The sequence below is a fragment of the Gopherus flavomarginatus genome, chromosome 4, assembly GCF_025201925.1.
Source record: "Gopherus flavomarginatus isolate rGopFla2 chromosome 4, rGopFla2.mat.asm, whole genome shotgun sequence".
Classification (NCBI taxonomy): domain Eukaryota; kingdom Metazoa; phylum Chordata; order Testudines; family Testudinidae; genus Gopherus; species Gopherus flavomarginatus.
The window spans coordinates 210,417,030-210,653,942 of NC_066620.1; the positions used below are offsets into that span (position 1 = coordinate 210,417,030).

At 42.6% G+C, this 236,913-nt stretch overlaps 1 protein-coding gene across 1 annotated transcript; it reads left to right on the top strand.

The window, feature by feature from the left end:
* The first annotated feature begins 4,338 nt into the window (after positions 1-4,338).
* Positions 4,339-224,070, top strand: KIF13B (kinesin family member 13B). Its single transcript, XM_050948701.1, has 40 exons — positions 4,339-4,505; positions 14,495-14,588; positions 88,366-88,378; positions 89,030-89,090; positions 93,932-94,024; positions 94,722-94,902; positions 95,407-95,494; positions 97,216-97,350; positions 101,812-101,924; positions 109,205-109,316; positions 121,231-121,443; positions 124,954-125,064; positions 129,571-129,705; positions 132,385-132,515; positions 133,619-133,705; positions 135,409-135,599; positions 136,375-136,582; positions 138,419-138,581; positions 141,648-141,794; positions 142,588-142,737; positions 143,324-143,452; positions 148,025-148,195; positions 151,066-151,223; positions 152,964-153,096; positions 154,376-154,522; positions 157,781-157,810; positions 159,302-159,401; positions 159,778-159,904; positions 161,506-161,561; positions 163,698-163,822; positions 177,619-177,795; positions 179,970-180,062; positions 182,165-182,317; positions 183,357-183,434; positions 184,132-184,185; positions 195,498-195,615; positions 196,839-196,972; positions 214,512-214,574; positions 217,026-218,070; positions 221,126-224,070. Exons 1-40 carry the CDS (start codon positions 4,451-4,453, stop codon positions 221,413-221,415), a joined length of 5,862 nt encoding a protein of 1,953 aa, XP_050804658.1. The 5' UTR covers positions 4,339-4,450; the 3' UTR covers positions 221,416-224,070.
* Positions 224,071-236,913: the final 12,843 nt, after the last annotated feature.

Here is a 236,913-nt window from a genome sequence, read left to right on the forward strand (position 1 = left end):
AAGTTTTAATAAAAAGTTCTGTATTCATAGGAGCACAAATTGTAGCAAAATATCAATTAAAATATTTCATGCATTATTGTTAGTTATACAGCATCCAAAACATAATGTTCTTTTCACAACAAATAATAAGATAGTATATTATCCTTGCCCCAAAGAGTTTACAATCTAATTTTACCTACGAAATAATGCGTAAGAGTGACAGACAATGGAAAGGAAGATGGGGGAACGAAAGACAAATTACTGTAATTAGATAACTCTGTCAATCAATTTTGGTATGTGAACACCTTGGTAGTCCCTTTAAATTTATTTAAATCAGGTCTTTAGTGTCTCACATTGGACACCCAAATACTAAGGTGCTTTGAATCACTGGCCACTTTCCCCATGTGTAGAGTGAGGGTAATATTTATCTTAACAATGTCTCGAGGTTCAGAAAATGTTTGTAAAGTATAATACTTAGCAAGAAAATACCATAGAAGTTTAAAGCATGGTCCCATTGGAGCCACTTGGGAGGGCCACTGCTCACAAATGTAGGGAGGGACCACTTGAACAGATCAAATTAGCAGTATCCCCTTGGTTTGGCAGGGGGTTCATAGGGGTGAAGTGATATATTTTAAGCTGGGGTCCCAGTCTTCTGGATGGAAAGTATGCACTTAAAGTAAATCTTATCTTGAAACCATTTGAACCTGAGTTTCGTTTTGTTTTTGAGTCTCTATTATTCTGTTACAAAGCCTTGTCCCTGACTTCCATGTTGAAGAGCTAAAGTATTACAATTCTAAGAGATTTTTTTTCTGCCCTTCTGCAGCGAGGCGGTGGGATACCCCACAGCCCCACTGAGGGACGAACCTCCCCTAGCACCAACGTGGGGGGAGCCAGTGGTCCTGCGCCTGCCCCCCAGAGGTCACGGCGTAGGACAGGAAGTAGAAAAGCCCCGCTGCAAAGCTCAGTTGAAAGCCAGCTGCCAGAGAGGCCAGATGCCTGTGGCCTAGCTCCGGGTTGGTGAACGCTGGCAGGCTGCAGCTGAACCGAGGACTGGCTGGGCCAGCCACACCTACCCCTTGCCAGCTACCCCAAGGAGGAGCCGCGCCTACCCCTCGCCAGCTACCCCAAGGAGGAGCCACACCTACCCCTTGCCAGCTACCCCGAGGAGGAGCCGCGCCTACCCCTCGCCAGCTACCTGGAGGAACCGATGGTGCTGGAAACTGCATAAGACGCCAGCCACACCCAGGAACCTTACGAGAGGGAGTCTGGAAGTAGCCCGGGGGCAGCCAACTCTGGCCTGGCCACAGCAGGGCCAGAACCAATGTCAGTGTGTTGTGGTCAGGATCCCCACTGACTCAGCAGGGAGTCTTCTGCCGCTGCTAGGGCCCCAGGCTGGGACGCAGTAGAGCGGGTGGGCCTGCGCCCCCCCTGCCACCCCACTCATGGGTGGCATCTCCCCCTCGCCCCGATGCTCAGAGGGCCGAGCTCTTGACTGTGTGTTTGCTGCCCCGCCCTGACCTAGGGCCAGGGCTCCTATTGAACCATTGGCTCAGCCCCTGCTTAAGGGCCTGTGCTCCTGACTGTGTGTTTACTGGCCAGCCCTGACCCGGGCTTGGGCCCAGAGCGAACTAGTGCGAGGCGGTGGGATACCCCACAGCCCCGTGGAGGGATGAGTCTCAGCTGAGCCCTTCTACACCTCCCTGCAATCTGGCCTTTCAGAGAGACAGAGGAAGAATCCTTGTTTTGAAAAAGAATAGAAACTACAGAGCTGTTCAACCCTGACATTTAAATGAGTGAGATTTCAAGGCCTTGTATGCACTGGTTCCCAAACAGGGTTTTAAAAATGGTATCTGGAAATACAGTTGAACCAGCTAATGTAGCTAGGATGTAACATTGTTAAAATCACCTTTAAATATCATTAGTGAAATGCTGGGTCTGTCTTCATTATAAAACACGTTGTGTTTGGACAGTGCGTGTCATGGTAGTGCCCTGGCAGAATAACACAGATTGGGTTTTTTGCGAAGACAGACCTAATTCTTCTTATAACCATATTATGGAACTTTATTATAGTACCTGGTCTTTAACATGGTCTGTAACATGGTGATAACAGAGCTTGATGCCACAGACAGTCTGTAACAAACAATTATTACATGGCCAAGGCAGTACCATGTTGTTATATGTGTTCTCTTGATTTAGTAAATCTTGTAGTGTAGCCAGGCCCTTTGTTTCACCCCTATCTCTAAGCAGCAAGCATATGCCAAAATATTTCCCATATATTCTTTATATTGGTGTCTTTCTTCTTGGAACCTTTATGTGAAGCTATTATAGACCATTTATAAATCATTGGCTTCCCATGTTAAATGTTATAATAAAAAAACCCGTATTTGTAAAGATTTTTTATGGGAAAACTCAGAAACTTTGCAAACCTCTCAGAAAGATTCACTGGGATATTGCTGCCCCCAGATGGAGAATTTATTTTCTAAACAAATATGACTAGTAAAAAGAGCATACAGGAAGCACTTTATAGACTATAATGTGCACATTTCCTGGAGCTTGAAGGGAGTGAATATGAGGTGAAGCAGGGGAATACAGTGATATAAATAATTTATATTTTTACATTTATTATCATTTGCATTTCCATAGTGAGTAGGGGCCCTGGTCATGGACTGGGAGCCTATTGGGCTAAGCACTGTACAAAAACAGAAGAAAAAGACAGTCCCTGGTCTAAGGAGCTTACAATCTAAGTATAAAACAAAAGACAACAGATGGATGTAGACAGACAGGGGAGTACAAGTAAACAATGAGACAGCATTGGTCAGTATAAGAGGTAGTGGTTTCTGCACAACAACAGCCTAATTGTTGTCATGTTTTGTAGGCATCACAGCAAAGGAGAGTACTGAGGAGCGATTTGAAGATGGATAATGAGGTGGCTACATACTACAGCCGTGGATCTCTAGCTTGTGGTGGGCAGTATGTATTATTATATAGCAAAACACAGAGAGGTGGCGCGACACTCCGAAATCAGGTGTGCAGTCACCACCACACCACCTGGTCCTTCCAGAGCCAGGAACACCACTCAGCAGCAGTTCTGATCTTCTCCTAGTCTCTTGTATCAATAACCACTAGACCAGGGGTCAGCAACCTTTCAGAAGTGGTGTGCCAAGTCTTCATTTATTCACTCTAATTTAAGGTCTCGTGTGCTAGTAATACATTTTAACATTTTTAGAAGGTCTCTTTCTATAAGTCTATAATATATAACTAAACTCTTGTTGTATGTAAAGTAAATAAGGTTCTTAAAATGTTTAAGAAGCTTAATTTAAAATTAAATTAAAATGCAGAGCCCCCAGGACTGGTGGCCAGGACCCAGGTAGCGTGAGTGCCTCTGAAAATCAGTTTGCGTGCCGCCTTCGGCACGCGTGCCATAGGTTGCCTACCCCTGCACTAGACCGAATGTGTTTTCCAGAGCTGGGAACAGAGTACTGTCTATTTAGATATGTGCTAATATGGCTCTGTTCTTGTCTGAGCTTTTCATAAGCTTTCAAAAATACAAATAAGTTCATCACTCTTCCCCACTCCCCCTTCATCTTAGCCTGTAGGCAAAATAGCCTGATTAATTCAGAGGGGTTATTGCTTGCTTGTTTGTTTGTTTGAAGTGGGACAGTTGTATGTGTCTGAAAAACTCCTTGAGAAGAAGATAAATTGAAGAAATTTTGGGTTAATGCAGTAAGTGGTATTATTCTGATGTCCTGCTCCAACCAGTAGACTGTACTCTCCCCTCAGAAGGAAGTACTAGTATTATCCATGTACTTTGAAGAAGGGTGACTTTTATTCTCCCTCGTATAGACAGGGAACTGAGGTACAGAGGGGTGGAAAGGCTTGCCCAAGGTCAGTGCCAGAGCTAGGAATGGAGCACAGCTGCCCTGACATCTCTTCCTCGACCCTCACCACTGAGGCCCATGCCGTACACCCCGCCAAGCTAGGAATGGAACCTAGGAGTGCTGATGCCTCAGCCCCCCAGTTCCCACCAAGGGACCCTCTCTCCTAGAAATGAGGCCCTGCTCTGCCCGTTGCACCACACTAGCTCAGAGTTGGGCAGCCATCACCCCCAAACCTCTCACATGTTACCCCACAAATCTGCCCAGAACCCACTGGCTAGATGAAGCCAGAAGGCAGGGGGCACCACCTACTATGGTGCCTACATGCTCAAGGGACTACATGTCCCAGCATGCAACGCTCTACGTTGAGTCACAGGGACCCGCGGGACTACGCTTCCCAGCACGCATCACGCCCTGGTGACCCTCGCGGCCCGAGTGTGGCGCGTTGCCCGCTGGGGGCTGTAGTTCCGTTCCCTCCCGCATGGAGTCCCGAGGCTCCTCCCTCCGCCTGCCCCTGCCGGCAGGGTGTCCCGTGCCTCCCTGGAAGACGGAAGCCGAGGAGGAGGGAGAGTCGGACGAGCGGCGGCGGCGGCGGGATGGGTGACTCCAAAGTGAAGGTGGCGGTGCGGGTCCGTCCCATGAACAGGAGAGGTGAGTTCGGCCCGGCCCGGCCAAGGGGGGAAAGGGAGAGAAGTGCGGAGAGACACTGACCGACCCCCCCCCCGTCCCGAGTGGGGAGAGACACCGACCGACCCCCCCCCGTCCCGAGTGGGGAGAGACACCGACCGACCCCCCCCTCTGTCCCGAGTGGGGAGAGACACCGACCGACCCCCCCCGCCCCGAGTGGGGAGAGACACCGACCGACCACCCCCCCCCGCCCCGAGTGGGGAGAGACACCGACCGACCACCCCCCCCCGCCCCGAGTGGGGAGCGACACCGACCGACCCCCCCCCCCCGTCCCGAGTGGGGAGAGACACCGACCGACCACCCCCCCCCGCCCCGAGTGGGGAGAGACACCGACCGACCACCCCCCCCGCCCCGAGTGGGGAGAGACACCGACCGACCACCCCCCCCGCCCCGAGTGGGGAGAGACACCGACCGACCACCCCCCCGGCCCCGAGTGGGGAGAGACACCGACCGACCACCCCCCCCGCCCCGAGTGGGGAGAGACACCGGCCGACCCCCTCCTGCCCCGAGTGGGGAGAGACACCGACCGACCCCCCCCTGCCCCGAGTGGGGAGAGACACCGACCGACCGACACTGCTCCCTGTCCCTCGCTGGGGGGGAGACACCGACCGACCACCCCCCCCCGCCCCGAGTGGGGAGAGACACCGACCGACCCCCCCCGTCCCGAGTGGGGAGAGACACCGACCAACCGACACTGCTCCCTGCCCCTCGCTAGGGGGGGGAGACGCCGACCGACACCCCCCGACCCGAGTGGGGAGCAACACCGACCAAACCCCCTGCCCCGAGTGGGGAGAGACACCGACTGACCGACACTGTTCCCTGCCCCTTGCTGGGGGGGAGACACCGACCGACCCCCCCCCCGCCCTGAGTGGGGAGAGACACCGACTGACCCCCCCCCGCCCCGAGTGGGGAGCGACACTGACCGACCCCCCCTTTCTGGGGGGGGAGAGACTGTGACTGGCCAATGCCCCCCCCTTTCTGGGAGGGGAGAGACTGTGGCTGGCCAATGCCCCCCCTTTCTGGGGGGGAGACACCGACTGACCCCCCCCGCCCCGAGTGGGGAGCGACACTGACCGACCCCCCCTTTCTGGGGGGGGAGAGACTGTGACTGGCCAATGCCCCCCCTTCCCCTTGCTGAGGGAGGGGAGAAATAGTGACTGATCCACACCTCCTGGGGAGAGAGAGAGACACCCCCCCCAACACACCCGGGGAGGGAGACCCTGACCCACCCCCTCCGCCTCCCCCACACATACCAATCGCTGATGGCGGAGCGACACCCCCGCCGACTGACACCCCACAACGAACACCGCTTGTTGGGGTTAGGGGAGAGGCCCACCTACCCCACCCAGCTCCCTGCAGGGCTGGGGAGAGCGGGAGATGGTGGAGCGCACCCTCCCCAAAGAGAGAGGGTCACCCTTCCCTGAGCCAAACACTGTGTATGGGGCAGGGATTTACTGCCCTTCTCCCCCAGGGCGCCTGGCAGCAGGTAGCACCAGGGTGAGGGGGGAACAGACCGTGCTGTTGTGGAGGTTGAGTGGGGTTAAGCAGCCTCCACAGGGGAGGAGTTACCCTCCCCCCCTGACTAATTCACGTCCCCCCCTGTAAGTACCTGACATTTCTGTCCTTTATGATTCACATTCCTTCTAAGGTCTCCCCCTTCATAATCTTCCTCCTTCCTCTCTTCTCTTCCTGTCTCCATAGAATCCCCCACCTCTTGCACCCATTTTACAATGGGGCTCCTTCCTTGTCTCTTCACTTCCTTCCCACTCAGATTTCTTCCTTTTCTGTCCCCCCCCTTCTCCCCCTATCAGCTTTCCCTTCTCCCTTCCACGAAATGACTCCTCCCCCTACATGTGAGAGTGACCCAAAGTGTCCCAGACTATGGGGACATAAGGATAAAAGCAGCTGGAAGAGGAAGGGTGAATCGATGGGTGAATTTTTAAAAATAATACACCCCATAGGCAAGTTTCAATTACAGACTAGGTATTTCTCTTTTCTTTTACTTTTTTTTAATGAGAAAAATTCAGTTGCTGCAGCTGTTTGAGAAACAAATTTACAAAAGGAAATATAGCATTTAAAAAAAACCAGGAAATAAATTAAGGAAAAAATATACGTGCACACACAATTAGTATCTGAATACAACACTTCTGATGCACCTGTAACTTACTGTAATGAACAATGAGGTAATGCCAAGTTTGTGTACTACTGAGGTAAATGAGGGTTGCCCCTCATAATGTTGCAATTGAGGTATGTGTTATGCAATCTTAAAGTCTGACTGTCTTAGGGATCGTCCTCTGGTAAGGCAAGGGGGTGATTTTTAAAAACCTGTGTTGTAATTTGCATTTAATTTTTAGTAACATTAGTATGAATCTTGGGAGGTCTTTGGATGTGAAATGAGACACCTGAATTCTGTTCAGGGTCATTGCTCATGGACCCCCAAAAGGAGACTTTAAAGTATTATAAACCTGTTCCTGACTGACTGTAGACACAACCTTTGAAATATTCTCAGTGTCTACATACTGTTATTGTCTTTGGACTGTAAATTCCTCAGGGCAGGGAGCTTTCTGCTGTAGAGCTATAAAGTGGCATATAAATCTATTTGTTACACCTCTATGCATTGTATAAATACGTAGTAATAGATTATTTGCAAAAGTAGTACAAGGATCTCTGTGCTGAAAAGGTTACCATTTTATCTATAGTATTACTGGACCGATCGATCTCCCATTATAGCTAATGGGAGTTGGATTGGGCCCCATATAAATAACTACATCTGCCTCCTTGCAAGACCGGTTTACCACACTAACTTCTTGCACTGAAGTGGATGTTTGAGTAAACATTCTTTTGTCCACTTATGTTGCTCATTTGTTGCCTCTTGTCTCAGATTGCATCCCAATCCTATAAACACTTCCGTGTGTAATCTCATTGAGTTCTGTGGAACTACTCACATGAATGAGGACCTGATGGTCTTCTGGGCAAGAACCATATCTTCATTGTTGTGTATTTAGCAACTAACATAATGAAACCCTGAACCTTTTTGGGGTGCTACCAAAGTATCTAATTATTATTACTACTATTATTCGCAGCTGTTTTCTTCAATAGACTAGAACTATGTTGGGGTGTCTTGGTTCCAATGTAGTTCTTTTTACTAAAGAATATTCACAAGCTCTCAATTTCATCATGATGCCAATCAGTAACTTCAAGTGAAGTGACATTTACTTTTATGGTAGCTAGGGTGAGTGCTTTACTTCACTTTATAAAAGTATGTGATGTGATCCAGTTAAATATCAACTGCACTCATAAAAACAAATAAGGGAAATCTAATGGCAGACAATTAGAGCTCTTAAAATTTATTTTTACGCTTCTGTCTTCAAGTTTATTTTCCATTCCAAATAGCATTGATAGATGCACTAATGTTTGATTCATATATAAATCCTTTCAGTTATCTAGTGATGTACCATACCTATATATTAGCGTAGGGGGATCTTAACTAGAGCATACCCTTGTTCATCTTAACAACCACCTTAGCTGGAGAAGATGGTTTAGTGATCTCTGCTTCAAGTCTGAATTACCTAGATTCTTTGGAACCATATGTTTAAATCTCTGTCATGTTAACTCAGACCTTCCTCTTTCCAAGGTAGATAAATGGAGTACCACCCAGCTTGTTGAATGTCAGAACAAGGATTCTTGCGTCAGCTTGGATATTAAGGCCGCCTTTTCAAGAGAAGGAATTTTCCTTAGAGCTTGTCTACACTGGCAATTTACAGCGCTGCAACTTTCTCGCTCAGGGGTGTGAAAAAACATCCCCCTGAGCACAGCAAGTTTCAGCGCTGTAAAGCGCCAGTGTAGACAGTGCAGCAGCACTGAAAGCCACGCCCCTCATGGAGGTGGGTTTTTTTAGAGCGCTGGGAGAGCTCTCTCAGAGCGCTCTGCCGCAACCACACAAGCCACGTGAAAGCACTGCCGTGGCAGTGTAGACTAGCCCTTAGTGTCCTTGCTGTATATTTTCTACTATTATGCAATGTCCTGTGCACCAACTTTTTGTTGCCCTGCACTTTGGAGGGGTTGCATTTCCACTATGTTATGAATATATTTGTGAAATGTTCTGGATGGAAGGTGCTACAGAAATATAAAAAATGTATCTGAGAATTGAATTTTATTATGCATGATTAATCTTATTGTTATAGCATAACTAGTTTCACAAATGAAGTGGTAAATGTCACATCTTGATGACAGTATGTGAAGAACAATGCATTTTACTCTCCATTATCCTTTTAAAAGTGAATGGTTAGAGTATATTAATATTAAACTCTCATAGTGTAAACAATAATAAACCTGAGTATCACTGTGGAAAACTATGCAATGACACATAGATAAAGCATGTGGTTCTAGTTTGTTTCAGCTTGCTTAAAATATAATTGCATAACTGAGAAATGCTTGTAACACCTTGGGTGTGCTTAGCATTTACTCTCAAAGAGGGACAATAATTATGAGTATGGCTCAGAATTTGTCACAGATATTTTTAGTAAAAATTGTGGACAGGTTTCAGGCAATAAACAAAAATTCAGGGAATCCTGTGAGCTGCCCTTGATTTTTACTAAAAATATTCCTGACAAAATGGGGAGGTTCCAGCTCTTAAAGGGGTTCTGGGGCCCGCCCACCTGCCACAGCTGGGCCGCTTTGGAGGAGGGCGGGGAACCTGACAGCCGCAGGGGCTGGGAGCTCCGAGGTCCCCCTGCTGCCTGGCAGCTAGGAGCTGCTGGGGGCCTGTTGACAGCAGCAGCTGAGAGCTGCGGTGCTGCTTGCTGATAGTTCCAGCCCCGGGCAGAAAATGTTACAGTCGTCTCTGGAAGTCACAGATTCTGTAACTTCTGTGACCTCCTTGACGTAATCGTAGCCTTAATTCTGAGCAATCACAGTTGAGTCATGTGTATACTGCAAAGGAAAATAATTTGTTAAACTAAGTAAATGTACTCTTAAGCCTAGTTTTGTATGAGATTACCTTGATGTTTTGGCTTTATGTTTACTTGATCATTTTGAAGTCAACAAATGATCAGATATAGTCAAAGTGTAAACTCTGCTAAAACTGGTTTCTGGTTAGCATGTTTATGGGAGAGTAAACACCATTGCACTAAGATTTGAGTGTAACTTTAAAGCAGCCATTACTTCAATGGAGCAGAGAAGTTATGCAGTTTTGAACACTATATACTTCCACCAGAGTACTTGCTGGATCAGAAACTTTCCAGACTAATTAATTTACTTAAAATATTTGTGCAATGAACAGTATATGCAACAGCAGAAATATCTGTAAAAAAGAATGCATAGCCACATGGAATGCCTTTATGAGGAGCATTTGGCAAGCTTTTTTTTCTTGTATATCAGATTGAACAGCAGAAGACAAAAGGAGCACTTCAAATGGGTTTTCAACAACTTGTCATTAATTCTCGTGATGTGCATGTGTACTATATGTGCATGAGCATCTCTTTGATTTCTAACTTATCTAGCTGATGTGATCACGTTACAGTATTGTGCTCTTCCTGATGCACTCGTACTTATTAAACAATCTATAATTACTGAAAACTGAAAATTTTACAAATTGTACTTACACAGTTATATAGCAGAGGAAACTTGAAAGAGGACTGTCTAGAAATAAAGGGATGTTTGGTTGAAGGGACATATCACCTTAGATCACGCTGCTGTCTGTTTTAAATAACTGTTGTACAAGGAATGCCTACATTTGCTATAACTTTGTGCACATTTTTTTCTTCTTACTTTGTATATAATCAGTTGGTTTTCCCTTTGCGTGGACCTTTCACATAGCAAAGGGAAGAAATAATGACTTTTCAGATTTTTCTAAAACAAAAGATGGCAGAGAGCATATGTGGTATCTGAAACTACTTTCAGATTTAAAAAAAAACCTAACTAATTTTTATGATGATGATGCTTCTTTAAAATTTTTAAAACTTTTTGTGTGTTATAAAACTTCAAAATTTAAAAAACAAATGCTTTCAGAACTCTTCACATTTAATACTGTTTAGATTTCTGCATTTTTCTCGGCTTGGACAAGCTTTAGTAAACAAAATTCTAACTTCACATTTAGATTCTCATGCAGTAGCGTAATACCACAATGTACAGTTGTAAACTCTGCAGAGTAATGTTAATCTGTTTTAAATTGGAAAAAAGAAATTCCACTGGCATTTAAAAAAAGAAATCAGGTAAAACTTCTATTATTCTCAAACTTTGTGAAAGCTTATTTTGAACTTATATATTTTGGGCCAGATTTGACCTGGCAATGTTGCATTTTTAAATAAAAGCTTTAGTTATTTATGCAGTTAATACTATTTTCATGTTTCATAGTTTTCATACTTCAGTTATTCAGTGTAAACCACATAAAATATACCTTTTAGTCATTATAGCCAACAGATTTCATAAAACTGAAATGGTTGGTTTTAAAAGGCAACATAACTCCTCAATCTTGACCAACATTTTGATAAATTGCAGACATACAAGTTTTACTTTAGTATCGCACTTTTCCTTTAGAATTATCACAAAGCACTTCTGGCAAACTGTATATTAGAATCACTTAGTCTACCATTGAACTATAGCCACCTCAGAGGTAGCTATTTAAAAATACCCCACATCAGTATCAGAAATTTCAACATATGCCTGATTTCTTGAGTCCCAGATCCAATCTATAAAATCGCCTGAAAGTTGTATCTGCCTTAGAACTGGTAAGTTAGGTGTGGACCTAAAGTTGTATTTATCTACAAAATTTGAGGTGAAATTGGACATGCAGTTCCTTAATTTTCACCCTAAATAAAGAAGTAGAGTTTACATAACCCCACAAGCTCTTTGGGCTAGTCACAGGGCTAAAAGCATAAGGCCTGTGTATGGGATCTCTTATCAGACTGATAAGGGTGCCAGGGGGTTGATGCACTTAGGTGAAGCCCCACTCCGATGCAGCTCCTTAGGTCTTCAGGACCTGAGCTCTTCTTCTAATGATTTTAAGAAGATGAGTCTTCCCGTCATGCACACCTTGGAGGAATCAAGAAAAAGGTCGGGAGAGAGGAAATGCCCGTCATTTTCCTTTATGACTCAATTGCACAGTAGGAATTCATTCATTCAAATGAAACTAACATACTAGCACGTATGAGTGGTGAGTGCACGTTATCTAACAGTTATTCACATGACTTTGTTAAACACCTGATGCAAGTCCAAAAGGTACATTTGGATACGTGGCAAAGATATTTTTGATTTCTTTTGTTTTCGGAGTAGATGTCCCAGTTCCCATGCTCTGCAGCTCTGAAATAGGCTTTTGTTACTCTATAGTAAATATTTTCCAAGATGATGAAACTGTGAAGTCTCAAATTCTCCAAAAGTAGTCAGCCGATTACTGTATCCTGATAGTATTCTTCTACCTTTAGTGAAACAAGTGGTTGTTGATTGTGCTTCATCCGTTAATGCTGTATCTAGTCCCAGTAGATCTGGTAGCATTAATCAGTATTGCCAGCCCCAAGCAGTCAATCAAGAGTCAGACTTCAAAAAATAATCATAAGATTGGTTTAAAAATCATGAGACTTAAAAAAATTAGTTTTTGCTCTTTACATTCTGGTGTCTGAGCCTTCACATCCATCATAGCACATAGGCTTTTACATATTGTAAACAAAACAGAATTAACATAATATGAACGTGATCTACTTGAAGGCTGCATTCCAGCCACACTTAGGGTTAAGGTGTAGACTATCATATACGCAAGGTAGGTTGGATAGGTAGCCTTAATGGCCTTAATTTCTCCTTCCAACATATCAAATAATGTATAATTGTTTCTCGAGGTCCTGTTTGCCTGTCTAACACATACCAATCTGTCTGCAGGATTTCTAGCAGAGAGGGTGGTTTTACGATATCTTTGTAACTGTCAAAAGACAGTATGTATAATATGTGCTAAACCTGCTGGCAGGTTTTTTTTTCCTTCCTTTTTCCTGAAGACACGTGGTTTTGAGGAGCTATCCCGTCTTCCTTACAAACTTGCTGAATGTACTTCCCAAACGGATCTCTCTAAATTTCACTGAGACCCTGAGCGAGTGGGGAGCCCCAAACAGGAAGCACTTCATTGCCCTTTAATCTCAGGGGCTAGAGGAGGACTATTGGCTCCAAACACAACATTGATAGACCTACTGTCCAAGGCTGGGCTGAACATAAGTCATCTCTTGTTCCACTTTGTGCTTTACACTAGAAATGTAAATATTTTTCGTAATTGTGAGGAATAAGCTGCTTATTAAAAATCTTGAAATGCAATTACTAGCCAACCAGACCAAGAAAATTTGGCATGTCGTGGCTGGAGAGCATAAATATAAACTCAGTTAAACTGACAGTACTGTATAATAATGATAGGCAAGCTGATTGTCTGTATGTGGAGGAAGAAGTCAAAACTAATATTAGAAGAGCTTCAGAAATTTGCCTGGTTGAACATTTCTCAGAACAAAACTATTTCTCTGCTCTTTACTGGTCTTTATATAATGCATTCGACAGGAACAATTATACGGTTGGGTCACATTAGATTAATTGCAACTAGCGCTCTCCAAACAAATAAAATCTGGTCCTTGCACCTTGGCTTTCTGTTTTGTGCTTATTCATAGGATGACAAAGACATTGGTCATTCTCTCACACACATGCATAGGGTTGTTTTTAACCTTTTTTCGATAAAGTAAAAAACAAATCTATTTATAGATGGCTACATGGAAAATGAAAGAAACCTGCTTCTACTATGTTACTTTTGTAGTGCCCAGAAGTGCTAGGTGTTTCACAGAATAAAGTGAAACACATGGTCCTTGCCTCAAAGAGTTTTACAGTCTAAATTTGAGATGTTATGCAAAGCGTGGAGGTGGGGATGAGGATTACAGTAAGCATGGTTAGTCAGTTTAGGCATGGACACATCTTGGTGACTCAAATAAGGTTTTTTTAGCATGTAAAAGTGAGGATATTCTGTTCAGGTTCAGCTTTCATCATCATAGTATCTGAGCATTTTTCAGAAGTAATTTAAGCAATATAATTAGTATCTGTCATGAATATAGAAAATATTGGCCTCGGGGGAAGGATAGCTCAGTGGTTTGAGCATTGGCCTGCTAAACCCAGGGTTGTGAGTTCAGTCCTTGAGGGGGCCATTTAGGGATCTGGGGCAAAAATCAGTACTTGGTCCTGCTAACGCAGGCAGGGGACTGGACTCAATGACCTTTCAAGGTCCCTTCCAGTTCTAGGAGATCAATATATCTCCAATTATTAAATTAAATACTATTTACTCATTTTGGGCCTTGTAAAAGTGGGTTTTCTTATATACTGTCATAATATTGCTCCTATGTCACCCTATCGACGACTCCACCTGCTGGTTACTAAGCGCTTCAGTCTTGCTTCACTTCTACCAAAAACTGGTTTAGTACTTGAGGTGGAGAGTATTCCCATACTCTCCTAACAGTTTTATTACTCGCACCAGCTAGCTTATTACTTCCAGGGATGTCACCCCTCTTGTCTCTAGTAGTTGGTCTGGAATCTGCTGGTGTCTCAGTGCTGGCAACTGGCACGAGATCTCTGTGCCACACCAGTGGATGAGTAGATAACTGGAAACTTGCCTTAAACTATGGCCAGCCTGCCTCCGACTAGATATGCGGAACTGTGACAGCAGCATGGAGAGCTGCCAAGATGGTACTATGCTAATGGTTACTTCCCTAAAAGAAGTCTCTATTGCCTTCAACAAAACTTAAACACTACTTTCATTTTGAAAAGAATAAATGCTTTTAAATCAGACTAAATCAATCACAATAGAATATCTCTGGCACTGAAGTTTAACACTAGTTCTCTTTTTATTGTGTGGCTAGTGGGGAGCTTGGTGACTAGAGGAAGCAATAGTGCATAAAATCTGGTACATTAAGAATAGCATTTGATGCTTTTTTATTTCTTTATAGAGTTTGATCTGCATACAAAATGTGTGGTGGATGTGGACACAAACAAGGTCATTCTTCACCCTGTAAACACCAATCTTGCAAAGGGAGATGCCAGGTAAGACTTTTAAACTAAGAAGCACTCATCTATTACATTAGGTATGGACCTAGCAACTGGGAGAATTTGGTTCCAACATGTGACCTTGGGCACATTTCCTAAATTCTCCAATATAATTACCCCCATCTTTAAAATGAGGCCAATAATGTGTATCCACCTCAGTAAGGTGCTCTTGAGATCTACAGATTTCAGAGTAGCAGCCGTGTTAGTCTGTATCTGCAAAAAGGACAGAAGTACTTGTGGTACCTTAGAGACTAACAAATTTATTAGTCTCTAAGGTGCCACAAGTACTCCTGTTCTTTTTGAGATCTACAAGTGATTCTAGAGTGAATACTTGCTCACCACCCTTCCCTAACTAATATTTCAACCCATAATGCCGTTAGTTACCTTTTTATTTATTCATTTCTGTACTCCTGTCTGGGTTGTTTTAGATGTGACAGCTGATTTCAGAGCAGGGCAAAGTCTCCCTCATTTTTGGAAGAAGGAAATTTGCTCATACTTTTTCATCCAACTGTGCTTGTCTGGTCAGTAAAGGAAAGAGCGTGTAGGCATATTGGAGAGATCTATAGCTATAGTAGGTGCCTAGATATTGAGAGTATTAGATGCATTAGGAATCCTTAGCATGGAGATGACAGTTGAAGGCAGGAACTAACTTTTTTGTGTAGAAAATGTCCAAGAGACTGCAAATTTATTAACCCCTAAATGCCAAAGGTCCTGGTGATATTTGAAAGAGAAGGGGAGTGACTAGCTCATTTCTTGTTTGCTCTCAGGAGAAGAAAGGAGAAACAGAAAACAAAGTGGGCTGAAAGAAAGAAGGGTGAAGTGTAGAGAGAGGCCAGTGAAAATGTACTGAAAACTATACAGCAAAAGAGATGACATTATCCATTATTTAAAAAAAGAGCAAAACCAGGAGTTAGGAAGTATATTGATGCTAGGAAGATAAGGAAAGAATAACAAGTGAGAATTGTAGTTCTTTACATTTCAAAAAACTTACTTAAAGTTGGTTGACAGTGTTAAATACAATGCATAACTACTTTTTTCTTAAAAAATTACCGTGGTTTTGGGAGTGCACTGGTACAGTAAATCATCCTGTCCAGTAGACTTAGTCTTTGGGCTAGATGATGTCATGTAAACTTCTGAAGCCCTAAGTAGCATGTGGAAAAGTGAGGCAAGAGGAGATTAAGGAGACCCTATGCAAACTTCCACTGATGTCGATGAAAAGGCTTCTACTGAAGTCAGTGTTTTGTATCTTGCCCGAAGTCAAATAGGAAGTCTGGCAGAGCTAGGTATAGAACCCATATTATTTAGCTCATGACTCCAGTCCTCGGCTCTAGCCACAAGACCAACTGATTCTGTCTTGAAAGTTGTCTAAACTGTTCATATCACTGGTAGTGGGTAAGGAACATGTCGTTAAAATACCTGTTGTGGGTGGGGAATTCAGTCACGAGGTGGAAGTGCTTTCGCTTCCCTGGACTGAGTCAGCTCACTAAACAATGGGCAAAGTTCAAATTTGCTAGACTGTTATATTGGAATTACAAGGTGTGTATCCCCTGTGAAAGGAAAACTAGTATTCCTCCCACTTCTAAGTAAAGAGACTGAAGGCCTATGTACAAAACTGAGAACCATATAATTGGAGCAAAGCCAGATGGAGGTTGGGGGTGTGGAACACAGGAGCTCATATTCATTGTTGTTTTTTTATGGATTACGTGACTACCTCATCCCTGTCCTTTACCTGTGATGTTGGCCAGTCTGATTAAAGTTCTGAATTACACATCCCTCCATCCACAAATGTCAGAAAATCTGGTACTGTGGCCAAGTCAACAGGCAAGCATTTTCCATTTCCCAGTTTCCACAGTCTGTGAAATATTACTTTAGGACAAATACAGTCCTGCATAACTGAAAAGGGTAGCAGAGAGTCAGAGAAATTTGTCTGTGGCACGATGACTGAGGGAACATATCTGTATCTAGCAGATTTATGCCAAAACATCTGCACTGTCCCTTCATCCTCCCCACACACATTCCTCGAGGCCAGGCCCATGAGTTTGTGGAAATTCCTCACTGCTTTGTTCAAGTTTTAGGTAGAAGATTTCAGGCAGTAACGAAAATTCAGTTGATAAGGTGTCCTTGTTTGGGATAAGGGACCGTGAAGTGAGGTTGTACGTGAACGAGGCAATTTATAATTCAGTTATTAGTAACACTTGGGATCCTTGTATTCTGTATTAAAGGAGGCTTTCTCTCCACTTGCCTTTCACCTGCATCGCAAAATAATCAGCTGTAGAGTTTGGAAGGTTTGACTCCCTGTCTTGTTTTGTTTTTTCATTTTATTTTAAGCATTAAACAGTCCAGCAAGTCAACCGTTCTGTCTGCTCTATGGCTTTACTTACGTATGGCTGGATGTTCAGTGACTAATCTTTTAACGATATTCTAGATTTGTAAAGCAAAACTTCATAGTTAGTGTTGTTTAAAAGAAAATTTGAGACTCCTGAGTTCTATTCCAACTTTTAATGGATATCTTGAAAACTTGGACTTTAACATCTCTGCTTCTGGTTTTCCCCATCTGAAGGATGGATCTTGTATTTACCTACTTCATTAGAGATGGTGAAAATTAATGAATGCTACTCAAATGATTTGAAAGCCTTAGATGAAGTGTTTCTGACTGTGTGTTTCTGAACAGGTTACACCTTGAAGACACTTATTACCCCTGCTAGCCTTCCTTTACCCAGGAGTGGTCTTACATGGGACAGAGAAATCTAGTCAGTTACTGTATTGAGTAGCCCTTATTATGGCTTTGCTGGTAGTGTCAGTAATCTGCTCATGTAAAGTAGATCAACTTCAGAATCTACAGAATAACCTCCAAACTGGTATGCTACAGTACTGGCTCCAATCTTACTTCGGTTTTGGGTGTGTTCTTCCTCCCTTGTAAAGAAGGAAGCTATATTATATATATACACACCTGTTCCATAACACTGTCTGCAAATTCCGATCAAGAACAACTTCTCTAAAGCCGCTGTCATAAGAAATGCTTTGCTATAGATCCTTAGAAGTTGATCTTCTGTCTCGCTCCTCTCATCTCCACTCCCATCTCCACCTCCACACTTACAGCACTGCAGCGGCACAGCTGCAGCACTTCGTGAATACACTACCTATGCCAACAGGAGAGTTTCTCCCATCAGCATAGGTACTCCACCTCCCTGAGTGGCGGTAGCTATGTCAACCAGAGAAGCCTTTCCATTGACATAGCACTGGGGTTAGGTTCACAGGCACTGACTTTTGTTTTTGCTGGTGGATTCCCCACTCCCACCCCATCCTGCCACTTGGCCTCTTCCTACTCTGCCCCTTCCCCCGAGACCCCCCCCCCCAAGTGCCTCTGTCACTCGGTCCTCTCTGCACTCTTCCCTGAGCACCTCCCACCCACTGTTCGTTCCTTTCTGCCCCCTCCTGTCTTAAGGACGAATGATGGGAGAAGGGGGCAGAGAGGAGCAAATGGCCATGGCCTGGGAAGAGGTACAGCACGGATGGGGCCCAAGGGGAAGAGGTCAAGCAGGGGCGGGGCCTCAGGGCGGAGTGTGGGCCAGGCAATGGGCTGGGGGTGCTGAGCACCTCCGATTTTTTTTCTCATGAGTGCTTGAGCCCTGGGGCACTCACAAAGTTGGCGTCTATGGTTATGTTGATATAACTGTGTCGCCTGAAAATCCCACCCCTGAGCGATGTAGTTATACCAGGATAAAGTTCCTAGTGTAGACCAAGCCTAATTTTATTTTATGGAGCTGTTTGTGTTCTCTCTGTTGCAGAAGGTCAGAGCTCATATTTCCTCACCAACATAAAATTTTACAGTGCACTGCAAGCATTAGTCAAAAGTTTATTAGTTTTGTGGTTGGCATGGTGAGAGGGTGTGAATTCATTTTGATAAGGGTGAAAAGATAATAACTGCATAACAACTGGGATGTCTGTAAGAACTAAGTTTTTGAATAACCCATAAACAGATGGCGCTTCCTGAAACTTCTAAGGTTTTTTGATTCTAGACTTTTTTGTTTTGTTTTTTGTTTTGTTTTTGTTTAGAAAACATAGTATTTAAAAAGACTGAGATTATTTTTTAAAAGGCTAGAAATTAACTACTTTTGACCAATTAGGGAAAGGAAGTTAAATTACAGGGCATAATATAATTGTGTGTAAATGATAAACCCTTGGTTAATTTGCATAGTGGTCAAACCCAGGGTTATGAACAAAGAGTGATGGTTGTAAATTACAGCACTTACTAAATCTGTCCTATAGAAGCCAGCGTCACAAAGAGTATTGTACTTTTTTTTTACCATGTGCCTTTATTAAGCGCTAAAAGTACTTTCCGATACTATGCATGTTCTTTAGTTCCAGTCCCTATTTATGGTTTTATAGTCACATTACCGTTTTCAAAATCCCCCCCTTCCCTATTATTGTATGACAGACTGACAAACAAGGGACCTTCCAGGGTAAATTATGCAACTGACTACTTTATGCATTTGAGAATTTTTGTATATAAACAAAAAAATACAAACAAAAATGATCTTTTGGCTATACTAATATTAGGTAAAAACTGTTCAGTTAGAAGTGTCTTTGACAGTGACCCTCAAATATCTAACAACCCTCAAATATCTAACACTGCTCTTAGTAATAATACATAATAAATTAATTAATAAATTAAAAAACCTAAATCATGGTTGGTTTGTTTTTAGTGTTCAAAATGAGAGTAGAGTCTGTTGCTAGGGAAACTGGGTTGCATGAAGAATTTACACAATTTTCACTATCCCCTGAGGATTTTCAGAAAGCTAAAGATGGTATCAGCTGGCATCTTACTCAACTGAGATTTTTTCCATCCTCAGTATACATGTTTGGAACTCATGGGTTACCTCTCCTTTGCTCACTTGATAAGCAGCAGCCCAACCAATTATAAGCAAGAATGTTTTAGTGCCTTTATAGGATTCTTCAGCCACTCAGGTTTTTCTGAGGCAGATGTGGCAGCCCCTACTGAGACTTGAGCAGGAGATGGGGCTACAACCTTTGCCAGTAGAGATTCTAAACAAGCTCTACTCTGAGAGTCATGGAGACATGGCAACTGGATCATTATGGCTGCCGCTAACCACTGGGTAATATCCCTTAGGAGATAAATCTTATCTAGGTGAACTTGACAGGGTATTGAGAAAGCAGAACTAATTTCCATGAAGCTCAGCAAACAGCCTAGCTGTTCTGGAGCAGGGTGAATTTTTCATAGACCGCAGATTTGAAATGAGTGGCTGATTTAATAAGTTTGAGATGAAACAGTAGATAATCCAGTACGCTGAACTCTTCAACTCTTTCCCTGTGTTGGAACTGATTGTTTGTTTTTAATGAAGTTAAGAGCTTTTTGTTCCTGTTCCAGAAGAGAGGGCGATGGGGTTTTCCCCAGACCTGCTCTTTTCAGGTAATAAAGATGAGATAGTGTAAGAGATTGATGTATCAAAAGACATGGTGCAGGAAAATAATGATCTTTGAGTCCAGAGTACTAAGAAGCATACAACCAAGAGTTCTAAAGGGACTGCAGAGTGAAGTGGCTGAACTGCTAACTAAAATATGCAATCTGTAGCATAGTAATTGATTTGAACTTGTCCACAGAATAGCAGAATAAGGAAAACTAGCCGATATAATATTATTTGGATTTTAAAAAAAGCCTTTGGCAAAATCCCTTAAGAAACTTAATAGTCAAGGGGTGAGAAGTAATCGCTGTTATAAGTTTAAAAACCAGCTAAGAGATGAGAGAGTAGGAATAAATGGTCAACTTTTTCCCATATTGAATATTGACATTGAGGTACCCTCAAGACGCTATTAGAACCGGAATTTTACTTTTATGAATTACCTGGAAAGCACCTGAATAATGAGATGGCAACATTTGCAAATGAGAAGAAATTATTTAGGCTAGTCATGACTAGAGAAAACTGAGGAACTCCAGAGGGACCTAATACATCTATGTGAACTAGGTAGCATGATGGCAGATGAAATTTTATGTTGACAAATGCAAAGTAATGTAGTACTCAGGGAAAAGGACCTGAGAAGTTCAGTGAAAACATCTGATGGTTGTTTAACGTTGGTTTTAAAGGAGTATGAATATAATGCCATTGTATTTTTTTTTTTAAAACAACAGTTCATCCTAGCATAAAATAATGAAGTCTTCAATTCTGGTCACTCCATCTGAAAAACTGAGCAGAAACTGGAGATTTCCAGAGTTGGGATGCCAAAATGATTAGAGACGCATACATGAAGGTGAAAAATTGGGACTGTTTAGAGAGGAGATGGAATGATTTGTAAAATAATGAATGGTGCAGAAAAGGCAAAGTGTGACTTCTTATGTACTCTCTCATAATATAAGAACAAGAGGTCATTCAGTGAAGTAATAGAAAGGCAACACAATGCATAATTACTTTGTAGATCTCATTGCCACAATATATCACTAAAGCCTAAAGCTTAATAGGATTCATAAAAGGATTATCCATTTATATTGATGATGGGAACATACACAGTTACATTAAGTAGGATGACTTTCTTTTAGAAAGCATATCAACCTCATGATTCAGGGCATAAGCCATGACCACTTGTTTCTTGAGATTACGCAGAAGCTTTCTTTATTGGGCAGGTTCCATGACTATTCAGTATGTGGTTTCCTGAACTTTACTCTGAAGCATCTGGTGCTGAACGTGGCCAGAGACTGAATATTAGACTAGATGGATCGCTTGTCAGGTCTGGTCCAGCAATTCTTATGTTGCTATTTGACCTCAAGCCTGCTGGGGAAGGAAATGTGTCTGTGCCTGAAGATGAAAAGAGAATAAGTTACAATTTACAGCCTTTTTCTTTCCCCTTTCCTCCCTGTTGCTAGCTGTTTTACTTTTGCTTGGGGTGGCATCAGTTCCCAATTGATGTTCTGTGGGTGTAGAAACAGAACTTGTTAGTTAATTGGCTCTGTGCACATCAGTATGCTATTGAGGAATTTCATGGCTTATGGATGAATGTTCATATTCACTTCTAAAGCTCCAATTGTGAGTGGAATTTGAGTTACATATTCAGTTTAGTCTTACACTAAACAAGTCTTCATACTTTGTCTTGTAATATGAAAGCATCCACTAAGGAAGATAGAATGGACATAGCATTTATGAAAAAGTTCCAAAAAATCCTGGACTGTGACTGGTTGGCCTGTTGACAACAAGCTGAGGGGAAGCCTGCAGCTCACAAGATTCATGTTGGTGTACTGAGGGTGTGGAAATACAGCTAACCGGTAATTCTAGTGAGCAAAATGAGCCTTGTGAGACTGATGTTTCCTGTATTACTAGTATTGACTGTGTAGCTCTGTTGCCTGAGTGTTTGAAAACTGTATTTAACCGATGTGTTCAGTAAGATCACCTGGAGATCTTTCTTATGAAATTCTTCCATGCAAACTCTTGCTGACTTTTATAGATCAACTTCCTAAGCAAGCTTAAAGTTTAGCTGTAAAATAGTTCCTCTAATCCAGGCCTTTGTCATTTAAAATTATGACTTAACTATTTGAATGGTTGCACAGATTTTTGGCAAAGCCAATTACTTTTTAAGTCAGTTATTAGTAGGACTTATTGTATTACATGGCATATTAGACCTAAATTACGTAGCATATTTCCTGATTTATGCAGTAGAGCTGAACTGTATTTTGTACTCAAAAGGGATCTTTAATTTTACTGAAATAATTCTCTGTGTGTGTGTGTGTGTGTGTGTGATCTCAAATTCCACAAAAATTCCTCAAGAGCGTGTGTGTGTGTGTGTGTGTGTGTGTGTGTGTGTGTGTGTGTGTGTGATCTCAAATCCCACAAAAATTCCTCAAGAGCTTGTGTGGACTCCTGAGATGCTTGGGCACTCTGCATGGCAGCTGACTACCCATCCTGCATAGAACTTAAGATGGGTATGTGTGGGAACAGGCAGAGGTAGAAGGATTTGAAATACTATCTTGAGGACAGCAGAAGGAGGCTTCTCTTAGATGCAGCTGCCATCTAAGACTCATAAACCACACACAAGTGGAGGTTCCACTCTTATGTGGTTTAGGAGTTGAACAGCCTGGGGAGGTGGCTGCCATGTGAAACACCTATCACGTGCATGAGTTGGACATTTAGGAGCTGTGCCAGAAAGGAAGGTGGCTGTTGTACAGAAAATGGTAGGTGTCTATACTAAGGAACTGGAAGGTGGCAGTAACATGAGAATTTTTGTGGATTTGTGATGTGTGGATTAATGTAGCATCCTGGCAAAAATGTAAACATGTTCAGCCATTTGGGAGGCTAAAGAACTGCATAATATCCAGGGCCTTAAGTATTAATTTATGAAACTAGACAAATATGGTCATCACATGACAGCCTATGAGCTGGAGAGCTGTGTCTGGTGTGAGACATAAAACAAGGATTCAGAAATTCCTACAGTTGTCAAATGAAACCTACTATAGTTATTTTAATGTTCTTTTTTATTTTTAGAACAAAAAGTTGAAATGACAGTTAAATGTGTGACTGGAATAAGAATCTTTTGGTTCTGCATTTGAAAGACAACCAGTTTGGGACTGAGAATGTAATCAGGCTGTAAAATAGTTTCATACTAACTCAAGACTAAAAATGAAAATGCAGAAACTAATCAAAAGCTCTTGCTATGGAGAAAATGTAATAAAGAGAACCTGTAACTATCCTTGCAGGCTTGTGTGCATAATAGGGCTATAAAAAGAAACTGCTGTATTTTCTCAAGCAAAACATGAAATAAACTTAGTTAAAAATAAAATTTTACTATTATGTAAATGTCTAAAGAATAAATATGCTCTTCCCATCCCTCTTTCCTCCCTCCAGTTTGGCTCTTTGCTAGTCATTCTCCCCTTCATTGTGACCATCCAAATCAGAGCTATGAAAAGTTTTGTAAATTCTATAATGTGGGCTATAATGTAAATGAAAACTGTTTTTAATTAGAGCCAGGTCTTGAGCACCTCTCAGCTCCCCTGTTTTCAGTGGGAGTTACAGGTGCTGAGCACCACTAAGAATGAGTTCTTGAATATGCCAGTTGTCTTCATGCAGCTCTGTAGTGTGTCACGAGCTATAGTCTTTGTCAGTGAGACTCACAGATAAAATGTATTTTGAAGGCAGATTATAATAGTATAAATTTGCACTCTGCAGTGGGAGGTAAAACAAATTTGTTTTTAGTCTTGTTAATCTGGCAAAATCTATAATAACCTATGCTGTTTGCAAAGAAGGGACGATAAGGTGGCATCCATATGTGAACAATTATAGTCTGAGAAGTGCAACCCCTACTCTGCATTTCAGATGTTTTTTTCTTTTTTCTTACACTACTTTTCAGGATGTTATGGATATCATCAAACCACCTGTAATATGCCTACAACCTTAAGTTCACCTTACATAAAGGTGTGTTTGTTTTTTACAGGATATGTAATACAGCTTCAAGTTATGGAATATCTTTTAACATTGTTGATCTACTTGCAAACTGTCTTCTGCTTTCTATGGCCTGGTAGTGTTAGTTGTTAAGCAGCTTGCTGTTCAGGCAAACGTCTCTCAATAGTTGAAGATTTTTAATTGAGGAACAAGTCTACTTGAAGATGACATGCAAAAAGTATATCATTCGTAGGCCAATCTCAGTGAAAACTGACAGTAGTAAAGATGAATCATCATTTATACTTTAACAAACAAACAAGAGTCTTTATATATGGCATACAAAAGCTGGAAAAATCATCTACATGGAAATATTCAAATGGGAGTCAGGTTTTTATGTCAACATAGCAATTTACAAAGAACTGCCACAGCTTTTTTTTTTCCTTTGGAAAAGTTAGTCTACATCAAAAGCTTAGTATACCAGGCCATGGATTTCCTTTTAAGGCTGTAAATGTAATACAGATACAGTCATCTTGGTGTCTTAGCATGTTTTAATTTGCCATTTCCTTCAATAGTTTCATTTAATTAATATCACTGTCCTGAAGTCCAAGCAAAATGTGTGAAATTCTGGTTTCATTTGTCAGTTTGTTGCAGTGAAGGTAAAGTGCCTTTCAAGGAATCCACATATTTCTAAATAAGAAAAGAATGAAAATGTTCCAGCTTGACTATGAACCACTTACAACTACTCTCTGGTAACTGTTTTCCAACCAGTTATGCACCCATCTTATAGTAGCTCCATCTAGGATATATTTCCCTGTTTTGTTTATGAGAAGGTCGTGCGAGACGCTATCAGAAGTCTTACTACAGTCAAGATATACCACATCTGCCACTCCCCTCCCGCCACATTCCACAAGACTTGTTACCCTCTTGAGAGTGGTAGTCACAATCCTCCCAGCCTTGGAGATACAGAGCTTCTCCTCCACCTTTGGGGGCAATTCCTCATCCCCTCTTGCAAGGGCAGCATAATGGTTCTCCATCATCACTGTGGTGGTTGTATTACGAGCAGGGGTGGAGCACTGCCTGCTACTAGAGGTAAGTACCACCCAGTGTCCTCCCTGTGACAAAGTTGCATCTTCCTCCCCCAGTGGTGTGAGAGCAGGCCTCTCTAGGTGGATATTTTCCTTAACCTTGGAGGTCTCCATATGACATGGGCACAGATGCTTATCAACCTAGCCATCTCCTCCTGTTGCTTTCCCACCTGTTTCCTGAGAGATTCCACCAGCAGACTCCTTTCACGTTGGATAGTCTCCCCGGCTTGGCTTTCTGTGAAGGCAAATACAGGCCACGGTATGTGCAAATCCACGTCTGGGTAGAGGCATCCATGGTCAGGTTCTCTGTCTGGATACAGGTGCAGGTGAAGGAGACGGGAGCAACACTGGCAGTGTTCATGCGGCCTTTCCTAACCATAGTGATTTATATAACGTCTCCCTCCTACAAACTTCCTCTCAAACGTCCCTGTTTGCTAGTTCCCTTCAGTCGCTTAGCCTCTGGCTTTTAATCTCTTCTCTTCTAGGTCAACCATACCCACTTGTTAATCACACAGGTGATCACGAGGCTGATTGAGGATGACGAAGGGAACAAAGGCTCAAAAAATATCCAGACACGCAATCTCAACTGACACTGTGACATTAACCTAAAAAACAGAGAACCAAACAAGCTCACTCACCTCAAGATTAGTACTCACACCTTGCTCAGCAGGGAGTTGTCCGTCTCTCCCTCGCAAACTTCCCTATATGCTAACATGACCAATAACTGTAGTTAAAGAAGCTTTGTGCATTCTTATAGGGGTTCATAGCTTTTTGGTGAGGAAGGACTGAAGTATACACATTGAAATATTGTATATAGTCTTCTAAATATTATTCCATACCTGCTGTGGAAAGGAAAGTGCCTATGATTATTTTCTACATTGTTTGTAGCCTCATTAAGGGATATTGAGTCAGAGCTAAATTTCATATACACCTCTACCCTGTTATAACGCCACCCAATATAACACGAATTTGGATATAACATGGTAAAGCCACGCTCTGGGGGAGCGGGGCTGTGCGCTTCGTGGGGGTGGGACTGCGCGCTCCAGCGGATCAAATCAAGTTTGATATAATGCTGTTTCACCTATAATGTGGTAAGATTTTTTGGCTCCCGAGGACAGCGTTATATCGAGGTAGAGGTGTACATTAATGTGGTGGTGTCTTCATTGTTCTGAGGAATTTTAAACTCGGCACACAATATAATTTAGAATTTGTAACTCTTAATTTGAGGTGTTTGGAAGATTCCTGGGGAGGTAATAATTTTATAGCTCTCAAAAGTTAAATTGTCTCTTGCAATTTAATCTTTGATGTACTTATTTCTCCATTACATCCTGACAGCCCAAGTAAGTGTCATTGATCTGATTCTGCCGTCACTTACACAAATGTAAAATTGGTGGAAAGCAGATTTGAGATCAGAACTGGGGACTTTTATTTCCAAACCTTAACTATATAGGGAAGATCTTAATTAATGGGAATCTTGAGTGAGTAAGGTACTCTTCTTGGTTTTGTTGTTCTAGCTTTGTCAATCAGAGCTTTGGAGCTGTGCTGCAGCTCCAGGCAAAAACCTGCAGCTCCACTGCTCCGGAGCTGCTCCACGCTCCACTCCGGGCTCCTCTCCAAAGCCCTGTTGTCAATGACCCTGAAGCAAAAGACAGAGGAAAAGACCATTTTCTCTCTTCCCTGCCTACATAATCCAGCATTTTATAGGTGTTTTTGTTGTTTTTATAAGCCTGTTATACAGGAATGCAGTATCTGCTGTTAATTGTTCAAAAAGCAGCACCCTTCCCTCTGAGCTGGAATATCTGTCCTCACAGTAGAAAAAACAGTAAGGTTTGCCACTTCATGGCACTCTTCTTTTTAAAGGAACACACTACAGTTTTTAAATTGATGGTTTAAAAACATTCTTTACCTGCTGCAACTGAGATCATTACAACTGAAAATTTGTAATCCAGTTTTTGTTGCTTTCATGTAGTTTTATTGGCATCCCTTTAGCATGGACTATAAAAACAGATTGGCCATATTAGCTTTGTTTCTTGTGCATTGAGAATTTACACACAGTGCTTGGGAAATGTTTAAAATCAAAACAATGTTATTTTACATTACATGATTAAAAATCATGAACTGTCTTATTAGGGCATGAACTGCTGGAAGAAAAATGTAAACATTAGCCCACATGTGAGTGTCCTTTGAGAAGTGGTGATGCTGAAGGAACTAGAGCAAGCCACGGTCTTCCCTTTTATTCATTCAGCTATGATTCTGTATGTTTTTTAAAAACAGTTCACCACAGAGAGGAAGGGTGTTCTTGTGGTGGAGGCACTGGCCCTCTTGGTAAATCTGGATTCAGTTCATAGCTCTTCCACATTTCCTGTCTGACATTGGGGAAGTCACTTAATCTTTCTGGCTATATCTACACTGTTGCTGGGAGTGAGACTCCCAGTGCAGGTAGACAGACTCAAACTAGTGGGGCATGAGCTAGTGTGCTAAAAATAGCAATGTGGGTATTGTGGCTCAGGCAGCAACTCAGGTTCTCAAGCCCATCTGGTCCTCTGGGTTTCAGCTTGGATGGCTAGCCCAAGTCTCTGCTGGAGCCACAATGTCCACACTAGTATTTTTGGCATGCTAGTGTCAATCTGTATACTTGCAAGGCTTATTCCCAACTGCATAACCTCTGTGCTTCAGTTCCCCATCTGGGAAATGAGTCTAATGTGTTTTTTTTTCTCTCTCTCATTCTTTGTCTTGCCTCTATAGATTGTAAGCTTTTTGAGGCAGGAAGTATCTTAAACACCTAGTACAATGAGACCCTAACCTCATTTGGGGGCCTGTATTTGTATTATGTTAGCATCTAAATAATAATCACAGGAACCAATTGTGACGATATTGATATAATCTGGGACCATATAGAACATGGTTGCAACCAAGGTCCTGTAGTGGCACCAAATCTTATGTAAAGGGGGTCATATAAGGTGTCTAAGACCAGCTTATGGATTGCTGGTTATGATTATGCTGTCTATATGTATGCATCATTTTGTAGTTGAAGTTATGAGTATTGGCTCTATACTGTCTGTATTTCAAACTTGCTGTGCTTCTAGGTGACCACACAGACAAGTTGGTGTTAGCTCTGCCTAGCCTGCTTGATGGCTCATTAAGGACCATCAGCTATACTATTGACCCATTGAGAGAAGGCAGATACGCCTTGTAACTCAGCAAAGTATGCAGGAACTTGCCCATGTGACTCCAGACTCCATTTTGCTGTAATTTTCCACAGTAAGGACAAAAAGGTTCTTATACTTGGGGAAAAAAACTATAAAAGGCTGATGCCTCATCTCCATCTGGTCTTCAATCCTGCTTCTTACCTCTGGAGGGACTTTGCTACAAACGGAAGCTCTGAACAAAGGACTGATGACCCATTCCAGCTGGGGATGTACTCCAGAGACTTGATTTAAACCTGCAGTTTACTCCATCACTGCTACAAGCCTGAACTAAGAACTTTGCCATTATTGTATGTAATTGATTCCATTTAACCAATTCTAGCTCTCATCTATATCTTTTTCCTTTTATGAATAAACCTTTAGATTTTAGATTCTAAAGGATTGGCAACAGCGTGATTTGTGGGTAAGATCTGATTTGTATATTGACCTGGGCCTGGGGCTTTATTCTTTGGGATCGAGAGAACCTTTTTCTTTTGTTGGGGTTGGTTTTCATAACCATTCATCCTCAGGACGAGTGGGACAGGTGGTGATACTGGAAAACTGAAGTGTCTAAGGAAATTGCTTGTGTAACTTGTGGTTAGCTAGTGGGATGAAACTGAAGTCCTCTTTGGCTGGCTGGTTTGGTTTGCCTTGGAGGTGGAAAACCCCAGCCTTGGGCTGTAATTGCCCTGTTTTAAGCAGTTGGTCCTGAATTAGCACACTCAGTTGGGGCCCTCCAGAACTGGATCGTCACACCAATTTTCTTAGCATTCTTTAAAGTTCCCGTCTAGTCACTTTGCTATTTGAATTCTAACAGTGGACGCAGTAGTGTCTGTTTTGGTATCTCTCCTCAACATGCATATGCATGGTCTCCCTGCCATGCTTTCTCTGTTTACCTTTCTGCAGAAATAGCCCTATAAAGTTTTCAGAACCATAAAGTGACCAGATTAGCAAAATGAAGAAAAAGTGGAACATCTGTCACTCACCTGTGATCAAAGGCAGAAAGAAGCTAAGAATTAGAGCTTTATAAATAAGCAAAAAAAAACCCCAAACCCCACCCCTTTAGTTTATAACCTACTCTTGGGGGAATACTGTACCACTGTGCAAGAGCAGAATTAATATCCCCTGCAGATTTCCCCCTCTCCTCCCCCGGCAGAATAATTGATTCTGACAGGGAGGCAAAGGGAAGCTGCAATTACACATTTTTCCCACCAGCGGCTGATGTGACACCGGAAGAGAGGGCAGCTGACTCATGGGCTGGAGTAGCTAGCTGTGGAGAGGGAGGGGGCAGAGGCTGCCTTTGTCCCAGTGCCCTGTCCATGGGGCCAGGTGAGGAGGCATGGGATAAGGGGAAGGGGGTGTGGACAGAACAGGACACATGAGGCTGCTGGGGGGATCACACAGACTGGGGTTCAGAAGGGCTAGTGGAGGGGAGAGACCGACTGGGGCACAGGCATAGGAACTAGGGAGGTGACAATGTTGACCGGGGCTGAAGGGGAGTGGGGATCTGGGGCCACATGGGGATGGGGGAAGAGGGTGCAGGGACACATGGGAGTGAGGGGGTAGCTGAGTGTGGGTTCAGGGACACATGGAGATGGGTAGCTGTCTGGCTGAGTGAAGATGCAGGGATAGATGAGGATGTGGGGAGTGAGGGTGCAGGGCCACATAGGGACAGGGGCAGATACGCCTGGCTGAAAGGGAGAGACTAGGTGTCCGCCAGGGTGTGGCATAGGAGAGGTTCCCAAACTACCTAACAATCTCTCCACCTCCTCTTCCCCCCCTCTCCAAAAAAAAAACAACAAAAACCAACCAACCAAACAAACAAACAACCTCCAAACCCTGTTCAATATTTCTGCCCACACCCAGCAACCCTCGAGGTTCACTTCCAGGCTCGTTCCCAGCAATTCTTCTCTCTTCCTCAGCTTCTCTGTTACCTGACTCCCCAAAGCATTTGCACTGCTTCTGAGGAGTGTGGGAAATACCTTTCTGTATTGTAGTTTAAAGGAATTATTACTCAAAGTTCTGTACTAATATTCCTAGTAAGGAATCTATTGGTCAACAAAACATTTTCTGAATCTTTTTTGTTGTCTGCATTGTTACAGACATACTTGTTGACAGGTATTTTGAAAGAGATTACAAAAAAATAATTGAAACTGTAATGATTATATTGTTGTTTTGACAAATAAAATATGCAGAATTTTAAAATATTGTGTGCAGAAGTCTTAATTTTTGGCACAAGATTTTAAATTTGTTGGTGCAGAATTCCCCTGACAGTAATAAACATTGATAAAAAATGTTTTGTAACATAGATTTCACAATAAAATTAATAACGTAATTAAAAATTCAGCCTAACTGAGTAATCCTATAATACAAAATACTAAATTACAATAAATTGGTCTTTCTCAACTCCCGCTACTTTTCTCTCCTGCCTGCTCTTCCCCTTCCCGGTCAGGGCCCTGGGACCTCTTTCTGTCCACCCTGTTGCCGCCACTGCCCAGGTTCCACTCTGCCAGCGTGGATGGTGCTAGCTTTTGCCTGGAAATGCTGCTGGAAAGAATGGGTTCCCAGGGCCTGCAGCACCTTCACTACTAAAGAGGAGTGTGGGAAGCAGTTGAGTATAAAATGGAACATAAGGTGTTCAGTATTAAGCCTTCAGACTTCTGGAGAAAGATGGGGACTGTTCTGGGAGGACAGGACGATCATTCTACTGATTCACTGAAAATTATTTACTGATACAAAAGTAGCAGCCAAGAGCTGAGTGGTGAACTCCATTTAGCTTGGAACTCAAACTGCCAACAGCAAATGGCTATATAGCTGACTCCAGGGTGGTGTCTTACGGCCTGTGCACTTTGACCCCAGTAGCAGTCATCTGCATGGTTTCCCTCTACAAAACGTCTTGTCTTTCTTCCTGCCCTTCACTCCAAAATATGAATTCCTTTGACCGTAATTTCCTATCAATAGCCATTGCAGAAGTAATACTGTTAATTCTTAGCACTCTATACAAGAGCTCTGCCAAACTGATATGCTGTTAACTTTTCAGGGCTGTAAGGCGCAAGTAGGTGTAGCACAGAAGACGCACATTACTGTATGCTGAATCATAGCTGCAATACGTCATGATAGTGCCTTGGGAGTAGGCAGAGGACAGCCCTTCATGACCCAACCTCTACTGACTGCAGCAGTAAATACAATAGAGTAGTCTCATGCTAACTACTAAGAGTATGTCTACACTACCCGCCGGATCTGCAGGCAGTGATCGATCCAGTGGGGATCGATTTATCGCGTCTAGTCTAGACACAATAAATCGACCCCTGAGTGCTCTCCCTTCAGTTCTTGTACTCCAGCACCAGGAGAGAGAGGCGCAGGCAGAATCGACGGGAGCGGAAGCAGTCCACTCAACCCGGTGAAGACACCGCAGTAAGTCGAGCTAAGTACGTCGACTTCAGCAATGTGTAGACCAGGCTAAAGTGCTTAACTTGTGAAATCAGTTGCAAGGTGAAACTGATTAGGATCACCAATAATCTGACACATTGATGTTTAGTATCAGAGGGGTAGCCGTGTTAGTCTGGATCTGTAAAAGCAGCAATGCTTCCGACTAAGTGGGTATTCACCCATGAAAGCTCATGCTCCAGTACGTCTGTTAGTCTATAAGATGCCACAGGACTCTTTGCTGCTTTTATTGATGTTTGTGATTTCTTGTGGATCTTTGAAATGAGAATATTTGACTACTTTTTGTAGTCTTTATTCTGGCTCTGTCTGTCTAATGTTATTTCTCTCCTTTTCCTCTTCTCCAGCTCTTGTTGCGGTTTCCCTTATGGTACTTCACTGTTATCAGGTGGTCACTAGCCCACTCCAGAGGAATTTGCATACTGACAGGGAGTTCTTAGGACTTCTGTGATAGCCATATGTTCTTTTCACTAGAGTGGTCAGCTGGCTTTTTCCATCAGACTATTTTTTTTTTTTAAGAACTACTTTCATGGGTATAATAAGCTCACTAGTTTCAATATTAGGCCATAGTAATACCTATGCAACTCTGGTATTACAGCCTTTTCCTTTCCTGCTTCCCACCTCCTTCAGGTTCATCTTCAGAAGGGGAAGAAGTAAAATAGTTTTAAAGAAATATTTCACTCCCCTAAAATATAGATTGCTGTAAGTTTTATATGCAGGTGTGCTCAGAACTACATTTCTTTTACACTTCAGTTTCTTTTCATTCTCCAGTTTGCCTGGAGTACACAGATATGAATGAAATTTTGGCTTCTTTATACAATGAAGGCAGTAACCTTATTTGGAATTAAAGCCTTTGGAAAACATTCTAGGCGCTAAGATGCAGTGTGTGACTAAGGGCTTCTGGACACTGGCACTTTACAGCGCTGCAACGTTCTCACTCAGGAGTGTGAAAAAACACCCCCCTGAGTGCTGTAAGTTTCAGCACTGTAAAATGGCAGTGTAGACAGCGCACAAACGCTGGGAGCTATTCCCCTTGTGGAGGTGGTTTTTTTTTTTTCTTTTAAATAAAAACCCAGCACTATGCCACAACTACAGAAGCCATGTTAAAGCATTGCTAGTGAAGATGTGTCCTAAGTCTAGACTGTATTTAGCGTAAACACTAACTAGAGGTCACTGTATTATTGTGTCCATAATTAATGTGCTTGCAGGAACATGAGACACACATTAATCTGCAAGGCGGTAAGGAAGTCAGCACTCCTATTCTCTTATGAGTTAGGCTTATTAATAAACAAATCAAAGTTCGGTATCATCTAGAAGAGATGTGAAAGAATGAATAATGGCCTTAAAGACGGATTTATAGAAAGCATTCCCTATGTAAGGGGTAGTGTCAATGAAAGCATGATGTTAAATAGAGATTAAGGTAAAGCAAAACTATTTAACTTCTAATCTATATTACTTACAGTACAGTTCCTGAGGCAGTGTTGTCAAATGGTTGAGTAGACAATTAGAAGTTAGGAATTCCTGGATTCTGGTCCCACCTATGTCTTAGACTTGCTGTGACCTCAAATTTGAAATTCTTCGTTGACATGACAAGCTACAAAAGTCTTGCAAAAGTGATTACATTAACCCTGGGTTTGTCAGGCTTAATGTTTGGAAAAAGCCTGTAAGATCCTTAGTAAAAAGAGTTTTGGGGAAGCACATGTCTTGTGAAAAATGAAGCTTATTTTCTCATCACAAATTGGGCTTTAAATTTGTGATGCTTTAATGATTAATTGAGGGTGTTTGTGTCTCCAGACAAACAGCAACTAATTGCAATATAAATGCTCTTATGAAGTTGTTTAGTGTCTTCCTCTGTATCTGCATTCAGAGACCTATAGAATATAATAAAAACAATTCAAAAGGACACAGTTTACTTAAATCAAATTGCTATTTGAAAGGCTAAACCTAATAAGATTACTAAGACTAGCTGAAAAATTAGTTGAAAAGCATGTATATTTAAAATATTCTGTTATAGTGAGTTCAGTTTCTCTCATTTAAATAAATCTTTTATAAAATGTGTATTAACCCCTAGACGGCAACAAAACCCCCTCCCCCATTAAAACAATTTCTAAAGGAATTAAAAAAATTAAAACCTCACACTGTTATTTAGAGTGCTGTCAGAAATTGATTATTTTTCATATTTAGTCAATTAAAAATACAGTACTATAACCACCATATAAAATTTAAAACAGATAAAAACAGTCTGTGTATAGAAGTTCTTTGTCTCTTTTAAAGAGAGCCTATTACAGGTATATTATAGCTTAAATTTTGAGCAGCTGTGGGGTATTTTTATGTATGTCTTTGTAGCCTTTGTCGGTTTGTATATAAGCTGTAACTGCACGTTTATTATTGTGAGAGAATTATAGCAACGTTGTTTTGGATGAGGTTTTTGTCGATCTGGGAATCTATATGCTTCTCTAAACTCCTGCTGTTTGAAATTATCGTGAGTGGCAGACCTGAAGGGAAGCCCAGGAGGTTCTTAAACTAACCCCAGTGTGACTCTGCACAGTTGCCATGGTATTGTCTTTGACCAAGAAGAGTGTTATCACTTGGCCACCTACTAAACACAAAGCAAACCTGTAATGGGTGATTACCTTGTAGCTTAATGTTGCTAATCCTTAAAAAGAAGACAGCTTGTAGCAGTTGTCAAGCAGAAAGTCATATCTGTTTTCAAAGGGGTTTGTGTGTGTGTGCACGGTATCCTGAGATTTACTCCAGAGAAACTTTTTTCCTCTCTGCAGTCCTCTCCTTTCCATATCATCTGGATGGGATGCTGCATAAATATCATAAAGCAGACTGTTAGAACAAAACATTGTTTGTTTCTTTGCATTGCAGCTGTGCATAAATTGAAATTACTCATTCTGGAGGCATAGGATTTAGCAGATAGGTGCCAGATATTATAGGTGGCAGATGGCATTAATATTTTTGAGCCTAACTATTTTGTACTGTAATTATTTCATACCTGCAGAAACTACTTTACTGGTGAATGAACTCAAAACAAAGATGGCTCTGAGTCAGTGAATTGGTAGTGGGAGACTGAAAAAGTGTTTTCCTTTTCAATATGAATTTGCTGGTAGCATTAACAGTGAATACATCCAGTTCCTTGCACAAGAAGAAGCAACTTTGCAAACATGGTCTGTTCCAGATTGTAAACTGATGTGTTTGGGTTTAGAATTCTCAGTGTCATTGTCAACGATCCCTCAAGGTCGAGGATGATCTCTTTCACAGGTTTTATTTTGTATGGGTCCTTTGGTGACTGAGGGGTTCGATCCTTGAGCCGCAGGCTCATTGGCAGATGTTGCAGGTGGTACTGGAAGTCAGGGTTAGGCCATGATTGATGTGTGACAGTTGTCTGTCCTTTCTCTTCTGGCATTTTTCTGTGACCAGAGCAAGGATATTTTCCTCAAAAGTGGACCTTTCTTCTCTGACAAGTCTTCACCAGTTATCCCTATCTTGGCCTACCGTCTCCCAGTGTGTGGTGTCGATGCCACATCTCCTGATGTTTATCTTGAGGAGGTCTTTAAAGCGTTTCTTTTGAGCTCCGTGTTTCCTTTCTCCTTTGGTGAGTTGAGTGTACAATTGTTTTGGTGAGGGTACATCAGGTATGCACACACAGTGCCCACTCCACCTCAGCTGGTGCTGGATAATCAGGGCCACAACACTGAAGATGTTGGCCTCTATGAGGACGCTGACATTAGTGTGGCGATCTTCCCACTTTATGTTGAGGATCATCTGAAGAAAGTGCTGGTGCTTGGTGTCTCAGGTTTTTCAGGTGTTTTCTATAGGTCACCCAAGTCTTATAGCCGTAGAGGAGAGTTGGGATTACCATTGCGTTATAAACTAAAAGTCTAGTGTGTGTTCTGATTATGTGATTGTTGAACACTCACCTGGCGAGACAGTCTGCCAAAGGAAAGGCTGTCACAGCGGATTTTGTGCTGAATCTCGATGTCTATATTTGCCCTCTGTGAGAGATGTCTGCCAAGATAGGCAAAGTATTCTACATTTTCCAGTTCTTCTTTGTTGACATAGATCTTCCTTTCTGGGACTGATGATTGACTGGGAGCTGGCTGGTGGAGAACTTTTGTTTTGCCGATGTTCAGCGTTAGACCTAGGGTTTTGTGAGCTTCAGAGAAGGAAGTAAGGGCGGTTTGTAAATCCTCCTTTGAGTGTGCAACTTCAGCACAATCATCTGCATACTGGAGTTTGATTATTGTTGCTGATATTACTTTAGTTCTGGCATGGAGACGAGAAAGGTTGAAGAGGTTGCCGTCAGTCCGATATTGGATGCCAGTGCCCTGTGGTAGACAGTCTTGGGTTAGCATTTTCATAGTTGCTAAGAAAATGGAGAAAAGGATGAGTGCTAGTGCACAACCTTGTTTTATGCCAGTTCGGATGACGAAGGGCTCAGAGGTAGAGCCACTGCACAGGATGGAGGCAGTCATCTCATTGTGGAGTCATCTTACAATGATGGCAAATTTGCTTGGGCAGCCAAACTTTGGCATGATTTTCCACAGAGCGTCATGGTTGACAGAGTCAAAGGCTTTGGTCAGATCGATAAAGGCCATATACACTCTTGGTGTTGTTGTTGACAATTTTGCTGGATCTCTCTGCCTGCAAAAATCATGGTGGTGCCATGCGATGGTCTGAAGCCACACTGGGACTCTAGAAGTACTTCCTCTGCAAGAGAGAGCAGGCAATTCAATAAGATTCTAGCAAGAATCTTCCCAGTGATGGAGCGGGGGGTAATGCCTTGATAGGGCCGACTGTGGCAACTATCTCCCTTTTCGAAAATGATGACAATGTTAGCGTTACGTAAATCAGCAGAGATTTCTTCGATGGGTCAGATTTTGAGGAGCAACAAATTAAGCTTATTATTCAGTGTCCGTCCTGTCTCTCCCCCCGCCCATTTTCATACTTCAGCTGTTATGCCATCAGGACTTGATGCTTTATAGTTCTTCATTTGCTTAATTGCTTTGCAAATCTCCTCCTTAGGTGTTGGTTGGTTGGCAAGTGTTTCCCAGGTTGGGTGCTTAGGGACAGAGTTGATGGTTGTAGTCAGTCACAGCCGATTCTTGATTTAGAAGCTTTTGGTAGTGTTCCTTCCAGTGTTCTTTGTTGGATTCATTATCTTTAAGAAGGGCACTACCATTTTCAGATCTCAGATGAGGCCACATGAGCTTGGCTGTACAGGGTCTTTGTCTCAAAAAAAGCTCTGCATATCATGTCATACAGCTCTCACTGTATTGAGTTAATGTACCACACTGTCATGCTGGTCTTGTAAGATCAATATCTTTTTAGTGTGTAAACAGTATCCATTTTAGTAAACATTCAGATTCTTCCAAATATTCAGAGTAGAACAGCTTTTGACATTAGAGTTAAAACAAAACAAAACAAACCCACAGCCCTGTTAAATCATATAGTGCATAATTGTTCTTCAAGTATTTTCTCTAGTGCTTTCTCCAGTATGCTTTATTTGCAAATTTGTTTGCATGTATTAAATAAAGTTTTCAGTAATACAGAAACATAGTCATTTGTACATTGGTTATTTGACCCCAGAAAACTGGTGATCTGATGTTTCTCTTGTATAATTATGTGTGGGAGGGAGGATTCTGAGCTGGCACGTGTAAGGGAAGAGCTTGTTACAGAAAGTTTGCAAGCAAAATATCTAGTCCTCAAATTAAGAGGGACCCCTTTAGGCCCAATCTGCCTTCCAAATTTAAATGTCAGGTAACCTGATTAAAAACAGTTCAAAATTTGCTGTTATAAGTGGGTTAATGGCTTGCATATGTAACCCTTCTGCCCCTCTGAGTTGGCAGCAACAAGGGCCGGGTTCAGTATCCAGGGGTTCCGTTTCAGTAACACAATGCATAACCGGCTCGAGCCCCCACCCAGTGACCTGGGACACTCACATACCACACCCCCCTGGGCGTGTGGTATGTAAAGGAAGGAATCAATGCGGCATCCCATTGGAGAAACACCACAAACAGGGTTATAACACAAACCATAAACAAAAACCCACCTCCAAGTACGTTTGGCACTGTCCTTTTTCCCCTTAGGGTTTTAAGTCCAATCACCCCAAAGTCCAACAACCCAAAAGTCTCTGGTCAATGCCACCCCAGAGTTCGAGAGTTTATCTGTAAAGGTCCCTCCCCTCAGCCTGGGTAGAAAGGGGCACCTTACGTGGTCTGGGGCCAACTGCCCTGCCTCTCCGTGGGTTCTGCTTCCGCCTTCTCCACGAACTGCTCCGCTTCACCAGCCGCTCCACTCTGCTCCTCCAGCCGTCCTCAGAAACTGCTCCGCTCCACCAGCTGCTCTGCTCCATGAGCTGCTCTGCAAACTGCTCCGCTCCGCTCGCTCTGTGGGCCGCTCCACCCGTCCCACAGCTACTCCACTCTGCAAGCCGCTCCGCTGCCACCAGCTGTCCCGTGATCCGCTCCAGCCATCCCCACAACTGCTCCACTCCACCAGCTGCTCTGTTCCACAGTATAACTTCAGGCTCCCCCATTAGTTAGCACAGTACTCAGTGCTCTCAGCTCAGTTATTTCAGCTCTTTAGTGATTTCAACTCTTAGTGATCTCAGCTCTTAGTGAACTCAGGTCTTAGTAGGGGAGCCCCAGTGCTAGTGCACCATTAGCCCAAAGTGAGTTCAGCTCAGTAACCTGTATTTAGATTCTTGAGGGGATAAAAAAAATCAACTCTGACATTCCACAGTGGAGAGAGGAGGGGGTGGAACTGGTGCTTCTGGCTCCACAAGGAGACTGCACCAGCAGGCACAGATACCTGTCCCCAGCCTCTCTCAATTCACTGGGTTTTGGAACCTATGTCCCTTGTCTAGCAAGTACCACCCAACTGAGGGTGAGTCATTTGTCACCAAGCAGTCCCACAGCTCGGCAGTCTGGGATAGGGTAGGCGTGCCTATGCAAATACACACTCTGAAATTCTTTCCACCAGATGTCAGGGTAGAGCTTATCCTGATTCTGCTTACACATATGTAGCATAACTATTGAATCTGGAAAGAGTTGCACACTTTACTTTTCTGTTACAGGTGGGATAGACTCATCTGCAAATAAGATGGTGATTATTTCTGATGGACTGTTGAGAGTGTTCAGTAAATTGGATTAGTATCTGCGAATGCTTTCTCTGGAGGAGTGTAGTCCAATGGTTATTACTTATTCACTATATCGGGGTGGCCAGCCTGTGGCTCTGAAGCCGCATGCAGCTCTTCAGAAGTTAATATGCGGCTCCTTGTATAGGCACCAACTCTAGGGCTGGAGCTACAGGCGCCAACTTTCGAATGTGCCGGGGGTGCTCACTGCTGTGTCCCAGGTCCTGACCCCGCTCCACCCCTTCCCCCAAGGCTCCTGCCTCTTCCCCCTAGCCTGCCGTGCTCTCGCTCCTCCCCCTTTCCGCCCAGAGCCTCCTGCATGCCATGAAACAGCTGACTGCAGTGGGCAGGAGGCACGGGGAGGAAGGGGGAGGTGCTGATTGGTGGGGCTGCCGGCGAGAGGAGGCACTGGGGGAGGGAGGGAGGAGCTGATGGGGGACTGCTGACATATTACTGTGGCTCTTCGGCAATGTATGTTGGTAAATTCTGGCTCCTTCTCAGACACAGGTTGGCCACTCCTGCAGTACATGGTATGCCAGTTTTTAACTATGAAAGATCATCATTTAAAACAAAACAAAACCCCAACTCTTTCCTACCGAGCCAGATTAACCTTTTGTGGGCCCGGCGCCAAACATATTAGTGGCCCCCCCCCCATATTGGCAATGGAGCATGGCATAGGAAGGTTGGTCCCCGGAGCAAGGAGCAGGCCAGGGGCAATGGGGCATGGAATGTCAGGGCAGCCCCGTTCAGCTCAGGCCAGCACAAGGGCATTGTTTACAAACTGGCAGTCACCAGACGTGCACTGGCCAGCCAGGCCTTATGCTGCCAGCATGCCCCTTTCCCTTGGGGGTAGGCCTGTGCTGTGCAACAGAGCCCCCCGCCTAACACCCCCGACTCCCTATGCCCAATGCCTCCTGTACCTGCCATGCCCAGTGCCCACCCCCCACAGATCCCCCTCCACAAATGCACATTGCCCTGCACACCACCACACCTGCCAAGTGCCCCCAGGCCTACAGCTCTACCACAACTGCCCAGTACCTCCCCAGTTACACAGTGCCACACACAGACTCTCCACTAGCACCTCAACATGCACAGATCTCCCCAACCCCTCAGTGCTCTTCCCCACAGTCCCATCACCCAACTACACAGCGCCCCACAGACCTCCCCACTGCCCAGCACCCTAACGCACACACAGACCTTCCCCACTGCCTAGCACCCCAAAACACACCAACCTCCCCCAGTGCCCCCCACCCCCTCACAGCCCAGCACCCTACATTCCCCCCTCAGACCCACTTCTCCACATTCTGCACCCTGGCTGCACTCACTGGCCCTGTTGAGCCAGCACAGAGCATGGATTCCTCCTTCCCAGCAGAGTGCTAGGAGACAGGACAGCTGAAGCTCAGAAGCACAGAGTGACCACGGCCCCGTTCCCCAGGGCCCATCTAGCCCTGTCCACCTGGCACTGGTGGTGCCCATGGCGGAGAGGAGGCATTTCCTTGCAAGGGTGTGGGGGGAGGCTCAGAGCGGCAGCGGCTCAGCTGGCCGGCTGCTGGCCAAGAGCAATGAGCAGCTGACCGAGGGCAGGGGCCGTGGGTGAGGAGGAGCTGGTGGGCGGGGCCGAGAGGTGGAGAGAAGCCCTGGGCTAGCTGGCCCAAAGGAGTGAGTGGTGGAGAGGGAGGGGTCAGGGGGGTGGATTGGAGCCAGCAGCTTGGGGTGCAGCACAGGAGCAGCAGGCCAGGTCAGGCTGGGGCTGCCTTTGTGGGCCGGTACTGCTTTCCTTCAGTAAGGCATGGTGTCGTACACTTTTTCCTTTCCCTGTTAGTTTGTGGATCCCAAGCATCAAACTACTTCCAGTGTTGCTGTGTGTGTGTGTGTGTGTGTGTGTGTGTGTTTTTCTTTCCTTTAACTACACTATGAAGGCTGCCATTGGGTGTTTTATGGAGACCAGGGGAATACAGCTTGCAGTTTCGCTGAGAACAGGGTTTTTATCTGGCAGATCATCTTACTGCTACCAAGGCTGGAATTACATAAATTAGTGGCTTTGTGGTTTATAGCTAGCCATAGAGTGCTCTAGAACATTTTGGAATTGTGAGCTCAAATTGGTTTTTGAGCTGTTTTCAGTAGGTTTTTACTGACTCCAAACTTTATCCTCTTGATGGGAGTGGGTGGGGGGGAGGGAATTCTAGGCGTTCTGGCTGCAGCCATAACCCTTTAAATGTAATGCTGTTGTGAAAAATGCCTTTCAGACAACTTTTAGTAAAATGTATCAATTATGCATTGTTTGTCTTAGTCATTGTGACATATATCTGTTGACATGCAGTGCTTACAGTTTTAAACTATCAAACATCTTGCAAAAGTTTGAGCCTACGCTGAAACAGCACAAACAATTCTGGGACATGGAACCAAAGGAGAGAGAAGCGGGTATGTGACAGTTCTCACAGCTTGCTGGTGTTCATCCACTAAGTCATATCACAGTTGTAAGTCTTCGAGCTCTATTTTGAAACTCCCTGGAAGGTTTATCTTGCCTCAAAATGTTCCTAGTTCTCCAGGGAATGCTACAACCACACTGTCCCCAAACAGTCCAACTTCAATTATTTATCCTTCATATTGCTGTGGTCTGGGCAGAGCATGTTTCTCCTTGTGAACAAGGATCACTGCCAAGACTCAAAATGTTCCTTTTTAGAGGCCTACTTAGGCAGAACTGTCAACCTTTCCTTCCAAGATTTCACAGCTGGTAAATTCTCTAACAGCATGACAGGTGCTTTTCTTCACTTCCAAAGAAGATCAGCTCATTTTTCCTCTTACACGGGCATGGGAAGGGCATGACAAGTTAATACTGTAGTTACTTGTTGGGGTTTTCTGTACACTCATTGTTAAAGCTGCGAGTTTGTCATGGATTCTGTGAGTTTCTGTGACTTCTGCAGTGGCTGGTGCGCCTGGCTCAGGGGCAGCTCAGGCAGCTCCTGTGTCAGGCGCACCAGTCTCAGGTCCCCACGTTCCCTCTAGCAGCAGAGTTTGGATGTGGAAGGGGGCAGGGCTCTGGGTGGCACTTACCTGGGGTGGCTTCCTGGAAGCAGGGACATCCGCCTTGCTCAGCTGCTAGGCGGAGGCATGGCCAGGCAGCTTTGCATGCTGCCTTTGCCAAAAATGCTGACTTTGCATCTCCCATTCGCCCATTTTATTTATTTTGACCAATGAGCGAGTGAGACCTTCCTTGTGACTATACAGTGAACCAACCCTGTAGATACAGTGTGTGTATCATGAGTCAGTGCCTTGGAAGAACTTATATACTGTTGTTTTTTTTTCAAGAAGGGTTAGTACAATGGATGTGGATTCATGCAATGATGCTGAGTGCCCTATGCAGGTGAAAAACAAGTCTTGGGTTGTGTGTGATTGACCAAGATTGCTTATTGCAATGGAAAACTTCTTTCTCAACTGCAGCTTGCTATGGTGGAACAGAAAGCTGAGCTGGTATCAGTAGACATGCAGGTGATTGCAAACCATGCCCGCTGAGTGTTGCTTATCTGCTGTTATCAGCCACGGAAGAGAGACCTATAAATAGGAGTGTATGAAGTTGGTAAGAATGGCAAGATTATCTTATTCTTCTTTCCCACCTTGTCCCATTTGCAGAGTAATACTGGTATCTTCCTATGTATCATTACCTGGGACCTTATCAAAGAGGTTTTAATTCAGCATAATTGCCGCCATAATTTGGGATTCCCTTGAGGGGTTCATGTGTTTTCACATATTGAAAATTACACTTTCAGTTTTCACAATAATAGGCTTCCAACGTGCACTACTTTTTTCTAACAGTATATGTGATTGTATAGCCAAGTGGTTCCTTATAAGGTGTGGTAATTACCTAATGTTGGACTGACGTATGTCATCCCTCTTTTTTAAAAGAAATTGAATTGTCTGATTTTTATCACATGCCAAACAAATTCTGACTTTCTTTTACTCTGATCTTGAAAAATGAGATTTCTCCACAACCATTCTCATTTCTGTATAGTAAAGAGTTCTTGAAAGCAGGACCATTGTCAAGGCTGAAAACTGATAGTCCTTATTCTTTGCTAGGAATTTTTCTTTCTTTCTGTGACTTGGCTTTTACAGTTGTAAACTACATTTGTTCCCATTAGCAACAGAGTTGTTGGTCATTCAACTTTAACAAAACAAAATATATTTTATAATTACTTTATCTGGCTTATTCCTTGTTTCTTAATTCATTTAACTGATTTTGTTAGTGTAGTGAGCTCATTACATAATGGTTAGGATGTCTGGAACAGCCTATAGTCAAATAAGCATCATCCTCTACTTACAAACAAAAGGCCTTCTTTGTTGTGCCTAGATACCATGGTGACTTGTACCTTTATACATGTAGACTTGAGCTGTATTGTGACATATGTGCATTTAAACTGTAGACCCTTAAGGCAAGGGGTTCCGTTATTTTGTGGATCATCCAACTTATTGTAAAGCATTCCGCACACCATAAAGTACTGCATGCAGCTGTGGCACTATAAAGAATGCAGCCAGCTGCAAGAGTTGAATGGTAGGGAGAAAAAGATACAACAAGAATGAATGACTGAGAGTTTAAAGCCAAATTCAAATTGGAAGTAAAGCACAAATTTGGAATAGTGAAGATGGAAAAAGCTGCTGGAGCAAACTACCAAGGGGCATGGAGGATTCTCCATCTGTTATGTCTTGAAATCAAGACTGGATGCCTTTCTGGAAGATGTATACTTTTAATGAAACACATATTATTGGACTGAATAGAGGGGCAACCAATTGAAATTTGGAACCCGGTTATACAGGAGATCAGACTAAATGATGGTCCCTTCTGGCCTTAGAATGAGAGAGTGGGTATTCATTCATCCGGTACTTGGATATCAGCATGGTGGGCGCAGTATAGTGATACATTTCAGTGGTAAAGGATATGATGATTTGATTCATTTTAGGAGATCTGGATTTGTCTTTATCTCCTGTTCTAGGTAACCTCATACTACTGCTTGACACAGTAGCATCTAAGTGCTGCTTACACAGGCTACACAGGTGATTGAGTTTGGTAGCTTTCTTGTTATCTCCATTTGTGTTTATTCCAAAACCACTATACAGGCTCACATGATTGTTAATGCAGGACTATTGGATTGATATGGGGAAGCTGTGAAGAATTGCACCATGGCTATCTGCTCTAACAGGTAGCTCACTGTCATGAACTTGAAAAATATAGTCTCTGCCCCTCTACTACTGCTTAATCTATTCCCACCGTTTATCTCCTGTTGTTTCCAAATGTGCCTCCTTTTACTCTCAGATAAATAGTGCATAAGAGCCTGATCATGCTCCCATAGCAGTTAGTTGGAGTTCTGCCACTGGAAGCAGGAACAGGCCCAAAGTGACACACCACAATCAGACTTTTGACAAAATTATGCTGGTAGCTTATGGCAATGGAAGAAGTCTTTCTTAAGTGGGCAGAAGAAGCAGTGTGTTTGTGGACTGAGCGCAGGGCCAGATGTCAGGTCTCCTAAATTCTAATCAAGGCTGTGCCACTGATTTGGGTGTGTGGCTTTGGGTAAGTGATTTAAAATCTGTTTACACAGCCCCCCCCCCCAAAAAAAAAAAAAAGAAAAAGAAAAAGTGAGTGTCTTCTTTTTCTTTTCTCTTGACAAACCCCAAACCCAAACTTAAATCCCATTGAAATCCAAATGCTTTTGTGTCATCCTGGCCTGAGAGTACAGCCTTCATTGAAAATGCAGGTGGTGCAGTAGCACTGCTAATTACTCGACACTGTCAGTCAGGATGACTAGCACACTTCTCAATGCAATTATTGCCAAATCAAGGACCTGTTGTAGATTTTAATTGAATTGCTGTGCACCTAGATACTGTAGTGATCTAAGATATTGAACACACCTAAGCAATAGACTTTACTCTTCAGTGTATCTAAATCGCACTTTAAACAAATGACTGTAGTTAATCTTGAATACAGTTGCCTTTCTCTCAGTTTTACCAAGATTTTGAAATGAAGCCCATTAAGAGCTTTGTAAAATCAGGGTTCCACTTCTACTTAGCAAGTGTGTTGTGAGGCTTAATGTATATTCAGTGTTTTGAAAACTTAAAGCACTTTGCAAAAAGCTGAGTAATATAATAGGCTACCTTTAGGCCAGTGGTACTTCATTGTAAATTACTAGTAAATATATGTGGTTTCCAGGCTGAGGTCAACCCAGCTGGTTTACTCTATGATGAAAATCATGTGTTGTTTGTGTATGGAATTAAGCAATATCAGTATGTGTACTTAATCGTGGATTCATTCACTGGTATCCCAGGTATGTACTGAGAGAGACTTCACACCTTAGTTGAAGGGGCTGTTCGTTGAATCTTTCACAAAGGCATCCTTTCTACCAAGTGTTTATAAGTCATTGGAGTCAAATAGGTGTTGAGCGAAAAATAATTCTTTAAATATTTTGTCTAAAAACCCCATCCTCTTTCCGTGGCTAGAGCAATGGACTGGGACTTAGTTCTATTGCTGACTGCCATTGGCTTGCCTGGTGACCCTAGACAAGTCACATCACATCTCTGTGCCTTAATTTCCCCCTCAGTAAAATGAGGATAGCTGCCTCCTTTGGTAAAGTGTGTTAAGATCCATGAACGAAAGGTATCAGGAGCTAGGTGATATACTAATTTCTAATGAACTCTTTAAAAAAAAAATCTTTGATGTTGTTGATGTTGACAGTCTTTCAAGCCAACTTTTATGCATCAGAGTTTTAAAACTCTTATCTTATCTTTTCCTTCCCCCTCTCCTGTGTGTGGTATGTGTGTTTTATCCAGGTTTTTTTTTTTCCCAGTTTTGGCACTGGATACAACTGATTTTTTGTTTTTTGTTTTTTTGTTTGTTTTTAATGCTGTGCTTTGTTTGGAGCAGCAGTATTTTTCCATTAGTCCTGTGGAACAATTAATGGAAACTTGTGTGTTTGAATTGCACAGCCCAACTCTTCCTCTGGCAGCATTCAGTCATTAAATGGCTAATGTGAAAATTAAAGTTCAAGGAGAAAAAATAAAGTCGGGGCTGAGGAGGCAGGATGACTCTGCAGCACTCATTTTACTGCCCATACTTTTGAGAACAGTCATTTTCTGAACTTTTCTGTTGGGGGGGGGGAAATCTGATTAATTCTCCCCCGCCCCCCATTCTTGAAGGCCTCAACTTCCAGTCTCACATCAGCTGTGCTACTCTTGCATAAATGTTAATTTGTGGATTATCTGGGAGTAAAATGCATGGCTGCTTTTCCTTTGGTTTAAAATTCTAGTGCTTACATAAGGTGCTAGATGAACATTGGAAACTGACATCGTCTCTCAGTGGAACCATGAGAGCGGGAAAAGGGCTTCAAATGCTAGTCCATATACATGTTCCACATTAGGAGGTTGAACCTGCAGTATGCTTGAGTTGGAAAATTTTCCAGTCAGCGATATCTAATCAGGATAGTGCATGTGTCATTCTTGTCCTTGTGCATGCTGAATATGTATAAAGGGCAGAATCAACCCACCACATCCAGTTCCTTCTCTGCCACTTGTGGTATATGTCAGAGCAAATCTCTCTTCTCCAGAGATTACTTAGACAGACATTTCAAGTATTTAGGTAGGTCTTCACCACCTTTAGAGTAGAAGGGCTCTTCTCTCTCTGTGGTTGTCAGTGGTGCCAGCTGCCATGGCTGACTTCAGCAGATTCCCGGTTTTTAAGAACTTCCTGTCCTGTTTGGAAGTAATAGCAAAGCACAAGCTGTCTGTTTAGCCTCAGTGAAGGACATGTCCCTGAGCACTCTGAAATGTGCAGGTCTTTCTCAAAACAGACCTAGTGCTTAAGGGAAGTGTGGCTGAGGGCTTTCCTTATGGAGCAGGTGATAGGATCAGTCTCCGAACCAAAACTCCAGGTATATAGGCCCTTGGAAGACTGAAGGATGTCGAACTGTGCCCCAGCTTCAATGTCCAAACTGGCTGAAGAGTGCCTTAGGTGGGCTCTTTCTTCATCTGGGTAGCATAGGGAGAGATTGGTTCTGACCTCAAGTCCTCAAAGGAGAAAAGGTGAAAATCACTCTTTCCAGATCTAACTTTGAGGCTGCATAAAGCCACCAGACAGTCGGACATTAAAGGTACTTCAAAACTTAGAAAAAGTTCTCTGAGCACTGGATACCCACTGAGGTGGTACAGAATGTGCTACACAAACTCATTATTTTACATTCACCAGTACTGGGATGCATAGTCACCCTGCATAGGCTCTTGTTTGCCTTGCTTGCTTTTAAAGAAGCCAGATATGGAATTATGGATTAGATGTTAGATAGTAAGTGATAAATGCCATAGAAATGAGATATTTTAATGTGTCCCTGTAGACACGCCCCGAGGCAGACTTCAGTATCAGCCATTCATCATAGGCAAAGGGGTTTGGACCTCCTGCCTTTGCCTACCCCTGGGCTACCCCTCTATAGCCCCAGTACCTGTCCTGGCCTTTATCAAGGCCGCAGCCTAGGGCTTTCCCAGCTGGAGCTCCCCAGCTCCTCTGCTTTTCCCCAGCCCTGCTCCACTCTAGGTACCTTGTCTCTAGCTTCTAAGCATCCAGGCCCTTCTCCCTCTACAGGCAGAGGGAGACTGACTGGGCTGCTGTCTCACTGCCTTTTATAGGGGCCAGCTGGGCCTGATTGAGACCTGGCCACAGCTGAGCCTACTTTCCCCAATCAACCCAGGCTTCTTGCCCCAGCCACAGCACTCTCCTAGGCTGTTTTAAGCCCCGAAGGGCTGGAGCAGGTAACCACCCCGCAACAGTCCCGTTTATGTAGCATCAACTGGCATAACTGAACATACAACACCTGCTGCATAGACTAGTGTAGTCAGCTGCATGAGTGAATACTTAAGGATTTTATTAGCCATACTGTGCAGGTTACGGTAATTGGACATCTTGTCTATTTTGTCATCTTTGCTGCAGAACATTGATGGGTTTAAAGTAACATTGTCAAGTTAATTAGGGCACAAAATTGACTTACCTAAAAAGTTGTCACATATTATATGCTACCTTGTACCTCTGAATATTTCCTGATGTGGCATTAAAAAAAAAATCACTGTTCTATTTGCATGTGTGTTCTTATTTGCATGTCATTCAAACATGAAATATTCCATACATGTGGAATAGTGCAAGTGAAAGGCATTATGTAGGACCTACAAGAAGTTAATTGCACTTCAATAAGTGATATGGAAACCTCAGAGCAATCCTTGTTCTGTACAGTCATTTGATTTTGTCGTCTTTGGAAATACATGGTGACTTCCACTCGTGATGGAAAGTATAGAAAACTATGTGAAACTGAATTTAACAGGGGAGTAGCAACCAGTTGGTCTCAGTTCAAGATATTGTGGGTTATGAATTCTGTTTTTAAATCCTGGTATTAATCTGCCTAATTTCTAGTTCTTCCTAAAAATAATTCCATGTTTGCCCTTTCTTCTTTGTGTTTGATTTAAAAACCTCAATGAGCTCAGCCTGAATGGCATGGTGATTGTGAGACACAATTGCTCTCTGCAGTGACTTTGTCATCAAGGTTCTCCTTGATGCCCTTGTGAAGAGACTCTTTTGTTAACGGTGTGTGTATATGTGAGGAAGTGTAAACTAACACATTTTGATGAGTGAGAACTCTTATGCTATAGATCCCCATATTGGAAGCACCTTTAGTGAAAGATTGTTATTGGATTTTATTTTCTTCTTGAGGCCATTTTGATGCTGAACACTTTAGGCTTAAAACTGGACCTGCGTTCAAAGTGAAACTGACACTTCTTTAAAGCAAATCACATTCTGCTGAAGCTCAAGTTTGATTAACTTTATTTTTAAGATCAAATGTTAGAAGTTTAGTAAAGTTCCCCTCATTCCCTTTTTCTCCTATGTGCTTTAACAGCCAGAACTTTATCAGCTATATTTAGCTCCTCGTTGTTGCTTGCTTTTTTGTGGAAGTCTGATAATATTTAACATGTGTTAAGTGTTTTAATCAAAGTAGAAATCAGATTGCTTCAAGATTGGAGTGGGCTTGGGGCATAGAGGAGGACATCTCTTATTGCACCTGCTATGTTCTTCGATGGCCTGAGTTGCTAGGAAAGATCTGTGAGCTAGTTGATCCTTTTGGAATATGAATGTCATCCTGGAGCTCTAGACGACTTACATTGTCTGGGCTCATTGCTTACCTCTATATTAGCTTTTTTCCTTCAGACTTTCCACTGTTTTATTACTACAGATTTAGCACCATTGTTAGCGGTGTAGTTGAAGCACTAGTGTAGACTCCTCTTTGTTTCTGTTGTTTTAAGTACCACGTCTTGTAACCCTGAACAGGTCTAGCTGATATAGCTGCTAAAATATGTTTGTGTCCGTGTTACGCTAGAGCTCCACCACTGCTAACAATGGTGCTAGCAATGGTGGGAAATCTGAAGAAAAATGCTAGTGTAGGCAAGGATGTTTAGGTGGCCTATAATTATGACATTTGCCTGGTACCTTACTCTTAATTTTCTTGTCCAAAATTCTTTCCAGTAATGATAGAACAAATGGAGAGCAACATGCTAGTTGGCCAAGATCATCTTTGCAAGCTGACATAGTAGCTGAATTTCTGTCCTGTAGAATGCAGAGGAAAGGAAGAACCAACTGTCAACTGTGTTTTTGTTTGCCTGTTTTCTTTGTTCATGCTTACGCTTAGTCATAGAAAGTAGTCATATTCCTTCTCAGCCTTCTTTTTGCTACACTAAACAAGCCAAGCTCTTCCAATCTCCTTTCAAAGGATAGGCACTCCACTCCTCTGATGATCCCAGTAGCTTTTTCTCAGCACCTGTACTAATTTAAATTTATTTTTCTTGAACATGCATGACCAGAACTGTACACAGTATTCTAAACTGGGTCTTACCAGTTCTTTGTACAATGGTATTAATACTTCTGTATCTACTAGAAATACCTTCCCTGATGTATCCTAGAGTCACGTTTTCTTTTTTCACAGATGCATCACACTGGCTCAGTCATCCTGTGGTCAACCCACAAATGAAGTGGTCTCTCTCCTCCTCTGTCACTTCCAACTGATGAGCCCCCAGCTTGTAGCAGAAATTCTTTTTATTAGACTCTGTGTGCATGACCTTGCACTTTGTACTCTTGAATTTTACCCCATTTCTGTCACTTCTGTCTTTAATGTCAATCCAGATCTTTCTGTATAGTCTGATCCTTATCCACTTTACAATTCTTGTCCTAGTCCCCCATCTTATCCAATTTAATTAATAATTTCCCATGTGGTACCATGTCAAATGCTTCACTGAAGTTCAAGGGTATTAGATCTACTGCATTCCCCTTATCTAAAAAAATCAGCTATTTTCTCAAAGCAGGAAATCGGATTAGTCAGGCATCATCTACTTTTGGTAAACATGTAGCATTACACCCCTTTATCATGTACCTGCATGAACTTAATTATTCTTTCCTTCACAATTTTGTTCTAAAGTCTTGCAAACTACTGAAGTCAGACTAATAGGTCTGTAATTGCCCTGATCACTCTCTTCTCACCTTTCTTAAATATAGGTACAACATTAGCTATTCTCCAGTCATCTGGTACTTCCCCTGAATAGATAATTCATGAAAAACCCTTGCTACCAACCTAGCAAGCTTATGTGCCAGTTCTTTCTGTAGTATGGTGTGGAAATTATCCAGCCCCCCCAATCTGAGTGCATTAAGCTCTTTGTTCTTCTTTGAGGAGTGTCCCTGTGAGCGCTCCACTTCAGGTGTTGGTGCATCCCTGTGCGTTTGACTGGAAAATTTCAGTAGCAGTCATCACTAAACTCCGTTCAGACGTTAGGTTCATTGGGGCCCATCTTGACTCTCTGGAGAGTCATTGCCAACTAGTGCCAGAGTGTCATTACCAACTAACAGGTTCATCACTCTAACTAACCTCATTTCTTCGTCACTGAACTGGTCACCCATATTGGCACGAACTTCCCTCCAACTATTAGCACGTTTATGATACGACATGCATGTCTTCACATGTGCTGTCTTCAGGGCTGGACAAGAACTGTGTACATACCACACAAACACAGCCTAAACAGACACCTTGCAATGCCTATCAAAATCAATCTCTACACTGGTGGACGCAACCCAACAGTGTGTGCATGTCCCTTTCACCCAGACTCCCATCTTCAATAATAATCACAACTGATGGTTCCTTGATAGGTTGGGGAACCCATCTGCAATACCACATGATTCAGGGCTGGTGGTCTTTTTCTGAGACTATTACACATAAACTGATCAAGAAAGAGAATATATGGGTAATGATGGACAGCATTGCCTGTATGTTTTATATAAACCAACAGGGAGGTGCACATTCACACTCCTTAGGCACTGAAGCCATGAAACTATGGAACTGGTGTATCCGGCACAATGTCAACATCTCAGCCTTGTACCTCCCAGGTCATCAAAATACTACAGCAGATATGCTGAGCAGAGAATTTTCCTAGGATTACAAATGGGACCTAAACAATGCGGTCCTACAAAACTTATTTAGACTTTATGGTCACCTATCGATTGACTTCTTCGCAACATCCCAGAACTATAAATGCCCACAGTTCTGCTTGAGAGCAGGTTTGGGGCCCCAATCCCTGGGGGATGTCTTCCTCCTCAAATGGGATGCCCATCTGTTATACACATTCCCTCTGACCCCCTGTTATCGAGGGTGATACACAAAATATGTACTGACAGAGCCAAATTTGTATTGATAGCCCCAAAGTGTCCCAGACAGACTTGATACCTATTGCTGATGGACACACGCAGTACTCAGTATTACATATACTAGACATCAGCCGTGCACTAGTGTTCTACCTCGACAGAACTAAGTCTTTCAGAAACTCTCTGAGGCTTTTCAGTTCCACTACAGAGCATTTTAAAGATTCCACTATCTCTACGCAAGAGACTATCTAAATGGATCTCTGGGTGCATCCATCTCTGTTATCAACAAAAGAACCTGCAACCCCCGCCAGGGATCAGAACTTGCTCTACCAGATACTTTTCAACTTCAGTAGCCTTTCTAAACAATACATCAATCATGGACATATGGAGAGCAGCCACTTGGGCTTCCATACACTCGTTTACAAAACACTACACAATCAACCAGAGTTCAAGATTGGATGTATTGCTAGGTCTTAGTGTTATCACTTACATAGGCAACTCCGAAGCCCCTTCCATCCAATGTGGGGCACTGCTTGACAGTCACCTGAACTGGCGCTCCTACAGGCACACTCGAAAAAGAAGAGGTTACACACCCTCTGCAGTAACTGACATTCTTCAAGATGGGTGTCCCTGTGTGTGCTCCATTACTCACCCTTCTCTCCTCTACTTTGGTTCAATTTCGGAACTCTGTGGTAGAAAAGGAACTGAGGTAGGTCGGGTTGCGCGCACTAGATAGGTGTCAACAACGGCATGAGACTGGGACAACGCATGCATGACCTGGATGGACACTGTTGCTGAAATTCTCTGATCAAAGGTGCAGGGACATATCTCACCTGAAATGGAGCACTCACAGGGAGAACCATCTCAAAGAACTTCAGTTACTGCACAGGGTGAGTAACACTCTTTTTTTTTTTTTTTTTTTTTTTTAACTTCCACCTCTGGTATGGCAACTTCCATTTCTTGACACTGTGATGTTATTGATATAAACTGGGACCATATAGAACATGGGTTGCAACCAAGGTCCTGTAGTGGCACCAGATCTTATGTAAAGGGGGTCATATAAGGTGTCCAAGACCAGGTTACGGGTTGCTGGTTATGATTATGCTGTCTGTATGTCTGTATCATTTTGTAGTTGAAGTTATAAGTATTGGCTGTAAACTGTCTATATTTCAAACTTATGCTATGTTACTGGGAAAGATCCCAGACAAGTGAGTGTTAGCTCTGCTTAGCCTGCTTGATGGCCCATTAAGGACCATCAGCTACACAATTGACCCACTAAGAGGAGGCAGATACGCCTTGTGACTCAGCAGGGTGTGCAGAAACTGGCCCATGTGACTGCAGACTCCATTTTGCTGTAATTTTCCACAGTAAGAACAAAGAAGTGTTCTTACACCTGGAAGTGCCTATATAAGGCTGATGCCTCATCTCCATCTTGTCTTCAATCCTGCTTCTTACCTCTGGAGGGACTTTGCTACAAGCTGAAACTCTACACAAGGGACTGATGACCCATCCCAGAGGGGGATGTACTCCAGAGACTTGATTTGAACGTGCGGTTTACTCCATCACTGCTGCAAGCCTGAACTAAGAACTTTGCCATTACTGTATGTAACTGATTCCATTTAACCAATTTTAGCTCTCATTTCTACCTTTTTCCCTTTATGAATAAACCTTTAGATTTTAGATTCTAAAGGATTGGCAACAGCGTGATTTGTGGGTAAGATCTGATGTGTGTATTGACCTGGGTCTGGGGCTTGGTCCTTTGGGATCGAGAGAACCTTTTTCTTTTACTGGGGTGTTGGTTTTCATAACCATTCATCCCCAGGACGAGTGGCACTGGTGGTGATACTGGGAGACTGGAGTGTCTAAAGAAATTGCTTGTGTGACTTGTGGTTAGCCAGTGGGGTGAAACCGAAATCATTTTTGTCTGGCTGGTTTGGTTTGCCTTAGAGGTGGAAAAACCCTAGCCTAGGGCTGTAACTGCCCTGTTTGAGCAATTGGTCCTAAATTGGCACTCTCAGTTGGGTCCCGCCAGAACCGCATCGTCACAGACACTCATTTCCATCAGCCATCTCACCTTCATGCCCATGTTCCATATTATCATCCCTATTGAAAACTGAGGCAAAGTATTCAATGACTACTTGATTTATTCTGCATTTTAAAAGGTACCAGTGTTGGGTCAGTGAGTACAGTTTTGAGTACAGTTTGTTGCAATTCTGTAGTCGCTATTGCATTCTGCACGGCATACATTACTCTATCAAGCAGGACAGGGAAGCACATTTGGTGCTGTTTTGATCTCTACCCTATATCATAAGGGAAAAGGGAGATCCTAATTTAGCCCCATCATCTGAGTCTGTTGCCATTTGCATGGAAAACTTGCACCTGTTAAAAACGACATTTGCTTTGTGGCTCAGTGCACACAGCTGACTTTTATTATTAAAACAAAACAAAACTTTTGAAGCTAGTTTGTCTGATTTCATATTTCCAAACTGTAATTAAGCAATACACTTACTGCTGTTCATATAATCTTTCCACATATTTGCCTGCATGTTCTCTTGCAAGAACAGGGAAGGGGTGTGTGTGTGTCTCTCTCTATCTGTAGGTAAAATTCTTCTAGTATCTAACTTTTTTTCTTTTTCTGTGGCAGTCCCAGTGCTATGCCAATCAAACTATTAGCTACAGTAAATGCCAAATGACTAGTACGTTAATTGGTAGTACTCCTGGGTTTGTTGGTTTGTTTGTTTGATGTTCTTTTTGTGGGCTTTTTTTTTTTGGTAGCTTTTTGTTAAGGTTTTTTGTTAGCTAATCCAAACACTCTTAAAGAAAATTGCTCTAGCTTTGTTTTTGACAATGCTTGTACTTTTTATAGACTGGACAGCTGACTTTCTTCCCCTGCCAGCACATGACCCTCTTTCCTGTTTTCACAGTTAACCTCTCTTCTGAAGGAGTGAAAACGTAGATTTTTTTTTTTCATTTTTCAGGGAAACCTTTTTCTAAAAGAAACATGAATTGTCTCATCCATCTACATCTGTCTGAGTATAGTTATGATCAGGAATATGACTATGATCAGGAATTAGACCTATGAATTCAACTGTTCTGCTCCCTGTATCTATTAAGAATTGCACCTGCTGTCTTTCCTCACAAAAATAATTTTCTTTTCTGATTTGTGCATCAACAAAATTAACTACACTCCTATTGCAAAATTTCTGACTGATAGTGATGCAGGAGTCAGAAACAGAGCATCTCTGCTTTTGAATTCCAGACTGAGTTTGTTGGACTAGCACTTACATTTTGTGTGTGTGAAATTTTATCTTAGGAACTATCAAATGGGATCGTGAGTAGCCAAGACAACAAACATGGAAACTGATAAAAGCCACTCTAAAAATGCCTTTCAGAACAGAATTTTTGTGTGTGATTAGTGGATCATGGTTTAATATCTATGATCATTTCTAGCATACCACTAGCTATGCTGCATGGTTGAGATGGGGTACAGACATGATTAGTCTGAAAGATTTCTGGAACTATCACCATATGGCGTGAAGCTTCTCAGCATAGGAATATTTTCATATGGATAGAATAGATGCAATTTAATTCACCAATAGGATTGACTTTTTTTTTTTTTTTTTAGTGTTAAGCATTGGGGTAGAGGATGCATTTTTCATAAGCTAAGAATTCTTTTGGCCATAATTCTGCACAAGAATAATTCAAAACTGTTTTTGTTTCTCACTGAAGCTTGGCAGAAATTTTCTGAAGTGCCTTTGCCATGTTTCAATTTGATTCACAATTAATAAAATTAATGCTTTCATAAGCAGTGTGCTGCTCGTGTGCAATATAATTTTTCTTCTCAAAAATACTTTGAGATGCTATTTTCCAGATAAATACACATTGAAACAAACTCTCTTACATTTATTATTTGCTTGCAGTGCCATAGTACTGTTCTTACAGTACTTATTCAGTCACACTTTTGAATGTAGAATAGAATGTCTTTGAATATGGGATCACTTGTGAATATGCAGTCAAACAGCACAATGAATCACATCTAAAAGCAAGGACATTTTAAATGGAAGACTAATTTATGTGACCGACGTTAGAAATTCAAAGTTGTGGTTTTTTATAGACAGTGTAACTTGGCTCCCTTGGACCTACTGTGTATTAAGGGCTTAAATTTCAATACCATTATATGAATGCAACATACTATGTGTACAGCCTAAGCTTGTGGAGTGAAAATATCCTGTCTACCAAGGACAGCTGGAACAAATAAGTTATGAACTATTTAAGATCACCCTTGCATACATGTTACCAAAATTGATGGTTCTTCAACATGGATAAGCCCCTACTGGATTTATGCTTTGAACTCTCATGTTGTCAAGGAAATGATTTTTGACCCCACAAAATAGTAAACATCTCTCTCTGTGGTGCAAACCATATGTCACTGCAGCCAAGTAAATCAGAATAGCGAAAATTTAAACGAAGCCAGCTGACTTCTAGTACTATATATCCAGTGGTGGGGATTATAGTGTGAAACAATGAAGCTGAGGCTGGAGCTGAGATTTAGTTCAAATTTCAGATCCAAGTTCTCATTTAAATTCTCTTGAAAACCCAATTAGAAGTTTCAGGTTTCAAGGACTCATTTCCAGCAAAGAGTGGCGTGCCAAAAATATAGCAAAACCCACACTGAAACGTTTGACTGCATCCTCCTCCATTTAACTTCATTAAAGGCAAAAACTTACCACTGCAATTGGTCCCACTTGAAGACTTTGATAATAGTACTCTAAAAACCTGCTTTAAGCTGCCCAGTTAGATGCGAAAGTTATTGATAGCTATGAACAAGAGACTTCACCAAAATTAAGCATTGCAATATGGCAGCTTGATTCTTTGGCTTGTTTTTTCTTTACTTACAAAGTTTTGTACTATTGTGAGCAAAAATGAGAGTTGTCTCTTCAGGAAATGTTATGTTCTGTGGAGTTTAGTAAAGAGGCCATATGTGTAGTAAGTCCAAACAAAAAGGGTGACTCTTAAACTCAAAACTGGGGGGCTGGAAGGGACTTCTAGGTCACTTAGGCCATTCTCCAACCCCTGTTAAGACAGGATTAAGTGTACTTAGACTGTCTCTGGCAGGTGTTTGTCTAATCTGTTTTTAAACCTCCAGTGATGGTGATTCTATAACCTCCCGAAGTAGCCTGTTCCAGTGTCTGTCTATCCTTACAATTAGGTTAGATATTAAGAAATTTTCTAAATTTCCTTGGCTGCAAATTAAACTGGTTAATTTCATCTTCAGTGAACACAGAGAACAATTGATCACCATCCCCTTCCTTACAGCGTTTTACATATTTCGCAACTGTCATCATGTCCCTCAGCCTTCTTTTCGCTAAACCAGCCAGGCCTAATTTTCAGCCTTTCTTCACAGGTGATGGTTTTCAAAATATTTTATCACCTTTGTTACTGTCCTTTGGACTCTCTCCAGTTTATCCACATTTTTCTAAGTGCGGTGCCCAAAACTGATACAGTGAACCAGCTGAAGCCTCACCAGTGCCAAATAAAATCAAACTGTTACCTCCCATTTCTTCCTTACGACACACCAGTTAATACACCCCAGGTGACATTTGCCTTTTTCACAACAGCATAACACTGACTCACATTCAATTTGTGATGTATTATAATCCCTAAATCCTTTTCTGCTGTCCAGCCATCTATTCCCATTTTGCATTTGTGCATGTAATTTTTTTTCTTCCTAAGTGAAATACCTTGCACTTCACTGAAATACATCTTGTTGATTTCAGACCATTTCTCCAGTTTGTCAAAGTCCTTTTGAATTCTGATCCTGTCCTCCAAAGTGCTTGCAATCCCTCCCAGCTTGGTGTCATCTGCAGATTTTATAAGCATACTCCAAACTATTAATGAAAATATTGAATAGTTCCAGACTCAGGACTCCACTTGATATGTTATTCCAATTTGATAGTGAATTATTGATAGTGTGACAGACCCAGGCCAGTGGGGTGCAGGAGTCTGGTAGAGGGCAAATATACTGGTCACTGGGTGAGTAGTTTTCTGTTCCCTGAGTGACCAGAGCAGGGTCTGCACTAGAGTAGTCAGGAACTTGCTAGAACCAATTAAGGCAGACAGGCTGATTAGAACACCTGCAGCCAATCAAGGCAGGCTAATCAGGGCACCTGGGTTTTAAAAGGAGCTCTCTCCAGTCAGATGGGGAGGAGCCAGAGGAGAGGAAGTGCGTGTGAGGAGCTGGGAACAAAGAGACACAAGGAGCTGAGATTGAGAGAGTGTGCTGCTGGAGGACTAAGGAGCACAAGCGTTATCAGACACCAGGAGGAAGGTCCTGTGGTGAGGATAAAGAAGGTGTTTGGAGGAGGCCATGGGGAAGTAGCCCAGGGAGCTGTAGCTGTCATGCAGCTGTTACAGGAGGCACTATAGACAGCTGCAATCCACAGGGCCCTGGTCTGGAACCCGGAGTAGAGGGCGGGCCCGGGTTCCCCCCAAACCTCCCAACTCCTGACCAGACACAGGAGGAGTTGATCCAGACTGTGGGGGAGATGACTGAGGTGAGCAAATCTGCCAATAAGCGCAGGACCCACCAAGGTAGAGGAGGAACTTTGTCACAGCTGCTGTTAGGAGTGGGATCTGGTGTGCACAGTGTGACAGAAGAAGGAGGGTGATTTAAAAAAAAAAAAAAAAAGGTAGAGGGTTTATTTTTTTTTTTCACCACAATGGATGACTTAGTACGGGGATTGATACAAGCTACAGCAGCCCAGCAGGAGGCTACCCGTGTCCAGGCAGCTGCCCAACAGGAGGCAGTGCGGCTTCAGCAAGAGTTTAATCGCCTGCTGATAGACCAGCCTTCTCAAGACCGAGCTATGTTGCAAGAACTGGTGAACCAGGTAAAGACCCTTACAGAGCTGAACCGCGGCCATGAGAGGACGCAGATCATACGGGCCAGCCATTGGCTGCAGAAAATGACACGGGAGGATGATGTAGAGGCATGCCTTCTGGCCTTTGAGAGGACAGCCATACGGGAGGCCTGGCCTTGAGATCAGTGGTCTGGCATTTTTGCCCCATTCCTGTGTGGGGAGGCCCAGAAGGCTTACTATGATCTACCTGAAGAGGCTGCAGCAAACTACCCACAGCTGAAAGCAGAGATCCTGGCCAAATCTGGGGTAATGACTGCAGTGCGGGCCTAGCGATATCACGAGTGGAGGTACCAGGAGAATAAAACCCCACGGGTCCCAATTGTATGACCTCATCCATCTCGCACGCAAGTGGTTGCGAACGGAGTCACGGAGTCCAGAAGAGATACTAGAGGTTCTGGTCATCGACCAATACATGAGGGGACTACCTCCAGACCTTCGTGCCTGGGTAAGCCGGAACGAACCCTCCACCTATGATGAGGTTGTTGCGCTGGTAGAAGGGCGAAGGACAGCGAGGGAGCTGACCTGACCAGTTAAGGAAGAGGCACCCCGGGTTAAACTAATAGCACTAAGCCCTAGAGCTCGAGTGACAGGGCCACCAGGAGACCCAGGTGGAAAAAGAGAGGGGCTGAAGGCTCACCAGAAGCCACAAAGAGTCAGAGCACCGAGAGAGAAGAGGATCGAGATGTTAGACTGCCCAAACCAAGAGACCAGGGAATGCCTAAGGCCCCATACAGATGTTATGCCTGTGGGGAGTGGGGACATATAGCTGCACAGTGTCCCAATGCTGAGGAGCCGATGCAGTGTAACCTGGGGAATGGGGCAGACCCATGCTCCCTGATCCACCTTGTGGGGGTCTCACTAACCCCACATATGTACACCAGACCAGTAAAGCTAAATGGGGTAGAGACCACAGCACTGGTTGATTCGGGGAGTGCTATCACGCTTGTCTCGGGGAAGCTTGTGAAGTGTAGTCAGCTGCTGCGGGCTAAGCGTACGGGGATAACATGCATCCATGGGACAGTTGGTTATTACCCCCCATCCCAGTAAAAATTGAGATTCAGGGGAACACTACTGAGGTAGCAGCAGGTGTAGTCCCTAAACTCCCATACCTGGTGCTCATAGGGAGGGACTTCACAGGGTTTGGAGACTTACTCCCAGTAGGAGGATTGGAGAAGGAGGGGAATCCTGAAGTTAGTGAGGCATCCACAGTAGACTGTCAACCCCCAGTCTTCTCTGAAATATCCCCAGATTTATTTTCCATTCCCAGACAGGGTAGAAAGTCAAAAAGGGAAAGGAGGGCAGCTAAGGCCTTGGGATCCCGAATACTGGCCCAAAGCCAGAGGGTTGCTCTCGTAGGTAGGCGGACCCGAGCAGCTGAAAAGGAGGCCACCCAGGAGGGAGAAGCTTTTGAGTCTGACCCCCACCCTAACGCTTCTGAACCAGTAGAGGCAACAGAGACTGGGCCCCTAGATCTTGGGAAGAGGAAATTTTGGATGGAACCAGGCTGAAGACCCAAGGTACAACAACATTAGAAAGGAAGTGACTGAAACAGATGGGGTCCCCGTGGAAGGGAGAACACAGGGACCAGGACCCTACTTCATAATGAAGAAGAATCTCTTATACCGAGTTGTATCAGTACAGGGGCAGAAGGTACAGCAGATCTTAGAACCTCAAAAACACTAGAACGCTGTATTAAGTGTTGTGCATAGTCATCTTTTTGAGGGGCACTTGGGGGTAGAGAAGACCCTGGCACGAGTCCTACGACGGTTCTTCTGGCCTGGAGTACATGAAGAAGTGCGAAGGTACTGTGCATCCTGCCTGGAGTGTCAGCTGCACAGTCCCCGTCCCCACCTGAAGGCACCTTTAGTACCCCTTCCCATCATAGAGGTCCCCTTTGAGCGAATAGCCATGGACCTAGTGGAACCCCTGGAGAAGACGGCTCGGGGCCACCAATATATACTTGTTGTTTTGGACTATGCTACTCGCTACCCAGAAGCTGTCCCCCTGCGGAACACAGCCTCTAAAACGATAGCTAAAGAGCTGGTGGAGATCTTTGCCCGAGTGGGGCTACCAAAGGAGATATTAACAGACCAAGGAACCCCATTTATGTCAAAGCTAATGAAGGACCTCTGTACGCTGCTCCATATACATACCCTGAGAACTTCAGTTTACCATCCACAGACTGATGGGTTAGTAGAAAGGTTTAATCGAACACTCAAGGCTATGATTAGGAAGGTGGTAAGTCGGGACGGGAAGGACTGGGACACCCTACTGCCCTACCTTATGTTCGCTATCCAGGAGGTACCTCAGGCCTCAACTGGCTTTTTCCCATTCGAGTTATTATATGGACATCACCCCGTGGCATTCTAGATATCGCCAAAGAGATTTGGGAAGAGGAACCCAATGAGGGGAGGAATATAATAGAACATGTAATATAGAGGCGAGACCAGAAAGCCCGTGTCGCCCCTATTGTATGGGAACATTTGGAAAAGGCACAGGAGGCCCAGAGAACCTATTACAATTGCCAGGCAAAAGTCTGACAGTTCCAACCAGGGGATCGGGTGATGGTGTTGGTACCCATGGCAGAAAGTAAGCTTCTGGCCCAATGGCAGGGGCCCTATGAGGTGATTGAACCCGTGGGGTAAGTAACCTACAAGGTGTGGCAGCCAGGACGCTGAAAAGAAGAACAGATTTATCACATCAACCTTCTGAAACCCTGGCATGCACAAAAGGCATGCATAACTATCCGAAAAGACCTAAGCCAGGAAAACAAGCCTTCCAAACAGGTGAGAGTGTCTCCTGATTTACCACCAGACCAGAAGAATGAGGTGTCTGAGATGATCTTCCGGAACCAAGATGTGTTCTCGACAAAACTGAGTCGAACAACCGAGACATATCACCACATCATCACAAACCCTGGGGCCAGAATAACAATGAGGCCCTATTGGGTGCCAACGGCCAAAAGAGAGGAAATAGAAGCAGAAGTAAAAAAAATAATGGAGTTGGGGATCATTGAAGAATCCCACAGTCAGTGGTCCAGCCCAGTCGTGCTGGTGCCCAAACCTGATGGCACCACAGGGTTTTGCAATGACTTCCGGCGACTAAATGAAGTATCCCAGTTCGATGCGTACCCCATACCTCGCATAGATGAGCTCGTGGACCGTCTGGGGAATGCCCAGTACTTGACTACCCTAGACTTGACAAAGGGGTACTGGCAGATTCCCCTTGCAGAAGATGCAAAGGAAAAGACTGCATTCTCTACACCAGAGGGTCTTTTTCAATATACTGTCCTCCCTTTTGGACTACATGGGGCCCCAGCTACTTTCCAGCGCCTCATGGACAAGCTATTACACCCGCATAGCAGTTATGCTGCTGCCTGCTTGGACGATGTGGTCATTCATACCCCAGACTGGGAAACCCACCTAGAGTAGGTGGAGGAAGTCCTTGATACCTTCAGGCGAGCTGGCCTTACAGCAAACCCTGCCAAGTGCGCTGTAGGGTTTACAGAGGCCAAATATCTTGGCTACATTGGGGTTTTACCAGACCTTCTCCCACAAGTGAACAAGTTGGAGGCCATCCAAAATTGGCCCCGACCACATCACAAGAAACAAGTCGGGGCATTCCTAGGTGTAGTGGGGTATTACCGACGATTTATCCCTCACTTTGCCACAAGGGCAAGCCCCCTGACAGACCTCGTGGAAGCCCGTGGACCTGATCTGATGAGATGGTCTGACACAGCAGAGGAAGCATTCACAGACCTAAGGACTGCCCTCTGCAGTAACCCTGTACTGATAGCCCCTGATTTCACCAAGGAATTTATCCTGCAGACGGATGCATCTGAAGTAGGGTTGAGGGCCGTCCTATCACAGATGGTCAGGGAAGAGGAACACCCAATTCTCTACCTCAGTAGAAAACTCCTTCCGAGGGAACAAAAATATGCAGTGGTGGAGAGAGAGTGCCTCGCCGTAAAATGGGCCATGGAAGCATTGCGTTACTACTTGCTCGGGCGCAAATTTGTCTTCATGACCGACCATGCCCCTCTTCAATGGATGCAGCAGAACAAGGAGAAGAACACAAGGGTGATCAGGTGGTTCTTATCCCTCTAAGCTTTCCAGTTCCATGTGCAACACAGAGCAGGGAGCCGTCATGGCAATGCCGATGGCTTGTCACGTGTGCACTGTCTGGCTTCCCAAGCTGCCCAACCCCTTGGTGTTGAGCAGGGGGGAGGGACATGTGACAGACCCAGGCCAGTGGGGTGCAGGAGTCTGGTAGAGGGCAAATATACTGGTCACTGGGTGAGTAGTTTTCTGTTCCCTGAGTGACCAGAGCAGGGTCTGCACTAGAGTAGTCAGGAACTTGCTAGAACCAATTAAGGCAGACAGGCTGATTAGAACACCTGCAGCCAATCAAGGCAGGCTAATCAGGGCACCTGGGTTTTAAAAGGAGCTCTCTCCAGTCAGATGGGGAGGAGCCAGAGGAGAGGAAGTGCATGTGAGGAGCTGGGAACAAAGAGACACAAGGAGCTGAGACTGAGAGGGTGTGCTGCTGGAGGACTAAGGAGTACAAGCGTTATCAGACACCAGGAGGAAGGTCCTGTGGTGAGGATAAAGAAGGTGTTTGGAGGAAGCCATGGGGAAGTAGCTCAGGGAGCTGTAGCTGTCATGCAGCTGTTACAGGAGGCACTATAGACAGCTGCAATCCACAGCGCCCTGGTCTGGAACCCAGAGTAGAGGGCGGGCCTGGGTTCCCCTCAAACCTCCCAACTCCTGATCAGACACAGGAGGAGTTGATCCAGACTGTGGGGGAGATCACTGAGGTGAGCAAATCTGCCAATAAGCACAGGACCCACCAAGGTAGAGGAGGAACTTTGTCATAATAACTGCACTTTGAGTATGGTCTTTTAAGCAGTTGAGCACCCACCTTATAATAATTTCATCTAGACTGTATTTTCCTAGTTTGTGAGAATGTCCTGGGGATTGTTACAAGCCTTACTACAATCAAGATACCATGTCTACTGTCTCCCACTAGGGCAGTTACTCTATCAAAGAAGAAATTTAATTTTTCCTCTGATTAACAAATGATTGTTCATTTTGTACAGTAACTTGGTTTTACAAAACAACCCCTCTCATTAAACATATGTTTAATAGGCACAAGGGATAGTTCAGATGGCCTGTATATGTTTGTATTGGGAAATAAACCATGTTTCAAGAAAGGAGTACAAGTGCATAACTTAGTCCTAGATATACTGGCTTGTGTGTTTAAATCTTATTAAAATTGGTTCATAGTTGGCAGTCTGAACATGTGAAACGTGAAGTCTAGGATACTTCAGCGAACGGTCAATTTATGGCCCACTTATAAATCCTTTGAAAATAAGTGTTTTGTAACTGAAACAGCACTACGTGTAGTCGTGTTTAATTTGATCACATAGTGCTGTTCATGATTAAGTTATTTGTAGGCACTGGTGTTGAAATAGTTCTGTGATTTGGGCGTATACAATGTAATCAGCACTCTACAAGTCAAATATTTGGTGCCGCAAATGATCTTTCAGAGGGATCTTTGAAGGACTTCTAATTTTTTAAAGGAGAGATTTGAAAAGAGAAGGTGTTGTGATGTGTAAGAGGCAGTTCGATGTATAAGGAGCAGCATAAAATGTGAAGGTGTTATTTTGGGAAGGAGGCTTGAGAGTAGTATAGAGAGAAGAGTAGGAGCAGGAAGAAATTAAGAGTTGGCGTCTATTATGTATTCATCAGTAACTGATCCTGTGACCCATAGGCACTTAAAATCTATGGTTGTGAAAGGCTATGCTGCTTGAACTGCCGGGGTTGTCCTTAACTCCTCTTGAAAAAGTGTTAATGACCTACCTCTACCAGAGACTTACAAGAAGGTGTTGGTGTAACTTCTCAACAAAACACCATTTCTCTAGAAGTCCAGCACCTGTTCTCTCTCAGTGCTGCTCAGTAAACATCTGGGGTATAACATTTATACGTGAAAAAAGAACAGGAGTACTTGTGGCACCTTAGAGACTAACAAATTTATTTGAGCATAAGCTTTCATGGGCTACAGCCTACTTCATCGGATGCATGCAGTGGAAAATAGAGTAGGAGGATATATATATACACACACATATATAGAGAACAGGAAACAATGGGTGTTACCGTCCACACACTAACGAGAGTGATCAGTTAAGGTGAGCTAGTTATACATGAACGTTTTAGTGAGGGACTCAAATCTATAACTTTCTAGCTGCATGGCGAATATACCAGCAACTGTGCTATGTGAGTTCTTTCACAGAAGGCTGGAATTGTACCCTGCTTGCGAACTGTTAAAGAACAGCATGACCTACCCAATGGTGGAGCAGGCGCAGAGTAAGCAACAAGGTGTACACCGTTGACTGAAGCCCTGATGATGTTTGGCAGGAAAGAGAATGGGGTTTCATTTGACAGTTTATTTAGACAAAATGGATACACACCACCTTGCTAAATAGCTGAAACCTACTGCCAGAGCTGTAACGTATCTTGGCTGATCAATTATTTCTCTGCTATGGGCAGTAATCTTCAGAAGACGGGTGTCATATTCTGCCAGAATTGATCATTGGCAGCTCAAGTTTGCCATTTGGGATATCCAGTGTAACTTTAGAACTGAAGTCATTTGTCGCCAAATACTCTTTACCTTGTCTACCTTACAGCTTCTGCAGTTGCTACCACTAATTGAATTGCACGTGTATAGAAACATGCTTCCAAATTTTTATAGTATGAACACGGCCTTAAATAGTTACTCAGTGTTAAACAGTTGTCAAATTTGTTTTTAATTGGCTGCATTTCAGTGTGTGTGTTTTTGCGGGAGGAGGAGGGGTTGTATGTAAGTGTACAAAGAGTTTTGCAATAAGAGGTACAATATAAAAAACAAGTTTATCAAAATGAAACTTTCTCCTTTAAATGTTTTAAGTCTATCTTATTACTTATTTCCCAAATGAGGGCTTTCAGTGGACTACAATGGACAAAAGAGCATATATGAGAACTACAGTGCTTCAGAATACTAAAGTTATGTAGTATGCTATTTTGAGTTGAGTATTTCAAAAAATTATTCAGATTTGAAAATAGCCACATGGTTAACTGTGGCTAGAGAGAGACTAACAGATGCTACTCAGGCAAGGGTTGAAATTAGGAAATTACTTAATTCTAAGGCTACAAGAAAAGGCCAAGGTGGGATAGTGGTAAGTAAATCCATTTATTGGTGTCTGAATATCTGTGACCTCAAAGCAGAATTTTTCAAAGCCTTTGTGATCCATCCCTAACTTTGAGCAGTCAGCAGCTGAGCTTCCAGTGATCTGCCCTATGTCATCCATCCATTTTCATGCTCATTGTCCCCTATTACAATGACCCTCCACCATTCCTCCCATAGTAACTTTCTCAAGGTTATTTTCCTCTCTATGCCTAATGTGACCAAAATATGTTCGTTTGCACCTGTTGATTTCTGATTGGAGAGTCTAATTCTCTCCAATAATATTTCTAGCTCAGGCATTTGCCTTTTTGTCCATCAAGGAGATGTGTGAGAGTCTTCACCAGCACCACTTTTCAAAAGCTTCAGTTTTCTTGTCAGCAGCATTAACTTCCCATGATTGACATCCATAAATAGGTATTGAAAAAGTTAGGCTTTTTACCAGTCGCACTGTTGCACATTTCAAGATGCCACATTTTTTCCATGCATTCTTAAGGAAGGCCATAGCTAAGTGAGCCATCCCTAGTCGTCTTCCCATTTCTTTGGAACAGCCTCCTTGGTTGTGGCTTGTGTAGTCATGGCAGAGTGCTGGGAGAGAGCTCTCCTAGTGCTCTAAAAAACTCACCCCCACGAGGGGTGTAGCTACTAGTGCTGGTGCAGTATCTACACTGGCGCTTTACAGCGCTGAAACTTGCGCTTAGGGGGGTGTTTTTTCACACCCTTGAGCGAGAAAATTGCAGCACTGTAAATTGCCAGTGTAGACAAGCCCTAGAATGACAGCAATGGGAGGGTTTCTTCCATCACTGTCGTTAGTCCACCTCCCGGAGAGGCGGTAGCTTGGTCAATGGAAGAATTCTTACGTCTGCCTAGTATTGTCTACACTGGAGTTTAGTTTGGCATGGCTACGTTTCTGAGGGGGATGGATTTTCCACTTGCCTGGGAGACCTAACTGTCCCAGTGCAAGTTTTCAGTGTAAACCAGCCCTTAGTAGTTGTAATGGGCCATAAAAAGTCCATGCTTTTTAGTGTCCAGCGGAGTTGTGAATTTAAGTTCGCAGACTTGTCTTTTTTGAAAGTGTGCAGGTTTCCTTTGAGGATGAGTACTGAAACCGCAGATATGGACTGAGTGCTTGTGAGAAGTGTTCACTCATGGGCAATGGAGTGTTTTTCTTCTCGAATGGACTCTCACAGGGAAAAGCTGGAGGTTTTTTGAGCCCTTCAGGTACAAATTAAATTGCACATGGGTTCTTTATTGTAGCATGCATAGACAGGCTCTGTGTAGTAGTAGGCACATTACCTCATTTCTGGAGGTATAGGTTGTTGAAACAAGAGCAAGCAGCAGGCACCATTATCGATAAATGTCATATTGAATACAGGATCCATAGCACAGTGCAAATGATGGATTCTTTATTATAGTAGCTAACATCTAAAATTATTGTTTTGGAGTAGCAGGAGGAAATGGAGTCTGTATCTGAAAATGGGTAATCTGTTTCAAATAATTGAACCCAAATTAATGCTTAAATATTTGCAGGGACAGGTTTTTTCCTTCTAAGCTCTGAACTCTGCTATACTAGTGCTTCTCAAACTTATTTGATTGCACTCCCCTTCTTTGCGTCTGTAGCAGTTTATGCATCCCCCTTCTGCCACACAAGTACATATACTGATATATGCGGTGGCGGTGCTTCACTAGAATCAGTTTCAGCTTCTTTGTTTTTCACTTTTTTTTTCTTCTGTGGCACGAATGAGCCAACGATCCATTGTAATAAGAGTAAAAGCAAAACTGCAGTTGTGGTCCATGCTTACAATTAAATGTGCACACCACGTCGTAGTGAATGGATTAAAGTACAGATGGCAATGACTTCGTATAATGCTTTGCAAACTTAACAGAAATCTCTCAGAATACACAGTGCCATCTGAGGATCTGATATTTCTGGAGGAATCAACGTTGCTAGTTATTCATTGTGGTGGGTAAAGTGTGTGCAGTAATGATCTTGGGCTTAAAAGTATGCAGTTTGAGTTAAGAGATCTGGGTTATATTCCTGACTGTGCCACACAGTTTATTTTTTAGATGATATTTTCAGGGCCAAATCCTGCTTGCCTTTTGAGGGTGTCATATCTAATTTCAGTAGATCAACTTACGTAGTCATGGCATCAGAATTCTTTACCCACTCAAATGAATCATGCTGGTCACAAAACAGATTTTTATGTTACATGGTGATGCAAATATCTTGGTAATCAGCAATGAAGGGAAAATAAAAACAGAAGCTGCATGTCACTTTAAAGTGAATTTAATACACTTGCAGGTTGGGGTAAGCACATTTAATAAACATTGTGTTTGGAGGGTAAAGGCACTTATTAAATGGTGGCTGCTTTTTAAAATGCAAAATAGTTCGCCGCAAGTCACTCAGCATTACTAGATGTCTCTGTGTTCTGTTGGGTTGTAGAGTTGTTGGTGTAGTTTCTAGAATAACTTTCCATGAATGCAAAAAGAACAGGAGTACTTGTGGCACCTTAGAGACTAACACATTTATTTGAGCATAAGGTTTCGTGGGCTGCAGCTCACTTCATCGGATGCATGCAGTGGAAAATGCAGTAGGAAGATATATATATACACACAGAAAACATGACACAATGGGTGTTACCATACACACTCTAAGGAGAGTGATCAGTTAAGGTGAGCTATTACCAGCAGGAGAGAAAAAAGCTTTTTGTAGTGGTAATCAAAATGGTCCATTTGCAGCAGTTGACAAGAAGGTGTGAGGAATGGGGGGGATGGGGAGGGGGAGGAATAAACATGGGGAAATAGTTTTACTTTGTGTAATGACGGATCCACTCCAAGTCTTTATCCAAGCCTAATTTAATGGTGTCTATTTGCAAATTAATTCCAATTCAGCAATCTCTCGTTGGAGTCTGTTTTTGAAGGCTTTTCGTTGTAATATTGCGACTTTTAGGTCTGTAATCGACCAGGGAGATTGAAGTGTTCTCCGACTGGTTTTTGAATGTTATAATTCTTGATGTCTGACTTGTGTCCATTTATTCTTTTACGTAGAGACTGTCTGGTTTGGCCAATGTACATGGCAGAGGGACATTGCTGGCACATGAGGGCATATATCACATTGGTAGATGTGCAGGTGAACAAGCCTCTGATAGTGTGGCTGATGTGATTAGGTCCTATGATGGTGTCCCCTGAATAGATATGTGGACAGAATTAGCAATGGACTTTGTTGCAAGGATAGGTTCCTGGGTTAGTGTTTCTGTTGTGTGGTGTGTGGTTGCTGGTGAGTATTTGCTTCAGGTTGGGGGGCTGTCTGTAAGCAAGGACTGGACTGTCTCCCATCGTCTCCGAGAGTGATGGATCATCCTTCAGGATAGGTTGTAGATCCTTGATGATGCACTGGAGAGGTTTTAGTTGGGGCCTGTAGGTGATGGCTAGTGGCGTTCTGTTACTTTCTTTGTTGGGTCTGTCCTGTAGTAGGTGACTTCTGGGTACTCTTCTGGCTCTGCAAATCTGTTTCTTCACTTCAGCAAGTGGTTATTGTAGTTGTAAGAACGCTTGATATAGATCTTGTAGGTGTTTGTCTCTGTCTGAGGGGTTGGAGCTAATGCGATTGTATCGTAGAGCTTGACAGTAGACAATGGATCGTGTGGTGTGGTGTGGATGAAAACTGGAGGCATGTAGGTAAGTATAGCGGTCAGTAGATTTCCGGTATAGTGTGGTGTTTATGTGACCATCGCTTATTAGCACTGTAGTGTCCAGGAAGTGGATCTCTTGTGTGGACTGGTCCAAGCTGAGGTTGATGGTGGGGTGGAAATTGTTGAAATCATGGTGGAATTCCTCAAGGGCTTATTTTCCATGGGTCCAGATGATGAAGATGTTGTCAATGTAGTGCAAGTAGAGCCGGGGCGTTAGGGGGCGAGAGCTGAGGAATCGTTGTTCTAAGTCAGCCATAAAATGTTGGCATACTGTGGGGCCATGCGGGTACCCATAGCAGTGCTGCTGACTTTACGGTATACATTGTCCTGAAATGTGAAATAGTTATGGGTGAGGACAAAGTCACAAAGTTCTGCCCCCAGGTTTGCCGTGACATTATCAGGGATACTGTTCCTGATGGCTTGTAGTCCATCTTTGTGTGGAATGTTGATGTAGAGGGCTTCTACATCCATAGTGCCTAGGATGGTGTTTTCACGAAGATCACTAATGGATTGTAGTTTCCTCAGGAAGTCAGCGATGTCTCGAAGATAGCTGGGAGTACTGGTAGCGTAGGGCCTGAGGAGAGTCTACATAGCCAGACAATCCTGCTGTCAGGGTACCAATGCCTGAGATGATGGAGCGTCCAGGATTTCCAGGTTTATTGATCTTGGGTTGCAGATAGAATACCCCTGGTCGGGGTTCTAGGGGTGTGTCTGTGTGGATTTGCTCTTGTGCTTTTTCAGGAAGTTTCTTGAGCAGATGGTGTAGTTTCGTTTGAAATGAATGCTTACTTCATTTGAGAATGAAAAGGTTGTATCTGCTTAATAAGCCTTGTGCATGTGTTTGCTAGCAGTTTTCTTTTCGCTTTCTTTTGAATGGCTGTTGCTCTTTATCCTGGACTGTTTTTTCTCATTTCTTTGAAGTAAATTGATGCACAAACTGATTTATCTTTCTAGTGTCACTGTAGTGCATTTTAAGGGAGGAAAATAAAGAGAGAGTAGTTAGCAAACCACTCCCGCCCCCCCCCCCAAGAAAAACAACAACAGAAAAAAAAACTGTTTTAGCTAATGTGGTTTTTACCTTCAGTGTGAAAGGGTATAATGTAAAGTGTTTTCAAAAACTATTATCAAGACAGTTAAAATGGGAAACTATTTAAAAAAATCTGTTCTTAAAAATGGTTTTCTCACACACTCTCCTCTTTGTATTGTGTTTATAGGGCTTAATTAAAATAAATCAGGCATGGGATAAGAGGGAATGTTCTCATGGATTGGTCCTGTTACTTATTCCTTGTGACCTGTGGAAAATGAGGGATAGAGGTTGAGTTCCCCAGTTTGTAAAGTGAGGATACAGCCTGGTGTTTCCTGGGGGTATCTAGGGTTCTGAGGCACCTCGGTACCACCTGGCCTTGGAGTGAGGAAGCCTTGTCTGTGCTTGCCATGGGTCAGCTCCCCAATTTCACTGGCAGCACAAATGCTCCCCTTTCAGCCTATGCAGGCTTTACTGTCTCTCTGGAGGTAAGTGACCTCTGAGTGTCCACCTGGAATGTCTAGCCCCTATACCACTCGGCACTCACAGTATTCATAGATTCACTTCTCCCAAAGGAACAGTACACCCCAGCTTGCTAGATGTGGCTCAGTTCACTGCTCTGCGTAACCCTTAGCACTTAAGAGCAGTTGACAGTGAAAGCAAATGAAAGTTTATTTAACAAAATGTAGAAATTCAAGTGATAGCAAGCAGAAATACTGGAAACAAATGGTTACATATAAAATAAAGTCATAACATGCATTTTAGAACCTAGACTTAACTAATTACTGTCCTGTCTTGTAGGGGAAGCTCACTTAAAATCCTTTCAGCATATTACAGCCAGGCTTCCATTCATGAAACAAGTCACGCTTTCAGCTTGCTTCCTCTGCGGAAAAGATTTAGGGTGCTTCCCTATAATCCCAGTTATACTCCCCAAACCATTCTTTACTTGGAAACAGGATGCCCCCCTACTGGCTATCTTTTCCTGCATGCCTCTTGTCTGTTTCGGTGGTCAGACAGTAGATAGACCTCCATTGTGAAGCAGATAAGATAGGTGATCAGCCCAGATACATGACGGATAAGCGTCTCTTCCATCTTACTTCACCAGAGCATGTTTATCAGCTTCTGTTGACCTGGCATAGAAAGTACGCTTATTAAGTTTGCAGACGATACCAAACTGTGAGGGATTGCAACTGCTTTGGAGGACAGGGTCAAAATTCAAAATGATCTGGACAAATTGGAGAAATGGTCTGAGGTAAACAGGATGAAGTTCAATAAAGATAAATGCAAAGTGCTCCAATTAGGAAGGAACAATCAGTTTCACACATACAGAATGGGAAGAGACTGTCTAGGAAGGCGTATGGCAGAAAGAGATCTAAGGGTCATAGTGGACCACAAGCTTAATATGAGTCAACAGTGTGATACTGTTGCAAAAAAAGCAAACGTGATTCTGGGATGCATTAACAGGTGTGTTGTAAACAAGACACGAGAAGTCATTCTTCCGCTTTACTCTGCGCTGGTTAGGCCTCAACTGGAGTATTGTGTCCAGTTCTGGGCACCGCATTTGAAGAAAGATGTGGAGAAATTGGAGAGGGTCCAGAGAAGAGCAACATGAATGCTTAAAGGTCTTGAGAACATGACCTATGAAGGAAGGCTGAAGGAATTGGGTTTGTTTAGTTTGGAAAAGAGAAGACTGAGAGGGGACATGATAGCAGTTTTCAGGTATCTAAAAGGGTGTCATCAGGAGGAGGGAGAAAACTTGTTCACCTTAGCCTCCAGTGATAGAACAAGAAGCAATGGGCTTAAACTGCAGCAGGGGAGATTTAGGTTGGACATTAGGAAAAAGTTCCTAACTGTCAGGGTAGTTAAACACTGGAATAGATTGCCTAGGGAAGTTGTGGAATCTTCATCTCTGGAGATATTTAAGAGTAGGTTAGATAAATGTCTATTAGGGATGGTGTAGACAGTATTTGATCCTGCCATGAGGGCAGGGGACTGGACTCGATGACCTCTCGAGGTCCCTTCCAGTCCTAGAGTCTATGGGCCTATGAGCCATAACTCACATACTTTAAGAACATAATTATCAATACAGATACATAATTCCTTAAACATTATCCGTACATACATTTCTCAATTATTATGATGACCAGTGGGTTCTTGGGTCTTTGAAGAGACCTCATATGCCGCCGTTTGGTAAATTTAATATGCATATATCTGACCCAGGGGATTCCTGCAAAATTCTATGACACCTTGTGCCCTCTGCCAAGAAGGTCTTGAGTCACTCCTGGCTCTTTAATAATAATAATAATAATTAATAATAAAAAAGAGAAATTATTTGAATGAAGAGTGTTATATAAATGTATTTTACTAGGAAATAATCCAGTTACAGGAAACACGTTAAGCACTATATTCTGGTGTCAAAAACAAACAAAAATACCATTTGCTTTCTTGGGAGGAAGGGAGAAAGGCATAAAACAAGTTCTTTTAAAGCAGTGTCAGTAGGGGCAGGCTTCTGATGCTGAACAGCGAAAGAAGTAAAAACATGTTGACTGACTTCGTGACCTGCTAATCTTTCCTTCCATTCTTTCTGACTTGGCAATGAATGAAAAACCTTGACACTGCCTTGCTTAGGCCTGGGCCATGCGTTATTTTGTACTGGTATAACTATTTTGTTTAATGTGAATGTTTTTTAATGGAACTAGGTATACTGGTACAACTGCTAGCATGAATGGTTATGTTGGTGTAAATGTGCTATAAAACAATATAATTTATTCCCCTTCCGTTACCTTAAGAAGTTATACTGGTGTAAGAATCTTTATCCTTGTATAACGATCTACAGTAGGAGGGTTGTACTGCTTTAACTATACCAGTATAGTTAGTAGTGCAACTTTTGTGTGTAGACAAAGCCTTATTTTTCCTTCTTAATGATTTTTCAGTGATGGTTCTTGTGGTCTACGTTTTTTTTGGTATTCTGCAATTTAGGCCTGTGTGCCAGTGTGGCTTTTGTATGTGGTTAAATGATTGCTTTAATTTAAACTAATTGCTTTATATTTTAGTGAGCAGTTATACAATTACATTACAGATCACTCTGGGCTAAATCCTGTATATTAAGTAATTTTTTTTTCCAAGATACCATTACTTCACCAGTATTGGACTCTCTAACCCATTGCTTTGAATGACATTTTATGTTGATTTCATGTATTGTGCGCTTAGCAACTATAGTAGTTGGTAGTGTCAGATTCCTCCAGCATTTCCCTTTTGTTCTCATCCCCACAAAAGTCTTGTGCTGTTGCTTTTGGAGCTGATCATTGCCGCTGGTGGGTTGGCTAAAGGACATCACTTCTGAGTAAAGTAATCTTTGCAATTGTCCCAGAGGCAGAGTACACTGTTTGTGGCAAGACCCAGGCCTGGGGCCTTTTCATTGCCAAGTGAAGCACTGTCTAAATATGAGATTTCATACATGTTTTTAAAAAAATGTTAGTCACATCAATATTTATGGAAATTTGGGATAATTCACAATAAAACTGTAAATTTGGATTGGTCCTCTGAGGCAGTGGCTCTCAACCTTTCCAGGCTACTATACCCCTTTCAGGAGTCTGATTTGTCTGGTGTACCCCCAAGTTTCACCTCACTTAAAAATTACTTGCTTACGAAATCAAACATAAAAATACAAAAGTGTCACAGCACACTGTTGCTAACAGATTACTTGCTTTCTCATTTTTACCATATAATTACAAAGTAAATCAATTGGAATATAAATATTGTACTTACATTTCAATCAGGTTTATAGAGCAGTATAAACAGGTCATTGTCTGTATGAACATTTAGTTTGTACTGATTTTGCTAGTGTTTTTTATGTAGCCTGCTGTAAAAATAGGCAAATATCCAGATGTAGTTGATGTACCCCCAGGAGTATGCATACCTCTGGTTGAGAACCACTGCTCTGCGGCATAGCAGTGCACCAACATGTAAATGTCTACTGACAAAAGGATAACATTTTAATCTTTTTAACATAACACAAGCTTTATGGGATACTCCAAGAGCTCAAATGTGACGAGGGACTAAGCAGATTACACCATACTGAGACTGATAATTCAGAAAATTTATCTTCAACCAGATAATACTAAAAGCCCACAAAACTGCTCTTCTACATCGACTTTGAAAAATGAACCAGCAGAAATTAGTCCTCAGTAGAAACTAAGTAACTTCAAATTATGCTTGGAATGCATTGCAGTTATTAAGGAATTTAAGTAACAGTGATTTCTTTTGTTTTTGCTAGCTAAACAGTTTTAGGATTTGAACTGCATATAAACTTTCACATTTACTCTGGCTTTTTTGCTTTAAGAGAATATTTAGTTCTAAAAAGGAAAACTTTGCCAAGCTTATGGAAAAAAAAAATCTCCCAAAATGTTCAGTATTAACATGAAGCTATATGTGGGAGGGAGTCTAGGGTACTGATAGCCAGGATTCTGTGTAATACTATTGTGCCTTAGTTTACCTACATGTAAAGAGGAGGAAAGTTTATAAAAATTGAAACCTAGCAACCCCTTTAAAGCACTTTGCAATCCTCTGAAATGTGCTAGGAAATAAGTGTTAAATGTGGTAGGCTACAGAAACCTAAAGTGAAAAGAGTTTCCTTAGTGGACGCTTCCTATCTCAGGCATACCTTACTGCAGTTACGTCTGGTCTATACTACGCATTTAAACTGATTTTAGCAGCATTAAACTGATTTAACGCTGCACCCGTCTACACAATGAGGCCCTTTATATCGATATAAAGGGCTCTTTAAACTGGTTTCTGTACTTCTCCCCGATGAGAGGAGTAGTGCTGATATCGGTATTACCATATCGGATTAGGGTTAGTGTGGCCGCAAATTGATGGTATTGGCCTCCGGGCGGTATCCCACAGTGCAACCTTGTGACTGCTCTGGACAGCAATCCGAACTCAGATGCACTGACCAGGTAAACAGAAAAAGCCCCATGAACTTTTGAATTTCATTTCCTGTTTGCCCAGCGTGGAGCTCTGATCAGCACGGGTGGTGATGGAGTCCCAAATCCAAAAAGAGCTCCAGCATGGGCCGTACGGGAGATACTGGATCTGATCGCTGTATGGGGAGACAAATCTGGTCTATCACAGCTCCATTACAGAAGATGAAATGACAAAGCATTTGAAAAAATCTCCAGGCTATGATAGACAGAGGCCACAGCACAGTGCTGCGTGACAAGCGTAACGGAAAGCCAAAGAATCATAGACTCATAGACTCTAGGACTGGAAGGGACCTCGAGAGGTCATCGAGTCCAGTCCCCTGCCCTCATGGCAGGACCAAATACTGTCTAGACCATCCCTGATAGACATTTATCTAACCTACTCTTAAATATCTCCAGAGATGGAGATTCCACAACTTCCCTAGGCAATCTATTCCAGTGTTTAACTACCCTGACAGTTAGGAACTTTTTCCTAATGTCCAACCTAAATCTCCCTTGCTGCAGTTTAAGCCCATTGCTTCTTGTTCTATCATTGGAGGCTAAGGTGAACAAGTTTTCTCCCTCCTCCTGATCAAATGGACGCTCATGGAGGGAGGGAGGGGGGACTGAGGACTCCAGCTATCCCACAGTCCCCGCAGTCTCCGAAAATCATTTGCATTCTTGGCTGAGCTCCCAATGCCTGTAGGGTCAAACACATTGCCCGGGGTGTTTCAGGGTATATGTCGTCAATTTACCCCCTCGCCCCCCCGTGTGAAAGAAAAGGGAAAAAAATCGTTTCTTGACTTTTTTATATGTCACCCTATGTCTACTGCATGCTGCTGGTAGACACAGTGCTGCGGCAATGAATAGCAGCATCCTCTCCCCTCCTCCCCCCTCCCCGATGGCAGACGGTACAATATGACTTCTATCCATCGTCATCATCATCCCTTGAGTGCTCCTGGCTGGCCTCAGGTGAGGTCAGCTGGGGGCACCTGGGTAAAAATAGGAATGACTCCCGGTCATTCCCGGTAGATGGTACAGAACGGCTGGTAACCGGCCTCATCATAGCAACTGGGGGCTGAGTTCCATCAGTCCCCCCCTCTTTCCATGTCTAAAGAAAAGATTCTGTACTACTTGGACTATCATAGCAGCAGGATGCTGGGCTCCTCTTCCCCCCACACCGTTTAATGTCCTGCCTGGACTATCATAGCAGCTGGAGGCTTCCTCCCCCTCATTTTATCTCACTAAAAAGTCAGTGTTTCTTATTCCTGCATTCTTTATTACTTCATCACACAAATGGGGAACACTGCCATGGTAGCCCAGAAAGGTTGGGGGAGAAGGGAATCAACGAGTGGGGTTGTTGCAGGGGCACCCCCCGTGAATGGCATGCAGCTCATCATTTCTGCGGAATCTGACACAGAGCGGCTGTGCTCTCTGTTTCTCTGATACACTGGTTCTCTAGTACACTTGACCCATATTCTAGGCAGGACTGACTCTATATTTAGATAAACCATAAAGGAGGGATTGACTCGGGGAGTCATTCCCATTTTTGTCTTTGCACCCCCAGCCGACCTCAGCTAAGGCCAGCCAGGAGCACCTATGACAGCAGCAGACAGTACAGAACGACTGAGAACTGTCATCTTATTGCCAATTTACAATGGCACAGCAGACAGTACAGAACGACTGGTAACCATCTCTGCTACCTTGCAATGACAAATGAATGCTGCTGTGTAGCACTGCAGTACCACCTCTGTCAGCGGCATCCAGTACACGCATGGTGACAGTGACAAAAGGCAAAATGGGCTCCATGGTTGCCATGCTATGGCGTCTGCCAGGGCAATCCAGGGAAAAAGGGCGCAAAATGATTGTCTGCCGTTGCTTTCACGAAGGAAGGAATGAGTGACAACGTTTACCCAGAATCACCCGTGACACTGTTTTTACACCATCGTGCATTGGTCTCTCAGCCCAGAATTCCAATGGATGGGGGAGACTGCGAGAACTATGGGATAGCTACGGGATAGCTACCCACAGTGCAATGTTCCGGAAATCGATGCTAGCCTCGGTACATGGACGCACACCGCCGAATTAATGTGCTTAGTGTGGCCGCGTGCACTCAACTTTATACAATCTGTTTTATAAAACCGGTTTATGTAAAATCGGAATAATACCATAGTGTAGAAGTATCCAGAGATGCAGCACTAGTTGTATACCTTAAGTACCATGAAGAAACAAGAGGAAAAATCATCTTAATGAAATCCTCTTGTATATGCTGGGCATAGCCAAAATATCTTCTCAGTAAGCCAATATATTTTCTTGGGGTAAATGATTTTGAAATATTTGGAGAAATCGTTTAACCTGATCTGTTGCTTGCTTTCCATTTAAGCCTGGAAACAGAGTCTGCAGCTGGTGTCTAGACCATGAAGTTTTGACATGAGAATGTATCCTCTCTCTGTTGGGACTTCTAAACATTGTGTATGCTTTTTTCTGAACTTCATCTGTTGATTACTCAGAGTAAGAAAGGGCAGAGTGAACTTAATCTTGGTACTAGATGGACCTGATAAAAAGATCTGCTTGAGATGGAGTACAACCAGCTCATTTATCTCAAGCAAGTGCGAGGGCTTCTCTTATACAGGCTGTGGCTGCATCCTAGTCCAACACAGCTCAAGCTATCTTCATGGTTTGTGATGGGGCATCGCTAGTGATGTTCAGTAGTCTCCTGGATACCTTACCTACTTTTGTAAGTGGGAAGCCTCTGTAGTATATAATGATGGTGAAATATAAACTTAAACCCCACAAATCCATTGTCACACCCCTCAGTGAAGTACCTGCAGAAAACAGTTCAGCAAAGTTTTGCCACTAATGTTCTAAAGGTGTAGGATCCATGTCTTAATGTCAATGGAAGAAAAACTGACATGAACCAAGCTGCACTAATCCTTTAGCATTTGGATCTCTGTAAGGCTGACCCTGAGCTTCTCCCCAGTACTACCCAAGAAAACACCTTTGGCCAGTGTCCAAGCTCGAAATTCACCTTTCAAGCTGAAATGCTTCTTAGGTCCACAGGAGATCCTTTCCCTTCACCTTTGGACCCACAGTCCTTCAATCTGGGCTTTATTTAGTCGTTCCCTCCCTTATAGTTCTAGGTTAGCTCTGCTTGCTGTCCTTTCCTGGAAGGTGGCATTCCCAGTTTCCTTTTCACTGGCTTTGAGGATTAATGATCTGGATGATGGGATGAATTGCACCCTCAGCAAGTTCGTATATGACATTAAACTAGGGGGAGAGGTGGATTGTTGGAGGGTAGGGATAGGGTCCAGATTGACCTAGACAAATTGGAGGATTGGGACAAAAGAAATCTGATGAGGTTCAACAAGGACAAGTGCAGGGTCCTGCACTTAGGACAGAAGAATCCCATGCACTGCTACAGGCTGGGGACCGACTGTCTAAGCAGCAGTTCCGCAGAGAACTACGTGGGGATTACAGTGGAGGAGAAGCTGGATATGATTCAACAGTGTGCCCTTGTTGCCAAGAAGGCTAATGGCATATTGGGCTGCACTGTTAGGAGTATTACCAGCAGATCCTGGGCAGTGTTTGTTCTCCTCTATTTGGCACTCATGAGGCCTCATCTGGAGTATTAAATCCAGTTTTGAGCCTCCAACTACAGAAGGGATGAGGACAAATTGGAGAGAGTCCAGCGGAGGGCAATGAAAATATTTAGGGGGTTGGGGCACATGACTTATGAGGAGAGGTTGAAGGAATTGGGCTTATTTAGTCTTGAGAGGAGTGAGAGCGGATTTGATAGCAGCCTTCAACTACCTGAAGGGGGGTTCCAAAGAGGATGGAGCTAGGCTGTTCTCAGTGGAGGCAGATGACAGAACAAGAAGCAATGGTCTCAAGTTGCAGCGGGGGAGGTCTAGACTGGATATTAGGAAAAACTATTTCGCTAGGAGCGTGGTGAAGCACCAGAATGGACTACCTAGGGAGGTGGTGGAATCTCCATCCTTAGAGGTTTTTAAGGCCCGGCTTGACAAAGCCCAGGCTGGGATGATTTAGCTGGGGTTGGTCCTGCTTTGAGTAGGAAGTTGGACTAGATGGCCTCCTGAAGTCTCTTCCAACCCTAATCTTTTATGATTCGTGGCCTTTGCTTTGCCTTTTTTCCTAAGCTTCTATCAAGATAAGGTGGACCTATGTACCTGACTTAGTCTTCTGCTTAAAGTGGTTATCCAGAGGTCCAAAGGCTTACAGGAAGACCAAGCTGCTGTTTGGGAATGCAAAGCAAGGGTCAGCAACATGTAGGTTCATGCTGAAGACTGAGACGGCCTTGCCCAATGAAAATCAACTCATTCCACAAAAGCTTTTTTTTTTCTGAAAAAGGGAAATTTACTCAAGATGGCCTTCATAAACAGCCATCATGTGTTCCCTGTATAACTTCTCAAGCCATTGCAGACTCAATGTCACAGGCTTAGCTTGATATAGATTTGGCTTCGTGGCACTTACGCAAGTAGTCATAGAATCCCTTTTCTTGCCCTGGAGCACCACACAACTTATTTTCTGACAGAGACTACTGAGAGCATCCACATGACTGAAAAGGGGACTTTCTTGTAGAAAGTAAGAGAGGCTAATTTTAACCAGGTCCTGACATACTTCTCTTGAGGTAGGGGAGGTGGATTAGGTGTTGGAAAGATTGATAGTAGGAATTTCTTGTAATTTATGTGGGCTTTTTCTCCATGTTATGTTTGTCATATGATTTGCTCTTCTCCCCCTACCCCTCTATCTTGACTCACTAATTGTTACTGTAGCTTAACTTTGGAACAACTTTTACAAATTGCCCGAATGACTAAATGCTCTGATCCCATACATTCAAGCACTTTGATACCTTGGTCTCACTAAGCAGCAGCAACAGATTGGAAACTGAGCCACTTATAGTCTGAATGTTGCATTCAGCACTGGTTTAGGAAGTGGCCTAAAGAAAGAAGAAAAGGAATTTGATTCTAAGATGTTGCCAAAATGAGCAAAAATAACTTTTAAAATGTCACTGCTGATGTCAGGTTAAGTAGATGTAAACATTAAACATGATTTAATTTTCTGAGATTAGTGATTTTAATGAATGGGAATAAGAAATGCAGGAAGCTAATCTCATAGGCATATACTCTGACTCCCAATGTTGGAAACTAGGGTCTCTTTTGATTTGATACTTAGTGTGCTAAATATCTGTGTAACCTGCCTTCTCTCATTTCTAGTGAGACTAGGTGCATGTGGGTCAAGAATCACATATGGTGCAAAGGTTTTAGGTTCAAAATAAATGATTACGCAGGGCTGCATGTCTTTTGTCATTCTCAAACACCATACAGATTCCCCTATCTACAGTAAATAAAACTAGTAATAAACAAAACTGTCTGGTGTAACAATATATTTAACATAAAGGGGTATGGAGTTGCTAGGATTTAGTTAATTAAAGATATAAAGAATTTGTGTAGCATATTCACCGAGCTGTAGCATACTCACTCTAAAGTCACTCCGATGCAGAGCAGTTACTAATACCTAAAAGTAAATGTGAAAAAAACCTCTGCTTATCAATTTGAGACAACCTGGACTATCTAAGGTGCATTTCACTGTTTTATGTATAAGCACAGTAGCACCTGATCACCACTCCGTTGCGCAAAGGTTCTGAATCCCACTGCATTGAAGTCGATAATCTGTGGATTCAGGGGTTTTTTGCTCACTATATGGTCCTCATGACAGTGCGCGCCAACCTCATTTTATGCAAATGATTCAGCCCATCTAATGCAGGAAGACAAAAATCTCTTTTGGTCTTTATTCACTACAGAGCTAGCTTGTGTGCCTGGAGCATCCCCATAGCAAAGCCCTACCCATGTTACGGTATCCTTGCAGTTTCTGCACTTGGTCGTCAGAGTCTGGGGGCATAACCAATGATTGTTTGTGCTGAGACACTGTTGGTTTTTTCTCCAGTCGATTATGTTAGTTGCAGGAGAACATGGTGGTCCTCCAGGAGGAATGGCATTGGAGGACTATCAGCACCAGAGTGATTTTTTTGTTTTTTTTTTGCCTGTCTCTTCACTGCAAAATATCTGGTTCCAGCCATAGCTGAAGTGGAGCTTATGCTCTAACCTATCCCCCCCAGCTGAGTAAAGTAGCCCAGGCTTAAAGCTCTCCAAACCTGGATCAGATGTTTTCTATGTTCATGGTTGGGGAGGGAGATGGGGATTGGTCGGGGGAGGTTGCGCTAAAACCTGCGTGAGAGCCCGAGTTAACATTGTAATGTAAGCAGTGGTGAGCTGGAGCCGGTTCCCACAGGTTCCCAAGAACCGGTTGCTGAAATTAGACCTCCGTGGAGAACCGGTTGTTAAAGGGCCAAGGGGTGAGCAAAGAACTCCGGTCCGTGGGCCAGACCATCCTGTTGCTCCCAGGAGTCCCAGCTGGGGAGGCTGAGGCTCTCCTGCAGCACCAGCTGGGCAGCTCAGCTGAGCTTGGGAGTCGTCCTGCTGCCACTTTTTGAGTGACCTGGCAAGGTGTGGGGGGGTCCTGCTGCAAGCTCTAGGGCTGGCCAGAGGGGAGGGGGCAAGTGGGGAAATTGGCCTGGGCCCTGCAGGGGCCCCTGACCCCACGAGGATGTCTCCCCCGGGCCCTCCCATGCTTCCCCCACCTCGAAGAGCCGCAGCATGGCCAGCAACTGGGCAGCTCAGTTGGGCAGCTCAGCTGAGCTCTGGGCCGCTGGCGAGGTAAGGGGGCTGCAAGCTCCAGGGCTGTGGGGCCGTGGGGGCGGCAAGTGGGGCGATTTTCCCCAGGCCCTGGCCCCATGAGGATGTCTACCCTCAGCCCCCCTGCAGAGCTGCAACATGGCCAGCAGCTGGGCAGCTCAGCTGAGCTCCTGAGTCGTCCTGCTGCTTTGAGCTGCTGGCAAGGTAAGGAGGGAGGGGGCTGCAAGCTCTAGGGTTGCCGGGGAGGGGCAATTGGGGCAATTTGCAGGGGAGCCTGGCCCCACAGGTATGTCTCCCCCTGCCCTGGCCCCTCCCCCACCCCCACCCCCTCTTAAATCAGAACTTTTTATAGGGAACTGGTAAGATTTTCGCAGCTCGTCACTGAATGTAGGCCTATCCTTGCATATGCTTCAACAACATTGCAACTGATACTATCTACAAATTTAGCTGTGAAACTTGTTTGACTGCTCTTATGTCTCTTCCTGCTCTGCTGCATGTGTACTCTGCTACTGCAGCATTGGATATCTTAAAGCTACACACCACAAACAAATATTTAATTTAAAACAGAGATATAGAGATAAGGGTTTATAGCTGTATAGATTTCTCTGTGCTAGATTGTGGTGTGACACAGTATTAATGCAAGAATGCAAAGCAAGCTTGTAAATGAACAGGCTACTTCAAATAGTAAATTGTGTGTCTTATGAGTGGAACCGACATGGAAGGAGCAAAGAAGAGGTCCAGTCATGAAGACAGTCTTGAAGTGAGGATAGGGAATTCAGTGAGTGTACAAAAACAAAATTGGAGTGCCCAGCCACAGGAAAGTATGGCAACGTGCGCAGAGGGGTATAGAAAACTAAAAATGTGTTGGTTTTTTTTTTTCTTTTTCACGGAAATAATTCCATGAGTTCTGGTAACTGCAGAAACAGCTCAAACTATGCTCTACAGCAGTGACTCCCCTTTTAATAGTCTGATTTGTCTTGTGTACTCCCAAGTTTTACCTCACTTAAAAACTACTTGCTTATAAAATCAGACATAGAAATACAAGTGTCCCAGCACACTATTACTGAAAAATTGCTGATTTTCTCATTTTACCATATAATTATAAAATACATCAATGGGAATATAAATATTGTACTTACGTTTCAGCGTATAGTATATAGAGCAGAATAGACAAGTCATTGACTTCATGAAATTTTAGTTTGTACTGACTTTGCTAGTGCTTTTTATGTAGCCTGTTGTAAAACTAGGCAAATATCTAGGGGAGTTGATGTACCCCCTGGAAGACCTCTGCGTACCCTCAGGGGTAAATGTATCCCTCGTTGAGAACCACTGCTCTAGAGGCCTGAAGTCCACAGAGCCAGGGCTAAAATTATGGCTCCAAACTTTGGTTTCTTTTCTAGATGCCTTTGTATACTCTGAATGCAGTATACTATGTTCCTATGAGCCTTTCTCAGTAGGTAGTGAAATATGCTTTCTGTTCTTTGATTTAGGTCTGCTCTTTATGTACAGCCAGATTAACAGTAACGGAGGCTACAAACATTGCAGGATATAATGTGCATATGCATATCTCTGAAGAGAACAAGGTGCTTATTTAGTATCAAGCCTTTAGTCCTTATTAATGATGTTTTATGCAGCCCATTGTAATCCTGATTCTGAAAACTACAGATGTGGTGTATGACTTCTGAGATTATATCCTTTATTGCTACTTTAATCCAAACACTGAATAATATGTGCTTCAGCAAGGCCTGAAAGTTTAAGTACCATGTGATAACATAATCCTGCCTTGAAATTCAAGACAGGTTAAAACAAACGTAAATGCTTCTGGGTTTACGGTAGAGTCATTTCTTCTCATAAATTCAAACTCAGTGTTCAGATTTGCAAAGAAAGTGCGAAGTTTTGGGTGGCCCCCTTTAGAAACCCATTATGCCTTTAGTGTAAATAAGAGTTCTACAAAAGCCTGTGAGGGATCTCCAGTAAAATAGCGTACACATTTTAGAGGCCAGAGAGCAGAACTGTAAATGTGCTTTGTTTACTTTTGAACATTCCAAAATCTGATATGAGGATTCTAGAGGATCACTCCTCATAATTTTATGCCCTCTCTCTGATCTTGAATCAGTTTGTCCTATGTCAGGCTCCCCTATCTCTGACCAACTGAAGAGTGATATAGGGTGACAAGTGCCACTATCTACCTGTGGGTCTGATCATGCTTCCTGTGATGAACTCTATATCTAAGCTTTGATTTTTGTTTGGCAGACAAACTGTTACTGCTCTCTTGCATTATTATCTTGTTTTTGGTGCATATTCTACTGTAGCAGGAGTGAGTAATTCTCTTGACTTGAACATGCGCCAACCTGCCAGAAGGGTCACGCTCTGACTCTGCTCCTGACCCAAGGCTGCTGTCACTGCTGCTTGGTCGGAACAAATGCTAATATTTGATCTGAACCAGAGCCAGATAGAAAAGTTTTTCTCCATGATGGACTGATAAGCAAACCTTCATTCTTTGAGGCAGACCCAGTGACACAAAAATAACCATGAATCTAAATTAGCTTCCCAGCCCAAATTGACCAGTAAAAATATATATCTTATTCTCATCTCATTACCCTTCCCTGCTCTGCCAAAAGAAATAAATGTGGTGTGTCAGAACAGCTTTCTGATTTCATTTGTGAGTGTTCTGGAGATAAGGAGACTGGCTGTTTCCAAAGTTGTGTATTTTCTATATTTCTCAAGTCTTCTGTATGGTGGGTTGTGGGTGGGGGGAGAGTCCTTAAATTGATGCCAGTCTACATATTTACATTTTTTAATCTGATGGTCTTATTTACTATATTGAATAATGTGGTACGATGTTTTCTGAATTGACCAACCTTCTTGAAAACATTTATACCATCATTTCTCCCCTGGAGAAAAGTGCCAAGAAGAGTCACTCTGGATCTTGTAGTTGTGTATAAAGCCCTTAACCTAGATCTGAGACACTCGGGAGAGTGCTCCTTTTCTCCACTCACCCTTTCAAGGCAACCTAGATTGGCTAGGTTGTTGATGGATTCTTGAGACTGAGATCAGAACTGAGTATGGGTAAAAGCTACCTTTGGTTCATGGACAGAGGCTGTGGGCTTGGCTACACTTGAGAGTTACAGCGCTGGTGGTGGCTTTACAGCGCTGTAACTTACTCCCCGTCCACACTGGCAAGGCACATACAGCGCAGTATCTCCCTGGCTACAGCACTGCATGTACTCCACCTCGACGAGAGGAATAAAGAGAACAGCGCTGGGGTGCCAGTGTAAACAGTGATTAATCTTACTACACTTTAACTGACCTCCAGAACCTTCCCATAATGCTTTTAAGTAAAGATAACACTCTTTGTTTTGTTGTGATGCCTCTCTTTGTTTTGTTGTGAACTCGGAGCTGCTTATCTATCTAAAAAACAAACACAGCTATTGTTTGCAGTGAATGAGCAGAGGCAGGCAGGGGGATCCCTTTGGAATATCCACAGCTAGTGTTTGCTTGAGGAGAGAAGCAGCACGGCGGGGGTGGGGGGAGGGTCCGTTTCAGAGCAGCTGCTTATCTGGTCTGTGAGGAAAAAAAACAAAGAAGGCTATTTGCATTTAGTAAATGAGAGAGCGGTGGGGGAAGTGGTCGGAACTTGCAAGGCAGGGAGCTGACACAGTGTCAGCTCCAAAAATCCACTCTCTCTGTCTCCCCCACGCTCCCTGTCACACTCCACCCCACCCCCCTCTTTTGAAAAGCACGTTGCAGCCACTTGAATGCTGGGATAGCTGCCCATAATGCACCACTCCCAACAGCGCTGCAAATGTGGCCACACTGCAGCGCTGGTAGCTGTCAGTGTGGCCACACTGCTGCGCTTTCCCTACACAGCTGTATGAAGACAGCTTTAACTCTCAGCACTGTACAGCTGCAAGCGTAGCCAAACCCTGTGTCTATACTTAAACCTGTACAGCACTTCAGTGTAGACGCTCACTACAGTGATGGGAGGGGTTCTCCTGTCACTGTAGTTAATCCACCTCCCTGAGAGGCAGTAGCTAGGTTGACAGAAGATTTCTTCTGTCAACCTAGTGCTGTCTACATTGCGGATTATGTCAAAATAGTTATGTCTTTCGGGTGTGGATTTTTCACACACTTGAGAGACATAGCCAATATATGTTTTCAGTGTAGACCAGTCCAGAGTCTGTGCAGTTCCTTCTTAGTCTGTCTGCTAGACTTCATTTGCAACTATTTTCACGGCTTACTAAAAGGCACTTCTGTTTTGGTATTTATAACTAAGGCCCTACCAATTTCATGACTGTGAAAAACATGTCACTGTCATAAACAGATAGCTAAGGGTTAATGTCTCTTTCACCTGAAGCACCTGACCAGAGGACCAATCAGGAAACCGGATTTTTTCAACTTTGGGTGGAGGGAATTTTGTGTCTGAGTCTTTGTTTTCTGTCTGCCTGCTTTCTCTGAGCTTTGGAGAAGTAGTTTCTACTTTCTAGTCTTCTGTTTCTAAGTGTAAGGACAAAGAGATCAGATAGTAAGTTCTATGGTTTCTTTTCTTTGGTATTTGCATGAATATAAGTGCTGGAGTGCTTTGATTTGTATTCTTTTTGAATAAGGCTGTTTATTCAATATTCTTTTAAGCAATCGACCCTGTATTTTATCACCTTAATACAGAGAGACCATTTGTATGTATTTTTCCTTTCTTTTTTATATAAAGCTTTCTTTTAAGACCTGTTGAAGTTTTCTTTACTGGGAAATTTCAGGGAAATTGAGTCTGTACTCACCAGGGAATTGGTGGGAGGAAGAAATCGGGGAGATCTGTGTGTTGGATTTGCTAGCCTGATTTTGCATTCCCTCTGGGGGAATAGGAAAGTGCTTTTGGTTTCCAGGACTGGGAACGGAGAGGGGGAGTCACTCTGTTTGGATTCACAGAGCTTGTGTCTGTGTATCTCTCCAGGAGCACCTGGAGGGGGGAAGGGAAAAAGGATTATTTCCCTTGGTTGTGAGACTCAAGGGATTTGGGTCTTGGGGTCCCCAGGGAAGGTTTTTCAGGGGGACCAGAGTGCCCCAAAAGACTCTAATTTTTTGGGTGGTGGCAGCAGGTACCAGGTCCAAGCTGGTAACTAAGCTTGGAGGTTTTCATGCTAACCCCCATATTTTGGACGCTAAGGTCCAAATCTGGGACTAAGGTTATGACAGTCACAGACCGTGAAATAAGTCCTTTCCTGTGAAATCTGATCTCCCCATGATTCTGGAGGCTCCTAGCTGCTAGTCCGGGCTGGGCTGAGGAGGGACAGGACTTGTTCTTCTCCTGCACGGTCTCTCTTGGTGAAGAGATCAGACATACCTCCAGAGGCAGCACCGAAGTGAGGGTGGTAGACCCTCACTTCTGCGCTGCAGCAGCCCTGGAACTGGGCTTGGGGCTCCTGCGCCCCCCAGCCCCACCCCACCCCACGGCTCCTGCTATGGCTCAGGGCGCCTGGTCATGGGGCTTCTGACCCCTGCGGCTCCTGGAGTCCCCATGTGCTAATCCACCACTGGCTGGGGCTAGCAGCTAGGAGTCCCTGGCTGGGCTGCTCACAGCTACACAGGCAGATCGGCTGCACATCCATCTCTGCAAGCCTCCTGCCACTGCAGGAACCTTCGGGGCTGCTGCGCAGCTGTGAAGGCATCTCAGAACTGAGGTGGCAACCCCATGAACCCTCTGTAACAGCTTTGTGACTTTCCCCTCCCTCCCCCCATGATCACCTTTTGGGTCGGACCCCTATGGTTACAACATCGTGATATTTCAGATCTAAACAGCTGAAATAATGAAACTGACAAAATTTAAAACCCTCTGAATGTGAAATTGACCAAAAATGGACCTTGAATTTGGTAGGGCCCTACCTGTGACCATATTGTCCCCATCCCTATTTGTACTATCATAGTGCCTACTAGCCCTAGTTGTTGACAAGCACCCTATTGTGCTAGGTATGTCCTGAGAAACTTCTGCCCCATTTTATTGGTATGGTTAGCTCCTTTAAGAATTAAGCTTAGTTTAATTTGAATTTTTTTTTTAAAGTTAGGTTACTGTGGAAAATATCCCAGATGCTGCTTTTGGAAAGGGTGCTTCATAAGCTTTGGTTCCTATATTTGAAAGTGATTTTGAACTTGAAGCTGAAAGGGGAGTTATGGGGAAAGTTAAAGTTTCTAGTTAACATGTAATCTTCAATTTCATATTTAATTGGTTGTATTATAATTAACTGTATTTTTGTCTGTTTTTTTCTTACATGTGCCCCTTCTCATTTGTCCTCTGATGATGATTCCTCTGGGAACTGCAGGAGCCAGCCAAAGGTAAGTTTTTGGTTTCACTTTAAACCAGTGTTGTGAAAAGCTGTGGTATATTACTTGTTCAGTCTTCAAATATCCAAATATTTACTATCTTTTTAAAAAGTGCAGTTGATCAGCTGTTGTTTCTCAAAAGAAAAACAAAAACACTCCAAACCACACATTCCTCAAAGAATCTCCTTGCTGCAGAAGACCATTGCATATGTCTAGCCAAAAAATGAGTCTCAGAAACAAGTGAGAGCATAGTTGCGTATTAGGCATTGAGGACTGTGAATGAATGAGCTGTTTGTTTTAAAGCATTTTCTGGTCTCTGCATTAGAGCAAACTCATTGCTGCTGATTTATGTTCCTTTCATTTTTTGCATTTTATATGCACATGCCTCTTATCTCCTTTTCCCACCTTTAAAAATGTAGTTTATTGGCTTGTTTATATAGTCATGACTTATTGTTTTAAACAACTTGTAAATAGGACTGATAGAATAAACCATATAAAAATTACAGTAAAGTAAATTAGCTTGAATTTGATTAAGCACAAAAATAGAAAGCAAATAAAGGTGTATACATCAGCTAACCATCGCTAACAAAATAAGGATACATTTTTTGGTTTGTTTTGACTGTAGTTTTGTATAAGATGTCCTGTTGGTTTGTTTTACTACAGGTGTTTGCTTACGATCACTGTTTCTGGTCTTTGGATGAATCTGTAAAAGAAAAATATGCAGGTAATATTTACTGTAGTTTTGTGATTGCACTCTGTTTACATGACAGCTATGAAAAGGAAAGTATCTAACTTCTGTTCCTGGAAAGATAATGCAGCAAATAATTAAGAAATCCGTTTGCAAACATCTAGAAGATAATGAGGTGATAAGGTACAGTCAGCATGGATTTGTCAAGAACAAATCATGTCAAACCAATCTGATAGCTTTCTTTGACAGGGTAACAAGCTTTGTGGATGGGGGGAAGTGATAGATGTGGTATATCTTGACTTTAGTGAGGCTTTTAATACTGTCTTGCATGACCTTCTCATAAACAAACTAGGGAAATACAACCTAGATTGAGCTACTGTAAGGTGGGTGCATAACTGGTTGGAAAATTGTTCCAAGAGGGTAGTTATTGGTTCACAGTCATGCTGGAGGGGCATAATGAGTGGGGTCCCTCGAATCGGTTCTGGGTCCAGTTCTATTCAATATCTTCATCAATGATTTAAATAATGACAGAGAGAGTACACTTATAAAATTTGTGGACGATACAAAACTGGGAGGGGTTGCAAGTGCTTTGGAGGATAGGATTAAAATTCAAAATGATCTGGACAAACTGGAGAAATGATCTGAAGTAAATAGGCTGAAATTCAATAAGGACAAATGCAAAGTACTCCACTTAGGAAGGAGCAATCAGTTGCACACATACAAAATGGGAAATGACTGCCTTGGTAGGAGTACTGTGGAAAGGGATCTGGGGCTCACAGTGGATCATAAGCTACATATGAGTCAACAGTGTAATGTTGTTGCAAAAAAAGCAAACCTCATTCTGGGATTTATTAGCAGGAGTATTGTAAGCAGGACACGAGAAGTAATTCTTCTGCTCAACTCTGCGCTGATTAGGCCTCAACTGGAGTGTTGTGTCTAGTTCTCAGTGCCACATTTCAAGAAAAATGTGGACAAATTGGAGAAAGTCCAGAGAAGTGCAACAAAAATGATTAAAGGTCTAGAAAACATGACCTGTGAGGGAAGATTGAAAAAATTGGGTTTGTTTAGTCTGGAGAAGAGACGACTAAAAGGGGACAGGATAACAGTTTTCAAGTACATAAAAAGTTGTTACAATGAGGAGGGAGAAAAATTGTTCTTCTTAACCTCTGAGGATTGGGCAAGAAGCAATGGACTTAAACTTCAGCAAGGGTGGTTTAGGTTGGACATTAGGAAAAACTTCCTAATTGTCAAGGTGGTTAAGCACTGGAATAAATTGCCTAGAGAGGTTGTGGAATCTCCATCATTGGGGATTTTTAAGAGCAGGTTGGACAAACATCTGTCAGGGATGGTCTAGATAATACTTAGTCCCGCCTTAAGTGCAGGAGACTGGACTAGATGATCTCTTAAGGTCCCTTCCACTTCTGTGATGCTGTGATGATTACAATCCTATATTTGGTAAAGGGGAAAGACCATATGGCATGGAAAACCTTTTCTCTATGTGGTTGCCCATTGTCAAGAGAGAAGGCAAAGTCTAAAACTGCTATCTTAGTCCTTCCTTCTTTCTAGTCAAACATAATATTTAGAGTAGTGGCAGCCAATAAACATTCATTACAATCTATATACAGTATAGGTAATTGATGAATGTAACTAATTTGCTGTTTGATTCATATAGATATCTACATTAAAATACTTAATCCAGATATATGAATTAAAAGATTTCTATTCCTATTTCTGTCCATAATTTGAGGATGAATGCCAAAGTTCACCTTTGTGGTAAAGCTTGCCCCCACTCAGGCCAGTTCAGCAACACACGAGTAATTTCATTGTAGTACCTTTCAGAATTGGGACCGAATTCTTTAGTGGTTTAGGTTGCAGTGGTTTAAAAGGTCCAATCCTGCTCCCACTGAAGTCAGTGTGAGTTTTATTGATCTGAATGGGAGCAAGACTGGGCCTTGTACACGCAAACATAGGCCCTGATCCTACAGTTCAGTGCTGTATGTGAAGAAAAGCCCTTAGATGCTTTTGAAAATTTTACCCATAGTCTGTAGTCAGGCAAAATTCCTGTTAAATTCAAATGGAATCTTCTGTGTGTGATTGAAGAGCGGGCCTTAAATTTATAGCAGTACAGTATAACTAAATTCATGGACTACTTTGGTCATTGAGTGAAAGAAATTTTTCAGGGAAGGGGAAACTTTTTGAGGTAAGAGTTCTGAATATTTGATGTATGATTTAAAGTATCTTGCCATCTGCCTGTGTGTTGCATAATTATCGGAATGACACATTTGTTGACAGGTTAACATGACTTGTGGATGGAGGGAAGCAGGAGATGTGATACATCTCGAATTTAGTAAGGTTTTTGATAACTGTCTCACACGACCTTCTCATAAACAAACTAGGGCAGCATAGCATAGGTGGACAAATAATTGCAAAATCGTACTCGAGAAGTTCCTGAGTGGGTTCATAGTAAAGCTGGAAGAGCATATCGAGTGGGGGGCATCTCAGGGATCTGTCCTGGTTCCAGTTCTAGTCAATATCTTCCAAAATGATTTGGATAATGGCATTGGCAATACCCTTACAAAGTTTGCAAATGATACCAAGCTGGGAGGGATTGCAAATATTTTGGAGAACAGGATTAGACTTCAAAATGGATCTTGACAAATTGGAGAAATGATCTGAAATAAATAGGATGAAAGTCAGCGAGGACAAATGCAAAGTACTGCACTTATGAAGGACAAATCAGTTGCACAAATACAAAATGGAAAATGACTGGCTAGGAAGGAAGACTGCAGAAAAGGATATGGGGGCTGTATATGAATCATCAGCAAAATACTGTTATAAAAAACTTATCATTTTGGAATGTATTATCAGTAGTGTTGAAAGCAAGATGCAGGAATTCTTTCCACTCTACTCAGCACTGAGTAGGCTTCAACTAGAGCAGGGGTAGGCAACCTACGTCATGGGTGCCAAAGGCGGCACATGAGCTGATTTGTAGTGGCATTCACACTGCCCGGTCCTGGCCACTGGTCCAGGGGGCTCTGCATTTTAATTTAATTTTAAATGAAGCTTCTTAAACATTTTAAAAGCCTTATTTACTTTACATACAACAATAGTTTAGTTATATATTATAGACTTATAGAAAGAGACCTTCTGAAAACGTTAAAAATGTATTACTGACATGTGGAACCTTAAATTAGTCAATAAATGAAGACTCGGCACACCTCTTCTGAAAAGTTGCTGACCCCTGAACTAGAGCATTGTGTCCCATTCCGGGCAGCACATTTTGGGAAAGATTTGGAGAAAGTCAAGAGGAGAGCAACAAGGTGTAGAAAACATGACCTATGAGGAAAAATTGAAAATATTGGGCTTGTTTAGTCTGGAGAAAAGACGACTGAGGGGGTACATAACAGTCTTCAAGTAGGTAAAAGGCTGTTATAAACAGGAAGGTGATAAGTTGTTCTCTTTAACCACTGATGGCAGGACAAGAAGTAATGAGATTAAATTGCAGCATGGGAGATTTAGGTTAGGCATTAGGAAAAACTTCCTAACTGTAAGGTTAATTAAGCATTGGATTGAACTACCTGGGGAGATTGTGGAATCTCCATCATTGGAGGCAAGTTTCAGAGGGGTAGCCGTGTTAGTCTGGATCTGTAAAAGCAGCAAAGAGTCCTGTGGCACCTTATAGACTAACAGACGTTTTGGAGCGTGCATCCAATGAAGTGGGTATTCACCCACAAATGAGTATGAGTGGGTATTCATGCACCAAAACGTCTGTTAGTCTATAAGGGTGCCACAGGACTCTTTGCTGCTTTTACATCATTGGAGGGTTTGTTAACAGGTTAGACAAACCCCTCTCAGAGTGGTCTGAGTAATACTTTGCCCTGCCTCAGTGCAGAGAACTGAATTAGATGACTCTATCAAGGTCCCTTCCAGTCCTAAATTTCTGTGATTCGCTGTATTACTGCTTTAAACAAATTGACAAACATCAGAAGGGTAGCCGTGTTAGTCTGGATCTGTAAAAGCAGCAAAGAATCCTGTGGCACCTTATAGACTAACAGACGTTTTGGAGCATGAGCTTTCGTGGGTGAATACCCACTTCCTCAGATGCATCTTGCATCTGAGGAAGTGGGTATTCACCCACGAAAGCTCATGCTCCAAAACGTCTGTTAGTCTATAAGGTGCCACAGGATTCTTTGCTGCTTTTACAAATTGACAAATGTTCCTCCACTCTAGTTGGAAAAGAGGCAAGCAAAAATGTTAAGAGTGGCTAGGTATTACAGTAGAAAAACTATCCTATATTTTGCTGATCCACATGCCTTGTACTGTAATTCTCTCCAACATAATTACGCTCTCTTCTCAGCAAAGATTTAATAACAGTGATATGGCAAAGTCTATTGCTATATTTTAACTTATTTTACAGAATACTATAAAGTACACTTCCTAGTAGACCATAAAGTATTACCTTAAATTTAAAATTAAACTGCAATTGTCAAAATAAATGAATAAGGTACATTTTGTGAGTCTTTCTTTGTTTTGCTGATGCACATAATTTTGTGATTGTCAATAGGTGGTAGTTGAGGTTCTAGTGGGTCTGTGGATTGCTAGTATTGTGTTCATAGAAAACACAGATACAGAACCAGTTTCTGGCTTAATTTGTAGCATTGTAAATAAGGAGTAACACCACAGACTTCAGTGTAGTTATTCTAGATTTATATCCATTGTCCCTCTCTCAAACACCCTACTATCTAATTGAGATACACTATGAAAGATGTAAATCTTTCATACAGTTAGTTCTTTTCGCCTGATTTGGAGTCTAAAGGGCATGACTGCAAAAGCAATTGTTATTTTTCCCTGAACGTCACCTTTTATTTTATTTTTAGGTCAAGATGTTGTTTTCAAGTGCCTTGGAGAGAATATTCTTCAGAATGCCTTTGAGGGCTACAATGCATGTATCTTTGCCTATGGACAGACTGGTAAGTCATTGCAGAGTGTAAAAAGTGCTGTTGATGAGAAACGTGTTGTGACAGAAATAATTGTTCTTGGGCTAGATTTTGACATTGCTATATTGGGAAAAACCTAGCAATGTGGATAAGATGTGGGCTTTTTTCTGTTTGTTTTGTTAGGGGGCTGAGGTGAGAAGGCATTTTGGAATAACATTGCTAATTTCTGGTGCCCTGCTACCCTGCTTTCCCACGCTGTGGATAAGTGTCTCCTGAATGTTCTGTGTTCATGGCTGTGTCCTTGCGTTTGTTGTATCTTTATATTCTGTAATGGAAGATCCCTGACTCTGCATTTAGATAGTCATTGCTCATCATTTTTTAATTTGATAAACAAAGATGACTTGGCTCGTTCAATTGGCTTACTTGCACTGTGTAGGTATAAAACTCAGATAGGAATTAAATTGACGTCCATGATAAGGATGCATCTCTCTAAGTGCTCTCAATCAATTTAAGTAGCTTGGCTTTTCCTTTTCAGCTTGATTTAATAAGTAGGCTGCCCTTTTTATTTTGTCCTTTACTTGGTGTCTTGGTTCCTTTATATCTAGAAAATTGTGTTTAAAGAATATTCAGTGAAAAGTTCCAAACCATTCTTTGCCCTTTACTTCCCCCTTATTCCCATCACCTAAAAATATCGGTTGTAAAAGCACTAACACTAGTTTCAAATGCACAGGGTCTGGAAAATCTTACACAATGATGGGTACAGCCGACCGGCCTGGATTAATCCCGAGGCTCTGCAGTAGTCTCTTTGAAAGAGCACAGAAAGAGGAAAATGAAGAACAGAGTTTCAAAGTGGAAGTTTCCTACATGGAGATTTACAATGAGAAAGTTAGAGATCTCCTTGACCCCAAAGGGTAAGCAGTATACATACAGAGGATGCTTGACCTCGGACAGTGCAACATGATCTTGTTTCCATGAGCTAAGGCTGACTTCCTACCTTGCCCTAATGGACTCCCTCTCAGGCATAAGGGTACAAGACTTATCCCTGTTGTGGGATAGTGTTGTCTTCCTTCTGCCCCCTAGACCCCCACAAATAGCTGCTATGTTATTATTTAAAGGCCCAATATGTGCCAAACACTTACTGTCATGCTCACATTGATTTTCATGAAGTGAGATATGAGGAAATGCCAACACTGTATGTATGGACAGGTGGTTTGTTTTGTGTAGTGCACTATAACACTAAACCATTCCTGCTTTGAATGCTAGAGGGCCTCGTCATGTTGTCTATTGCTTTGAATGGTAAGTTGATAAAAATTGTGGCTTTACTAAAAACGTTATTGTATTTGGATTACTTGGATAGCTGCACTTTTATAAGTACAAATCTTTTTTTCTTTTTTTTTTTTTTTTTTTTAAAACAGAAGCCGTCAGTCATTAAAAGTTAGAGAGCACAACGTCTTTGGTCCCTATGTAGATGGACTATCTAAACTGGCTGTCGCCAGCTACAAGGTAAGGGACAATTTTAGGGACGGAATAGATCTTGAAGCTGGTAATTTTTATAGTCGCTGCTCAAGTGTTGTTTATAGTAGCGAGATTATTTTTATATTATGTTTCTGTAATTAAGGGATTAAGAGAGAATATGCTTAAAGAAATCCCTTATGAAAGTCCTAAACATGTGAGTACCGCTCTTAGCACCTAACATTGAGACGAGGAAAAAAAAAAAGAAAACGGGAGATTTACAAGGCTAGTTTAATAGTTCTTCTTTACCGCAACCTTAACTTGTATTCTCAGTAACCTAGGCTATACAAACAAAAACAGTTTGAACATGTAACAGGCTCACAGGGAAGGTTGGTGCATTGCCTTTGCTGGAGAAAGTAAAGACCAGATACCCAGCTATGTGCTTTGAGGCTTGGTTAGGTCATTTCATCTCTCTGTACCTCCATTTCCTCAGATGGGAACAGAGGATTAACTAGTTAGTATTTGTAAAGCACTTAAGATCCTTGGATGGAATGTACTGAATAAAGGAAGAGTATTATTAATAATCATGTAGCAACCCTGTGTTCAACCTAAGTAATTCAGATTCTAAGGATTGTGCAGCACAGTGTCTTCGTGAAGCTATTTGATATGCTGTCAGAAAAGCTAGTAAATATAAGATGGAATTACAGAACTCTTATGCCTCTAAGCAGACACATTTGCAATACAGAGGGTGGTTCATGAGTACTGTTATGAGCACCCTGTTAATTCTTCCAGTCCTTACTACTAGTTTCTATAAATAAAATTATTTCATATACATTTTCCATACACACTACACAGCAGTCTTGCAAAATTCCACACACACAGCGCAGAAAAGCATTGTGGTTTTGTTTTGCTTTTTCCTTCCCCAGCATCATCCTGCTAAAGGTTTGGTGAATAGATTTTGTGTAGGGGCAGAAAGTCTGTGATCATTTTGTAAGATTGACGTACAACATGCAGCTCCTATGCCTCAGTGTCTCTGAGGCCACTGATGAATTATGGCATTCTAGGACTTCCCAAGCTTTTGTCCAGGAGAGAAGCATCATAACCTGTTTTGTTGGTTGATTTGCTTTTATAAAATTTAACGTTCTAGGCATGAATTAAAATGCATGTTAATGAAAAGCTCTAACTACTGAGTGAGCTAAAATGCTGCAGTATTGGGGGAAGGGATAGCTCAGTGGTTTGAGCATTGGCCTGCTAAACCAGGGTTGTGAGTTCAATCTTTGAGGGGGCCACTTAGTGATCTGGGGCAAAAATCTGTCTGGGGATTGGTCCTGCAAAGCAGGGGGTTGGTCTAGATAACCTCCTGAGGTACCTTCCGACGCTGATGTTCTATGATTTCACAAATGAAATGCCATTTTACTTTGTTCATTGCAGTAAATTAATGTTTTGTTCAGCCAGCCAACCAATAAAAAAGAATACAGTATCCCCCACCTTGAGACCCAAATAAAGTTAATGGATAACATACAAATAGTGATGTTGTTTAAACTGAGTTAGGCTCAGTGACTGTTTACTGCTTACTCTTTAACTTAAAATAGCACAATATTGTGATTTAATCTTCAGAGACTTAAAAAAAAAAAATCAAACCCAGGGAGAGAGTTGTCTATTTTACATTTAACAAAATTATTTTTACTATCTATTGAAATAGTTTAGTGAAAGTAATGTTTGTGCAGATAGTGCCTAGTACATATTATTAAAGGCCTTACGATTTTATTTAGGACATAGAGTCTTTGATGTCAGAGGGTAACAAATCTCGAACAGTGGCTGCAACCAATATGAATGAAGAGAGCAGTCGGTCACATGCAGTCTTCAAGATCATCCTCACACACACACTGTATGATGTACAATCAGGGGTAAGTAATAGTGGGAGATTTGTAGGTAGAGACTTTGACCTCTGATGTCTAATCCAAGCTACAGTTTCTAATCATGGCTTCTGTAATGTTTCAATAGACTGCTGTGCTTGTGCACGTATGTAATGAAGCTAGGTTTTTCTAGATGTTTTGATGGACATGTAAGATTGAAATGTGGCTTTTGAAATGCAATGATATAAGGATGCGAGCCCAAAGCTGCAGTAGATTTAGTGAGGATTCCTCAATCCTACTATCTGAAGCAATAAAACATGTATTTTAAAACAAGAGTTTGTAATATAGATTTGAGGGCTAGATGGAAAGTGTAACTTCTGCAGAACTGACTCAGTATCCTCCAGATCCCTCCTTAAAGCACCCCTTTGCCACGGTGCCTATAAAAAGCTTGACTATGGTCAGGCTTCTGATGTGCTGAAACCAGTGCCTATCACACTAACCAGTATTATCTGTTTTCTTATACTTGCCTATTGGTCAGTCTGTATCCGTTGCCTCTTTTCTTATATTCAGATTGTAATCTCTTTGGGCACAGACTTGTTTTGTGCTGTTTGTACTGCACCTAACACAGTGGGGTCCTGTTCCGTAACTGGGGCTCCTAAGTGTTACAGTAATACTAATGTAATAATAATAATAATGTGGGGGAGTGGGAAACTGAAGTGTTGGAAGAGTGTTTGAATGTAAAACTGGCTTTGTCCTTTACGAGAAAATATTTGATGGAGATATTTTGTGATGGTAGACTTCAGAATGAAGAAACCTTTGTGCAGGTATGAAGATTTCAGGCTGTAACTTTTTCATGGACTATTTCCAAATGTATGTTTGCTGAAAATGTTGCAAAGATTTCACCTTCTCAGTCAGGAATACTTTTTTTTCTTTAATTTTGTTTACCTGTTTTTGATGAGAAAAGTATTTTCCGTTCCGTTTTCTTAACCTCTGCAACCTAGCAGTGACGGCATAACAAATTTAACTTGAAAATACAAAAATTTGAGAGAACTTTTGCAGACAGACTTAAACAAGTTTGGTTAATCTTATTAAGCCACATTTGTCTTTTTCCTGTTAGCCATGTGGTAAGCCTATGGCCTTTCTAAAGGCAAAGCTAAAAATGATCAGGTAACCAGTCTTGAGACAAAAGGAATTATGAAGCTTATCAGTCCCCAGGAGTCAGTGAAATAATCAGATGTAGGAATAGAGAGCATACTGATCAGATTTTCAGATAACACAAAGCTGGAGGTGAGGGGGTTGCAAACACTTCAGATGATAGAGCAAAAATTCAAAGGGATCTTGATAAATTGGAGAACTGGGCTATAGACGACAAAATGAAATCCAGCGAAGACAAATGTAAGGTGCTACACTTAAGAAAAAACAAATGCACAAATACAGAATGGGGGATAACTAGTCTGGCCTGCCCTGCAGAGAAGTATCTAAGAGTTGTGGTTGGTCAGTACTTCAACATGCTGCTGCTGCAAAAAAAAACAAACCAAATGCAATTTTGGGTTGCATTAACAGAGACATAGGATGCAAGTCACAGGAGGTGATAGTTCTGCTGAGTAGACCTCAGCTGTACTGCTGTGTCCAATTTCGGTCACTGCTGTATAGAAAGGATGTAGAGAAACTGGAAAGGATCCAAAGGTGAACGACAAAGATGGAATGCAGTCTGTATGAGCAAAGGCTGAAGGAACTGGGTATGCTTAGTTTGGAAAAGAGGAGATTAAGGGGGATATGATAGCGATCTTCAAATACCTGAAAAGCTGCCAAAAAAAGATGGAGAAAAATTGTTCTCTCTTGCCCCAGAGGACAGGACAAAAGTCAATGGGTTCAAATTACAGCATAGCAGATTTAGATTACAGCTCAGGAAAAAATTCCTAACTGTAAGAGCAATAGGACCATGGAGCAAACTGCCTAGGGAAGTTGTGGAAGCCCCTTACCTGGAGATTTTTCAAGAAGAGGCTGGATAGCCATCTGTCATGGTTTGTTTAGACACAAGAAGTCCTGCATCTTGGCAGGGGGTTAGACTAGATGACACTTTTGATCCCTTCTAACCGTATGGTTCTATGAGTCTGATTCTATGAAAAGTGAGAAATGTAATGCCAGCTGAGCATCCAACATCATTGATCAAATTCTCCACTCGCTTTTGAGGAGAGTGTGGAAAAACAAATTATAATGAATTTAGCTTAAATGAGTTTTATTCTTTGGTTTCACACACACCTCCAATTCGCGTCCCCCCAAATGTGGGAGTGTGTGGAGTCTGGGAGTAATGGGTACAAGGCAGGAAATAGGTCTTTTCCGCTTGTGCTCTGTTTGCAGCCCCCATGGTTAATGGCTGAACAAGAAAGAACCAGAAAAAAAAACAAAAAAAAAAAACCTACTAATCGCATTCTATATTTTTTTTGTTGATTAAGCTATTTTGGGTTTTAAATAAGGGTTTTGTCCCTCTCAGCTCCACTGCTTTTATCTGATTCCCTCAATGAAATTTGAATTCTAGGCACATTTTACCAGTTTGTTGTGGAAATATGTCACAGATTCAGTGTTATGACTCCACTGCTTTATCTAATATGGGTTCTTAAGAGAGAGAGAGAGAAAGAGAGAGAGAGAGAGAGAGAGAGTGTGTGTGTGTGTGTGTGTGTGTGCGTGTGTTCACATCACCTGCATAATTTAGTGAGATTTTGTCTGTCTTATATTTGCTGACTATTGAGTGCCTGAAAGTGGTATTCATCTGAACAACTGATCTATACAGTAGTGTTTCCCCCAAAGTGCTCTGCAACTCCTGTTCTCCATTTCCTTATTTCTCTCTCCTCACATCTTTAATCTTTTTCTTATTGTCTAACCATTTTTTCTTTTTCATTCTTTAACTCCCCTCATCCCCATCCACCATGCTATATTTCTCTCTCAATTCTATCTCCCCCCCTCCCCCCAGATCACTCTCTTTGCTATGTCACACTCCCTACAATGCTGTACTTTTCATGGTTCTCTAGTTTTTCTGTTGCTGCATTGCATTTCTGGTTTCTTTGATGCTTCTGGTTAGGCTTGGCCCAAGATAGTTGTTTTGCTTTCCTTTTTCCTTTCTTGTCCTCCAGTGACCACCCTGCTGACTATGCAGCTATATGAATTTCTGGAACACTGGGCTTCTAGCCTGGCTTTTTTTTTCTGCTGTCTTCGGGTTCTGAAATTAGATGATCCAACATGCTGTGCTATGAGATAGAAGTGCAACGTGCTTTGAGACAAAGTTACATTTTCAAAAGTACCTATATCCCAGTGGAAAAAATTAGCCTCCTCCTCATGAGACACAGGTACTTTTGAAAATGTAATTATACTCTTAGCACTTGCATACTCCGGTGATGGGAGCTAAGGAACAGCTTAAAATATTTATTAATTTAAGGGAAATCCAAATCCCAGGCTGAATGTTTGAAAAATTTATTTTTGTTCCAGCTATAACTGGCAAGAGTAATAAGAATTTATGATAAAACTTATGTTGGGTTAAAGTTGAGAGTTGAAAATTTTTTAATCAGCTTGAAATTCCTTCTTTAGGGAGAAGATCTTTGGGAGGGATGTCAGAAACTTTCCCTGTCATCTTAGTATTTTTGTAAATATCTGCCCTTCGTAAAATGTGGAATTATTACATACTTCCTGCTTTCCTCATTCTTATTTTCAGAGTGATGCAGTCTGAGCACTGGACTGGGAATCAGTGTCAAAACTGAGGGGCTGTTTGTGCTACAAGCACTACAGCAGCACAGCCATGGTACTATAGCTACGTTGCTGTAGTGTGTGGGTTATTTATGTCGCTGTAGTAAATCCACCTTCTTAAGAAGCAGTAGCTAGGCCGATGGAAAAATTCATTTGTCAACTTAAAGATGTCTATAGCAGGACTAAAGTCAGCCTGTCTATCTCTCTCAAGGGTAAGAATTTTTCACACCTCTGAGTGGCATAGCTAAGTCATCCTAAGGTTTAAGTGTACAGCAGACCTGAGGTTGGCATTTAGGAGTCCCTGACTCCCACTGTCTCTTTGGACAAGCAAAAGTTTTCTCATCTTGAAAATAGGAATCGAAGTTAGAGATGTTGCCCCCGATTAGATTGAACATCCTGATCTGTGACTCCTGGTCTATTGCCTGTGTTCCCTCTTCCCACTCTTCTTGCTTTATACCTGTCTGATACTGGCTGCATTCCTCCTTTCTGGTACTTAGGTGTCCAGCTAGAGGTCTTGGAGTTCTTGATGCATCCCGCATTACCACTTTTGAGCAGCAACTAAAGTAATAGAAGGATTATTTTTGATTCAAAACACTATGTTTTAATGTTCAGTACTTGTTATAAAATTTATTTTAAAATGTGTCAGATAAAAGGTGGGAAGTAAGGAATACAACCTGCATTCTTATTTGAAAATGTGGCAAACTGTGAAACTTAACTAGAAATTTGAGTGAGTAAAATCTTTTAACAGTAACTCTTCTCTTATCCATTCCTCAGACATCGGGTGAGAAAGTGGGGAAATTGAGTCTGGTGGACTTAGCGGGCAGCGAAAGGGCAACTAAGACTGGTGCTGCAGGAGACAGGCTGAAGGAAGGAAGCAACATAAACAAGTAAGGCTTTTAATGATTTTTCTGGCTGCTGTTTTTGTTAAAATAGGCAATAAAGGAAAGCTACATCAAACTTCTAATGCACTGTTTAATCAATAAGATTTCTGCAAGATACTTGTTGTAACCAGTTCAGGCTTTTCTGAGGTTGTTTTGTATTTCAGTGTTATTTTTATAGAAATTCTCAAGTGATCTGTGCACATTTTAAGTATTTAAGATGTGTTCTATGCTAGTTTATACTCCCTGCAACAGTTATGCATGTAATTTGTGTTGCAAGGACATGATTATAAAGGCTGAAAACTTTTTATCTTATGAGTTTCTCACATAGAAAATTGATACATTGCTAAGCAATGTAGCTTTTGTTGGAAGAGAATATTAGTGGAAATGCCACTAGCTAACTTTTTTTTTTATAGCTGCTTTTTTGGAAAAGCAGGGTCTTGCCTTACTTCTGACACTCCTGCACTTGCAGTTATCTTCAGAAATAGAGGCTAATAATTATGGCAAATTGATGCAAAAGGGGACTAGATGGAGACCACCAAACTAAATTTTATTTGTCTGAAGTGGGTGTTGGATGGGCAAGGGCTGTTACTGCTTTAGGTATTTGTTATACTGAAGATGTAGGTACTAATCAGATAAATATTAATTCCGTGAAACTGAGATAAAGTTGCACTACTGAAATAACAGTGGTTGGAAGGCTTTTGTTCTTCTTTGAGTGATTACACATGCATTCCACTCTTAGGGTGTGTGTGCCATGAGCACAACGGTCAGAAATTTACCCCTTGGCACTACCCATCAGACCAGCTCAAGTGCCCTCGGCTGCCACACAGCACCACATGCACCCTCGATAATCCATATGTTGTTCCCTGTTAACCAGAAACTTCTGTACTTAAACTCTGTACCGTTCACTTTTTTTTTAAACATCATCTTAATAAAGGCAAAGCCACTCCTGGCCCCCCTCAGTTCCTTCTTGCTGCCCATGACAGTTGTTAGAATCTGGTCTTGCTTTAGCGAGTTCTCGGTGTGTTTTTCTTGTATATAGTTACCTAGTTACATAGTTCTTGGTGTGTGTTAGTGATAGATAAGTTTGTTTAGTATCCATTAGTTTTTTCTCAGTTCCCCAATTTTGAGGCTCCATTTGTCAGTACCAAGGAATTCCTCAATCCCAGGCTTCAGGCCCTGTCTTTCTTACTCAAAGCTGATGCCTACGAGCAAGCTGCGCTCTAGTTCTTTAAAGTGTTTTGGTGAGACTCACATTAGGGATCTCTGCCAGATTGATAAGGACCTCAAGCCAAGAACCAAAAGAGATGGAGAGGCCAGATTGAAGTATCTTTTGATGGAGGCTGCTCTGAGCACACCTTCAGAGTGTTCTCAGTCAGAGAGGGTACTGAGCACTTTGGCATGTGTGAGTAGTACACCTCCATTGCTGACTGAGTCCCAGCACCGCTCATCCTTGTGGGTGCCCAGGAAGAAACAGAAGCCTTCCAAAGACATTGCTGAGAGAGGTAGATCTCTGATCCCTAAGTCTTCCAAGAAGGGGGCAAAGTGTTGAATAGAGTGCAATCAAAATTGAAGCACTCTTCCACTCGCTTTTTGGATAAAATGGCACCATTGATTCAGGCATTGAGGCAGACAACATTGAGTCCAGGGCCCAGAGCGGCACATTTATCATCTGCAGCATCATCTTAGTCTCTTGTGTACTGGTCAGTGACTGTTCCAGTACCATCCATTGCAGAGGCATTTGCAGCTACAAGGAATTTGTTGAACTTACCGGCGCTGCTGTCCCCAGTGGGGCAGGAGATCTCTCCTACAGTATAGGTAGACTATTCAGCATCAGCCTCTTCAATGCAGCACTCAGTATCAAATCAACCTCCCATGTCCCTAAGCTATCATCTGTCTTTACCATCCAGAGAGAAGCCAGTGATGATGGCTCCTCTTTGTTCTTCTCTGGACTCTTGGCAGCAATCTCCAGCACCAACTGAAGTGGCCCCTCCATGGTCAGGAGATGCTGATTCTTCTTACTTGGAGGTTGGCTCTTATGTCTCTCAGTCACAATGTGTGGCTCGCCGCTCCTCTCCTATACTTTATCAGCGAGGATACTGTGGAACAACTATCAAGGGGGCCCAGCCTTAACCTGTGCTAGCTTCCTCCCATCCCCCACACATACCCCATTAAGCAGTTCCTCAGGAGTGTCCTTACCCCCTCCTGATGACTACGGGGCTCTCCAAGAGATCCTAAAAAGAGTGTCCTCAGCATTGGACATTCAAGTAGAGAAGTTAAGGAGTTTTCTCACTGCATCATTGACATTCTGGCCCCAGCTATGCCATCTCAGGTGGCACTACCAATTGTTAAGGTGATTTTAGCATCCGTCAAGGTTCTAGAACATAAGAACGGCCATACTAGGTCAGACCAAAGGTCTATCTAATTCAGTATCCTGTCTTCCGACAATGGCCAATGCTAGGTGTTTCAGAGGGAATGAATAGAACAGGTAATCAAGTGATCCATCCCTGTCGCCCATTCTCAGCTTCTGGCAAACAGAGGCTAGGGACACCATCCCTGCGCATCCTGACTAATAGCCATTGATGGACCTATCCTCCATGAACTCTATCATATCGTCCCCCCACCCCCATCCCCACTTAGGCCTGGGCTACACTAGCAGGATGTTCAAACTAAGATATGCAACTTTGAAGTATCTTAGTTCGACTTACCTTGCCGTCCTCACGGCAGCAAGTTGACTGCCGCAGCTCCCCCGTCGACTCCGCTTACTCCTCCTATCGAGGTGGAGTATGCGCATCAATTAGCGGATTGATTTATCGTGTCCAGACGAGACGCAATAAATCAATCCCCGATACATCGAGCACTACCCACCAATCCGGCGGGTAGTGTAGACGTACCCTTAATCGTCTCTTTTCCAAGCTGAAAAGTCCCAGGCTTATTAATCTCTCCTCATATGGAAGTTGTTCCATATGCCTAATCATTTTTGTTGCCCTTTTCTGTATCTTTTCCAATTCCAACATATCTTTTTTGAGATGGAGTGACCACATCTGCATGCAGAATTCAAGATGTGGGCATACCATGGGTTTATATAGAGGCAATACGATATTTTCAGTTTTATTAACTGTCCCTTTCTTAATGATTCCCAACATTCTGTTAGCTTTTTTGACTGCCGCTGCACATTGAGGGGATGTTTTCAGAGAACTATCCACAATGACTTCAAGATCTCTTTCTTGCATGGTAACAGCTAATTTAGACCCCATCATTGTGGCTGTGGCAACTCCCTCCCACATCAAAACAAGTGGGAAGAAGCTTAGATATTATGTTCCCTCACAAGGCTTTGAGCATTTTTATTCCTACCCCTTTCTGGGATCGCTCATTGTCTCAGCTGCCAAAGAGAGGGAAGTCATGGGGCTGCAGGCCACTATCCCTGAGCCAAAGGGTGCCAAAAAGCTGGACTTATTTGGTAGAAAAATTTATTCTGTGGCAAGTGTACAGCTTAGAATTGCCGTCCAGCAGGCCTTATTGGGCGATATGACTTTAACATCTGAGATGTTGTCCTGAAATTTATGGAAAAGTGTCTGAGGACACTAAACAGGAGTTCCTTTCACAGGTGGATGAAGGGAAGTTAGTTGCAAAAATGTTGCTTCAGGCTGGTTTGGATGTTGCTAACTTGGCTGGTAAGACCATGGCCTCTGCCACAGCCGTGCTCTTGGTTACAGTCTTCAGGGTCCCAGGAAGCTCAGCAGGTTCATCCCTCTTTTTAGCTCAGACGGATTATATACTTCACAGCTTAAAGGACTCACGGACAACTCTGAAGTCATTGGGCATGTATACTCTTGCCCCTTCGAGAAAGCATTTTTGTCCTCAGCAGTCCCGCAAATACCCATTCTTGCACCTCACCAGTACCTGTTGAGGAAAAAGAATAGGAATTATAGGTGCAGGCCAACTCCTTCCTCTCCTGTTCCTCCTGGTCCCTCTAGGTTCCCTGGGGGTACTAAGCAACCGTTCTTATATTTCAATCGAGGATGCCAGATCAGGCTTCCTGATTCTAGTCTCTTCTTCCCCTTTGTTTGCAAACCATCTCTCCTATTTCTTCAGTGCGTGGTCCCAAATTACTTTAGACCAGTTAGTCTTGTATACCATGGAAGTAGGGTACACTCTGTAGTTTGTTTCTTTCTGTATTCAGGGACCACACTCACTAGGTGCTCCTCCTTCAGGAGGTTCAAACTCTCATCTGGGTGGTAGCCATAGAAGAGGTTCCTCGATGTCACAGAGGAACAGGGATTTAATCCTGCTGTTTTATAATACTGAAAGCAAAAGGACATCTCAGGCCAGTTTTAGAACCACATCAGCTCAACAGATATCTAAAAAGAAATAATTTTGTATTATGTCACTAGCTTCCATTTTCCCCCTCTCTGTATCCTGGAGACTGCTATGCTACCCTCGACTTAAATGATGCCTGTTTCCATTTGAGGATTTATCAAGACCATAGGAAGTATGTCAGATTCTTGGTAAACCAATCTTGCTACCAGTTCACAGTGCTGCCTTTCGGCCTGTTGGCAGCTCCCTGGATTTTCACAAAATGTATGGGACTGGTAGCTGCCTTCCTGGGAAAGTTAGGAGTATATATCTATCTCTATCTGGACTACTGGCTTGCGAGAGGCCATTTCAAGATTCAGACACTATAATTCTTATCCAGTCAAATTGTAAGGCACTGGGACTGTTGAGCAACTCAGAAAAGTCCGTCCTCTCACCCATTCAGAGGATAGAGTTTATAGGGGCTGCACTGGGTGCGCACGCACCAACCAAGAGTGGAATGGATATGTGCAACACATCTCCAAGAACAACAGTTACAGAACAGATAAGGAAGCTGCTTTTTCGGGTAGTATCCCTGTGGGTGCTCCACTGTAGGTGTGCCGGCATCTTTGCACTGTTGATCAGACAACTTTGGTAGCCGTCTGTCCCACCCATGCATGCACTACTCCTCACCTGCCACTAAGCTAGCCAGCATGTGTGAGCAATCTCTCCGCAGTTCCTTCTGAACAGCCCCTGGCAAGGATGGAGCTTCAGCTGTCCATTCATGGATCTTTAACTCCCTTTAGATTTGCTAATTTTAGCTTCCCTTGAAGCTTTTTTTCATTGTTACTTCATTTGTATTTTTGTTTGGCCATGTCTAAAAGAAGAAGAAGAAAGAGTTAGCTTCCCACCAACGCTGGTGGGGTGAACCCCCGGACAAGGGTATGCCCGGCTCCCTGGGCTTCAAAAAGTGCCTCAGTTGCATGGAATCTGTTTCAGTGACTGATGGACACTCGCAGTGCATTCACTGCCTGGGAGAAAAGCGCATTCCACAAAAGTGTGACTTGTGCTGGCAGCTGAAGCCTAGGTCCTGGAAAGACAGAGAGTTAATTCTCAAACTCCTGCTCATGGAGTCAGCCTTTCAACCCCTGAGTCCCTGCAGGAACTCTCACCACAACCATCTACATTGAAGGGAGCTGAGCCTAGAGAAATGAGCCACTCACACAAGGCCTCTAAGAGAAGGTCTGTGAGTCCCCGTAGCGAGCCCTGATGGAGCTGAAAACTATTTCCAGCTTCATCAGTATCATTGGTACCAATAGCACCAAAGCGATCTAAAATTGGTACCCAGGGTACAAGCGGTACCATATGACAGAGAAAATTTGACTGCCCAAAGACCCAATAGGCATGGGCAAAGAAGCATCGGTACTGCAGGAGTATGAAAAATATAGAAGATCCGCCCTGGGGAAGGCCTCATCGGTACAGATATCAGCACCAGTGCCGACTCTGGTGCATCTGGCATCAGTGGACTTTGTGGCCAAGTCCACATCTCCAACTCCGTCAGTGCAAGCCTCTCTGCACTAACAACTACCGGCAATATCAACGCCATCTCCACCACTGGCTTTCCAGTGCATGACAGATCTTTCAGTGTCCAACGCACCTGACTCTCCCCTACTCAGTATCGGGGCCCCAATACCAAGTTTGCCCAGAGCCCTGGACTCACTGACATCTCCCTGCCGTGCACCGCTTTTCTCATCATCAGAGTCAGAAAATGAGTGAGATAACATGGGTTCCTGCCACTCTTCTCACCTGTCATATGGGGTTCAATTTTACTATGAGCGTCAGGCATATTATCCACTCAATGCACAGCCTCCCTGATTTGGTCAGCCATGGTACCAACCAGACAAGATGGTGATGCCCCCTCTGCCATCAGTGGCTGATTTCACATTTATTCCAGGGCCTGGCACAATGGGTGGCAGAAGCCCTACAAATACCCTTGCAGGAGAGTACCAAATCTTACCACAACCTGGTGAACATTTTACATTCCTCCACCTTCTCCATAGTGGCCCTCCCTATTAATGAGACATTCCTGAATCCTGCCAAAGTCATATAGAAGACCCCTGCGTCTGTCCAGCCAATGTGCAAGCGGGCGGACAGAAAGTATTACGTGCCAGCAAAGAGCACAGAATTTCTCTTTTCTCACCCGCCTCCTAATTCCATCATTTTGGATGCAGTTAACTGTAGGGGCTGCCAGCACCAGTTCATATCCACCCCTTATGACCGAGACTGGAAATGTTTGGATCTGTTCGTCAGGAAGAAACATTTATCAGCTACTCTCCAGTTCTGTGTAGCAGACTACCAAGTCTTATTGGCAAAGCATGACTACTAAAACTACATGAAACTCAGTGCCTTTGTTGAGCAACTGTCTGATTCTCACAAAGAACAATTCAAGCCAGTCGTCAGTGAGGGCCAGCTGTTGGCTAAAATGTCCCTCCAATCCACGCAAGATGCAGCTGACACAGTGGCACACTCATTTCTATGGCTATTGTGATGATGAGCTTTGTGGTTTTACTTATCTGGCTTCCCTGAAAAGGTCCAAACTATGGTGGAACGACCTTGCTTTTGAAGGGACAGGTTGTTTGATGAGAAGACTGATGCATCCCTTCACACGTTGAAGGATTCTAGAGCAATTCTTTGATCCCTTGGGATCTGTACTCCTGAGGAGGGATTTCCCACACATGCTGGCTAGCCTTGTGGCAAGTGAGGAATAGTGCATGACGAGTGGAATGGACTGCTACCAGAGTTCTCCGATCAGCAGCACAGGGACGTAGACACACTTACAGTGGAATGTCCATATGGGGACACATCTTGAAGAACCATAGTTACTGCACGGGGTGAGTAACTTCTTCAATTTATGTGGGCATCCATCACATTTAAAAGGGCTTTTTGAATTATCGAGCTCTTCATTTGTTCATGGGTTGGTTCCTTTCTCCATGCAGGTCCCTTACAACTCTTGGGCTGGTTATTTCTGCTCTAGCGGATCAGGCTGCTGGCAAGAACAAGAACAAGTTTGTTCCATATCGTGATTCTGTGCTCACTTGGTTACTTAAAGTAAGTGAACTTCTCCTACATCTTTGGAGTGGGCGGCATGAGGACAGAGAGAGAGAAGAATTTTTCCTTCGTAATGTGTAAAATAGTCGTTCCATCATCAAACCCTAGTTTTGTATGCAGCAGCCTCATCTTCGAAGAATTAGAAGGGTATTAGCCATTAGTGTCTCTACAGGACACATTCTATCTCCTGTGCTTATTGGGAATAACTCTGATGGCCAAAAGTATAGGGCATATTTTTTTAAGTGATCTAATAAATATTTCGGTCCAGCTTTTTGAGTTAACTCACTAACAGCTACACTTAGAACTCTGGGGCTGATTTAACCTTGACCATCTCCTTATGACCTAAGTTTACCCAACGTCATGGGTGACATGATTAACTTCAGAGATTTTGGATCAGATGTTTAGCCCTTTGCTTCAACTCAGCAAAGGTGTATTCACAAAACATATCGCAGTCTGCAGTCCAATTGCAGTCATATTCTCATGCTCATGTGAAATGAGCAGTTATGGAGTCAGTTTCTATACTGCAAATCATTCTGATTTGAAGTTTACTGTTGCAAACAGAAACTGGGAGGACTTTAAATGAAGCTCACTGATATCTAAATGTTTGTTTGTTTGTTTTGGTTTGGTTTGGTTTTTTGCTCCTGCTGCCTCCTTTTATATATAGTGGTTATAAAAGGACTGTAAGCTGCAGTTAACCAAGAAGAGAGAAGTTTGAGCAGTGACTGGGTAGTTTCACTTAAGGAAGATCCTGTTTTCTCCTGATCTTTGAATATGCTACCTGTTTGCTTTCATATCTAAAGCCAAAGAGGCAAGTGCTTTCCTTATAATGAGATGGATTTTCCTTCCATTGGTACAGATCGAGTGACTGACAGGCAGATTGGCTAGGTTTTGAAATAACTACATTATAATGATGCAGACCCAATAGGGGCATCAGGACTAGAGTATCCCATAATGTTTATTACTTTTTTTTTTCTGTTTTTCCACATCAAAATTGTGAAGTTCAAAATGTTCCCGTCAGACTTAGTTATGAATCTTGGCAAGCTGGTATCTCCTCCTTCCTTACTTTTTACTTCTGCTTCCTTGCTATCAAGAGGTAATTGTGATATTTATTGGTATAAAGAAATAAGCTGGAAAAGAAACAGATTTCTTCAGACCCACAACCATTTATGTCAGCTCTATTACCCGGTGATTGCTAAAGCTAGATCCTACCCTTTTGTAGACTGCATCCAGCCTAACCACCCGCACATAATCCCTAGGTGATCTCTTTAAACATAATGTGATGTGAATCCTCCATTCCCATAGTTTACTTAGAAGTGTGTAAAAAAAAAAAAAAAAAGTGAACTGCAGGATATAGAGGTACTTAAAATGTTTAAACCTTTTCCTATAATGAAATTTGGAAAAAAACAAACAAAAAAACCCCCTCCCCCCAATAGTTGACCTTCACTGCAGTTCATTACCTCTTGGGCTAGATACAGTAGGGAAATAAAAGGTCAACTGATGTAGCCTCTTAGCACTATGAGTCTTGATTTTCCCAGTAGTTACCTTTAACAAACCTTCCCACAATATTGTTTTGTAATAGTTAACGTTGGGAAATTCAGTTAACAAGTGGCAAAGATTTCTGTGGCACCTTATAGACTAACAAACGTATTTGAGCATGAGGTTTCGTGGGTGAATACCCACTTCGTGGGATGCAAGTTAACCTTGGAGATACTAAGATTTTAAACATCACATACTGCGGTGATGAAGCTGTATAAAAGTTTGACTAGAATAGCACAAGTGATAAATTTTATTTTTCTTATAATATAGTAAATCTTCTTTTCACAATGCTGCTCCACACACTTCTTATCTACGCTAAAATATAGCCTTGCCTTTATATTCACTGTCTTGAAGTTTGTTGAAACAAATGTACTTTGCTTCTCTGTAGTGTTGTAATCAACTATGCTTGGTTTGTTTCAGTTCACTGTAGTAGTGAGACCTATGTATGGGTAACAGAATCTGAGGAAGCAGAAATAGAAACCTTTTCAGAGGCTTTCCCATGTTGTTGTTAGAATTAGTTATGCGGATTCTTTTCTAAACATAATCCAGCAAATAGATTGGGATTCATGTTTAGCACCTGCCCGATACATTGTAGCAAACATGGCAGTGGCATGCACAGGAAGCGCTGAAGCTCAGAAACACTTTTGTTATGCCTTTCTCCAAGCAACTCATTTGCTTTGTCCTGTTCCCGTTCAGCCATGTTAAAATCCTAACAAAGGCTTAATTTCAAAACCAAGCTCATTTAAGTGAAACTCAAGAACAAAATTTTTAACTAATACTTAATGAACAAGATAATTTGATTATATTTTAAAGAAAGCTCAAATTAAAAATTCATCAATTAAAGATATCCAAGCTTGTTTTTAAACTCTAAGCATTTGGGGATTGTTGTTATACAATGTGCCACTCCTTTTCAATGTGGTGCAGTAGAGAGAATGTATTCTAGGATACTAGGAGTACTTAGGAATAATTTATATTTTAGAACAGTGGTTTTCAACCTATTTTCATTTGTGGACCCTTAGAACATTTTGAATGGAGATGCAGATCCCTTTGGAAATCTTAGACCTAGTGTGTGGCCCTCCAAGGGTCTGTGGACCACAGGTTGAAAGCCACTGTTTTAGAGCAAATTTGAATAACCATTGACATAATCAAGACTTTGTATTGCAAGATGGGTCATCTACTAGCTTTACTACTTGTATGTTGCCTCTGCCCCTTTCCATCTATTTTCCAGTCCCGGTCTTTTTATCTTGGATTCTAAACTCTTGAGCAGGGACCGTACTCTCTTATCTTCAGAAAGCTCCTTGTGTATTGTGGACACTACTGGAAACAAACTTTAATAGCAATGCCAGCTTCTGGGTTCTGTACCCAGTTGTGTGACCTTGGGCAAGTCCATTCAGTATTTCTGTGCCCATCTTCCCCATTGTAAAACAGATATTACAACAATTGTTTATATCACAAGAATGTTATGAATCTCAGAACCAGCTCAGAATCTAGCCCTTCATGTTTATAACTTACTTGAAGATCCTTGGATGACAGATGGTAGGGGCACAATTCTGTTCCCATTGAAGCCATTAGGAGCAACACCAGAACCTGAATGCCAGTGAGAACTTGGTCAAAAATAATAACCAATCTTTTTACCAACTTATCAGGCTTTTGGTGTGTTTTATCAATTATACATTTGTATTTACCCTGCCTTCTGTATGGGTGTTCTGCAGTTTGAGGCACATTAAAATGAAAAAATATAGGAACTGAGAATAGTGATCATCTCAAACTATTTTCTTGTTCTAGATGTTGGTTAGGAAAGTCATGTCTAAATTTTCACATTCCAAGAGTGTTCTCACAATAGTTTTAGTGCTGACACATAGTTGGCTGGTTTTAGTCTTTTTTTTCCTTAGTTATTTCCATTCTGTTCTTGTCTCTGACATACTAAGCCCCCCACCTGTTGCAAACTTACTCTTTTTCATTATGAGAGTCTAGCTTATTCTCCATTCACCCTTCCTACCGTGCAATAAAGGAACCAATGCCGTTACACAACGGAGAATTATTTATACAAATAAATTGGATGCCCTCGAGCTGGGCCTGAGCAGTCAAGACAGTAATGGAGGGACTGTTGGAAAATTAATAATGGATAGGTTATGAACCATGGTGGAGTATCACTAATAGCAAGCCCAGCCTCCGATGGAGAAGAGTTTCAATTTAGTGGTTTTAGTGTAAGCCCTGCTTTGGAGCTAATTGATGCCATGGAAGTTCTCAAAGTGTAAACTATGAACACTTTCTTTGGATTCCAAAAAGTGTCTGATTTTGGCCATGCTGTATATACAAACCTGGGATCATTTGCCAATTGCTTCACATTTTTGAAAGTATTTGGGAGAGGAAAAAAAGTCCCTGGCTCCAGGAGAAATCCCCACATTGAACAGGACCAGTTCACACTGGATCCCATATTGTCTTCAATGGCTGTGATGTGAGTACCTTGCTATTTTATTTGGAGTGGGCCTTGCAAGACACAGTAATTTGCAGACATGTAGGGATGGGACTATATTGTGCAGACCGAAAGTGTATTCCCATAAGCTAGTGATATTTATTCTGTGAGTTTAAAGACGTTGAGGATTGTTATGGAAAGCTTCAATGCGTTCTCCTGAATGAAAGGATTAGACAAATAGTTTTAATGATGCCCAGTGGCAATCTTTGACCTACATTTCATGGATTATTTAAGATTAGAGCTCGTTGGGAATTTTCCATCAGAATGATTTTCTGATAGGAAAATATAGTTTCTACAAATTGTAATTGTCCATGGGAAAATTAAAATAAATATTTCATTTTCAGATCCGTTCCACCCAAATTGGAATATTTAGTTTTTTTTAACAGCTCTGAAATATTGTATTTCTGACCAATTCAACAAAATAGACTGTATTTCTCTATCAGGGCATTGCCTTATGGGAATTGTAGTTCAGGCCCCCATTCTGTTACATGGGCCAGGCTCCTAGAGGACTACATCTCCTATAATGCAATCCAGATTTCCCTCTGACTGATCTGTGTGGTGAGTCATGGAAGTCTCATGTAGAAGTATTTGCCACAATCACAAATAAAATCAGTTATACCGTTAAACTCTAGGGCTCTGTCTATAATACAGCCGTTCATTTAGCTGTTAATATAAAAGAGATGGTTTCTAAAAAGGTCTGTATTCCTTTAAATGTAAAGCTAGTATGTTAAAAAGTTAACTGTCATTCAGATTCAGACCTAAAAGTGCCAGCTGGAAAAAACTGGAAGACAAGTGAAATGGTGGCATCACAAAACACACAGTGATAATAGACCTATTAAGAGCGGAATTTTTGGTCAAATTGTTCTAAGCTGTTTGATTTTAACACCTATTGTAAATGAGTAATATTTCTGGTAGAGAAAACTAGGGCTGTCAAGCAATTAAAAAAGTTAATCGTGATTAATTGTACAATTAAAAAAATTAATTGCAATTAATCACATTAATCGCGCTGTTAAACAATAGAATACCATTTATTTAAATATTTTGGATGTTTTCTACATTTCAAATATATTGATTTCAATTACAACACAATACAAAGTGTACAGTGCTCACTTTATATTTATTTTTATTACAAATATTTGCACAGTAAAAAACAAAAGAAATAGTATTTTTTCAGTTCACCTAATACAAGTACTGTAGTGCAATCTCTTTATCGTGAAAGCAGCAAAGAATCCTGTGGCACCTTATAGACTAACAGACGTCTGTTAGTCTATAAGGTGCCACAGGATTCTTTGCTGCTTTTACAGATCCAGACTAACACGGCTACCCTCTGATACTTTATCGTGAAAGTTGAATTTACAAATGTAGAATTATATACAAAAAATAACTGCACTCAAAAACAACACAATGTAAAATTTTAGAGCCTACAAGTCCACTCAGCTCTACTTCTTGTTCAGCCAATCACTCAGAAAAACAAGTTTGGTTACTGTGACAAAGTTCCTCCTCTACCTTGGTGGGTCCTGTGCTTATTGGCAGATTTGCTCACCTCAGTGATCTTCCCCACAGTCTGGGTCAACTCCTGTGTCTGATCAGGAGTTGGGAGGTTTGGGGGGAACCTGGGCCTGCCCTCTACTCTGGGTTCCAGCCTAGGGCCCTGTGGATTGCTGCTGTCTATAGTGCCTCCTGTAACAGCTGCATGACAGCTACAACTCCCTGGGCTACTTCCCCATGGCCTCCTCCAAACACCTTCTTTATCCTCACCACAGGACCTTCCTCCTGGTGTCTGATAACGCTTGTACTCCTTAGTCCTCCAGCAGCACACCTCACTCTCAGCTCCTTGTGCCTCTTGCTCCCAGCTTCTCACATGCACTTCCTCTCCTCTGGCTCCCCCACGCCTGACTGGAGTGAGCTCATTTTTAAACCCAGGTGCCCTGATTAGCCTGCCTTGATTGGCTGCAGGTGTTCTAATCAGCCTGTCTGCCTTAATTGGTTCTAGCAGGTTCCTGATTACTCTAGTGCAGCCCCTGCTTTGGTCGCTCAGGGAACAGAAAACTACTCATCCAGTGACCAGTATATTTGCCCTCTACCAGACTCCTGTACCCCACTGGTTTGGGTCTGTCACATTACAATTTGCAGGAGATAATGTAAGGTGACATTGTAAATAAGAAGCAAGCAGCTTTATCTCCCGTAAATGTAAACAAATTGTTCATTTTAGCAATTGGCTGAACAAGAAGTAGGACTGAATGGGCTTGTAGGCTCTAAAGTTTTACATTGTTTTATTTTTGAGTGCAGTTATGTAACAACAACAACAAAAATATACATTTGTAAATTATGCTTTCATGATAAAGATTGTGCTACAGTACTTGCATGAGGTGAATTGAAAAATACCATTTCTTTTGTTATTTTTACAGTGCAAATATTTGTAACAAAAGAAAATAAAGTGAGCACTGTATACTTAGTATTCTGTGTAGTAATAGAAATCAATATGTTTGAAAATGTAGAAAAACATCCAAAATATTTAATTTGAATTGGTATTCTATTGTTTAAAAGTGCAATTAACTCAAAAAAATTAATCGCGAGTTAACTGTGATTTATCGACAGCCCTAGAGAAAACCTCTGTAGAGATTCATCACCTTCACCCCTTTAGTGAAGATGAATTGAGTTCACAATTAACAAACTTAAATCTTCTGTGATCCTTGAGTAAAATCCAGGAAGATCTGTTTCTAACTTTAAAAATCAAGCAGAAGAATAGGTAAATAAATCTTTTAAGACCTCTGTATAAATCACAAAGAAAAGAATGACAAAAAACAAATTTATTTAAAAAAAAAAACTTTGCTAGTCATCTTTCAAAACAGATGGCCTAATTTTCAGAATTTTTAGGCAAATCACTAAAGTCAATGGATACTAGAGAGTGTTCTGTACCTTCATAAATTAGACCACAAAATTCTATCTCCAAAGAATCTGTTGAACACTGAATTCTTAAAAAAGTAAAGGTGAAGAAGTATAGATTTTTTTTGCTTCTTTCTTGAGTGAGATGCCAATATATATATCTCTATCTCTATCTATAAATATATATAAAATAATGTGATTTCTGAGGACAACATAAAGCTTGGGGATAAAGTCTAATAGTAAAAGATTCTGATTAGATGGCTGGACTAAACCTATACATAAAGTGGCAAAATGGTTAGTAATGACCAAACCTACATGTTTAAATAATAATGTTAAATAATTAGCATGATGGTGAACGTAAACCACTGCAAATTAGCGAAACAATGTGTTTTGGATCAGCAAGACAAAAATATATTTGTTTTGGTTAAAGAAAAGAGGACCAGAACCGAAAGTTTTTTCTGGTTTTCACTTTGGGTCATTTTCAGATGTTTCACCTTTTATTTAAAAATAACTTTATTTCAAAATGAAAAACTGTTTTAAATGAAAAGTTGAAACATTTCGTTTAAAAATGGCCAAAATGAACCATTTAAACTTCAATTCTCCCCACCCCCTAACTTTCGGGCAAAGCTATATGCTGAATTTGACCCAAATTAATAGTTTTGGTGCAGAAAAACATTTTTTCAAGGCTGATTTACTATTTGCTGAAATTTTTTTGCACCGTTTTAGCCTGAAGCTATGAAATAAACTCATTTGAAATATGATTTCACTGCAGAGGTAACTCTTACTTGGATGTCAAGTATCAGAGGGGTAGCCGTGTTAGTCTGGATCTGTAAAAGCAGCAAAGAGTCCTGTGGCACCTTATAGACTAACAGACGTTTTGGAGCATGAGCTTTCGTGGGTGAATACCCACTTCATCAGATGCATGTAGTGGAAATTTATCCTGTCACACAACTATTTCAAATTTGATGACAATATATATCTCCAGATCAGTGGCACAGCTATGGGCACCCGCATGGCCCCACAATATGCCAATATTTTTATAGCCGACCTGGAACAATGCTTCCTCAGCTCTCGTCCACTCACGCCCCTTCTCTACCTATGCTACATTGATGACATCTTCATCATCTGGACCCATGGGAAGGAGACTCTGGAAAAATTCCACCACGATTTCAACAGCTTCCACCCCACCATCAACCTCAGCCTGGACCAATCTACACGGGAGATCCACTTCCTAGACACCACGGTGCAAATAAGTGATGGTCACATTACCACCACCCTATACCGAAAGCCTACTGACCGCTATGCCTACCTTCATGCCTCCAGCTTCCATCCCGGGCATATCACACGATCCATTGTCTACAGCCAAGCACTGAGGTACAACCGCATCTGCTCTAACCCCTCAGACAGAGACCAACACCTACAAAATGTCCACCAAGCATTCTCAAAACTACAATACCTGCATGAGGAAATAAGGAAACAGATCAACAGAGCCAGACGGGTACCCAGAAGCCTCCTACTGCAAGACAAACCCAAGAAAGAAACCAACAGGACTCCACTGGCCATCACATACAGTCCCCAGCTAAAACCTCTCCAACGCATCATCAGGGACCTACAACCCATCCTGGACAATGATCCCACACTTTCACAGGCCTTGGGTGGCAGGCCAGTCCTCGCCCACAGGCAACCTGCCAACCGGAAACATATTCTCACCAGTAACTGCACACCGCACCATAGGAACTCTAGTTCAGGAACCAATCCGTGCAACAAACCTCGATGCCAACTCTGCCCACATATCTATACCAGCGACACCATCACAGGACCTAACCAGATCAGCCACACCATCACCGGTTCATTCACCTGCACGTCCCCCAATGTAATATATGCCAGCAATGCCCCTCTACTATGTACATCGGCCAAACTGGACAGTCGCTACGGAAAAGGATAAATGGACACAAATCAGATATTAGGAATGGCAATATACAAAAATCTGTAGGAGAAGACTTCAACCTCCCTGACCACACTATAGCAGACCTTAAGGTGGCCATCCTGCAGCAAAAAAACTTCAGGACCAGACTTCAAAGAGAAACTGCTGAGCTTCAGTTCATCTGCAAATTTGACACCATCAGCTCAGGATTGAACAAAGACTGTGAATGGCTTGCCAATTACAGAGCCAGTTTCTCCTCTCTTGGTTTTCACACCTCAACTGCTAGAACAGGACCTCATCCTCCCTGATTGTACTGCCTCATTATTTCTAGCTTGCCTGCATATATACACCTGCCCCTGGAAATTTCCACTACATGCATCTGACGAAGTGGGTATTCACCCAAGAAAGCTCATGCTCCAAAACGTCTTAGTCTATAAGGTGTCACAGGACTCTTTGCTGCTCTTACTTGGATGCTTGCTGCCCCTTAACACACCCCTTCTATCCATGCACACAAATCTCTCACTTGAGTTTGGTACTTCAAACCTGGGGCTAGCTGGTCTGGCTGGGGCTGTGAGTGCTTGGGTGCAGCTTTCACTCTGAATGGTAACTCACCCACTTTGTAGTGAGGACCCAGGCTAAATCACTCAAGTGCTGATAATCCTCCAGTGGTTTCCTACGGTTCCCCGATGTGCTCAGAAAGGGCAGAGAAATTCTCCCACAAGTCACTGGAAAGTAGTCAGAGTGGCTCAGCTTACTTCAGTACAAAACCCCATAAAATATACCCTCTGAAGTCCTACTCACACCCAGGCTAGGCTAACCCACATGCTCAGATCCACCTAAGTTAAATCTGCAGTGAAGATATATCCTAAATGCTTTGTGTAGGTCACAGAACTTCAAATGATACAGTATTTAGGAAAAAAGGCTGGCATCTGCTGATTTCAGATCAGCCAGATGTGTCTGATGAGGGCACATTGATCAAGTCAGAACCTAGACCAGATAGAGACTTGTTGGCTAAGTCCTCTTAGAGTCTCTGGTGTTCAGCTCTGCTGTTATTTCAGCCTAGGTTGACGGAAGCTGAGTGTTGTAAAGGTGTTGCTTGTAAAGAATAACAAGTTGGTTTGATACTATTTTTTTCATGTTGAGCCTATGCATTGAGAGAGTCAGTCCCAGGATTCCACATTATGCTTTTCTTAATGGGGCTTCAGGAAAACAATGTATGAATATCCAAGGGATTGTGGGAAACAGAGCCAAGGATAGTGGAAGATTCTGGAACAGGTAATTGGATTAGAGCTGGTATCCTCCTCTATCTCCTCAAATAGTACTTCTGGTGCATCAAAAAGAAAAGCCACTGTACCAAGCTACCATTTCTTCCCATCAGTCAGTCGGGTAACAATGTTTCCTATTTGCATAACTCAGATCCTTCTGTCTTTACTGAACAGAAATGTTCTGCAGAGTTTGGGGTCTCCCTGAGTTCCTGCCTGGGAACTTGCAGTCATTACAAGTACTACATTTTTACATTTATGATGAAAATTAAACTGATCCCCAAATCATGGAATTGCATTTCCTAGTGCATATATTAAAATTTGGACTGTCGATTCATCGCAGTTCATCCATGCGATTAATGCAAAACAAATGAACTAGATTTAAAAAATAGTCGCAATTAACTGTGGTTTTAATTGCACTGCTAAACAATAAACGAATACCAAATTAAATGTATTACAAATATTTTCGGATTTTTTTCTACATTTTCAAATATATTGATTTCAATTACAACACAGAATACAAAGTGTACAGTGCTCACTTTATATTATAATTTTTGAGTACAAATATTTGCACTAATGAGTTTAACTAGAACACTAGGCCAGCAAAGTGGACACAAGAATGGATAAACTGCATCATCTCCTGCCTGTCGCATCATATCCATTGACTCAAAGTTTAATTGCTGTGGATGGCAGAAGATGCTACTGCTGGCTTGCTTCGCTGAAGTTGTCCCCATGATAGGAAGCAGCTTTAAATGCTAGTAGAACAGTTTTGAAAAGCTGCTGAATCAGCAGTTCTTGCTATATTGGCTTATGCCTCATTTAGAGCTGGGTTGCATTAGTCTCTTATGATCTCTCTTCCCTTTCTCTCCCCCTCTCCCCCCAAATGGAGTCATAGCCGTTTTGTGCCACTGCAACATGCTTGCTGCATCAAGGGACCTCTACCAGAGCTTGCTGATGTAAACAACTACTGAATGTAACCTACAAAATACATAGATTGGATGAGGTCCTACATTTCTGTCTTAAATAGCCCCTGACAATCATCCCTGGCATGCAATTGCTGATGTGAGGTTTCCAGATACATTAGAATTACTATTTTTTAAATCTACACTCAGTATTTGTGAAAGTTGCCAGACTATTTGTGAACGTGGAATGGTAGACAGATCTCACTAAAACAATAAAAGTCCCATGCCCTCAGATGAGTGGAGGCCAATGATACCCCAAGATTAACTTGACAGCTCTGAAGATTAGTCCTCTGTGTCAGCCATAGAACAAATACAGTATAGATAACAACAGTGCAACTTTCCCTCGCCCTTGATCAGGAGGGACTACATCTAGGGACAAGAAAGTAGCTTAGCCTCCATGATACAGTCCTTGGCCAATCTGTTTAGATGAACAATGATGGTATCAGCAATTACAGGTCTGACTTTTCAGAAATCTCAATCAGGTTGGCTTAATCTACCTGAAAGATGGGGTGTCTCTCTCCTTCCTGCCCTCTCTTGCTTCATTCTGCTTTAACACTGACACTCTGGACCAGTGAGGAAGGCTCATGACTGCCGGAAAGAGAACATTTACAAATGGCCTCTTTTCCTGGAGAAGGCACTTAGATATTATAGAGAAAGGTACCAATAGAAGACCTAAGGAGGCCACCAAATAGCCTTCAGATGCAAACAGCTTTTAGTTACTACCTACATGGACTGGAGTTGAACTGGTGGGCTTGGAGTGAAAGGCTCTCTCATTACCAGTCCCCTCCTTTATTATTCGGTGCTCTTTTTAAAAAAAACAAATGAACAAAAAATCCTACCTGAATTTTTTTCCTTTGCTTTCCTACAGGACAGCCTTGGTGGTAACAGCAAGACTGCTATGGTGGCAACAGTCAGCCCAGCAGCAGATAACTACGATGAGACCCTTTCCACATTGAGGTACGCAGACCGGGCCAAGAACATAGTTAATCATGCCGTGGTGAATGAAGACCCCAATGCCCGCATCATCCGAGAACTCCGAGAAGAGGTAGAGAAGCTCCGAGAACAGCTCACCAAAGCAGAGGTACAATATATTAGCTGTTCAAGGCTCCTTTGGATGTTGTTCTTCATGCTGCTGCAATCCTGTGAAGACACTGATTGGATATTTTGTCTGGGCTTGAAGATAAACATCAGTAAGGCAATGCTAGACAGTATTTATGGGAAAAATCCACGTCATCTGTCTTCACCTCAGCTTTCTTCCTCTCCGCATTTTTCCTCGTATCCGTATGAGGCTGCTGAGTGTTGACTAGTGGGGGTGGTAATGTGAGAGGCAAGCTTCCCTTGGAATGTTTCATTGAGTGGTCACATTGTAGTGTCCAAGCTTAGGCAGAGATCAAGGAGGAAGGAAGAGATACAGATAGAACTAAGGACACAGACATGTGCTTGCTATTGGGAGGGCTTTACCTAACTACCCAGGAAGACAGCAGAATTACAACACTTTCTTCAAGATGTAAATATATTCACATGATTTCTGTTTACCTTACAGCTTTCAAAAACATTTAACAATATTTATTATGAATTTATCCCCTATTTCAGGTTTTAAAGACAGGATACTTGTGATTAATTTGTGCTTCAAACTGAAGCATGCAGGAGCATGATCTAATGGTTAGAAAACAGGGCTAGGAGTTATGGTAGTTTTTCAGTTCTCTTCCCAGAACCACCAAAGAAGTTGCTGTGATTATGGCCCCACCAAGTTATTTAATCTGTGTCTGTTTCTCATTCTGGAAAATTGGGATAACAACACTTCTCTGGTGGAAGTAGTATGGGGCTCAATGGTTGAGGCTTTCAAAAGTAACTAGTGTTTTTTTTGTTGCTTCAGTGTTGGAGTGTTTAAGTTGAGACACGTGAACTTGCTGAGCATCGCCCACCCCCTCTGAAAATTAATCCCTTTTAAGGTATCTCAAGCCAGGCACCCAAAATCAGTAGTCACTCTTGAGAACAAAAACAAACACCAACAAAAAACGCACACATGCCAAAATTTTCAAATCATTGGAGATCCTTTGAGAAGTGCTATGTGTTTATTTTATGGTTTTGTTTTCATATTCTAGCTGGTTGTTGACAGAAAAGGATTAGTGCCCAAATAATGGAAGCCAGCTCTCTAAAACAATGTAATATAAGTGATGATTCCTTTTCCTGTGTGTTAAATCCTACCCCTACCATCATCTCAATGGAATTGACACAAGATACAAAAATTCTATACAGCTTGTAGCTAGAAGTCTGCACTGTAAAGATCATAAGCTGTATTTGTATCCTCTCTTCCCCTCCAGCTTATTGCATTTGTATGTGACTTATTTATCTTCATAAAATAATCTCTTACACATATTTCTAAAAAAAAAAAAAGTTTAGTGACCCATATGGACAGTTGCAGAATTACATTCTGAAGTTCCTGTCTAAATTACAGTGTATTTTTCCTCTTGGCGTCAGTGTCTCTCACTTTCTCTCTCAAATAGCTGTAAGCGGAACAATATCTGACACTTTCATTTTTTAGTGGACAAATAAGATTCATTCCTCTCTTTTGATCTTTTTATTTTATCTATACTAATTGAGTCAAGTTAACCTAACTCTTCTGGAACTAATTCCAAAATGTGGTACTGTGTCCACATTTCTAAGTCTACCAACATTTCTGTGCTGATCTTGGAAACTACACAACCAACTAATTTAGACTCTCTGGGGATGCGCCTGCTTTCCTACATTCTGGTTTTGGTCCTGTGTATCTGAGAGTTTTGTATTTTGTTCTAATAAATATGCAGTGTTGTGTCACCTGGGTGTCAAAATAAGGTTAATAATGCTTAGCACTAATTTTATATATCTCATGCACATATGCTATCAAAACAGCAACCAAAAAATCCTCCTTTTGTAGGTATAATTGATATCCAAGCTGATGGAGAAGCAGACACAGATGTTAAGTGATTTGTCTGAGATTATATGAAATAACCAAAGCAGATTTAGAAGCTGAAAATAACTTATTTCCAACTTTGTGCTTTGCTCACTAGATCCCATTGCCTTTGCTTAATCAATACTTCATTAGAATTAGGCATATTAGACCTTTGTTCTAGAGACTACACTGGCTTCCCTTTCCTTCATGGATAAAATCTGTTCTATTGGTTTATGAGCTATGAATTCCTTATGATTTAGATATTTAAAGGGTGGCCTTTCTGCAGGCTTTATCTGGACAGTTGATCTGCTGAGATGCTCCAGCTGAAAGTCCCTAGACTAGTATATCTGGGGGCTGGGGAAACTCCAGTACAAAGGAGGAACCTACACTCCTAGCTCTTGCTTCTGCTCTTGGTCAAAGAGATCTGGAGTCTGTTCAAGGCATGCAGCAAAATCTCTGTGCTTATCTTGGATTTTTCTTGAAGGAATTGTGGTTGTGGGGTTAGGAAGTTGGTCCAACGAGGAGCTATGTTTCACAGAATCATAGAAATGAAAGGTCAGAAGTGACCTCGAGAAGTCATCTAGTCCAGACCCCTCTGCTAAGGCAGGACTAAGTATACCTAAAGCATCCCTGACAGGTGCTTGTGTAACCTGTTCTTAAAAACCTCCAGTGATGGGGATTCCACAACCTTGCTTCGAAACCTATTCCAGTGCTTAATTATCCTTATAGTTAGAAAGCTTTTCCTAATATCTAATCTAAATCTCCCTTGCTTGCATTGATTGACATTGTGTAAACGCCAAGTGGTTGACAGTATTTTCATTTTGTAACTGGAAATGATACACAAATAAGCATAAATTATTATAACAAATCTACTTCTTATCGAAGATAGTATAAGAAGAATACCCCAGTACTAGTACTGGTGGACATTACATATGAGACAGAAACATCAGCCCCATGCCAATCTCATGGGGAAAATATCTATCCACTTGCCTCCTTGAATAAGCATGAGGCTCTGACTCAGTCATGAAGTCCAACAAACTTAATGAATTGACAAAGGGATAGAATTGCAGTGTTAAGCATTAAGTTAGGATCACCCTGCCTGCAGCTTTGCAAAATACAAACAGCAGTGTTTCAGCTGTCTGAGTGATCCATGTGGAGAAAAGTGATCTCTTAGGAGCCGAACCCTGGACCATGCAAAAACAAATCTCCGCAATTATGATCATGTTAATAATCATTGAGACCCTAACTGCCCTTTTGTGAGGAAAATCATTGAGAAAGTGATGGCAGGCCAACCCCATCATTTCTGACAGTCTCTCTGATTCTTTTAGATACCAATCAGTGAGGCTTCAGAATTGAACATGGCAACAAAATGGACTATATGGTTGATCTCTTCATTGCAATGGAAAGACTTATTGTAATTGATTTACATTAGGGCAGATAAACTCTCTTTTTTGACGGTTTGTGTTTGGAACTAGCAGCATATGAGAGAAGTGGTGGTGATAAGTGATTTGGTTAAATGTGTCGAGGGAGATGAATTCTTTCTGTGGTAGGAGTGTGGGTTAAGTTTCCTTTATTGACCTGTCAAATTGATGTCTAATCTATAGGGATAATCTAGGTTCTAATATCAAGGAATTCAGTGTCTTGTTTTTGCATTTACAGGCGATGAAATCACCAGAACTAAAAGATCGGTTGGAGGAATCTGAGAAATTGATCCAGGAAATGACAGTCACCTGGGAAGAGAAATTAAGAAAAACAGAGGAGATAGCACAGGTTTGCATTTTCTTTGATTTTGGAAGTTAGGAAGAAAATCTTATTACTTAGTTCCTTTGTTTATCTCTTCGTAATAGTTGTCAGGATAGCCCTTCACGTTTATGGGTAAGTAGGTCAAGTTCATTGCTCTTTTAAAGGGCTTCTGCTTAATTCCTGGGATAGCAGGTTACATCACAGATTACTGCTCTGGGGACAATAATAAACCTTCAGACTCTATGTAAATTGAGAGATTTGCTTTGAAAAAATCCGTGGATGTAGAGGATTAGAGGGTTTTTATACCTTTCAGACAGTGAAATCGTTGACTGTGATTAAAGATAGAGTATGACTGCATTAAATACAGGGTTATGTGCTGAATACCTCAAAAACAAAGTTAAGGAGCATTCAGAATATTAAAAAATAATTGAACCTGTTTTTTTCCTTTTTGTAACTTCAAAATCCCCGTGTATGCTCAATAGAGCTCTTATCCCTGATGTTTAGAGCATTCGGCACATAACAGCAAACAATAAAGTTGAAAGTTTGTGCAGTCCACCACAACATTTCCCATCCTTACCAAACAAGTGTTGATGTAAGCACTTGCACTGCAAAACCTATTGAAAGTTCTTGTAGATAGCATATTAAATAGTGAGAAAATATAATCCTGTGGTACAAAAGTGCTGTTGTGGGTGACGTGATCAGAAACAAGGTTAGCCTCAGACCTCTTGAAAGAAATGTTATTTACCTTTTTTTCTTTTCGCTCTTAAATTCTTGACCTGTTATAACATGTTTACAGAGCTGAGATCTTCAAGAGCCTTATATTTTCTGGAGAAAAAAAAGTGAAATGTTGGTAGTGAAAGAATAAGAACTAGTGCTGTGCAATGCTGAGTTTAAAAGGTTTAATTGTTAAGCTGTGTCAAGTGGAGTGATTTATTTTTGGTTTTGTGGCTTATGTCCAACCTGCATTTTAGAGTGGTGGGAAATGTAAATGTGCAAAACCTCACGTCCATATCAAACCTTTTACTGACTATCTTGGTTTGCTAAAGATGAATACTTTCGCTTTTGCTGCATCAAGTCTTTTAATTGTAAAGTCTTAAGGTTGTTTTTTTCCCTAATGCTCTCTTATGGTAAAACCATGTTTTCAACTGCTGGAATTCTTTTGTAAAATGGTGTGAGGTTTTTTGTTTGTCTCAGTTTTTATTAGAAATAAAGTGCTAGCTTATCAGGTCATTTAATACAAACTTTACATCTTCACCTACCGTAATATTTCTTTCACACTAGGAAGCATTAATAATATAAATGTACGTCTCCAGGAACAGAGATGATTCAATATAATGGAACTTTCAAAAATCCACCTTGTCCTTCCCAGGAGCATGAGGGAAGGAAATATTAAAAATGCCCTATATCGGATACAGAAGCACAAGATTGAAAAGAAAATCAGCGAGCTGTGGTGATGAGGGAAAAAAAGTTATCAAAGCATTACGGGGAACTAAATAAATGTCCATTCTCTCAAAATTTTAGAAGTGTACAATAGGAAAAGCACAAGTTATAAAAATTACTTAGACAAGTTAGATGTCTGCAAGTCACCAGATTCTGATGTAATATCTTAGAATATTCAAGGACCTGACTGAGGAGATTTCTGAGACATTAGCAATTCTCTTTGAAAAGTCATGGAAGATTGGAGAGATTCCAGAGGACTGGAAAAGGGCAAATATAGTGCCCATCTATAAAAAGGGGAATAAGGACAACCCGAGAATTAGACTAGTCAGCTTAATTTCAGTACCCACAAAAATGGAGCAAATAATTAAGCAATCAGTTTGTGAACACCTAGAAGATAAGGTGATAAGTAACAGTCAGCATGGATTTGTCAAGAACAAATTGTGTAAAACCAACTTAATATCTTTCCTTGACAGGGAACAAGCTTTGTTGATAGTGGGGAAGTGGTAGATGAGGTATATCTTGACTTTAGCAAGGCTTTTGGTACTGTCTCACATGACTTCTCATAAACAAACTAGGTAAATGCAACCCAGATGGAGCTACTACAAGGTGGATGCATAACTAGTTGGAAAACCATTCCCAGGAGAGTAGTTATCAGTGGTTCATAATCAAGCTGGAAAGGCATATCTAGTGGGGTCCTGCAGGGGTCAGTTCTGAATCTGGTTCTGTTCAATATCTTCATCAATGATTTAGAAAATAGCACAGAAAGTACACGTACAAAGTTTGCGGACGATACCAACCTGGGTGGGGTTACAAGTGCTTTGGAGGATAGGATTAATACTCAAAATGATCTGGGCAAACTGGAGTAATGGTCTGAAGTAAACAAGATGAAATTTAACAAGGACAAAGTACTCTTTAAGAAGGAACAATCAGTTGCACACCTACAAAATGGGAAATGACTGACTAGGAAAGAGTACTGTGGAAAGGGATCTGGGGCTCGTAGTGGATCATAAGCTACATATGAGTCAACAGTGTAACACTGTTGCAAAACAAAAACAAAAACAAAAAACATCATTCTGGGATGTATTAACAGGAGTATTGTAAGCAGGACACAAGAAGTAATTCTTCTGTACTGATTAGGCCTCAAGTGGAGTATTATGTTCAGTTCTGGGCGCCACATTTCAGGAAAGATGAGGACAAATTGGAGAAAGTCCAGATAAGAGCAGCAAAAATTATTAAAGGCATAGAAAACATGACCTGTGAGGGAAGATGGAAAAAAATGGGTTTGTTTAGTCTGGAGAGGAGAAGACTGAGAGGGGACATAACAGTTTTCAAGTACATAAAAGGTTGTTACAAGGAGGAGGGAGAAAAATTGTTCTCCTTAACCTCTGAGGAATGGACAAGAAGCAATGGGCTTAAATTGCAGCAAGAGCAGTTTAGGTTGGACATTAGGAAAAACTTCCTAACTGTCAGGATGGTTAAGCACTGGAATAAATTGCCTAGGGAGGCTGTGGAATCTCAGTCATTAGAGGTTTTCAAGAGCAGGTTAGACAAAAACCTGACAGGGATGGTCTAGATAATACTTAGTGCAGCCCTGAGTGCTAGGGATTAGACCAGATGACTTCATGAGGTCCCTTCTGGTCCTATGATTCTATGATTGTTTGTTTTACTATTGAAGATTTTAGTTTAATTTTTTCCCTGGGCCTATGCACTTAATTTTTTTTGCATAATAGAGAAACTCTGGCTTTCATATTTTTTTAAAGAAAATCTTGCATGATGCAGACCAGGAATCAACTCTTTCTTTGGCCTATGGGTCCTGTGTCTACGAAAAAGGTTAGAGAGAACGACAGCCCTGAGTTTATAGAATGGAATTGAGTGAGGAAATAGCGATTTTAATCATGGTTCTGCTGTGGTCTTCTTGTGCAAGTTACTTAACCCTTCTATTTCTCAATTGCCCCTCTGCTTAAAAAAAAAAGTTAGGGGGATTACTTATTTTGCTCACATGAGGCAAGACAATAACAGTTCTCAAAAAGAACTAGGTAAGTTCATGCAGGAGAGGTCCATCAATGGCTATTAGCCAGGGTGGATAGGGATGGTGTCCCTAGCCTCTGTTTGCCAGAAGCTGGGAATGGGTGACAGGGGATTGATCACTTGATAATTAGCTGTTCTGTTCATTCCTTCTGGGGCACCTGGCATTGGCCTTTGTTGGAAGACAGGATACTGGGCTAGATGGACCTTTGGTCTGACCCAATATGTCCATATTTACATTCTTATGAGCACTGTGGGACAACTCTGGGAAATTCCTTGTATTACGATGGTGGGGAATTCTCTCCTTTGCAATCCTAGCTTTAGTAGATGATGGACCCTCACCTGATCCTCAGTTTTCTGTTTAATTTCTGAGCTAGGTGGTATTATTAACCAAACTGTGGCCATTCTTTTAGGAAAGGATGGCAAGATAGAAAGATATCTGTCCACTACAAAGTCAAAAATGTTTGAGTGAAGAGTGGAATACTGGGAGAAAAACTTTTAACATTTCCCTGTAAAAGATGTACACTTTTAATAAAGTACTGCTTTGTTTTTGCACTCTTAAGAAGTCAATTGATGAGAATAATATACCATCTTAAATGCTACTGTTTTTGTTTAGCAGGAAGTCTTTCCTGCATTACTTAAATAGAATTTCAAATTTTTTGGTGTTCAGTTTCTAGGAGACAAAGATGAACAGAGTTTGACTTGGCAAGGATTTGGCTGAATGTGTTGCCTCCTAGCTAAGAATGGGAAACAGAAGGCTGAAGAGATGGCTTTGTGTTGCTCTTTCACTATTTCAGGGAGGCTATATTGAAGCCCAGGCAGATCTACAGTGTGATCCTCACAACTGTACTGGTCTTTCGCTAACAAGTTGTAACCCTCTGAGACTATAGGGTTTCAACATGCAGTGGCAAGAGGCCCATCAAAATTAGTTTCCTGGATACCTTGTTTAATCTAATAAGTTGCTGCCTATTATGTTGATTTGATTTCTTAGCAGGTACTAATGTGCAATGTAATATATCTGTTTCTTAAACATCTTAAACATTAATATTTTGGAGGTTTCTCTTATAGGAGCGGCAGAAACAACTGGAAAGTCTTGGCATATCTCTTCAGTCTTCTGGAATCAAAGTTGGGGATAACAAGTGCTTCCTCGTTAATTTGAATGCAGATCCTGCTCTCAATGAACTTCTGGTCTACTACTTAAAGGTGAAATAACACTTTGTTTCAGCATGTTTAAGTGGATCATTTAACCCTGTGAAAATGCATGTGGGTAGAGAGTTCCTTATGAGAAACAGACTACAGAGACGTTGTTTAGTGTCCAGTGGTTAGCAAAAATGGCACAACTACAGCTTTTTTTAAATTGCAGATCATCTTTACTGTTACAGAGAACCAGAAAGCAGTGTAAATGTGTCTTAGTAGCATTTTGTATCTTTAGAAATTTTCCCTTTTGCAAGCAGTTATCTGGCCTTTACAGCTGTCTTTGTGTAGCTTTACTCAGAAAAGTGATTATGCAAAAATGGGTGCATCTTACTAAATCAGTTTGCTTTTCCATGTATGTTCACAGTTATATCTACTGACTTCTAAAATGAGTTCTGTTACCACTGCAGAATCAATATGGCTCTGGGGAGAGAGCTGGGTTCTGTTGCCATGCAACTTGCGATTGTAGAATTCCGTATTATTGGTGATGGGTGCAAAAGAATAATCCAGCTTAAGTCTTGGTTTCTGAGCTAATTTGTGAATTGAGCAGGTTTGGTCTGGAGGCAGAGTGACAAAACTGCAGCATAGATTCCATTTAATAGATAGATAGATTCCACTGAAGTGGAATACAGTAATTTGTCTTGAGGCAGCCACATGATTAGCATTTGGGCTAGAAGTGGTTTTGTGCTGCCTCTCTTAGGAGATGTATCTTATCTTCTTTTTACATCAGTCATTGTATATCACAGAGCAAACCGCTACCCAAAGAATTAAAACAAAAGAAAAAAAACCCTTATTCATCACTGCCCCATATAACCCTTAATAAACAACAAAAGAGCTGATTCAGGATTTTTGGAGAGGAGTCAAAGCATTTCCAGGCATCTTGTATGTAGGAGTCTGGATTCTGATTCATACTGCTAAGTCAGCCTCAACTCTGACAGCTATTGAGACTGTGGTGATTTCTTTGTTGCTTAATGTGAATACATAACAAGAATACATTAGTGACAAAGCACATTCAAAAGGATGACCTCAGTCCATGTGCAAAATGCACTCATTGTTATGTGGTGTAGGATAGGGAAACCAGTAAAAATAATACTCAATGTTCTTGCAATTCCCTTTCAGATAGAACCAGAACTATCTATCTTAGAGTTTTATTTTGCTTCTCATTACTGTTACAGTCACTAAAAATCAAATTTAGAAGCCATGTAATGCTCGACTCCTCCCATTTTGGGGTAAAAATCTCGGCCTGGGCTAGGGTTTGTGTTTGGGTTATTTTTTAGATTTTTTTTGTTTTTTTTTTTTTAATTTCGGATTGATTTGTTTCAGACTTTCTTTTTGGGTAATTTCAGATTTCTGAGTAGAATGGGGTTTCTGTTTTATGTCATTCTTGTGGAGAGAAGGCTTTTTCAAAGAGAAAAGTTTTTGCAGAATTTCCTGAAGATGGTTAGAATTTGGATCCACCAAATCTCAGAGCCAACTCCCTTTTGTCAGACTAGCAATCATCTTCGACTTCTTTTGTGTTGAGCCATTTGAGCTCTGCAAGAGCTGGGTAGCGCTGTCTGGAGCAGGGGTTCTCAAACTAGGGGTCGAGACCCCTCAATAGGTCGTTAGGTTATTATGTGGGAGGGTCACGAGCTGTCAGGCTCCACCCCAAACCCTGCTTTCCTCCAGCATTTATAATGGTATTAAATATATAAAAAAGTGTTTTTAATTTATAAGTGGGATTGCACTCAGAGTCTTGCTATGTGAATGGTGTCACCAGTACAAAAGTTTAAGAATCACTGGTGTAGAGCTCCCTTTGGTTGATGGAGAGCTCTATTCTAGGGTGTAAAGAGAAGTTGTGCCCAATTGTTCTGGGTATTCCACATGTAGACTTGCGGCATACTATAAGTGGTCTGTATGCCACCATTATCTGTTCTTAACTAATAGTCCCTTGTTAGCCTCTTACCATTGCTACTGTCACTTCTTTACATTGAAGGTACGTCTGCCTGCTGCCAAAAGAAGCTTGCAGTGTAGAGTACACACCCGTGTAGGTGCCCTAGCAGGGATATAAGTAACATTGTAGCTGATGAGGCATGGCTTAGGCAAGTAAAGAAACATCTGAAGGGTGGAGGTAAGTAAGTAGGGGAAGACTCTGGTAGCGGGGCAGGGCTCTCCCAGCTTCCTGTTGCTGGAGCGTTTCCCTGCCGCAGAAAAAAACTCTGGCCGGGGAGGCAGCAAGGAAAGGCTGAGCCATTCCTGTCTGCCTCTCCACTGCCAGAGCCTTTCCGAGGCAACTGTAGCTACACACTGAAATGTGGATGCAGCTTGCTTTCCACTGCGGCATGTAGCTACACGCTGCTGCTGGTGTGTAGTGTAGTGTAGAAGTAGCTCAGCATAGTACTTCTCAGTCACTAAAGGATTCCAGAGTGTGGACCTTGTTCACTCTTTGACATGAAGGTCTAGATCAATCTAAAATTTGTTGTTATTAATGTCACTTATAAATCAGTTCAATTCCATTTCTCTGTTTCTAGTTATGTCTCCTTCCCCTTTTTTAAAAACTACTAAGTAGCTTTCAAAACTTCAATAATGAAGGAAGTGGGCATGTCCGAAAGGTAGGATGTAAGACTGTGAGGTGTGCACGCACTATAGAGTAATCAGAGGGAAATTTCTGCTATCTGTGGCCAACATCTGAATTTGATTCTTCCACAGGAACACACATTAATAGGGTCAGATGACTCCCAAGATATCCAGTTATGTGGAATGGGAATTCTTCCTGAACACTGTATTATAGAAATAACATCAGAAGGACAGGTTATGCTAACGCCTCAGAAAAATACTAGGTAATGTTATAAAATATTGTAAAGTCAGTTCCATAACTTTAATTTTAGTAAATATATTAGAGTGAATGGTGCATGAAGATGATTTCTAAATAAGCTTTTTCACTTAATCTCAAGATAAAATGCTACTTGGCTTCTGTTTAGATTTTAATTAGCTTGCTGTGTTCCCCATGAACAGCTCTGTCAGTGCACCGCATTCCTAATATATAGTATCCTTGCTCTTCCAGTTCTGGGTCTTTTTGGATTAGATTTCAAACAGAATATCTGGGGTATGTGTGTCTTTTTTCTTAGTGATGATACAGAAGTAAATTATAGTTTCAGCAAACGTGCTAACTTATTTGCACTTGTCTAAATTTAGCTGTGAGTGTCAAGATTTAAACTAATCTTCTATAAACACTGTTCATATGTGAAATTTTATTGAAGCACTTGCTATGTTGTCCGATTAAGTAACGCTGTTTGGAAAGTAAATGCTATGTTCTAACAAACCACAAAATACCATGCACATTTGGGGTCTCTAACAAAAGCTTGATGTTCCATATAATTTGGTGATGAAGATGTAATGGGCATGAAATTCCTGTACTTTCTCAAGGTTCAGTATGTGCAGGCCTAGGAGCCTGTACTATTTTAGAAATCAGCAGTGTAAAAGTACAGTTTTTGCCAGTATGAACCATAACACTGAAGTTGATGATGTCTCCAGTAAACCATACATATAGCCAAGATCTTCAACATTTTCTTTACGTGGTGTACCTTTATTCTCCCTGTATTTCTAAACAATGTAAAAATAGCTGTGTTTGCTTCCAATAGGCTATATTCAAAGCCATACACTTTTTTAGGCCCAATAGATTTGTTTTCAATAATGCTCTTCAAGTACAGTCTGTGTGAAAAAATATTAAATATTATGAAGCTTAAATGAGAGTTTAAATCAGTTCAGGGATTGATGAAACAGTGCCAGGTTACAGGAAACATGCTTGCATATTAATTTGTAATCCTCAAACCTGCTTTCCTCCCCCAAACTAAATGAGAGAATGAAACAAACTATTCTCTCCCCACAAAAAATGAAACCTATCTGGATGTATTTGTATTAGCTTTTCTTTTTCTTCTCACAGAACATTTGTAAATGGTTCTGCTGTTGTGGGTCCTACACAGCTACACCATGGAGACAGAATACTATGGGGAAACAACCACTTCTTCAGGTATAAAAGGTCTTAATTCAGTTATGAGCTTCAGCCAGTTTTGCTTTAGCTTCAAGCACAAAGAATAATTATGGGCCTCTACCCAAGCTCTTAAGATGCAGATGGACCATCTGCTGCCTGTTCTATGGGTTTGTAGAGGCAATGCTTGCTAGAGGATGTTTCTGAATGACCAGTGTCATAGCCGCTGTGCACAGTCTTGGCTTGGTTGTAATGTGCTGAGGATGATTTTAATTTATGTCTTTCCAGGAGGTTGTGGCCCATGTTGATGTGGACCATACTGCTGTCATTAGCACCTTTGTCACCTCCAGATTAGATTACTACAGTGCACTGTATTTGGGGCTACAGTTTACATTTTTCTTAAAGCTGAGGTTGGTGTGGAATTCTGAAGCACCCTTGGCAAACACTATGTCCCGTGAGCATGTGACGTTGATCTGCAGTGTCTGCATCTTGGTTTCTAGATGGATTTTAAAGTGATTGACTTGACCTGTCATTTTCTAAGTGACATGGGACATACCTATCCAAAAGAGCCCCATGCTCCATAGCATATTTCTGCAGTTCTGGTCATTGGAGACCCTCAGAATGGAGTTCCCTCTGTTTAAAAAAAGAAAAGTGATGATGATTGCTGGCAGGTGTTCTCTGGGAAGGGCCTCTCATCTTTGTAACTCGCTCTCCACCCTGGGTCTGAAATGGCCCAACTCTTTTGACCTGTAGGGCATGCTGTAAAACCTAATTATTCTCCTTCCCTTTTGGAAAGAGGGAGGCTTGTGAAAGGGGAAGAAGAGGAAGATAACTTCAGTGTCACCAGTTTGCTGGTTAATGAAATTGATGGGGTTGTAAATTATATCTGTATTTTTAAATGCTGTCAGAGGTGCCTAGGGCCATAGATAATCAGTGAATTATCAGATGAACACAGGCTCCCAATTTGACACTGTGGCCAAAAGAGCTAATGTGATCCTGGATACATGAACCAGGAAATCTTGAGCAGGAGTAGAGAGATTATATTGTTTCTATATATTTCACTGGTGACACTGCTGCTGGAATACTGTGTCCACTTCTGGTGCCCACACTTCAAGAAGGGTGTTGATAAATTGGAGAGAGTTCAGAGAAGAACCATGAGAATAATTAAAGGATTAGAAAAACATGCCTTATATAGTTATAAACTCAAGGAGCTCTGTGTATTTACCTAAGAAAGATAAGGTTAAGGAGTGACTTGATTACAGTATATAAGTATTTGCATAGGGAACAAATATTTAATAATGGGCTCATCAATCCAGCAGAGAAAGGTGTAACATGGATTTTTTTAAAGTGTATGCTCTTGGAATCATTTGGGGTAAATTCTCTGGCCTGTGTTATACAGGAAGTCAGTCTAGATGATCCCAATGGTCACTTCTGGCTTTAGAATCTATGAATAGATAAGTGTCCATCTGTTATAAATGGCTGTATCTGAAGAAGAGGAGAGAAAGGCAGTTACGCTTCCAGTGTGATGTAGTGGTCCCGGTTAGGGTGCTTTGAAACCTTTATTTTGACTCTACTGAGGAAGGTACCACCTTGAGCCACACAATATTTTAAAAGGAAAATCTATGGATTGTGGGGACTTGCCTTCATTTTAAGAATCCTGTAAAAGAAACAGTTTTATTACTGAGCAGGGGATAAAAATTGTTTGTTTGTTAGACATTGCCTTTCTCCCCCCTCTTTTTTTAAAGATTGAATTTACCAAAAAAGAAAAAGAAAATAGAGCATGAGGATGAAGAGCAAGACAATTCTATGGGGTGCAGCAACAGTGTCGAGCAGCTAGATATGGATGGAGACAGTTCCAGTGAAGTGTCCAGTGAAATGAACTTCAGCTATGAATATGCCCAAATGGAAGTTATCATGAAGGCACTCAGTGGCAATGGTAAGAGGCAGCAAATATATTAAGAATACAAGCAGGGAATAGGATTACATCCTGAGTACCTTGTAATGCAGGAATCATTTTCCTTTATAGCTTCCTACATAAACACTTTCTTCTGTTAGTCACTTGGCTCTTGAAGGGGAAAAAAACTACAAAACTTATTAGAATTCATCGTTTCTGTTCAGGCGAGACCCAGAACTAGAACATTGGGGATCTCATGGTCTAACATTGAGGTATTTGAGCAGAGCTGAGTACTGTCTGATCCTGCAACTGACTTGGAAGTCAAGTTTTTTGGTTTTAGTAGCCTTATATAGCTGCTGAAGGTGTCCCACTTTGCAAAGATGAGAGGAATTGATTCAACCTGACCATGTCCATCTCTAACTTCCATTAGATCACCTACCTATCCCTCTCTGATTTCTAATGCTAAACCATAGAACAAAACGCTTGGTTTATTATACTCTGACAAAATATAATAGTCCATCTCTTCTAGTTATTTTTCACCTTTAGAGTATACTTTATCCATTGAGCTGAGAGCCTTACAAAGGCGGAGAACTGGCAGTATCCCTGTTTTATTGATGAGGACTGAGCCATAGAAAAATGATAACTTGTTCAAGATCATGTGATAAATTCACGGCAGAACCAGGAATACAATCCGGGTCCCCTTAGTCCCAAACTCTGTGCCCTGTTCACTGGATCACTGCTTCCCTCTAATAGTTCTGCGCACAGTGAGAGTCCAAACACTTCACTACTAGCTTCTTTATTTTCAACACCTGTTTAGATCCGATGCAGTCAATCTTGCAGAGCGTGGAACAGCAGTACGAAGAGGAGAAGCAATCCGCACTGGAGCGGCAGAGATTAATGTATGAGCACGAGCTAGAGCAGCTGCGAAGGCGGCTGTCTCCAGAGAAACAACACTTCCGCAGCATGGACAAGTTCTCTCACTCGCCCAGTGCTCAGCAGCGCATACGCCAGTGGGCAGAAGAGAGGTGGGTGATGAGAACCTACAGCATTTCTCAAGCAGTGGTGGTCAGGCTTGAGGTCCTCTAATGCCAGCGAAATCTCTTATAGATTTAAGATACATTTGACTACAACACACGTCCTTGGCTCCCCAGAAGGGCCCTGCAGAGAAGCGGCAATGTTGTGGGGATACCATCAGCCAAGACGAAATGTCAGTGTAAGGATTATCAGATCACGCAGTTTGTTCCAATAAGTCCTCGAAAATAAAGGTGGAAAAGAACTATTTTGTCACCTTATCTAGTTATGTGGGAATGCTACCTGCAGTGTATTCTCAAATGGCTTATTCATTTTAATTTTAAGTGAAGAGTAGGAGATGTGGGAAGTTTATGTACTCTTCTATAAACTATAGCACAAGGTTGCCAATCTTATTGACCTTCCAAGCCGCACAGGATAATCTTCAGAAATTTGAGTTCTGGGTCATGCCGGCTGGGGCTCAGGGCTTCAACTCTGCAGCAGGGTGGTGGGGCTAGAGGCTTCTGTCCCTTGGGGGAGGGGAATATTGAGGCTTCTGCTCTGCCGGAGGTGCCTACCTGGGCTTGGGGCTTTGCAGCTGAAGCCCCAAGCCCTGACAGGCACTTCCTGTGGGGTTGAAATCTTGAGCTCTCGCAGAATCCCTGAGCTCCTCCTCCACAGTCTGGTAGGTGGTAATTGGGGGAGGCATGGGGAACTCTATGAGCTTCACTTTAACTGTAAAAGAGCCCTATGCAGCTTGCGAGCCATGGTTTGACCATCCCTGCTATAGCAACAGTTATCCCAAGATCATCCACCCTGGAAGCAACTCCTTTCAGAGGCTGCAAACTTACCCTTACAGCCACTGCATTTATTCCGCTTATGTTCAAATATCTGACCTGAGCAGTCCTAGGGTGGAGAGTGGAATAGCACTAGATGAAAGGAGGATTGTCCCACAGTCCCTGCAAGAGTTGGTCACTGGCTCTAGTGATTCATTTTAGGTCCATGAGGGGGATCCTCCTGCCCCTTCCTAGAAAATTAGAGTGAAGGTGCTCAGGATTTCTGCCTCCTGTCATAGCAAAATCACTAACAGTGTTTCTGACAGTAACAGCAGCCTTATGGTGAAAGTGGTGCTTTGCTTAAAGCAGAGGGTGAGGCGGAAGACACTGAATATAGTAGTAATTAAAACACACACACAGGCACAACCCAAAAAAACCAATAATTCACTGTTAACTTAAACTGCCAAAGAAACATTTTTTGCAAAAATAAGTATTGTAATGAAGGATGGAGCATTTCATCTCTAGGTCACAGGTTCAAATCCAGACCAGATCATTTGTGACCATCTCATAATATTTTGGCTGCTTGTGTAGAAGGACTTTGGTGTCAGCATATATCCGTGTGAAGAGTTTTCAGTATCACAGTAGGCACTAATTGTTGCACTCTTCTCAGAGAACAAATGTTGACTGGATCATGGAGACTGAATTATCCATTCATCTTAACGCAGTTCTTCCACTTCTAGGTGGGAAAGGTGTGGAATAGCTCACACAGATGCAGCCTGTTCTACGGATGCAGAAAGAGGCCTTTGGATCTCTAGACTTGGCAGCCTGGCAACTTTTGTATTCACTAAATTCATATAAATTTCAAATATCTTTTTTTTCAAAAAGACCAAGTTAGTGTTTAACTAATCTTTCTATTTTAAAATCAGCTTCTTTGGATATTGATTCCTATGAATACACTACTTACATGGTAGTGATCAGCCCCATGATCCTTTGTGTTCTGGTGCAAATCTAGTTAAAAGTTTCCTCACTAAAATAATTTATTGATTGTCCCCTTTTTTTTTTCCCCCTCTTTAAAAGAGAAGAAATGTTGAACCACAGCCTGAGGAAGCTGAGAGAGCAAATTGTTAAAGCTAATTTGTATGTGAGAGAAGCCAGTTTCATCTCAGAGGAATTGGAGAAGAGCACGGAGTATAAGGTCACTCTGCAGATCCCAGCATCAAGTCTTAATGCTAATAGAAAGGTGAGGCAGCAGCTCACTGAGCTTAACCATTGTTCAATAAAAGGTTGCCTTGTGGAGTACTTCACACTGTGATCCAGTGGCTCTAATGATCCAGATAATTTGCCAACATGTTCACGCTTGTGAACAGTGATTTTGGAAGAGCATGTGGCATGTTTATTGTATCTGATAACATGAAAGTATGGAAATATGCCAGTTTATGGAAATATGATGTGGTGCAAGTTTAACATCAGTTTCTACAGCAATGTTGCCAGAGTTTAAAAACACCAAAGATCAATTCTTAAAAACCATTAAACATGCTCTTAAGTTTGCCTGCTAACCATGGTCATTTGACCCAACTTCCCTACTTAATGGAAAAGGAGAGCTAATAATTAACTGTGCTAATAACTGATTGGTCCTGCTTTGAGCAGGGGGTTGGACTAGATGACCTCCCTTCCAACCCTGATATTCTGTGATTCTGTGATCAGGAAGGTTGAGGTGTTTAATGCGCATTTTGCTTCAGTTTACACTAAAAAGGTTAATGGTGGCCAGATACTCAACCCAAGTAATATTAACAACAAAGAGGGAAGGAACATAAACCAAAATAGGGAAAGAACAGGTTAAAGAATATTTAGATAAGCTAGGTGTAGTCAAGTTGGCAATGCCTGGTGAAATTTATTCTAGGGTACTTAAGGAACTAGCTGACGCAATCTCAGAACTGTTAGCAGTGATCTTCAAGAATGGATGGAACAGTGAGATCCCAAAGGACTGGAGAAGGGCAAATGTAATATCTATCTATGAAAAGTGGAACAAAGAGGACCCTGGGAAATTATCAACCTAACGTTGATACCTGGACCTTAACAAATCATTAAACAGTTTGTAAGCACCTAAAGGATAATAGTGTTATAAGGAATAGCTAACGTGGATTTGTCAAAGACAAATCATGCCAAACCAATCTAATTTCCTTCTTTGACATTATTTGCCCAGTGGATAGTGGGGAAGCAACAGATTTGATATATCTTGATTTGAGTAAGGCTTTTGACACAGTCCCACATGAAAGTCTCATAAGCAAACTCGGGAAATGTGTTCTAGATGAAGTTCTAGATGAAGGGACCACAGCTGTCTGAAAGACTGTGCTCAGACTATTTATCAATGGTGTGTTGTCAAACCGGGAGAGTTTATCTAGTGAGGTCTTACAGGAGCCATTCCTATGTCCAGTACTAGTCAATATTTTCATCAATAGCTTGGATAATGTAAAAAGTATGCTTATAAACTTCGGAAGCTGGGAGGGTTTACAAACACTTTTGGAGGACAGGATTAGAATTGAACATGACGGTCACAAATTGAAGAATTGGTCTGAAACAAGATGAAATTCAATAAAGACAAGTGCAAAGTTTTAACTTAAGAAGGAAGAATCAAATGTACATCTACAAAATGGGGAATAACTGGCTATATGATAAGGATTGGGGGATTATAGTGGGTCACAAATTGAATATGAGTCAACAGTGTGGTGCAGTTGCAAAAAACCGCTAATATTATTCTGAGTTGTATTAGCAAGAGTGTTGTATGGAAGACCCAGCAGGCAATTGTCCTACTCTGCTTGACACTGGTAAGGCTCAGCTGGAGTGCTGTGTCCAGTTTGAGTGCCACACTTTAGCAAAGATATGGACAAATTGGAGAGAGAGTCCAAAGGAGAGCAACAAAATTATAAAAGGTTTAGAAGACCTATGAGGAAAGGTTAAAAGAAAAAAACTAGTCGTGTTTAGTCTTGAGAAAAGAAGATTGTGGGAGGAGGCGGACCTGATGAGTCTTCAGATATGTTAAGGGCTGCTATAAAGAGAACTATGATCAGTTTTCCATGTCTCCTGAAGGTAGGACAAGAAGTAATTGGCTTAATCTGCAACAAGGGAGATATAGGTCAGATATTACAAAAAACTTACAAACCATAAAGGTAGTTAAGTTCTGGAATAGGCTTCCAAGTGAGGTTGTGGAATCCCCGTCATTGGAGGTTTTTAAGACAGTTTAGAACAGTGGTTCTGAAATGTATTTGATCACGCCCCGCTTCTTTGTGTCTGTAGTAATTTACTCTCTCCCTCCCACCACACAAGTACATATACATTAAAAAAAAAATCAACATGCAACTCTCGCTGACTATTAAAAACAGTAAGGCAGGCATTGATTCAAACAGAGCCATTGATCCATTGTAATAAGAGAAAAAACAAAACTGTGATTGTAGTCAGTGCTTACAATTAAATGTGCACACCATGTTGTAGCAAACGGATTAACGTACAGATGGCAACGACTTTGTATAATGCTGTGAAAGTTTAACAGATCCATCAAAATGCACAGGGCCATCTAGAGTCAAATGTATAGCACCATCTGAGGACCTGGTATGTCTGGAGGAATCAGCTTTGCTAGCAATTCATTGCTGTGGGTAAAATGTGCACAGTATGTTTTTTTGTTCGTTTTTTCCCCCCCTAAAGCTTCTCTCTCGTTACACACTCACTCTCTCTCACACACCCAGGATCCTCTCCTCATTTTGAGAACCTCTGGGTTAAAACACCTATTAGGGATGGCGTAGGTTGGCTTGGACCTGCCTCAGGACAGATGGCAGGACTTAATGACTTCTCAAGGGACCTTTCAGCCCTACATTTTTATGATTCTATGTTAAACATTTTATTGTAATTTTGCCTTAATAAAAAGTTATAAGGAAATAAATAAAAGCAAGGAAATGATTAAGCTACTGCATATGTTTGGATGATGTAGGTAGAAATAATCTTACTTTGAATTTACAGCCTCTTTCATTTGAGGCTCTTTATGAAATGCTTAAATATTCACCTTGAAACACTTTTTGTAAAAGAAGGGATCTATGAAATCTCTGCCATTGTTACTGGGATAAAGTGTGACCGTTTTATAGGACATGGCAATGCTATGTTGACAGTTGGACTTGGATTCTACTGTTCCAAATTTGTCTGCTTAAACAAAAGGGTTTTTTAAATCAAAAAATTACTTTCTGTTTAACTGTGTGCCAGTTGTCATGACATGGATTCCTTACTCAGGCCGCCTTCTCTAATGGTTTTGTTTCTGCAGCGAGGTGCAGTTCTCAGTGAGCCTGCTATTCAGGTGAGAAGGAAAGGGAAAGGTAAACAGATCTGGTCACTGGAGAAATTGGAAAACCGGCTGATAGATATGAGGGATCTTTATCAAGAGTGGCAGGAGTGCGAGGAGGATGATCCAGTAAGTAAGAATGGGGGAGAGAGACCAGTAATGTGGTGATAAAATTAAGTACCTGTTATGTTTTAAAAAAATAGGATGGGAAAATATTGGGTGAGTGGAGGGTTGGCAAAAAGTTGCCAGTTATTTTGAAACCTTGTTTATTTCTATTATTGAACAGAGACTCTGTTCTTTAATATTTCATTAACCTGCTGTATCTTATCACTTTCCACTTGTGGTTTGACAGTGGATCCTAGAAGGAATAGGATTACGAGGAGAGAAACTAAGTCAAGAGAACAAGGGTTGTGCTCCTGGTCAACTTTTGAATGATGTGAATTTAAAATGGTTAATGTAACCTGGCTGAAGATAGGCCCCAAATTTATCTTACTGTAAGCCTTGGTCTAAACTACAAAATTACTTTGATATAACTACATTGCGCAAAGGTGTGACTAATCCACCCCCCTGAACGAGATAGTTAAACCAACCCTATGCACCAGTATAGAAGCACTATGTTGGTGGGCACATAGCTACTGCTTTTCGTGGAGGTGGAATTATTAAATCTATGGGAGAGCTCTCTCCCTTAAAGTGTCATCACCAGAAGTAGTACAGCAGCACAGCTACAGATTTGTACTGTAAACTTGCCCTGACAGTTACCATTGTTGTTCGGACCATTCTGATCAATTTTCATTTCTTGCCTATGTCAGATACTTTAGAAGAAGAAAACAAAAACCTGTAAAACCTCACCAGTTCATCGGTGCTGTGAAAATGACATTCTATTATAAACGTAGTTTTTACATTATTTTGAATTTGATTCGAGTTAACTAGGTCTTACTTCAAGCGAGCTGATCCATTCTATGATGAACAAGAAAACCATAGTCTCATCGGAGTGGCCAATGTTTTTCTTGAGTCCCTGTTTTATGATGTGAAGCTGCAATATGCTGTCCCTATCATCAATCAGAAGGGAGAGGTTTGTCATTCCTATACATCATACTTTTTAGCTGTTTAATGGAAGTCATTAGGGCTTTTCAGTATTGTATGAAAGGTGTTCCCCAGCCAGTGGCACAGGCTACTAATGATATTTCAGGATTGAGTAGCTAGTCCTTTACCTCTCCCTCTGGTATCTTAGTGATGCACCTGTGTGTTACTTGGGCAGCTACAAACCCCAGTCTCATAATAATGATGGATATGAAGTCGTGTAAGCTCCAGTTCCAGGTAGAGCAGTCATAAATGAATGGGAGGCAATTGGGTACAGCCAAAGTAATGCCTTGCTAATGGTAATGCTCAGAGGTCCCAACTGGGATTGAGGCTCCACTGTTGTAGGTTCTGTACAAGCTCATAGGAAGGCTGTCCTTTCCCCAAAGAGCTTACGGTCTAAAACAAGATAAGTGAATGGGACAAAACAATAGAAGGGAAGCTGAGGAGGGAGGAAGAGGTCCCATGATGACAGATTAGGTATGTTTATAACATAGTGCACTAGCATAGATACCTGAAAAGGTTAGAAACCATTGTCTGGTGGCACCTGATAATCTTTCCCACCCACCCTTTTTCATTAGGTGTCAGGCCGTCTTCATGTCGAAGTGGTGCGAGTGAGTGGAGCGATTGGGGAGAGAATCGTAGGAGGTGATGATAGCACAGACTGTTCAAGAGAGAACGACATACAGGAGAACAAACTAGTTTGCATGGTGAGTTCTAGATGCATTCAATAAAAGCTATTGTCACATCCTCAATATTGAGCCAACTTCTTCCTTTCTGTTACTACCCAAGTGTAAAAAACATGATTAAATGTTTGTGGTGCATTAGCTTCCATGTTGGTGACAAATTACACTGTATATTCTTTTGTTTACCACCTATGTTCAGTTATACTATCATTATCCTACCTTGTGAGTTGATCAGTTTATGCAGCTTATTTGAAAGAATCTTGGTGTTTCAAGATTTAAAGAAAACAAATAGCTATGAATGCTCAGTGATGTGTGCAGTCTAGTACCCTGGTTGTATTTTTCATGAGCTTGCTTAATGCCCTGGGGTTCGTAATTGACCCTGAAATATCTCTGTCTTGTCTCCTCTCAAAGAATTTCATTTTCTGAATGGTGGAAATAATTCAGGAAGACTGATCTTGTGATCCTTTGGTCCAATAATGGCATTTTTCTGGTCCCTGTGGCATTTATTAAAAATCAAAACAAAAAAACTAAGATTAACCCTCAAACATTTTTATCAGCCTTATTTGGGGCCCTAATAAAACCAAATGTGTAGTCTTATTCTTATATTCAACTAAAAAAAAAGATTTTTGAGTCAAATAACCCTGGTGTCTCGCGTATATATATGAATATATGAAAGATGGGGAAGGCGGGGGGACCCGTTCTCTTGTGCGTGGTCGAGTGGGATGGGAGGGAAAGCATGATGGATGCCAGAAGAAGGAGCTAAGTATGCAGCAGCTCTAAATGGTGTCTGTGTGCAAATGAAAGGCACTGGTGGCCACTAGCATGTCATGATACACGCAAATTACATGATCCAGAAATTAGGAAGCTACAATTATCTAGAAAATCTTAATTCAGTTGAACTTAGTTCTATTAGTAAAAAGGGAAACTTACTTTGCAAAATGTTACAACCTGTTTAAAATAATGGATTGTAGATTTAGAACAGAATATTAATTTGAAGTTAAAGTTCCACTGGGCCTTGGTAAAACATGCAAAACACTTCAAGAGAGGTGGCAGTTTTTCAGAGAGACATTACTAAGGGCACAAGAGCAAACTCTCCCACTGCGTAGGAAAAAAAGAAAGTATGGCAAGAGACCACCCTGGCTTAACCAGGAGATCTTCAATGATCTGAAACTAAAAAAGGAACCCTACAAAGAGTAAAAACTAGGTCAAATTACAAAGAATGAATATAAACAAATAACATAAGTTTGTAGGGACAAAATTAGAAAGTCTAAGGCACAAAATGAGACTAAATTAGTTAGAGACATAAAGGGTAACAAGAAAACATTCTATAAATACATTAGAAGCAAGAGGAAAACCAAGGACAGAGTAGGCCCATTACGTAGTGAAGGGGGAAAAACAACAGAAAATGTGGAAATGGCAGAAGTGTTAAATGACTTTTTTGTTTCAGTTTTCACCAAGAAGGTTAGTAGCAGTTGGACATCTAACATAAAGTTAGATTTCTTCAAATCACTGGGATGGGATGAAATACATCTTAGAATACTTAAGGAGTTGACTGAGGGTGGTATTTGAGCCATTAGCAATTATCTTTGAAAAGTCATGGATGATGGGGAGATTCCAGAGGAGTAGAGAAGGATAAATATAGTGCCCATCTATAAAAAGGGGAATAAGGACAACCCAGGACTTAGACCTGTCAGCTTAACGTAAGTACCTGGAAAGACAAGGGAGCAAATAATTAAGCAATCAATTTGCAAATACCTGGAGGATAATAAGGTGATAAGTAATAGTCAACATGGATTTGTCAAGAACAATCAAACCAACTTGATAGCTTTCTTTGACAGGGTAATAAGCCTTGTGCATAGAGGAGAAGCTGTAGATGTGGTATATCTTGACCTTAGTAAGGCTTTTGATACTATCTCACATGGTCTTCTCATAAACAAACTACAAACTGTAAAATAAAACCTAGATGGGGCTACTATAAGATGGGTGCATAACTGGTTGGAAAACCCTTCCCAGAGAGTAGTTATCACTGGTTCAAAGTCATGCTGGAAGTGCCTAACAAGTGGGGTCCCAGAGAGATCAGTTTTGTTTTGTTCAATATCTTCATCAATGATTTAGATAATGGCATGGAGAGTGCACTTATAAAGTTTGTGGACAGTACCAAGATGGGAGGGGATTGCAAGTATTTTGGATGATAGGATTATAATTCAAAATGATCTGAACAAACTGGAGAATTACTGTGAAGTAAATAGGATGAAATTCAATAAGGACAGATGCGAAGTACTCCACTTAGGAAAGAACAATCAGTGCACACCTACAAAATGGAAAATAACTGCCTAGGAGGGAGTACTGCAGAAAGAGATCTGGGACTCATAGTAGATCACAAGCTAAATATGAGTCAACAATGTAACACTATTGTAAAAAAACAAACCTAATTCTGGGGTATATTAGCAAGTAATTCTTCCGCTCTACCTCACACTGATAAGGCCTCAACTGGAGTAGTCTGTCTAGAAATTATGACCTATGAGGGAAGATTAGAAAAAAAATGAGTTTGTTTAATCTGGAGAAGAGAAGACTGAGAGGGGACATCATAACAATTTTCAAGTACATAAAAGGTTGTTACAAGGAGGAAGGGGGAAAATTATTTTCCTTAATCTCTGATGACAGGTCAAGAAGCAATGGTCTTAAATTGCAGCAAGGGCGGTTTAGGCTGAACATTAGGAAAAACTTCCTAGCTGTCAGAGTAGTTAAGCACTGGAATAAAGTGCCGGGGGAAGTTGTGGAATCTCAGTCATTAGAGATTTTTAAGGGCAGGTTAGACAAACACCTGACAGGGATGGTCTAGATCAGTGGTTCCCAAATGAGGGTTCGCAAAATGTTACGGGGGTTCTCGCGAAAAGATTCCCTAATGGCGGACAGGGCTGTCCATAGGGACTCTGGACAGCATGGGGCCAGCAGCACGGATCCTTGGGGACTTCCAAGAGCTAAGCAGATCAAAGCAAGCATCTCTATCACACTGAGGAGATTTCAACTTCAAAACTCCTAATACAAAATAGAAAGGGAGGTGGATATTTTTTGCTGTTTTTAATATTAAATAGGCTGCTAGTGTTGTTTTTAAACAAGTTTTAAGCTTTGTTGTAACGTTCATTGTTTGCCTGGACTGCTCAAGGCCTGAATGCTTGTGTAGGAGGAACTCTGAGTTGGCTTCTTAAATCCCTTCCTGCTGTTTCACATCTGATACTCCTTGATGAAACATAAGAGCCAGAGGCGCCAGTACAGGGGGGCGACGAGGGTCACGTGCTGTCCCCGCGGGTCCCTCTCCTTTTTTTCCAGCAGCCCCAGCGGGCCCCCTCACTTTTCCGGCAGGCCCCCCCCAGGTCCCGGGGTGCACAGGGGCTTTGCCCTGTGCTGCTTTTTTCTACTGGCGCATCTGATAGGAGCCTTGTCTTGTAACAGGCTTAATCAAAAGTGATGCAAGCTACAAAAGTGAGATCTTGGAAGAGTGTTGCCATTTTCATAATGTAATAAAAATACTGTAATGATGATAATAAATAATGTATAATAAGCATGTCATACAAACAAATTTTATATTTCCAAGATCACTGCTTTTATAATTTATGCTGAGGTAAGGGAGAAAATCCCTGGAAATATTCTTTTTAGGACAGGGTTCACAAGACTTGACATTTTAGTGAAAGGGGTTTGTGGGTGGTTAAAGTTTGGGAACCACTGGCCTAGATAATACTTAGTCCTGCCTTGAGTGCAGGGGAGTGGACTAGATGACCTCTCGAGGTCCCTTCCAAACCTATGAGTATATGAGTTCTTGGGTGGGCATGGCTTTTCATTTTATGCTTTCCTAGCATCCTACAAGCAGTTGTGCTGGAACAATTTGTATTGTAGGGGGACTAAGAGCCATTGAACCAAACTGTAAACCATGTATATAATGGAAACCATTTCAAGCCGGGGGTGCAGCAGCACCTCCAGCACCAGGTTCGGCTCCAGGCTCCAGCTAAATAAGCAGGTGCTTGGGGCGGCCAATACCAAGGGGCGGAACTCCAGCCGCTATTGGGGCGGCCCTTGCAGTGGATCCCTCAGTCCTTCTTGGAGCAAAGGACCTGCTGCCGAATTGCTGCGGAAGAGTGGAGCAGCACGATCACGCTGCCGCGGCTTTTTTTTTTTTTTTTTCCGCTTGGGGCGGCAGAAAACCTGGAACCGGCCCTGTCCAGCACCCCCAGTTCTAGCACCTATACCTACAGATAGGATACGAATTACTTTAGCAGGATGTTTGTAGAACAAAGGAAGTTTTCAGATAACCCATAGCATTCTTTTTTACTCCCAAAAGTCAGTTGTTCAATGACACCTAGTGGTGACTTCCAGCTGGTTCAGCCAAAGCATTTTATCTGCAAATTTTTCAAGGCAGACAAGTCTTCTTTTGTCAAGACTTTTGTGTCAAAGTAACTGTTCAATAATTTTTAGCCTCCCAGTTGAGCAAGAAGATGTTCTTTTAACAAACTGGCTTTCTTTTGTGTTATGCTTGACTGTTTCAATTAAAATTGTTTACTGATTTAAAACATGCTTTTCTCTGCTTTTTCCTTCCTCTAGATTAAAATACTTCAGGCTACCGGTTTGCCTCAGCATCTTTCTAACTTTGTGTTCTGCAAATATACTTTCTGGGATCAACTGGAGCCAGTTACGGTTGCCCCTGAGGTGGACCCCTCTTTATCCCCCATCAGCAAGGAGCCACAGTGCATGGTTGTCTTCGATCACTGCAATGTAATTTTTGTTTTATTTATGTTTGCAGTTGCAGACAGGCAAAGCGAGATAGTTAAATTAGTCTGCCACTGGCCTAGTCAGTTTCTTTACTAAACTTTGTATTATTACACCAGAACCTCCCAGTTACGAATACCTCAGAAATGGAGGTTGTTTGTAATTCTGAAATGTTCGTAATTCTAAACAAAACATTAGGGTTGTTCTTTCAGAAGGTTAACAGCTGAATATTGACTTTAATACAGCTTTGAATCTTTATTATGGAGAAGAAAAATGCTGCTTTTTACCATCTTAATTTAAGTGAAACGAGCACAAAAAGTTTCTTTACCTTGTCAGATTTTTTTTTAAAGTTTCCGTTCATTTTTTTAGTACTTTACATTTAACACAGTACTGGACTGTATTTGCTTTTTTCTCTCTCTGCTGCTGCCTGATTGCGTACGTCTGGTTCCAAATGAGGTGTGTGACAGATCGGTTAGTTCGTAACTCTGAGATTATACTGTATAGTCATTTATAGTAACTTAATACAGTCACTGAATTTGTAGTTTTTCACTTGCAAGCTGTTTTTATAAACACTGTTTACCAAAAACATCACATAGAACGATAAAATGAACTAATAATAAAGGAAAATAGAAGAGACTGTATGAGAGATGTGCAAGAGATCAGACTACATGATTATGATGGTCCCTTTTGGCCTTAGGCTTTCGTGGGTGAATACCCACTTTGTCAGACCCTGCAGGGCCAGCCAGCAACCCTGGACCCTTGCCATGCGGGAACGGCCGGCAACCCTGATCCCGCTGCGCAGGCCTTGGTGGCCTTTAGCGCACAGCTGGGCTGCAGCTGTGTGCTAATTGGGCCACATACAATCCGCGGGTTGAAAACCTCTGGGCAAGTCAGATAATTGCTCTGCCTGACTTCTGCTTCTGAAAAATAGGGGTAATAATGCTTCCTTTCTCACGCCTTCTTTGTCTTATTAATTTAGATTTTAAGCTCTTGGGGTCAGGGACTGTTTTTATTACATGTACGTGTAGCATCTAGTACAATAGGTACCAACCTCTTCTGTAGGTTCTAGGTAACTCCTTAGGTGCTACTGTAATACAAATAGTTTGACCAGGGAAAGCACTAGAAAACTGCCAAGTACTCATTTTTACCATATGCAGAAACTGAATGTAATTTGCAGGTAGAAGTAGGTACAAAAATCAGGATACATCAGCCTAGTGCTTCTGAGTGGAGAACCTTAAATACCAGTGTCAGAAGCCTTTGATTTATGCAAAAAAGCAGTCAATGAAATAATAGACTTGGATGAATGGGACTATGTAGCTTGTCTGATCTAGAGTTCAATTTATAGAGTGTATCAAACTAGTTAAATAGTCAAACTGGGAAAGAGCCCTCATGTACTAAGTGCTTTGCCATAAATATCTCCATTGATGAACTCCTTTGTGAGAAGAGAGTAGCATGCAGAGTGAAAGCAAAAAGTCACCTCCAAAACTGTGCGAGAATGAGGGGTTATTAATTTAAAAGGAATGTATGGGCCCAAATTGTTAAAGGTGTTAACATGACCCTGTAACTGTCCAACAGTAAACAGTTTTAAACAAGTTTTGGGGATTGGTATTCAGAGACCTCAGCTTACTTAATACCTTGACAAACACATAATTAAAAATCCTGTTAACCTTTTATTTAAGGTACAGTGTGGGGGGGAAAAAAGGGGAAATGGTTAAAGCATTTGAAATGTTAAGTATTAAATAAGACTTTCATCTTAACATCTCTTGTTCACTGTCCCTTTAGTTGGAGAGAGTTCTCAAATAACCCCCATCATGTTTGATAAGTCTCTTAGTTGGTAACTGTCCTTTTCAGGGAAAAGAGAAGTTAGTTGAGATGTCATTGCTGTTAAAATCCAATCCTGTTTCCTATAAGACAGCAAACACACACAAGACAGCAGACACACACAAGGAGAAAGAAAAGAACAGCAAAGATAGAAAATGCAACTTCTTACTCACTTGCAACCTCTCTGCTGGAAAAACATAGGCACAGCACACGATTTTATCAGCCACTCTGAGACCTGGCAATCTTGTATCAGCTCTGGGCTATTTAGGGTATTGCATTTAGCTGCCCTTCTGGTAACAGGCTTATGGCAAAGTATGCAGTCTTGGCTGGCTCAGACAGACTCTTATTACACAGAAGAAAAAAAGAAAGAGAGGAAATAGAAGTAATAAGGTAGAGAAAAAAAAGAATGCATTTGTGGGGGGAGAGGGAGGAGACAAAATCTCATGTCCCATGTGGTGGTTGGAGTGTAGCGGGACCTGGTGGGTATGGCAGTGTCATCTGGGGCCCTCTCTCTGACCCAGACTGGTCAAGGTATCTTTCAGGATTAGGATGATGAAGGCACAGTGGTGTCACTCTGAACCCCAGAGTCCCAGGAAAGAGAGTGGGCAGCAGTTATGATGATGAAGCTTGCTCCTTCCCCTTCTCTTCTCTCCCAGCTAGCCAGCATTACCATCGCTAACTTTTCCTTCTAGCCTCTTTCTGAGGACCCTAAAGGGACTGGTAGGCAGAACAGCCTGTTCCCTCATTCTCATTGTTCACCAGTTGGTCTGTTGACTTCTGGTTGCACACTTTTCTTGCTTACAAGTCAGGACCTTAGCACGGTCCTTGATTTATATCAGGAGGCCTTTTTGTTTGGACTAATGCCATGTTTCTGTTACCCTTATGCACCTTTTCCCATCAGCATTTATTGTCGAAGGTTATTGTGATGTTTTGTGAACTTTCACTGACTTCTCACAAATGAGCTCACAATTAGGGTAAATGTGTAGGTCCAAATATCGCAATAGTTAACACCTTATTCTTTCTAATGTTTCACTAGTTTTGTCATTTCCACATAGGAGTTTTCTGTAAATATTTCTGAAGACTTCATGGAGCATCTTTACGAAGGAGCTTTGGCAATTGAAGTGTACGGGCACGAGCAAAGTGATCCTCGCAAAAACTCAGCTGTGTGGGATTTGGGAATAATTCAAGCCAAAACGCGAAGCCTTCGTGACAGGTAACTGCAGGCAGCAAACTCCTCCCACGCAGTTTAAAATCCAGCCTCCCAGGCACAGTATATTTTTCTGGATTCTACAGTGGGTTAGAGACCAGCAGTCAAATGCTGGGTTAAGTAAAAATGAATCTGATGTTTAGGTCTTTGTAATCCTCTGTGCTCATTGCCAAACCACCACACAGGTTGGTAATGTAGGTAAAAATTATTGATAAATGCTCATTCATATTGTTTATAGTTTTGATTAAAAGAAAGAAAACCTGAAGAATAAGACTGGATGATACCATATTATTTAGGCAACACCATAAATGTGTGTATGGTACTTTGCAAAGAAACAAACAATAGTGAAGCTGATTTAACTGTAACTTTGAAATCAATAGACAGGAGAATTTCTTTGGTTACATGCCGATGTATTGGAGATCAGTCCATGCCATGAAGCATTTACAATCTAAGGACCTGCTCCCGCTTTCACTGGAGACAAGTGTGGTTTTGCCATTGACTTTAGTGGCAACAGAATAGCATTGTAAGTTAAGACATGACATGGGACAGTAACAAACACTGGGAAAAATAAGGAGAAGGGAGAATCGACAAGGACGTTACAAAATTTCCTACTTCCAAAATTCAAGCTGATGGGACGAGCCCTTTTGCACGTTGCCCTGTTCTTGATTTTTAATGGGTCAATTAACAGTCTTTGTAAACTGGCCCATTTAGTTTTGATAGATGTTCTTGATGGACAGGAGACCATCCTTCCTGTCTAGGTTCACAGATTCAGAGCAAATGTTTTTTAGTTACAAAGCAAAAACTTAAATATTACCTTATAGCATGTGATAAAGAAATTATAAGTGAGATTAAAGTATGCTGCAATTTCCAACCATTTCATTGCATTAAGTTGAGAACCACTGGTTTAGATTTTATTACCACTGTGGGCCACATATGCTGCTCTCTGTGTGTTATGTGGGCTGCATCCACACTATATATACTATCTGTGCGGCTCTCAGGATGTCACCTGGGCCGCAGCTGTGTGCTGATTGGGCCTCAAGTGAGCCACGAGTTGAGAACCATTGGTCTAAACACATTGTTATAAATCCAATGCCCATCTTTACTAACACACAGGTGAAACAAAATGGTTTCCAGCAATGAATTTGTCAGGGCTGGGCTGAGGTCTAGAGCTGTGGCAAGAGCTGGCACCTGGTCGGCCAGTGTCACACATGGGTCTTGGAGAATAAGTTTGTTCTTTTCAGTTTAGGGTTTTCAGAGAAGGGAGGACTAATTTTATAGGCTTTGTGGAAGAAGTGCATTTTAGGAGTAAAACTTGAAGGAAGAGAGGATGATAGTGATGGAGAAAGTCAGGGGCCACATGAAACCAGAATAACCTTAATTCAGTAATGCTGGTTCAACTGCACTGAAGTCAGTGGGATTGGATGGGTATAACAGAGAACAGAATTTGACCTTGATGTTTAATTGGCACTCGTCTGATATCAAACCAGTATGAAGAGGTCTTGTGTCTACAAACGTTTTAGGCCAAAGTGTCATTGCTAGTTGTTAGCTCAGAAGTAGCAGTGGGTAACTAAAAATCTTTTCCAGGCATAAGTGACACTTGAAAAGTATCTCTCCTTCCCCTGCCTGTGATCTCTGCAAATACTGAGCAGTCATGTAACTTGACTCAGCAATTTAATCTAAAAAAAAAGAGCTAGAGAGAAAGGGGAAAAAGGTAAATTGTGAAATGGTATTTGGTATGTTTTCCAGATGGAGTGAGGTAACCCGAAAAGTGGAGCTCTGGGTTCAGATTCTGGAACTTAATGAGAACGGGGAGTACTGTCCAGTTGAGGTGATTCCTGCCAAGGACGTAAACACTGGTGGCGTCTTTCAGCTCAGACAGGTAAGATGGCAACTGCAGGAGTCACCTGTGAAAAGAGACTGGCTTTAACATTCTGAAGGAAGCAGGGAATCTTGTATGTTGTACTGGTTCTTAGAGTTTTAATAGTGGGCTTATGACAAAGGAACCATCAAACTTAGGCCCAGTATTTGATCAGCTTTAAAGCAATTACAGTCTAGAGGGAAATGCATTGGATACCTTCTATATTTTGTGTAGATATTTAGAGACCCTTAGAAGACTGAGGTCCTCTGTTACCCATCAAACAGACATAATGTGGGTAACAGCAGCGGAAGCTTTCTCACACTGCTCTGCCAACGTGTTTCAGCCCTTACCTGGAGGGGACCATGGATGCTGGACAGGGGCGGCTCTAGACATTTCGCCGCCCCAACCATGGCTGCGTGCTGGGGTCTGGAGCCGCCCATGATGCTGGAGGATAGGTCATTCTCAATTGTCTACTTTAGTGTTTTGGCCACTATGCTGAGACTGTCAACTGAGAAACCAGTTGACAGGATATTTTTTAAAGATATGGATACCTGGAAACTGGACTGGACCAAATTCTCAAATCAGACTCCTCTCACACAGGATGTTGAACAGCCATCAGAAAACAACTTTTAGTTACGATCAACCTAGGCAGAACCTGATCAAAAACCTGATGCTGAAGTTCCCATTATCTTACTGCTAATCCTCTTAGCCAGCTATACTCCTGTTCTGTGGTTCCTGCATATTTAATATTTTAAAATATAGTCCACCTGTCAGAGAACTCTATAAAATTAGTATCTGTTAAATACACACGGTATCTCCTGAACTGCCAAACTACTATGATTTCCTGTTCTGCATTGTTCCTAGAGCTGTGCTGACAACATCAGTGGTGAGGGTTTACAGTCAGGAAATCCAGTGCCACATAAAGTTAATTTCAGGTTCAGTAACATTTGCTAAGTTACATTCTCTCCCTTCAAGTGTACAAATTCAAAACAGATGGGGGAAAATCCTATTTTCAGTGTTTTTGAGGTTTTTTTTTTTAATCTTTGAAAAGCTTTCATCAAAAACAGATTGTTGGGCTCACTGAATGTCACACACTTTCTTGTGGATTTAGACCTTGCAGCAGAATGGTAGTTCTACGTAACCAATGTCATGTCTCACATGAAAGCTTGCAGTTTCCATGTAGTGAACAATCACCAGATTCAAATTGACTATATATAAAGCCACCACCAGTAGAGGTCTCTCTGTCACTAAGTTTTCACCATTCAAGACTTTTAGTTCTTCAAATTGTTCCCTTGTGAAGGGGCAGTCACGGCGAATCCAGGCCGAAGTGAAGTCGGTGCAGGAATCTGGGACCTTGCCTCTAATGGAAGAAGCCCTACTATCTGTTGGAGTTGGCTGTGTTCAAATAAGACATGTCAAGTCACAAAAAGTTCATGAGACTCGTCAGGTAAGACCCTGTCTCATTAAAAGACCTTTAGCAGGAAGGAAAAATGTTAATTCAGAGGCTTGCAGATGCACGTGGAAAGCTATTTCGGGACAAATTCACTTCTGGAGCAACTTCACTGGCTGTAAATTACCCTACTCTGTGTGAAACAGTGACTTCTAAATAATATTTTGACAATACTCTTTCAGTGAATATATTTAGCTATGGATGGATAAATCTAGATTCTGACTTTCTCTAGGAAATGCTACCCAAAATCTTCCCTCAATATTCTTGCCAGCAACTTTAAGAAATATGGGCTGGATGAATGAACTATAAGATGGATAGAAATCTGGCTAGATCATCAGGCTCAATGGGTAGTGAGCAATGGCTCCATGTCTAGTTGGCAGCTAGTATCAAGCAGAGTGCCCCAAGGGTCAGTCCTGGGGCTGGTTTTGTTCAGTGTCTTCATTAATGATCTGAAGGATGGTGTAGAGTGTACCCTCAGTAAGTTTGCAGATGACACTAAACTGGGAGGAGTGGTAAATTCGCTGGAGGGTAGGGTTAGGATACAGAAGGACCTAGGCAAATTAGAAGATTAGACCAAAAGAAATCTGATGAGGTTCAACAAGGGCAAGTGCAGAGTCTTGCACTTAGGACAGAAGACTCTCATGCACTGCTACAGACTAGGGACCGAGGGGCTAGGCAGCAGTTCTGCAGAAAAGGACCTAGGGTTGCAGTGGACAAGAAGCTGGATATAAGAACATAAGAACGGCCGTACTGGGTCAGACCGAAGGTCCATCTAGCCCAGTATCCTGTATACTGACAGTCGCCAATGCCAGGTGCCCCAGAGGGAGTGAACCTAACAGGTAATGATCAAGTGATTTCTCTCCTGCTATCCATCTCCACCCTCTGACAAACTGAGTCAAGGATGAATCAGCAGTGTGCCCTTGTTACCAAGAAAGCTAATGGCATATTGGGCTGTATAAGTAGGAGCATTGCCAGCAGATCGAGGAACGTGATCATTCCCCTCTATTTGGCATTGGTGAGGACTCATCTGGAGAATGAGGGGGGATTTGATAGCTGCTTTCAACTACCTGAAAGGGGGTTCCAAAGAGGATGGATCTAGACTGTTCTCAGTGGTAACAGATGACAGAACAAGGAGTAATGGTCTCAAGTTGTAGTGGAGGAGGTTTAGGTTGGATATAAGGAAAAACTTTTTCACTAGAAGGGTGGTAAAGCACTGGAATGTGTTACCTAGGGAGGTGGTGGAATCTCCGTCCTTAGAGGTTTTTAAGGTCAGGCTTGACAAAGCCCTGGCTGGGATGATTTAGTTGGGGACTGCTTTGAGCAGGAGGTTGAACTAGATGACCTCCTGAGGTCCCTTCCAACCCTGATATTCTATGATTCTTCTTATGGTGGAAGTCCTTATAATAGAATGAGACTTGCAATACTAACACACACTTTTGCTTTACCCTCTTCCTCTTCTTTCTTTTCAAAAAAAACCCTACTAAATGAATAAAAACACAACCCCTTTTCAAGAAGAGTGCGTATAGACCCCAAAAAGGTAGAAAAGCCAGACTCTCCATGAAGTCTGTTAGGAGCTTTGTTTTTGGTAATTGATTTTACTTGGAAGACAGTTGCAGTATCAAACCCTAAGAAATTATAATGTATGAATGGGGATTGTACTTAAGTAATGGCTAATGTGATTTTGGAAAAGTTTAAAATTAAAGGAGCAAAACTTCAGTTATTTATTTTTAGTTTTAGGAGAGCAGAGATGTATGTTTCTTTTGCATTTTAAAATCACCCTAGCGCCCCTTGTCATCAGTTGGAAATTCAGTGTGGGTGGGGATGAATGAATGGGCTTGTGACATAGCAGCTGCCTCAGTTTCCCCACTTTGGTTGAATGTCTCTTCATAGTGGTCCTCCAGCTCCCAGTATTGTTGGTTGACTTAATGGTTTGGCTAAACTTTATGGAAGGAGAGTCTTATTTCACATCTTCGTCCCATAACTAAACTGAGCAAGCTCCCTAATCTATCTCAAAGCTCAACACTGGAGTTGCAGCTAACAAGGCAGAGGTGGACTGAGCCCAACTCTCTTAAAAGGCCACTCCATCCTGTGACCAGACCTTAATGCTTTTCGTTTTACAATTTTTTTGAAAGCTATAATCCCCAGAATTAAATAATCTTTTTTATTAAAGTGACATAACCATCTATTTTGAACCGCTGGGTTCTCATTCTGCATATCTGCAACTCTAATTTATTTTTCTTTCATGTGTATCAAGTTTTCCAAAGACCTTGAAATTAAGAAAATGTATGCCTTTTTAATTTTAACTTTCACTTACCTAAAATTTGCTTTTGTTACTTAACGCTTCACTGGAGTTCCCCTTTATCCCTTAAGTAGCTAGATAAATATTTACTCAATGAGACTGTAAGTATAGGAATGAATTTCCAAAATACTTTTGGCAATCCTTTGCTTTTTTTTACTTTTCCTTCATTCAGTGAATGATGCTTTGTGTCTCACTCCTGATTGGCATCGTGATACTTTCTAGCAAGGGGCCCAGTTTGATGTAGGTCATTTTGATGAAAGGTTCTGTGTCTCATCAGAAAGGACTGAAAATCAAGGTGTCACAGCTTTTGTGTGGTGACCGCTAATGTGACTTTTGTTTTAACTTTTGGTTTAAGAATGGGTTTCATGTTAACATTTTTCCCCACTAAATGGCTTGCCTTAAAACTAATCTTTTGTCAAACTTTGGTTTTCCATGCTTGTGATAATAATTCCTGTCTCTTACTAATAAAACAGTAGGTTCTTACTCTAGTCCTATCATGTATCCATCAGAATGGATAGATTGCGTGTGCCTTTTCACTATAATTATTCGTTCTTATTTAAACCACTCAAATGTTTTGGCAATCACTTCTTGGCAATTAGATGTAGTGATTAGAATCCTTTATTACTGGAGTTTTCCTTTAATTGCTATGTAAACTATGAAAATACATTCTAGTTGTTTATACTAAGTGATATAAATCTTCAATTACAATACCCTTCCAAACAAGATTTATGAAGGGAAAATAAGTAGTGGCTGCAAGTAGCACTGCTATCCACTATTAATACAGTGAAGCTGGTCTACCAGTATCTATCCCCAGTGTACTACATTGCTAGACATTTTAATCAGAATTACACATACAGCTTGTAATATTTTAACCATAAATACAGCTTTTGCACTTCATGTATTTTCTAATATAAAAGTGTTTATGAATGACTTAGATTTGTTTTTGTTTTGCCTAGGAAGGAGAGGATGATATGGACAGTTACCAGGTAAATAGAGCAACATTTATCTTACTTCAAATATAAATATTTGTAGATCTGATTACCTGGTCTAATTTTCAATATTAGATAGACATCAACATTGTACATCCCACTGTATGAGGCATGAATATCTAAACAGTCACTGTAAAATCTTACACAGATTTTTACACTATATAATATCTGACCCAGAATTAAGAGGCATTTTTCTCTCTGAAAGAATGGGACACATTTAACGTATGTATCCTGAACAAAGCATAGTTCCTTTTATCTTCTCTGGTCTGTGACATGCTTCCCCTCTGTATCTACAGCCTGTGGATTAGGATTGGCTGTGCTCAGAGCAGTCATAGGTATAATGTTTAAGATGCACAGAAGCAAAATAATTCACACTGTTTTATGTTATGAACATGGTTTATATTGGACCTGGGAATAAAATATTGGCTAATGATCAAAATGTGCCTACTAGTCAGGACAGGGATTCTGTTCCTAGGACCACCACTCACCGTGACTTTGGGCTAGGTATTTAACCTCTGTTTTGACACATGCACACACGAAAATGGGGATTTTTTTTAACTTCACAGAGTTGTTGGTGTGGCATAATATTTGTGATCCATTGTCATTATAAGTACACAAAAGTAGGCAAAAAACACCTCATGCTCATTGTTGCTCTTACCAGTAGTATAAGCCTATAAGAATAGCAACAAGAGCTCCTGTGTTTAATTTTGTCTTTGGAGGGCTAAGAGAGGGTTCTAGATGTTCAAAACCATGCAGGTTACGGTTTGCTTCAGTCATTTTCTCTTGGTTGATGAAATGCCTAACAAAGGAGAAGAAATATTTAAGGAAGTCTTAGGGGGATGGTACAGTGAGGAATAATAGGATCAAATTAGGCAAGGGGGAATTCATATGTAATGTCAGGAACAATATCTTACCAAAAATAGCATGGCCCCAGTCCGGTATTACCTGTGCAGCAGCCCACCCATAATGCAGGACTGGATCCTTAGACTGGAAACTCTGTAAGACACGGACTGGTTCTTACTATGTGTTTTGTAAAGCACATAGTGCAGATGGGGGCTCTAATCCTGATTGTACTTTCCAGGCCCTGCCACAGTATTAGTGTTAACAATAAAGTGATGCTGTGGGACAATCTAAATCCTGTAAATTTCCTATTTCCACATTTATGTTGCCTAAATGAGTAGTAGGCAATATAAAATAACTGGAGAGAGAGACTTGCCAGATCAAGTCAAGACTTGCAAGGATGGGGCATAGGATGTGACTGAATGTGAGGAACAATCCTGTAATAAAGGAGAATAATGGGTAGACTAGATGACTTAATGGAGATCTCTTCCATATCTCATTTCTATAGTCCCCAGGGCACTAATTCAGGGGAGAAAGTGGCCAAAAATAAAAAGTACGAGCAGATGGATTGAAAGCTACATATATTTACAAACGGGAAACGCTGGTGTTATTGTATCAGAACTTACACAGCTTTCTTCATTTACATAGGACAGGGATTTGGAGAGACTGCGTCGGAAATGGCTGAACGCGTTGACAAAACGTCAGGAATACCTAGATCAACAGCTGCAAAAACTCGACAGCAAACCTGGTAGGTGAAACATTATTGGTAGTGGGAAGGGTGAGGGTGTATGTCGATATTTTTGTTTTTGTAACGTGTGTGAAATTAAGTAGCCAGGGGAAGGAACAGCTGAATCTCTGAAATCGTCAGTTTGGGGAGAATAATGAGAACAAGATTCTAACATGCACTCAAGTCACAAACAGAGAGCACTATAGAGAAAATCTGTGTATACTTACAGAGTAATAGATGTTTTTATTGAAACTGCCAGCAGGGTGACTAGATGAGGTGGGGGTTTTTTTTATAAAGTCAGTGGCCCACTAACATGTGGGTTGAGACCACCAATATGCATCACAAAGATAGCATTTTTTCATTGCATCTTCTTGTTCTAACTGTCCTACTTTTCCAGATAAAACAGAAGATGATACAGATCGGGAGACACAACTGTTAGAGATGAGGCTCACCCTTACTGAAGAAAGGAATGCTGTAATGGTTCCTTCTGCTGGCAGTGGGATCCCTGGAGCTCCAGCAGAGTGGTATGAATGTTACTATATGCCACAGTGAATATAAAAATGATGGGCAGCCTGTTCCTGGCTTGGATTGCTGCCATTTTCTGCGCCACCAAATGTGGATTATGTACGTCATATGACAAAAGTGGTTAAATTAGGAGTGTTAGTGTGAATTAATTTCTTGGTCTCAGTAACTGAAATCCAGAAACACTCTTTAGTAAATGATACTATTATTGACCAAAATGTAAATATGACTTTTGAAAAAAAATTAATATTTATTTCCACTGCACTTAGCATTAAAAAAATTAGTTAATATGTTGTTATGTAGTTCCTTCACTTAAAAGGCTGCTCTATCATAATAAAACTCCATCTGCAGAAGCATTGTGCTTCTGGTTTAAGCATAGAATCTGTTTAGTCAGCAGGTGTTGCACATAATTTTCTAAATATTAAAACCAATAAATTACACTGGACTGAGATTGCAATACTATAGCAGCTGCAGGTAACAACTGCAGTAAAGGATGCAAAACAGTTTCTATTCTAAGCCACTCTATTCACTTGCTTCTAACTTGAGATGAAGTTTTTTGTGCTTGGTCTCTACTTTGGAGGAAAAGCTGATCAGCATTTGAGTTGTTTGGAGAGAGAGCATGGTAGTGAAGAAGGGGACACAAGATATATTGTGCAGAGTATGAGGAAAACCTCTAACTACACTTGCTGACTGGATCCTGTTTGTTTTGGTTTTTAAGTTGAACTTCGTTAAAACTAATGCTTTTGAAGCATAGGAACGTCCTCACTCCGGACTCCTTGTATGCCATCTTTTCAAATATTCACAGCTTTTTAACTTGAAACTCCACGCACAGCAGAAAACAGTGTAGTTGTAAGATACATACTTCAGAAGAAATGTATTGTGAATGCATGTGCATCTAGGGGAATGTGCAAAGGCCAATTCAAGCAACTTACTAACTTTTTTCAATTTTTTTTTCTTACAAAATCTTTCTGAAATGTGTTATAAAAATAGGAAATGAAAGATATAATATAAAATAAAACATTAAGGTTGCACCTTTAAATCACAACATATCAGGAAGTTTAAAAGTTAAAATATAAACAGCAGTGTTAATTTGGACATGCTGCACATGTGTACGACTTCCTATTCCTATTTTTATTTTTGGGCGTTTAACAACCAGCATAATAGTTGTGCCATGTGGGCGAGTTAACTTTGCTTTTGGAACTTCGTATTTGCAGTTCCTGACTTTTCAGGACTAACGGTCCAACCTTCAATCGCATTACTAATGCAGAGGTTTTTGCATTAATACGTGTACATGTCAGTTTAAATAAAGAAACTTTGAATTTGCTATTAGCAGTTTAGAAGCAAGAAAACATTTCTGAAAGCAGAGGTCAAATAATGTAATAATTTGTGAGGGAGCTAGTGTAAAAGAAGTACCAATTTAGTTTGAGTCCCTCTGTATCTGCAAGAGTAAATTAAAATAAAGCCATTTGCCAAGGTTATTGGCTTGACCTACAATCGCAGCTGTGCAGAATGTATTATACTGTTGGCTTGTATCTTAAGATACGTGTTCTGGATAAATCTGCTTCACTTTAAATGCCACCATTGTCAATATCTTATGTTTTAGGACTCCAGTGCCTGGTATGGAAACCCATATTCCAGTTGTTTTCCTTGACTTAAATGGTAAGAGAGGACAGACAGCGTTTGAAATAAACTTTGTCTAGCCAATAACATTATAGGAACTAAGAAGCAAACTAATAAAATGAAGAAATTCTTGAGTGGCAGGTTTATTAATGTGAAAAGACTATTAGAATTACATTTATTTCATCCAACTATATTGTTTCATGCTCCAGAATACACAGCAATTATATACAGAATGAACAATACATTTTTATCCTCCCTATGTTTTGCAGACCTTAAATAAGTGAACAGACAGGAAGAAGGCAGGTATAAAATAACCAAGGGAATAAAACTTAGAAGCTAACAATAAAAGCTAGTTGTAAATGCACAATAGTCATTCAGAAAGAATGGCTCTGGTGGAGTCCCACAGGGATCTGTTCCTGGCCGGTGCTCTTCAATATCTTTATCAAAGATCTAGAAAAAAAAATGCTGATAAAGTTTGCATATGACGCAAATGGGTGGAATGGTAAGTGAGAGTAGGTTAGTTATGCAGATTGATCTTTATCACTTGGTATACTGGGCTCACTTGCCTTTTAATACATCCAGATACAAGGTCATACCTATAGGGACAAGGAATGCAGGCCACACCTACAGAATGGGGGACTGTATCCTGGAAAGTAGGGACTCTGAACAGGATGTAAAGGTCCTAGTGGATAACCAGTGGAACATGAGCTGCTAGTGTGATGATGTGGCTAAGAGGGACTAACATCGTCCTTGGATGTGTAAGCATCAAATAGAAGTACAGAGGTGATGTTATCTCTATATACAGCATTGCTGTGACCATTAGTGTTATACCATGTCCAGTTGGGGTGTCCACACTTCAAAATCTGTCATTATCCTTTTTGTAAGGGTTCAGAAAACAGTTACGAGAATGATTCTGGGAAAACTTTCTTATAGTGAGTGACTTCAGGAGCTCAGACTATTAGCTTGCCAGAGAGAATGTTAGGAAGTTACTTGATCATGGTCTGTAGGTACATGGGAAGATTTATGATTGTAGGGAGCTCTTTAGTTTAGCTGGCAAAGGTAGGAAAAGATCCAGTGGCTGGAAGCTGAAGCTTGATAAACTCAGGACTATAAATATGGCACCGGATTTATTTATTTTTTTAAACAATGAGAGGAATTAAATCATCGTAACCACTTACCAAGGATGTAGTGGATTCTCTATCGTGTGAAGTTTTAAAATCAACATTGGATGTCTTTCTAAAAGATGTATCATCTAGGTCAACCAGAAGTTATGGGGCTTGCTACAGGAATTATTGGATGAAATTATCTGGCCTTTGTTATGCAGAAAGTCAGATTAGATTATCATAATTGTCCTTTCTAGCCTGAAAATTGATGCAAATAAAATTGTGTTGGGATTTCGAAGGGAGTTGGGCACATAACTCTTCGGTTCCTTTGAAAATTCCAGCCTAGGTGAATAGTAAACTCAAGGAATTCACCAGCTGAGAAGTGTCTGATAAGGGATGTAGAGAAGGAGGGAGATAAACTGTTTCAAATATATAATATAATTGAATAAATATAAGTCTGCTTTGATATTGGCGCTAGTAAGTACTAGAATGACTACCTAAACTGAGGCCCTGCTCACATGACCACGGTTCAGTGACTGACCACAAGTAGCTCGACCAGAATTGTGTTTGAAAGCACTTTTCCAACATATGTTGGCTGTTAGCACAAGCAACACAGGAACACATGGTTTTTAAATTGTTCCGTCTGAAACTGCTGTAGGTTCCTTGCCCTAGATATCCCATACTGAAGTTCTAAACAAGGGTGTGACACAATTTGTAACCACATTAGCTGTGGTTGCTAGTGATATAACTGCTTTTCTGTAACCAAGTCTATAACGATTTCAAACACTGCCACAAGTCCCAGGGTAGGAAGGAGCTCATATAGCAGACTTCATACCAAAGGCTCCCAAACCACAAGCACACTCCCTGTACAATGCAACACAACAGTTTCAGGCAAGGTGTAAAGGATACCCTATTGAAATGAAACTAAGGTGGAATTTTGCTTAGGCAGAAAATAATTGTCCAAACTGTCGTTTGGCCAGTACACAAAAATTAACACCACTACTCTTGTGCTGTTTTGAATGGAGTACAGTTCTTGTTTCTTTTAACATTTTTGAGTCTTCTGTACTCCTAGCGGATGACTTTAGCTCTCAAGATAACCTTGATGACCCAGAACCTGGTGGATGGGATGCTACTCTCACTGGGGAAGAGGAAGAGGAATTCTTTGAATTGCAGATTGTGAAACACCATGAGAGTGAGGTAAGCAAAAGCACAGCCCAGAATGCTTAAGATCAGGAGTCTTCTCATCTCTTTAACCTTTTCTTAACAGGGCTTGTCTACAGAGCAAGTTATTCCAGAATAACTATTCCACTTCCAGAGAGCATTAAGATAATTCACAATAAGGCTCTCTTTTAGTCTAAAATAAAAACGTTCACACATGGAGTTAATCTGTTTTTAATTCATACCATACCTAAATCTGGATTAGTTATCATGTGTAGGCAACTTCTTAGCTAGACTGACATATCAAGTATACAGCTCTTGTACTTTCTAAGGCTGATAGTTTGTTTTTAAACTGTTCTCTAGGAATGGAACTTCATTATATTCCCCTCCCACCCCCCCCAAAAAATCTACATTAAAGTGGAATTGCAGTTGTTTGGGTACCTTAACTGTGCATTTCCATATCATAGCATGTTTTGATTTCTTTTCAGTGTAACCTTAACTTTGAATTTTTTGGTTTTGGGCTAATCGCAACATTCCTATAACTACTTTTTTTTTTTTTTTAAACTTTAAATTACTGGTACTTACTCTAAACTTTAACTCCGACTTAACACAGTTGTTTTTGTCTGGGAATTTCCTCAGACTTCTAAAATTATTAAAAATTTTCTGCATGCACTTTAAACAAGAAACCCAAAGAGAGTGCTACCATGTGATATTTCTAATTATTTGAAGATACGTAGTATCAACTTTCAATAATTTTATTTTTATTTTATGAGCAGGGAAATTCCCTTTTTCCCTCAAGCCTAATAGAATTTCTGTATTTTACAAATATCTTCAACACCGTTCAGGGAAAATATTTCTCAGCTATCATGCAAAAAATGGGTGTTTTTTTAGGTGAAGTATACTGAAATTTGTCTTCCAAAGACTCTTATAATCAGTTCTGCTTTTTCTGGAGTGTTTTCATAATTAGCAAGATTGAATGGTCCTGTCCTCTTAAAATGTATAGTCAAAAATCTAGGAGGTTTGTAGCTCTTTTTCAAAGAGAAATGGCCTTGAGTTTAAAGAAGTCTCAATTCTTCTTTGAGTGCTGATCCCTATATGTGTTCGACACTTGGGTGCACATGTGCCCGAATCCATACATTCTAACAAGCAATGTTGGGTGCGCATTAATTCTCCTTGTGCTCCAGACCAAGGGCATAAGAGGCAGTATTGACCGACACCTCTCCAGTTCCTTCTTACTCATTGCATGCCCTGACTCAGAATCCCCGTGTCCACAGATTTCTCCAGCTTTTCTCTTTGGTAGCCTGTAAATAGATAATGTAAATAGATATTTCCATGGGCTTTATTGGAGCCCATGGAAACTCTGTGGCAGACACCTCAGATCCATCCAAGAGTCATACAACACCTCTCCTCACCACCCACCAGATCTGTCACAGTATGCAGAGGAGGAGGACCCTAATTCAGATCCACAGGCACCAATGGGAATCTCAGTCTAGCTCCAAATGAAGCTGTCACTCCATCGTCACCATTTCTGCTGGACAACCATAGGCATACCAGGAGCTACTGCAGAGGATAGTCAATGGCCTCCATGTAATAATGGAGGAGATTCATGATTTCCAGTACCATCTTCTGGATGTTCTGTAGGCTGCAGGTCCAAGCAAGATGGCGCTATCATGGAGCCAGCCATAGTGGCCTGGCATACCTCCACCTCATGAAACCTCATGCCTGAGGGCTGAGAAATACTATTTTGTCCCTGCTAAAGAAGCTGTATGTCTTTTTTCTCCCACTCGGCACCCAAATCCCTGGTGGTACAGGCAGCCACAAAAAGAGCAAGGTTACAACATCCCAAGACCACTCTGGCTCACAAGGACTCAAAGAGGTTGGACGTTGTGCAGGAAAAAAGGTCTTTTCCCCTACAAGCCTACAACTCATACCGCGAACTGTCAGGCTTTGTTAGCAAAATGTGATTTTAACAATTACTTCAGGCTGGCTGACTTTAAGGACAAGCTTCCCCCTAAGGACAGAGCCCAATTTCAGTCTTTGATAGAGGAAGGCAAGTTGTTGGCAAAGGCATTTCTTCCGGATGCAGTGCATACTGCATTCAGAGGCTTGGCCACTGGCATAGTTGTGAAGCATGAGTCTTGGCTTCACTCTTCAGGGCTCCCCAAAGAGGTCCAGAATGCCATACAGGACCTGCCTTTTGACAGGCTAAATTTGTTTAATGGAGAATGGATGAGTCCCTACACTTGCTGAAAGACTTTCGGTCAACTCTACACTCCATGGGAATTTACACCACAGCCCTGAGGAGACAACACCAGAGGCAGATGTATAGGCCAAGACCAACCTCTCCACAGACATTATACCACCCACATCCCCCGAAAACATCAGGCTTCAGAGACATCAATTTTCAGCTTCCATAATCTCAGCCTATTCTCAGCCACCAATTAAGGGCTACTTTTGACACCTCAGTTGATATCCTTCACTGCCATTGATGCCACCTACCTTTACCCACTTTATCTTTGGGGGCCATCTCTCACTTTTCACCCACAATTGGGACTCTATCACGACTGAGAATTAGGTCCTAGAATTTATCCATTAAGGATATTCCATAGAGTTTCTCTCTCCCTCCCCACAAATCCCCTTCCTGATCCCCTTCAGGGACCACTCTCATGAGGTGATTCTTAAACAGGAGGTGGACTCCCCCCTCCAACAAGGGGCAATAGAATGAGTGCCATCTTAGAATCAAGAAAGTTCCTTTGGTTTCTAATGGATCTGGAACGTTTCCAGTTCATAATCCTTCCCGTAAGACTAGCAACAGCACCTAGAGTATTCATGAAGGTCTTCTCTGTGGCTGCAGCCCAAATGAGATGTCAGGGTACACAGTTTTCCCGTATCTTAACAACTGGCTCTTAGCAGGTGGCCCCAGCCACGATGTCAGATTGACCACTTTGTTCCTGCTCCATCTTCTAGCAGTGCTGGATGTCTGTGCAAAAAAAGAAAACTCCATTTTATCACCCACACAGAAAATAAAGTTTGTCAGAGCAGTCTCTATTTCAGCAAGAGCTTTCCTCCCACGAGAAAGATTTCAGTTAATGAGGAATCTGATAGCACAGATTACCAAGGACTATGGTCAAAGTATGCCTTTTTCTTACGGACACATGGGCTTGTGCACTTATGTGACACCATTCACCAGACTTCATCTACAATGTCTTAAGATCTGGCTTTGGTTGGTCTACTCACCAGATGAGGATCGCACCAACACCAGAGTGACCGTTCCCATTAGGATCATTGCCTGTCTTATCTGATGGTTGAATCCAGAACAAGTGATAGGGTACGTCTACACTACAGGATTATTCCGATTTTACATAAACGGGTTTTGTAAAACAGATTGTATAAAGTCGAGTGCACGCAGCCACACTAAGCATATTAATTCAGTGGTGTGCGTCCATGTACCGAGGCTAACGTCAATTTCTGGAGCATTGCACTGTGGGTAGCTATCCCGTAGCTATCCCATAGTTCCCGCAGTCTCCCCTGCCCATTGGAATTCTGGGTTGAGATCCCAATGCATGTTGGTGCAAAAACAGTGTCGCGAGTGATTCTGGGTAAATGTGTCACTCAATCCTTCCTCCATGAAAGCAACGGCAGACAATCATTTCGCACCCTTTTTCCCCTGGATTGCCCTGGCAGACGTCATAGAATGGCAACCATGGAGCCCGTTTTGCCTTTTGTCACTGTCACCGTGTGTGTACTGGATGCTGCTGACAGAGGCGGTACTGCAGTGCTACACAGCAGCATTCATTTGCTTTTGCACAGTAGCAGAGATGGTTACCATCCCTATTGCATCATCTGCCATTGTAATTTGGCGATGAGATGATGGTTATCAGTCATTTTGCACCATTTGCAATTGGAAATTGACGATGATGGTTATCAATCCTTTTGTACCATCTGCTTCTGCCATGGATGCTCCTGGCTGGCCTTGCTGAGGTCGGCCGGGAGCGCATGGACAAAAATGGGAATGACTCTTCGGGTCATTCCCTTCTTTATGTTTTGTCTAAAAATAGTCAGTCCTGCCTAGAATATGGGGCAAGTCTGCTAGAGAGCCAGAGAGCACAGCTGCTCCAGGTCAGAGCCCCAGAGATCCTGCAGAAATGATGAGCTGCATGCAATTCTAGGGGATGCCCCTGCAACAGCCCCATCTGTTGCTTCCCTCCTCCCCCAACCCTCCTGGGCTACCATTGCAATGTCCCCCCATTTGTGTGATGAAATAATAAAGAATGCAGGAATAAGAAACACTGACTTTTTAGAGAGATAAAATGAGGGGGAGGCAGCCTCCAGCTGCTATGATAGTCCAGGCAGGACATTAAAGGGTGGAGGGGAGAGGAGCACAGCCTCCCGCTGCTATGATAGTCCAGGGAGTACAGAATCTATTCTTTAGACACAAAAGGGGGGGTGGGGCTGATGGAGCTCAGGCTCCAGCTGCTAGGATGAGGATGGTTACCAAGCATTTTGTACTGTCTGCCAGGAATGACAGGGAGTCATTCCCATCTTTAGCCAGCTGCTTCTGGCTGACCTCACCGAGGCCAGCCAGGAGCACTCACGGGATGATGACAGTTTTCCACCATTTTGTACCATCTGCCATCAGGAAAGGAAGGGGAGGGGATGCTGCTGTTCAGCGCTGAGCACCACGTCTACCAGCAGCATGCAATAGACATACGGTGACATTGAACAATGGCAAGAAACAATTTTTTTCCCTTTTCTTTCACGGGGAGGGGACAGTGGGTAAATTGATGAGATATACCCTGAACCACCTTGGACAATGTTTTTGACCCTACAGGCATTGGGAGCTCAGCCAAGAACGCAAATGCTTTTCGGAGACTGCGGGGACTGTGGGATAGCTGGAGTCCTCAGTCCCCCTCCCTCCCTCCATGAGCGTCCATTTGGTTCTTTGGCTTTCCGTTATGCTTGTCACGCAGCACTGTGCTGAGTCCCTGCTGTGGCCTCTGTCTATCATAGCCTGGAGATTTTTTCAAATGCTTTGTCATTTCGTCTTCTGTAACGGAGCTCTGATAGAACAGATTTGTCTCCCTATACAGCGATTAGATCCAGTATCTCCCGTACAGTCCATGCTGGAGCTCTTTTTGGATTTGGGACTGCATCGCCACCCGTGCTGATCAGAGCTCCACGCTGGGCAAACAGCAAATGAAATTCAAAAGTTCGCAAGGCTTTTCCTGTCTACCTGGCCAGTGCATCTGAGTTCAGATTGCTTTCCAGAGCGGTCACAATGGTGCACTGTGGGATACCGCCCGGGGGCCAATACCGTCAATTTGCAGCCACGCTAACCCTAATCCGACATGGCAATACTGATTTCAGCGCTACGCCTCTCGTCGGGGAGGAGTACAAAAACTGGTTTAAAGAGCCCTTTATATCGATATAAAAGACCTTGTTATGTGGACAGGTGCAGAGTTAAATCGGTTTAACGCTGCTAAATTCGGTTTAAACGCGTAGTGTAGACCAGGCCATAGTAGAAATCCCCTTCAGTACTCCTGCCCCCAGTCCGCTTTTCTAACAGATTCATCCCTCATAGGTTAGAGTGCTCACATGAACAACCACACTGTAAAAGGTACCTGGACCCCACAAGAGGCCAGACTGCACATCAATCTACTGGAACTGAGGGCAGTCTGCTAAATTTGCTTATACATTTACTTCTGTATCCAAGTAACATCAGACAACAGCAACATGGTCTTTTACATAAACAAACAGGGCAAAGCGAGATCTGTTCCTGGAAACAGTCAGGCTTCAGACTGGTACGTCAGAAACCACATCACCATCCAAGCCACATACTTTCCAAGTGCTCAAAACTCTTTAGCAGACAGACTGAGCAAGTATTTCTCTGCAGACCCTGTGTGCGGAACACCTCAGTTGGGATGTGAAGGGATCCCAGTGAACAGGAAATTTCCCCTGTACTGCTCCAGAGGAGCTATGAGTCGCTACCACAGGTCTTGAGAAAGATCCATCACAACAGTGCCAGAGTCGTTCTTGTAGCACCTAATTGGCCCAGGCAGTTTTCATTCCCAGAGCTCCTGAGAATGTCAGTCCCTCCTCCTCCTATCAGGATCCACCCCTTTTCTGATCTCCTTACGCAGGAAGAAGGCAGAATCAGACCCTGCAATCCAGAACCACTCCACCTCATGGCCTGGTGTTTGCATGGGCATCAGAACTAGAACGCTTTTGCTCAGCACCCCTCAAAGTAGGAATGTTACCTAACTAAATGGAGATGCTTCTCTACCTTGGCTCAGCATAATCAGCCTTCTCCTAGCTTCATAGATGTCCCCGTTGTTTCAGTTTCTCCTTTTTTTAAAAAAAAACAACCTCAGGTCTTTCCATTGGCTCACTGCAGGTTCATCTTGCAGTGATCAGTGTCTTCCTTCCTCCAGTAGATGGACATTCCATTTTCACTCACCCAGTGACAGTGAGATTCATGAAAAGGCTAGTCAGGATTTTTCCGCTAGTGGTCAAACCTACACCTCAGTAGGGCCACAATCTTGTCCTATTTACGCTCACCAGACCTCCGTTAGAACCCTTGGCAACATGCCCTATATCCTGCTTGTCCATGAAAGTGGGATTTTTAGTTGCTGTTTCCTCAGCAAAAAAGTTGTGGAAGATGGGAATCCTTATTGCAGACCCACCCTATGCTGTTTCTCACAAGGAAAAAGGTCTCTTTTCACCACCATCCTAAATTCCTGCTCAGTTATTTCTGAATTCCATGTCAACCAGACCATCCACTTATCTGTTTTCTTCCTGAAACTCCATGCCTCTGCTGAAGAGAGCAGCCTTCATTCCCTCAATGTCGGGCATGCCTTGGCATCCTACCTGAAAAGGACCAAACCTATCAGAAAATCACCAAGGCTATTTCTCGTCATAGCAGAAAGGTTGCAAGGACAAGCTGTGTCCTCTCAGAGAATGTAAGTGGATTTCTGCGGGAATCATCGAGTTCTACCAATTAACTCATATCCTTCCAACTGATGGGGTAAGGGCACAATCCATGAGAGCATAAGATGCCACTACACCATCCCTGCAAGAAGTACTGATACTGGACATATGTACAATGGCTACCTGGAGTTCCATTCACACACATACAAAACATTTTGTACACTAGTTCAAGCGGATACAACCATGGGAAAAGACGGTTACTCACCTTTGTAACTGTTGTTCTTCGAGATGTGTTGCTCATATCCATTCCAGTTAGGTGTGTGCGTGCTGCGTGCACGTTCGTCGAAGACTTTTTTACCCTAGCAACACTCGGTGGGTCAGCAGGTCGCCCCCTGGAGTGGCGCCGCTGTGGCACCCGATATATACCCCTGCCGGCCCATCCGCTCCTATGTTCCGTCTTGCCGGCTACTCCGACAGTGGGGAAGGAGGGCGGGTGTGGAATGGATATGAGCAACACATCTCGAAGAACAACAGTTACGAAGGTGAGTAACCGTCTTTTCTTCTTCGAGTGCTTGCTCATATCCATTCCAGTTAGGTGATTCCCAAGCCTTACCTAGGCGGTGGGGTCGGAGCGAGACGTTGCGGAATGTAAGACCGCTGAGCCGAACAGTCTCTAGACTGTTGGACCAATGCATAGCACGATGCAGAGGTGTGGATGGAAGACCAGGTGGCCGCGCAGCAGATTTCCTGTGTGGGAACATGGGCCAAGAACATGGCAGATGAGGCTTGAGCCCGAGTAGAGTGGGCAGTGAGATGGCCCGCCTGAGCATGAGCCAAGTCATAGCAAGCCCGAACACACGATGTAACCCAAGATGCAATACGCTGGGAGGAGATTGCCATGCCCTTCATACGTTCTGCCACTGCCACGAATAGCTGAGGTGAGCGCTGGAAGGGCTTGGTCCTCTCGATGTAGAAGGCGAGAGCCCTCCGGACGTCCAAAGTATGGAGCTGTTGCTCTCATCGCGCTGAATGCGGCTTTGGACAAAAGACTGGCAGGAAGATGTCCTGGTTAACGTGAAAGGCAGAGACGACCTTAGGGAGGAATGCCGGGTGCGGTCGCAGCTGTACCTTGTCCTTATGGAACACAGTATATGGAGGATCCACAGTCAGTGCATGAAGCTCTGAGACTCATCTAGCCGAGGTGACAGCGACTAGGAAAGCTGTTTTCCAGGACAGGTACAGCAGCGAGCACGTGGCCAAAGGCTCAAAAGGGGGCCCCCATGAGCCTGGTTAAGACGAGGTTCAGGTCCCAGGTAGGGGTAGGGCGTTTGACCTGTGGGTATAGTCGCTCCAAGCCTTTGAGGAATCTGGAAACTATAGGGTGGGAAAAAACAGAACTGCCAGCTTCCCCTGGATGGAAGGTGAATATAGCTGCAAGATGTACTCGCAGAGAGGGGATCGCCAACCCCTGCTCTTTGAGAGACCACACATAGTCCAGGATAGTGAGGACTAATACAGAATGCGGAGAATGGCCATGCTGGTCACACCAGTGGCAGAAGCGCTTCCATTTTGCGAGGTATGTTGAGCTCGTGGAGGGCTTCCTGCTCCCCAGCAACACCTGCTGTACTGCGGCGGAACAGCGCAACTCCGACTGGTTTAACCAGACAGGAGCCATGCAGTCAGATGAAGGGACTGCAGGTCCGGATGGTGCATCCTGCCAAAGTCTTGTGTGATCAGGTCCAGCCAGAGCGACAGGGGAATTGGGTCTGCCAGGGACAGGTCGAGCAGCATGGTGTACCAGTGCTGCCTCGGCCAAGCCGGAGCGATCAGGATAAGGCGGGCTCTGTCCCTGCGGAGCTTGAGCAGGACTCGGTGGACGAGAGGGAACGGTGGGAAGGCGTAACGGAGGTGGCCCGTCCACGGAATCAGGAACGCGTCCAACAGGGAGCCCGGGGAGCGACCCTGTAGGGAGCAGAACACCTGGCATTTCCTGTTCATTCTGGATGCAAACAGGTCTATGTGGGGAAAGCCCCACCTCCGGAAAATCGAATGGAGAACGTCCAGATGGATGGACCATTCTTGTGATAGGAAGGACCTGCTCAGGTGATCTGCCAGAGTGTTCCGTACCCCCGGGAGAAAGGAGGCCACTAGATGTATGGAGTGGGCTATGTAGAAGTCCCACAGCCATATCGCTTCCTGACACACAGGGGAGGACTGTGTCCCACCTTGCTTGTTGATGTAATACATGGCTGTTGTGTTGTCCGTGAACACTGCAACACAATGGCCATGTAGATGGCGCTGAAATGCTTGGCATGCCAGCTGGACCGCTCTCAGCTCTCGTACATTGATGTGGAGCATCAACTCCTGGGGTGACCAAAGGCCTTGGGTGCGCAGGAGCCCTAGGTGGGCACCCCAGCAATGCGTCTGTTGTTAGGGACATGGAGGGCTGGGGAGGATGAAACGGCAGGCCTGTACACACTCGGGATGACGTCTCCCCCCAGTCGAGGGAGCCTAGAACATCCGGCGGAACTGTCAGAATAATGTCTATGGCGTCCCTGCCCGGCCAATAGACCGAAGCGAGCCAGGTTTGCAGAGGGCGCATTCGCAGTCTGGCATGCCTTGTGACGAAAATGCATGCAGCCATGTGCCCCAGGAGAGCAAGGCAAGTACGAGCAGAGGTGGTTGGAAAGCTCTGAAGACTTTCGACAAGGGAGACTATGGCCTGAAACCGGTGTAGGGGCAAACTGGCCGTTGCAGGGTTGGAGTCCAGCATTGCCCCGATAAATTCTATCCTCTTCATAGGCACCAGGGTGGGCTTGTCCAAATTGATGATCAAGCCTAGACGCATAAACAGCTCCCTGATGATGGCGACATGGCTGATGACTTGTGCCTCTGAAGCCCCTCGGATAAGCCAGTCGTCGAGGTAAGGGAAGACGTGTATTTGACGATGGCGCAGGGAAGCAGCGACAACCGCCATACACTTTGTGAAGACCCGAGGGGCCGAGGAAAGACCAAAGGGAAGGACAGTAAACTGGTAGTGACCCTGATTTACCACAAAGCGCAGATACCTCCTGTGCGGGGGATAAATTGCAATGTGGAAATATGCGTCCTTCATGTCGAGAGCGGCGTACCAATCTCCAGGATCCAGGGAAGGAATGATGGTTCCTAGGGATACCATGCGGAACTTGAACTTTTTGATGAATTTCTTCAGTCCTCGCAGGTCCAGGATGGGCCAGAGGCCCCCTTTTGTCTTGGGGATTAAGAAATATCGGGAATAAAACCCCTTGCCCCTTAACTTCTCTGGTACCTCCTCTATAGCTCCGTTTGAGAGGAGCTTGTGAACCTCCTGAATGAGGAGTTGCTCGTGAGAGGGGTCCCTGAAGAGGGACGAGGAGGGGGGGTGGGATGGAGGGGGAGAAATAAACTGAAGATGGTATCCAAGCTCCACCGTACGTAGGATCCAATGATCTGAGGTCAATTGGGACCACGCCGGAAGGAACGGGGAAAGGCGGTGGTAAAAGTGAAGAGGATCCAGGGAGGGAATTGGTACACTGCTCTCGGGCCCACCCTCAAAAGTTTGCTTTGGGTCCCGGTGGTGGTTTGGCAGGACCGGAATTGTTGCCCCCTTGAGGTCCAGACTGATGTCTGCGGGTAGTACGACCTCGTCTTCGGGCAAGATCCTGTCTTGGCCGAGGTAGGGGGTAAGGGCGCTGAGGTTGGGAGCGGAAGGACCATCTCTGAGTCTGGGGTGTATGCATTCCCAGCGAACGCATAATAACCCGATTGTCCTTCAGACTCTGTAGTCTGGGTTTTGTCTTTTGTGAGAATAAACCTTGTCCATCAAGTGGCAAGTCTTGTATGGTGTATTGTACCTCAGGCGGTAGGCTGGACACTTGCAACCAAGATATGCGGCGCATAGCTATGCCAGAGGCGACCGTTCTGGGTGCAGAGTCGGCAGCATCTAACAAGGCTTGTAGTGAGGTTCTCGCGACCCTCTTTCCTTCCTCTTGGAGAGCTGTAAACTGCTGACGGGAGTCCTGGGGAACCAACTCAGTAAACTTGCCGACAGCCTCCCAGGTGTTGTAGCTGTAGCGGCTTAAGAAGGCCTTTTGGTTCGCCACACAGAGCTGAAGGCCTCCAGCAGAGTATATTTTACGGACCAACAAATCCATGCGCCTGGCCTCCCTAGATTTTGGCACGGGGGCTTGTTGGCCGTGGCGCTCCCATTCGTTGATTGACTGGACCACCAACGAGCAAGGGGCGGGGTGCACGTAGAGGTACTCGTACCCCTTAGAAGGCACCATGTATTTTCGTTCTACTCCCCTGGCTGTGGGTGGGATGGAAGCCGGGGACTGCCAGATGGTGTCTGCTCTGGCTTGGCTCGATCTGATGAAGGGGAGGGCCACCCTGGTTGGTGCTTCCGCCGATAATATACTAACCACCGGGTCCTCCATCTCAGGAACTTCCTCCACGGGAAGATTGATATTCTGGGCAACACGCCACAGAAGATCCTGGTGTGCTCGAAGGTCAATCGGCAGGGGCCCCGATGATGATGTGCCCGCTACCGCCTCATCCAGGGAAGAGGAGAATGATAACCCTGGGATGAGTTGGTCCTGGACTGACGCCTCCTGGGGGACCTCCGTCTCCGGAACATCATGCTACTCAGGTGCATGTGTAGAGTCTTCCTCCGTACCAGCGGGGGGGGGGGCCTGCTGACTGTGGCCTCTGGTGCACGGTGCTCCGAGTGGCCGGAGCATGCTGGGCCCATTAGTTCACCTTGGGCTTGGTGATAGGCCCAAGGTGTCCAAAAAGACCATTGAGGTGGTCCATGGTCCAGGTGGCCCTGCGCATCTGAACCCCCGTAGGATGCACTGTCCGCGTGTGAGGAGGCAGACAGGTGACGCGACAGCCACGGAGGAGCTGAAGTTGATTGGGCCAGGTCTCTGCGCCCATAGAGCTCGCGGTACCGGCGAACGGTACCAGGAACCATGGTGGTATCTGAGCAGGACCGGGACCTGCTACCAGCGCGGTGCCGGGAGGTCGACTGGTGCCTTATATCATCATGCCGGGATCGGCTGCGAGAAGTACGTCGGTGCCGGGATCTGGACCGGTGCCAAGAGTACCACAACGGCAACTGGGATCTCGAGCGGTGCCGCAAGTACGACCAGTACCGTGGAGAACAGTACCAGGACTGCGAGCGGCGCCAGGATCGGGAGCGATGTCGAGGCCGAGAGTGATCGCGGGATCTAGATCGGGACTGACAGTGTTCAGTGGTGCCCGGTGAAGGTGGTCGCACCATGGTGGGCTTGCCCAGCGACTGAATAACCCGCACCGGCAGTGCCGGGAGTTGGGGCAGTTCGGGCTCTGTTAGAGTGATTAGGTTCTGCACCGTGGAGAAGGTCTCCGGCGTGGAGGGCACGACGAGCTCAACCACAGCGCGTGCTGGGGAGCTGGTAGGCACCGGACTCAACGGCTCCTGTGAAACCGGAATCAACAGTGCGGAGACAAGCGGTGCCGCGGCAGTTGACAGTGCCGGTCGGTCCATCTTGGAGATACGCTCCGACTGCGGTGTAGCTGTAGGTGCCGCAGGAGCCTTGTGCTTCTTGCTCCTCGGGGAGAGGGAGCGGTGCCGGCCGGAGAGTTGGGCCAGTGAAGAGTGGTGATGAGGAGCCTTTATCGGTGCCAGGTGGTCCGGTGCGGAAGAGGCACTTGCTCCCGGTGCCGGAGTCGGTGCTGAGGATGGAGGAGTTAAAGCTGCCTCCATCAAAATTTGTTTCAGCCGAATGTCCCGCTCTCTCTTTGTCCGGGGCTTGAATGCCTTGCAGATTCGGCACTTGTCCGCAAGGTGGGATTCGCCGAGGCACTTTAAACAGGAGTCGTGCGGATCTCCTGTGGGCATCAGCCGATGACAGGCTGCTCAAGGCTTGAAGGCTGGTGAACCGGGTATGGGCCCCGGTACCAGGGGAGGAGAAGGGACGAGCCCCTGATCCCCTTTAACTATATACACAACTATAAGAACTATTAACTTAAATATTAACTAGAATTACAGAAAAGAACTATATACACGATACTATACAAACGAGCGAATCGCTAGGGAGGTGGAGATCAGCTAAGCCGCGCTCCACTGTTCCAACGACCGACACGGGCGGTAAGAAGGAACTGAGGAGCAGATGGGCCGGCAGGGGTATATATCAGGCGCCATAGCGGCGCCACTCCAGGGGTCGACCTGCCAACCCACCGAGTGTTGCTAGGGTAAAAAAGTCTCCGACGAACGTGCACGCGGCGCGCACACACCTAACTGGAATGGATATGAACAAGCACTCGAAGAAGAACTACAGTAATTCAAGCATCTTTGCTTCCAGCATCCTTGCACCCTCCTCAGTCTGAATACTCCCAGTCAGTCACCTACGTGTGGAACAATCATAGGGACCAGCACTCCAAGAATTGGCGGTCACTTACCTGTAACTGGATATTCTTTCAGATATGTGGTCCATATCAATATTCCCTTCCATCTCCTTTGCTTCGGATCCTACTGAATTCACAATAAGAAGAACTGGACAGGCATCAGCCCACGCTGCCTCTTATGCCCTGGGTCTGGAGCATAAGGAGAGCTGCCGCACATGTGTGAGACAATGGACACTGCTTGTTAGACTTTACGGACTCAAGTGCATGATGTGCATGCGCACCTACGTGTGGAATACAGATAGGGACCACAGATCTCCAAGAACTTGTACTTACAGGGAAGTAACCTCCATTTTTAAACTCGGATATCTTTGTTGGTAGACCAGTGTTGATTGTAAAATGACCTCTTATAAAACAGATGTTTGTTTTTTACCAGTTCTAGGTGAACTGGAAATTTTTTGAGTTAAAATTTATCTATTAGAGGAGATGCTTTTTTTCCTTTGCAGGTGAAAGTAGAAGCCTCCTGGGATTCCACAGTCCATAACTGCCTTCAGCTCAGTAAAGGAACAGCAACAGATGAAAGGGTTTTCCTTATTGTGAGAGTGACAGTCCAGCTCAGCCATCCTGCAGAAATGCAGCTAGTGCTACGCAAACGTATCTGCGTTAATGTCTACGGGAGACAGGTACATCTTTTCAAACCCTCCAATGAGTTTTGTCTGCCTGTCAAAGTGATGAGAGATCTGAGGCAAAGAGCTTTTGACTTGCTTGACACCAGAGTTCAGTAATTCCTGGCCCCCAGTCCTATGCTCAGACTCTTAGTCTGTGCCTCACTTCACTGCAACATTTTAACACTGGCATGCCCCTTGTTTTGGTGGATTTGATAGGTTACCAACATCGGGTTGAGATGGAGGTGCGTACTTTTAAATGTTTTATGGGAGCTGTGTGTTTGTAATTCTGAGCCTGACAGGTGTCCCTTGAAGAAAAATGAAATTAACAGCAGCCTTCTAAAAAGAGTCTTTAAACAAACTCTTAGCCAGAAGCATCTATAGAACAAAAAGAAATTATAGACTTATAGAAAGAGACCTTCTAAAAATGTTAAAATGTATTACTGGCATGCAAAACCTTAAATCAGAGTGAATAAATGAGGACTCGGCACACCACTTCTGAAAGATTTTCGACCCCGGTCTATAATATATAACTAAATGATTGTTGTATGTAAAGTATATAAGGTTTTGAAAATGTTTAAGAAGCTTCATTTAAAATTAAATTAAAATGCAGAGCCCCCTGGACTGGTGGCCAGGACCCAGGCAGTGTGAGTGCCACTGAAAATCAGCTCTGTGCTGCCTTTGGCACACGTGCCATAGGTTGCCTACCTTTGAACTAGAGGCTTCACGCAGCTAATAATCTGTGTGATAACTTCAGTGTCTTGGAAGATTATTTGATTTTTTTTTCATAGCTTTTGTATGATGCTGCTAAATACGGGAGAGAATTTTTGTTTCAATATCATTAATCTGTATTAAAAGTATTAATCTGGTGAATAGTCTCTCTAATCCCAATCATTTAACACTGGCTGGAGTTTAATAGGTGTTTTGTAGATTAGTGAAATTTGTCTAATTTGACTATGTATCCTAAGTGAAACCTGAATTATGTTTTTCCCGTCAGTAACGTTCACTACATCTGTATCTGGATACTGACCTCTCTCCCAGTCTGAGACATTTAGGGGTATGCTAGCAGCAGTTGTGGTACCTGTTGCCCTCTGTGGCTTTTCAGAACGAGAGTCCCACTTGACCTTTTATTTTCTCCATTTGGCCTGTTCTGCCATGATGGAAGGTGCAGGGGGAGGAACAAATGGAAGGCAGGAGCTCAATGAATGGTCCCATTCAGGGAATGATCCCGAAAATCTTCATTCCTTGATGAAGATGATGGAGCAGGGAGAATTCTGCTCAACACTGCCCCAAAATTTGGCTTTCCATGCCAGCGACAGTATCAAATAAGGTTTGGTGCTGAGCTGCCCCTCTGTTGGCACTGCAGGAGGCAGAGTCTGGAGTGAGGCCAGAAGGGCATGGCCAACCTCCAGGCAGAGCTCTGTGGACACAACTGAGCTACTGATAGTATTTGGAGGGAGAGGGGCACAGCACTAGATGTCTGACTAGGTGTGAAGTCATTCCCAGAAAGGAAACAGTGAAGCAAATTTTCCATTATCTAGAACTGGGGGAAACCCATTTCACAAAAATCATTTGCAGGCTCCATTTATCGTACAGATTGTATTGAGTTTCCAACAAGGCCGATTTCAACCACAAGCTGAATCTATTTGCCAACACACAAATTCAGCCTTCTCACAAGGTTTTTTTAATCCCCAGTGATAACCTTTCCAGGCTGTTCAGACTCAGCAGCATCTTTCAATGACTCATCTCTGCATTAATTCAAGAATCCAATTCTTAACCCTGCGCGACGCCAAGTCAATGACCATGCCCTCTTAAATCATTCTTCATAACGATCTCTTTGGTCAAGAATTTAATGTCTGTACATGTCAATATTCAAGAAAAGTCACCCTGGGCTCTCCAAAAAAAAAAAAAGGATTGGCTGGTTCAAGATTTTGTTTTTTAGTTAAGAGATCACCTTGCTGCGTAGAAAGATAATCCCCTTTTTACATCTGTAATGAAGACAGAAATAACTGGTTTTTGTCTTTATTTGGACTAACGTCTTTTGAATGCTGCCTGCTTGTTTTGCCTGTTCTGTTATTTGCCATATACAAATATTTGCTTCTGTTGAAAATGTTATTTTAAAACACCTTTTAAAAAAAAAAGAAAAAAACTGAAACAACCATTTTTTTCCCCTTTTCCTTCTTCCTCTCTAGGGTTTTGCACAGAGCTTCCTGAGAAGAATGTCTCCCCGAAGTTCCATTCCTGGCTGTGGAGTCACCTTTGAGATAGTCTCTAATATTCCAGAGGTGAATAACTAGGAATTGAAAATATCTGAAACTGTCAGAGGGTCACCAACTTCTTGAAATCTCACATCTGTTAGAATTTTCATTGCCTATTGTTGCTACAACTAATAACTAAGATTCCTAGAACAGAAAGAGATTAGACAAATTGTTTTTTTTCCCACTTTCCCCATTTGGCAGCAATCTGCATTGTTTACCCTGTTTAGTCAGTTTTCCCTTCTTGTTTGTGTGAGTCTTTCGTACAGCAATGGGGAAGAGAAATATTGTAAGAAACCTTGTCCTGGGACCTGGGAGCAGGTTTGGCACCTGACTACATTTACATATTTTTTTTTAAATATAATCTAAATTTCAAGTTGAGGCTGTCCCTTAATAAATAACGCCTTGCTTTTTAACCCTTCAAGCACTGAGCCTCACCATACTTTCCTTCATTGCCTCCACTCTTGCCTTCATTCAGTCAAAACAGATACCCAGTAACAGCCTCCAAGAAAGCACTGCGAGAGACAGACACACCCCTCACACCCAAAGTGCGTCTGAAGCTGTGGTCTCTGTTTTGTCAACTTTCTTCATTTTATTTCCCTTCATATGATAGCTTAGTATGTTGTAGGGAGCAGGCAAAGACCCAAATGTGGCTGACTTTAGTGTTATAAAATATCTGAAGACAGACATTTTACTCCTGGGGGAATTCTGTGCATAATATATGAAAATTCTGCATATTTTATTTGTCAAAATAATACAATATAATCAGACCAGTTTCAATTATTTTAGTAATTTATTTAAAAATACCTGTCAGCAAGTATGTCTGTAACAATAAAGAAAACAAAAAAGACTAAGGAAATGTTTTTGACAAATAGATTTCTTACTAGGCATATTAGTACAGAACTTTGAGTAATAATTCATTTAAACTACAATACAAAACCATATTTCCCGCACCCCTCAGAAGCAGTGCAAAGGCTTGGGAGAGTCAGGGGTAATGGAAGAGCTGAGGGAGAAGGAAGTAATTGCTGGGAAAGAACCCGGGAGTGAACCTGGAAGGTTGTGAGGTGTGGGTGGGAGAAGTATGGAACAGGTTTTTGTGGAGAGAGGGATTGTTAGGGAGTTGGGGAGCTTTTTCCATGCAGACCCTGGCTGATCTCAACCTCTCTCATTTAATTAGGCACATCTGCACCCACACTTCCTCCTATACCCATGTGGCTCTGCACCCTCACTCAGCCAGGCATGGCTGCCACATCCCCATGAGGCAGTGCACTCCCCCTCCCCTTGTCCCCAAGTGGCCCTGCACCCCCACTCCCACTCAATGTTGTCACACCACTAGCTCCTGTGTCCCCACCCCAGTTTGTCATTCTTCCTCCCCCCTCACCCAACTAGCCCTTCCGAACTCCAGTCTGGGTGATCACCACCTCCAGCAGCTCTGGGTGCCCTGCTCTCTTCCCCCGCCCCCCCATCTCATGCCTTCTCACCTGGCGATACAGGCAGGGTATTGTGAGGAAGGCAGCCTCTGCCCCCTCCCTCTCCATGGCTGCCTGCTCGACCGTGTGAGTCAGCTGCCCTCTCTTCTGGCACCACATTAGCCCCTGGCGAGCAAAAGGTATAATTGCAGCATGACCCCTCTTGTGGCTTCCCTTCACTCCCTCGAGTCCCCGTCAGAGTCAATTATTCTGCAGGGAGAAAAATATTTATGAGAGACGTTAATGCTGCGCTTGCGCAGTGGTGCAGAATTCCCCCATGAATAGCGTTTACATTGCTTGATGGTGATATCTCCCCATGAAACTCTGCTGACAAGAAAAGAGAACCATAACTGCATTTACAGGTGAAGGGTCGGACTCATCAAAAACAATAGAAGCACTCATCTGGCTTCTATGTTGCAGGAGCTGCTAAAAAGTCTTTGTTGGGGATTCCTGCATGTGCTACAGAAGTAGATTAATTTCTTCTCTAATTTAGGGGAAGATTCAATGTTTAATCAACATCATCCATTTTTTAAAGCCTTCCTGTGGTCTGCACAGGAAAGAGATGTGCTGTTTTTTGGTTGGTTGGCTGTATTTTGGGTTGTTTTTTTTTTCAATAGGAAATATTTCCTTTAAAATAGGCAGCCTTTCTTTCCTTCTTCTCAGGATGCTCAGGGAGCTGAGGAGCGGGAAGCACTAGCAAGGATGGCAGCTAATGTTGAAAACGCAGCTTCGGCTGACTCAGAAGCCTATATTGAAAAGTATCTGCGGAGTGTGCTGGCAGTGGAGAACATTCTCACCCTGGATCGCCTTCGCCAGGTGTCTCTTTTTTTCCAATGCCAGAGTTGACATCAGTGAATATACTAACTGAGAACACTGTTGTGATAGAAATCTTTTTATAAGTGCATGCAATGGCTTAATAAACAAGAGGGTCACTTCAGTCTATGGCTCAGCTCTTCAGAGTGTCATGTGACAGACATCCAAGGAAGCTAGTGCAGGAAGCTATTTAGTTACTCCTTCTAAATTGTATGCAGTACGGGTGGGATTGAAGACTTGATATGAGTTTCATTGTTCATTCTGGGTTTCTCTGTGTGTTTTAAAATACACTGGGCACTGCCAGAATTGTATTTCAGAAAAGATAGTTTTGTGTGGAGTTGGCTTTAAAATTAAACCCAGAGTTTCAGAAAGCAAGTTTTCTGAAGTGATTGGCAAACCTTGTGTCATCTTGTACGTGCTATGACCAAGCCTGTTCTACCAATAAGTGAGACATTGATTAGGTTACTAAGTATTGTAACTTGATGTGTTTGCCAGGAAAAATGCAGGAGAGGGACCCATTTATGGAAAATTGTATTTCTGGGTATAAGTTATGCAAGCAAGAGAGATAAAGGTATCCAAAACAAATCTGAGCATGTACTTACCCTCTATAAATTAACAATAAAGTGCGCTTCACTCTTAAGTATTGAAAGCAAGTTCTCTGTCAAATATAATTACTTTCAAGGATTAAAATAAGAGCTCAGATAGGAAAAGGAGTCTCACTGTTCACATTTGTTAGAGATATAGCCCTCTCATAGATGCAGGGCTATAGATGCTCAGTGACCTTCTAAAGATTATATAAAATTCTGGCCTACCACTGAGCAAACAGTTACTAGTGGACCAAACTTGCCCACTCCCTGTAGACTTCCTACTATCAGCATACAATATGAGACATTAAAAATTAAATTATGAAGTCTCCTTTCTTCTATGGTGCATTAGGGCTATATAGAAATATTTTCATGTACTGTATCTGCAAAACTACACTTGGATCACGGTTTAGATGCTTGTAAAATGTTTCTGTCCTGATATCTTTACTGGTCTGCAGGAGGTTGCGGTGAAAGAGCAGTTAACGGGGAAAGGAAAACTTAACAGGAGGAGTCTGAGCTCTCCCAATGTCAATCGGGTAAGTATGCCACAGTTGCATCAATAGATCCATGAGAAGGGCAGACCATACAACTGACAGGGCCCTAAGCTATCCAGATGGGAGAATAAAATGATGAGTTGCCTCTGGTCTGATCCCCCAATTTAAGCGAGCACGTGAATTCCTGAGCAGAGACAAAACCCAGAAATTTCCATATCCTGATCACATAGGCTAGTGTTCTAAACACCCAGACCTATGCAGACTATGTAAAAATAGCCATGTGACATGTACTTCTCTACACACTACTGTTTTGTGAAACATGGAAGGTTTTTCATCCAATTATCAAGTTAATATTTTGTGCTTACAACTTTTTGTCTGAAGATCTCAAGGCATGTTATAAATACTAATACTAATGAATTAAGCCTCATGCATGCCTGAGTTGTAGAAATTATTATATTTTCTGTTTAACACATGAAGGAACTGAGACTGAGATTTTAACTTGACCAAGATCACAAAGGAAATCTCTGGCAGAGCTAGGGATAGAACCTAAGGGTCCAATCAGTGGAAATTCTGCCATAGACTTCAGTGGGGACAGCAGTTCACCGTAAACTGCTTGACTCCCAGTTTGTGCTATAACTGCAAGGCCATCATTCCTGCTTTTATGTATTTTCAAGACACATTTACTAGAGGTACTTAACATTTTGCAGAAACTACTCTGTTTTTACTTTAACCATTTCAGATATCTGGAAGCCGTCAAGATTTAGCTCCCCCGTACAACCTTGGCGGTCACAAGGTAAATATTTAAAGCAATTTGTGGCCTTTGGAGAGATGATTAGGGAGAATCTCCTCTTCCTTTTTTTGGTGTATGGCCCCAGAATCAATCCCATCACAGACTATAAAAAAAAATATCATTGGGGCATAGTTCAACAGTAATCTTGTTTAAAGATCAAAGAATTACTTTTGAGAGATTTTGCAAGGCCTAGCTAGACGACAGGGCCTTCCCATGACCTGCATAGTTCGAGTGTGTGCATAAATATATATATATATGCATATGGAGAATAGGGGGTGAGAGAGGAGTTTTAATGCAGTGATATGAAGAAATCGAGTTTTCATATACCGTCTAGCATCGATAGTTAAATATCTGTTCCATGTAGGAAATGCTAAAACATCTGCAAGTAATGAATTGCTTATAGCCGCATCCATAGAAATGTCCCACAGTTTCTCATTAAAATACTGTACTTCATTTAAGCATTGAGAGAAAAATTCATCATCTGAATTTTCACTGTTTTTTGTTTCCCACTCCCTCCCCGCTTCCTCTCATGATATCCCACATTGCGTGCTTCAGAGTCCAAAGGTCCCAGCAGAGGTAACAAATGCATTAGGTCCACCTAATGAGTGAGATAAAATTATTATCCCACTATAGTTACTATATTGTTCTTACTTTAAATTCCTTTGCTTTAAAATATTTCTGCTTTGAAAATACAGCCATTATGCCTCATTTTCATAAGAACGGCCATACTGGTCTCTCTAGTGCCCAATGCCCATACTTCAGAGGGAATGAACCAAACATGACAATTATCGAGTGATCCATCCCCTGTCATAGACTCATAGACTCATAGGTCAGAAGGGACCAATATGATCATCTAGTCTGACCTCCTGCACAAGGCAGGCCACAGAACCCTACCCATCCACTTTTATAACAACCCCTAACCCAGGACTGAGTTATTGAAATCCTCAAAATTGGTTTGAAGACCTCAAGCTGCAGAGAATCCACCAGCAAGCGACCCATGCCCCACGCTGCAGGGGAAGGCGAAAAACCTCCAGGGCCCCTGCCAATCCGCCCTGGAGGAAAATTCCTTCCCGACCCCAAATATGGCGATCAGCTAAACCCTGAGCATGTGGGCAAGACTCACCAGCCAGCACCCAAGAAGGAATTCTCTGCAGTAACTCAGTTCCCATCCCATCCAACATCTCCCCGCAGACCATTGAGCGGACTTATCTGGTGATAATCCAAGATCAGTTGCCCAAATTAAACTATCCTATTATAACATCCCCTCCATATACTTATCAAGCTTAGTCTTAAAGCCAGAAAAGTCTTTTGCCCCCACTGCTTCCCTCGGAAGGCTGTTCCAGAACTTCACTCCCCTAATGGTTAGAAACCTTCGTCTAATTTCAAGTCTAAACTTCCTTATATCTAGTTTGTACCCATTCGTCCTCGTGCCTACATTAGTACTAAACTTAAATAATTCCTCTCCCTCCCTAACGTTAACCCCCCTGATATATTTATATAGAGCAAGCATATCCCCCCGCAGCCTTCTTTTGGCCAGGCTAAACAAGCCAAGCTCTTTGAGTCTGCTTTCATAAGGCAGGTTTTCCATTCCTCGGATCATCCTAGTAGCCCATCTCTGGACCTGTTCCAGTTTGAATTCATCCTTCCTGAACATGGGACACCAGAACTGCACACAATATTCCAGATGGGGTCTCACCAGCGCCTTATATAACGATACTAACACCTCCTTATCCTTGCTGGAAATACCTCGCCTGATGCATCCTAAAATCGCATTTGCTTTTTTAACAGCCGTATCGCATTGTCGGCTCATAGTCATCCTGCTATCAACCAATACCCCAAGGTCCTTCTCCTCCTCTGTCGCTTCCAACTGATGCGTCCCCAACGTATATCTAAAATTCTTATTATTAATCCCTAAGTGCATGACCTTGCACTTTTCACTATTGTATTTCATCCTATTACTATTACTCCAGTTTACAAGGTGGTCCAGATCTTCCTGAATAGTATCCCTGTCCTTCTCCGTGTTAGCAGTACCCCCCAGCTTTGTGTCATCCATTCCCAGAGCATGGGGTTGCATCTCTGACCATCTTGGCGAATAGCCATTGATGGACCTATTCTCCATGAATTTATCTAGTTCTTTTTTGAACCTAGTTATGACCTTCACAGCATCTCCTGGCAACAAATTCCACAGTTTGGCTGTGTTTTGTGCCTTTTCTTTTAAACCTGTCACCCATTAATTTCATTGGATCGCCCCTAATTCTTGTGTTATGAGAAGGAATAAAACTCTCCGTACCATTTATGATTTTATAGACCTTTGTCATATTCCTGCCTTAGTCATCTCTTTTCCAAGCTGAAAATTCCCAGTTCTTAATCTCTCATACAGAAACTGTTCCATACCCTTAATCATTTTTGTTGACCTTCTCTGTACCTTTTCCAATTCTAATATATCTCTTTTGAGATGGGGTGACCAGAACTGTATGCAGTATTCATGGTATGGGCATACCATGAATTTATATAGTGGCATTATGATATTTATTGTCTTCTTATCTCTCTCTTTCCTAATGGTTCCTAATACTCTGTTTGACTGCCACTTCACACTGAGCAATGTTTTCAGAGAACTATCCACAATGACTCCAGGAGCTTTTTTGAGTGGTAACAGCTAATTCAGATCCCATCACTTTGTATGTGTAGTTGGGATTATGTTTTCCAATGTGCTTTACTTGGCATTTATCAACATTATTTGTATGGGCCATTTTGTTGCCTCGTCACCCAGTTTTGTGAGATCCCTTTGTACAGTAACTGTTTGCTCCCTGTTTGGGGCTTAACTATCTTGAGTAATTTTGTATCACCTGCAAATTTTGCCACCTCACTGTTTACCCGTTTTTCCAGATCATGTAAGAATATGTTGAACAGCACAAGTCCCGGGACAGATCTTTGGGGGACCCTGCCATTTATATCTCTCCATTGTGAAAACTAACCTTTTATTCCTACCCTTTATTTCTTGTCTTTTAACCAGTTATTGATCTATGAGAGGATCTTCCCTCTTATCCCATGACAGCTTACTTTGCTTAAGAGTCTTTGGTGAGGGACTTTATCAAAGTCCTTCTGAAAAGTCCAAGTACACTATATCCACTGGCTCACCCTTTTGTACATGTTTGTTGACCCCCTCAAAGAATTCTGATAGATTGGTGAGGCATGATTTCCCTTTACAAAAGCCATCTAGACTCTTCCCCAACAAATTATGTTCATCTGTGCATTCATGCTACACTGATGCCAATGAGTAACTCAATCGAAAACAGCAGTGTTATATCAACATGAAACTGTTGTAACTGAGAGGAGACTGAGCCTGTTGGATGCATCTTTCTTTTTATGTTGTCACAAAGCTCCAGCTGTTCAGGTACAGCTGTTTCATAGTTTCGTAGAAATGTGTAACTTGTGGCATGGTAAAGTGATCCACAGGCCTCCTCTTACTAGTTGAAACTAACTAGATGGGCATGAAACAAGCAGATGTGTTACAATCCTGTAATAGCAGCTAGGCAATGAATTAGAAGACATCACAGGTCTTTTCTACATCTAACCTCTGAGATTCTGTAAGATTTCCATGGAGTAGTCTTTCATTTTTAGTATCCAGATGGCTTGCTCTCCCTCACCCTCACTCACTTTCATTGGGCTGGGGTAGGGGCTTGGGATGGAGGAGGGGGTGTGGACTCTGGGATGAGGCCAGAGATGAGGGGTTTGAGGTGCAGAAGGGGGATCTAGGTTGCAGGAGTGGGGCTCGGGGCTGGGGTTTGTGTGTGAGGGCTCTGGACTGTGGGGGCGGGCTCTGGGCTAGGCCTGGGGATGAGGACTTTGAGATGGAGGGGTGGGGGGTGTTCAGGGCTGGGGCAGGGGGTTGGGGATCGGGGTTGGGGTGCGGGCTTACCTGGGGCAGTTCTTGGTCAGCGGGGGGGTGGGGGGGAGCATAAGGCAGGCTGACTGCCTGTCCTGACACCGCGTTGCGCTTGCCCCAGAAGCAGCGAGCAGATCCGCTGCTAGTAGGTGGGGGGACAAGAGATTTCACGTGCTGCTCTCGCCTGCCATAGTCACTGCCCAGCCAATGGGAGTTCAGAGCTGGTGCTTGGGGGGGGGTCAGTGTGTGGAGGCCCATCGCCCCCCCCCCGCCTAGCAGCTGGACCTGCTGGCGGCCCAGTCAGCGGTGCTGACCGGAGCTGCCAGGGTCCCTTTTCGACCAGGTGTTCCAGTCAAAAAACAGACACTTGTGGGCTTCATATTTTTTTAACGATGCATTATAGAATTAAGCCATCCAGTAGGGATAAGGAGGAGGGAGACACCACTGTCCTAACATCAGAAGACAATAGTTACTCCAGCTTTATACCCTGATAACAGAGCTGCATTTGGTCCTATCTCTGTCTCTGAGTTACATCTGCTTACTTTAGAGAGGACAAGCCAATTTTCTACTACAGAGCTGATATGGTTTTTGGGGAGAGAGAAGAATTCTATTATAGCTTACACATCAATACAAGTGCCAGATGAGTTAATGATTTTAGAATCTTTCACTGGCGATATAAGATACATCTGGATTTTTAGATCCCAAGTCACTTGCACCAGCTGTTAACTCTGGGTTTTTTTGTCTTGTAAATTGAGCAAATTGGATATGGAGTCAATAAGAGGGACCAAATATGGAGTCTGATCCATTTTACAGTCATTCCTCCAATTATAACCACACAGTGATAAAATTCTTTACAAGTCAGCCCTAAAATATGTTGTTAATGATATTCATTCTATCCTGGTCATGTCTGTGTCCCTTTGAAATCTGTGGAAAGCTGCTGCCTGTGTTGTATCTCAAAGGCGTGTGGGAAGGCAGGGCCACTTGAGCCTAACCCCCAATTGGCACCAGTGATAGTTCTCTAGGTTGTATCAAAGTAGATCAATGCAAATTAGTGCACTCTCCGATTTATTAGAGCAGACAGGGATAGGAATGGGTTATGGTAGTACTTAAAAACAGTGATTACTTTTTCATCAAGTTCTTTCTAAAAGCCTTGGATAGATGAGACACTAAGGCTTTCATTTCTGTGGTCTAGTGGCAGCATTTTAACAGCCTGCCAACTGGGAAAAATAGCTGAGGCTGGTGAAGCCTAGAGAACACTTTTAGGGAATAACTCCTGTGCACATTGGGGCTGACTCCAAATAAGCTGCTTAGAATTCTTTCTGGAGGATAGAGTGCTACATTGTCAAGTACCAGCAAAGAAGAAAGCAAGCAGTGGGAAAATATTCCAGAAATCAGTGGGACATTTTAGAAACAACCTTGTATCAAAACATGGCAGGGAACATGTGTTCTTCCAGTGGCCATTTTTGATTTGCTAAATTAAGTCTAGTATCAGAGGGGTAGCCGTGTTAGTCTGGATCTGTATGGCTGATCTGGTTAGGTCCTGTGATGGTGTCGCTGGTGTAGATATGTGGGCAGAGTTGGCATCGAGGTTTGTTGCATGGATTGGTTCCTGAGCTAGAGTTCCTATGGTGCGGTGTGTAGTTACTAGTGAGAATATGTTTCAGGTTGGCAGGTTGCCTGTGAGCGAGGACTGGCCTGCCATCCAAGGCCTGGGAAATAAGACAGGAGATCTACAAAATAAGACAGGAGATCCACTAAAGTAAGACAGGAGATCTTCATTACTCACTTCACCTCTCTGCAAAGGAAAAAGGACTGTAAGCTATCTAAACTCCTACCTGCCTCATGGGGCCACAACTGTGTTACCCTCAACCCACCCAGCAATATCGTCAATCTATCCAACTACACACTCAGCCCAGAAGAAAAGTCTGTCCTATCTCAGGGACTCTCTTTCTGCCCTGCCACCCCCACCAACATGATACAGTTCTGCGGTGATCTGGAAGCCTACTTTCACCGTCTCCAACTCAAAGAATATTTTCAGGACAACACTGAACAGCGCACTGATACACAGATACCCTCCCACCAACAGCACAAGAAGAAGAAATCCACATGGACTCCTCCTGAGGGTCGAAATAACAGTCTGGTCCTATACATTGAATGCTTCCACCGACGTGCACAGGCAGAAATTGTGGAAAAACAACATCGCTTGCCTCATAACCTAAGTCGTGCAGAACGCAATGCCATCCACAGCCTCAGAAACCACCCAGACATTATCATCAAAGAGGCTGATAAAGGAGGTGCTGTTGTCATCATGAACAGGTCTGACTACTAAAAGGAGGCCGCCAGACAACTCTCCAACACCAAATTCTACAGGCCACTTCCCTCAGTTCCCACTGAGGAAAACACTAAGAAACTGCAACATCTACTCAGGACACTTCCTACACTAACACCGGAACAAATCAACATACCCTTAGAGCCCCGACCAGGGTTATTCTATCTACTACCCAAGATCCACAAACCCGGAAATCCTGGACGCCCCATTATCTCGGGCATTGACACTCTCACTGAAGGACTGTCTGGATATATGGACTCTCTACTCAGACCCTATGCCATCAGCACTCCCAGCTATCTCCATGACAGCACTGATTTCCTCAGGAAACTACAGTGCATTGGTGACCTTCCAGAAAACACCATCCTAGCCACCATGGACGTAGAGGCTCTCTACACGAACATCCCCCACACAGATGGAATACAAGCTGTCAGGAACAGTATCCCTGCTGATGCCACAGCACAACTGGCTGCTGAGCTCTGTGCCTTTATCCTCACACACAACTATTTCAAATTTGATGACAATATATATCTCCAGATCAGTGGCACCGCTATGGGCACCCGCATGGCCCCACAATATGCCAATATTTTTATGGCTGACCTGGAACAACGCTTCCTCAGCTCTTGTCCACTCACGCCCCTTCTCTACCTACGCTACATTGATGACATCTTCATCATCTAGACCCATGGGAATGAGACTCTCTGGAAAAATTCCACCACGATTTCAACAGCTTCCACCCCACCATCAACCTCAGCCTGGACCAATCTACACGGGAGGTCCACTTCCTAGACACCACGGTGCAAATAAGTGATGGACACATTAACACCACCCTATACCGAAAACCTACCGACCGCTATGCCTACCTTCATGCCTCCAGCTTCCATCCCGGGCACATCACACGATCCATTGTCTACAACCAAGCACTGAGGTACAATCGCATCCGCTCTAACCCCTCAGACAGAGACCAACACCTACAAAATCTCCACCAAGCATTCTCAAAACTACAATACCCGCACAAGGAAATAAGGAAACAGATCAACAGAGCCAGACGTGTACCCAGAAGCCTCCTACTGCAAGACAAACCCAAGAAAGAAACCAACAGGACTCCATTGGCCATCACATACAGTCCCCAGCTAAAACTCCTCCAACGCATCATCAGGGATCTACAACGCATCCTGGACAACGATCCCACGCTTTCACTGGCCTTGGGTGGCAGGCCAGTCCTCGCCCACAGGCAACCTGCCAACCTGAAACATATTCTCACCAGTAACTGCACACCGCACCATAGGAACTCTAGCTCAGGAACCAATCTATGCAACAAACCTCAATGCCAACTCTGCCCACATATCTACACCAGCGACACCATCACAGGACCTAACCAGATCAGCCATACCGTCACCGGTTCATTCACCTGCATGTCCACCAATGTAATATATGCCATCCTATGCCAGCAATGCCCCTCTGCTGTGTACATCGGCCAAACTGGACAGTCACTACGGAAAAGGATAAACGCACACAAATCAGATATTAGGAATGGCAATATACAAAAACCTGTAGGAGAACACTTCAACCTCCCTGGCCACACTGTAGCAGACCTTAAGGTGGCCATCCTGCAGCAAAAAAACTTCAGGACCAGACTCCAAAGAGAAACTGCTGAGCTTCAGTTCATCTGCAAATTTGACACCATCAGCTCAGGATTAAACAAAGACTGTGAATGGCTTGCCAACTACAAAACCAGTTTCTTCTCCCTTGGTTTTCACACCTCAACTGCTAGAACGGGGCCTCATCCTCCCTGATTGAACTAACCTCATTATCTCTGTCTTGCCTGCATATATATACCTGCCCCTGGAAATTTCCACTACATGCATCTGAGGAAGTGGGTATTCACCCACGAAAGCTCATGCTCCAAAACGTCTGTTAGTCTATAAGATGCCACAGGATTCTTTGCTAAATTAAGTCTGTTGACCTTGGTGTTTAGTCATTTGGCAGTGACCATTGTGGCAGGGTCAGGCCAGATGGATACAGGAGAATGTTAGAAGGCAGATATATTAGTCACAGATTAAGTAGATCCCTTTTCCCTGGGTAAGGTAACGGGCAGTTCCAGAAGCAGAAACTTGCTGGAACCAATTCAGGCAGGCAGGCTAATTAGAACACCTGGAGCCCATTAAGAAGAAACTGCTAGAATCAATTAGGACAGGCTGGCTAATCAGGGATCCTGAGTTTAAAAAGGACCTCAGTTCAGTTTGTAGTGTGCCTGTGAGGAGCTGGGAGCAAGAAGCACTAGGAGCTGAAAGTGGGAAGGCGTATTGCTGGAGAATTGAAGAGTACAAGCATTATCAGACACCAGGAGAAAGATCCTGTGGTGAGGATAAAGAAGGTGTTGGGAGGCGGCCATTTGGAAGTAGCCCAGGGAGTTATAGATGTCGCGCAGCTGTTCCAGGAGGCACTCTAGCCAGTCCACCGGGCCCTGGGCTGGAACCCAGAGTAGACGGTGGGCCCGGGTTCCCCCCAAACCTCCCAACTCCTGATCAGACACAGGAAAAATTGACCTGGACTGTGGGTTCTACCAGAGGGGAAGGTCTCTGGGCTGTTCCCTGACCCACATGGTGAATCTCTGAGGTGAACAAATCCAACAGTAAGCACAGGACCCACCAAGATAGAGGAGGAACTTTGTCACACCATGTACTGTGTACATGGAGCTACAGCTCCTTCAGACAAAGGATGTATAAGCACTTTTCCCTTCCCCTGCCACCTTTCTTGATGGAAACTAAAGTTTCGTGGCCCTGACTCTAACCAGTTGGCATTAGTTACAAATTTAGATGTTTCAGTCAGTAAATGTACAAAACAAGTGAGAGCCATGTCTTAATAAACATATATGAAACTTGGAAACTGCATCAAATTAATATATAATATATTCTTGCATTTTTTCTGTCCATGGTACAAATATCTAAATAGCTTTTGGTCACCGAACAAGTTTATATTCATATTGTATAGTTCTTTTGCCTTCCATTGACAGTTGACCATTCTTTCCCCCCTCCTTTTACCTCTGTACTCTTTGGGGAATACTATTTGGTCCCTTAGGTTCTGTTATTCACTCTATACTGATCTGTTCTGTTGTCAATACACCTCTTAACTCTAACCATTAGAGTTAGCTCCACCTGCCCTAGAATATCTCCTCTTGGATGGCTTGCTGGCACCTCAAAGTCAGTGGGTCATAGTCGTCCTGATTAATCTTGCCTCGTGTCCAAAACTGACAAATCAATGAAGGGCACTTCTGACCCAGGGAATCCTGAGTTGAAAGATGATTCAGCTATTCATAAACTGCATTTGTCCAATGCTCTGATGAGCTGTCCCTGGTACCTCTGTCTCCATAGCTACCAGAAGGCCTCAGATCTTGTCTAGAGGTAGCAAATGATCAGTACAGACCTCCATGGGTCAGTTACTCCTGCTGACTGGCAGAAATGAGCACTATTCTAAGACCCAAATCACCTTTCCTGGTACCATCAAAGCACAGTTCCTTCTTCAAAGGCTGACCTGCAAACTGGATCAGTTCTACTGCCTGATGCATGCTCTTTGGCACAGGCACCATGGCAACTGAGCTCTGGCATCAACCTTTCTATATTGGTACCAGCTACCTCATTACCATCTGCACTGATGGTGTTCTCACTGATGTGAGAGATGAGATCCTCACTGGCCTTGATCTCTGTGGTACCCCTTTCCTCAGTAGCACCTTCTTCAGTACTGTCTGTATTTACGATTTCTGGAGACCTAGCTATCATGCCTGAACTAGAATCTCCTCTTAACTAAATAAATTAGCCCCAACATCTCACATTAAATCATGATCTACTAGGGCCCAAGCAACCTCACTGGCATACTTGAGGAATATTTCTGTATCAGAAATTTGCAGGGCTGTCAGAGGCTCAGTGCATATTGTTATTCAGAACCCTGTTACAGATACCAGTTCTGGTGTCCAGTTTGGTAAGGTGATCCTGCAATCTTTATTTAAGTAGGACTCCAAGCTCCCGCCTCCTTAGGGCGATAAATGCTAGCTGATAACCTAGGGTGGGATTTATGTGGACAAAAACTTGAAAATAAAGTGGTCACTTACGGTAACTGTGGGTTTTTGAGATGTTGTATCCATGTGGATTTCACAACCTGACCTCCTTCCCACTACTGTGGAGTCTTTTAGCTTTGGGGGTTCTGTATTGGCAAAGGAACTGAAGTAGTTGGGCCTGCTCCACCATTTATGTCTGGAGGGGGCAGGTGCACACAAGTCTGTGGTGAGCTGACATCATACCAAAGTGCACATAGGGTGCATGCAACCCTAAATGGAATCCAGGTGAACAGAACTTCTCTAAGAACCCTTACTGTACAGCAAGTCATCGTTCCTCTTCAACATCTTCCTTCCTTTAGTGCAAGCCCTCACTAGATCCTGCCGCTTAGTATCTCCACATTTCATCCCTATCTGCAATGCTAAAATACTAACCCGTTCTCTAATTACTTCTCTCCTTGACTGCTGGGTATCTGCCATAATCCAGTTTCTTTTTCTTTCATCTCTCTTCCTTTCAGCGTATAGAACACAACAAGCAAGGTCATCTTCATTTCTTGCTGATCTTATCTCCTGTCATACTACTAGAACCTATGCACTAGCTTTCCCTTCAGCCCAAAGATCAAGGCCGTCCACATCCATCTCTTCTCATTATCTCCTGCTCTCCCTCCCTTTCATGCAAACTCCAGTCTTGAATGCTACTTTAGAAGGCAACAAAGTCTTCCTAGATTTTTGGGTTAAAAGGTGCCAGTATGATCATCTAGTCAGACCTATGCATAATGATAGAATTTCACTCCGTGATTCTTGCAATTAGCCCTCAGTGGTTGTACGCGGACAAAGGGGTCTGTCAGCATCAATGGGAGCTGATGATGCCCAGCATCTTGTGAGATTGGGCATTCAATTCAACTGAAAACATTTTGGGGTATGGGTTCTGTCCTTAGTTTTGCACATTCTGCGTACTGCGAAGCATTGCATATGCTGGCATGCTGCATAAGTATTAGCAGACCCATGCTCTGCACAATACTTTTGAAAATATAAACTTACTTTTCTTCTAGGGTCGATGGGAGAGCCAGCAAGATATATCCCAAATTTCAACACATTCTGGTAGTGGGATGACCCCATCTCATACATCTTTGTCAGGCTCTGCTGAGCAAAACCATTCCAATGATCCAGGTAACAGCTTTCCCAAAGCTATATCTGCTATGGTAAAAGTTTAGAGTGAAATATTCTATTTGGAACTGCAGGAGAAAAGGGAATAGAGGTAGTCCCTCTGGATGGACAGTTGAATTTCTTTTTTTTTTAAAGAATACTTATTGAGTTCTACCATTGTGCTCTGTACCGTGCAAACACACATTGAGCATCAGTAAGAACTTGACATTCACTGTCCTGAGTATCTGCCTTAACCGTTGTCTTTCTTTACTTTGCTATGGGGAAACTGTAGCTCTGCAAACCCTGGCTGGTATGCAAAGTGTTCAGTGGTGCCCACTGTTTGTGAAGACACTGTCCTTGCCTCCAGAAGCTTAAATTCTTAAATAACAGACAAAGCAATTCAGACGCATAGTAGTATACCATATGTTATGCAAGTAAAATTGCAAAGGCTGCAAAGCTACCAATGTATTAGAAAATAACAAAGAAAGTGCAGATTGTGATGGATATTTTGCATATAGAGCCCAATGTGTAATGGAGGAGTGCGGTGATAAAGTTGTCTGTTTTTATGTTTTTATGCATCTGAAGAAGTGAGCTGTAGCCCACAAAAGCTTATGCTGAAATAAATTTGTTAGTCTCTAAGGTTCCACAAGTACTCCTGTTCTTTTTATGTACAGGTTATAACTAGTGTTTCTCAAGGGGGATGAGAGCAGAGTGACAGCAGTAGAGTAAAGGAACAGGTGTGAGCTGGGAGAGCTGCATGACCCTGGTTATGTACTGATACAGTCAAGATTACTTAATTCTAATCCATGTTGCTATTTCTAGGGTGTGATTTAGTAATCAAGTAACCTTGTAAAAGTTTTGCACTTGCATAGTAATATTTTATCATCTGTGTTGCTTGTTTCTGGATTTTTAAATTCTCCTATTGCAATTCTTAAAGCATTTAGTGTTTCCAAATCCTTGTAGGTATATTAAGCCTTGGCATCCTATGTGAAAGAGGGAGCTCTTACTCCTGTTTTACAAAAGGGCAAACTGAGCCTCGGAGAGTTTGTGACTTGCCCAAGATCACATACTAATTCAGTGGAAGAGCTGGAACTAGGAACGGGAGTCCTGACAGGTCCTTTGTTGTTCTGACCTCTAGTCAACTCCCTCCCTAGGACTGATTACAACATTAGAAGGTTCACAGATGTTCTATTGTGAAAGAACTGAAGCTGTTGATTACACTTTTTTAAAAAAAACTTTGTTGACAGGACTCAGTAGCCTGGCTGCCTCCTACCTGAATCCAGTAAAATCCTTCGTGCCTCAGATGCCAAAGCTGCTTAAGTCTCTCTTTCCTGCTAGAGATGAGAAAAAGGGCAGGCAGACCTCTCCTCTTGCCCAGCAGGTAAAACAAATACACACACACACACACACAGGTGAGCACTGTTATAATGACTTCTGGCAGAAAGCTGTTTGGTGTGTTGCTGCAGGGCAAACCAAGCTTTTAGTCATAGTAAAAGCTTATGTGATACATTTCCCCTCCACAGTATCCAGAGATAGTGGAGCTGTTTTAACTTATTGATACTCTCAGCCCACTTGGCTTTTTAAAAGTGCCAAATGCACTACTAATGTGATTTATGGTAATACCACTTGCAGCAACAATAGTAAAATTTATGAAGTGCACTTAGTGTTGTTTGTATATTGCCAAGTGGAAAATGTAATTCTATTTTTAATTCCTGATTTCATTTCTCATCACTCACCCTTTAGCACCTTTTCCCTCTGACTTGTGCAATGTACTTGGAGCAGTAGTTTTTATTTCTATCCCAGTCTATTCCACAGGCCAGAGATGCAACTCATCTTTTCATATGCTGTGTAAGTCTCCACCTGTTCCAGATTCAGCCCTTGTGCACCAGGTAGCAACCAATGCATAGTCAAATATCAGAAAACATTATCCTTTACTTTAGATAGAGACAAACTTGTTGAAAGTGAGATCTTCAACTTTATAGGCATTATCTTATTTTATATAAATAGCTGGAGTTGTTTAAAAAAAAAAAAGAGCCTCTTCATGGTGTGTGACTCATGTAGTATGAGAGACTTTGCAGGAGTGAAAAGAATAGAGTTCCATGTATTTATTTTAAACAAAAACCTGGAGCCAGATCTTCAGTTGCTATAAATCAATGAAGCTCAGTTTGGCCTATGGTCTGTTAGAGTACTTCTATAATGCAAAAAAAAAAAAAATCCCATGGTAGCGACACTCAGTGCCCAGATCTACAGACTCAGGCTCATGGTACAGCACTAAAAATAGCAGTGTAGACGTTCTGGCTCAGGTCTGAGACCCACCCTACTTACTGGGATTCAGAATCTGAGTTCCAGCCCAAGCAGGAATGTTTTCACAGCTATTTTAGCACTGTAGCATGAAACCCACAAGACTGAGTTCATAGACTCAGGTTCTGAGACTCCCTGATGCAGGGTTGGTTTGTTTTGTTTTTCAGTGTATACATACCCTGAAGTTGGAGGGCTCTGTTGTCCCCTCAGATTTGGTGCTTCAGGCTTAAACTCTCAGGTAGCTAAGAACAACAAATTTAGGTTTAGTTTGAAAATACGCATGGACAGGTAGTGAGAGTGTGTGAAAAGATGTATACTAGAGAGACAAGGTGGGTGAGGTAATATCTTCTATTACCTCACCCACCTTGTCTCTGTAATATCCTGGGACAGACACAGTTACAATGACACTGCGTACGCACACTTTCAGAAATGTTTTCATGAATTTTGTTTAACTTCCATGAAAAGCTTTTTGTGGTAGGGATTCAAACGTTCCTGAGAAATGGAAAATCAGAAAGTAAAATTAACCACATTCTTGTCTTTGTTCAAGCCAAGAGAAATACAGCAAGGAAGTGAAGAGCATAAATGGTGGAAAAATACATTAAAATATTAAATATTCTTTCTTTTTTAACAATCTTAGATGATATAAACACAGATAAGGATGTCTTCAAAAAATAACTTTTTTAATGAGAATGTTCCTCTAAGCGGTCACATTGCATAATGTCTTTTCTCCCTAAAATAATGAAAACAAATTTAAAAAACTGTAGTTTACTCCCAGTTTTTGTCCTAATAATTATGTTTCCACCTGTACGCTACCTTTCATTCAAGAGTGTTCAAGTGCTTTACAACAGCTGTGGCAAGGAGATAACCACTCTGATCTCAGTTTGTTTACCTCTCTGTAAAATGGGGCTATAATAAAACTTAAAGGGCCAAATTTTTAAAAGGAATGTAGGTGCCTAAAAATGTAAATAGGTGCGTAGTGAGATTTGTAAAGATGCCTAAGGACTTGTACACTCAAGGGCACTCAGGCACGTTAATCTGAGTTAACTAAAGGTGTGAATTTTAAATGGGTTAAACACCCTTAAATCCCCATGTGGACATTCCCATTCAGAATTAAAGATAAAATAGCTAAATTAAACTAAACTGAACTAAGGTCACTTTAATTCTCAATGAGAGTGTATACACAGTTCAACGAATCCGCTTAAAATTCACACCTTTCATGAATTTGGATTCATTTTCGAGCTTGTCCCTGGTTAAACAAGCCTTAAGTCAATTGCCGGAAGTTGCACTGAATCAAGGGCAGAGTCAGAATTAGAACTCAGAAGTCCCAATTTCCTAACACCTACTCAAGTTTCTTGTCTGCACTCCCTCCTACAGATCAAGATCAGTTGGTTACGTTATTTGTTTGAAGTAGTTTTTAACTATAAAGCCAGCAGTTTAAAGAAGCTTTGTAATTAAATTATAGCATAATAGAAGTGCTCAGATACCCCAGTGATGGGTGCAGCACAGGGACCTGAATGTGAGAAAATATTATTTCTGACTATAAAAATGCTAATGCAATAAATAGGAATGTATAGAGTTTCTAACATTTGGTTATATTGGAGAGCAACCCAAGGTTTTCCAAGACCATTGGATCAATATAATAAAATGAAATTAATACAAGCTTAATGCTTTTAGTTTTCTTAATGTAACAAATCAGCTGCATTACAAAGTCAGGTCACCTGCTGTCCATAAGAAACACACATATTCTTCATTGCTCTGTCAGTAAATGAACTGAGCTTCCTAATCCCCATTGGGAACCACAATACATAGAAGAAAAAGCAGTAACTGAAGTAGAGCTATAGAGCTAGCTTCCTCCTGTGTTGCACCAACAGATAAATATCAACTGTTGGAGTAAGACTTGTTTTTGAAAACGTAAATGATATTGTAACTCGCATGATCTTACTTGCACTTCATTTGTAATGGGCCTGATATGAACATGATCCTCCTGTGTTAAATGCAGGCTGAAGGAATGTAAACCACAGGCATTGGTGATAAATGACAGTATATTGAGCAGGAGGTGCTACAGGGATCAGTGTCAGGTGTTCAGCTGTAAGCCCTTTTTAATCTGGCAGAGGCAAATGGTAAATTTGCTAACTCCTGCAGATGTTACTGAAGTGAGAGGTGTTGCACATTCCACCAAGTACTAAAACACAATAAAAAGGATATGGCCAGGGAAGAAAACTATATCAAACCTAGAAAAGTACCAGCTGGTGCAGTGGCAGGACAAAACTCTGATGTCCAATGGCAAGGAAGATCATGGAAATGGTGTAATGCCCACAGTGGTAGCAAATGGCCAGCTAGAAAATATTGCTTTAAAAAAAAAAAGGCATAGTGAAATTCCAGTGGCCCTTGCAAAGGAATTTCATCACTTCAAATGATGCATCTGAAGAAGTGAGGTTTTTTATCCACAAAAGTTTATGCCCAAATAAATCTGTTAGTCTTTAAGGTGCTACCAGACTCCTTGTTTTTGCGGATACAGACTAACACGGCTACCTCCGATACATCCCTTAAAAGGGAATTGATGGGCTTCTTTCTGGTACAGAGTGCACCTTGAATATTGCGTGCAGTGAATAGGGTGTCGTATAAATACACAATTATTGTTATCAGAAAGCGATCAACAGATTGGAGGGAATTAGAGAAGAGCAACAAAAATGACTAAAAGGCTGGAGGGATTGATTTACAAGAGAAGAGTAAAATATCTAAACCAGTTTAGCTTCACTAAAGGAAAAATAAAGGGTAAAGATCTGATATGTCTACAAGCATTTGAATGTAAATAATAAAGAGGGAGACTGGTTTCTTAGGAGAGTTCTGGGGAATATAAATAGAAGATGAGAGATGAAATTAAGCAAAGGGAAACTTCAGAATTTTTTGTTGATACTAATTGAAAAGTGAGATCTATTAGACAATAGAGTCTAATAGATTCTGAAAGGAAGTGGAAGGCCTGATCTCAAAAATACAAATCAGTCCACAGACATTAACAAGAAATTGCTTTCAATTACTTGGACATGTGACAGCTTGCACCTTTGTGACACAATATGCCAAGTCATGCCTTGATATTTCCTGCACTGGCTAAGGATAGTTCATACCCTGAACAAACACAACCTGAACAAGCTGGTGTCAGTGCCTTATCAAGTATGAGATTCCCAAGGGGTGGAAAGGCCTACAGAATGCTTGTGCAGGTGTTCCATTCATCCAGGTCTTCTCAACCATCACCATAATGACAGATGCATCTCTGGTAGGTGGGGAGTTCATTTAGGGATCTATACCATTCAGGGCACAGTTACACATCAATCTCCTGGAGGTGAAGGCAGTAAGGAATGCCTGTATCCACTTCCACCCATTTGTCCGCAACAGATCCACAAAAATCATGACAGTGTAGTCAGCATGTTCTATATCAGTTGGCAGGGGGAATGAGATACTCCTCTTTGTGCTGAAGCAGTGAGGCTATGGAACTGGTGTATAGCCAACCACGTCCTAATTTCAGCAGCCTGCTTCCTGGGCATACAAACACTAAAGCCAATGACCTCAGCAGGCACGTCTTCCAGGACTACAAATGGGAGTTCGACTCTCGGATTCTCAATCACATTTTCATGACTTGAGGAATTCCAAAAGTGGATCTCTTTGCCACAATTACGAACAGAAAATGCAAACTATTTTGTTTGAAAGGGGGTTTGGGCCCTCACTCACTGGGAGATGCTTTCCTCATTTGTGGATGAGAAGCCTTCTGTGTGCATTTCTTCCAGTGGCCCTAAGACTGAAAGTGGTAAACAAGATCAAGCAAGACAAAGCCAAGATCATAATAATAGTTCAAATGTGGCCCAGACGACCCTGGTACTCTTCCTGGTGTGTCCAGCTATGAGTCTTTCCTCCATTTCTAACCTTCCCCCCGCCCCCAAGATACCAGTCAGAATCTGTCCCAACCTGGGAATTCTTCACCTCCAGGCTTGGTTAATGAATGGTTCGCAGAAATAGAGATTTCCTGTTCTGCAGAGGTATAGCAGATGTTATTAAATAGTAGGAAAAGATCTATGCATCATACTTACTTGCAGAAATGGAAAAGATTTCACCACAGATGTGATCAGTGACATCCGTTGTCCGTTCATTCTTCACTTTCTGCTGCCCTTGAGTATCTCCTGGAATTAGTCAGAATTATCTATGAGTTCTGTCAGGGTTCACTTGGTGGTTCTCAGTCTTTCATTCCCCAATTGAGAGATTCTCAGTGTTTGCTCACTCACCATGACAAAATTCATTATGGGATTGAGGAACCTTTATCCTTATATTAGAGAACCCACTCCTGTATGGGATTTAAGCTTCATACTCAAATTTTCTTATGACATCCCCTTTCAAATCTATTCCCTTCTTCACCTATCCATGAAAATGGCTTTCTTGGTGGCCATCACTTCTGCTCGAAGAGTTCGGGAAATGGGATCTTTATTATTGGATCCCGTCTTTACAGCAGGGGTTGGCAACCTTTCAGAAGTGGTGTCTCGAGTCTTCTTTTATTCACTGTAATTTAAGGTTTCACGTGCCAGTAATACATTTTAACATTTTTAGAAGGTCTCTTTCTATAAGTCTATAATATATAACTAAACTATTGTTCTATGTAAAGTAAATAAGTTTTTAAAAATGTTTAAGAAGCTTCATTTAAAATTAAATTAAAATGCAGAATCACCCACCACCCCCCGGGACTGGTGACCAGGACCCGGGTAGCGTGAGTGCCACTGAAAATCAGCCCGTGTGCCGTCTTTGGGACTCATGCCATAGGTTGCCTACACCTGCTTTACAGTGTCCCTGAAAGGTAGTCTCATCACATTCACATCCTAAACTTCTATCTAAGGTATTATTTGAATTTCATATCAATCAAGTCATCCATCTCCCAGTTTTCTTCCTGAAACTGCACCAGAGAAGGAAGGATGCTGCCTTACATACCCTAGGCATCAGGTGGGTGTTGGCCTTTTATTTGAGCAGAACCAGATCATTTAAAAAAGTCTCCAAGACTGTTTGTGTCAATAGCTGACAGGTCCAAATGTCCACAGTCTCCATGTAGAGACTTGCCAGATGGATTTCAGGGTGTATTATTTCTTATGAATATGCCAGTTTACCTCTTCTTAGAGTATTAGCCCATTCCATGAGGTCTGTCTCTACCTCTCTCACATTGTTCACACTGCTGAGATCTGCAAGGCTGCAACTTGGTCTTCACTACATACATTTTCCAAGTGCCACACAGTGGTTCATTCTTTCTGGTCAAATGCTGTCTTTGGGAATGCAGTCTTCTCTTCAGTATTGGACTTGACTCTGAAGCTCCCTTCTCCTGTTGAGGATACTGCTCTGAAGTCAGCTGAAGTGAAGCACCCTTAAGGACACTACTGAAAGGAGGAGTCGTTACTCACCCTGTGCAATAATTGGAGTTCTTCAAGATGAGTGTCCCTCCATTTTGTTTTCGAGTTTTCTCTACAGGACTCTTTGGTGGAGAAGGAACTGAGGTCAGTTTGCCAGTACAGCCCTTATGTCCTTAGTGCAGAACACCACAGTGCGTAGGGCATGTGCGCAGGCCAAATGGCCACTACTACCAAAAATCTCCGATCAAAGGTGTCTGGGGTATAAGCATAATTGAAGTGGAGCACCCATCTCAAACTCTAGTTACTGCACAAGGTGAGTACCTCTCCGTCGCCATGACTAAGCAGGCCTCACAGGGTGGGTAAGTGTGTGTTCCCAAAGCTCAACATATTTTCTTTGGATGAAGCCATAATTTGAAAAGCTCTAATACTAATCTACAGCAAAAACAGAAGTTTTTGAGTACTTTTTCTGAAAATTATCAAAAATTATCTTAACAGTAGATTCTTATTTCCTACATATGCTTTTACTTAAGTAGACATCTGCCTTAAAGTAAGATACGTTTTTGTATTAAAGTAAGATACGTTTTTGTATGTGTTCCCTTAGCAAGATGGTCTCTTCCAGTTCTATTTTTTGTTCGTAATCAATAGCTGTCTGGGTTCCAGAAACGCAAAGACATTACAGTGAAGCTGGTGACAGCTGACAAAATTGCAGTCTTTGACCTTCTGATGCAAGTTTAGTAACTAATCTGGAGAATAATGAACCGCAATTAATGAAATCTGCTCTCGTATTCAAGTGTGTTTCTCAGACAGCACATAAAATAATTGAAAGAACTTCCTGCTCTCTAATTAGTTAGATTGAATTAATTTGACATAATAGGATTCTTCATGTAACTAGCAGATCAGCTTCCGATGAAGCTGTTTATATACCTAAAAGATTGGCTGCTGATGAAGCTGTTTATATACTTTTAAGTTAGAAAATACACATTCTCTCTGACTAATCTGGTGCCTTTAAATTAATTGCCAGTATTTTGTAAATTAAAAAGCAACTATATTCTTTAACCATTTGTGATTACTTGACACTCTCTTTACTTTCCATTGTTCATTCTTAAAACAAGTTAGTGATGCCACATGCAGTATTTATGGCTTTTTCCAGCCTTATTGTTGATGGGGAGAATTAATTATTTTAAATTCCACATGTGTGGAGGAGGAAGGGGTGGGGGTTGCATCTTTCTAGTTTCTAGCTATATAAATGCTTAATTATATTATGTGCATGCAGTTGAAGCTTTATTTCTTTATTAGCGTATTGTTGATTCCATAGTCTGAACAAGACAGATTTATTCTTCATGTTGTGACCGTTTTGGTCTCTCTCAACTGCTCATGTAATGGCATTTTAAGGTATCATTGTGTGTTGGTATTTACAATGTATATATCAAAGTGCAGTCCATACCTTTTATCATTGCAGTAGCAAATCAGACTCCTCAGACCAGTGTGAACTTATTAATGGTTTTTAAATATTTATGAAGACTCATTTCTTGCTCTCTCTAGATACTAATATGAGGGGGGCCATCGAAGTACCTGAGTGCCTAGGTGAATAGATTTTGTTAGCAATTGCTGAAATAAACTTATTTTTGTGTCAGAAGAATCTCTTGTCTGAGTTTCTGTATTCTAATGTCATAATTCATTGCTGTCTGGTTGTGTTCCAGAAATGCAGTGATATGGCACAGGAGAGGAGAGCAGCTAACAATATTGTTGTCTTTGACCTTCTGACACAGGTTTAGTAACTAATCTAGAAAATAATGAACTGCAATTAATGAAACCCACCCAGCGAGGCTTTCTCTGGCATGCATACAATTATTTATGTAGTGCCATAGATGTGCATGATGCTTAGCATGATTAAAAGGAATTCTGTCCCCTAATCAAATATAAATAATTTGACATCATAGAATCCTTTTTTAAACATATATCTGAAAGGCTTTTTTCAGGGTTTCTAATAATAATTTGTGTGCTTTAATCAGCACGGCTCAACAGATCCTTCATGGCCAACTGCGCTAATATGCCTCTAATTCTTGTTGACTGAGTTGTTAAGGCTTCAGTTTCTTGCCTAATTCAGCTTCCCATATCATCCTTTTAAATACAGTTTTAATTAGAATGATTATGTAAAGCTAATTTTTAAAGCAAACTAGTAAAACTCAAAAAATCTGAAACTTTTAAAAATCCTGTTACAAATTACTCTTTTAATCTTTCTGCTTGGAATTGGGAATGAAATAAATTAATTGCACAAGAAACAATGTATATTTAATTTAGCACTAAATACATGTGTGTAGCTCATGAAAGTAAATCTTAGGTTCTCAAACTGACTAATTTACATGTAATTAAATTATTATTGCATGTTATACCCCAGTAAAGAATTTTGTAGTAGCTTTTTTGAAATGGCTGTGTGAATGTAGTACTGTCAGACTGACAATCCTTGCAGCTGAAGTCCATCCCCATCTTCAGAGAAGGTGCAGCATAGGCAACAGCAGTGGAAACTCCCTGATTAATGCCCTGTTAGTGTGCTTTAACCATGACCTCAAGGGCCAACCTCAAAATTGGAGGGTAATTCTAGGATCTCTAGCCCAATCAGTCCTTGCCCTCTCTTCTGATACAGTGAGTAGGCAGACAGGTGCCTATTATGGTAGAAGGTTTTGTGATATGATCACCTGCCTGCTGGGATCTGGTGTTCTCAGTCCAACTCACTTCACGTAGGTCTACAAACCTTGCAGAATCAAGCCCCAGATTAATAGTAAGATCTGGAGCACTCCAGCCTCAGTCTAGCAAAGCACATAAGTATGTGTTTAACAGGTCTACTTGTGTGCTTAAAGTTAACTTCAGTGGGGCTAATCACATGCTTAAGACTAAGCATTTTAGGATTTAATCCCGTGATCTAGAGTTGAAAGGTTTCAGAGTAGCAGCCATGTTAGTCTGTGTCTGCAAAAAGAACAGGAGTACTTGTGGCACCTTAGAGACTAACAAATTTATTTGAGCATAAGCTTATGCTCAAATAAGTTTGTTAGTCTCTAAGGTGCCACAAGTACTCCTGTTCTTTTTTTCTAGCGTTGAAAAGCTCTGTTTCTCATTACCAGTCCCCAAAGACATCATATCTCCTTTCAAACAACTTTTTAAAGAAGTGACTTAATATTTCTTTTTATCATTTTAAATCTCTTAATTGTTAGAATTCATCTGATATTTAAATGTATGAACTAGAGAACTGTTTAATAGGACGTAGATAGTAGATTTTTCTAGGTCACAATATAGTGATTGGCTACCCAGCTGTGAAGTCTCCAAATCTCCTATTATTTATTTTTATTTATTATTTATATTTTTAACATGAATAACTCTCTTTTTATAAAATCTAAACTAAATTGTGTCTAGCAACTCTTATTGTGAACCTATTACCAAACTGGGTGCTTCGACATTCTCTTTCAGTCCTGGTTTGTCAATTAATTGCAGATCATATGCCAGAAATTATCTTTATGGGAGGCCTGAATGAATAGTCCAAGGACCAAATTCTGCCTCTCAGATGTATGTGCAGCCACTTTTTACATCAGTGGGAACTGTGCTCATGCATTTGAATACAGAATGTGGCGCTGGATGCAGAAACCTATATTTCGTCAGTGTATGTCTTTTCACTAACAAATAGTTGTTTTAATACTTTTACTACCCGACGAGAGTAAAAAGTATCTTGCCTATCTGTTTCCTGTCGACAGCAAAGTTGGTTAAGTGCCACTTTTTATAATTGCTTTTTTGTTCCATACTTCTTTTAACGTTGTCTGGCAAAGGTATCTTAAGAGTTTTCGTGTGTCATGCTTTCAGGAGGAGAATGGTATTTTAGCAGTTGATGAGGAATGATTAAAGTATAACCGTTTTATTTCTTTTGTTGTTTGATATCAACAAGGCTTTTACATTTTATGGGTTTACATCCTGTAAGACTGAAGGTTTTCGATAAAATACAGGAAAGTGAGGTTTTCTGTTTTTTTTTTAAGTCCAGATGAATAATGCTAAAAATAAAGGAACTGGGAAATATCAAAATAAGAAAACTGTTTAAGATCATTGTGATCACTTCTATAGCATTTTTTGTCTATAGACCTCAAAGCACTTTCCAAAAGAGGATATTATAACATCCATATTTTATAGATGGGGAAACTGAGGCAGAGGTTGTGACACATGGGGTCACTGCCAGAGTAGAGAACAGACTGCCTATCTGTTGGAACACGCTGCCTCTCCAAGACCCTAAATCGCTAGCAGTATTTGTGTAGATTTATAATTGTAACTGTGGTAAGCACTATGCTCTAGTAAATACTTGAAAGGTTGAGCCAGGAATGAGAAGGGAAAAATGATGCCATTCTCCCTAGCTGCTCCTGCTTGAGATGCCACTCACAGTAGGTTGTAAGGAGTAGAGATATTTAATATGAGTACTAATCTTCTGGTGGGTTCCCCAGATTTGGCTTCCCCCTCAGAGAGGTTCAGATGCAGACAGTCTCCAGCAGAGGGAGGAGCAGTTGCCATTAAAGCCAGGAAGGGAGCTACCTGGCCTCTCACCAATCAAACCAGGCCCTGCTGTTGGGGAGGAGACCGAGCATGGTTGGGGGAGAGGAGGGTTAGGTGCCCTGCTGGGGTCTTCCAGATTGGGTCCTCCTTGGTGAGGCTCGGATGACTTCCTGGGCTTTACTCCTTGTCCTTTTAGTTCCAGGGATCAGGTTGGTGGGTGGAGAGAAGATACTCTCCTAAATGCCACCTTATTTATGACACCAAAATGAGCCATTGCTCACCATAAAAAGTGCAGATCTTATGCATAATTTAAAGATAGTCCCTTTCCTTTTTAATGTGCTTTGATCAGAAGTGAAATACTTAACAATGACAACAATTAAATAATCAAAGAATCCTGTGGCACCTTATAGACTAACAGACCTTTTGGAGTATGAGCATGCATCTGACGAAGTGGGTATTCACCCACGAAAGCTCATGCTCCAAAAGTCTACTAGTCTGTAAGGTGCCACAGGATTCTTTGCTGCTTTTACAGATCCAGACTAACACGGCTACCCCTCTGTTAATTAAATAATCATTACTTCATAGAGATGAATGGGAGTAGTTCTCACTTCTTCAAGTGATGATCCCTATTGTATTCCACTGAGGGTTTACATATGCGCACCATGCGTTCAGAACTGGAGATTTTTCAAGTAGTAGTCTCCACTGGTCCACTCATGTGCCCTTGCCTTATAGTTTTGTCCAAAGTGATAAAGGGCGAGCCAGACCAACCACGTCACCAGTTCCGTCTCACCACCTCATGGTCCGGATCAAAACTACCACTGTCCTCTTGTGTGTCACACACCTTTTAAAAAGAGTTTAGTTGTACAGTGTATAGTTTTATTAGTCCTATGCTGTTTTACTGTGTTAGTAGTTATTTGGAGTAGAATTAGGACTTTGGGGAATTCCGGGTAAACACCCAACACACATACACATGGTTACTGGACTATGCTGAAGACTCTAGGCTTTAAAATCTGTGCCTCCTTCCTCTTTGGTCAGCAATAAACATCAATGCTGCTTGAGAGAAGCCCACATTTCATCTTGGTGAAGTATCTGCCAGTCCTTCCCTAGCCACACCTGAGAAGAGTGGGCTTTCTGCTTCAAGAAGCATCTCATGGAAGTCACCGTAAGATTTCATTTGGACCGAGGCTGGGGAACTCCCCTGTACATCACCTGATACAGTCAGGATTAACGCTGCTGGCTATGGAGACTGAGTCTGGCTCTGTCAGTACCACCACTATGGACCCCATGTCAGGGCCTAGTCTGGAGGTAAGGAAGCATGCACATAAACATGGCAGTAAGTCTTCCTCCAACAAGCACCAGCCATGGGAAAGCAGCGCACTCAGAGATGTGTAATCTTGACAAGAATCCGCACAAACCAGCAGATCTGTTGGTACCAGGTACCGAGCCCAACACACCATCAATGTCGGCCCCCCTTAAGGTATGTGATCAGCCCACTCTGGGAAAGTCCACCATGCTGGTGCCAGTTCCCACTATAAAAAGAGTACCATTAAGGCCAGGGAAATCGGGAAGGGCTCTGGAGCCCCAGGAACTGTTTGCTGTGGGAGAGCCAAGATCTCCATGCCTTCTGCTACCATTCACCTCTAGGGAGGCCAGATCTCCCACCCAGGACATGCCACAGTGAAGACACCCTTCACCACGTCTGCCAATGGTCTACATCGGGGGAGGGCCACTTCTGGGTATAGAAGTTTTATGGTGGGCCATGAATGCTCAAGAAATTGGGAGTTGGGGTTCAGGTGGGGGTGTGGGCTCAGAGGTGGGGTCAGAAATGAGGAGTTCAGGGTGCAGGAGGGGGCTCCAGGCTGGAGGGTGGGCTCTGGAGTGGGGCTGGGTATGAGGGGTTGGGGGTGCAGGAGGGGGATCAGGGCAGGGCAGGGGGTTGAGGTACGGGAAGGGGTGGGGTGTAGGCTCTGGGTGGTGCTTACCTCAAGCAGCTCCTGGAAGCAGCAGCATGTCCTTGCTCCAGCTCCTACGCGGAGGTGCAGCCAAGCAGCTCTGCACACTGTGCTGTCCCTGCAGCTCCCATTGCCCTCAGTTCCCACCCAATGGGAGCTGCGGGGGTGGCACTTGGGGCAGGGGCAGCATGCGGAGCCCCCTGGCTGCCCATACATGTAGGAGCCGGAGGAAGGACATGCCGCTGCTTCCAGGAGCCACACAGAGTCACGGCATGTGCAGAGTGGGGTAAACCCTGACCTCGTTCCCTGGCTGGAGCGCCGGAGCGGGTGCTTGAGAGCTAGATTAAAACATCAGAAGGGTCAGAAGCAGCCCCTGGGTCATAGTTTGCCCACCCCCGGTCTACATGCTTCCACTGGCTTCAATAGTACTGTTGATGGAACCGTGTCCAAATTTTCCTACTCGGTATTCGGATGAAGTGCAGGGGCTGCCCATCCCTTACCGCCACTGTGAGCACTCGAAGAGGCCATCCACATAGTGGCAATATCCTCCAGTCCAACCACAGAGGAGCCACTGGTTCCCTATGCCCTGGGGCCCACTGCAGCACCCTCCGAATCTGTCATGCTGGCCCCTTTTCTGGACTCTGGCCCCAATACCCACCCTCAGAACTCACCCACTGTGTGAGGGAGACTTTTCCTCTCTCCCTGTCCAGAGCACCCTCAAGTAGATGCTCCGAGCCAATCATGGAGGAGGAACCACTGAATTTGATTCCAGAAGCAGAGCTGGAGCAGGACTGTTTTTGTTGTCCTCACCAGATGCTGCAGAGACTTCACCTTCCCTCTCACCTCAGATGACTTTCAGCAATTCCAAGATCTCCTGCAGAGGGTGGTGAGTGAACTTCACATCCCCCTGGAGGAGGTACAAGACACAAAACATCAACTCCTGTACATCCTTCACTCATCAATCAGTACCAGGTTGCTCTGCCAGTGAACAATTCCATCCTCCAGCCAGCTCAAACAATTTGGCATACTCCGGCCACATGTGCACCTAACCCCAGGGGGGCAGAGAAGAAATATTATGTACCAGCTAAGGGGTCTGAATTTTTTTTCACTCCACACCCCAATTCCCTTGTGGTACAGGCTGCAATGCAGCGGTCCAAACAGCAGCTCCCACACTCCACTCCAGCGGATTGGACCTTCTGGGATACAAATCTTCTCCTTAGCTAGCCTCCAGTTCAGGATTTCGAATTATCAAGCACTGCTTGCCAAATACAACTTCCTGAACTACAGCAAACTGGAGGACTTTGCTGAAAAACTACCTCAACAAGATGGGGTCCAGTTCCAGTCAATCTTGGAGGAAGGCATACTGGTGGCAAGGACAGTGTTTCAGTCAGCTGTAGACAAGGCAGACACTTCCTCATGCTCGATGGCTACGAGCATTGTCATGCAGAGGGAATCGTGGCTTCATTCCTCTGGTTTGCCCAGAAAGTACAAAATACCATTGAGGACCTCCCTTTTGCTGAATCCCAACTTTTTAATCAGAAAACGGATGATTCTCTCCACAACCTCAAGGATTCAAGAGCCTCAGTTTCTTCACTGGGTATCTACACACCTGCACCCAAGCGTAAATTCTGTCACCCACCATCCACACAGCAGTACAGGACTTCCTAGCTTTTCCATCTAAGGCCTCATGAACCACCACAGAAGCACCAGAAGACCCAGTGATCTCACCCTCCAGATCTGCCTTCACAGCCTTCCTCATCACACATGCAACCCTCTCAGAAAAGAGATTTCTGAGAAACCCAAGTGAGCTGTCAGCTACCTTGCCTGCTGCTGTACAACCACCCCACCTCCTTCAGGAGTCTTCTTACCAGCTTGGAATGCAATAACAATGGACAAGTGGGTGCTAAATGTCATCCATTATGGCTATACGCTCAAGTTCATCACACTACTTCATCCACAACCCCCTCCCCTATCCCTCCTCAAGGACCACTCTCATGACAGCATCCTCACCCTAAAGGTAGACATCTTCCTACAAAGAGGGGAGATAGAGTGGGTTCCTCCAGATTATCAAGAAACACGGTTCTGTTCAACTTACTTCCTAATACCAAAAAGAAGGGTGCGTGGAAAGCAATCCTGGATCTTTGTTGTCTCAATCACGTCATCCACAATTCCAGGTTTCGTATGGTCACATTAGCAGCCATCATTCTGTCATTGGAAGAAGGCATGTGGTTTACGGCTCTCGATATGCAGAACACCTATTTTCACATAGACATTGATCTGACCCACACATCGTTCCTGAGGTTCACAGTAGGCCCTTAGAATTTTCAATACAGGGTCCTGCCATGTGGACTCACCACTGCCCCCAAGATCTTCACCAAAATTCTCACTGTTATGATGAGCCACTTCAGGCATTATGGGATCCTTGTGTTCACACTGGCTACTAGCAGTGTGATCCAGAGACAAAACCCAGATCTTGACCTCCATGTTGCTCAGACTCTGTTCCTCCCTCGGAGTCAGCATAAATGTTGAACAATCAAATTTGGACCCCACACCCTGGGCCTCCATGAACTCAGTTACAGCACAAACTTACCTACCAAGGGACAGATTATAGTCTCTGCAAGAACTCGTCACCCGCAGAGCCAACAGTCTCCTGTCCCAGCCAGGATTTGCCTGTCCCTCCTGGGCCACATGGCTTCATGCACATACATCACCACCTTCACCTTTGCTGCCTCCAGATGTGGCTTCAGAGAGTTTACTCACCCATGCAACATGCCATGAACCTTATGCTGACAGTTTCCCCCCAAGGTACTCTCATCCCTCCAGTGATGGATGGACCCACAACAAGTCTGTGTGAGGATCCCTTTGCTCCCATCCGCCCCAGACAGAATAATCATCACTGACTCGTCCCTGGAACGGTAGAGGAGCGCACGTGGGAAAGCACATGACACAGTTGAACATGGACCCCACAGGAATCCAGGATGCACATCAACATTCTGAGCTCCCAGCTGTAAGGAAGGCATTCCAAGCGTTTCTCCCTTCCCTTCCATCTGTTCTCATTATGTTCTTACGTAGGACAATGCTATGGGAGTATTTAGAGCACTGGATGAGGTACGGGCCACCAATACCCCAAGAGAACCTACTTCAGTACAGAAGTAAAATCCCCTCTGACCACAAACCTCTAGTTGCCAGCTACCATATGGGGTATTATCAAACAAGTACAACCCACACTCAGTGGGGACCCCAGCCTGAAATAAATTTTCCTGAACCCCTCTTCTGGCCTTCAAACAACTTCCCAGCCTCTCCAAGCTCATAATCAGAAGCAGGCTACCCGCAGACCAGGACACACCAAGTCAAAGCAGCACCAGATCCTGCCAGAAAAACAGATGCAAAACCCTGCAGACCATATCTCCACTGCTACAATGATCAACACCCTCCACAATACATGTTTCAAGATCCATGGGTCATGCACGTGCCTATCGCTACGCGTGGTGTACCTCATCCAGTGCACTAAATGCCCCCCGAGCGAATTACTATGCTCTTGAATGAGCTCACAGGAAAGTAAGACACAAACACCACATCACCTGTAGATGAACACTTTTCACAAAGTGATTACTCTGTATCTGACCCTATGAGTCCTCATCCTCAAAGGAAACCTGCGCAACACTTTCAAAAGATGAACCTGGGAGCTTAAATTTATTACTCTGCTGGACAGTACAAATCATGGACTAAACAGACACTGGATTTATGACATTTTAATCAATCTGTAACCCATTAACACACACACACACACACACACACACACACACACACACACACACACACACACACACACACACACACACACACACACACACACACACACCCTGCTACCAAACTGGCTCCCCCCACCCTACTTTCCTCCCTATAACTGGAGGGATGTTAACTTCACCTTGAATGGACCCTTGAAATATGCGTTAACTACTTACGTTAAACAATCTGTTCGAATCTTGTATTTAGCAGTGACCTTTTGTTAGTTTCCCAGACCTGGAGGAGAGCTCTGTGTAAGCTTGAAAGCCTTTCTCTCTCTCCCTCCCCAACAGAAGTTGGTCCAATAAAAGAGAGAACCTCACCCACTTTGCACATATTTTTCAGTTTAGCATCCTCCATGTTGTAAGTTATGGTGCCTCTTTTCAAAACAAACTTCTGTGGATGTAGTTTTTTACAGACTGAGATAGAGCGCACAGTGTTTGAAAATCTTGTAAGACTCATGTTGTAAATGGGGAGAATATTTTGGCAGGGGACGTAAGTAGGTTGAAACTTCTAATGAATTTTGGCAACTTCTAATAGTGAATCTGTCTGCTTGTTCAGTGATGTCAGCTTGAAGTAGCATAGGCAACTCCTCTTCCTTTTGCTTTCAACTATGATCTGTTCAGTGGTCAGCCTGGCAGAGAAACAGCTGTTCTGTGGCCACACTACAAAAATCTCTTTTATTTACACTTTAAAACCTTGCCCTGTGTAGTTCTCTCTGTTGCGTGTGTGTGGAAATGCAGGGACGTTCTCATTACCTGGGTTAAGACAACATTAATTTGTCCCCTCTTGGTATAGTGTGGGTCAGCAGAGTCCATTTTAAAAAAAAAGCAAAGCCCAGTTTATCACTAAAGACCATTTGTTATCCCAGAATTTTAAATATATATTTTAAAGCTTTTCCTCTTCCGTTAAACCAGTTCAGCAATATTTAATCCTATAAGTGAATAATGCTGCTTTTTTTTTTCTCCGTATCCTGCAGCCTGTCCCACGAATTATGGTTCAGTCTGCCAGCATTGATGCCAGTGCTACAAAGTTAAAACAGGTAGGCACACTACATTGTCCACAATATCTTGTGACTGGAAACCAATGGAAACAGCAACAGTGCTATATGCAAAGGCTACTGCTGGCATCGTTACATCAAACCTCTTCCATTTTTATTGTTGCTTCGCTTAGACAATTAACTGTAATGTAGGTTGGAATGGGTTTTTTATGTCCCGCTAAATTCTCCTCTTACATTGCTTGTTACACTTTTATATTTGAAAACCTTGCTAATCATATGATTTCATTAGCAGGTAAGTATCTGAAGTTTAGCTGCCTGCTGCTTTAAAAGGCAAAGTGCTGGACTAGGGTGCTTTCTATAAACAGAATATATCCGTTTGCATCCAACGAAGTGGGTATTCACCCACGAAAGCTCATGCTCCAAAACGTCTGTTAGTCTATAAGGTACCACAGGACTCCTTGCTGCTTTTACAGAATATATCCCCTATTCTGAACGTTTAATTTGATTCTCAGTTATACATTTCATTCTAATTCATGATATCGACATGAAAAAGACTAGCACTAACCTGCAGAGAAAACTCTCTTATGATCTCCCACAGTTTAGCAGAATTTCAATCTTATGAGTAGCAGATCAGTTTTCTCCTATTGTGCTTATTTTGTCTTAACAAAATGTGTGTTAAAGCTTATGTAAAAGGGAAAACTCAAAGAAAGGATAGAGCTTCTAAATCTACAGTACAGTGCCCTTCCCTATAAAAGAGCTAAAAATATATTTTAATTAACCATAATGTTTTCAGAAACTTTTCTGTAGTACATTTCACTCAGCAGTAGAAAGCTAGCCTTTGATTCTGACACACCAGTAATTCAATCAAATTCCGCTTTCTCTAAATGCCACTTATATTTCCTTTAGAACAGTCTCCTCAAGGGAGAGTGAAAGTCCCATCACTTGGGACACTTAAAACTAGATTGGGCAAAGCACTAGAAAATAACTTGAAAAGAAACAAAAAGAAAAAAGGTAAGTGAGACAATGTCATAGGTCTCTAGATTATGAAAGGAATTTTTAAAAAATCTTGGCTTGCAGATTGAAAAATAAATTAATTTGCTTACAGAAAGCTACCTGCTACGCTCAGTCAGCATATGGCTTATGAAATCTTTTGTTGGCACTCCCCCTTCCCCATGGCACAGCTTGATGGATGATTGATGGATCATGCCTATCACAACATGTGGTACACCTTATTCAGTGCACTAAATGCCCCAATAGCAGCTATGTGGGTGAAACCAGGCAATCGCTATGCTCTTGAATGAACTCACACAGGAAAATGATAAAAGGCAAAAACAACACATCACCTGTGGTGAACACTTAGATCACTCTGCATCTGACCTATCAGCCCTCATCCTGAAAGGAAACCTGCACAACTCTTTCAAAAGAGGAGCTTGGGAGTTTAAATTCATTACTCTGCTAGATAGTGCAAGTCATGGACTGAACAGAGACACTGTATTTATGGCTTATTAGAAAAATCTGTAAACCAGTAACCCTCTCTTTTTTGTCCTGTGACTGCAGAGGTATTAACGGGCCACTGTACCTTGAATAGTCCTTTACAACATGTATTAACTACTTATGCCAAACAATGTGTTTCACTTTGTATTTTGCTGTGATGCTGGGAGTACCTGTCCCAGACCTGAAGAAGAGCTTAGTTGGCTCCAGAGCTTGTGTCTCACCAACAGAAGTTGATCTAATAAAAGATACTACATCACCCACTGTCTCTCTAAATCTGAAAACTCTAGGTAACTTTCCACTCCAATGGATACTAATTTAGAACAGAAAACAAAAATAAACACAGGTGAGTTAGTAAATAGAATATGTACAAGTTTGCCTTCCTCATGCACACACCTCGCCCCCCTAGAAAAAGATTTAAAGACATCCTAATCTTTTAGAGTACATTTGCTGGCAAAAGATATTGATCCATCCTATATAGTAAACTGTACAGCCAAGAAATACATCACTAAAATGGGCTGTTAATCTCGGTGGTGCAGTTAATTTCGTACTCTGAAAGTATGTGGTGGTGGCAGTACTGAGAGGGGAATGGCATTTGGAATCGGGGATATAAATGACAGTTTACTTAGAAATGCATAATTTATCAATCCTGAGTTAAGCCAGATAACTGTAAGAGACTTATAGATCATGGCTGTTTCACATTTCAAATAAATCCTGATGTTCAAAAGGCAAATGACCATTCCTGTGATATAAATAATCTTTCAGTAAATATTGGGGAACATATTTCTTTTGCTGGACACTATTTTTTATTAATGGAAGAAATGCACTGATAATCCCACCAGGTTTGTAAACTGGCTATAAATCAACAAGCACCCGTCCAGCTCTGCAAATGTGCAGGGATTTGGATAAAGCTCAGGTTTAGATAGTTCAAGAAGGCCATATGTCAGCATTATCAGCCCAGATGTTTTGAATACCATAACCCCATACTTGTCATCTTTTCAGATTAACCAAGAAGGGGGGAAAGAACCATTTGAAATGGCCAGGCAATCTACAGAGGCAGAAAAGAACCAAGAAAAGATGCCCAAAGTGCCTTCACAGCAGCATACCGCAGACATTCAGGCACAGGACTCCCAAGAGGGGCCTCCAAGTCCCCTGAGTGAAGCCTCAAGTGGTTACTTTTCTCACAGTGTTTCAACAGCGACTCTGTCTGAAGCGCTCACTCCATGGAACGAAGCAATTGTTCAGACAGGTGGTCAAACATCTACAGTGAGCAACATCTCCCCACCCACCCCAGCTGTTCAGGTAAATTCTGCTACTGACATTTCAATGCAGACAGAGTGCACTTCAGAGGGCTACCCTGCTGTTAAAAGAGATAATCAAGCTGCTTCTGACCTCAGCACTGCCCATGTGAGACCTAAGGACAGCAGCGACATGAATGGTAATGAGCATCTAAAGTCCAAGTCCTTTGCCCCCCCTGTGACTCAGAGTGAAGAACTGGATGTTGCCTCCTCTATAGCCATTGATGCAAAAAGCTACATTTCTACCTCCATCCCAAAGAAAGCGCTGCTGACCAAACAGCTAATGGCTTCAACAGCTGGACAGTCAATGGGACAAGCTGCCAGGAAAAAGGACCACACAAAGCCCATCTCTGCTTCAGAATCAAGAGCTCCCAAACCACAACCCGTCCTCTTGTCGCAGCCCAGCGCTACAGCCTCTCCATTCAAAATCCAAAAAGTCAGGACATCTGAGCTCAAATCTTTTACATGCATGCTGGGGGGAGATTCTGGGTGTTCTTCAAGCCCAGAGGAAGGGGAAAGAGAAAAGAACCCGGTGACGGCACAAGGGTTGAGCCATAATGGTGCGGAGACAGCTGATGAAAAACTGGAAGCGGCTTCTGATTCTGAAGATGCCAGTGAAATCCCAGAATGGCTAAAAGAGGGAGAATATGTCACTGTTGGCACAAATAAGACAGGCACAATTAGATATGTTGGCCCCACTGACTTTCAAGAGGGAACATGGGTTGGTGTGGAACTCGATTTGCCTTCAGGTAAGATATGCTCTGTGGCAGGTTGCAATGTGATAAATACTAAACAGCTCTTGATATCCATTCATAACAGGCAGATTACATATGACACCTGGGAGGGCTCATGATCAGAAAAAATGTTCTAGGCTATGTAGATTAGATGTTCAAGAAAAAAAAATCACCTTGATTACTGGAATCTCCGTCAGTCTGTCTCTAACTAACGTGTGTCTGCCCAGAGTGCCTCTGCCAGTGTAGACTGTATCTGATCTCATCACATAGTCCTCTCTCCTCAGTAATGTATTGGTTTCGTGTGTCCTGATGAATCATTTAAACTGCTAATCCTCACCTTCCCCTGCAAAGTCCAATACTAACGATCTACAAGTATATAAATGTATAAACCTCAAGAAAAGAGGAATTTTCTAAAGAGCACCAGAGTGGGTGCAGCAGGAGTCATGGAATGCAAATGAGGAAAGGAAAATTTGGACTAAATAGAAGACGAGATGTACATTAAGGATAATCTCTCCCAAATTGTTTTAAAACTGGACCGCAAAAAGCACACAAAATATATATACGTGTGTGTGTGTGTATACACACACACACACACACACACACACACACACACACACACACACACACACACACACACACACACACACACACACACACACAGTAATCATGCATCAGGCACCAGGGAATAGACTAGATCATTTAATGGGGGAAGAGGAGGGGTGTTTGATTTCCAATCTGAAAAAGTGCCAATCAGTCAGGAGTAGCAATGTCAGACCTCCAGAGATGCTGCTGGTGATGCAAGCTTCTCTGTGAAGAGGAAAAGATGCTCCTCCTGCTGGAGGCCTGTTAATATGCGTAGGTCTCAAGCAGTTCTCAGTATGCTGAGGATGTGGAACAGAGAGATGGTGGCCCCAGCATGAGTTGTCTGAAAAAAATGAGATAAAGGTACAAGATAGGGGATTGGCGGGCAGACCATTCTATGCTAAGGCCCCAAACCTTTAGAATTTGCTTCTGCCTCAGCACCATAACAGCCCAAGTTTATTAGCCTTCAAGGTGCACCTTTTTTCCTTTGCCCAAGAGGAGATGGATGCTGACTAGGGTAAGTGATGCTGATCTAGTCTGTCTAGGTATTAAAAGGGGTCAATATTTATTGTCATTGGGTTAACATGATCTGGAAGAATTGACAGCCATGTTTGTTTAGTCTAATTTTTTAACGTTTACTAAGGGCACCACATGGGTGCTCTTTTTATAGATTGTAAACATACAAATAAAGGTGTAGAACTGGTGTTACCGGTAGGCCACCTCCACCTCTGTCCTATTTGATCTCTCCTTGCAAATTACACACTTTCATCTTTTGCCAGTCATGGGAATAGTGGACCCTCACCATGCCTTTGTCCACGAAGAGAGGAGTATATGGGTTCCAGAACTTTACCCTCCATGTGGTTGCCTTGGTGCCTTTCTCCTAGGAGACTAGACTGGGTGATGCTGCCCTCTCTCATCTCACAAAACACACACCAGGTCTTTCAATAAAAAAATGCTTATTAAAAACAAGAGGATTCCAAATAAAATATTTGTCTAAACATACCTGGATTTATGCTTGGTAAAAACTAAACTAGATACAGCATTCTCGGCTGAAGTTTTACAGAAAAGACACAGCTTACATGTCCCAAAGAGCAATCTGTGGTTCTGACTTCTGTCAAAATTCCAGCCCCAACTCTCAGTTATAAGAGTCCACGTGCCCCCGTTTTTCCAGCTTCAATACCAAATGCTAAGGAGTTAACTTATTTCCCCTGCTCCCAAGCAGTCTCTCATCTTCTTGAAGCTCTTGTACATTAGGGGGAGGGATAGCTCAGTGGTTTGAGCATTGGCCTGCTAACCCCAGGGTTGGTAGTTCAGTCATTGAGGGGGCCACTTAGGGATCTGGAAAAATCAATACATGGTCCTGCTAGTGAAGGCAGGGGGCTGGACTCAATGACCTTTCAAGGTCCCTTCCAGTTCTAGGGGATGGGTATATCTCCAATTATTATTGTTCTTATTATTACTTCACACATGACTGGTGCTTGTCTGCTAGACTGTCAGGGGAAAAGATTGTTTTGATTGCCTTATTCCCTATATGTGGGGGAAATTTCATCTCATGTCTCCCATCTGTTGGAGTGTAGTTTATTTCTAAAGTAAATTCACCTCTGTTATAAAATTTAATTTAAGAAATAGGAACAGAAGTTCATATCTTGTCACAGTAAACTGTGGATTGAGCAGAATGCTGTATCCTCCACCTCATGGGATTTCAGGACCCACAGTACAGGTACCCACCAGTGGCCAAGTGATCTGGCACTAGAGTGCTTAGGATGAGGGGAAACTGTGAAGACAAAAGGGTGAAGCATGTGCTATGTAAAGATGCTTCTGATGATCCAGGATAGTTCTTGGCAAATGGAACCTATTGGTTTACAAAGATAACAGTGATTGTCCAGGCATCTGGAACAGAGCATTTTGGAGCTGCATTGCAATGCCCTGTGTAGTGGAGAGATTGAAATGGAGAGGGTGCATATGGCACCAGCAATAATAAAATCCAATAGCCTGGTGTTTAGAGGTGCTAAGATACGGTCCCTACAGCTTCCTTTGACTTCCGTCTATCATGGCGTCTGAAAATCAGGCCACAAATTATAGGTTTTTTCCCTCCTCTCAGATGTTTTATTTGTCTCTGGATTATGCTTGTGTTGCTGCATAGAATATTTAAACATCTGGGCTAAGTTTAAAGAATTTCTTTCAATAGATGGTGGAGAGTAGAAAAAGGCTAATGGGCCCATTCAGTTCCATACTGATTATCTCCAGAAAATTGCCACTCGGCATTAATTTCTACCTGGTTTCAGGAGTTTGGTGTGTTGGCTCATAACTCGGTTTTACTGGGTGTGCCATGGACTGATGGTCAATTTATGGAATCCTTTCTGATCACTGATATATTGACATACAGATGACTCCAGTGATTCTCTAAAATGAGGGCTACTCATAAGTAAATATATGCACAAGGGCGAAATTCCTTTTGTAGCATCTTTTTTTTTCTTTTTTGTTAAAGGTAAGAATGATGGTTCCATTGGGGGAAGGCAGTACTTCAAATGCAACCCAGGCTATGGGCTCCTCGTGAAACCAAACAGAGTGAAAAAAGCCACCGGAGCAGCAAGACGACGGAGCGCTGGGCTTAGGTTGCAAGGGGGAGCTATGCCCGAGAACCGGAAGAGCAACAATTTCTCAGGCTCAGCCTCCAACCTGACATCACTGACAGGCCTTGCCAAAATGGAAGGATCTGCTTTCCAACCTGAGAAGATGCAGAAGAATGCAGAGAACAGGAAATCTTGGGCTAACTGAAAGAGGCTTACAGGCCCCACAAGCTGGTTCAAAAATAGCTTGTGAAGCTATCACCGAAGTGGATGTGCTTGCAGCGTTAAACCAACCTGGTAAACTTAGCTCTGGCAAACACTAAAGGAGGGGTTTTTCTCTACTTTTGTTGCTGACATGTTATATCTTTGCCTTGTCATGGTGATGGATCTGTGTGTTTAGGCTCCTGACACAAATTGGGACACTTCATTGTGTGTCTTATTTCAAATAGTGAAGGTTGTGGGAGGGGGTTTAATGGTGCTGTTTTTAAATCATTCACAGAACGAACAGCCAGATTGGTGATTCAAAATATTGTATGAGTTTCCAGCAGCTGCAAAAAATTAACTGGAGCGATTTCCTGACCCGCAACATCTATACTTCCTTAAACATGGTTGGCAGTTCTGTAAACATCAAAATGCAGCATGCAAGACTCCATCCTTTTGGAAAAGCTGTGTCTGAATCAAGCAATAATGAGAAACGGATACAGTTTAAAGAAGAAAGAAGTTATATTGTGAAGGAAACAGAACAAAAATAATCAACTTGGTTACATGACCTGGAACCAGTGCCTATCTTGAATAATGTTCGTGTCTTTCTACTCCTATTGAAATCAATGGGATTCTATCCTATCAGTGGCTTTTGATCCCTGTTTTTTCAAGGCATATTCAAATTTAGTTAACCCACTAAATAGATTATAGTTATTTTAACAGGACATAGACTCTGTTCACCTTCCTTTCCTCCCTGGACACACTGTGGAATATTGCTCTCGTTGTTTCTTTAGTTTGTCTTCAGGATTTTAGCAAAGATATCAGTGTTTTCTAAAGTGCTACAGTATTTATAACAGCTTTTTCCAGTTCTGTCTGTACTGCCTGTTGGTGACATACTCACAAAGGAAGATGTGAGCACCATGCACAACCTTCACTGGCATTTGCATTTCACCAGGTCTCGTAAAGTGAAGGCCTGTTGTTCCCATACTGAATGATCCAGTTGTATTTATTTTTATTTATTGTTTTAAAAAATATGAAATACTTGCACTTCACAATTGCCCACTGCCTGCCATTGCACATAGGCTCTCTATTTAGCGTCATACTGAATAGCCTCCCTTTTGGAAAGGCTCCTGCCTAGCCAGCAAAACCGTCTTGAGATTGCTCCTAAAATCACTTTATTGGAACCGTTGCACATTCTTCCTCAAAACTAACATTTTTCTGGAGGGTGGGAGAACTGGGCTGGCTTTTGTTGTTTTTAAACTTGATTTTATCTTTGGTGACCTTCACTAGTTTTTAATTTCCTGTGATATTTTCTAACAAATTACGTAAAAAAAAAAAAAAGACTTAATTGTACAGTATATACAGAGCTTCTTATACTTTATTCAGTAAATATTGAGGGATTAGAAATTTTGAGCAATAGATGTTTATAATCTATGTGAGGAACATTCAGGATCCTAAATTAATGGTTAAAGCTTAATATGTATCCAGCCTCTCTCCATGCTGCACAGATGTGTCTAAGTGCCTTAGCCATCTGGTTCAGGTATCCAAGGGAAATATACATTGTCATCAACGTAAACTTTAAAGGAGGTAGGGATGCTTAGTGCAGGAGATAATTATGCTGATTGACTGTAATTAATATCAATTTATGCAGAAGGAATAAAAATTAAAATAGAAACTAATCAGTAGTTGGAATAAAATTTGGAATGGGTCAGAATATAGCATTCTAAATACTACCAAGCATTAGTACATTCCTGTCAGCATTGTATAGTTCTGCTCTTTTCTAAGTTTTCGTAAAGGAATTTAAATGTACAGGCAGGTTTTTAAGATTTTCATAAACGTTCTACTTTTTTCTTCCCCTGCACAAAGCTGCAACACGGGTTGTCGGACAGGAGTTTGCCACCCACTAGACCAGTGTTGGAAAACTTTTTATATTTCTCTCCTTTCAAGCCTGAAAACATGGGGAAATTAGCAACAAAGACTGGAGAAGCTAAATCCTGAATTTAATGTTAGGAATAACTGTTTTTCATAAACATGCGACCTGCAACAACAGAATTTATTTTATTAAGCAATGAGATGGTACACTCTAATCAACGTAACTTCTCATAATACTGCCTGGCATTATAAAACTCTCTCAAATATTTTTTTCCAAATGAGCTTCACTTTTATTCTTCCAGTATGGATACAGATCGCTGGCTACTGTGAAGCATCTTCTTGACTTAGCTTTTATTAATCTGATCATTTCATTTATTGAATTTGGGAAAATCCTAACTTGTCCTTTTTATTGATCCCTTATTTGGAGCATACAGTGTTGTGAATGGTAGATCCGTGTTTTCTATTAATCCTCTATTAATCCCCTTTTCTCTTGCACCATCATATCTTACCAACAGGGTCTGTCTCTGTGAAGATTTTATATGTTAAATGATTGATCTTCGCAGATTTGATACAGTGCTTTCACTAGTGTTTGGGGACCAAGCAAAGGAAATCTGAGTGAATATTTCATTATTTATTTTACCTAGTCTGCATTCCTTTTTGGCCGTGTTCACATTGTGATTCTGATTGTGTAAACACTTCAGCTTGTGAGTGACGTTACTAAAGTGTTTGAAGGATCAGGGTTTAGGGTAGAAACTCTGCCACCCACTAGAGCTTTGGCCTGGTAACCCTAACCTGTATGCACAGGATATTTTTCCCACTAGAGCTTTGGCCTGGTAACCCTAACCTGTATGCACAGGATATTTTTCCTAATCGTGTTACAAAACTATGCTACAAAATATCAGTACAGTTATACAACAGCATAATTTGGCTAACAAGAAAGAAATTGTGCTAGCACAGTGTGCTTTAAACATAGCGATTGCTAGCATGTATTCAGCCTACTTTGAACAAGGCCTTACACCAGTTTTAGGAATGCCCAGAGAGCTCTCCTCAGCAATTCATCTTGAATAAGGAAGCTGTGTTTTAGTGACAGACCTCTCAGACTTCAGTAGATGGTTAGGATGAAATCCTGGCTCCATTGAAGTCAATAGTCAAACATCCATTGACTTCAGTGGACCCAGGATTTCACCCATAGATTTTTTTTATATATAGATAGAGATAGATCTATCTTCAACACACTGATCAGGGCTGGCTTTAGGCCGATTCGCCTCATTCCCAGGGATCAGGCCCCATGCCTTAGGCGCCTTTTTAATTTTTTTTCTTTACTCACCCGGAAGCAGTCCTCTCCAGGGTCTTTGGCATTTCGGTGGTGGTGTCCACTCCGGGGTCTTCAGCATTTTGGTGGCGGGTGGGGGGTCCGTTCCGGGGGTCTTCGGCAGCATTTTGGCAGCAGGGGGGTCCTTCAGTGCCACGTAAGACCCGGAGCGGACTCGTGCCACCGAAGCCCAGGACCACCGCCGGGTATTCGAATCGGGCCCACAGTTAATAAAGCCGGCCCACTGATGTTTGAATTTTTCAATTCTACTCCAGACCCTACCCCTCAAAAATTTAATCCAGCTGAGCTTTTTCCTACCCAGATCATTTCCATCTTACAGCTGCTGGTTATAAGCTCTTTTAAAAAAAAAAAATCAAGGAAAAGATCTTACCAGAAGCTCTCAAACTCCATTATCCTCCTCCTGTTGACATTCCTCAAGCAGACTCTGTCCTAATGTTAGTTCCTAAATCTCATTATAGTGAATACAGTTTGAGGTCAGTGCTCTGTCCATCCTCACATTGGCCAAGCATACCCTAAAAAAAATAATGAAAGCAATAAAAAAAAAACCTTATTAAATTGTGCTGGAACAGTTCATAGTTGAGGCTGGTTGTATTAAATAATTTTATGCACATTTTTTGCAAGACTTTCATGCACTTTACACAGGAAAAACGGTATGGCTCCTGCATTAAACATCTGTAGCAAATATTTGCTGTAAAGTATCTGCTACATTTTTAAGTTTTCATTTTAAGTCCAATAGGTCTGTTCTGAATGATTCTGGGTTTCTAGAAATCGTAAAGCATATTTAAGATTTCAAAGAGAATTGAAAATGTAATGATCTAAATGTGTGGTAACCACTAGATAAATCCTTTTATTTGCACATGGTACAATGTTTTATGCGGTTGAAATGTGTTGTGTTTGTCCCAGGTCAGCCATAAGAATCCTTATGTTTTTTAAAACAAAGCCAAGACTTTCTACTATGTTATTTAGAAGATATCAGAGCTCAGCTGTCCCATGGTGTCTTGACTTTTTCCTTGTTGAAAGGAAACCTTTGGCTTCTTGAGCGCCTTGATTCACACTAATCGTAATACATGTTCTGTTAGTGGGAAAGTGAATGAAGATAAGTTTGTGTTCAGTAGTGTAGCCACAGAGTCCTTAAGAGCAGGTAGAATTTGTCAGTGACTCAGAACTGGGTTGTAGTCCATTCTGTACCTGCTGCTCATCAGGAAACAAATGCACTCAGTCGCTGACTTTAAAATGTTCAACACCTTTTTCTTTTGTGTTATGTATGAATCAAGAATCCAGCTTGGGTTATTACTTATCAGACAGGCAAATTTGTATGAAATAAAAACTGTGTGAGATGGGTTCATTGGGGGCTGGGAAAAGCTTCCGTGGGATCTTGTGCTGCCATTACACTGGTACTGTTAGTTCTTTGCACAAAATATATATTTAAACAGTGCCTTATCTTTGCGTCAGTCTTTACTCAATCCAGTGGGGGGACTAGTTTTATACTAGCCTGAAGCATTTGTGTGTAGCTTTTCAGTAATTTAAAATGACAGTTTAAAGTAAACGTGGGTGATTCACACTATAGGATGCAAATGGCTTGATCAACTGTGATTACAAACAAGAAGTGTCTTGCTCCAGTCTGTTTTTTCCTTATTCATCTTTTTGTTCTCTAAACTTCCACTCCTGCTACGTGCATTTGGTTCTGCTGTCCACTTTGCTCAAACCCACACACCCCTCCAAAGAAAACCTCAGATATCATTAATGACTGACTAAATACAAGTGATTTGGAGCCAGTGACACATATACAACTTCCTTCTGTGCTTTGGGGGTGACTCTGAAGCAAGCAGCTACCCACTCCCAATTTCTCACTTGTAGAGTCACTGAGTCTGATTCTAACAGCTCCTACCTGTTCAGACCATAAAATCATTGAGAGGTTCTGATCTGAGTCTGGTGCTGGATCATCCAACACTGCATGCCGGTTGGGTCTCTGACATCACAGCCATGCACCAGCTTCCACTGGTGCATAACTGAGACCTCCTCTCTAAGGCCATGTCTATACTAGGAACACTTTGCCTGAAGAAGTATACTGGTCTGCTCTCTTGGCAAAGTGCTCCTAGCATGGACACAGCTTCTACCAGCAAAACTACACATCTGCTTCTCCCTGAGCAGAACAAGCTATACTAGCATGAGCACAGAATTGGCAGTGTAACTGCATCTACACTAAGGGCTTTTGCCAGCGCGGGCGGCTATGTGGATCAAGCATCAACATAACTAGACTTCTGCTATTGTAGCCGTCACCTAAGAGTACTCCCTGCACCCATCATGTTAAACAGATGAAGAAATATACTGGGGTAAACTGGATTACTGAGACAGGCAAGGGGGAGAGGGAGTTGAAGCACCCGTGGGAAGTGAAAAGAGATTGGGATGTTGAGGTGTGTTAAGTGTAAGGGTATGTCTACTCTACCCGCCAGATCAGCGGGCAGCGATCAATCCAGCGGGGGTTGATTTATCGCATCTAGTCTAGACACAATAAATCAACCCCCATGCGTTCTCCCATCGACTCCTGTACTCTGCAGCAAGAGGCACAGGCAGAGTCGACAGGGAGCGGCAGCAGTCGACTCACTGAGGTGAAGACACCGTGGTGAGTAGGTCTAAGTCGACTTCAGCTACGTGAATAACGTTGCATAACTTAGATCCATCCCCCCTCCCCAGTGTAGACCAAGCCTAAACCACTCACTTCCTTTCCTCCTTCCCCCACAAGTGCCAAGCTGCTATTTCAGCCTCTAGGCCTCGTGACTAAAGTTGCTCTCAACTCCCATCCTATTCTGGCTTAAGTCTCCATTGGTACCTGTTTAAATATTCCAAATCTAGCTCTTATAATTAAGTGGATGAAAGTGGCTGTCGGGCCACAAACTGCTGAAAAGGCAGGGGTGGAGAGGGCTCCCCATGACTGGGGGAAACCTAGAAAAAATACTATAAATATCTAAATATTAGGGAAAGTTCATTTTACAGCCATTTCCTCACTATTTTCTCTTATCCTTTAGTGGCTTTTTTTTCCTTAATAAAATACATTGTATGACACCCCTTCCTGCCGCTGACTTTTAAGGAGTTAATACATGCATCTTACTCTCAGCAATAACAGTCAGGTTATGGATTAGTGGGCTGCTGCTACAGGTCAAGGGTGGCTGACGACATTCTGTCTCCAGTATGGTTTCAGTCCTGTCCTTCCAACACACCCAAGACATGTGCCAGTAGCTGACTAATGTAAACCATGGTGTGGCTTGTTACAGTCAAAGTACCTTTTGCTTTATCATCAACACTAACCTTTGAAATGTCTTGGGAGAGCCTTTTGAAATTTGTCTTTCTGTTGATTTTTGTAAATGCAGTGTGTATATAAAGAGTGGCTATTTAGACTGGATTAAGTGTTGATCGATCTACTTTAAATGAGCTGAAATCCAAAGATACTTTGTAATGAACTGTAAAGTTTTTAATTTTGTTGTACAATACTAAATGACTGTAATATTGTATCATACATGCAATGCGACCTGCAGTATCTAAATAAACACCTTCTCTAGATCTGCAAAGTGTCTGCTGTTTTTTTTTTTTTTGGAAGTACCATCAAAGAGTTTGAAAGCCACAAATCTAGAATTTATTTAGCTATTTAGATTTATACACATCAGTTAAAAAGGATACCTATTGTTTCCTCTGGGTGCATCTTTGAACTTCTTATGGCTACATATTATAGAATTGCCAAGAGATCAGCTGTTTTCAGACCACCTTATAAATGTTAAACCTTGCAAAACCTCATGAGCGTATAAGGTCCATTTTACAGATGGGAAAACTGAGATACCGAAGGCCTGATTCTGCAAAGCTAATGTTTTAAGTGCTTTCCTGAATTGGGCCATTAAGTGACCTACGTAAGTTAACAGAGCAAGTGAATGAACAAAGATGAGACACACTGTCAAAATGTCAGCTCTCACCCATGATGCCAGCCTTCATCACCGCTTGTTAAATTTTCAAACCACCTTCGTGCTTGGGAGAACTCCCAGTAAACATCCACAAAGCTACCTCTTTGTCCTTCTTCAATTCCCAACTTAAAACTCTCCTTTGCCATGCCTACAAAAAACTTGACAGACGTTAAGCTGCTGGTGTGCTGATAGGCAGTGATCTATCATGCTCACCCGTAATGTTTCCTTGTACTCCCCAGTCTCTGTCTCCATCTGTTGTCTTATACTTAGATTGTGAACTCTTTGGAGCAGGAACTGTCTTTGTTCTGTCTTTGTAGACAATGGTGTCCTGGCCTATGAGTAGGGCTCTTAGGTGCTATTGGAATACAAATAATGGAACTCAGAAATTCTCACTCCAAGTCCCCCAGATTTAACCCTTAGACACTGGGCTTAATCCACAAAGATTTGGGCACCTAACTGCCACTTTCGATGCTTAAATGCAACATTTAGGCACTACTGAGATCCTCAAAAACCCCACTCAGCCACTGCCTAACCTGGTAGGCAACTAAAATCCCAAGCTGCCTAAGTGTGGGTGGACATGTGCAAAAAGTGCCTACGTCTTGACGCTGCTAAGCTGCATGTTTAGGTAGCCTAAGCTGTGGCAGGATTCTCAAACTAGGCATCCCTTGCCTGTCCCACCCAGGGGCCCCAGCTGGAGCAGGCTATGTACAAAAGAGAGCTGGGGGCAATCAGATTGGAATTGTTGGGAGCGAGGGGGGATCAGACTATCCCATGGCTGAGGGGTTAGGGCCTCACTTGGGAGATGTGGGTTCAAGTCCCTGCTCCAAATCAGGCAGGGGGGGATTTGAAAACAGGTCTCCCAAGTTCATAGATTCCAAGGCCAAAAGGGACCCCAGTGATTATCCAGTCTGACCTCCTGTGTAGCACAGGCTGTGGTGCCATAACTGCTGGGATATTGGCTATAGCAACATCAAAGAGGACTCCAGAAGCACAGGTTTTTAAGATCCTGATGAGTAGTTTATCATGAGGTGGGCATCTCTGCTCTTTCTTGAGAATGGGCTGACCTGGTTTAGGCACCTAACTCCAAAAGAGAGTTCATGGCTGAGAATCCCAAGGAGCGACAGGCAGCTCCCTCTGGCCCAGAGTTGGTAGCTGCATAAGCCACACCCCTCTCCGCATTTCTTACCGGCTAGGCCAGTGGCTCTCAACCAGGTGTACGCGTATCCTGGGGGTATACAGAGGTCTTCCAGGGGGTACATCAGGTCATTAGATATTTGCCTGGTTTTACAACTGGCTACATAAAAAGCAGTAGCGAAGTCAGTACAAATTAAAATTTCATACAGCCAATGATTTGCTTATACTGCTCTATATACTCTACACTGAAGTGAAAGGACAATATTTTTATTTCAACTGATTTATTTTATAATTACATGGTGGTAGGGTGCCTAAAGATTAGATGTGGCAATGATTAAATGTATCCTCTCCCAAAGGGGCTGTGTGCATTTGGAAATATCTCCTAGTTCACACTGAAATCACCTTCCATTAAGTGCCTTTTAACAGAAAACTAAAGAGAATAAATAAGAAAATTGTTTCAGAATTTTTGGAGACTGTTCAGGTTGAATTGGGCATAACCTCTGGGTTAAATGGCAGAGATGTCCTCAAACCAAGCCGTTAATTAAAACCAGTCTGTCTGTGCTGCTTACACACACTAGTGCTAACAAGCTTGTTAGGAGTGATGTTTGAATCTGAAAATACAAGTGCAGAAATAGACCAGCAGAAATGCTAGGAAGCCTCAGAATAATGGAAGCCACAGCAAAGTACAAGGAGGGATGATCCTATTTCACTCTCTCGACCACCGAAGCAATGGGCAATTCCAATCCTGGACACTAAAATTACCCCGTTCTGTACAGTGTGTTCTACTCGGAAATGGAGTCCAGACAAACAGACAAGACTGCTGGGATATTAATGTGCAGGACTGTTTCCCTGCTCCCCAAATAAAAGCTTCGTATAACTTTTTTGGAGCGTGTCAGGGGTGCCTTTCTCCCTGCTTTGTATTTGAACCTTTTACATTATCCTTGGTCATCTCACTACTTGAAAATTAATACCTCTGTGAGGTGAGTGGTTGCTTTCTTTGCTGCTATTTGGTCTGACCTTGTGCAAGATTTGTTACTAATCTGTTTTTGTGTTTGCCTGACTGGTGTGTGGGAGGAGAGGAGAAGGGGGGGGTCAGTTTGTTTTATATTTGGATTTTATTATAGAGAATGTAAATGATTTTCAGTATCCATCTTTTATAGATGGATCAATTGAATTATTTTAATTGAAGTAAAAGTCAGCACGTTTAAAACTGGTAAGGATGTTTTTCACAAACTTTCTATTTTCCTGCTACTGAGAAGCCTCAGTCATGAACCAGAATCCCATTGTTCTAGGTACTGTACAAAGACCTGGGGGGGAAGTGAGAGGGGTGGAAGATGGGCCCTGCCCTGAAGAGCTTCCAAGCTATAATCAGAATAATCTGATCTAACTATTATCTGCATTTGACATATGGGGCTACTAAGGCACAGAAGTGAAGTGACTTGCCCCAACTCATGCAGCAAGTATGTAGCAGAGGGCGCATATGTCTGGTCTTGTGCTTTATCCACACACCCTTCCTGTTACCTTACCAGTGGAATTCACCCTCACAAGATACTGCTGAGATACAATACTGCAGGCTTTGCAAAATAGACATTTACATGAGTAAATCCATAGTGTAACTACAGGTACTTTTCATCCAGTTAGATGTATACAGAGAATAAAGGGGTGCCTCTCCAAGACTCTAGACACAAAACCAAACCAAATTAGACTTCCTGCAAAACATTGCATTCTTCTCCCCTTCCCAAATCTGGCTCTTCTCAAAGGCCACCTCTGAAGCAGCCTGTGTAAACGGATGCGTCTTGCAGCGTACTCTGGCGGTCAGTAGGCTCAGTCTATTTTGGATTAGAGGGGAAGACTATTCGAGAGTGATGAGCCCCTCACAGACAACGCTACCCCCAGCCCTCTTCCTTGTCAATTGCGGGGATTCCGCCTCAGTGCCTCTATTGATTGCAGCTGTGGCAGCAGAGAAGAGGCAATCGTGCAAGAAGCCTGGTTTCAAGATCTTTGTGGCTTTATAGGTTAAAACTAGCTCTTTAAATTCAATCCAGAAACCAAGAGGTAGCCAGCCCAGTAGCTTAAGTTTCATAGAATAGAATCTCAGGTTTGGAAGGGACTTCAGGAGGTCATCTAGTCCAACCCCCTGCTCAAAGCAGGACCAAGCCCTAACTAAATACCCCAATGGTTCCTATAAGGATTGGGCTCACAACCCGGGGTTTAGCAGGCTACTGCTCAAACCACTGTGCTATCCCTCCCTGCTAGTTTATAGCTAGGGCTGCACATTAGGTCAATGTGAAGCATTTTGCGGTAACCAAGTGCTTAGGTGACAAAGGCATGAATCACAGAAGTAAGGTCCCTACAGCTACAAGAAATGGTCACAATTTCCTGCCCAGGCACAGAGGGTGAATAGCTTTCCTGGACACTGTAAAAGCAGCAAAGAATCCTGTGGCACCTTATAGACTAACAGACGTTTTGGAGCATGAGCTTTCGTGGGTGAATACCCACTTCTTCAGATGCATGTGGTGGAAATATCCAGGGGCAGGTATATATATGCTAGCAAGCAAGCTAGAGATAACGAGGTCAGTTCAATCAGGGAGGATGAGGCCCTGTTCTAGTAGTTGAGGTGTGAAAACCAAGAGAGGAGAAACTGGTTCTGTAGTTGGCAAGCCATTCACAGTCTTTGTTCAATCCTGAGCTGATGGTGTCAAATTTGCAGATGAACTGAAGCTCAGCAGTTTCTCTTTGAAGTCTGGTCCTGAAGTTTTTTTGCTGCAGGATGGCCACCTTAAGGTCTGCTATAGTGTGGCCAGGGAGGTTGAAGTGTTCTCCTACAGATTTTTGTATATTGCCATTCCTAATGTCTGATGTGTCCATTTATCCTTTTCCGTAGAGACTGTCCAGTTTGGCCGATGTACATAGCAGAGGGGCATTGCTGGCATATGATGGCGTATATTACATTGGTGGATGCGCAGGTGAATGAACCAGTGATGGTGTGGCTGATCTGGTTAGGTCCTGTGACGGTGTCGCTGGTGTAGATATGTGGGCAGAGTTGGCATCGAGGTTTGTTGCATGGATTGGTTCCTGAGCTAGAGTTATTATGGTGCTGTGTGCAGTTACTGGTGAGAATATGTTTCAGGTTGGCAGGTTGTCTGTGGGCAAGGACTGGCCTGCCACCCAAGGCCTGTGAAAGTGTGGGATCTTTGTCCAGGATGGGTTGTAGATCCTTGATGATGCGTTGGAGGGGTTTTAGCTGGGGGCTGTATGTGATGGCCAGTGGAGTCCTGTTGGTTTCTTTCTTGGGTTTGTCTTGCAGTAGGAGGCTTCTGGGTACACGTCTGGCTCTGTTGATCTGTTTCCTTATTTCCTCGTGTGGGTATTGTAGTTTTGAGAATGCTTGGTGGAGATTTTGTAGGTGTTGGTCTCTGTCTGAGGGGTTAGAGCAGATGCGGTTGTACCTCAGTGCTTGGCTGTAGACAATGGATCGTGTGATGTGTCCGGGATGGAAGCTGGAGGCATGAAGGTAGGCATAGCGGTCGGTAGGTTTTCGATATAGGGTGGTGTTAATGTGACCATCACTTATTTGCACCGTGGTGTCAAGAAAGTGGACCTCCCGTGTAGATAGGTCCAGGCTGAGGTTGATGGTGGGGTGGAAGCTGTTGAAATCATGATGGAATTTTTCCAGAGTCTCCTTCCCATGGATCCAGATGATGAAGATGTCATCAATGTAGCGTAGGTAGAGAAGGGGCGTGAGTGGACGAGAGCTGAGGAAGCATTGTTCCAGGTCGGCCATAAAGATATTGGCATATTGTGGGGCCATGCGGGTGCCCATAGCAGTGCCACTGACCTGGAGATATATATTGTCATCAAATTTGAAATAGTTGTGTGTAAGTATAAAGGCACAGAGCTCAGCAGCCAGTTGTGCTGTGGCATCATCAGGGATAGTGTTCCTGACAGCTTGTATTCCATCTGTGTGTGGGATGTTTGTGCAGAGATCCTCTACATCCATGGTGGCTAGGATGGTGTTTTCTGGGAGGTGACCAATGCATTGTAGTTTCCTCAGGAAATCAGTGGTGTCACGGAGATAGCTGGGAGTGCTGGTGGCATAGGGTCTGATTAGAGAGTCCATATATCCAGACAGTCCTTCAGTGAGAGTGCCAATGCCCGAGATGATAAGGCGTCCAGGATTTCCGGGTTTGTGGATCTTGGGTAGTAGATAGAATAACCCTGGTCGGGGCTCTAGGGGTATGTTGATTTCTTCTGGTGTTAGTGTAGGGAGTGTCCTGAGTAGATGCTGTAGTTTCTTAGTGTATTCCTGGACACTGCGGCTATATGATCATCCAACAGCAGTTAGGGATCCAACACACCACTTCATTGTCGAACAGGAGTAACAAGAAGGAACATGCTCAAAGAGAGAATTTTCAGCCTTGCTTCCCTCAGCCTACCAAGCTCAACTGGATTTTACAAAGATTGAGCTCCAGCCAGTTATTCATCCATGCCCCAGTCTCCTTCAAACACTGGGTATTACATGGGCCACAGCAGTGGCTAGATCCGAAGTGCTAGCCGCTTCTATCTTCTCATGAGCTCTCCTAGCAGCCCTACAGGTACAAAGTAATATGGGATCTCAATCCTAAAGTATTAGTACATAAATCAGGCCAGGGTTAGGAATAGTTTTATTTCACTGTCATGTTCATGCAAAATTGTTTGCTTAAACCCCTCTGTTCTGGTGTACTAGGACGGTGTTTGTCTTTTGAGATGTGACCTTCTGTTTTGAGTGCAACTTACTGCAAACCTTGAGCTGCACCAGAGTTTTAAGACCTGAGTGAAGGTGCCCATGAGTCACGATGAATCTTAATAGAGGATCCTTTATATTCATAAAGAGCTGTTTGCAGACATAAGCACTGCCAAATAATGACACACATTTGGCAGCCTGGATGTGGCCTACTTTGAATGAATTGGGAATCTTACACTGTAGAATTGATCCATCTCCATGGCAGAAAACTTCTCCTCCCCCCACCTCAGACAGCTGCTGCCTTGCAAGTCAATGAGCTCCATTTAGAGAAAGCTTCAAACGTGTCTGCTGAGCAACTGCAAATCTGATTTGAGTCTCAAAGGAATTAAGCCCTTGACAGAGCTGTGCATTTGATCAGTGGTGGCAACTGGGCCTGTTTTGCTGTCAGGTGACCGTGACCATGGTGAGCACTAGGTGCAAACATCTCACCTCTCTTTGTGCTCGGTCAGACATGGCCATTGGGTGTTAGCTGTGCCTTGTGAAGGCAGATTTGAATACCACATGCCTTCAAGTGCTGTTACTGGAGTGACCAGTTGTCCATTACTCAGCAGCTTTAAACTGGATGTTTAATAGCTAGATCAGTGATTCTCAACCTTTTCAGGTTGGTGAGTCCATATTCAAAGTCACAAATCTTACATTTTTTATTCTGACTTTAATAATAAACATAGCAGATAACCATAATCCTGTACTTATTACAGGTGCTTTTACCACCTTTGACCTCACAAACTTGGAAGGTTTTGACCTCCCTGACATTATCCTGAATATTTGGCTTTAGAATTGTTAAAAAAATAAAATAATAAAAAAAAAGGTCAATGCTCTTATTTGCTTTCTGTCACCCCAGGGGTTGTGACCCATCAGCTGAGCAACACTGACCCAAATTAAGCTGGAACTAGTCCCATCTCACTTCTGGGTAGCAATCGTTACACTGATTCCATTAGAGCGAACAACCTGCAACCCTGCCACTGATTCCAACTGCAAAATTTTGATGTGGCAGTCTGATCCTCCACGGTCCCATCCCCTGCAAAATATCTTTCCCGGACCTCAGCGACTTCTCAGCCTGGGTCTGGAAACAATGCAGGCACGAGCTTTAACAGTGTCTTCATGACAACCGTGACTTTGCAACAAACCCATTTTACCTAATGGAAACGAGTTACCCTTGATGCAGGCAGAGCCCATAGAAAATGCTTTAATTGCAGGTGCTGCCTCTGGAATGGTGGGTGACAACTTGTTTAGACCAAGGCAAGGTTAGAATCCAAGTGGAGATGTTCCCTACTGCTCACTTGCCTTGGGGGAGGGGCTGGCGCCTGAGCGATTGCGTCTGCAGTGAGAGGGTAGCATAACCCTGGTCCTCTGAGCTTAGCCTGGTTTCCCTCATCCACCAGAGCAATTCTTCATCAACAAGCTTTGGCCAGAGGCCTGCCTCTGCTATTGCTGTAGCTGATGGCTTAGCTACACTTACCGGAGTTGTAGCTATGGTGCTGCCAATACACCACTATGACCCCAATAGTGTAGCTGCATCCTATAGCAATGAAGGAGACGCACTGTAGGAAAACCACCTCCACAAGCAACAGCAGCTAGGTTGGTGGAAGCATTTGTTTGTCAGCCAAGCTGTGTCTCCAGCCGAGGTTAGGTCAGCATAGCTACAGCTTGGGCCTGGGCCTGGATTTCTCATAAAGCTGTGTGCCACCGCTATGGTGACCTAAATGCTACATATGGCCCAGGCCATGACTATTCTCTCACCATTGTACTCTGCAATCACCAATAATGCTTCCTCTTTGCCTCTCCACTGCCTTCGGTGACCAATTTCCAAAAAAAGACCTCCCCCCTTCCCCAGAACATACATGGTATGTTGCAATTTAATGGGCATTACGGACAGTTGGGTTCAGGGGGCACCATCTCCCCTCCAAGCCTATGGCAAAGTCCACCATGCAGGTGTTAGGGTGCCATTTCCCAGGGAGCAAGGAGGCAAAGGCAGTGAATTAAGGGCAGCACCTACCCTGCAACGCTGACAACTTGAGCAGCCTGGAGCTCCCAAAATGCACAGGGAGGGATACGCCAGGCAGCAACTTTCCACTGTTGATTATCACCCTGCTCCTGACCCACGGCTCCAGCCTGAGGAAAAGTCTAGCTACCCACAGCTGTAGCATGTTGCCCCATAAGCTGAGGTACTGTTATTGAAGAGGCAGTTTGCTCACGTTTTCAAAAGTCTGGGCTCCACTGGCTCCCTTGATGCCTTTGAGGAGCAGTGGGTGCTGTCCGGGGTTCTCTGCTCGGTGTCCCCGTCAGGCTACCTTCTTATGACCCTCTGACCGCACTCCTGTCCCTGTTCTTTTATTCATTGTCCCCCAAAATCAGTTGGATTCTGAGGTACTGTAGATCCTCCCCTTAGGCTGTGTGTGGGGGGGAATCCGTTAGCAGTGGGCGGGCTTCCAC

What these genes read in the sequence shown, in the direction of transcription:
- KIF13B (XM_050948701.1), top strand. Translation starts at nt 4,451, where the DNA reads ATGGGTGACTCCAAAGTGAAGGTGGCGGTGCGGGTCCGTCCCATGAAC. An exon ending in GAAGGAAGCAACATAAACAA is followed by an intron (nt 101,925 to 109,204) that starts GTAAGGCTTTTA and finishes TTCTCCATGCAG; the next exon opens with GTCCCTTACAACTCTTGGGC. An exon ending in CCTCTCCTCTTGCCCAGCAG is followed by an intron (nt 196,973 to 214,511) that starts GTAAAACAAATA and finishes CGTATCCTGCAG; the next exon opens with CCTGTCCCACGAATTATGGT.